The 288,358-nt window shown below is 41.7% G+C and overlaps 8 protein-coding genes and 2 long non-coding RNA genes across 15 annotated transcripts; 6 read left to right on the plus strand and 4 right to left on the minus strand.

Annotated features, from left to right (window-relative positions):
* The first annotated feature begins 5,380 nt into the window (after positions 1-5,380).
* LOC119487174 (immunoglobulin superfamily member 22-like) lies at positions 5,381-18,299 on the plus strand. Its single transcript, XM_037767853.1, has 25 exons — positions 5,381-5,578; positions 6,468-6,602; positions 7,333-7,469; positions 8,787-8,886; positions 9,012-9,048; positions 9,348-9,519; positions 9,765-9,878; positions 9,972-10,134; positions 10,538-10,650; positions 10,887-11,049; positions 11,799-12,083; positions 12,188-12,312; positions 12,752-12,893; positions 13,125-13,332; positions 14,246-14,334; positions 14,433-14,735; positions 14,975-15,148; positions 15,263-15,391; positions 16,243-16,539; positions 16,630-16,718; positions 16,831-17,023; positions 17,239-17,541; positions 17,641-17,789; positions 17,930-18,110; positions 18,232-18,299. Exons 1-25 carry the CDS (start codon positions 5,395-5,397, stop codon positions 18,297-18,299), a joined length of 4,053 nt encoding a protein of 1,350 aa, XP_037623781.1. The 5' UTR covers positions 5,381-5,394.
* Positions 18,300-21,287: 2,988 nt separating this feature from the next.
* tmem86a (transmembrane protein 86A) lies at positions 21,288-36,344 on the minus strand. Its single transcript, XM_037767921.1, has 3 exons — positions 36,207-36,344; positions 28,082-28,346; positions 21,288-26,632 (listed from the first exon to the last, which is right to left on the minus strand). The coding sequence occupies exons 1-3, from the start codon at positions 36,225-36,227 to the stop codon at positions 26,202-26,204; spliced, it is 717 nt and encodes a 238-aa protein (XP_037623849.1). The 5' UTR covers positions 36,228-36,344; the 3' UTR covers positions 21,288-26,201.
* Positions 36,341-46,056, plus strand: spty2d1 (SPT2 chromatin protein domain containing 1). 2 transcript variants are annotated; one of them, XM_037767874.1, is made up of 7 exons: positions 36,341-36,482; positions 40,678-40,818; positions 41,764-41,881; positions 41,999-43,720; positions 44,981-45,137; positions 45,231-45,308; positions 45,437-46,009. In XM_037767874.1, the coding sequence occupies exons 2-7, from the start codon at positions 40,753-40,755 to the stop codon at positions 45,528-45,530; spliced, it is 2,235 nt and encodes a 744-aa protein (XP_037623802.1). In that variant the 5' UTR covers positions 36,341-36,482; positions 40,678-40,752; the 3' UTR covers positions 45,531-46,009. The 2 variants fall into 2 exon arrangements, with proteins under 2 accessions (XP_037623802.1, XP_037623801.1); XM_037767873.1 differs by lacking the exon at positions 36,341-36,482 and having other exon boundaries at positions 40,267-40,818; positions 45,437-46,056.
* Positions 46,057-46,614: 558 nt separating this feature from the next.
* On the plus strand, positions 46,615-56,196 carry uevld (UEV and lactate/malate dehyrogenase domains). The gene is made up of 12 exons (XM_037767900.1): positions 46,615-47,168; positions 51,303-51,387; positions 51,493-51,558; positions 51,664-51,827; positions 51,925-52,066; positions 52,155-52,246; positions 52,362-52,467; positions 53,275-53,445; positions 53,540-53,704; positions 53,934-54,021; positions 54,241-54,364; positions 55,356-56,196. The coding sequence occupies exons 1-12, from the start codon at positions 47,127-47,129 to the stop codon at positions 55,518-55,520; spliced, it is 1,410 nt and encodes a 469-aa protein (XP_037623828.1). The 5' UTR covers positions 46,615-47,126; the 3' UTR covers positions 55,521-56,196.
* Positions 47,248-48,206, plus strand: LOC119487220. Its single transcript, XR_005206663.1, has 2 exons — positions 47,248-47,436; positions 47,996-48,206. It is a non-coding gene; the product is annotated as an uncharacterized LOC119487220 (long non-coding RNA).
* Positions 56,197-56,238: 42 nt separating the features above from the next.
* On the minus strand, positions 56,239-83,231 carry si:dkeyp-19e1.3 (USP6 N-terminal-like protein). Its single transcript, XM_037767867.1, has 14 exons — positions 82,930-83,231; positions 67,554-67,627; positions 66,735-66,820; positions 66,482-66,521; positions 66,283-66,363; positions 65,813-65,920; positions 65,590-65,699; positions 64,066-64,114; positions 61,751-61,871; positions 60,634-60,728; positions 60,342-60,407; positions 60,076-60,175; positions 59,532-59,684; positions 56,239-59,422 (listed from the first exon to the last, which is right to left on the minus strand). Exons 2-14 carry the CDS (start codon positions 67,617-67,619, stop codon positions 58,077-58,079), a joined length of 2,421 nt encoding a protein of 806 aa, XP_037623795.1. The 5' UTR covers positions 67,620-67,627; positions 82,930-83,231; the 3' UTR covers positions 56,239-58,076.
* Positions 83,232-84,464: 1,233 nt separating this feature from the next.
* On the plus strand, positions 84,465-115,692 carry cpt1ab (carnitine palmitoyltransferase 1Ab (liver)). 4 transcript variants are annotated; one of them, XM_037767869.1, is made up of 19 exons: positions 84,465-84,584; positions 98,322-98,486; positions 98,909-99,051; positions 100,206-100,377; positions 100,967-101,068; positions 102,294-102,431; positions 102,572-102,649; positions 104,044-104,151; positions 104,849-104,936; positions 107,180-107,375; positions 109,146-109,334; positions 109,443-109,548; positions 109,844-109,960; positions 110,670-110,834; positions 111,339-111,470; positions 111,599-111,751; positions 112,549-112,662; positions 113,667-113,759; positions 113,843-115,692. In XM_037767869.1, the coding sequence occupies exons 2-19, from the start codon at positions 98,346-98,348 to the stop codon at positions 113,924-113,926; spliced, it is 2,319 nt and encodes a 772-aa protein (XP_037623797.1). In that variant the 5' UTR covers positions 84,465-84,584; positions 98,322-98,345; the 3' UTR covers positions 113,927-115,692. The 4 variants fall into 4 exon arrangements, with proteins under 4 accessions (XP_037623797.1, XP_037623799.1, XP_037623796.1 ...); XM_037767871.1 differs by lacking the exon at positions 84,465-84,584 and adding an exon at positions 88,891-89,012; XM_037767868.1 differs by lacking the exon at positions 84,465-84,584 and adding an exon at positions 94,326-94,482.
* LOC119487219 lies at positions 108,538-117,852 on the minus strand. Its single transcript, XR_005206662.1, has 3 exons — positions 117,839-117,852; positions 113,472-113,476; positions 108,538-108,767 (listed from the first exon to the last, which is right to left on the minus strand). It is a non-coding gene; the product is annotated as an uncharacterized LOC119487219 (long non-coding RNA).
* A 5,403-nt stretch (positions 117,853-123,255) lies between these two features.
* si:ch211-236l14.4 (SITS-binding protein) lies at positions 123,256-148,554 on the minus strand. Of its 2 annotated transcripts, XM_037767876.1 has the most exons (11): positions 148,252-148,551; positions 147,328-148,163; positions 143,811-143,982; positions 134,179-134,386; positions 133,877-134,027; positions 130,148-130,345; positions 129,499-129,767; positions 128,767-128,903; positions 127,540-127,661; positions 124,783-124,962; positions 123,256-124,647 (listed from the first exon to the last, which is right to left on the minus strand). In XM_037767876.1, exons 2-11 carry the CDS (start codon positions 147,799-147,801, stop codon positions 124,474-124,476), a joined length of 2,085 nt encoding a protein of 694 aa, XP_037623804.1. In that variant the 5' UTR covers positions 147,802-148,163; positions 148,252-148,551; the 3' UTR covers positions 123,256-124,473. The 2 variants fall into 2 exon arrangements, with proteins under 2 accessions (XP_037623804.1, XP_037623805.1); XM_037767877.1 differs by lacking the exon at positions 123,256-124,647 and having other exon boundaries at positions 124,825-124,962; positions 128,771-128,903; positions 147,328-148,554.
* A 10,932-nt stretch (positions 148,555-159,486) lies between these two features.
* On the plus strand, positions 159,487-207,302 carry mrpl23 (mitochondrial ribosomal protein L23). Its single transcript, XM_037767926.1, has 5 exons — positions 159,487-159,696; positions 163,896-164,018; positions 178,400-178,482; positions 185,949-186,022; positions 206,285-207,302. The coding sequence occupies exons 1-5, from the start codon at positions 159,677-159,679 to the stop codon at positions 206,447-206,449; spliced, it is 465 nt and encodes a 154-aa protein (XP_037623854.1). The 5' UTR covers positions 159,487-159,676; the 3' UTR covers positions 206,450-207,302.
* The last annotated feature ends 81,056 nt before the right edge of the window (positions 207,303-288,358 follow it).

The raw sequence follows: 288,358 nt of genomic DNA on the forward strand, positions 1-288,358 counted from the left end.
AACAAAAAACAGCAATCGCACAAAATAAAATTCTACCAACTCATTCATTATGTTTTGTGCGGTGAGTATGAATGTGCTGCTAAGAGAGAAATCTAGGTCATTTCTTCATCATTAGTATGCCAGCCAGGTGTAGCGCAAAGAGGATTAGAGGGAAGTAATGCCAATGGGGCTCTCTCTATGTCTATCTCCCCTTCTCTCGCTCTCTCTACATCTATCTCTCTCTCTCTCTCAAACCAAACAATCACACTTAAGTGCTCCGTGCTGTCACCTCAAAGAGCATATCCATGACAAGTAGTCCAGGCTCGTAATAAAACATTCATGCATTACCCAGCGCCAATGATGGAGCTGGTTTCCATCCCATTAAACAAGGAATATTTCCTAAATGTCGATTTCAACATAATGTGAGACAATAAAAGCCGGGCCGGCACATTTAGTCAACAGGTACTGTACATGGGTGCTTGAAGTGTGACTGCTACAGTGTTGAATTAATCTATTCTATAAACAAATAAGCAGCAGTTATTATCTCGTGGAATAGTTCTGAATGAAGTTGATGAGAGTAAGGAGGAATTCAACATGAAGGATGGATCTACAGCAAGCAACAATATATCAGTTTAGCAGTTATCTAGCTAGAATGTGTTAGCTAATAATATGATAATTACACATCAATGTTAATGTATTTTTTAGGGCTGACCCGAATGCTTCGAAGATTCAACCGTTGCCATGGTAATCGACCTCGAAATCAGTTTTTGAAAGCTTTTTTGTGTGTTTTTTTATATATAATCATGTAATAATAATGTATAGATCCCAAAATAGCCCATCTAATAAGGAATAATTCCACAACATTATTCATTATTCATATTAAACACTAATTGTTATTAGTTATTCTCAGACGGATATCGTTGTTTTGTATGTTTCGAGGTGCGTGTGTGAAGCGGCACTGTTCCGAAGCTTTGAATACCTTTGAATATTTCTCACCGAAGCTTAAAAAAATGGTATTCGAGACAGCCCTAGTATTTTTTGAGAATTCTACATCTGGCTCATGTGATACATGAACTAACTAGAAGTGCACTCCCCCCCGGATCGCCACCAAAATCTAATGGATTGTTCATTGTGCCACACCCCACCCCTCCAAAAAATGTTATTCAAATCCATCGCGGACTTTTGGAGTAATCCTCCAAATGGACAAACCAACAAATAAACCAACGCCGGTAAAAACATAACCTCCTTCCTAGGACTTCGGCCTTGGCGGAGGTAGTAATGGATCTGCTGTTAAAACTCAGTGACTACTTGACACTTTGATACGATGATGCTCTATTCTCTAAACACAAAAATGATACGTAATTGTAGGTAAATCATGAAGTAACAGTACATTCCTTGTAACAGCTCAGCGGGATGCATCACTTTCCTTGACCGGACAATGGACGTACAGTACATAGTGTGATATGAGGGAACATGAATAGTTAACTATTGTGCCCTTCAGAGTTCATCAACTATTATTCAAATATGGTGCTTATTCACATAAATCTGTTCTCAAGTAACTTATCTAATTCATAGTTCTCGTCTCAAGTCTGAGTTACTTGTTGGTTATTTATTATTTGGCTATTATTTCCTGGTTTGTCTCTTACTTGTTCCTTCGTAACTATCCGTGATTTTATATACCTTATTGCTAAGTGTTACCAAACTAAAATATAAAACCTGAAACATATTTAATAAGGTTACTCAAAAAAAAATTTAAAATCTTAGTTGAACAAGTGGCAGTGTACTCACAAAGTTGTACATGTATCCACCAACCAAGGATTCACCGTGAGGTGAGTGTGGATTCTGCAAAAAAAATATATATATATGATTAAGTGGTAAACACACAGTTGTCTGGATAATTGAAAATATTATTTGATGATTTTTAGTAGGGTAAAAAGAAGAAATCTCAGTGTTTCACAAAGCATCTGTTGCCACTGCCACATGAATACATTAAAACCTGATAAATAATTGCAGCTCCAGTCAATGTGTGGAGGAGGTAAACAATCTGGGAACAGTTAGGCGTTGCCTTGAATATTAAATGACCCATATTGTAAATGTCACATTTGAATAAAAAATAAATCAATAATATAACCAAGAAAAATAAACAGATTTTCATTTTTGAAATCTCAAAAAAGAATAAGCATTAATGTGGATTCAGGTCTTTATGAAGCATTTTCTCTTGTAAAAGGCGAACACATTGTTGTAAAATACTTAAAATGAAGAATAAGTCTCACCTTACTATAGCTTGTCAAAGCTCCACTCGGTTTTTCCTCTTTTTGGGAGCCAGAAAAATATGTTTCTTTCTCCATGTTAGCATTTCTCATACTCTATACTATACTCTACGTCTATTGGGGCCTGTCATCTTCTGTCTTGGCCACCAATGACTCGTTTTATTGTCTTTTTCTGCATTGAAGACATCAGGAGATACTTCAGTTTTGTTCATTTTCTCTTTGGCAGCAAATGAGAAGCAGAAAACTCTGGTATGTTAAACTAAAACCATTGACTGCATATGACTAAAACTGTCTTTTACTAACTAATGGCCTAGCTAACTAACTAGCTAAATTGGGGGAACTCTCACGAGATGGTTAAGGTAAGGCATTGACCTCGAAGGATAGGTCGTCGGGCAGCAAGTCACGCGAGAGTTTCTTGCAGATCTCAGATCAGATTTCGTAATTTGCGGGTTACCTTCTAGACACGACCTTTAGCTAGCTAGTTTAATTAGATGGGCATACTTTAACACTAACGACTAATAAATTAGTCCTTCTTTACCCGTATATTCAATTGCTTAACCTACAGGAATAACACATACATCAAAAAATTATTTTTGATTAGAAATCATATATTTAATCTATGAATCTGCCTCTTCTTCCACCATGATGTGTTCTGGGTACCATCTTTGCTGATTTTATCATCCAATTAATTTACGACACAATGTGCTATTATACTGGGTCTAAACCAATATAATTCCATAACATATATATATATTTTTATAAATGTTATTATGAATATACATGATTAAATAAAACATGATGAACCAAATAATAATTTGAATAATACAAACAAAATATAGAATTTAACAATGAAATTTGAAATAGACCAATATATTTTTAAAACTCAGCCCATTACTGTGAGATATTACTTTTATATTTACGCTATCCAGGCTGATTGGGGAAAATGGCATGGTGAAATAACAACAGCCTTTGGGAAATTTCTGAAACAAAAACTAAATAAAAATGACCTGCAAAAAATCTGAAAAGAAGTAGAATTAAATACATTTGATGAGCAGCAATTGTATGGTTATATTACGGCTGTATTTATTAATATGTTTATTTTTTATAATGTATTATTAATTAATTTAATACTGAACATTGTGTCTGTGATTACCAATACTTACTAGGTTGCATTGCTGGTTTATCATGTGTTAGGGGTTGTCCTGTTGATGCTCTATCTCGTTGACCACAATAGTTCAGTGCTTGACAAGCTCACAACAGATGGTACGAGCCTCGAACATCCCCTGAAGAGGCCGTTCACACAAGGTCACAGACCAACAGAGAATGATAATACTGTATGTTATTTATTGCTTTAAACTTTTGCAACTTGCATTTTTAATGAACACTAGACCTCTGACACACTGACGCAGAAGATGTACTATACATCAGAGGCAAAACCTGCTAGAAACCCTCCATCACCACATGCTCTTTGGCGAACGTTAACGCTCTAAAATACTAGCCTGAGTCGGCCCACAGTGGACGCTCAATCTAATCGACCTGTGGGAAATATTAGCGTGATGTATTGGCAAACCCGGGATAGATCAGAGCCTTATTTGTCCAGAGACAAGACACAGCAGGTGTTTAATCTGAGTGCTCCAGCCTTGGCTCATCCACCAAAAAAGAACCAAGAAAGCAGTGGAGGCCGAGCCGGCAGGAACCCACTGAGAGGGGAGCAGTGTGTGGATTAAGAGCATCATAAGGGCTGGAAGCAGTTGAACCAGAAACCTGGGGCACTAGGCTGTGAGAAAGTCAAGGCTTTGCTGTAACAAGTAAGTTGGGTTGGCTGTGTGTCTTGGCTTTTCTGAAATAATAGAGCCAAGGGGGGAGTAAAAGAAAAAAATCTTTTTGCAATTTGCCATGCCGTATGCTGTGAGAAAGAGATCAAGAACAGCGAACAAAGAGGCGGAGATGTAGGAAGGAAAAAGAGATGTTCTTGTGTGTTCCACTTACAGTAAGACAGCAACCTGTTCAGCACTTTGTAGCTTCGAGTCACTCGCTACTCCTTTAGACTGTAGAGTTACACCATCAAAGAGTTTGCTGTGGTCGCGTAAAAACAACTTCCCTCAGTAGGTATCAAAGCTTATACGGAACTAATTAGTTCACAAACCCCAACATGTAGTGTATTTGCTGCAGGAAGCAAAATTTACATTTTCCATTCAGAGACTAATCTTGTGGTTAATTGTTCCTTTGGCTTCTGAAGTCACATTTATGTGCCAAAACCAGACTGTTACTGAAAAAAAACAATCTGTATTTTGATACTGGCTCACAAATATAGACATGAACACTGAGCTTTATGTGAGGTTTTGTTTTCTGAGTATTGAAATTTCATAAGTAGGTAGAGTGAGTGATACATTTTTAATTAAAAAAAGAGATAGAGTTTGACACTTGCTTGCAATTGGCTTTGAACAGTTGTAATGTGTGTAATCTTCTTCCTTCAGCCACAGTGGATACATTATGTGCAGGAAAAGGTGCACATACACACAAATGCACGGCTGAAAGAAATAAAGAAATGGGGACTGGGCATGAGAGAGGAATCCAAATTCAAAGTACGAGAGGAAGAGCACAGTTCATCAGTGGTACAAACACAATGCTTTATCTCACACAGCAGGTGTGTGGATTACCTTTTTAATTGGATCTTTGTACGAGCCTGGCAAAGGCAAAGGACCATTGTAGTCACTGTTGAAAGGCGTATGATAGAGCAGGGGAACGGCGCGGGGCGAGCAGAGGAAGGGAGGCGAGTTTCAATCATTTTTGGTGCATGCTTTTGGAAACACAAACGCAATTATCCACCAAGCGAAGCGAACACTCGAGCATAGTGCAAGTACACAAACATAATGTCTGCTCTGAACATCCACCTTTGCTATCTGAGTACACTATAGGATATTAGCAGTGTGTGAATTTAGAGAGGATGGTTAGGACTGTCCTCTGGGCCCTCTGGACGCTCTTATCTACTGGAAGCTATATATCAGGACCAAAAGCTGTTATACACAACAAGACCCAGTGGAATTAGGAGTCAAATGAGTGCTTTCTTATTTCCAAAACTATCATTTCACATCTCTAATTGTGTTTGTCACAACCAGGCACACATCGGCACTACATCATCATAATGGCAGCAGAGCTCCTCCAGGCCACCGGGGGCACAATGGAGCAGATGGAGCAGCATGTGGGTAAGGTGAGGCAGGTGTCAGATATGCAAATGTCCTCCTCATCCACCTCCTCCACCTTCACCTCCTCCATGGGCTCCACCAGGCTGTGGAAAGTCTCTCAGGGCTTGTCAAGGACCATGGAAGGTAGAAATTACCCACCAAGATCATCTCACCATCTGCCATGCTTTCTAATATAACCTTTTTAATTATGATACATGACGTGCAGGAGCCTCATCATTACAATAAACAAAAGTGTCATAACTGATAAACGTAAGATGGTTAAAATAGTAGCTTTACAGGAACAGTGTGTAACATTTCAGGGGATCTATTCGCAGGAATGGAATATAATATTCATAACTATATTTTCATTAGTGTATGATCACCTGAAACTAAGAATGGTTGTGTTTTCGTTAGCTTAGAATGAGCCCTTCATATCTACATAGAGAGCGGGTCCTCTTCACTGAGTCGGAACGGACAAATTAAACAGAACTAGAGAGAGCTTTTCCCGCTTTTACGTTACCTGAAGGCCACCATAATTCCCCGACACGCCTGTGAAACCGTGGTACCGCCATCCTGTTCCTAAAGTAGTGTTATTATGGTAAGGATGGCCTCTGAGCGAGGCGAACGGCGTTACCACGGTTTTCCCATTTGGCGTTCCTCACGTTACTGTAGTCTTGGAAAGGCAGGTGTGATCGGAAGGCTACTCAAGTGGTTGCAATCTGCAACCTCGCCACAAGATGCCACCAAATCTTACACACTGTCCCTTTAACTGACATTTCGTTCCTGTTCCACAGTGCAGAACATTGTCTTTTTCTGCTTAAATCTCAGAGCACATTGGGAACTAAATATTGTCAGTCTGCCATTTTAAGCTCATGGTCAAATAAAGACCAACAATAAATCTAATAAACGACATTATGTCTGTACTACCGTGCAACAAAAGACATTCAAAGTCATGATGATAATATCACATTTGAATGTGAGGCAGCTCTATTTGTTCATGGTTATGATGTGGATGTCCTTTATACTCCCTCAGAGCACCCTGGGGTTCAGCGCAAGACCTCCGCCGTGGTGGAGTCCTTCAGCCAGGTGCAGAAAAACCCCCAGATCCCCGAGGGAGAGTCTGTCCCAGATTTTGAGGAGAAGCTGCGCCCCGTCACTGCCCAAGAGGGTGAGGTGAACCGACCCCTCATTTGAAATTTCAAGAAACGCCCTTTTGCGTCCCCTAATATCTCTCTTCACATTGCATTATAAACAACTGTGGGCCCCTGAGACTATGAGAGAGCTACGTGGAAGCTAATTTTAGATCCTTACCCATAGTTTGCCTAGAAACTCAAGATGACACAAGCTAAACTCCACTGGGAGGTAAAAGTTCGCTGCTATGTGTGAACTTTAGACAACCATTTGGCTCTCTGGGTGAAGGTACTGTAAATCCACTCAGATCAGATCAGTCCTTCTACTTCACAAAGCTAAAAGATACTGTGATAGGGTTTGAGTGATGCTCGTGACCTCCATGCTCATGCTGCTCCTGTTGAATACTAGTGCCTCTTCTGCATAAACTGTAGGTGTCTGAGCCTTACTCACCTCGGCTCTACCTGTGAATTATAGATTAAGAGACCTGAACCGTCACAATATGCAGAACACTGCAGAGTAGCCATAACATTAGCATTCATGGGTGGACCTTAAACATGCTGGTCCTCAAAAGGACAACAGGAAAAGGTAAGATAGGGACAATTGATCTGATGTATATTGAATGTTTATTCTCATCACTCCAATTGGATTTAATGTTATGTTTGTTAAAAATAATTGATAATTCAGAAAAGAGAGGAGCCACAGTAGTTACTCTGCAGCTCAGCATTCTTATGCAGATAACATGCATTAACCTGATCTGTCATTCATAGGTGACAACGCTGTGTTCAAGGCCAAGGTGACGGGGAAGCCCCAGCCCAGTGTTAACTGGGAACGAGCCAGCAGATCCCCACTTTCAGATGCCGCTAAAACCTTCTATGACAACATAAACAATCAGCACATACTCAAGGTTTGTCACTATAACTACACAGTTTAAAGAGGACCTATTATGCTTTTGTGCTTTTTCCCTTTCCTTTAGTGTGTTATATAGTTGTTTGTTCATGTAAATGGTCTGCAAAGTTACGAAGTCCAACCTCCAGGCCAAAGGGAGTTTGAAAACAAACACAAGACTGTGATTAAAGACAACAATGGTCCTGATACAAAAATGAGGTTTGCGTTGATTCGGATTGAGTCTCTTTCTTTCCTGTGATATATCAAATGGTTGAACCGTGGCTTTGCTCTCCAGGGCCCTAGTCTCTGCTGTACTCTGCTCCTCTGCCTGCTTGCCTTCACTCAGCTCGCTCCACCTCACGTGCATGCGCGCACACTACACACTGCAGAAGACTTCGTAGCTCTGAGAATATCTAGTGAATGTACAGTGGACGTTTGTGCAGAAATAAATGCTGCAGCTCCTCCAGACCAACAGAGGTTTTCCGTGTCTTGTGAAGTGACGGGGCTCCGCAACGAGTTACGTTATCGTCTCAGTTAACATTACTGCCAAGCATGTGAAATATAGAGTGATATGTGGTTTTAGCGAACGTGTGTCGACTGTTTTTGACGGATGCTCGCTCACATTCAGTTAGCGCGTGCACACGGGCAAGCGCGAGCAACAGGACGCTGACTTTCGTTGACTTAACGGCCACAGGTGTTGCTGTTATAACCAATTTCTGATTCTTACAAACAGTCCCTTTAAAAATACCTAACTTTTCCAAACTTAGCCAGGTGTGATCGGAGCACCAGTATCTTCAAGCGTTATTTTAATAACTCCACCTGCATTTACCAAAATACAGTATATAGTCAAAACCCGTTGCTTTAAAAGGTGAATGTGACCATAACTCTCTGAACAGCCTATCATTAAGCTGAGGGACTCTGCCATCTTGGTTCTGTCGACTCAGAAGGCGCACCATGCATCATGAGGAAAAGTAGATAGAAAGAAAAAAAAAACTCTCTGATCCTTTTATCTATAACCACTCTGGAGTGGATTTAGCGCTTTCTCTGTACCAGCCGGGGAGCTTAAGTGAAGCTTAAATAGCTATTATAAAGCAATTAACTTGTGGGTGCTGACATATGCATCTCCCCTTGCCATCTGTTTCTCTGGTGAGGGATGACTGTTAAATTGCAGCGCTAAATGTTTACTGGGTATTCCCAGCATGGCACTGCCTCCTTCTGCTCCCCATAAGAACTGCAGTGGGATTTAAAGTGACCGGACGATGTAATGACAGTATGACAGTAAGCAACAAGCAATCGTTCACTATATGTAACCTGTAATGATTTCCCTCCATTCCAGATGAAAAACCTGACCCTGGAAGATGCTGATGTCTACAAGTGTGTTGCCTCCAACGAGCACGGAGAAGCCACCTACTCTATATCCCTCATTGTTACAGAAAGTGAGTCTAGCCATTTCATACAATGTGTGAACCTTTCTTAGTCCTGATAGTTATTTAGAAGCTTTCAGCTATGTGCTATTTTCACTCAGTGCCTCAGGTTAAGGTGCTTCTGTCTTTGTTTCTAGATCCAGCGTTGGACTTCAAAAAGATGCTGAAGAAACGGTAGGAACACAAGCCTGTTGTCTAACGCTAGCCCTGACACTCCCAAAACCTGTCACGATGTGATGGAGCTTCCTCTGATCCACCCCCAGATCCTTTTTTTTTCCTTTGCATGCATCCAGAAATATCTACAGGACGAGATCTAAAGAGCTGTGGTGTTGCCGCAGGGGCAGAGGAAGATGAGCTGTCATCGCACATATATATGCACACTGTCAGACATACTGTCAAACATGCATACATGTACACACACATAAACTTTTGCATGTAAACACACATGCACATTTTGTTTCCTCCCCGTGCAGCTGTGTGGGGAAGAGAGCGGAGAAGAGGCCTCCTACAGAGGAGGAGATGCTAAAGATCCTGGCTGGAGCTGACAAGAAGGACTACGAGAAGATCTGTGCCGAGCACGGCTTCACCGACTTCAGAGGCATCCTCAAGAAGCTGAAGGAGATGAAGAAGAAAGAGGAGGTGGAGGTGGGCCTGTCATACAGAGAGCTTGTTCACGTACCGCAGGATCACATAAGCAAGAAAAGGTTTGGGATGTGATATGAAAAACAGCTTAAAATAGAGCAGAATAGAAAAGGGGGGAAAAATGTCACACAGCCATGACAACAAAGGTATGTCACGTAGCAACGCTCAAGTCAACTAATGTGAAGATGGGGAAGAAATTGTGGTGTGTTTAAAATCTTTGTGTTTGATCATTTGATATTTCTTTCCAGATGATACGTGTGCTGAAGCCCCTGGAGGACATCACCGCCACAGCTGACACCAGCGTCGTCTTTGACACCATCCTGGAACTGAAGGATCCCAACATCAGGATGCTCTGGTTTCTGGTAAAACTTGATGTGTCTGCCTGCTGTGTTTTCAAAGTTTGCACATATATGGCTGAGTTCCCCCCTCATCGAGGCATTTTGTTTATGATTCAGGGAGCAGAGCTGCTGCGGATCGAGTACTCTCACGGGAAATACGAAGTGAAACAGATGGGAACCAAACACATGCTGTGCATTTCTAGCGTGAGCCTCAGTGACACGGGCACCTACACTCTGCAGGTTGCAGACAAGAGACTGTCAGCCAGGCTTAACGTCATAGGCAAGTGCAGAATGGGACTCGAGTCCTTCCCTCCGCTCATAACTCAGGGAGACAATATCCTCATTGACTGCATTACCTGCTGTTTGTGTCACTTTTTATTCTTTTTGTTCCTTGTCCCGTCCCACATTCCATCTACAGGACAAAAATAGACAAAATTCCTCTTTTTGTTGTTTGTTTTTTGACCAGTCAGAGATGGTTTTCTCTCTTTGGGGCCTTTCTTAGTCGTCTCATATTTCTCTGAACACCCACATATCAAAGCACATTTTGCCAGACATCTTTTGTAGCTTACAAATGCTGTTATTTGGCGTTAAATCCTTTTCAGTGAGTTATTTATATGATTCAGTCTATAGACTTTTAAATCATATGATTAGAACGCCTTTTTCCTCTCCTATCTCTCCTTCAGATGAACCTCTGAAATTCCTGTCTGACTTCAAGCCCAAGAAAGTGACGGAGCGCGAGACGGCCACGTTCGAGATCCGTCTCTCTAAGAAGACCAATTCACCGCTCATCTGGAAGGTTTGTAGGCGACTCAAAAAGACACACCGAAGGACTTAAATACACTTTACACAAGCATATAATATTCCCTCTAGGATTAGATTTAAGAATTTTGCTCTCTGGTAACATTTCTGGGAGTTTTCGGCATCTAGGTCATGAAAAGAACACACAAATGTACTGACAATATTCTAGGCATACCAGGGAAATACACATGATCGAAAAGAAGTGTTTTCCCAGAAGTGTTTGTATTTCGGCAGGTAAAGGGAAAGGAAGTAAAAAGAGATGAGAAGTTTGACGTGTCCCTGTCTGAGGATGGTCTGACCTACACCTTGAAGATTAAGGACGTGAAAGTCAGTGACACCGGAGACCACACCATCAGCATCGGAGACCTCACCGCCACCGTGCCACTTTTCATTGAACGTACGGATCACAGTATTTTATAGGCCTTACCCTCATAAAAAAACTTTTTTTGTTATGCTTTTGTTATGTTTTGTTTTTCCCAAAAGGGCCGTGTCTTCCTGTTTTAGTGGAGCTAGCGTTTCTAAGAAAACAAACTTCCCCCCTCAGACTCAGCAGAGATGAGCCGTTACTGCCTTATTTCCCTCCCCTGAGATTAGAAACTCCGTTCCTTCATAGCTATGCTAAACAACATCATCTCCCCTCTATCGTCCAAATGAAGACGTATGGGTAGCATAATAAATCCTCCCTCCTAGTGCCGAGTTGAAAGTAATCCAACCAAATCCCTCCTCACAACAAGCTCATTTATTACGGCTGTGTCTAACAAGATGCTTACTTGCCCAAGGTGCAAGCTGGGGCATGTAAATATCTTCACAAGGACATGTGGCTGTCCTCTGGGGTTGCAGGAACAGAAGCATAGTAATTGAGGCTGTGTTAATTACAGTTATTCATGAGTAGACTATATTTATTGTTCTTTAACTATAAGTCTATAATGAAGATCTGCTGTATATGTCGGGACTGAATATAAAGAACAAACCTAATAAGTTGGTACAAAATTCAATTCTCTTCACCCTATAATCCTGTTTTTTAATTTTTGAATGTGATTAAACTCATTTTGCATGTGTTTATAGTGCAGAAATTACCAAAAAAGTTAAATTGAAGCATAGTAAAGGCCAAATAAACCCTAAAGGGACTCTCTTCATTTTATCCAGGGATTCCCATCAAGTTTACCGGCCCCTTAAAGAACGTCCGTGCGCAGGAGAGAGGCCAGGCCCGCCTGGAGTGTGAGATGAGCTCCAAGGACGTGCACATTCGTTGGCTGAAAGACGGGTGCGACATCACCGCGAGTCGTCGCTACATCTTCATGCACGAGGGAAAGAGGGCAGAGGTCATCATCGAGGACTGTGAGCTGACAGACGAGGGAGAGTACTCAGTCATCTGCACTCAGGACAACGACACTCACGAATACGTCACTTCTGCCTGTCTGACTGTGGAAGGTAATGATTTCTGTCCGTCTGGAGTTATTTTTCAGTATTTAAAGTCTAACATCGGAACATTATGAGTAATAAATAACACCCATTTGTTCTTTTTGTGCTGCCAGAGCGTTTTGCCTTGGTGAAGAGGGGTATGTCAGATGCTCAGTATCCTACAGGCTCCCCTGCGGAGCTGTGTGTCGTCCTTGATGATGAGAAAGTGGACGGAGTGTGGCTGAAAGATGGAGTGGAGGTGAGAGACAATACGAGACGGGAGGAAAGGGTTGGAGTCCTCTTGTTGGTCCTCAAATGCACCCTTCTTCTGTCAATTGATGTGGCAAATCTTTGGTTCTTTCACTCTCATACATAATGGCATGCAAACACTTGTCAGTAGTGTAGCTCCAGTTATGGCAATCTCAACAACTATGGGATGGACTGATGGATTTCCACGAAATTTGGTACAGATATATCCATGGTGCCCCGAGGATGAATCGTAATGACATGGTTAGCGTGCTAACATCAGGAAAAGCACAAGTACAGCCTCAAAGAGCCATAGCCAAAAATCTTAAAATCTTTGATATTGTCACAATTTTAATCAAGTTTTATCAGCTAAGTTCTATCACCCCCAACACACTTCTCTTTTGGATCATTTATTTTCCATTAATACATAATATACGTGTTCCATTTGACAGATTTCGGAGCTGAGGGGGGTTCAGGTGGTCAAACAGGGAGCCGTTCACAAGCTGGTCTTCTCTGGGGTGACCGACGCTCATGAGGGCAAGTACACCTTCAGAGCCAAGGGGGCTGAGAGCGAGGCTGTACTCACTATTGCAGGTTTGTATTTATATTTGACATTTGAGTATGTATTCACAGGTGGGAAAGAGACTTACTGGAAGAAGCTGTCATATAACCAAACACAGTTGATTTTTTTTAAACTACCACAATGAGTTTTTAAGTCCTTCACACTAAAGCTATCAAACCCTCTACTGAAAACTACTTAAAACCACAATGACATTCAAATAAAACACCCATAAAAAAAACACACCAATCTACCTATTTCCCCAGACCCTCCAGAAATTGATTCCTCTGTGCTGGACTTGTTGGGAGCCCGACCTGTGACTGTGAAGGCCGGCCAGACAGCCACCATTAAGATCCCCTTCAAAGGCAAACCGCCTCCGAAGGTCACCTGGTACAGGGACGGCGTGGAAGTCACCGAGGACGAGAGGACCAAGGTGGAGAGGACAGCTGACGGCACCTCACTGGTGCTCAGCAGGTGCGTGAGCAGAGAAGGGCGAGTAGCTATTATAATGTAATAACTGTGCATACAAAATATGTTGTTCTGGGGCGTGTCTGGGTTGGTTGTACTAAGCAGAAACATATACAAAACTTGGAGTTGTTATCTGTTCACTATTTCCGAATTGATTCAAGAAATCAATATAAATTTGGAAGGGCACTGTCAGTTAGGTGTTACAAACACAGCTAAATGTTTCTTTCCGAAGAAAGAAATACCTTTTTCCTCATGTGTCTCTGGAGAAGTTTCACCACCATTCAAGTTGTTTTCATTTTTTTTTAATGTTTTGGTTTCTCGTACTCGAGATTCAAAAATACAAGTGGGCGTCTTTACAATAGGGACAGGTGGGGAGCAAGCCCACCAGATGGCGTTGTTGTACAGAAGATCTGGAGCTTGTTGGGACTAAACCTAAATATAGAAAATCCACAAATTCATCTTTTTTATTGACATCGGATTTAAGTCACACGTTAAAATACACATTGTAATGATAGTGTTGAGGCAAGGTAAACACATTCACTGTATTTGTAACCAACCACAGGTGGTGGTGAAGACAAGGAGAGTACTCTTTTTTTTTAAACTATTACACTATGTGCTGAATTTATCACATTATTCAACTATTTTTGCTTAGTTTATAATGTAATAATGTTCTCAAAAAATGATAACTTATTACACTATATGTACATAACTGTTATTATGTTATGCACTCATTGCTGATTATTACATTAAGAGCTTTTATTACATTTAAATTATTACATTATGTGCAGTTATTACATTATGAGTTGCTCCTGGCCGCCATCCACTCCTCATATTTGAGGATCTTTTCCAAAGGTCACACACATATTAAATTACAGATACACATTTCTAAACATTTCCTCTCACTTTGCCTGTTCACTAGATGTGTGCGAGAAGACAGTGGAGCGATTACGTTGCGTCTGAAGAGTGACTGTGGCACTGCAGTCGCCAACCTGCACCTCAATGTGATTGGTGGGTCAACAACGCATATTTAGCAAAGTTAAAGCAGTTTCCTTTAAGGCAGATTTGAAATACTTAATGCATGTTTTTTTTGCCACATTCCCCCCCAGACCATCCTAAACCTCCTCAAGGGAAAGTGGAATTCCTCGAGCTGTCGGGAAAGTGCATCAAGATGAAGTGGAAGGCTCCGCGGGACAATGGGGGTAAGCAGGTGACCAGCTTTGTGATTGAACGACGCGTGGCAGGTAAGAAGTGCTGGACCAGGGTTGGTGAAGTGGACAGCGGTACCACCATCTACAGCGATGACAAAGTGGAGGAGGGCCAGGCGTACCAGTATCGCATCAGGGCCGTCAACGTGGAGGGAATGAGTGACCCTTTGGAGACGGAGGAGGTGCGCGCAGGAGAGCCCGTAGGTGAGAGCTCATTTTATGTAATGCCATCGTCAGAATCATCTCTCAAAACATCCAAGAGTCCAAAGTTAGACAGAAGAGAGAAATGTTTTAGGGGTAAAGAGGTGAGGCTTGTAATCACCATCCTTGTCTTCCTTGTCCATTATCATCACAGCCATTAAAATGATGTCATCGTATAACTCACCTTCTTTACCAACTCCCTTTTCTTCATTTCTATCTTCCGTTTAAATCCATCTACCCAGAGCCTCCAGGCACAGCGTCCCAGCCCCAGGTGTCTAACATAACCAAGAGCACTATGACGGTGAGCTGGACACCTCCAGGTGATGACGGAGGAGCGCCAGTCCTGGGCTACATCCTGGAGAGGAGGAAGAAGGGGAGTAACATGTGGTTACAGGTCAATAAGGAGATGCTCACAGGTCAGACTATCAAGCAATTGTACATTAAACCTGTATGTTGACAGCACATACAACCTCTATTTTCCTGTTACGTTTCAATACATTGAATTTGTATCTGTATTTTTTTATTTTCAGATACAAAATTCATGGTGGCAGGGCTGGTGGATGATGTGGAGTATGAGTTCAGGGTCACCAGTATAAACAGGGCTGGAGCCGGCAGTCCCAGCACCATTTCTAACGCTGTCCTGGCCAAAGACCCAATAAGTGAGTCCTTCACTGCCTCCTTCATTTTCTCTCCTCCCTTCCCTCTCTGTATCCATATTATCTAGACCAGTGATTCTCAAAGGGGGGTCCGTGTCACTCTGTCAGGGGGTCCATGAAATAATTTGATACAAATTATAAAATTGTGCTGTATCATTAAAAAGTGCATATCTTCAGATGGGAACCATCTGCACCAATAAAACAAGCATATTGTGTCCGTTACTCCCCAACGACGTTAGCTTTGGACCAATAGAAACTCTAATATGATTGTGACACACAGCAATAAGTTCATTATTTGTAAGTTGAGGCACCGACTGAAAGTCAGCTTTAGACCGGTACGTTTAAAGATCTGGATTTATTAGGACTATGCCAGTCTTGCTCCTGTTCATTTTCTGAAAGCTCTTAAGATCGATTACTTGAAATGTAGGCTATACATCCTGTCAAGTTGAGTCCAAATGCAATTTGAACAAAATCCCCTTCTGTTTAAAAGATATATAGGTGGTATTAAAATTCAATAACATTGCAAATTTCCATGCTGTGACTTTTGGACCTTTTATACAGTCTATGTGTGGGACAAATAAAGGATCATCTCATCTTATCTTAACATGATTCAAATTGAAATGTGTTTCTGTTTATCACTATGAAACAGGTCTTACTTACTTATGTTGAAGTTTTCAAATACAAATAGTTCCAGTTCTTAGTTCCTAAGAGTACAAATGGTAGTAAGCATTATGCTTAATCACTGTTCCGATTAAGAGGGGGTCCCCTGGAAAATGTTCTCCCCTGTAAAAAAGTTTGAGAACCCCCGATCTAGACTATCTAACGTATAAATATTACTATATTTTCTCTTGTAGGAGCTCCTGGCCTGGTGAGGAACCTGTGTGTGTCTGATTCCACAAACTCCTCTATCTCTCTGAGGTGGACTCCTCCAGAGCAGGGAGACGGGCCCTCGGGTTACATCCTAGAGGTTCGCCCTGAAGATGCCAAAGAGTGGACAAAAGCCACCAAGATCCCCATCGCTGGCACTGCCTTCAATGTGGGAGGACTTCAAGAGCAGAGGAAGTACCACTTCCGTATCCGGGCTGTCAATGAAGGAGGGTTGGGGGAGCCCATTGAGCTGTTGGAGGGTGTACTGGCCATGCCTCCGCCTGGTAATATCACTGCATTCTCTTGTAGCCTCCTCTTTCCTCTACTAAGTTTTCTTTTTTTCTATTCAATTTTTGTATTTTTCCCCCGTACAGTGGCACCCAGGTTTGATCTCCAGGGGAAGCTGAAGAACCAGATGGTGATCCGAGCCGGAGCGGCACTTTGCCTTCACCTCAGCTTCACTGTAAGACTTATCTACTCAGAATTTAGCAATGTTCCTTTAAGCCACCGTACCAGAATGATCCACATATGAATTCTTCTTACCCCTCGATCCTGCCCTTCTTCACCCCTTACAGGCTTCACCTCCGCCAGTGGTAACCTGGTTCAAGGATGGCGTCATCACTACAGGACAGGAAGTCATCACCAAGAGCAAGAATCACTCCCAGTTCCTCATTTCCACCTCGCAGCGATCTGACTCTGGCGTCTACCGCGTACATCTGAAGAACGACAACGGAGAGGCTCGCTATGATGTCAATGTCAGGGTTACGGGTGAGTGACGAAGGCTCCATTGTATATGGGTGTTTGCATGCTGTAATTTGTCTCACAATGTAGTTCCGCAAAGTATATACAGTAGAGGTTACATTTCCACATCGGCTTCAATGGCTTTTGTGGAGTGATATCTCAAATCATTGGAGTGGCTTTGGCTTAAATCAAATATTCCTCCACCTAATCACCCTCCGTCTGTACTCACCTCCGTCCCTCAGACTTTCCTCGACCTCCGAAGAACCTCCGCCTGGAAGAGGATGTTCCGGGCACGGCGACCCTGCTGTGGGATCACACCCCGGACCTGGCCGCCGCCGCCGATGGAGCACATTACGTCATCCTCAAACGTGACACCAGCACCACGTCCTGGTTCACCGTGGCCGAGCGCGTCTTCAGCAGCAAGTACACCGTCACCGGACTGTTTCCCGGAAGGAAGTACTACTTCCGAGTCATTGCGCAGAACTCCATCGGAGACAGCGACCCTTTGGACTCGAAGGAACCCCTCATCATCGCCAAGGAGAAAGGTGAGAAGGGAAGAAGTTTGATTTTATCAAATTAATACTCATTTGCTTGTATTTCTTTCTGTATGTGTGCATTTATGTGTTTGTGCGTCTGTGTCTAAGAGGGCATCAGAGGCCTTCGTTTGAGGGAATTTGTCTCAAAGGCACGTCAGGTGAAACCAACGTTCCTGCTGCCGCTGAAGGACCACACTGTTCGCAGAGGCCACGACTGCACTATGAGCTGTGCCTATCAGGGCATGCCAACACCACAGGTAAGAAGGACAATGCTTCTGATATCAGTGTGGTGCATCTGCCTGAAACATCTGTGCATTAATGAAACACTTGTGTGTACCATTGATATCGTCCCTCACCACCTAAAGTAATAATAATATTGGTAATTCCCCATGCACAGGCCTGTTGGTATAAGGGAGGAACGAAGATCTCGGGCTCCCCTCGGTTTTGGCAGAGCACAGCCAACGGAGTGTGCACCTTGGTCATCCCCACCTGTGGAGCCAGTGATGGCGGAGAATACACGTTGAAGCTGGAGAACCCTCTGGGGACGGCCAAGTGCTCCTGTAACCTGGTGATATTTGGTAGGTTTTGAGAGAGAGAGAGAGAGAGAGAGAGAGAGGGAGAGGAGTGGAATGATGGTTTAATACCCAAAAATGTTTATTTTTACTTATTTTTTATCTCTCTGCTTGTGGTGTCTTCCAGATAAAGATGACAAGGGTCTGTTGGAGAGCCTGACCAAGCAGGCAAACAATGAGAAGCTTATTTTGTAAGAAGTCTACTTCACCCGTCGCCATGACAGATGCACTTTGATTGGCCGCTGACCTTATAATGCATGTACTGTCGCCACTAACAATGATTTTAGCTGTGGTTGGATTTGAGACATTAGAAATCTATAAATCAGATTCAAATTTCAGATTTTTATTGATTTGTTTCATCAAAATGCTGTTTTTTTTGTCTTCTAACTAGGGATGTGCATTCCAAGCAAAAATACTATTTGAAAATCACTGGGTATTATTCGGTTATTATTCGAATTGAACGTGCCACACACGTTTTACCGGTAGTAACTTTACTACCAGGCAGCGCCTGCAACGGTTAATACAAGGGAAATATTTATTTTTTAAGATGGGATGAATAGTTGCATAAACTATTTGATTTTTTTTATAAATAACGACTATTCCAAAAATCAAAAATCATAACTCATCCCTACTTCCAACTTGCCTTTACTCAACTTCCCCAGCTCTGGTAATACAACAAATGGCCACTAGATGTCAGACTTGTTCCCGTCTTTGTGTCGGCATTCTGCTCCAGGAGCAGATTAATGTTTGGTGTGTTGGAGGGGTTTTTACTCATTAGTGAGCTCGCTCAGCCAGACAGATTGTCTTTTCTCTCTAATTCACTAATGCTTTTCTCTCTATAAAAGAAATTTGACTTTCATCTTTTTTTTCTGAGGTTTTCGTTTTTTTTGCTTCTTGCTGCACCAGGCCACATGCCATGTCGACCATGTGGAATGGATGGAGTGTCTGTGCATAAAAATAATTTAATATAACAGTGCATCATATCCACACAGACACTTTGGAGTTCAAGAATCTGAGGTCGGTTTGAGGACAGTGTCATGCACGCTGCCAATTACACAACCACAATCCTGCTTCCCCTCGAGGTGTCCCGGTAGCTCAGTTTGTTGTTAATCTGCATAACATGCAAACTGCATCTGCAACTTCTATCAGACAGTTTTACCTGGTGTATGGATGATTGAAAACAACACACAAATGCCTATAAAATAGAAATTATTTCACCTCCCATAACTTGCCACTGTGCGTATAATGCCGCCAGAAAGTATTGGGACAGTGTCACATTTAGTGTATTGTCTCTGTCTAGTACATTATTGGATTTGAAATGAAACGATGAGCGTGATGTGCTGACTCCCAGCAGCTTTGCAGGTGTCATCATCCACATTAGATGAGCTGTGTACAGCAGCTGTCTTCCTTTTTATGAATACCAGTAGTCATTTCAGGTGACAGAAAGTAACTGGACAAGTTAAAGGCGCTATTGGTAACGTTGATAACATTCAGCCACTAGATGTTGCATTCTCCCTGCCCTGTGCCATTACATTTACTTCACAACAAATAAATGCCAGGTAGTTAACGTCAATCTCAGCCATTTATCCGTTTTTATACACACTAACTGACGACCCAGAGATGCCACGTGATACCAATGTTGTTTGACTATCGGCTCACAAGCCTTGTTAGAAGTGGGAACCAAATATCAGATATCTTCCACAGAGATAAACAAAACATTAATTTTGGACCTGCCAAAAATATTAAAATGATTAATTCCTGAGGATAATATTTTTATTTCAGGAAAGCCGTACTTTTATTCGGCACCTTTCTAAAGGCTCTGTATTATTTTTTTTATATTTGTCTACATAAAAATGTTATCAATAGGACCTTTAACATAAACTATATACTTTTTGCAGTCTGATCCTCAGCAAGTGAAACCAGGTGATCAACTTGACATATCATGTGTTAGCCATTACGAACTTGTCTTTATGTTTAGGATCACTGTCCTGCTGCGTTGTCCGAAGACTTGGGAACTATATATATTAAAAAAAAAAGGCCTTCAAGTGTCCAACATGGTTTGAACAGATTTTATTTGAGCCTTTTAAACTGAAAGTCCACTCGCTGTGTTCGCTAATTTCAATTACAATGTGTAGAAACAAAACTAAAAGGTGTCCTAATACTTTCCCACTGCAGTGTGTGATGGCTCCCTCTCAGCCTGGACAGCCAGTCAGCCTCTGTATAGGCATCGCCTCTGAGTAAGTAGTTTGCTGCTCCTCGAGAGAGTGAGTGTGGTCCAGTAAGGAGCTGCCAAATAGACAGAGAGAGGTCACGACCCCTCTCCATCCTGACGTCACTGCGCTGGCTCACACAGACTCCATGTCTATGCAGCCACCAGGGGACAAGCAATGTCTGGTTGCCAGGTTCAAATCAATTAAGCACCAACGGGGCACTAAACCGACGTCACCGGTACCCTCCTTCCTCCTCACTGCTCGGCTACGGCACAATAAGGTGGAAGTAGTGAAGTGAATAGTCAATCTAGGTGTTTGACAGGAACTAAAGGCTGCTGCACCCAAATGGAACGAAATGCATCTCAGACGCTTTATCCCATTGCATTTATACGACTACACCTAATAGAAACATGATGAAAACCTATTAAAAGGGTTTTCCAATACATAACTTGAATGAAGTAATATTGTACGGCGAGTGAGACGTCTTTCACATTTATCTGGAGATTCAGCATCATTTCATCATGTGTCGCTTTAAAGGCCGTTAAAGATGCCTGATTTTCATAGAAGACTGGAGTTCTTTGATGGTGAGACCTTGGCTGCGAATGAATGAGACGCGTTTGGAGAGAACTGGCATGGTTCCTACAGGAATAAGCTACGAGATGTGATGTGTGTGTGCATGAAAAGGGAAAAAAGCAGCAACGAGAGAAGGCAAGAGGAAGTATTGGTAGCAGTCTGGATGAGTTTCGACAGAGTTAAAGCCTGTTGAAAGCACATTTTCCACCTCGGCCGGACAAAAGAGTGCAGCAGCAGTTACTAGAACAGAGCTCTCTGTTGTCCTCCAGTCCGTTCTGCCTTAATGGCACTTTACCCGCTGAGGGCCAACAGCTCCTGTAGCAACACAAAAGACTGAACAGTTATAAATATCAGTTGACATTTCAGATGCGGAAACAAACAGAAAAAAGACCAAAGTATGTAATGTTGAAGTTGCATTGTATTTGCATTTATTTTTTCCAATAGATATTCACATTCATAGCAGTTTCACTACAGCAAAGAAACTATTTCATCTCTACGGTCATGAAAGGAAGAAATCACAAAGTGAAAATCAAGGACAACAAGGTAAAGTATATCATAGAATAAAAATAAGAGAAAACATTTGTCCGTAATCAAGTCAAAAGATGCATTGTAATGGGCCTTCAAAAAACAGTATTTGTGGAAAACAAACCCAGCTCTTTCCACGGTGACAGGCAAAAATAACATTAGGGGCAGCAAATAAAAGGATAACACTTTAAAAAAAATGATTTATACATACAGGTTTGTAACACTTCAAGAGCAATTAATGCCTTTTAAATAAAAACGCTGATTCTCTCACACGTCACTTTCTTGTGCTTAAACCATCAACGTCAAAACAGCAACTTCTGTTCTCTTAAAAATGGAGATGCAAAGAGTTAAAAGGAAAAAAAGAGCAGCTTGTTTTTAACACTATAGCTGTTTAAAGAGAGATTGACTGGCCTTAAAAAGTGCTGCACACAGTAGATTCATTATTAATATTATAAAAAAGAAGATTACTTTTACATGCTTGTCATAGGCTCATACTGATGTTGGAGAACTGTCAGTCATAATTATAAAAACACCTGGGTGTGTCGTATGTGCACTTTTCCATCACTGTAGATGAGTGTTGACACGGAGGATTCATCTCAACCTACTTGTCATGCGTAAGTAAAAGATACACAAACTTTACAGCTTTTGAATGTCAAACCGCTGCGTGATAATGGGCACAGCACATTAACAGCAAAGGCTTAAAAATCAAACATCACAAGAAACGACAGCAAAAAGAAAAAAGAGAGAGAGAGAGAACTTTTAAAGAAAAGTGCCAACTTATTGAGAGGGCTGAGTGAAACCACGGGGCCCTCTCTACTACAACAGCTACTGGTTCCTGCTCGTTACTCAACAGCGCAGGTCCAACCATACTGGTGGCCTCCCACAGCAGCTCTCTCAGATCCCTTTTGTCTGCACGCACAAAGCTCAGAACAACAGGGCTGTTGACAGGCCGAGGTAAAGTGATGCGCCTGCTGGCCTGCCATCTGTGAGGGGGGACAGGATGGCAGCTTAACGCGAGCCGGATGGAAAAGGAGTCTTCCCCTGTGTGTCGTATTTCACCTCCTCGCCTAATTTACAGCTACAGTATCGCTCAACAATAACCTGCCTCCTAAGTGGAGGTTGCAAATGCACCAACGAGGGGGGGACCTCGGCCTCCTGCGAAACAAAAGGGTGTTTGATACATGAGAGGGCTCTAAAGTTAACAAGTTCCACTCAATGAAACGAGTTCTATTATACTTCCAGCTTTGGCTATCTGTGACCAAAGTCAAATAAAAATAGAAACGATGGAGGAGAAAACAGTGTGAGTATTAAAACTAAATCCTCCAGATAAGAAGTGGCAACTTACTGACTCAATATGGAATTTGAGTTCTTGCTTTACACTCATCCATCACTCTCAGAAAAGCAACTTCACCTTCCAAAGTCATGGAGACTTTTCTCCAAAGTGTGCGACAAAAATAATCACAGAAATACTTCAAAGTAAAAGCCTGTCTTCTGGCATGCAGCCATTAGGAGCAAAAGTCAGGAGGCTTTCTGTGGCAGAGGACAAAGAAAGTAGTGCTTACATAAATTGCAAACACAGTAAGCGACTCGATCTCCCTCATGGTTTTACTAGATAGTCAATCATGTTATCTAGCATCTCTGCTTGTACTCCACTAAACCTTGATTTAAGACGGCACAAAGCAGACGGATGCATGTCTGCTATTAAGCCTCTGTGGATGTCTTTACGCACAATATTAGTTGTTGACAGAGCGTGTTGGATGAGATGAAAAGAGGAAGAGTGCTGCAGAGTGGGACGTCGCAGCAAACGCCGGGAGGACAAATTATAACACGGAACCGAAGAAGAGTAGTCGCACAGACGGACTGACGAAACACGTCTGACCATAGACTTCGTCTACGCTTCTGTCTGACTTAGCAGAAATATGGTGCTGACGTGTGCGCTGACAGGCCAAAAGGAGATTGAGGAACTATTCGAAATAGACGGGGCTCGGGCCCGAGTGTCTTTCTCGGTCAAACTAAGACTGTGTGCTGCTGTTTAGGAAACCTTGACGAGTGTCAACACCATGCTCTGCCTGCAGATCTTTCATGGTGACTGATGGGATACATAAACATGTTTTGATGTGTGCGGGTTCTTTTGTGCGTATGTGGGTGTGTTAGCGACAGCAACCAGGGGTCATTGACCCAGCAGAACGAACCCATAACACGGGTATGTTTCTTTTCCATGACTGTTTGTTTATATATATCACGTTAAGGTGCATGGTAAATAACAAAAGCTATCCCTTTGCTATTTTTTGTTAGTGATTAATACTTTTGTTTTTCTTTGTGATCTAATTAGTTTTCCTTCCAGTATACTAACTGTTAGTGGTATTAATCAGAATGCCAGTGATGTATACTAGGTAATAAGCGTATATAAATGCTTATTCTTAAGGTCAAATTAAACCTAAAGAATAGATATACACCCGTTTGAATACACTGTGCCCAATTAAATACTATCATCTTTAGCTGACAACACATTCGGGGGGATCAAACACATCCAGAGGTAACAAATCCCAAGAGGTGAAGGGTATGAAGACAATTTAAGAGCCTTGTGAGAACACATTAAACTAGTGTTTCTACTCCACATAAGCTAATGATGGTTCACAGCATTTCTGTTGGTTCTGACTTGTCGCAGGTACGTTCACTCAACAGCCAAGACGAGGACAATACACACACTCTCACACATGCACACACACTCAAAACATGCATGTAGACAGTATACTTCTTCAGTATTGCAGTAAGACATTTCATCCTAGGATAAACCGTGAAACAAACGAAAAGGTGAGAGGGGGAAATGTTGGATAGATGAAAGACAAAATATCAGCCGACCTGACGCGGATTAGCCGCGGTGGATTGTGCAGGATTAGAGCTGATGAAATGTCCTGTGAGGGGGAATTATTGGGAATAATGGGATAACTGTTCCCTCACATGACAAGCCAGTTCCATCATCTCCCTTTGTTTTCTTCATCAGTCAGGCTGTCCCCGGGGCAATGTGTATGTTTATGTGCATGTTTGTGTGCGTTAGAGCTGCCCCGAATACCATTTTTTGGACTTCGAAGCTTCGGTAAGAAATATTCTAAGGTATTTGCGTAGAAGCGTGGCACGGGACGCTGACAAGTCTCCATCAGTGCCCGTCGACAGTGCTACTGTACTGGACTACTGTACAAACATGCACCTTTACACACAACAAACAGTGATATACAGCGATACTAATAATTAATAATGTTGTGGGATTATTCCTTATTTCATGTGCTATTTTGGGATTTAAAAATTATTATTACACACTTTTATATAAAATAAATAAATACATTTAAAACGAAGCATTCGAATAGTGATTTGGAGGTCGAATACCATGGCAAACGGTCGAAGCTTCGAAGACTTCGGGTCAGCCCTAGTGTGCGTGTCGTTGTGAGTGAGTGAATGCCTTAAGAGGCCCAGACACACACAGAGAGACTCCAGCTTGTAACATACATAGCCCTTCTATTCAGTCTTCATAACATGGTCCCAGGCCAATGACAGCATGGGTCGGCTGATCTAGTCCAGCAATAAGAAACCCCTACAGATTTTTCCTAATAACTAAACCGGCGGGGGTCGTAGGTGTCAGGTGTGTGAGCATGTCAACATTTGCACCTACATTTGCAGGCAAAACACTTTTAAAACGCCTGAGAGACGCGTACAGCATGTTAGGATGTGTACTGTGTTCTCTTTGTGACAGCAGTACGATGTCAATAACATCTCAGCAGGAAGCTCCCACAAACAACCGCCACCTGTCAATCACTAAAACTACAATACGCAGCAGCTGTTGCTGTCACGCAACTTTCCCTCCTTGCCTTTCCACCTCGTTGCCTTATCTGCGTCTCTGTCATACAGTATGTTCTCTGTACATCTGTACGTCTAGTTATTATAAGGACGTCCTATTTCACTAAACCGGAGAGACTGGATGTGGATTTGTTGAGGATGGTAAATAGTGGAGTGAACAAAGGCAGTGTGTGGTTGTTTGTAATTGAAATGGAAGGGACTGCGGATAATAGAGCAGGTGTGGATGTGCTCCTGACTTTAAGAATAGCACCCTTAATTTAACGGAGGAACAGAGAGCGAAAAGCCAAACACGGGCAAGAAAAATCCCTTTTTTAACAAGGTCTCAGGCAACGAAACAAAAAGAGAAAAATAAGACGTTTAACTGTGTTATTGGACCGCTTAATGAAGTTGTGTGGTGGGAGTCAGTGTGGTGACTGTGTGCGACGGGACTGCGAGGTAAAGAGTGTTAATCAAACACACATGAATGCACACACACACACACAATCGCTCTCCCACACACACACACTCCTTGGAAGGTCCCCAGTGACATGCTCCCCTTAAATTAAAACATAACAGTTAAAAGTAATACTCTCTATATATAGCAGGTTAATATTACTACGCTTGTCTCCATGGTAACTAGGTTTGAGAGACAGTCAGTCTAGGCTCGGAGGGGGCAGGTAGGACTGTTGTCGGGAGGGGCTGGAGATAATACTACCATCGTGGTAAGAAGACAGGTGTGAGACTACCATACTAGTGGGGCAGTAGGGTGATAGCCATGAGGAGACTGTAGTGAACCAGTCGTCATGGTTACAACGGTGTGGGAGCGCCACGCTGAGATGAGGGTTGAGGGCTGGGGATCTGGCAGTGAGATGTGTCCATGATCACTCAGGGCCGGAGTGGCGGGGGCGGCTGCCGCCTTCCCAGCCTCGCGGTCGTTCACTGCGGACGTGGCGGTGCCTCACAATCTCTTCCGGGCGCTGTCAGCCGCGTCCTGGCACTCGACGGCCGACAGCGCTATCAGCATCTGGGCGGCGTAGTAAGTAGCCATGATGATGGCGCGCGAGTGGGGCACGGGGAAGCAGAACTTGTTGACGGCGATGGTGAGGTCGGAGACCATGAAGAGTATGGCGCCCAGACAGGCGCACAGCTTGGTCCAGGTCCACAGGTCGTTGGTCAGCTGCAGGCCGGCGACGGCCCTCCAGGCCATGAAGCCGATCAGGCCGATGTAGACGGCCACCAGGTAGGTGAAGGGGCCCGACAGGTAGGGGTACAGCAGCATGTAGCTCACAGAGGACACAGCAGTGATCGCCAGGCCAGCAGACACGTTAACGGGCTTCATCCCAAAGGCAGATGAGTAGAGGATGTGGGTGATGGCAAACATCAGAAGACCTGCAGGACATTATATACATATACTTATATATGATTTAAATCTAAACACACTCCTACAAAGTACAGTAGCATCCTATCTATCTGTTCAATGTAAAATAAAGCTTCAAGCATGACACTGGATGAAGTAGAGAAAATAAAGGATGATTTATGTTTATTACCTCTTTGCTCTTACATTTGTACTTTTGGGCGGTGTTAGTACTGGGAACGTTTCTGAGAACTGGGAGTACTGTGACATTGCAACAACATGTCTCAACAAGTCTACTGAGCCGAGAAAACAACTTGTAAACGTGCCATCAGTTTTGTCAGATTAGCTACCACTTTATTTGAAGGAAAACCTAAGTGCAGTAGGTCAAAGTTGAACCACGACTCATGTCTGTAAACCATGATGGGTGTTTACAACAGATCAGCTGTTCATTTTCATTTTGTCTTCCTAGTCTAACCTCTATAATTACCTGACCACCCATGTTTTTACTTTGTTTTTTGTTTTTCTTAGCAATGTCACTGTGACTTTCCAGATAACATTATGCTATTACCGATAGTGATGATGGCCAAAAATACAAAATTAAAATAAATCGGACTTATGTAATATATAGTATATATATTATGGCTGTCAATCGATTCAAATATTGAATCGTGATAAATCGCATGATTGTCCATAGTTAATCGTGATTGATCGCAAATTAATTGCGCGTTTTTTATCTGTTCAAAATATAACTTAAAGGGAGATTTGTCAAGTATTTAATACTCTTATCAATATGGGAGCAAATGTATGTATATATTTATTATTGTAAATCAATTAACAACACAAAACAATGACAAATATTGTCCAGAAACCCTCACAGCTACTGCACTTAGCATAACAAATATGCTCAAATCAGAACATGGCAAACTGCAGCCCAACAGGCAACAACAGCTGTCAGTGTGTCAGTGTGCTGACTTGACTATGACTTGCCCTAAACTGCATGTGATTATCATAAAGTGGGCATGTCTGTAAAGGGGAGACTTGTGGGTACCCATAGAACCCATTTTCATTCAACTATCTTGAGGTCAGAGGTCAAGGTACCACTTTGAAAATGATCATGCCAGTTTTTCCTCGCCAGAATTTAGGGCAAGTTTGGAGCGTTATTTAGCCTCATTCGCGACGAGCTAGTATGACATTATGATAGTATGACTAGTATGGATTCTTTGGGTTTTCTAGTTTCATATGATAGCAACTTCTCTCTACCTTTAAAACTGAGTGCACTACAACCTAAAAATCACAAGTTGCGTAAATGCTTTAAAGAAATTAGTGCTGTTAAAATGAATTTGCGTTAACGTGTTATCATTGTTAATTTTGACAGCCCTAATATACAGTATATATATATATATATATATATATATATATATATATATATATATATGAAAGTCCTGTAGATGAGAAGGTTGTAACAAAGCGAGGTTTCCCCTCACCGTGGACGAAGTAGCCCTGCTCCTGCCAGATGAGAAAGGCGTCACCCAGAGCAGAGAAGATGAGGCCGGCCAGGATCTTGCGGGCGTTGGAGTGAGCACCTAGGAAGCTGAAGCCATGTGCCAGCAGAAACACCCAGAGGCAGAAGATGGGTAGACATTTGATCAGTGCACTGAACCAGGATGGGCTCGAGGTGGGCAGCCACAGGACAAAGTACACACAGGTCGCCTTGAAGAATGGCACCAGCTTGGGGCCTTCGCTCTTGACCTGAAGGCAGATTAAATATTTACATCATTAATTTAGTCCCAGCTGGTTGCCCTTACATGAGGTGATTCTATTCAATGTGATACTATCGTTGCAGATAGATTTATCAAAGGGGCTTTTATCTCAAGGCACAGTGCTTGAACTATATCCTTAAACGAGGGAACACACGCAGCCAACAGTAAGTACTTCTCCCTATTTGGCAGAGTGGTTTGGGTTAGGACTGGAACAGTCTCCAGGCATTGTGTGGTCACTAGTTTGCATCACTGTTTCAGACGAGCACGTGTTTTGTGGCTGAAGCGAAACTCTGCAGAAACAGCAAATAGAAGGGGAAATGCAAAAAGCTCCACGCTGTTCCTTTGACTCCCTGTAACCTCTTCTTCTCACTTCCCATCTTGTTTTTGTTTCTCCTCTCCTCCTCTGCTTCACCTTCTTCTCCGTATCTCATCTTCTTGAGACATGTGGAGCATATTCAAGTCTCAATTTCTTCTTTCAAGCTGTGCTACCAGTCATATGTCTTTCTGTCCAAATACATGAGGCCCCACTGGGTCACAAAGATACAAAAACAGGCCTAGAAAGAGGTTTCATAACACACCTCTGGGATGACCACCCACCTATCTGTTCTGAGAATCGCTACAAAGAGAGAGAAGAGAGGAGAGGTTGATGAAATTGAGCGAGGGTTCACTAGAGCTGCGATCACTGTAGGAGAGATAAGGAGGACACGAGTAAGAGGACAAAGAAGGGGTCAACGGGGAAAGGGTTGAAAAGACTGGGCTGCTATTTGATGTCCCAAATGACTATTTTCCAGTGGCCCTATTGCATCCATCTCAACAAACATTCTGTGGTAAAGTAAAATGATGCCAAAAGCGATGCTCCGATTGCAATATTCACGAAAGAATAAGTAAGTAGGGCAGACTAGAAGAAGCAGGAGGGTCGTGAAGCTTTAGGGGAGGGGGACAGTGAGCGGGGTGGGGTTACAAGCATTCAGATGACAGCTGGATTTAGGATTGGACAAGTGAGGTGGGGGGAAGAAGAGGTGAGAGAGAAAATGAGGGGTCACTCTAGTTCATATGTTCCTGGAGGAAGGGAGGAAGTGGAGCGCCCCGATTGCTCAATAAAATCCAAATTAGCGTGCAGAATCAGACAAAATGTTTGACCTCGAGTTGGTGGAGCTGACATGACAAACACGGCAGGAAATGAAAGAGGGATTTGACACACAAGTTCACACGTGATCACAACAAGCATGTTGAGACAAAAAACACAAGCTTGGGTGTTATCTACTGTCATTTTAAGCTTTATGTCCCACATCATAGTGTGTGACCAAAACAGCATTAATTCATCTGCCAAGTTTTATTGATAGTACTAAATTCAAATTTGGAAACAAGTAGCTAAACAATTTAAACTTAGCTCTATCCTTTACACTTCCGATATCGGCAAATCCATCGTTTACTCCTTCAGCTATGGATGGAGCCTTTGATCAATGGAAAGAATCCGGACTGAGTAGTGATGGGGATTTACACATTCAGGGTACGTTTGCGTCCTTTCGGCAGCTTCAGGAGAAATATGGGCTGGCAAAGACAGACTTTTTTTTGGATATCTCCAGATTAGACACTTTGTGAAAACTCATCTTCACAATTTTGAGAGTGCAACACCTGACAAGCTGGACCAGTGTCTGAGAGACTGTATGCAAGACCATGAGCAAATAGATATGAGCTGTATAAAAAAGGACCGGGATAAAGACCAAGACCAAAGGCCAGGCACTGTTTGATACAGTTTAAAATTCTACACAGGTTACATTACTCGAAAGTGAAGCTACATAAAATATTCCCAGAAACGTCACCAATTTGTGAGAAAATGGGACCAAGCAGAGGCAGATTTATTTCGTAGCTATGCATTTTGCCCTAAGATACAAGATTTTTGGGTGGCGATACTTTCATTCTTTTCAAAGAGAAACATCTGCCAAGTTCATTCATATGTTCCTCTCAGGTATGCAGAATTAATGTGATGCACTTTTCACGTTTCCTCAATTCTATTGTGAAGCCACAGTGTACTGAAAGTCTTGCTTCTAAGACTCCTGACAAAACTAAAAAGTGAAGAAGGCATATCACTCCAGCTTTAGCTGATCTATACTGGCTGTCTGTATCATTAAGATCTGATTGTAGAGCATATGGAGCTCTGCAGTGTCTAAGGACTAGCCAAGAATGCAGACACCCTGTGATGTGGTTTTGGTACATGTTCAGAGACAAAACTTTCAATACAAAATGGTAACAAATACACGCACATCCAGTGTGCGGTGGGATGGGTGCTGGATCAAAGAAATATGTAGCAGAATTGAAACAGATAGATCTGCAAACCAAGTAGCTTCTGTTAGAAGGATTTTTATTGCTGAAGCATTTCGAGCACCAGGCTCTTCTTCAGACTTGTGATAAGTGCAGAGAGTTGCCATCTTAGATACCCATACTGCATAGACAACATGTAGAAGCAAGTGTATTGTATTTTCAACTATGCTCCCACACTGTGGCATACCATTTCCAAATACATCCGCGATTTTAGTGAAAAAAATTAAAGTGACAGCTTACATCGTCTTCAACTTACCTTGTTGTGTTTTCTTGTCTCTGTACTTGTGATTTTTTTTTTTTTCATCACTATTATTGGTATTACTCTGTACTTATTTTTCCATGGGTTCTTTCTGACACTGTGTGTTTAATTTTCTCATTGATTCTACCACACCTTGGGGCGGTTTCAGTCTTTTTCTTCTAGTTTGATTGACAAAGTGGCAAAAATGAGGAATAGCAGGTTTACCACTGTCATAAGGGCCCAGAGCGTCCTCTGACAACTTGACAAGGTTGAGATAAGTATCAAAATAAGCTGCTATGAGGGCACTTTTTTACACATAAAATAATATTTTGCTTCCTACTTACATGTACATTCAGGATATTATCAGTTTCTTCCAGATGCAAGTAGCACGAGAGGACTCTTTCCACTAAAGCTAGGTGTATAATGTGAACTAATGCACTCCTCCTCTCTTCATTATTTACTTTCAATGGCCTTCGTAATACAGGTGGATACATACATAAGGATTAAAGCTAGTCTTATGACAAAAATGTGTGTGTAGGGTGAGTCTATCCGTCCCATTCCGGCCAAATGGGTGCCAAGCAGACTAGCCAATATCATAACTCTGTTTATCAGGTCACTGGTGGCTACTTTAGCACAGGACACAAGAAAGCACAACATATTTTTGGTGAACTGTCGGGATCATTGCACAGATAGGGCCTATCTATTATTTAATAATGTGCAGTGAAAGCCGGAGATCTGCAGGCCGAGGCCCAATGAATGATATTTAGGTTCATGGATCCATGATCACAAAGAGTTTGATTGTTATTTGTGGGGGAAAAAAACAACTCAAAGGATATGTAGATCACTGTCTAGTACAGTAAGAGATTTTGGAGGGTAAACACAGATTCCAGGGAGGAAGGTGGGAGGAAGTCAGAGATTCCCATAACCTTTGGTCCTATTCATGCTGCCATTGAGCCATACTTTGCAGTTTCCCTTTCATTGTTGTTCATGTAAACTTACTGTATACACAATCAGAAAAAGGGCTGCAAAGAGGAGAGACTAAAACAGCACTGAGTACACACCTACTGTATGCCACAAAGCTACTCTTTCTAATCTTCCACATTCCAAGTAATCATAACTTAGATTAAAGTCTCATGTTGAGACTTTAATCTAAGTTATGATAACCGGTCCACAGTGGATGCAATGGTTTTATTTCTCTCGGGCTCAGTTCTCCTGTTCAGTGTCTTGTACCTGAATGAGATTGCGGGGGGGGTTTTTTGCGGTTCGGTTATCGTCTCAGCTGTAACCTACCCAGCTCACATTGATCGAGGCGTCATCTTGTCTGCAGGGACAGTGAATGGGACATTAGCGACGGCTACGAGCCCTGTGTGACAGTCAGCTGTCGTCGGCATAAAGGAGAACAGAACATACTGCCTCATTTGAGAGGCAAACGAAATTAATCATTGTGTTGTCATCTTGCCGACTGAATGATCACATTACAAATAAAAGCTGTTTGCATAAGTGCTGTAGCACATGCAGCTGAGTGGCTGCAAAACACCTGCCTCTGTGCTCTGTTAAAGACTAATATAGTTAATGATTGACTGCATGTGCATGGTCACTAACTAGGTGTTTTTTTTTAGCTGGAATGAACAACAGGATGGAAAGGCTCTCTTTTTTTTCCAAAGTACCAAACAAAGGATTTTCTGTTATTTTCGAATTACAGAGATGCTTATTTAGCTGTGTTAAACTACAAATAAATGAACTTTACAAGCTAGCAAACGATGCAGAATCACTTGAAAAATGCTGACTATTATATACTGCATTGTCCTAACATGTTTACAAATTTGCACATTTTTGTCACTGGCCAAACTATCAGCAACTTGAGCCCGAACTTGTCTTCTTGTAACTGCAGTCCAGGAAGAAACAAGCAGCTGTTAACCGATAATACTTCGGCACCAACCGCGAACCAACAAAAGCACTGCATTGAAGCATTGAATAACACCCAGCCCCGGATGAACATCTATTCAATTTTTCTGGGTCATGCTAGCCGAGTGACTGAAACATGATACACGTAAACACATAAAAGACCTGTAAAGTCTTGTGTACACAATTGGGCAGAGGGAAACTGTAACATAAGTATGGTCCCTGGCAGGCACAGCTGGCATGTGAGTCATATGACAGTGTTATTTCTATGTAGCATCACGCAACGCTGCTGTGGGAGAAGGATCTCTCTTACAGCTGCTTCTACTCCAAGGATATCTTGAGGTCAGTGGAAGACGAGCGGTACAGTACAGTTCTTAAACTTGATCTCAGCTGAACAACACGCCTGTGTAATTAAAATCTGTTTGCTGCATTATACAAAGTTTTTGAAGTAAGTGAGTAATACTTGGTGCAATAAAAACCTTTGGGGACATGGGACATTGTCAAACGCCTCAAGAATGTTATAAAAAAAAGCCAAAAAGAAGCAAAGTGAAGCTCCCACTGTAACTCTGGGATACAGCACCTGCCAGTGAGTGTAAAGTCCACATTAGTTTAGAACAGTACGTGCTGCTCTGAGTGGATGACTCTAGATCATCTGTAAATGACAAAAGTTGATAAATTCCCTTAAGAGCAGAACAGTCTGTTCATCAAGTGGCATGGAGCGTGGCAGTCTTTAAAAAAAACAGTTTAGAGTCAGAAATAAAAAAGAAAGCCTAAATATAGCTGCATTTCAGGTGATCCCTTTTTCACAATATATTTTACCTCTGAGTAGGAATAGAGGGTGAACCCACATACTCTAAACCAGGGTTGTCCAAAGTTTTGCCTTTAAGCCAAGCTGGCCAGATGTTTTTAGTGAAAAAGATAAAAATAAAAATAAATTAAAAAATATATAATTTAAATCGCTGTTCATGCTGTTTTAGTTTTGTGAGGTAAAAATGATCTTTAAATATGTAGGATGCCAAATTATTAATTATTTTTCATTATCCGAGTATGACGAGGCAGAGTGACACTTAGCGCAGCAAGTCAGTTTGGAGCGAGTGATGTAATAATAAAATGGAGAGGCAGAGACAATATTCACGCCTGTGTTTTGGATGAACACCTGCCGTCAGCTTGTTTGCCTGTTGGTGTTCCTTTATGTATAAATATGGGTGTGGTATCCAGTTTTTCAAACATTTTGACCTGACGAAGGTCCAAGTAGGATCAAAACGTAGTCAATAAAAATATTGTGGCATGGAGTAGTGTGCAGGTGTTACCTTTTTCCTCACCTCTGCACTAAACCCACTGATTTCCCATTGTTTTTTTTAATTATTACAATGTACCTTTTTAGATATAACTCAAAATAACAGATCATACAATACTCTGAGAGCAATGTATACAAAACTAAGGAAAATGAAAATAATGATTAATTGGCTTTTGTTTGGAATGGTCAATGAGATGTTTCCACTTTTTTCTTTTCAAATTGGAGGGAGAGAAATGTGTGTCCTAGTCCAACAGTGTTTTGTCTCAGCGCATAACACTACGTTCCCTTTCACTGCAATACTGCGGGCCAACTGCGGGGCCAAGTTCTTTATAATTAAGTCAAGCATCCCCAAGCAGGACCTGCACAGCATCATCATCATCACTAAGGCAACCAGTCTGTATGGCAAGCATTCCTCCACACCGGCTCCTCTCACATTAAACACACAGCTAGGCTACACGTCAGAGAGTTCACTACAGGCCAATTTGGCCCCTGCAAATACATTACTTAAAGGTCCCATATTGTAAAAAGTAAGATTTTCATGTCTTTTATATTATAAAGCAGATTTAAGTGCTTTATAAATACTGTGAAAGTATCGAAGCGCTCAATATACAGAGAAATACACACAGCCCGTATTCAGAAATTGTGCGTTTGAAACAAGCCGTTAGGATTTCTGTGCATCTGTGATGTCACAAATATACAATATTTAGACCATTACATGGTTTAAACATAAACATTCTAAATGTGTCTAAGTTTATTTCCTGTTGCAGTGTATGTGAATGTCATCAGCCGACAGGAAGTACACATGGACCCAAACTGCTGCTAGGCAACGCAATTCTGTTGCAATTACGTTGCAATTCCGTTGAAATGCACTAAAACGGAGCATTTCAGACAGAGGGTAAATACAGGTATATTCAAGCAGACAGTATGAGGAAAATAAAGTTTTTTTTTAACATTCCAGCATGTAAACATGTTCTATTAGAAACACAAAATACAAGTATGAACCTGAAAATGAGCATGCTATGGGACCTTTAAGCAGCTGATCGATAGTCCAGAGTTGGCCATGTATGGTTTTTCTTTTGTTCTTTTTCCTGATGATGGTTGTGGAAGATGTGTATGAATGTGAAATATATATATGTTTGGAAAATTTGAAATATTTGTGACACAAATATGATGTTGTATATATAGTATGAATGTGATAAATGTAATGTACTTGATTTCGGACCCCAGGAAAACTAGCTGGTGCCATTGGTATCAGCTAATGGGGATCCTTTTTAAATAAAAAAATAATAATAAATGGGGTAAAATTTCATAGCAAGCTCTGTCAAAGTAAGAGGATGCTGGGGGTCGGTTAAATTATTCATGCAAGCTGTTTTGGTTAAAATGGCCTGCAGTCAGTGGCACTTGAGTCAATGATTGTAGCTTTAATAGATAGGCAAAAACAATGGAGTCTATGTAAAAGCATAGCTGCATGCAGCAAAAGGAGATGAAAAGAAAAGGCAGCCACAGCAGCAGAGCACTGCTCAGGCGCATGCGTTACTGGAGGGAGGGAAAGAAAAAAAAAAAAAGACATAAAAAGGTCGTCACATGACAGGTTTTTTCGGTTTTGTCAGAGGCTGCTTGCTGCCTTTGGAAATGTGTGGAAACGTCCTTCTGTTCAGTGGAATATGGAGACGAAACAGCCATGCTAAAACGTGTCAAAGTGTCAGGAAATACCTCCACTTGAACACAAAAGTTCCTGTTTTGAGTCTCCAACACATTCATAAGGCACATTATGTAAATAACGAGGTAATAAGACGCTGACAAGAGTCCAAGGGCACCTGGCTCAACATTTACAGCATAAAGACATCCTTATTTATACTGCTAATTCATTATTATCACCTATATATGCATTATTAGCCCTGGAAGACAAAGCAGGACATGCTGTGAATAATAAGGCAAATAAAACAGTGAATATATATGTAATAATAATGAATATGTAAGGATAGAAACATGAATGAGGATGGATACATTGTATATTTGTTGTTATGTAGCTAAACTAGCCACCACTACTATTCCTGTTTAATGTGTGAATAATATAGGCAGATACTCACCACTGTTACCGGGGAAACCATGTCTCCCTCGGTGGTGTCCGTGTCGGTGAGAAAAGGTATTTAATACCAGTAAATCGTCTTGTGTCCTCCTGTTTATGTTGTACTGTATGAGAGGGATGCCGATTGTTTTTGTCCTCGCTCCGGTGGGCGGTCCGACCGTCCAGTAGGAGGGGAGGAACCAGCCGTGACGTAGCGCAGGGCTTTGTCTTGGCCAATAGGAGCACGGCGCGGTCGAGACGGGGGGCGGGGCTTTCTCCTCTTGACCAATAGGAGCGCAGAGTGGTCGTAAAAAGGGGCGGGTTAAGATGTGAGGGGGCTGCTGGATAGGAGGAGTCAGACTGCTGTCTGAGCAGATGGCCCTTTATTTACATTTTACAGAAATGAAGCTTTTATTGGTTACATTTGTTGGCCCACTACAAGGTTTGATGTTTTTAGTGAAAAGAATGAAGTAAAAATTTATTTAAAAATATATAATTTAAATCGCTGTTCATGCTGTTTTATTTTTGTGAGGTAAAAATGCTCTTTAAATATGTAGGATGCCAAATTATTCATTATTTTTCACTTAGCGAAGCAAGTCAGTTTGGCACGAGTGAGGTAATAAAAAATGAGGCAGAGACAATAGAGAGGCGAAGTCCCGCCTTTCACTGCAGGGAACTTGGGATCCAAGTACCATTTTGCATCTTAACAATACAATAAAATAAAATACAATAGGTCAGCTTTTGCTTTTGGCCCGTGGCCCACCATCAAGTTTCAGTTTTGGCCCTCCAATGGAAAACATTTGGGCACCCCTGCTCTCTTTTTTTCCCATATTGGAATTTGATATAGATAGCTTATTTAGAAAATTTCTTAAGTAGTATAAAATGTTTCTTATTTCCTTTTTTTCCTTTACCTCAATATAACGTAATATTTGTCTTTCTCCTCTTGACCAATAGAAGAGCGGAGTGGTTGTGACGGGGGGGTGGGTCAAGACTGCGAGGGGGCGCCTGGATAGGAGGAGTCAGCCTGCTGTCTGAGCAGATGGCCCTTTATTTACATTTTACAGCAATGGAGCTTTTATTGGTAACATTTGTATGGAGCTTATTATTCTCAATATTATATTTATTGTTTTTTTGTTCATTTTGAAAAACAACAGAACAAACATTCAACAAACGTCCCAAATAATAACATTCTCGGTACAAAGAAACTTAAAAACCTAATATTAATATAAATTAAGCAAGTATAGATACAGGAAAAACATATTATATACAAAAAAATAGATAAATAAGTAAAAAGAATATACACAAGTAAAAAAAAAAAATTAAAAACAATAAAATTAAATAAAATCTATTTATATATACTGTATACTTATATAAATATACATACATACACATATACACACACGCAGTATATACACATGTTTCGAGCTTATTATTGGTCGTACACCGACCTAATGGGTCAGATTAGGCGTTAGAAATCAGACAAAAAGCCTGGCAAACATCGCTATGAGATCGAAATGTTGCTCTAATAAAATGCATTGCTGATTACATTGTTTAAAAGACATTGCTATCAACCCCTTTCCATTCCGACTTCTTTTTTTAGGGGGGTAGGAATGAGAGACAGGGCATGTTATGGGGTAGATAAAAAAAGTCAACAGTATATGTCACATAGAAGTGGTGTACAGACCACTTACACATACACACCAAAAACGGACATAACCTGATATTTTCAGGTGGAATTTCAATTCATTTTCACTGTGCAATATCCTTTTCCACTTGTGCAATTTCGTTAATAGTCTGTTTATTGTCATACTGTATATACTGCTCCTATTTTTGTACTTCCTTCTATCTAAATGTTTCATATTTTGTTACAGTTTGTTTAGCTCTCAGCTTTACAGTGATACCCAATTAATGTAATTCCAAGACTATTTAGGGACCCCAGTATGCAGAAATATTCCAATACACCATTTTAGAATAGGCAAAAATAACACATTTATACTGCATGCAAATAATTGCATGGTTTTTGCCCAAAACTGCATGTGATTATCATGAAGTGGGCATGTCTGAAAAGGGGAGACTCGTGGGTACCCATAGAACCCATTTACATTCACATATCTTGAGGTCAGAGGTCAAGGTACCACTTTGAAAATGGTCATGCCAGTTTTTCCTCGCCAGAATTTAGGGCAAGTTTGGAGGTAAAGGTAATAGTAAAATAGTAAGTAGAGTATGCAGATTATTTAGTACCCTTTTACCAATTAATATAACTCCATGAAAAGCACATTCTGCATAATACGCGTTATGCAGAATGTCTTGTCTTTTACTTTTGGTAAAGTTGGTAACATTTGATAATGTTTCTGCACCTGTGTATAATTTTTGACAGCAGGTTTTTGCCATTTTACATAAAGATATAATATAAAAGAGGGTAACCAACACACAATATCATGAAGTCATATATCATTGTAAAGCTTAGACTATACTCTATCCATCGGTCACATTGTCATGACACTGAGGTTTAGAGAATTTGACCTTTGACCTCTAATGCTGCAATGGGGCAAATTCTGAATGCCACTGCAAATGCACTTATAACTAGCTTCATATCGATCTGATGTGCCCATGGATAGTTCCAGCATAAAGAGCACAAAGAGAGCTTAAAAAATATATATTATGTGACTAACAACAATAACAACATTTCTAATCAGAATAAACTTTGTGCAGTTTGTATCTGATATAATGTTCAGAACTTTGCATTGTAGGCTATAGTTGTAAAATTGCCTCAGACTAATATAACAGGCATTTGGGCAAAATGTTGATTTGATGAAGAATATCCACAATGACAGCGAGTCTAGCGACATCAGGTGGTCTACTAGTGTCAAAACTATTTTTGGACGGACATGGATATTCAAGATTCAAGCCCTTTATTGTCATTGTGTAGTACAACGAAATTAGACTGTGACAATCCCATAGGTGCTAATGAAAAGATAATACGATAAAAAGAAGAGATAGTGCAATATAAATGTAAAAAATATAAAAGATAATACAATGTAAAATATAAAAATACGATATGTATATTGATGAGATTACAGTTTAGCCGGATTATTGCACAAAGCTTCCGTCAGATAATTATATAATTATTGCACAGCATCAGATAATTATTGCACAGAGTGATCAGCATTTTAGGATGTATCAGGTATATGAAGTATGGACGGACATTGCGTAAAGAAATCAGAAGCCGAAAGCAAGGCCTATGGAAAGGAGGCTAGGTAACAGGGAAGACATGGGTCTTGGGGGTATGGGGGGTATAACCTTAATTCTCCTAATACATCCATGGGGTGTAACACATGCGCAGTGTAACTGAAGCTGCGGTCGTGCGTTGCGATTGGCTCAATTTCAAGAGTGCAGGCCAGTCGTAGTCATAAATTTGTGAGCCTGGTTTGATAGCTCAGGAATTATGCCCTTTTTCTATCCATAGGCAATAGTTGGAGGAAGGAGAGAGGAGTGGAGTGGAGAGGAGCCCAGTTGGTGCTGAGGCTTCATGGCCCATGCCCGGCCAGTTGAGGAGATTTTTGTTGTTTATATATATATATATATATATATGTATATATACATATATATATATATATATATATATATATATATATATATATATATATATATATTTATATTATTTTCTTTTTCTTCCTTTTCCTCATAACAAAATTAAAATAAAATGAAATATGGATAAAACAAAATGGAGAGAAAAATTAATTAAAGAAAGAAAGAAAACTTTAAAAAGCCAACATAAGGCAGGCCAGATTTTACTGCGCATGTGTCATACCCCAAAGATAGAACGCGTGATGACGCGTGAACTAGCCTCCTTTCCATAGGCCTTGGGCCGAAAAGCGGAAGTGTGTTAGTCTTACATAAAACACATTTTCTGTACGTAACGGATTAAAGTGTGAATAAATGTGAATTCACAAAAAGCCCCTTCGCTTTTTAATCTGTCAGATACATATATTCACCAATGAACATCAATCTTGGTAAATATAATTAGCCAAATCAAGACCATTTTTGATTATGCTACTGACTCTTTGTAATCTCCCACAAAGACGGAAACACGCAGAAGTGAGTCCTCTCACTTCCTCCAGAGTGCTCTTTGACCCTCTAATGCTGTCATCAGTCTCTACCGACAGCCGGCTCGACATCATGGCTCACTTTTAACGATTTCCCACTCAACATACTCTAATCTGACGGATATTTTGATGGATCTAGTCTTAGTTTGGTGTGTTGTATCGGAACAAAACCTCGTCTCTCCGGCTTGTTGCTTGGCTACCGGTAGTTAACGTACGGCTAGCTAATGCTAACCTCGCTAGCGCGTTGCTAACGTTACTGATGAAGTAAAGTAGTGATAACAAGTCTGATAAACAGTTTATACTCCTTCTCATGGACTGTGGTAACGTATTTAAGTGTTAAGCTATTAAAGTGCCGTTTTCTAAAGCTAAATACCGAGCAAACTCAGCTGGTTTATAAGCTAAAGGTAGCTTTAGCTCCTCCTGGTTGAGTCTTCCTTCAAACAGCTCAACCTTTCTGCCAACATGATGGACTTTGATAACATATTGGACATTGCCTCGGCCAACCAGGGTGTTTCTAGTAATGGACAGGTGAGTTAAACACTCTCACTTGCACTCAATTCACTCAATTTAACCAGGCCACACAGTAAAATGGGCCAATCTTATGAGCACACACACACACATGCCAGCTCATCAAGAGCTCCTTATCCTTAGAAACACTTTAAAAGGAAATTATCATCACATTTAATTCATGATTATCTTTTGATATGTTTAGATATATTTTCCTTTTTTTCTGTACTGTTTTTTGGATGCATTTAATTGTTTTTATTTGATTGTTTTTTGGTTAGGTCTTTCTGCACATTTTTGTGTACTTCTTGTTGTTGTTTAACTTTTGTTGTATTCTTAAAATTGTTAGTTTAAATCTTTCTTCCTTTTTTGTTATTATTTATTTATTTATTTTTCTCCTGGGGTTGGGGGGGAGGTCCTTTGTATAAGCCTGTGGCTTCTTGACCTCTCCTGACACATTTCTTTCTTTTTTTATATATATATATATATATATATATATATATATGCAAATAAATAAATACAAATATATTAAATAAATCTGTCAGAGAGGATCTGATGATGTAGCTAGCTGTTAACTCGCCACCATGAATGCTAGGTAGACGTTTACCAAAAAAAACTGTGTGCCTGTCTTTATATTTTTATATTACAGTGATATTTAGACCAACATATCTGATGATCTTTCCCTATATAACTAAAACATTTGAGCAGTGCAAATAGCAAAGGGAGCTTTGTAACTGCTTCATATTCAGTAAAGATGTGCATTTTCATGTATTATGTGTCCCTCTTTCAGACCAAGAGATACAGTTTTCCATTTTTTATATTACAGTGATATTTAGACCAACATATCTGATGATCTTTCCCTATATAACTAAAACATTTGAGCAGTGCAAATAGCAAAGCGACCTGTGTAACTGCTTCATATTCAGTAAAGATGTGCCTTTTCATGTATATTATGTGTCCCTCTTTCAGACCAAGAGATACAGTTTACAAGCTGGACCACCCAAAAAGGACCCGAGGTCGAAAGGTGTAAGTTCTTCTGCTGTGCAGGCGCTTCTGAAGAAGCAAAACTGTGAGAGCAAAAAGAAAGGTAATGTTAAGTTAATGCAGATATCAGTGGATTTGATGGTTATACACAAACTGTTCAGGATGTATTCTTCATTGATTTAAAAAATAATAATACAAAAATGAACTCCTTTTCTTTCAGAATTGATAAAGAAGAAAGAGAAGGATGAACTTCTAGCAAAGAGGGTTGAGTTAAAGTCCGACCGTAAAGCACGAGCCATGGCTTCCAGAACTAAGGACAATTTCAGAGGCTACAATGGCATCCCAGTGGTAGAGCTTCCTAAGAAGAGGCGAACAAAACAAGAAATGATGGATGAAAGATCGATGAGTGAGGACGGATTTAGGAATAACTCGATTGACGCAGAGGATGATGAGGATAATTATGAGTATGAACAATCAGATTCAGAGTCGGAGCAGGAGCCAGAACCGCGGAGACCTGGGAAAGCCACGGGTTATAGTGAAAATAATAATAGAAGTAGCAGCAAGCCCTCCTCTAAAAAAGCTGCTCCACCACCCATGAACTTTGCAGACTTACTCAAATTGGCAGAGAAAAAGCAGTTTGAGCCAGTTGAGGTAAAAGCCAAGGCAGTGAAAAATGACGACAGGCTCCGAACAGCTGAGGAGATAAGGGAACTGGAGATGGAGCGCAAGGCTAAGAGAAAGGACAAAGACCCAAAGGCAGAGAGAGAACGAGACAGCAAGTCTCAGCCTAGCTCTAGTTCAATAAGAAAAAACACGTCGGAGAAGGAGCAGAAGAACTACAGACCACAAAAGAACTCCTTAGAGAAGCAGAGTCTTCCCAGTGGGTCAGGGAAGAAGTTGCATGCAACACCGACTAGTGATAAAGGCCACTCTTCTTCTAGGCCCTCTGTTAGTGACAGAGAAAGACCCAAGATGTCTCACAACGACAGAGACAGAGACAGAGACAGATCCAAGACAAGCTCGTCTAGTCCATCTGGTGCCATAAACAGTAAAGTTCATTCGAAAGCCATGTCTTCTCAGGTTTCAGCCAAACAAGGGGGGCTCAAGTCCTCATCTAGCCACAAATCCAGCACCTCAAGTGACCTTATCATCAAAAAAGAAAACTCATCAAGAGCCTCAGGTATTTCTGGGACCAGAGCTCCTGGTACAGCTGCAACAGGCCAAAGATCTCAACATGGGAGCTCCCAGCAGACCAGGCCCAGTCAGGGTAGCTCATTGAAGCAGGGCCCTGTAGTCGGAGGCCCAAAATCTGGAAAGGGAGAACAACCAAGGCCTGGAAATAATTCTGCTGTAAAATCAAGCGGTAATTCAGTGATGAGATCTTCATCGGGCGGCCCTCCTAAGGCAGGGGGCCAACCTCAGTCAAGGCCCGGAGGCACACCCCAGGCACGACCTGGTGGTGTCCCCCAGGCCAGGCCTGGTGGTGCCCCCCAGGCCAGGCCTGGTGGTCTCCCACAGGGCAGGCCTGGTAGTGTACCACAGGGCAGGTCTGGTGGTGTACCACAGGCACGACCTGGTGGTGTCCCACAGGCCAGGCCTGGTGGTGTTCCACAGGCCAGGCCTGGTGGAAGTGGTCTACAGGGTCACCCTAGAGGTGGTGGATCCCGACCTCCAGGGATCGGACCTGGTCGGCCAGGCAGCAGAGGACCAGTACCCGGTCGACCGACTGGCAGCGTTGGATCAGGACCTGGAAGACCCCAGTGCACTGTGGTGTCAGAGACCATTTCATCAAAGAACTTTGGTGGACCCAGACCAGGAGCCCCTCCTCGGCCAGGCATGCCACAGAGACCCGGGATGCCACCCAGACCAGGAATGCCATCCAGACCAGGAATGCCACCCAGACCAGGAATGCCACAGAGACCTATGATGAACAGACCACCAGGTAAGAATCAGAGAGAGGTTAATGTAACGAACTGGACTTGTTAATTGTTAACGTTGAGTACACATTTCAGTTGTAGTAACCAGAAGTTATACGGCACATTTCAATACAGTATTACCATGTGCCAAAGTTTCTTACAGTAAAAGCTACAAACAAGGATAAAATGGACATTAACGGCAATATTGCTGAAACAAAAATAACATTAAAGTTGATCTAGTGAGGACACAAGTGAAATAAAGACAAAGACTGACCTGGGCAAATGTGCTTTATCAAATGGGTTAAAATCAATGCATGTGCAGTACATGTAGGTAGGGGTAAAAGCTGCAGGTCACGGCTTGGAAAGAGGCTTTTTGACCCTTCTCTACTTGCCTATTGGGTTCATGCTCTTCACCAGAGCAACATAAAAGAGGGAATATGTAAGTTAGGGTCTTGCTCAAGCAGGTTGTTGGGCACACTTCCATCAACAATCGCTTGATATCAGATAATAACACCTTCACTGTATGCTCTGCAAACTCCCACAGCAACCTTTTCTATGGTCACGCAGCAGCAAAACAAAGAATTTAGAAAGATAACTGTTTTGTTGTAAAAATTAAATTATTTTAATTCATTGACTGCATTCATATTTTGTGATTATTAATGCAATTTTTACACTTGTCTATAACAAGAACAAGGTATGGAAGATATACACACTTTTAGTATTAAGTATTCCCATATATATATTCACAACTCATACATAGTGCACTGTGCCAATTTTAGTATAGTATTATATATGCAATAAAGAAGACATTAAGCACTTCATTTGAGCTCATAACACACACACCCCATTAGCAACACATTACAATGAACATAGTAAAACAATGCATGTTTTGATAATGTAATATAGTATAATATAATAAACAGTATCTGACATTATGCAAACAGCAAAAAAAACACAAACGGTATTGCAGGGCAAAGGGTTTGTTTGCCCAACTGAATAAAGTGTGTCAGCAACACTCAGCAGCCTTTGTCGTTATTCCTGGGTCAGAGAGCGGCCGGCTATCTTTCCAACACAGATAAACAAAACAGAATTTCAATGTCATTAGCCTTGTACCAGGAAATTGACTTTTGCAAACTCAATAATTCTGAAATGACTCGCTTTAACATTCCCTACCTCCCCGAGCAAGACTAAATGTCTGCTTCATACAGTATGTTTATATTCATGTGTAGCAAATGGCCAAAAGCCAATACCCATAATGAAAATGACTTTCTGTATTTATTATCCAGGTCCAGTGTTACCACCCATCACCTCTGCATACAAGAGGAAATTCGAGGAAGAGGAAGACGAGTATGACTCAGAGATGGACGATTTTATCGATAACGAGGGTGACAATCAAGACATTTCCCGGCACATTAAGGAAATCTTCGGCTATGATAAAAACAAGTAGGTGTTGTCCGCATATATTCTGTTTACAAGTCATTTCACTGTATTGTGAATTCTAGATGAATAGACCTCATTTGCGTTTAACTTCCACAGATACAAGGACGAGAGTGACTATGCACTTAAATTCATGGAGAGCAGCTGGAAAGATCTGCAGAAAGAGGAGGCCAGAAGGTAAGATGATAAATAAACCTCACAGTCCTCAACTGTACATACATATGAACTTTTTGTACAGAGAGCTATAATATTTTATTAACCCCCTTTATATAATGTTATTTTTTTCTGTATCTTTGCTACTTTAGCCTGAGAATGGCTGTGCAGGAAGATATGGAGGAGGAGAGAAGAGAGGAGGAGGAATTCAAAAGGCAAACTGCCAAGAGGAAAAGAAATAACTGAAGCACCTTTGTGGCTGAGATGAATAAACAAAAGAAAAAAACGTGGTGTCTCCTGAACGGTGGGACAGGGGGTCTGCAGTGAAGCCCAGTGACTGTGTTCACCTCGGCCTCTGTTGCTTTCTCTCCTTATGTTCGGACAAAAACTGAGTGGAGTGACACATGGCGTTGGCTCCAGAGGAAAAGAGAAGAGTGCTGGTCAAAGACAACCTGAAAAAGTCAAAAACAAAATATGCACAAATCATTCAAGCATTAAGTCTGTGACGAAAATTTCTCCCCGTTAAATTATTTATTTCTTCCCACTGAGTGCAGTTTTGTCTCAATATCTTAAAAAGAACTGAGAACTACAAATATGGACGTGTGATTTTTTTAAACTAACAATGACGTATAAGTTATGATGAAATGCTATTTTTCAGCAGAAGTTGTTGCATATTTTTCCAAAACAAACTTTGATTAAGTCAATTGAATATGCAGAAAACTTTACTACTTGACTTGTTGTGTGTTTTTCCTTTAAAGGGAGGTGAGATGAATATGCTTAAAGGGTCTTATTTAATTGTTTTACAGCAATGTTTTCTCAGAATAACAGCTACAAAACTTACTAATACAAATGACACTTATAAAAAATTGTATGATTTTTTTTGTTGGTCAAAGCAATTAGATATTCTCTTGCCTCATAGTGTGTGGAATATTGTTTTTAGTAAGTTAGACATTTTGTGTTTAAATGACTGTTGATGATTGTAGCCAAAGACCAGGGGTCTGCAACCTGCGGCTCCGGAGCCACATGCGGCTCTCCAGCTCCTCTCCAGTGGCTCCCTGTGGATTTTTAAAAATGAAAATGAATAACTGTTTTTTTGGTAACATTTTCATTTTTATTTATCATTGTTGTAGGTCTATGGTACGACGGTACGACGGAGTATTAGGGCCACAATGAGAAAAAAAAAAATCTGAGATTTCCAGATTAAAGTCATAATATTACGAGAATAGTGTCATAATATTATAAAGTAGTAATTTTTGTGTTATATTTTTTTCTGGTAAAGATATGACTTTATTCTCACAATATTACAACTTTTTTTCTCGTAAAGTTATGACTTTATTCTTGTAAAGTTATGGCTTTATTCTCGTAATATTGTGACTTTATTCTGGAAAATCTCAGATTTTTTTCCCCTAAATGTGGCCCTAATACTAGTGGTACATTTGCACTTTGGCCCTCACCGCATTAGACTTATACACTACATACTTAGACTATAACATGTGTTACCTTCATCACAATGCTCAAATGTTTTGTGGCTCCAGACAGATGTTTTTTTTCTTTCTTTGCCTAGAATGTCTCTTTAGATAGTAAAGGTTGCTGACCCCTGGTATATAGACTGCTGTGTGAGCAACAGGACCTAATAGAGCTGTAGTAGTGCGTGTGTGCCTTTTGGTCCCTCTTGGCTCGCCGTACATGACGTAGGAAGTGGACGGGGCATGTGGTCTGGCTTCCTTAGCTACTCCTGAAAGTTTGCGGAAGTTTGTTTTTCCAGCTAAAGTTGAAGTCATCTGTCAAGAGGATACAGTCAGACAGTCAGACACGTGATTTTCTCTGTTGTACCTTCAATAAATGGACCTCCGTTCAGAGAAAGTACAGCGGATCCTCTCCAAGGTTAGTTGTTTTACTACTTGACCAGCTTTGACAAGTGTTTTTAATTCAGGTTGTTTACCTATCAATGCCGGGTAGCTGGGCGTGCTAACTTTAGCCCATGTTGTAAGCTACTGTCAGCTTCCTTTCACCAACAGGCTGAACCAGTTCAACTAACTCAACACGTCCTGGAGAAATAACAAGGAAATATGACATAATGTAAACAAACCCAGTGATAAGAGGTGTCATGATGTTAATATATCACTGTTTGAGCCCTCAGTGCTTCATGAAGGTTTTTACCAAAGAAGTTACAGAGTTGTCAAAAGGATATCCACTGAAAGCCCCTTTTGTCATCCTGTCCTCTTGCTCATGAGCTAAAAATATGTAGTTCCCCTGTTACTGGTGAGTCCTGTAGTGTCTGAATGTGTGACTTTACAGGGCAGCTCATTTGAATGTGTGATGATGGGAAGCAGCATAAAACACACACAATAAAATCCTGAATGATCACCATTGCCTTGGAAAAAAAAATATATATATATATATATATATAACTAAATAAAAATTGTTATATCTGCAAAAAAAAAGTGGGTTAGAAAGATGAGGAAATCCCAAGCCTCTGTACAGTGGACTTCCATGCTTTATGAATTACAGCTAATGACCTTTCTGTGAGAGCAATATCTCTAAAATAATTCAACCATTGCTCTCATAGAAATGGTTGAATTATTTTAGAGATATTGCTCTCATAAAAAGCAACATCTATGAGAGCAAAATCCAGTAAACCCAGTGATAAGGTGTCATGATGTAAACAATATCACTGCCCTGGCTGTTTGAGCTCTCAGTGCTTCATGAAGGTTTTACCCAAAGAAGTTACAGAGTTGTCAAAAGGATATCCATTGAAAGCCCCTTTTGTCATCCTATCCTCTTACTCATGAGCTAAAAATATGTAGTTCCCCTGTTACTGGTGAGTCCTGTAGTGTGAATGTGTGACTTTACAGGGCAGCTCATTTGAATGTGTGATGAAAACACACACAATAAAATCCTGAATGATCACCATTGCCTTGGAAAAAAAAAAATATATATATATATATATATATATATATATAACTAAATAAAAATTGTTATATCTGCAAAAAAAAAGTGGGTTCGAAAGATGAGGAAATCCCAAGCCTCTGTACAGTGGACTTCAGTGCTTTATGAATTACAGCTAATGACCTTTCTATGAGAGCAATATCTCTAAAATAATTCAACCACTGCTCTCATAGAAATGGTTGAATTATTTTAGAGATATTGCTCTCATAGAAAGCAACATCTATGAGAGTAAAATCCAGTAAACCCAGTGATAAGGTGTCATGATGTAAACAATATCACTGCCCTGGCTGTTTGAGCTCTCAGTGCTTCATAAAGTGTTTTACCAAAGGAAGTTACAGAATTGTCGAAAGCTAATTTGTAGCCCCTTTTGTCATCCCATCCTTTCAACAACTGCTCTTAAAGTAGCCATGAGCTAAAACATATGTAGTTCCAGAGTTACTGGTGAGTCCTTAGTGTCTGACAAGTATGAGCTCATTTGAATGTGTGATGATGGGAAGCAGCATAAAACACACACAATAACATCCTGAATGATCACCATTGCCTTGAAAAAAAAACTAAGCAAAGACATAAACCCACAGACAACAAGAAAAAGAAATAAAAGAACAAAAAAATAAATATATTTCATTTAATTTCATTACAAAATTTATTTCGAACATGTACAATACAAAAAAAAAAAAATGATCATACCAACAAGTGGACAGTCAGAAACAAGTAGTATTTACATACAATGAAAAGCGTAAGAAAAATAAATGTCAACACTTGATGCCTTGATTTACATATTCCAAAAGGAGTGAGAAGAAGTATAAACTTATTTAATCCCACCCCTTCTCCACAAGTCAATTATTAATTATTAACCAGCTTCCTTATTGAGCCATACATATACTCTAATTACATTTTCCTAAATTTGTCTAACTATAATTATTATTTATAATTATTCTAACTATAATTATTACCTTTTAATCTGTGTCATACAGAAATATAAATTAATTACTGATAGAATTATCCTTATCAAATATCAATATCAATATATAACTAAATAAATACAAATTATATGTTTTATCTGTGCAAAAAAAAGTGGGTTCGAAAGATGAGGAAATCCCAAGCCTCTATACAGTGGACTTCCGTGCTTTATGAATTACAGCTAATGACCTTTCTATGAGAGCAATATCTCTAAAATAATTCAACCATTGCTCTCATAGAAATGGTTGAATTATTTTAGAGATATTGCTCTCATAGAAAGCAACATCTATGAGAGCAAAATCCAGTAAACCCAGTGATAAGGTGTCATGATGTAAACAATATCACTGCCCTGGCTGTTTGAGCTCTCAGTGCTTCATAAAGTGTTTTACCAAAGGAAGTTACAGAATTGTCGAAAGGATATCTATTGAAAGCTAATTTGTAGCCCCTTTTGTCATCCTATCCTTTCAACAACTGCTCTTAAAGTAGCCATGAGCTAAAACATATGTAGTCCCAGAGTTACTGGTGAGTCCTTAGTGTCTGACAAGTATGAGCTCATTTGAATGTGTGATGATGGGAAGCAGCATAAAACACACACAATAAAATCCTGAATGATCACCATTGCCTTGGAAAAAAAACTAAGCAAAGACATAAACCCACAGACAACAAGAAAAAGAAATAAAAGAACAAAAAAATAAATATATTTCATTTAATCTCATTTCAAAATGAATTTCAAACATATTGAATACCCCAAAAAAATAAAGAAAAGAAAAAGAATGATCATACCAACAAGTGGACAGTCAGAAACAAGTAGTATTTACATACAATGAAAAGTGTAAGAAAAATAAATTGTCAACACTTGATGCCTTGATTTACATATTCCAAAAGGAGTGAGAAGAAGTATAAACTTATTTAATCCCACCCCTTCTCCATAAGTCAATTATTAATTATTAACCAGCTTCCTTATTGAGCCATACATATACTCTAATTACATTTTTCTAAATTTGTCTAACTATAATTATTATTTATAATTATTCTAACTATAATTATTACCTTTAATCTGTGTCATACAGAAATATAAATTAATTACTGATAGAATTATCCTTATCAAATATCAATATCAATATATAACTAAATAAATACAAATTATATGTTTTATCTGTGCAAAAAAAATGTGGGTTCGAAAGATGAGGAAATCCCAAGCCTATATACAGTGGATGGCCGTGCTTTATGAATTACAGCTAATGACCTTTCTATGAGAGCAATATCTCTAAAATAATTCAACCATTGCTCTCATAGAAAGCAATTTCTATGAGAGCAATGGTTGAATTATTTTATTTCTATTTCATAAAAAGCAATATCTATGAGAGCAATATCTCTAAAATAATTCAACCATTGTTTTATCGATGTGGGTTCAGGGGGGAACCATGAGTGTATAGGTTTTCTTGACTGCAGTTAACCCAGCAAATATGATTTTCTTAAGGGCTAACCTGGTGTCACTAAGAGAGGAGTCATCATTGATTACAAATAGGGTGGGCTGGGTGGGTTTAGGATTTGGAAAATTCCAGGATGTTTTCAAGACACTCAGATGCTTTAAACCAGAGATTAGATATAGAAGGGCATTCCCAGAAAACATGAAGGTATGCTCCAACGGTATTCTGGCTGCATTTAGTACAGGTTGGACTATCTGTGAGCTTCATTTTGAAGCGCCTGTATGGTGTAGCATAAAATTTATGCACACATTTATCATGATTGAGCTGATGTGCTGGATTTTTTGATGAGATAAATATGCTAGCCCAGGCAAGTTTGATGCCGTGTTCGTCGAGGTCACTATTCCAGGACTCGATGGAACTTAATTTTGATGTTGAAGTAAAATAAAAACTGAAAACAAATAATAATAATAATGATTCAACGTCAGTAAGTGATTATAACAATTATTGAAAATAGGTGGCTGAATCTGTAGGTTTTCCCACCTCCCCTGTTCAAGGTAGCAAAATTGCATTTTTTACCATCCCAACAGTAAATAAAAGCTAGTTATGCATATACACATATATACAGACATTCATATAGAGTAACCACAGATGAATCTGTCTTTTTACTCCCGGATATTAGTACAAATTCCACGATGTTGCTGTTGAGGAGCTGGAGAAGATCCATCGAATCTACCCTGAGATGAAACCATTCACAGGCACATACAGTGAGTTTTTCCTGAAAAAACACATTTCATTCATCTTTTGTAGACATCTGTATACATCACATCTGTTTCTTACTGACAACCGACTACTCCTGTTGTCAATTTCAGCATTTAGTGACAGCACCCAAAAAGATCTCCTGAAATTAATTGGTAACATCCCTGTCAAGTATGGAGGTAAGGCTGACTTCTGACACTAGAAATGTCCAGGTTGGGAAAAAGGAACTATCGTGTCAGTGTGAAATCATTTTTATGTACTAATACCAGCGTTTCTATCTTAAGGCCACACCTACAACTTCCCCGTTCAGCTGTGGCTGATGGACTCCTTCCCCTTCACTCCTCCCATATGCCTCCTGAGACCGACCCCTAACATGGTCATCAGAGAGGGCAAGCATGTGGATGCAGGCGGACGGTTACACCTGCCGGGGCTGCACAACTGGGATTATGTACGATTTTATTCTTTCTGGGTGAAATTAAAAATTGCATATTTGAGATTCTGAGGTGTTCTCATCAGTCTTGTTTTTTTTTTTTGCTTTGTTACAGCCTAAGTCATCCGTGGTGGTTCTTCTGAAGGAGATGACAGCCAAGTTTGAGGAGGATCCTCCACTGTCCGCAAAGACCACAGGAGACAATAAAGACCCCAATGAGCTCCTGACTTTTGTTTCTAATCTACAGATCAATGACGGTACTTCATTTGATACGCAGCTTTGCTATTGATGATCAATAATCAGATACACGTGTGCTATTGTTAGCTTAACTCCTGTCTATTTCAGGCGGAAGCAGACATGATCAACCGAGTAACAAAGTCTCAGTTATCGGGGGAGGAGATTTAGGAATGGCAACAGTGATGAGCATTTTATCAAAGGTATGTGTCAGGGATTTTTTTTTAATTAATATTTTATATTTTACCATCTTTGATTAACATGTCAAACTCTCATTCTAAAGCTGACGGTGACTTTTTTCTTCTAATTTCCATCCAGTGTAAAGTGGACAAACTTGTTTTCATTGACGTCGCTGAAAGCTCCACCAAGGGCGGCAGTACGGATCTAGAGATTTTCAGTCTGCCCGGGGTTGAAGTATCCAGAGGTACGTCCACTCTCTGCACCATCACACAGTGACGTCAGAAGGGCCTCTTCACTGAGTCAACACTGATTGTTTCAAAGGTCGAATGTAGCAGACTGGCATTGTGCTCAGGGAGACTGTCCTTGATGACTCGCCTCCATTACTATGGCGAGCAGTCACTGAATGGTAAAGCCTGCACACTACTCCATGCCACAATAGCTCTATGATGGCAGGTGTAGCTCATCCAAAACACCAGCGTGATAAAAACATCCACAAGCAATTCACTATTTGATAAAGAACAAAAAAACAATAATACAAAAGCTGTTGTAGTTCTAAATATCATACATGTTATTTTATGTCCTATTCATCATCTCATATATATAGAAAATCCATCACCTACGTTCAAAAATATATTACATTACATTGAGGTAGGGGAAAAAAAAAGGAAAGAAGAAAAACATTTAATACATTTACAATAAATTGGATTTAAAAATCCCTTCTAAGTAGGTTATCTACAGTATATCAAATCCCAATATGGAAAAGAAGTGTGGCATGGAGTAGTGTGCAGACCTTTTTGTTTACTGACGCTGTTCTGATAGCCTTGCACCGACGTGGTGTGCATATAATTAATCTTTAAGCAGTCACTGAACCAGCTGCTGTCCTGTAGCCGACCCTGGACTTTGAGCCGTCAGATAACAGAAAACAATGAATCCATCTGGGATTAACGGAGAGATAACACAACAGTGCTTTTAAGCTTTGGCTATTTCTCTACAAGGTTTGCTGTTAGATGTGTGCAAGGGGGTTAACTACTGATGACTCTCTCTTTGTTAGATTTGTCAGCTTCCGCGGACTCCAGGGTCGTCGTGGTGACCGCGAATGCGTGGAGCGGCGAGCAGTCGTACGTGAGCGTGGTTCAGACTAACGTGGACCTGTACAGAGGATTCATCCCGAATCTGGCACATCTCAGCCCCAACGCAGTAATGCTCATCGCTTCACAACCAGGTTGGAGAAAAAAAAGACACTCCCTCTAAAGGAATGGCTGCTCGTCAACCTTTTGTATTTCATCAACTCTGTTGTCTTTCTCGTCTAATTCCAGTTGACGTCATGACCCATGTCGCCTGGAGGCAGAGCTGCCTGCCTCCGACACGTGTGATCGGAGCAGGGTGTAACCTGGACTCAGAGCGACTCAGTCACATCCTGGATATTAACCTGAACACACACAAACCAGCCTGGGTCATAGGAGAACTTTCAGACAGCAAAGGTTATTAATTGTCACACACACAGTTATGTCCTTCAGTCCTCTCTCGCTTCTTCTCTTTTTATTCGTGGCCATTGTTTGGATTATTTGCTTTTATTTGTTTTGTTCTTTTATAACCAGCAATGCTGCACTGCCTGTTAATCTCATACGCTCTTTCCATTCTTGAGAACTTGTGAAGGCCCTTTAATAAATGACGCGCACGATTGAGCTTTTCAATGTTTTTGTCTTGCAGTCGCTGTGATGAGCAGCACTGGGCTGAGCTCCGGTGTGCAGTCGGAGATCGCTGCAGAATCCAGTTCCACCAAACCATTGTTAGACAGGTACTGGCATGAATTAGTGTCACCTCGAGTGAAGGATTTTAGAGTAGTTTGTAGATGAGTCATCTGGATGTTAAATTATGCACACAGGTGCTGTTGAAGGAAGTTTTAGGATTTAAATGTAGCAATACAGGTGCCTCTCTCTTTGATCATGCATCACCAATTTATGATGGGTTTTTTTGCATTAAAATTTAAAGTTAAAAAGTGTTTCTGTGCTTGTAGAGCGTTTGAGATGATGAAGAATCGAGGCCAGCGGTCGTGGTCTGTGGGTCTGTCCATCGCCGACATCACAAACAGTATCCTGACCGATAAGATGAAGACCCACTCTGTCTCCACACTGGCTCAGGTTAGAACCACCGAGTGTCTCGTATCAAAACAATAGCATCATTCTCACTGTCTCACTATTATCATGTATTATTCAGTTTTACTTCATTCATTATGGAGTCAGTAGCATCAGTGCTTGACACTGATGTGAAGTTGTCTCATCTACGGTCATAATGACACCAGTAAATCTTACTATTAAAACATTAAATGAACTGTATTTTGTGACTTTTGCGTAGATGACATGTATTCAGATATTTTTTTAAAGCAGTGGTTCCCAACCTTTTTCCTAAGGGGACCCCTTTTCTGTCATTGAGTAAACTGACGACCCCCGACTAAATGGCATATTTTATGGATATTTCATATTAAATTCAATGCATAACAATAACAGTACAGAACAACTGATATAAACTGTACGATTAACTTAAATAGTGAACTCAATAAGGAAGTTTGTGTAAATCAAGCGATTTTGGATGAATTTTGAGCAGATTATTTCCTGTGAATATTGCATCACAGATGAGTTTTCCTTCTATTTTTAGGAACTTTTAATTCAATTATTTGCCTGTATTATTTTTATTTGTTTTATTTTTAACAATCACACATACTTAATAGGCTTCTTTTTGACAAATTCAGTATTTTCATCTCCTTGATGCTTGGCCGTTCTTCTAATTCCTCTTTGGTTGTTTTAACTGCGTACTATCGTAATGCAGGACGAGGCTGTTTAGCAGAGGGAAGACTCTGTGAATATAGCTTGTGTTCAGGTCTTCACCGTGTCCTTATCCTGTTTATATCTTAAATAATAATCCAAACTTTAAAAATAACATTGTCATTTAGTTTACATCACAGAAATGAATGAAATACTGAGATATGCCAACTGTATATCTTTTAAAAAGTTGTCTTACACCCCTTAAAATCAAGAAGACTTCGCGACCCCCAGGTTGGGAACCACTGTTTAAAATTTGATCATAGATCAATATGTTCATCATATGTTCATCTGCGTTCTGTGTTTGCTTCAGGGCTGGGGCGGCATAGGTGCAGAGGTGTTCCTCAGCTTGCCGTGCATCATGGGATCAAACGGTTCCACGCGCCTGGCCGGAGTGTCACTGGGAAAGGAAGAAGACTCCAAACTGAGGGAAAGTGTCACCTCCCTTTCTAACCTCATGGGTCAGCTTAAGATGTAATTGTACTGTTGTCCCAGTTTTGTTTTTTGGGATTTTGAAGTTATGACCAAATTTGCCGTCTTAAATATGTATAGTTTAAACATCAGATTTGTTTCTATATTCTCGTTGGAATACTGTATATTAAATGTGGGTAAAATATCTGAAATATCAATGTACAGATTGCATTTTGTATTTAATTTTACTAGGACTGAGGTTACTCACTGTGTCTCATACAACATTTGCAATTTGGAAAACATGTTACATGAATGCACTGTGATATTTTTGGAAAGCCATGAAATTTTATGCAAAATGCACTATATTTCTGTCAGTAATTTGAATTTGGCTTAGACTACTTTTACCAAAGATAATGTAATTATCTTTATTTTTGTACTAACCCATTCCTTTGGAGAAAATCAGGGTGTTTGGCAGATTGAGTGTGAGACATGTATATTATATTCAGTACAGGTACTGGTGTTGACTCAATAGATTGCCTCGATGATGAAGTGCAGCTTTTATATTTTAATGGTCTTGTTTGTGCTGTTTCTGTATTTAATGCAATAAGCTTTTCAAATGCCTTTATATTTAAATCGCACTTTGCTCCTACTTTTGTATAAAATACTTTGAACGGCTCGAACCTACAATATGTACTGTAAGGCGACACTATTTTGTGGGTGTGCAATAAATATCTGAAACCGAATGTGGAGTGACTCTGTGGGAAAGAGAAAGACAACGGACAAACTAAGGTTTATCTCTTTATAAAACTCAAATAAGTAGTTGCATAAATGTACATAAGCTTTGGTCTGAGCCCCCGGCATCACTGATGTCAGCCAGATTCATAAAAAAGGAGCAGTGATGTACAATTGGTGGTCAGGTCACACGACTAAAAGATACTCCAGCAAGCCAAACATACTTGTGTGCACGCCGAGATCCAAGATCTCGGGAGAGAAGAATCTCGGCAGCGAGACCAAAGTTCATGAACAAACATCTGTTAACATCACTTCCTAAGATGAACATTATGTTTTTAAGCAGTAACCTGGAACTCCATTAGAAATCAACTGAATACTTATAGAGAATTGCTGGTAATGACAAAGGTCAGTGCAAAAAACAGACATAGTATATAACGTAATATATATAACTGCATGAAACAATATAAACATGTTTGACTATTAGGTCCTTGTACAGTATGTTATGGCTCATCTTCCATTTCCCAAGAACTTTTTGCTCTGAGCAATTAAAATAAATGACATAACAGTCTCTGCAATGGCTCTAAAATATACCTGTGCATATGAATAAATTCAGCTTTGCTTCTTTCCCCGGTCCGTGACAGTATAGAACAGTGTAATTATGGGGTCTAGCTTACTATGTGCACATTCATAAATAGGCATTATAGGTAGCATTTATGTCATGGCCAGAACTAATCTTCCCAAAAGCCTTGTCACTGTGTACTCTTGTTTATGTGTGCTTAAATGCAAGGACATCAGTTACTGTCAACACTTCTGACCACTAGATGGAGCTACTCTTTATAAATATTGTGACATGGATTTTTACTATAACTCTGTGCTGCTTTCATGAAATCCTCCTGTTAAGTCTCACCTTATTTAACCTTGATACATGCATGTATATATACATGAAACAGTACATTATTGCTGTGAAATCAAGTGTCAGACAAACGGATATAACACTGAAACCATTTCTTTGAAATTGGTCATCCCAATGAGCCAATTTAAAAAAAAAAAAAAAAAGTACCCACTGCTACCTTCCTGGGAAAAAAATGACTTGACCATGACCTCACATGAATGAAACTAGCTTCTGTATTTACACCAGTGACATATTGCACCATGCGTTTCCTGTTGCAGATGGTCGTAACTTTAGCGATTCTTTTAAAAGTTTGCATGTAAACTGCTTTGGTGCAACAGTGGCCCCTTTGTTATCAAGTATTGACCTTAAGATACAGTAAATAAACTGTTATATCAATGGTTACTCATTACAGTTTGAAATACTGTTAAAGATGATGTGTGAGCCTGCTCACAGTTAAACCATACATGCAGTGTAAATGTATAGGCTTTGGGGTGCTTAAGCAAAGATGACCTTACTCTGAAGCCCTTCAAAAAGCCCTTGCGCTAGCGTTTGCTAGCCTCAGTGCACTGCGATCAGGTTTAAGACACTTTTGTTGGAACGAAATGGAAACTAACTGGAGATGAAGCAACCGTGGGACACTCAGCTGGTATTAGATCATCTTATTTCTGTGAAATGGAAGATCAAATCTGGTCTCACGCACACTGACAAGAGTTATAATGCTCGCTTTTTGTGCATCAAACGGTAACAGCAGTTTTTAAATACAAGTTTGACACTTAGAAAAGTTAACTGCCCTTACAAAAAAAAGGTGCATGTATCACATAAATCTGTACATATCAATGAAAAAAAAGTCCTTTCACACACATACACACAAATCTTTGACACACTGAATAGCTACTGGCCTTTGACCTCTTAAATGGCTTTGAAAACTAAATCAAGCATTAACAGAGAGTTTGAATCATATTGGCATAATCAGTAACACTTGAATGATACTTGGACACTTCAAAAGGTCACCGATTTGGGTAGTTGCTGTCCACCTGGAGGCATCCTGCAAAAGTCTGGGCTGGATCGGACCAACGGCACCCCTACTGCCGACTGTCCTGAGGGCCTGGAGTGGCCTGGGGGTGACCCGGTGTACAACAGCGGTGCTGGGAAAGCAGAATGGTGCCTGGGGCCCCGAGAGAAAGGCTTAGAGTAGCCGGGCGAGGTGGCTCTGTGTGTGTCTGAACAGCTGGCAGCGCCACACTGGAAGGTACTAAGTCTGTCAGCAAAACTAGCCGGAGGAGGGGGGATGATGGAGTCCTCCACCCAGCTGTCCTCTACTTCATATTCTGGCTCCTGAGGCAAACTGGGGAGAGCGCACAGCGAGGGAGGAGTAGGAGAAGGCGAAGGAGGAATGAACACAGGAGGTGGAGGCACAGGGTAGAGAGCGGGGTCGTAGTCCCTGACAGTGGCGTGTGGGGGAATGCCGTGCATGCTGGGAGTTTCTTCGGGCGTGGAGCCCAGCAGCCTCTCCAGGTGGCGGTCGTCTTCGTCAGCCTCAGAAAGGTTGTCATACTGGGAGGTGTTGGAGGGCCGCCGGTCTCCTGCGTTCACCGGAACGTAGAGAGAGACTGGGAACTTGGTCGGCTTTTGGGGAGGAAGTCTGGGAGAGAAGGAGGAGGAGGAGGAGGAGGAGGATGTGCTGGAAACACGGGGAGGAGGGGAAGGCTTTGAGGGAGGAGGAGGTTTTTTCTGTGTGGGGGCAAGAGACATGGGTGGTTTTGGGCATGGTTTTGGAGTTAGCTTCATTTGAGTGACCAGTGGTGAGGCTGAGCGGGGGGAAGGAGAGCGCCGCTGGGTCTCAGTGTAAAATAAAGGTGGAGGTGGCAGGTCTGGAAGGTCCATGATCTCCTCCTCAGTCTGCACAGCAAGAGCTTCCAAAGGAGGGGGCTCATAGGGTGGAGGCCAATCCACAGGCTCTTCCTTGCTCTCCGGTTTTTCCTCGGTCTGGTTAACTTCTGGAAGCGACTCCTTCACATCTCGGTCCAACCCGTCCTCGGCACAGGGTTTCTCTGCTTTCGGAGGTAACGGAGGTGCTCTGGACGGCCTTAAAGGAGAAGGTGTTCCTTGTGTGTGGACTACAACTGGGTCAGGTGAAGGCAGAGGAGGTGTTCTCGAGTCCTGCGGCTCTGCAGGAGAAGGGGTCTGGTGTAGGGTGATGCTGTCCGTTTGTTGGGCCTCTGTGTCGGGCTGGCTGTGGGGCTGCAGGTTTATTTTGACCTCCAGAGGAGACTCGGGCTGCAGAGGCAGGAGGAGAACTGGTCTCTCTAGACCCAGGGGTGTCTTTGGCAGCTCCTCTGACTTAGCTAAAAAAAGGAAATGGAACATAGAGAAAAAAATACTTTAGGATGAATCGGACAAAGAGGCGAACGCAGCTTTATACCGAAAAATAAAGGGAATAAAAGACAACCGCACCTGGAGGAGGTTGGTCCAGCTTTTTACTGCGAAGCTCAGACATAGAAGCCTGTAACTGTTCAGCCACCACGTCATCAGGCAGGAAGAAAGAAACAGCCACCTGCTCCTGGAGAAACTCCCTCAGGTCCTCTAACGGAAACTTCTGCAGGCGCTCTGATTGGACGCACAATATACAGACACAAAAAGTTAACTCATAGAATGGGCGATGCTAATCTATATGAGGTTACACGTCAGGTAAACCTCTGTGAAATTAAGTTGTTAAAGACTGCAACACAGGCCTAACTTCAAGACACCAAGTAACTGTGCTGAGGAGATGCTCGTGCAGGCGTCCAATGAAAAGCCAGCTTTCCATTTTTCTCCACAGCAACCGCCCACTTGCATTATGTAAGCCGTCCAGTTAGGAGGCAGCCAAGCGAGAGGCAGCGTGCAATGTAACACTCACTGGTACAGCAACAGCAGCCGAGGCTGTATCCGGGCATGAAACTGGTTTGACTCGTTCAGCGCTGCACGGCACGGGAGATAACGTGATCATCCTCATACTCACTCTTGTGTAACTTGAGGGTTGTATAAGCCATGGCGGTTAGCATCTTCTCCCCTTCCATTATGTAGATGTCCCATAAACGCAGGGTGAGGGTGAAAGGGGTCTGTTATGTAAGACACAACAGCAGCAGATTAAAAAATAATAGATGGTGGTTCCATTGTCAAAAGTAAAAGCATTATACTGTTTATTGCATTTAAATACAGAATACATCTGGCACTAGATATAAACAGGGAAGAACATTCATGCATATAGGAAATCCAAATACTCACTCTGTCAATGAAGCACTGCAGAAACCATTTGGTGGTGTAAATCCCTGTTGTCATCTGCTCCTTGTCCTGTGGGGCAAGAATTATAATGAGGAATAGTCTCTATGGGAAGTCATGGACTCGCAGTAACATTCTGAACACGTGGCCTTTTGCAACATAAATTAATTCATCAAATGATGAGAAATGACCCGAATAAATCCGCTGCAGCCCCATGACCTACTAAGCAATCAATCATTAGCCCCACGTCTCTCGCGCGGACAGAAAGCATGAGTCGTACAGATGCGCTTTAACTTACCAGGTGTTTCTTCAGCTTTGGCAGCATTTTGGAGAGGATGAGCTCATGGTGGGCCTGGAAACGGTGCAGCTTGGGAAATCCCGGGATGAAGAACCCTAGCGTGGTGAAAAAAAAAACTAAATCAGCAGGCCATAAATGGTGTGTGGTAATAGTGGAGACATAATATTTATAAATGAAAACGTATTTCCCCTCTTGCAGGACGTGATCAAGGGCACTGAGACAACATGACAAGATCTGTAATATCTCTATCTAAAGATCTTGCTGGCAGCAAGTAAGAAGACCATTACAAAATACTGGCTTCAGAAAACTGTCCAACTGCTGACCTCTTTGTCAATATTGTTAAACATCTACATCTTCTAGAATAGATGAGCTACTTCATACGACTCTAAAAAGAATTGGGAAAAAAACGGTGGGAAAAATGATCAATGAAAACATTTACTTAGCGAATGGGACAGATATTTCATAATTACTGTACTGTATGCAATATTTAAATAATAATTAAATTGTTTTATTTTTAAATTTGACTTCATTTACTGATCATCCCATGACATCAAATTTGTTTTTTGTTTTTTTTTTACCTGTTACTTTTTGCTCAGTGTTGTTGTAATGTCAAAAATTGTCATAAATAAAAAGTTTCCAAAAAAAAAAAAAAGATCTGAAATATCCTTTGATCATGTGGAAAATGTTGTAAATTTGCTTTCTCTAACATAAAGGCTGTGGTTTTATGTACAGCATTCCTATGGGGCCAATATGGTAGCAGCAATATTATATGAAAATGTGTGTGGAGAGTTGTGAAACCAGACAGGCATACATGAAGTGTTTTTAAATATTTGGATGTTTCACTCATGAATAAAAGTTTTTGAGTACATATTTTCAGATTCTTATTGACTTATGCATATTTAGATATTTGTGTACACATTCACAAACATGAGTATGCTTTCACAGATTGCAATACACATCTACACACAAATCTGAGTAAGCACATATGGATTGAATTACAGTTTCACGACTCGCACACACATTTTCAACGAGAACAGTTATGGTATTTGATGTCTAAACATTAAATCGGCTCTGCTTTTGTTTTCCGTCTGTCTTCATTTCCTCCTCCGTCTCTCACCGTGCATGGCGTGCTTGCTGTTGGTGAGGAGCTGGGACAGAGCCCAGAAGGCCTCTTCCTCATTCAGGTACATGAGCAGGATGGCAGCGATCTGACTCATCCCCTGGCAGTAGCTCACCTCCTGGGGGAAACACAGGAGCAGAGGCAGGTTCAATTAAAGAGAAAGGGGCAAATGAGAGGAATTATTCATAATTTAATAGAGCACACACACACACAGGCCGAGACACGAGAGCACCTGAATGTCTGATGTGGTCTGAAGTCAGACGTGTGTGGATGTACCTCACACGAGGACCTACTGCACACGCAGCTACGCTATTCTAAACACTTTTACCGAAGGTTGTTCAAATATTTACTGTAACCCAACATCTATTCTCAGTAATGTCATGTCTTCAACTTGAATTAGCGCCAATTTGACTCCACGATGATCCGATGATTTACGCTAAACACATCGCCCCTTGGCAAGCGCACATACACAAAACCGGACACACACTTGGTATTTGTCCATATTAAGGCCGATTTATGGTGCAGCCAGAAATGGACACTCTGAAGTATCCTTTCAAGGAAATACAGTAAATATAAATCAGGGTTACACGGAAGTTAAACTACACATTCTCCACATTCTTCTCTATCATCACACAGGCAAAAAGGACAAACACACACATACCCCCCCTCTTTCTATCTCGCTCTCTCCTACTGACCCAGTTTCTTCTGAGCAGTGTGTGAAGTGGGGGAAAAAGGGAACAGCACATGCCCATTTCCTTTGGCTCAAATTCCTCTAACGCACTACAGAGCCCAATCAGAAAAGCAGATTTGGACTGTGTTTGTGTGTGGGAAGGTGTAATGTACTGTACACAAGGCTGTCTTTGAATGGCAATGTTTCCATCCATACCAGACGGCAGAGATCTGTGCTTATGTGAGAATTAATATATACGGGTTAATCCAAATGCAAATGTTGAGATTACGATTTTTAGCTTGTAATGGGCTCAGTTTTACAGCTAGCGTGATGATACAGACATCATATGAAGCTAGAAAACCTAAGGAATCCATGTCATACTAGCTTGTCGCGAAGGAGGCTAAATAACGCTCCAAACATATGGTACATTTTGGAGAGGAAAAACGGGCATGGCCATTTTCCCTTGACCTCTGACCTCAAGATATGTGAATGTAAATGGGTTCTATTGGTACCCACGAGTCTCCCCTTTACAGACATGCCCACTTTATGATGATCACATGCAGTTTGGGGCAAGTCATAGTCAAGTCAGCACACTGACACACTGACAGCTGTTGTTGCCTGTTGGGCTTGAGTTTGCCATTTTATTATTTGAGCATATGTTTTTTATGCTAAATGCAGTACCTGTGAGGGCTTCTGGACAATATTTGTCAATGTTTTGTGTTGTTAATTGATTTCCAGTAATAAATATATACATACATTTGCATAAAGCAAGCATATTTTCCCACTCCCATGTTGATAAGAGTATTAAATACTTGATAAATCTCCCTTTAAGGTACATTTTGAACAGATAAAAAATGTGTGATTAATCGCAATTAACTATGGACAATCATGCGATTAATCACGATTAAATATTCGAATCGATTGACAGCCCGTAGTTGAAACACACATGTGTTTACTCTATTTTAGTAAATACGTGTTGACGCAGAGAATTCTTACTTAGTTGTAAAAGTCCGATTTGACACCACAGAGAAACTCTGGCTTGTGGTAGAGAAACTACAGAGGGACTTTTAAAGTAGATGCAAGGAATCATCATTGTGTCTGACCTCAGCATCCACAACTGCATTTCAAACACATTATTATAAAGCAAGGGCTGTTAAGATTATAAATGTATGTTGTTAATTAAACAAAAAAGGCCTGGTTTGGCCTGTCATGACAATGTAGTTAGTACTTGAGGTGTAACAAAATGTTATGTTTGTAATTTTTTGGGGGGATAAATCAAGATAACCAGGCTCATTTGCACTGTTTCCTCGCCCGTTAAATGATACACAATGTCAAAGGGGAACTCGGTCTAACGATGTGAGTGCTGACTATGCATGTGGGTTCACTGGTGGTCTGACTGTTACACTGCGTTGCTGTACATTCAGGCAGCACCACCACGCTCATAAATAAAAGATCTCACCCCAAGGCTCTAAAACAAGAATGAGAACAGATGGGTTTAGAGTGCTCGGCCTGTTCTTCGCTGTATGGAAACTAACGCACTTGATGACTGTTAAACCAATGACGTGCTGCACAGCCAATTTAGACTCCTCTATATTACATAACACACACCTAGGTATGCACACATTTAAACACATACACTTACCGTGTTGTAGACAGAGTAAGCTGCTAGTACGTGAAACAGTGCCTGCTGCCTAGAGAGGGAACAGAGAAACCGCCAGTTAAAATGAGGATGTGGTTCCTTAGCAACAATCGAACAAGCTGAAACAGTGTGTCGGAGTTTATTCCATGAAAATCCCCGGAGGCCACATGAGTAATGATTTCTCAACCACCTCATCCCGAAATTAACTCCATTAATCAGCACAGACAGACTTAAAACAGCTGCAAATATTTCTGGGGAGGCTGAGAAAACCACGGCTGCATCTTATCATCCTGGCAGTGTTTTGTATAAATCTGTGTGTGTGTGTGTGTGTGTGTGTGTGTGTGTGTGTGTGTGTGTGTGTGTTTGTGTGGATAGTCTGTCCCTCTACCCAGTGGTCCTACGCCTGAGCTATCCAGCTGTGCTTTTAAGTATTAATGAAGGGCGTGTGTGAAAGCATTTCTGTGATCTATTAGTGATGGAGTGACAGAAAAAATCTAATTTTTCAGAATTTATGTTTTTAGGGATCAATAAAAGTAAAACGATTTTCATCATATTTTTCCAACGTGTGCAGCTTCTATCCGACCACAGGGCTGCGTGCCGCGTGCCTGATTACATCTGGAGTCCCAACTGTTTCAGACAGTGAACACAAGGCAGCTATTGTGTGTGTGAGTGTGAATGTGTATTTGAGCGGAGAAGAGGCATTAACGAATATAATGTAGGCAGGAGAGGATGTCTCCCCTCCAGGCCTCTATAGTAAATACATGTCTTATAGACAGAGACCGGAAAAGCAGCTTGAAATAGCTGTCAGTGTCTCGGTGTGAGTGAGACAGCTGTTGACCTGCAGGGAAGGAGTGGGCAGCCAAGCAGGATGGAGCGGTGTTTTGGTCTGTTTGGACTCGGTGGCTTTGTATTGAAGGGGAAGTACGTTACAAAGAGCGAAGAGGAGAGCTCTCTGTCGCACTCCTTGTCAGAATTAAACTGACAAGGACAAACTAGTAGCTTCCAGATGTTCAAACTCACAGCTATCCCACAACTGTGTTCTGAAGCTCATTTAACGTAAATTTAATCTATAATTTGAACGTATCAGCATTATATTGACATATGCAGTGTTATTCTGTACATGTACATATGATGTCGGTGAACATTTCTGTATGAATGTCATTTCCTGTGGGGCTTCGTGCACTGACAGGAAGGCTAATAAAACACAGAGGAGGAAACCACCGATTTGGTTTTGGGTGTGTGTGTGTGTGTGTGTGTTTAAGTCCGAGGTCACACTCTGCATTGACTTAGCAAGGGCAAACCTGAATATGTGAGGTGGCAAAGAAAATAAAAACAAGAACTTTGGACACACTCATACGGACACAAACGGGGCTTTTACTGTCTAAAGGTCAGAAAAGTAGTCATATGATCCAGAGGAACATTAGCAGTGTGTTTGCTTAAATAAACGCTTAGAATAGGTACAAACTACTTCTGATGTGACTAGATAAACTGAAATACAAGCCGTTCCACGCAGCTTTAAGAACTCACTTGACTCCAAAGCGGTCCATGAACATGATGTGGTTCCTGAAGGTTCTGTTGACGTCCAAGTCGATCTGTTTGATCTCTGTGGAGAAGCTACGAGCCTGCAGCTTCATTCTCTGGAGGAGAGAAAAGGGACAAATCGTGTTATAAAAGCTAGGCGACTGTCAAAATTTACCTTTTCACAGTATCTACATTTTAGAAGAATAGTCATCACTTTTAATATTCATACCTCGTATTTTCCGTTGTTCTCTTCTTTGACTTTGTCTATGTCCAAAAGCAAGGCCCAGGCCTGGCCTCTCAGCTGCAGAGGGATGCCTTTATACACACGCTTCACCAACTGAAACACATGTGACACATGAGCAGACGTGAATGGGGGCTCTTTAAAACATAAAGAGACTTTATGTTCACCACAACAACTAGAAGAGAGAGCCACAGGGTCACGTATAAATGATGCTTTATGGGATGTTGGCTGTGTTGAACGACAAGGACTCATCACAGGCACTTATGTGCTTGCTTTAACTGTCTAGACTGAAGAGGAGGGAGGGATAAGGGAATAAGCTGTGGTTAAAAGAAGAATGGAAAACAGATTATTAACAGAAGCGGAAATAATTCATCAAATAGTTGAGAAGGAAAAAAAAAGGAAGAGAGGGCTAAATTGAACCCGCATGTCGTTGTGTCCACCGCTGCTGAGTTACACACCTTTTCACTGTTCCTGTACTTGTCCCACTTCTTCACCATCTTCAGCCATTTCTCCACTCGCTCGATCTCAAGGTGCTTTTGCTGGAGAGGGGAAAGACAAACATACAATGAGGGCCACTGCCATATGTGAAAGAAGGGCGTAAACATATCACACGCAAGGTCAAAATCTGGATTTGCTACGCAGGCTAAAAGTTGATACCTTCTCTTCAAGCGCACTGGGCGTTGGCAGCGCTTCCTCACTGGAGCGGGAAAGCAGAAATACACAACATGTATTAGAAATAGGGGACATATAGTATCTGAGTTTGGTAATAATATAAGACGTCATAATGTGAGAAAGATGAGAGAGAGAAAGAGAGGAAGAGGGGACAGATGTAATCTTGATACAAATGTTGTTCTCCTAGATTTCAAACCGCTGCAAGGAAGCTGTCAGAGCTTTAAGTCGGGTAACTTACTGCAGGAAGCCGAAACGGTCAGTAACCTTATAGAGGTTGTAGTCAGCATCCTCCCATGGGTCAATTTTGACCCCCTCCTGCCTGCCCTGAAACAATACCACACCATGAACATAAAATATTGTATGCATTCAAACTGTTTAAAAGAGACTTGCGATGGTGCTTGTGTGAACTACAAACAAAATGTGATACACACAGGACAAGTAGAATACATTGAACATGCTAGTAGGTAAACAGTGACGACAGTGATAACACATTATCTGTCTTTTTTTTGTCTGCTTTACTTGATCGATCATTAAAATTACACTAAACAGACCAACATGTTCTGGTTTTTGTCTTCTCTTACACATGTGGTTCTTCTTGTTTTCCTAACGGGTCACTTAATAGTGTTTTAACCTTAATTTGTGGACTACAAATGCAACATCCACAGTCACTCTCACAGTCACAGTCACTTAATTGATCGGTTCATACATTGCAAGCACCACTCAGGGCCTCACTCAGACCATCAGCTCCTCCATTTAGATACATCTTTACTACCCTTCTTTGAGGAAATATCATGGATCATGATTTTACTTTTTAGATTGGATCATCTTTACAAAGACTTTCATGAACTGTCTGTGCCTGATCTTTGGCAGTGGCTGAAATCTGTTCCAAAGAAACTGCAGGTAAATGCTCCGCTGTGTAGTTTCCTCCAACTGAACTGTGACAATTTGTCGATTTTTAAGCTACAAAACCTCAAGTGCTTTATTTGTGTTTATCATAAACATCTGAGCATTGTCAGAGTTAGGTGATGGTACAGTATTCCTGTGTGCACACACTTACCTTGTCATATTTAGAGATGATTTCAGCGCGTTCCTCTGCTATCAATGTCTCTATGTCCTTCTTCATGTCAGAATCTGGAGGAAAGCAAAGAAAAATAACATTCATAATTATCAGAATTGGCATAAACCACATTAATGGCGATTTACGGATGGTTGTTGGTGAGGAAGATGAGAGATGATCACATACTTTTAATCTATTGAATCTAGAAATGGACACTTTTTTTCTGACTGAACTTATTGTTTTAGCTCAATGAGTTTATTAACATGAGATTTATTAACAGGATCTGCTCAAGTTGAGGTCAGAGTGCAGGTCAACTACAGAACATCTGAGGTGGTGGTATCTTACCCCTTCAGATGAAAAAGACCACATCTCCATACATCTCACCATCAAATCAACTTAATATTAGAAACTTTCTTACTTCACCAAAACCCAAAACGAACAGTAGCACATCTGACAATTTATACAAATTGCTGTTCTTTAAAAGTAGGCTTGGCGTAGCATGCTCGAGTCTATAAGGAGCCACAGTGTGAAGACATAAGCCACAAGGCCATCAGCAACTTCCTGTTAGTGTGGCCAGAGCTTCAGCTGACAAAACGGTCAGTGTTATAACAGCTCGAGTTCACAGATTCTCAGTGTGAAGTTACGATTAGTGGTATTACTGAACAATACTGCTATGCTAATGCTATTTTGTTAAAGAAATAATAGTCACAACATTCAAAAGTGTATTTTATGTATTACAGAGAATTGTATAGTGCCCTTTAAAAAGGATGCTGACTTTGAATCACTTGGTTAACAAGCAGTGGTACGCAAAAATAAAAAAAGTTTGACCTGATTAGGATAGAGGATATGTTACATCCGACTGTCACTGGCTGTCATGGGCTTAAGAGTCTGTTCCGCACCTTCCAAATGTGTCTAAATTTCAGGCTGTAAATGCAAATAATTTGTCTGATAAGGCCAGCTCAGGTCAGACTGCGAGTGGATCAGAACGGTTTAGCTTTCCAACCGTTTTCCCCCCTCTTGATTTTGTATAAAATACTGTGTAAAACAACCCAACAATCCTCTGGTGTGTTTCCAGAGTCATACGGGTTTATTACTTTGTGATCAATAATCAGTTTAAACCTTGAACCACTGGAAAAAATGACATAAAGAAAGAAAAAAAACATGTACATTTTCGATCTGTGTGTCATTCAAGAGTTAATCAGAAGCAGACAGTCACAGTAGGCCAGGGGTCATGTAAGGCAATGTATGAAATGTGACACACAGTGACACACAGCGACAGTCATGGGACTTTATGATTCTAGATGTGGGTGTACATCCGCATTGGTAATAACTCACAATACTGAAGAAGCAAACAGACTGGCCTGAGTCCATGAGGACAGAAACAGAGAAGTGGTCTACCTTAGGGCCAGACCAGAACTGTGATGCTCCTGGAGCCTCAGACACCCCCTCCCTTTTTCTCACAGTATAACCCCCCCCCTGACCACCAACTGCCCCGCTAAGCCTGCCTCTAGCCTTAGCGGGGCTGATGAGCTCTGGCAGCAGGCTCGGCTTCTTTAGCAGTTGTCAGAGCTGAGAGAGAGAACAGCCTCACCTCTCGTTTACCAGGTCAGCATCTCAGAGTGATGTTTGGATATGAAGAAAATGCAAGTTATGCCTAACAGGCACAGTGGAGGATAGGAGATAAAAGAAACCGATACAAGACCCAGGCCAGTCGCACCCTTTGAATGTACTGCAGGCATTAAAGCAGCAGGGTTAAGGACCTCCTGCTAATCTGGTGTTTATTTTAAGCAACAATGTAGACAACAAGGCCTTTGTCATCACGCTGACACCTTAGGACAGATGCCCAAGCTAAGACAATTTAAATTAAAGTTGATGTCTTTCAACAGGCAGATGATAGGAGGAGCTACAGCATTTTACATCAAATGTAATCAACAAAATGAGTTGTTAGTTGTGACAGTCCAAAACCAACATGATTTCCTTCAGTGTCTTCTGTTAGAAAAGGTCATACGTTATAAGGACAACTCTACAGCCCATTGCAACAAATACCATGACTGAGGAATACTTTCACTGACGTTTGACAACATGTGTAGCCAGCTGAGGCCTCAGGCGCTATGTGTGTCTGGCATGCCTCGCAACAACAGGTGTGAAGGCACCTGCCGCCTCACACAAACGCCCTTTAACATTTCACTACAGACCCTTGTGCCTCGTGCAGCTGACCGCGACATATTTTGTCTGAAACGATTTACATTTACAGTACACAACATCATTTACACCGTGGATCCACTGACGGATAAGTTAAAAGGGTAGGTCATTGGTTGGCTCAGATGTGATGGCTCTCTCTACATCTTTCTACATTTACTGTCTTAGTAAGTTTAACTAAACTAGAAGTAGGAATTTCATTTTATACAAATGTGAGAGAAAAAACAGATAAGGTAGTACGCACAGGACGGTAAGTGAGAAAGCCAAACTGGAGCTTTATTTCATGCTTTTCATCAGGTACCAAGTCTCATAACCATAAAACCCCAGCTTCCAGTCTTCTCCATCAAAACAACAGCTGAGTCTCTTATCTAACAGGTGGACGGTGAAACCACCAGACCACTGAACAAATGGCCTCTGCTGTTCTATGCTTTCCTTTTTACAATTTCCCTTTTCTCGTCCATCTCAGGTCAAACTATTTCAGTTTTTTTGAGGCGTCGGGCATATTTTTCTGAGCAGCTGAGTAAGCAGCCTGCGAGGCGAAGCCCATTAACATGGCTCTAACATTGCCTGTATCATATGATGAGGGGGAAAAAGCCTGCCTAGTACTTTACATTCACAAGTCTGCTGTGACAAGAAGAGATTAGGTAAAGATAAAGCTGGGATCGGTTACTTTCTGTATGTTACTTTCCTCTCAAGGGGTGGGAAGTATTACAATGATGTCTGAACTACAGAAATGTTTTACATTAGAATTGATGTGAAAAGTTGTGTTGAAAGCCTGCTGGTGTCTGCTGTTTATTTGAATATATACGGCTTATAAAGGCTAAATAGGGGGGAAATAAAGTAAAGTGTTACCTTAAAGATATTTTAGTTAGCAAATGTATACCACCAGGCCAATAATTAGGGCTGTGTTTACGCCGACGGTCATCCTCATCATAAAATAAGCTTATTTTCTTTCCCTGGCTATAATTGTCATTTCACAGATGAATAATTGTACCAAGTCAAAACATGGCCACACATGACTGGCTAGAGTTGTAAGACCTATTCTAAGCAACACATGACTAACTTCAAGTCTCTGGAGGGGGGCCTTGAACTTAGTCATGATAGTCTGAAAGAATAAAACAGAGATGTTTTTCATTCATGCAGCATGTGAGCTTGTTTTCAATCAAGTATCTACTAGGTAAATTAGTGTCAGAGGTCTGTTATGCTTCATCTTTAGGTTCCAGCTGCTCACTTCCTGTGTTGAGTCTCCTGGCTGCTGATAGTATTGTGTCGGGGCCAGGAAGAAAAGGAAACCAGTGACCGCCACTCCTACAACAACAGGTTCAATGAGAACTGCAACAAGACTGTGACAACAAAAATGGGTCCAACCGAGGAAAACCCTTTTTACGGATAAAGCTTCAAATTATCCAGACGTTGGCGTTTTGGAGTCAGCAAGAAAAGACATGAGTAATACCACAAAAGTGGTCAGTTCACATTAACACTACTGGTATTTTGCTTGTGAGTCACCAACACAGCTGAGGCCCACGGCCGCCCCTCCTCAATGGGGCGATCCGTCAAGGCATTACATCTCGCGGTTGGCTCAAAGAAATGTACTTTGAACAGCTCTTTTTCAAGTGGTGGCTAGAAAGGTGGCTGGATGTGGCGGGGATCAGGGTGTCAAACGGATGGAAGCTGGAGGGAAAAGAGTGAGTAAGCAGCAGAGAAGGTCACTGAGTGGGAGAGAAATCACGCAAATACAGTCAAACATCACACCTGGGGGAGTGTATAGTTAGTAGGGGTGGGTTAGAACAAATAGAGAGATAGAAGATGTAAGCTATTTACAGCTTTTAAGTAGATTACAAGTGGAACATTTCAGATGGGAGGCAAGTCCAGAGACACCACATTAGGTATTCACATATTCCACATTTAAAAAAAATAGCAATCCTTTCGCATGTCTCTCATGAGGAGTAGGCGTAGTGAGGCAGAGGTGGAGAGAAAGTGGTACGTGGGCCAGTTTAGATAGTGGGCAGACCGTGGGCCGGAGTAGCAGATAGACGCTGAATATGCAGTGAAAACCACTTTCCTGTATGGCTAAATTTTGATAACCTGCTTGCTTACAGCAGGATACAAGACGCTGAGCCTGGGGCCTAGATGACATCTTTTCCTGTTATGACATAGAGCTCTAAATCTAGCATGCGTATATAAGTTCTCAGTGCACTGTTGTAACCACATACAAGCTTGCACAGCACTCTGAATCACATCCAGCTTATAACATGGTTTTAAGCAGAGATGGGACAGTCAAAACTTCCCTTTTCTGATTTATCACCGAAATGTTCTTTCTCTTAATGTACTGCATCTTCGCACTGTGCTCAGTCTGGGTATGTGTCACGGATAAAGCCATCAGACTTTCATGAGGCATTCTTAAATGTACAGGAAGTAAAGCTGTTTGCAGGTCTCAAAAACGTCTACACACGAAAATGTAAACTGATGACATCACACTGAAATGTAACACATATATTCTGCTGTATCCGTTTACTCTTTACCCCATTTCACTGGGATGATAAAGTGTCCTCTTTTACATACACTTCTACATTTTCTTGATCCATAATCATCTCTCTTTTGGCGTATAATCAATCTTAATCTGAGCAGCAGTCGGAGTTAAGGCGGAAGATTATACAAGAGCAAAGTCAGAGTGACAGCCTGAGATTATAAAAGAAGTCTGGCAGTGGTCAACTAACTGTAGGAGCCTGGAAACTCTGAGTGCAGCGAGCAACACTGGACTGATAGTGAGGGGTGTGTATTTACTATGTGTGTGTATGTAAAGTATGTGTGTATCAGTAGGCAGACGTCTCGAGCTGAAAAACCCTCAAGTGAAACTACATCAGGGGTGGAAAGTTTATACCAACCGAACGAAGGACAGAAATTAGTTTTTCATCCTACTTACAGGTTGATTGAAACCCCCAAGGGACAGATTTATCTAATTCTAAGATCTGATCAAATTTTCATGGAGCATCTTCTTTGCGGCTGGCACTCAAAACCCTGCTGCTGGCGTGACGAAGGAGAAGACGACAGATGTTTGGTTCCTTTTTACCACTGAATGATTAGTCAATGTGGCGTGGTCAGCCAAAGGACGCTCTGGCTCCGAGATCAGACGAGTTCGGGCCATGCACTCATTCAACCGGGTTAACCTCACGGAGCATACTCCCATACCGTGCCTCTCCTGTCATACATCTGTGTCATTTATTATTAGTATGTTTCTCTATTCTGCACACGCTCAGATTAACTGAAATTACAACCCACCAATCACCAAAGGCAACTACGAAAATTCTTATAATTCTTATTTTGATGGTATATTTACTAAAGATATATTCTACTTACATTTGCACAGCAGAGATATCTTTAATTCTATTTTACTGTATTTTTTATTTCTTTTATCTAGATAAAAGTAGTAGTTGGTATATAGAGATTTGTAAATACGGTGTTTTTTTGTACTTACCTTGTGTCGTTTGTGTGAGTGACGTACGTTTTTGTGATTTATGTAAATTGCTGCTGTAACACATACATTTTCCTTTGGGGATCAATAAAGTCAATCGATCTATCTATCAATCTATCTATCTATCTATCTATCTATCTATCTATCTATCTATCTATCTATATATACTGTACACATTATCACATGCCTTTCATTTGTGTGATTGAGTAATTTACTGTCTGTAATTTACGGTGGTGGTAGGTAATTATTTCAGTAATTACTGCAATACAATTCACAGCAATAAACTTCAAAGAATGTATTGTAATGCGCACTACGTCATCATGCCAGTCATTACATTAGCTTAACGCTGTAGGCTCGTGGTGATTGTGGAGAACAAGCATATCGTTCCAGCTCAGAGAAGGAAGGAGGCTAACAAGCGACCACATGGCTCTAATTTCCACATGAAGAAGTCTGAAGTCCCAGATGGCTCCAGTTTTTTAATAGGTGTCAGGCACACAGTGTGTGTGCATGTAAGCATGCCCAAAAGAAGCAGTGAGAAATAGAAATGGGATTTCGCTCGAGGAGGCGGTTTCTTTATTTCCAGCAGGGGCAAGCTGTGGAAATTAATAAGAAAATGTTACAGATTTCTTTGTGCTTTGTGCTGTTAAAGTAGCTCCTTCTTTTTCACCCATCTTTTGTTAATTTCCTCTCAACGCAACGCTGATTTGGCAGTTGAAAACAAAGTCACTTTATAAAAAGGGAGCCACTCAGAGACTGAGAGTATCACCAAGTTGCCCCACAGGAAATCTAAGTTGGCTGGTGATGTTCAACAGCCGTCTCTTTCTTTAAAGCGAGGTATGGAGTCCAGATGGAACTTCAGACTTCAGAGATAGAGTGAAGCTTCTCGACCTGGATAGCTGTAGGCTGCAGGCTCTAGTGTAAGCCAGAGTGTGATTCATTATCAGTGCATAATACACAATTGTGAGTAACTGGTATAAAAACCACGTACTAGGTTTTATCTAGTTTGCCACCTTCAAGCATGTTGCTTGTGATGATCAATCATTACATATACAACAAATGACGTGTATATGTAAAACACTTCAATACCATCAGCTTCCAGACAGTAAGAAGGATGCAAATGTCAAAGCCACATGCTACCAAACATGTGTTTTGCAGGTGTGATGGTGGACAATGGCCAATTGTTTACCCTTATATCCCAGTGGTTCCTCTCAGGAATGGTACATTCTGTATAGTGGCTACTCACTCACAGCAAAGCATGACGAACAGTGTGATAACTTAATCTAGTCTTGACTGGGTTGAAGCAACCACGGAAACTAAATAAACTCATATACTGAACTTTATGTTAAATGCATTCAAACGGCCCCGATGGAGCTGACCATGGATGTATAAAGAGAACGGAGCTGACGGGAGAGCTAGCGACGGACTTGGAGAAGTTAGCGGAAGTATACACGTGTGACTGAGGGAACAAAGGGAACTGTATATACAAAATACATGGAAATAAGATTGATTGGATTACATTCACCAGAAGTATAAAACATTACATGTCCCTTATAAATTAAAAAGAAAATACCACTAATTTGTGAGGGAAATGTCTTTTTCCTTAGAGTTTTGGGTTACTGGAAAACATTTAATAAACGATTGCTGACAATGACTGATATATTTGACTTCAGGACATCTCTCACTACATACATGCTGCAAATCAAAACATTTTACTGTATTAATTAACTAGAAGTGAATGATTCAACTTTTTCCCGTGGTCTAGTTTTAAAAAAAGTTAACAAAAATTGCAATAAATCGTAATATCGAATCGCAATACTTGTAGAATCGCTACTACTTAAAAATCGCAATACATATCAAATCGGCACCCAAGTATTGTGATAGTATCGAATCGGAAGATAGGTGTATCCTCCCAGCCCTATATAAACTATAGAATTGGCTCATTAGGAACGGGGACAAGAATGATACCAAATTAGGCCAATGAGAGAAAACTGCTGGGAAGCGTTGAAGGCCGGCCACTACAGTAAGTCTCCTTAACAAGAGATTCCTTGTCTTTCTTGCTGTCTGAGCCTCTCTTTCCTCTGTCTCCCTCCGATTCTTTTGTACGCTGTAGGGTTTGTGTTTATGCATGGAAAATAGCAGCGACACAGAGACTGTGTGACCCAAGGGCGAAACATCCAGAGCACAGGGACTGGGGAAAAAGCACATGGCTCAGAATAGCTTGATGTCCCCAAGGGGCTTCTTTTCTGTCCTGCTCCTACTCTGAATTACCACTGTCGCTCTGCCTTAACGTAGCGCATAGAACACAGATTCACCAACAACACTCACCATCCCAAACATTTTCCCCCATAACAAAGGAAATAACAAGTCTGAGTCTGAGGAAGGAGAGCCCTCTATCACTTCACCCTGCATCTGACCCGGCCTGAGAACCGTCTCTGGTCCTTGCTGCTGCTGCCTCCCCTATTACCTGGGGGGAGGGAGGGGGAGGGAGGGGAGGTGGTCTAAATATAACAATGACCACACAAAGTTTAAGATGCTGGAGTCGCAGGCCAGCCATAGAGGCCTTGTTTCCCAGAGTGGCAGCACATTTTTCGAGGGGTGGTATGAGGAGGACAGGAATGTCAAGGGAACAGTATTCATAAACACAAAACCACAGGACCCTGCTGAGAAAGCCACATTCTCATAAACGGATCCTCTTCGATGCAGTCATAATACCAGCAGTGAAGCTAGAGGAAAAGCTCTCATCTAGACTTTAAATAACTAGTGCTATTACATTTACAAACCAGCACTATTACATTATAAAATCCTTGTAAATTCATATTTGAATGTGAAGTTGAACGACCAATAATGCATGGTTAAGAAATGCACAAGGGGAATACACAATATTTAGGGAAGTTATGCAACCTCCTGCTGACTGTCAGGTTATTTTTAAGTTCCAGCTTGTATCTAACCATTTTCAAAAACATGAACCGAGATGCAAATGCCCACAGCCCCGGTCAACAAGCGCACAATAACATGAAATCTAATACTCAATGTTTGTATACTACAAACGCTGCACCGCACCGCATCACAGCACAGCACGGCACAGCACCGGTTCTTCCAATGCCAAACTGATTAAATAATTAAAAAAGGTGAACACATAGAGAGCGTGTTGTTACTGGGGCTGTCAATCGATTAAAATATTTAATCGCGTGATAGTCCATGGTTAATAGCCATTATCGCAAATTATTCACACATTTTTTATCTGTTCAAAATGTACCTTAAAAGGAGATTATTCAAGTATTTAATACTACTTTAATACAATACTCAACATGGGCAAATATGCTTGCTTTATGCAAATGTATGTATATATTTATAATGGGAAATCAATTAACAACACAAAACAATGACAAATATTGTCCAGAAACCCTCACAGGTACTGCATTTAGCATAAAATATATGCTCAAATCATAACATGGCAAACTGCAGCCCAACAGGCAACGCCAGCTGTCAGTGTGTCAGTGTGCTGACTTGACTATGACTTGCCCCAAACTGCATGTGATTATCATAAAGTGGTCAGACACAATGATGATTCCTTGCATCTACTTTAAAAGTCCCTCTGTAGTTTCTCTACCACAAGCCAGAGTTTCTCTGTGGTGTCAAATCGGACTTTTACAACTAAGTAAGAATTCTCTGCGTCAACACGTATTTACTAAAATAGAGTAAACACATGTGTGTCTCAACTATGGGCTATCAATTGATTAAAATATTTAATCGTGATTAATCGCATGATTGTCCATAGTTAATTGCGATGAATCACACATTTTTTATCTGTTCAAAATGTACCTTAAAGGGAGATTTGTCAAGTATTTAATACTCTTATCAACATGGGAGTGGACAAATATGCTTGCTTTATGCAAATGTATGTATATATTTATTACTGGAAATCAATTAACAACACAAAACAATGACAAATATTGTCCAGAAACCCTCACAGGTACTGCATTTAGCATAAAATATATGCTCAAATCATAACATGGCAAACTAAAGCCCAACAGGCAACTCTAACTTGCCCCAAACTGCATGTGATGATCATAAAGTGAGACTGTCTGTAAAGGGGAGACTCGTGGGTACCCAGGGAACCCATTTTCATTCACATATCCTGAGGTCAGAGGTCAAGGGACCCCTTTGAAAATGGCCGTGACAGTTTTGCCTCGCCAAAATTTAGCATATACTGTAGTTTGGAGCGTTATTTAGCCTCCTTCGCGACAAGCTAGTATGACATGGTTCCTTAGATTTTCTAGTTTCACATTATGCCAGTATCTTCACTCTAAAACTGAGCCCGTCACAACCTAAGAATCAAAAGCTGCATTGTTGTGTTAAAGAACAGTGGCGTTTAAAATCATTTTCCTTAATGCGTTATTCTTGCGTTAACTTTGACAGCCCTAGTTGTTACCCAATGAGAAAGACCCAACCAGGGCCAAAGTCAGCTGATCTCTAGTCAAAAGCTGAGCAGAAATGATGCTAGGTTCACTGATGCACACACTCCACTGGTGATTTAGTTATCATAGTTTTCATGTTCATATTATGCTTAGAAGCACAGATTGTACATGGAAGAGGTGCAGCCTTACACCAGAGGGAAACTGTAATGCGTGATTCAGCAGCACAAAGACTGGAGGTTAAGTCTATGGGTTAAGTATTTGGAGCAAAAACAAATCTGAAGTGGCATCTAAAGAAGACACAAACTAGAGACAATAATAGAGGGGAAATTCCAAGTCAGCCCAATTTAGCCTTTATACAAATGCCAAAAGACAAACAACAATCTGGGCTATTATCCCATAGAGCTATCACTCTTCTCCTCAGTGGTGTATCAGTTTTCAGCCCGAGGGACAATGTACAGTGTCAACAGTAGTGTGGTTACACTACTATTATTTTACTCATGATAATAGATTTGCAAATTTCGCACTAGTTCCTGGCAGAAGCTCACTCTACAGCTTGAATCAAATGAACCAACACATGGTGGTGCGGTGTGATGATCATTTTGTGCAGCAAGAAGGGCTGCAACTATCTATTGTTTTCATTATCAACTAATCTATCATTGTATCGATTAATTGATTAATCATTTAGGTAATAAAATGTAACAAAAAGGTGAAAAATTCTCAAAACCATTTCCCAGATCCCAAGGTGACGTCTTCAAAGTGCTTGTTTTGTCTGACCAACAGTCCAAACCCAAAGATATTCAATTTAGATTGATATAAAAAAAAGAGAGAAGCAGAAAATGATCACATTTGAAAAGCCCGAACCAGCGACAGTTTAGTGTTTTTATCTAGTTAAATTACTTTAATGATTTATCAATTATCAAACTTTTTTGACAGTTTTTTAATTTTCTGTTGATGGTCGAATCATTCTAATCACTTTAGTAAGGATGCACCGATACCATATCAGATATCGGGCCGATACTAACTCAGTACGGCTGGACAACATTTGGATCGGGTATCGGTGACAATGGGGCCGATCTATTCAACTCACTTCTATGTTTAACATTATAGACTGGAATTTTAATTCCTGTTTAAGTTTTGACCAATTTGTTGCTGCATTAAAACGGGTTGTTAAGGTTTTAACACGTTCCTGTTAATTTTGAAGATTTTTAACAAGTTGCTGGTGTGTGTACTTATTATTTTAATAATAAATAACAATTCAGTAAATGTATCCATGTATTTATTTGTTACATTTTGTTTCACAGCATTAAGAAAGCAATGTTTAAGTCAAGCCTGATGTTGCCTTACACATAAATGAATGATCCCAGTCACTTCCACACAGTGAGGCATACAGCTTATTAATTAAACACTGGTATCGGATTGGTACTCTGTATCGGCCAATACCCAAAGCCCAGGTAACGCTCCTGGTATTGGGACTGAAAAAGTCGGTGCATCCCTACCCATTAGCATTCATGGCCATTCTAAACAGCTATAAGAGAAAAAAGGCTTCCATACATATCAAACAGATACAAATAGAGCCAGGTGATACAGTATAACATGAACAGAATACATATGGTGTAGGCTTTGGCAATATTGTGAAATAAGGGAAATCTCTTCAGCCTCACGGCAGTGCGAGTATCTGGTTGAGGTCAGAAATACCATGAGCGATATGATGGGGTTCAAATCCACTGGCTGGCTGAGGACTTTGCATGTTGTGTCTGTGAGGGTTTCCACCCACAGTTCACGCAACGCACATGCAGGTTTGTTGAACTGGAACTGGAAATAGCACCACATAGGTGTGAATGTGACAGCCAGGGTGTACCCCTGAATATGATATGGACATAGGCTATATTTCCAAGACATCCGGAAAGAAAATACTGAAACTCTGACAGAGACAAGACATTTCATGAGTCACACAGCAGGGCTAAAGCCTCTCTGTCTTCTTTATGGTTGGCAAAAGGCTTCACTTGCTGGTGCGTTTTGTGACACCCAGCATTAGGGCTTTGACGTCTATCATAAAGCCGCCATTCAGTCAGACAAAAAGGCTATTGATGCCTCTCCACTGAAATAATATTATCACAACAGAATACTATGAAGGCTGCTGATTGTTATGAGAGTCACGAGAGAACCATGAACATCAAATTTGGTCTGATAGTGATGAAACTATTGAATTACATTGAACTGTTTTGTTTTTTTATCAGTAGAGTTTTGTTAACCCAACTAAAACATTTGCAATGTTGCTTCAATGCTTTCATCCATGCAGGACAGAAATATACATCAGTGCTCTTCAATGCCTCATGCAGTGATAAGTGGTGATCTACAGTAGAAAAATGAAAGACACTTAATCACCAACTCAAGAGTACCAAAAAAAAGGCTAATGCTGCTGACCGAGGCCCATTCACGGGCATAAAAACAAAATAAGGGCTCACATGCTCTGCCTCGCACGTGGCTCACATCCTGTTGGCAGTCAGATCATTGTTCAGGAGCACATTCAAGTCCCTGAAAGCTTTTTACAAACTCAATTTCAGTTTGTACCCATTTCTTAAAGTCTAACCGTACAGCTGGATTTAGCTGTTCAAAGATGAAACTTTGCCAGCAAAGCAAACAGTTAAGGCTTTTCCTTGATTTGGTGATGAAGAAAATATACATCAAGAATAATGTTATTATATCCAATAAGAATTTTAGGGGACCAAATCTTGTATAGGCCTATAATACCACCATTTTTTAAAATGCGCTAGCTGTAAATGGGCTTCACACTAAAACTGACGATTGGTCGACTCATTGGGACTTCAGAAATCACACCATCTGACACCAAGAACACAAAGCAGAGGGAGGGACACAATGAACGAGAAAAGAAATGCTGAGGGATGGGCGGAGGGGGACTATAGTCTCACATGCTACTCATCACACAAAAGTACACCAACAGCGCTGTCACCTTTCCGGTGTGGGGCTTCCTCCTCAAACCACAAGCAGAGCGTCAAACAATGTGCCACACTAGAGGCTGAACATAGCAACAACAAAGAATACACAAAATGCTCCATATGCTATAGGCTTTTGGATATGTGCATGTACTGCTAAGAGACAAAATAACTCACCATTGTACAAATGATAATCTGTAGACTGATTTGCACTGAGATAATTAGACCATGTGCACCCAAACACAAAACATATTAATCTGTCTCCTTCACTAACAATGATGCAAACCAATTAAAGATTATTTCAATGTAAGGAAATGACTAGAGATGGTGTGCACTTGCCATTAGCAACATGCACATCTGCTACATTACATTGAAAACAAAAACACAATGAGGGGGGGCAAATGACAGTTCAACAAACACCACCAGACATCTGGTATAGAGGATGAGAGCTAAATCCAACTGGAGATCTTTCACTCAGACTGTCTGTAACCTCCCCCACTCTGCACTGTATGAACCAGTGAGACGCCCAGTTAACCTTCCAGAGGGGACCACGCATGGCATGACATGACATATACAGACCAGTAACTGGCCTACTTCTTCTGGACGCTGGAGCATCTGGGGTCTGTGTAGTGGGGCTGTGTAGGGTAAAATCCTGCCTGCTCCAATGACAAGAACTAGGTCTGCTTTTACACTTAAATACATATATATAATATAATATATATAATACATAAGTTCCCTTTTGTCCCCCCATTTGTCTTTAGATTGTTCTCTTTTAATGCAAATTTTAGTGCTTTTAGTGTTTGTGAATTGTATTTTTTATCTCTATTTGTGTCTGCAACTTTGTGTTCTTGCTGCTGACCGTCTTGGCCAGGTCTCCCTTGGAAAAGAGGTTCTTAATCTCAATGGGACTAACCTGGTTAAATAAAGGTTAAATTAAATTAAATAAAATACCCAGTGTTGGATATTAACTTTTTTGGTCCACCTGCCACTGTGGCTAGTGGATTACAAAATATACCAGACACTCAATAGCTTACCATTGATTTCTTTGGATGGTGAGGGAAGCAGATCTAGCAGCCACTTGCATATTTTACCAGCATTTGACTGGTGGCTGGTGCTAATTTCCAACCCTGCACATTTAGGCCTACCCTTTTGTTTCGATCACAAGTATAGTTCCTTATTTTTTTAAATTTTTTTTTTAAACTTTGATAATTATTTTGCATTTTCAGCTCTGGGTTGAACATCATGAGCATCCATACAGAATTCAACAAACACTTAACAAATTCAGCGAACAGTACAACATTTAACAAAAACTGTTGTCAGGGTCAGTCAAACATGTCTATGTTCTCCAACAACACATGTATCATGTATCATGTTTCATGTTTCATGTTCCATGTAAATGATCAATTTTTCCCAGTTTTTCTCAAAGATATTGCTTTTAATTTTTAGTTGGTACGTCAGTTTTTTCAATGAAAAAATATCACGGACAATCTCAAACTTGTGATCTTTCCCTGGAGGTTCCTCTTTATACCAGTTTCTTGTCATAGCTTTTTTGCTGGCTATAAGGATAATTTTTGCCAGATATCTATCTGCTCTATGCACAACCTCTTCAATGTTCCCTATAGGTACATTAAAGCACAATTGTTTGGAATAGCATATCCCATAATGTCATTACATTTACATTATTCCAGAAAGGCTTTAGTTTAGTGCAGCTCCAGAAAACATGGGTATGGTTGGCCTCCAGATTGCCACAGAGCCTCCACAGTTCCTTATTTTGACACTTTGTCTCATACTTGCTATGCATATATGCATTGATTCAAATGCGGAACTTAAAAGGGTGTGAAGACTGAAACAGACTGAGAATTGGCTTAATATGCAGACAAATAGATGTTTGTTGGGAGTGGGTAATCAGAGGATAGAGGAGGCATCATATACACACATTTCTCTCCATCCTAGCACAGGGTTTTACATGCCACATTTAACTGCTGGAAAAGCCCAGTGAAGAGTGATGCAAAATCAGAAATCCCCTTTAGAGAAGCGCTCGGTCACTGTTGTTAACCACAAAAAGGTTTCTTACCAAGCTAGCCATGCAATCTAGTCTCTTACAGTAAATGGTATCAGATCCCAGAACAAGAACCAGCATCCTCATGTCTATTAATCACGTGAGCACACTCTAATTTATTGGCAAGTTGTAAAAAAAAACACACACAAAAGGACCAGATAAAGAGGTCTTTTATGGCCCCCCACGTGCTGGTGTCCCTAATAACTGTATATAGTGAGTGAGGAGTAAACAGGAGAGTAGAGACGCTGAGTAGCAAAGCGTCGTTGCTGCTTACCTTTCTGAGTGACTTCCCTTCTTCTGCTGCTGCTCTGTTACCTACAAGTAGAAACAATATCCTCTATTCTCATTATCTCCCTCTCTGTTCCAGGGGAGCCAATAAACACCGTCTCTGAGCTGAAGGCTTGTTGTCCCCTGACTGACTGTCGACTATTGTCGCTGAACTCGCTGCTGGTCAAACGGACGCTCCCCCTGTAATGCTAGCCCCGGTATTCCTCTCTGCACTACGGGTCCACATGCTGCGAGCTGGCTGCAGCTGTCTGGCAGGCGGCTCACCAGTGACAGTACGACGCACGCGCACGAGCAGCGGCGGGACGAGCCTTGTAGTGATGTGTCGGTCGCGAACGAGCCGGGTTTTTGAGCCGGCTCTTTTAAGTGAACGATGAGAGCCATTTTTTCTTTCTTTCTTTAATTAAAGGAACTGTTTCTAACTTCTTAGACGTATAAATCATTGCGGGTCGGTGTCCCATGCGCGCTCGCATATGCGCACTCGCGTGTGGCTACGCTGTTTAGACTCAGACTCCAACACAAACTACACGGAAGCACCAAAACCACAAAGTTATATCTAGTGACGCCCGTCCGTTAAACAGTGTTGGCGGCGGTCGTACTACGCGGGGGAGACCGTACCTTTCGTCTCCAGGGCCGGAGTCTCTGCTGTACTCTGCTCCTCTGCTCCTCTGCTCGCTCCACTCTCACGTTCATGCGCGCACACTACACACTGCAGAAGACTTCGTAGCTCTGAGAATATCTAGTGAATGTGGATGTTTGTGCAGAAATAAATGCTGCAGCTCCTTGGGGACGGGGCTCCGCAGCAAGAAACGTTATCGTCTTCGACCGCGGCCGGGGGAAGACATTGGCACCCGGTCGGAGTCGATAACGTTTCTCTTCCTGCTTCAGCCCCGGAAGCTGAAGCAGGAAAAGCCAATACTAGGATCAGCATTGATTCATGGAGAGACCTTCGTCTGGTCAGCTAACATTACTGCCAAGCAGGTGAAATATAGAGAGATATTGTGGTTTTAGCTGACCTGTGTCGCTTCACTGTTTTGAGCGATGCTCGTTCATGTCTATGTAGAGCGAGCAAGCGCGAGCCAGACGCTGACTTTCGTTGACTTAACGGCCACAGGTCTGAAAGTTACAAACAGTCCCTTGAATTCAAGGCAGAATGATAGGACGACCTTCTCCGCGCCACGGGCACCCCATGCACTGATTGTGATTGAATGTTGTGTTAATGACGTCCGTGCGACCAATCAGGTGATGACAGACAAGGATCATACCATCAAGCAGGGAGGTGCGAGGAGGTGCGCGGCGCGCTGACGGTCTACACGTACAGAGCAGGAGAGAGAGGAGGAGAGAAAGAGAGAGAGGAGTGCGGTGCGCGAATAACAGACCAGATGAGTGAATAATTTAAGTGATATATGTGCACACATACTAATCATCAGGTCAAAACAGCGTTAAATTTGGCTGAATTATAAAAGGCAGAAGTGGCAAAACGAAGAGCCGTTTGGGAGCCGAAAGAGCCGGCTCTTCTTGGTGAGCTGAGCCAAATGATCTGGCTCACTAAAAAGAGCCGGAATTCCCATCATCACTATCTAACTGACGGTGGCGGAAGGGAAGTTGTAGCGGTTTAACGGGCATGAACTGACCTAAAAGACGGTAAGACATCACATTAACGCTAACTTAAGATGTTTAAGGTGTTTAAGATGCAGTGTTGCTGGCTGATACATTCCTCCTCCATCTAAACGCGATGACTAGCAAGCTAGCGTTAGCTTGGATGAACAAACTCTTTGACAAAACAGATGTTCACTTTGCGCCCTCTGCTGGATCAACACCACACATGCAGGAGATACCGGGATGTTTCCTCCTGTTTTATCCATCTAGAGCTGTTTGTTTGGCTTGTTAAGTCTTAAAGAGGACATATCGTGCTCATTTTCTGGTTCATGTTTGTAGTTTGGGTTTCTATTAGAACATGTTTACATGCTTTAAAGGGACTATTTGTAACTTTCAGAAATGGTTGTTAACAGCGACACCTGTGGCCGGTAAGTCAACGAAAGTCAGCGTCGGGATCGCGCTTGCTCGCTCTACATAGACATGAACGAGCATCGCTCAAAACAGTGAGGCGATACACGTCAGCTAAAACCACAATATCACTCTATATTTCACCTGCTTGGCAGCTGACCAGACGAAGGTCTCTCCATGAATCACTGCTGATCCTAGTGTTGACTTTTCCTGCTTCAGCAAAAGCGGGTCGGTGCCGGGGCTGAAGCAGGAAGAAAAACGTTATCGCCACCCGACTGCGCCCGCAGGGAGACACCGGCACCCGGTCGGACACGATAACGTTTCTCGCTGCGGAGCCCCGTCACTTCACAAGACACGGAAAACCTCTGTTGGTCTGGAGGAGCTGCAGCATTTATTTCTGCACAAACGTCCACTGTACATTCACTAGATACTCTCAGAGCTAAACTAACTCTTCTGCAGTGTGTAGTGAGCGCGCATGCTCGTCTAGAGGTGGAGCGAGACAGCGAGAACGCGCGCTGTGTGAGTGAAGACAAGCAGGCAGCGAAGGAGAGACTCCGGCCACACGCGAGCGCGCATATGCGAGCACGCATGGGATCCCGACCCGGTACATTTATACGCAAAAAAAAGCTACAAACAGTCCCTTTAATGTTCAAAAAACACATTATTTTTCTCATGCTGTCTGTCTGAATAAACCTGTATTTACTCTCTGTCTGAAACACTCTGAGTGTGTTCCAATGCGCGTACTTCTGTACTTACACTTACTATTTTGAGTGCATAAGCGCGTTCACACTGTGAAGTACGGCAAAATGCAGTGCACACATCGTAGGCGTAGGCGACGACGTTGGAAACGTAATTTCCACTCTGCTTTAATTTTTTTCTTCAACAAAGCAGGCAGATATTTTGGCGGGTAGTGGGCGGGTAAAACCTGAAGGAGGCAGCAGTGCAACACAAAGGATACCAGCTGCCGTAAGACCCAGAAGGAGAAGAAGATATTTTGGCGGGTGGCGATCCGTGGTGAAATGTTGCGATCGTCATTTCCGGTCAGTGCGCCCCAGAGTATTCCACTTGAGACGACCCTACCCCGTTGAAATTTACGCACTACTCAAGTAAGTACAGAGTGCACACAGTACACTACATTGAAGTGTACTTCAGGAAGTACGTGGATTGGAACACACTCTCTGTTTTAGTGCATTGCAACTTTGCAAGGAAACAGCTTGGGTCCATGTTTACATCCTGTCAATTGATGTTATTCACACACACTGCAACAGGAAATAAACTGGGAAACATTTAGTATGTTTACGTTTAAAACTGTGAAATGGTCTAAATATTGTAAATTTGTGACATCACAAATGGACAGAAATCTTAACGGCTTGTTTCAAACACACAATTTCTGAATACTGGCTGTGTGTATTTCTCCGTATATTGAGAGTTTTGATACTTTCACAGTATTTATATATCACTTAAACCTTTCTTTATAATATAAAAGACATGAAAGTCTCACTTTTTACAATATGGGACCTTTAAAATAAAGCAAGGTTTACTTATGACCTTCATCACAGGTTATGTCCTTAATGTGGACATAAAAATAATCAGATAAGCAAACTCTTTGACAAAGAAAATGGTCACTTTTGTGATGAGTTTATTTGGCTTGTAAAGTCTTAAAATAAAGCAAGGTTTATTCATGACCTTCAATCACAGGTTATGTCCTTAATATGGACATAAACCAAAGACTTGTTTTTCCTTCTCAGATTGTTCATTTGAGTGGCGGTTGTATGTTAAACCACTTAGTTGAGATTCTAGCCCTCTTTAGGACCCCCCTAGAAATGAACATATCCAGTGTTTCACAAGCAAAAAGGAAATGAAAAGAGACAAGTCAGGAAAAGTAATTAACCTTTTGTTTAACAAATATATCTTCTTCTTATTTATCCCATTAGTCACCTTGTGATTCCTCATATTTATCTCTGGACCTGATCCCCCCCAGGTTGGAAGCCACTGAGGCAAAGAGAGACGTGGTTCAATTATGACGCATCAGTTATACCACACAACAGATACTGTGTTAAACAGTGTTGCCTAATTATGATGTGATAAATCATGGAAAGGTCGTCTAACAGACGCTAGACACTTTCAGGTCCAGAGGGTAAAAACAAAAAAAGGCCAGATACACATTGCACCGGGGGGTAAACAAAATTGCAGGGATGCTTAACATGTTTTTGAATGGCTAAACAATTAGAATAGGAAACAATTTTTGTGATATCTTAAGTACAATCTGAAAATGTGCCTTCAAGTAAAAACGACTGCTTCAAAATCCTTAAAATGAAATACGCATGCCCTCTCTTGGTATATTTAACAGTGTATTGTTTCATCACACAAATGTGGCCTTTTTTGACCCATATAGGTCAGTGCATGGATGTCTTCTACTTAATATGTAGTGGTCTCTGCATACCATTGAATTAAATCATCCCATTGTTTTAGGGTGTAACACAAAGAAGGAACAACACTGCTTATTAAGTGCAATTGCTGTCAGAAACAAACAGCAGAATACAGAACAATTTAATACAAAATCAAAATAACTCAGCTGAATATCTATCTGTCTGAATAGCCTGTGCCTAAGGATTGGCCCATTATCTGCAACAGTGTGCAACAGTGCCCCCCCTGTGTCTGGATGTACTTTAAATCCTGTGTTGCTTTTTCTTCTCTCATTTTGAACTGATTTAACTTCTAAAACCATAAGCCTTTTTCATGGAAGGCATTTGAAAAGTCTAAGTAGGAAAAGCACAGGTGTAAAAATGATTACGGTCACAGAGCCATTGATAATGTTATTAGTAACACCTGCGCTTTTCATACTGTGACAAGTCAAAAGGTCTGCGGTGAAAAGGCCTATTTCCGGACTTTCTAAACAGACCGTTTTCACCGCAGACAGTCTGACTAGGCTCTTTTCACATTGCAGGGTAAACACGGGTGTAATTCATAACATTAATTATGGCCCTGATCTATTGAGGTGGGCCAGGGCCCTGGTATATTGTGCATGCTGGCTCACTGCAATAGCTGTGAAACACTAAAATAGAATGGGACCATAATTTATTTCATCAATTACACCTGTGTTGCTATGACATGTCAAAATGACTGCTGTGAAAAGTTGTATAGTAGCTGACATTGCACAACCTCACAGGTGAAAAGGGCCTCTCGTCATGGCAGAAAGCCCAGGTGTAACTAATGACATCAACAATGACTACATTCCATGTGGGTGTCCTCATATGCACCCTTCATTATTGTTATTAATTAAACCTGCTTGTTATGTCTGGTGTGAAAAAAGGTGTGTAGTAGCTGACACTATGCACAGTCACACAGGTGTTTCCTGTTATCTGTGATTGATTAGACCTCGATTAGAGAATGACTATCTCGTCCTCAAAGGCGAAACAAAACAAAAGCCTCAAAAACAGGTCTGTCAAGCACGGTTTGGGTGACTCGGGGCCACAATTCTTGCCAACCACCGCAGGAATCCCTGTTCAGGTCCAATTAACAATACCTCCAGCTTAGTTGTGCATTGCCACATCATTTTTTGGCACAAGTGACTCACAGTGAGTAACTCACTAGTGGCCTGCACCAAGAGAGGAGGCGTAGCAGAAGCCTCCTAGTGAAGATCATTGCTGGCAGGGGGGAAAAAAGCATCTGGCATTACATTACGTTAAAGATGGCTGCACTTCATTAGGGTATGCCCATTCTAGGCCCCTAGTAGACCTTTTTCACAGCAGACATTTTGACACAATAGGAAAAGCACAGGTGTATTTAACATTAATGATGTCTACAATCAGAGGAGGTGCATGCTGGCTCACTGGACTATATTACTGGAACACTTATGGAACTGAGCCATTGTTAATATAATCAATTTCACCTGTGATTTTCCTACTATGACATGTCAAAATGTCTGCTGTGAAAAAGGTCTACTGTACATGCTGGCTCACTGGAATCACTGCCTAGGATACCAATTAAATGCAACAGAGTCCTCATTAATGTGATTAGTAACACGTGCTTTTCGATGCCCTTGGGCATTGGGGAAAAAGAAAGGTAAAAGCTCTTATCAGCCACAAGTGACACAAGTGTTTTACTTCACCTGATTATACCAGTGACATGTAAGTTCTTACAAAAGGCCTTTTTCACGGAAGACATTTTGACATTAGGGCTGCACAATTAATCGAATATTAATCGAGATCACAATTTTGGCTTCCCACAATTAAATGAACATGATTGCCTGCGATATTGACGTTTAAAATGCACGTTCTGCTCATAGAAAACTGCTGCATATCAAATCAAGTGCTTCTTAAACTAACATCCAGCCACCAGCCGGTGATCGAGACGTTTTGGCTTCACTTTTGGGTATCGATATTATCTATACAACCAATGTGTTTATGATTAAATTAAGAGCATAATATTTTTTTTTATCTATCTCTTATGTAGCTTATTTGGCTGTGAAGTGCACCAGATTGAAGCATTTAACTTAAAATGTAGCTAACAAAGGGGTAAGGTGAATATTTCTGTATTTTTTCATATTGCAATATATATACAGTAGCAGAAAAAAATATTGCAATGGCAGTTTTGTCCAACATCGTGCAGCCCTAATTTGTACATTAGCAGGAATGTAGCACAGCATGGAAGTGAAAACAGTGATCTGTTTATTTTAAAGTGAAAGTGCAATAAAAAATATGTTGTCGCTAAAAATCAATGAATAATCGTGATAAAAAATTGTGATATCAATATTAGCAATTTACCATTTTGGCCAAAATTGTGCAGCCCTATTTGACATTTCACAAAAGGAACAGTATATATGTTATAATGAAATTAATGATGGATGAAATAGATTCAGCTGCTTTGATTTTGGGGTCCTTGTGTCGTGATGGTGGCTCACTGAGTATCACGTTGGTGTTGACTCTTGTTGTGAGTTGTTTGGTGGATTGGATGATTGAACTCTCTATCAGTAACTAGGAACAAACAAGACATATATGCAATTTTACACTTTATTCATTTAATACACCGTCAGGAGCCTCAGTAGCGGTGGAAGATCCATACGTAGACACAACAGCCTGGCACCTCCTCCTCATGCTGGTCACCAACCTGGTCACACGTTGCTGTGGGATGGCGTTCCATTCCTCAATCAGGATGCAATTTGGTTTTACGGAACACCAGCTTCAACCTGTCCTATCTTTTTTATACTTTAGTAGTGCACAGCACCCAGCAGGCCCCAGAGCTCAAAACAAGAGTTGATACCAACAGGAGAACACACTGTTTAGCATTGGCAGAGAATTTTGGCAAATTTTACTGTAGGGACCTGCCATTTCGGGTGGCAGACACAGTGAACTGTCTCCCAGAATCCTGGAGGTATGCTCTCCTTGACCACAGGACTCAGCTCAGTCCTCATTGGCTACAGTAACATTTCACCCTGAGGTGTGAAATTCACACAGAACAAAACCAGAGGAATGTCCTTTGTTCCCTCTCTTTCGACTCTTTGCTCTTCACCTCCTGACACAAGCTGACCAGCTGCTGGAGGTGACCCACAGCTCTTTCTATTCTTCATCTTAGCTCTCCAGTCCAGAAGCTGTAGAAACAGCTCTGTTCTGATCAATGGCCTGTTAGGAAACAGCCATTGCAACCAAGGAACCAAACGGCAGACGACGCGAGTGCTCTGCCCTTTTCACCAGCTAACTTCAAGCTATCAAGCGAAGAAGTTAGCACCAAACTAACAGCAAAGACGACCTCTTTGACTTGGAACCACAACTTCAACACATGGAATCACAAACCCTTTTCTTCCATGGATTGGTAACGTACTGGGCCTTAGCATTAGCAATCGCACACAGCTGAGCAAGACTGTCCAACTTTGATTTCTAGAAAGTACTTGTATTGATTTGGTTTAATGTTATTCATTGAGTTTGACTGTGGTGATTTATCTGTATTTGATTTTTGGGTAACTGGCTTCGCCACATCTGATGTGTTTAGTTTATGCTTCACATAGACAAGGTCTTGCATGCAACTAACCATCTTTTCTAACCCACTGCATATCTAACACACATTAAGATCACATACAGAAACTGTGAATTAGTTAAACATAAACATACAGCTTCAGATAATCTTAACCCACACGTCACCCCCCTCTCTGTCCTAGAACAAAGAGGTCATGTGATGACATGCTGACGGCCATCTTTGATTTCGCCATCTTTGATTCCGCCATCTTTGATTCCGCCATCTTTGATTCAGCCATCTTTGTAGTTTTACAGTGCTCGCCATTTTGTTTGTAGGCCATACAGACATTTTGAGACAAGAACCCATCTTGTTTCCCCCCCCCTCTCTCTCTCTCTCTCTCTCTCTCTCACACACACACACACACACACACACACACATGCTTACACACTGTGTTTGGTTTGTTTAGTTTAGTTATTTAGTTAGATTAATATTGTGTTTTGAACCTTTATTATCTTGTAAATAAATGATTGTGGAATATACATGCTGGTCTCTTTAATGTTGCACAAGAGTGAATACTGCCAACCTCTGCTATGTCAAGAATTCCGATATCCTTCAACCTTTACTATCTATTTTGGTTATAGTTATTAATTTAATTATTAATCAACGTTCCAAATTGATAGTTTAGCATATATAATGAGACTATATTAACGTTTTGGTCATTGGTCCCTGATTCCAGGGTGGTGCCCCGTTTATTATTGATGTTTATTGATAATCTTTATTAATAAATAATAATTATATTATTATTTATTAATTATTTTGCTAATAACCAAAACCTACCAAAGTAGAACCCCTACATTACTTTTACTACTCTCGTGCGATAGGGCAAGTTGAAGCTGGTGTTCCGCAAAACCAAGTTGCATCCTGGTTGAAGAATGGAATGCCATGTTCTATTCTCCATGTAACGTCAACATAAGCCTAGGTTTTGTAACATCAATAACATTGTAAGTGGTCAAATTACTGAACATGGGATTGCACATTTAGCTTTGAGTTTTTCCTACATTAATTAAGGTGATTTTTTAGGCCTTTTAACAGACTTTCCAGTGTCCCACATTTCGGACATGACTGTCCCACATTAGAAAATCAAGATTTGAATCTTGGAAAACTTGGCATTAGAGTATTGATATGTCTACCATTTCATTTATGAATGTGATGTTTATTTGTTTTGGTTTGATTAGGGCACATCCTGGGGATTTCAGAGCGGTCCTGGGTTTGGATTTAATCAGGGAATGAAACCAGCACCAGCCACCTGCCAAATACATGGCAATACAATGTTGACTGTGGCAGGTGAAACTTTCAGGTCACCTGCCACCATGGCAGATAGGTTTTCCTTATATTAAGAAATATAATTTTTTAAAAGTAATGCCTAAATCCAAATTGTCAGGGTGCATGATATATATTTAATATTTTTACTGTCCGGTACCGCTGACTCAGTGTTTACAGTACTAAAGCCTTCTAGATAGATTTCAGAAGTGGCCGTTAGAAATGTTCAATAGCCTGCCACAGTGGCAGGTGAGGAAAAAACTTAATTTCAGACCCTGGAGTTAATGTACTGGCTTCATATCACAATATATTCCAGAAATCTGAAATGCAAAAAATGTCCCACATTAGGCTTATTCACCCAATATAAAAAACATGATAGAGGATTGTATCTATTACTGCCCACTCCTATTGGGCTGCATTTGACTGGGGAAGATGTTGATAATATATCCATCATCTGTACATGGAGTATATGGAGTACTGGGTGCAGGGAAATTAGCTTTGAGTGTTTCCTACATTAATCAAGGTGATTTTTAGGCCTTTTAACAGAGTGTCTTTTTACAGACCTTTCAGTGTCCCACATTTCGGACATGACTGTCCCACATTAGAAAATCAAGATTTGTCTGAGAAAACTTGGCATTAGAGTACTGATATGTCTACCATTTCATTTATGAATTTGATGTTTATTTTTTTTTTGGTTTGATTAGGACACATCCTGGGGATTTCAGAGCGGTCCTGGGTTTGGATTCAATGCACTGGGTTCATATCACAATATATTCCAGAAATCTGAAATGCAAAAAATTTCCCACATTAGGCGTATTCACCCAATATATATATATATATATATATATATATATATATATATATATATATAAAAAAACATGATAGAGGATTGTATCTATACTGCCCACTCCTATTGGGCTTGCATTTGACTGGGCAGATGTTGATAATATCATATCCATCATCTGTACATGGAGTATATGGAGTACTGGGTGCAGGGAAATTAGCTTTGAGTGTTTCCTACATTAATCAAGGTGATATTTAGGCCTTATAACAGAGTGTCTTTTTACAGACTTTTCAGTGTCCCACATTTTGGACATGACTGCCCCACATTAGAAAATCAAGATTTGTCTGAGAAAACTTGGCATTAGAGTATTGATATGTCTACCATTTCATTTATGAATTTGATGTTTATTTTTTTTTGGTTTGATTAGGACACATCCTGGGGATTTCAGAGCGGTCCTGGGTTTGGATTCAATGCACTGGGTTCATATCACAATATATTCCAGAAATCTGAAATGCAAAAAATTTCCCACATTAGGCTTATTCACCCAATATATATATATATATATATATAAAAAAAAAACATGATAGAGGATTGTATCTATACTGCCCACTCCTATTGGGCTGCATTTGACTGGGCAGATGTTAATAATATCATATCCATCATCTGTACATGGAGTACATGGAGTACTGGGTGCAGGGAAATTAGCTTTGAGTGTTTCCTACATTAATCAAGGTGATATTTAGGCCTTTTAACAGAGTGTCTTTTTACAGACCTTTCAGTGTCCCACATTTCGGACATGACTGTCCCACATTAGAAAATCAAGATTTGTCTGAGAAAACTTGGCATTAGAGTATTGATATGTCTACCATTTCATTTATGAATTTGATGTTTATTTTTTTTTGGTTTGATTAGGACACATCCTGGGGATTTCAGAGCGGTCCTGGGTTTGGATTCAATGCACTGGGTTCATATCACAATATATTCCAGAAATCTGAAATGCAAAAAATTTCCCACATTAGGCTTATTCACCCAATATATATATATATATATATATATATAAAAACATGATAGAGGATTGTATCTATACTGCCCACTCCTATTGGGCTTGCATTTGACTGGGCAGATGTTGATAATATCATATCCATCATCTGTACATGGAGTACATGGAGTACTGGGTGCAGGGAAACGATCACAGCGTCTGTGATGTCATTTAGGGAGGCTGTTTTGTCCTCATCCAACCCTTTCTATAGCACAAGAGAACATAGTGTATATATCACAGGAGACCTGATGGGGGCGCTGTTTCTTACCGGGGGATTTGTTCAGTCTGTCGGCCACTTTGACTCAAAAAAAGGGGGCAGGCTGTGTGTACAAGTCTGTGCTCCCATTCATGCGCAGTGAATCCAAGCAGACGAGCTGTGTCACATCCTCGTCTAAACAGAAAGCTCTGCTCTCTCTCACACTGATAGATAGAAAGGGTTGGTGAGTAATAAGTCTCCTTTTTTTTTTTGTCTAGGCGTGATCTCGACTCTCTCTCTCTCGTCTAGTTTTGGAAAGTGTGAAAATATGGCTGCAAGAAAAAAAACCTCGACAAGCTAAACGAAAGCTTCTTTGAAAGCTGCTGTCGTTATTTGTGCGATGTTAATGTCAGATTGTTGTATTTCCTTGTCGGCGCAGTGCTCTAAACCTGTGCGGTGTTTACTACATGACGTACAGTACATGTTCTCTCACCTTCGCATGGACATATAGCCAGGCGGCTGTGTGCTTCTTATGGCCTGCAGCAGTCAGAAATTAAGTTCACAGGCAAAATCTTGACTCATCAAGGTCGAAACTAAACCTCAAAGGAAACTTGACTATTGCACTCTCAAATATGTTTTTTTTTCTAACCAGTAGGTTGTACAAAATCTGTTGGAATAGGCCTCTACTGAATATCTGCATCACATTTTTAACCTGGTATGAGCTTTATTATAGTGTGATGATTATGGTCCAGGTAAAGGGCTGGTTGGCACTCCTCCTAACACTTGATCATAAAGTGAATGTAGGCAAAAGTCCAAGTAGAGGTCATCCATTGACAACTAGCTCAGCTCTATAACAATTCAAATCCTATTATTCAATAATAATATGACAGTATAGTATGTCTTGTGATGTTGTGATTAGTAGCTTTAGATATTTAGAAAAAAGCTGTGTAAATGACACCTGCCAGTGAAGGTCAGTAAAAGCTGATTTGTCTTTTTTTTTTTTTTTTTTTTTTTTGTAACAGCATCATAAAAAGCAGCAGACACTTTAAGGTTTATTTACATGCGACTGGTTTGTTTTGATCAATCATTATAATATAGTTTATTGACACACTAGTGCACACACTAGTGACCCCATTTCAACCAGGCCACGTGGGCAGGTTACTTGATCTAACAACCAAAATAAATGTAACCTACACATGCCGAGGAGTGAATGTGTGTGATGATGATGTGGATGATGATGATGTGGATGATGATGATGATGATGTGGTGTTTGCGGTCAGAATCATAATGCAGATAGAGACAGAGAGGTGGTTTACATGATTAACTAACGCTAAAGGCCTGGTTTAGCACCTGCTTTTAACATATTGACTATTATACAATATCCAAAACAAAACAATATGTTTTGGGTGGCTTCATTGTGACCACAATGCCGGCAATAGGAGGATTTGTGCCTCCTATGTTGCCGGTTTTGCCCTGTATCCAAGCGGCGCAGCGCTGCGACCTTTCCCCCAGTTTCTGCAGCACAGGGTGGATCATGTGATGTTGGAAAGTAGCTGGGGGGAGGGGACTGTCTGCTGGCTCAAACACTGTGCTGCTGCTGCTGCTGCTTCTGTGGATGGTGCTTGCTCCTTTTCCGAGGACTGAAAAACGTAGAAAAGGACGTGTCCTGCTTTCAGAGTGCTCTTATTGAATGAAATAAAAATGGACTCTTGCAAAAGAAGAAAAAAAGAGAACACATTGCTTTCCAAAAGAAGAAGCTTTGCAGAGAAACACATTGCTGTGTAGTCTTAGTGAAAAGGAAAGTGAAAACCCTAATACAGCATTACCATGGGATGCCAAACATTAACGTTACTGTGGAAACATCAGTTTTTACATTTAATGTCGTTTTAGGCAGTTGTTATATGTATGCTCATGTGGTGAAGTTATTTCCTACAGCAATTGAAGGCAACATGAAACAGCATCACCAATGCCACAACCAGAGTTTCATCATTCAGGTGATGGTCTGTAGTTAACACATACTGTTGGTTTCCTATACCAGTGATGATCAAATTATTTCAATTTGAAGTGAAGACATGTCTTCTGGGCCTCTAAAACCATAACAAATGCTGTTCATTTTCAACTCAATTCAAACAACTTTATTAATCCCTCTAGGGGCAATTGGTTTGGAGCAGCTATAGAAACATGGATAAAACATAGTGACACACAACAACAATATATGTAAGCTAAAAATATATATAAAATAGGACCCAAAACGATTACTGATGTAAATTATACTAACTAATAAAAATAAACAGACTGAACAAGAACAACAGAAGGATCAGGTTATATTTTGTAGGTTTAAAATGCCTGTTATATACAGTAGGCTATATTACTAGGAAAATAATCACTTACTGTATATTAGGGGTTAGCATTTAATATCACGTAACAACCCAAAAGAGGAATTTCCAAGGATAAAAAAAAAACTTAAGAATTAAGGGGGTTATCTTAAAAAGTATGCCTGAAAATAGTATTCTAATGTATACAACTTGTCGTAGGCCCATCCACATATCATCTAAAGTGGTATAGTATGCTTACCGGATGTGCATAAGAAATAATTAAATCTTAAATGTATTACATATATAGCCAATACCTTTTGTAATGCTAACCACCTTGCCTCAGCTGCACAATCAGTTAATACAAAAAAATACCAATTAAATCTTTATATTAGTAGCCTTGTTAGATCCCTAATTACAAAACACCAAAAATCTGCAGTATTAGATACCATGTAAGGTAAGCATTGACATGAACCACTAAACAAAATATGAGCTTTAGACCAGACTCCCTTTTGATCAAGGTTATTTCCCAGAGCTCCTTTTATTGATAAGATTGTGTGTCAAGAAGTCCTCCACTAAGCTTTCCTTTGCCTCCCCACTCCCTTCTCCTCTTATCTAACAGTTATAACAGAAATAAAATTAACTGAATTCAAATTGCATCCTAACTTTATTTAAACACGTACTAAATAGAATAAAATAGTTTGCCTTGCGTCGGCTCTTTTGTAGTAAAGGATAGGAGATGCCACACCTGCCTAACCAGTTCAGTAATGAGTAACTGTAGCACATCCACAGTCACCTTCCAGTGCATCTCCTTTGGTGTCAGCTTGCAGGGTACAGTTCAGTTGATATAGTAACGAAATAGTAAACATGCACATCCAGCTGATCCATGAAGGTCATCCCTCTGTTCATGGTATTTCCTAATAAAGGACATGCAGCTTTTGTAATTATTAAAATGCTAATAGTTAATAATCATTGTTGCTAAGCATTTTAATGCAGGAAAAAATGTGATGCTTTGGTTGTACTGGTTATACCTGTTTAGTTTCATTGCCAGATCACATGACAGATTTGAGAGAGAAGGCAGATAGCGCTCTGAGACATAGTCTAATGAAAAAGCTCAGTTTTATCTGAGACTAAATCAAAACCAAGTAAAGTTGCAAGCAAGACCAAGATGATACAGAGACGATGAAAAATGTGTTTTCGAGACTACAATATGGGCTTCAATAACTAAGTGGACTCAAGACTTCAGTCCATACTCCTGGACACTACAGTGCTGTAACAGTTTTGCCTCTAAACCTATGTACGGGTCTTCCAAGTAAGCTTGCAGTTATCCATCTAACTCAGGGTTAAATCTACGTCAGTGTTGCTTTCAAATCCAATAAGAATCCTTTCCCAGTCAGTGGCTGGTTCCCTTCAAAGAGCTTAAACTAATTACATTTTTGGGAATTAGGCAACCTGCAGTGCCGTCAAGGAATAATAACTACTGATTTCACAGAAGTGTGTAACAGGAGCTGGTCAAATATGAAAGATTGTTCTGATATTTGCCTGATTGTTGTGATTGAAGTCCATATCCACGTTAGCCTAACTTTGTGATGAATTTACTCGATGGTAATGCCATCCACATAAACATAAAGTGAGGAAAATATTAAAAGAACAATTGCTAAGATGTGGGTGGGTCAATGTTTTTGACCTACATCTTCCATTAACCTTTTAAATGTTTGACATAAACTCCCTCTTCACTAATTGTATTACCTTGCACTTTTCTTACCCTCAGTGACCCTGCACAGTAGTCGCCACCATGGCAGAAGCTCACCAGGCGGTGGCCTTCCAGTTCACCGTATCCCCCGATGGCATCGACCTACATCTGTGCCACGAGGCCCTACGCCAGATCTACCTCTCTGGCCTCCACTCCTGGAAGAAAAGGTTCATTCGCTTCAAGGTGAGAGATCAGTTCGACAAATGGGAGAGCAAAGTCCAGAGGGTTTTCTGTACAGTATGTGGGGAAATTTTCGATGATCTACTGTAAATCTGTCTGTTGGGTAACGTGAACACGCCCACACTGGAAGGTCACTCACTCTCACACAAACTGCCAACAGTGTGACGTCAACTACTGTGTATTCTCTGTGTCCTAGCCTTTGGCCTAGTTGACTGTTTATACACATACTGAGTCACATTTAAACCCAAAACACATGCTATCATATTCACACATTCCTTTTTGTTTATTTTGATTAATGATATCTCACAGAAGTTAGCAGGATTTAAAACACTGTGTTATGAAATCAATTGTTGTATAAACAATATCCTTATAGATAATTTGCTCACTGATGTTTGTAACCATCCATTTGGTTTACCTCTCCATAGAATGGGGTAATGACCGGTGTGTACCCGGGCAGCCCTGGTGGGTTCATGATAGTGGTGGTGTCCTACATGTCCTACAACAAATATCAACAGCTGGATCCCTCTCTGGGGCTGATTGCCAAGCTTGGTCAACACGTACCCATCAGGTAAGGTCACTGATATCAGTAGGTGCCGCCTCTTATGACGTGGCGTTTGTTTTCTTCTTCCAGCAGACCGAGAAAGCAGTAAACCCCTCCGTTATTGGCCCAACATGGAACAGCAAAGCGCTGTATTCATGTCTAGACATAACCATCATGCTAATTTGTTCACAAGTTGGCGCAGTGGTCGAGAGGAAGCCCCTGAACAAATATCCTGGTGATTGTCTGGGTTCTGTAGTAGGAGTTTAGCTAGGAATGATAATAGGCATGGAGGGAATTATTCACTACTGTATGATAAAAAATCGTCTCGACAAATGCACAGCGATGGCATGCATTTCATGAGGTGTCAACTGTTTATGCAGCTCTGCACATGCCTCAGGTATTTACGAGAAAACACGTAGGCCTGTTTTCTCCAGTATCTCCTTCAGTGGCAACTCTAGGTGTAGATACAGATTGTAAAGTAGTTGTAAATTAATTTTTGTTCCAACTGTCCTCCACCACCTCGTTTAGTTTGCTCACTATGTTTATCATGTTTAGTGATAATGTCCATATAAAGCTTTTAATGCTTCTCTTATCAACAGTGCTGAGGATTTTCCCTCAAGTCAAGGACATTGTTTACCACTGTGTCATTAAAGTTATTATTCCTAGAAATGTCTAACATTAGACATTACACAGTACAATCACCTATTTTGTGTGAGGTTAGAACACGTGTTAAGGGATGCAAACTCTGTGAAATTGCAGAAAAGCTCTGTCACTTCTTATGTTTATTAAATGTGTCATCACTGATACTGGCTACACTGAGTAATCAAAGTTTAGGATTTTATCGTTGACAGTTAATCAATCATAGTGTTTGTGTTTGTTTTTTTTAATCCTGTCAAGATAAGTAACATGCATTGTTTATCAGTCATGATTTCTCATGACTTTGGACTGGGCCAAATCTGGCAGCTGCTATATGACATTAACTGTCTTATGTGTCCATTGTGTTGGATTCATCAGTTGCTCAAACTTGTATTACATTGAACACCATATCATCTCATTGTTCTTGGTTTTTTTTCAGTCATAATCCTAATTTACTACATCATAATATAATTTCCCCATACTTTGAAAAAGAAAGTGTTAATTTGCTACTCTTATATTGACCCCGTCTGTGTCTCTGTCCACAGTCGATACATCTCCACAGACAGCCAGAGGATAGTCGGAGGGGTTCTGGTGGGCACGGGCCTGTGGGTCACCATCATCATGATTATGAGGAATGTCCTGAAGAGCCTGTTGTCGTGGCACGGCTGGATGCATGCTCGCCATGGCTCCGTGTCCTGGTCCACTCGTCTGTGGATGGTGAGACAATGAATGTGCTCCTCCTGTACAATTCACTTTAGAGCAGATTTAGACAGGAATGTCTTGTGCTATTTTTTTTCCACATGAGTAAAGAAGAAGAAGTTTATGCCACCTCATATAGAAGACACAGTCGGAACTTTAAAGAGCCAGACGTATGAGAAACATTTATTTAACACAATTCTGGCTAACAAGGGTGTGACTGTTCTTGATTGAAGTGGATATTCTAAATGAAACAGGGGTACCTTTTCATACTGTACAGTGCTGAACTGCACTTAAGTTGTGATACATTATTATGCACTTGTTTCACTTGCTAATTTGATGTAAATTAATTGAAGCCTGCTTTGCATTGCTGTAGGACTTTCACTTCCTTTTGACGCAGACCTTTAAAAAAAAAGTGACAAATATTCAATTTCTTCTTTACTTACAAGACACAGTTCTTGTGTGAAGTGTACAGTATGACATACCATAAGTGCTACTTTGGTCCTTTTTAACAAACAGTTTATTTGTTTACATACCCTGTGAATGTTTACCGTTGAAACATTTTGATCTTTGACTTCCTTCCTTCCGCTTTCCTGTTCTTCTTATCCAGGTATTAGTGAAGGTGTTCTCTGGCAGGAAGCCGATGCTCTACAGTTTCCAGAACTCTCTCCCACGGTTACCTGTTCCCACCATCAAGGACACCTGCGAAAGGGTAATTTCCACCTGGCATGTCACTTCCTGTCTGAAACAGTGCTTTGTGCGCAGTCCTTGTTGTTCATAATGGTCCGAGCTATTGGACTGGAACCCCCGGCGCGAGGGTGCGCGAGCCAAAAATGACGTCATCGCGTATTGTGCGTAAAGTGCGAAGTCTCAGTAGGTTGTCGCGGTGCTTTTGTAACTAGGCGCGTATAAAGGGCTTTTCAGACATGACTGATACAAATAAGATATCTAAGAAATCTCCATTTGAGTAAATATTTTGCCAGCCGAAATCAAATTGTTTACAAGATATTAAACCTTTCAACCTTCATTTTGTTAGAATATATTTGTTGTTCCAAATTTGACTTCTTTCTGTACAGGGATTGAATAAAGGCGATAAAGTAAATCCATGAATATTTGATATGAGTTTTCAGTTAATTAAGTTTCCTTGGAATTCCGTGTTTGGTTTATGGCGTTTTACCGGTACCACTTGTTGACTTCTTGCTTCTTCACAGAATATTTAGTTTGTTAACTCCCTGGCGTTTTGAAGAATACTGCAACGAACAACGCTTTGAGCATAAACAACCTTTGTAGGGATGTCACGAGAACCAATACTTTGGTACCAAGTCGATGCCAAAATTCTAAAAACGTTGACGGTAGTCATTTTTCTGCAATACCGCAGGTACCATAGGTAGTGGGGATCAGGATCAAGATTAACATAATCCTGTCGTCTCAGGGAATATAAAACATTTCCCTGATAATGCTACATTGAGAACAACAAATCCTTGTTGAAATCGGCAGGAGGAAAGCTAGTAAAGTACTCTGTAAAAATGAGTATTGGGTACAATTTTGTTTTTGGCGAGAAACTTGAGGCGGATCATCAGGGATTAATAAAAAAATATCAAAAAACAGTATGCAAATGGTAATAAAGGAGTGTATGTTGAAGTACATGGGATTTATTGTTTTGTTTTTGTTTTTTATCGTGGTATGTAATTGGGTATTGAGAATCGTGGAACTTCACTGGTATTGGTATTGACTACTAAATTTCTGGTATCGTGACATCTCTATGCCTTTGTGCGTGCTCGAAGCCACGGTATCTCGCACGAGTATAAACAAGGCTTTATCTATCAGGGGAGACAGAGTAGATGACTAGTTGTTCTGGCCCATCTGCTCTCTCCTTGTTTAAAACCAACGACCCTTTGCTTCCCTCTTTGTGACTAAGCATTTCTCTGTGTTGACAGTACCTGGAGTCAGTGCGCCCGCTGATGGAGGATGAGCGGTACGAACGGATGGAGGGCTTGACTAAAGACTTTGAGAAGAACCTGGGACCCAGACTGCAGTGGTACCTCAAACTCAAGTCCTGGTGGGCCTCCAACTATGTGAGTTAGAAACAATTCCTCTCCCTTTCTCTCTTCTCCGCTTGGCCTTGAATCAGCTTCGAACTGTCTGAAGAAAATCACTGTGTCTAATAAGGTCACCCTCTTTTCCTTTCTCCCCTCCCTCTCTTTGTGCTGCACAGGTCAGTGACTGGTGGGAAGAGTATATTTACCTTCGTGGCCGTGGACCCATCATGGTCAACAGCAACTATTATGCCATGGTAAGACATCTCTATCTGAGTATCTGTTAGCAAACAATGGCTCAGCCTTTTGTTTAAACGTCAAGCAATAAACATCTGCATGTAGGCTGTGATTCAATCTGAAGGTGTGTGTTTGGTTTTCCAAATTAAAAAGCTTTCAATACTTTAGTGTGAGTGTGACCATTTTGCAGCTCTTTGACTTAAACAGAGCTGTGGAAAGTGGAGCGGTATATACAAAGTGTAATCAAATATGTAATTTTAAAATAGAGTAGTCCCTAGAGCAGCAGAGTAACCTTTGTCACCCCCAGGCACACCAACTGAGGTTTGTTTTTATGTACGACATTTTAAGTGACATATGGTAAAATGAGCTCAAACACTTTTTTTTGTAGCCATACACACTGAAAAAGAATTGTATCTATAAAAAAAAGGTTATCGGCCTGAATAGAGAGGTTGATTGTACAGTTGGTACAGTTGAAGCTTCTTCCTCTTCTACAACTGAACTTCCTGAAATTGAACTCCACTTTCTTCCTGCAACTTTGATTCGAACATTGTCTAGCATTTATTTAGTGAGATTAGATAGATTTCTATTCTTAATTAGCCTTTTGGATAAGAGTATAGAGTATTTTTATGGTGTACCGCTAGTTTTATATTATGTGTGCTAATGTTTTTCTATGTCAGGTAAGGACACACAGTTGACTGCATGAACCCAATGCATCTGTGTCTCAGGGGAACTCATTACAACTGCAGTCTTACAGTCTTGGGATTTGCAGCATCTTGGCTGGCATAGCTACAGTCACTGTGTTGCTATGTGTCTTTACTTTTACTAGTGGGGCAGGTTGATAGCTCCAAATCTGTGTCAGATTTGTGATCATGGACCCAGTGAACTCAACGGGATAACTATCCACCACTGAGGGGTTGATAAGCGGGACTGAAACCAACAGCTCCCTCTGTTTTTATGTGCCTGAATGAGTGAGAGTAGAGTGGACTGTCCCTGCAGCAGGGCAGGCATGAGTCACTGAGTACTGTGGATATGTTTTGACTTTGTGCAATAGATATTATAAATGGGACATTTTACTACGCCAGGCTGCTTTACAGCTTACACAAAAATAGATTTCTGCTTTTGCTTACAAAGCCATATCACAAAACCACTTCTCTCAAAGGAGGTAGACTTGTTATGGGGTCAGTGGAACAACACTGAAATTAAAATAGCCAGTGTTTCCGCAGATAGGTTGACGTTGTAGGCGCTAAAGGGTGCCTTGTGCGGCGGTATCACACGCCGATGGCCGTGACAAATTGTCAGTTTTAGTCACCCTGGGAATGAGAACGGGCTGGTTTTTCAGGACAGTGCGACACGTTGGTTGAAATGTTAGTGATTATTAATTTATTACCATTAATCAAATTTTTTTTCTCTCCAGGATTTCCTGTACGTGTTCCCCACCTCCATCCAGGCTGCCAGGGCAGGTAACGCCATCCATGCTATCATGCTCTACAGGAGGAAACTGGACAGAGCCCAGATCAAACCAGTGAGTACAGAGCTCCTCTGTTTCTTCCTTGTTTCACTTCTTAAATGATTTTGAATGAACTTTGGTTAATCACAGACCTTATGCAAGCTGTGATACTATGTAAATGTTTAACTTTCTCATTTACGATTTATTGATTAATAGCTGTTATCTCAGTTTGTCTTTTAAGTTTACAATGAGAGCTGCTTATCTTTCACAACCGTTTCTTGTGTACTCTTAAAGTAAGTGTGTTACCTCACCAGTGATTGTGTAGATTCCTGATATTCTCCTCAGCTCACTGTGTCTAACTCTGACTTTGAATGAGCTATGCACTGCTGAGCTTTTTGCTTGTTTTGATGGAAGTAGAGCTGTGTGATTAGCGGCAAAGCGAAATCACAAGCATTTTTCTGAAGGCTTAATGAAATAAGGCTCAGTTAATGCTGGTGATTTCACTGACACACATCAGTGTCATCTTTTCCCGCTCCTCTTGTCAGTCCTTCTCCTTTACCAACCTGCATGACGCTTCAGTGCAAATTCTTTTTTTACATTTGCACAATCCTGATTCTACAACATAAATACACACTGATCTCTTAGATCGCAAAGACCCGATTGTATGCATTTAGACAAACACACAATGCATGTGCTCACTCTGTTACACACTCACATTCGGTTGTCTCTGTTTTACTGTTTTGTTCCTTCGCTGTGTCGGACGCTGCGTTAGATATACTTGCTGGCGAACAAGGTTCCTCTGTGTTCGGCTCAATGGGAGCGGATGTTTAACACCACCCGCGTCCCTGGTTTGGAGACAGGTAAGAGGAGGGCACATCTCCGCCGTGCCCTGTGACCCCTAGCTATTGACACGGCAACAGCCATTGGAAACCCTGACTACCAGATTCATTGTCAACAGCACAGCCCTGAAACTACTTCTCATTTGTTAGTTTTATTTTAGGCATCTATTTGGGAGATACATATATTTAAATTTGTTAAGTGTAAATATCTACATTTCAGTACAAATGGTACTGCAAATATCAGGGCTTTGCTGGTGGCATTGAGATTGGCAGACCCCTGGTTTCTGTACCCTGCTCACATCTCTTTCCCTGGCAGCCTTCTCAAGTCCCTTCTCTCCTCCTTAAGATTGCTTATCAAACCAAATCCTCACCACGCTCTCTCTCTCTCCACTTCATCCATGCTCCTGTCCGCGTAGGTGTGTGTGTCTCCTGCCGCTCTCTGGGGGATTTTAGTGAATTAGTTTGTCATCTCTGTGTGTTTGACTCTCCCCTTTTGCTTTTCAGCTCATGCTCCTACACACTATTCCCATGTGCTCAGCCCAATACGAGCAAATGTTCAACAGCAGTCGTGTCCCAGGTGTAGACACAGGTAGAGTCCTTAGCAGTGCCGCCTCCTCCACACTACTACTCCTACTGTACTTCTCCTTGGGACATTTTGTCCATGTGTTTGAATTAGAAAAATAATCTGACCTCCATGAATAAATAATGCATGTGTGAAGGTCTATGCACATTGAAGGACTAATTTGCATGTGTTCTGAAGTCTAGTGTTTGACTTTGAGAACAGCGATAGTGTTAAGGCAAGACCTGGAAATGTCAAACAGTGTTACGCTGGCCTGAATACATAAGTATATATATTTATAAAGGGAATTTATTGGTTTTATTTCCCAGTATGTGTTTATGTAGTTTGAAAGACCACTTTAACTCCGGGCTGGTGCTCCTAGTTAGTTTAGCATCTAAAATGAATAAATGACCTCTGAGGGAGCAGGAAGCCATTCTGCTGCAGACATTTTGTGACGAGCAACTTAAGCAAGAACTTTGTTGAAACTTGGGATTAAGTGCTGTTGTAGAACTAAAATGATATGTAGCATGCACCGTAGCATGTCAGTGTGGACAGCACCTCCTAAAGCATGATATAACACTCAGTCCTATAACCTAGGCGAGGACCAGTTCAGTAGTAAAAAGCCCAAAGCTTGAAGTCTCGGGACAAACACCTTGAGCTGTGATGTCATCTACCATCTGGCTGTAGAGGACAGAAGTGAATTATTTTAAATTAATTGAAATGTATAAGAGAAATAGTGAGATTCAGTGTCGAAAAATGTGACTAATTTCGGATTAAATATAAGTGATACTTTTACAAATTTTAATAAAATACAAATGTTATGATATGAGTTTGAAGTTCACCCGTCAGGTTGTGATAGGTTAAAAATAAAGTGTTAAATAGAACTTATTTCTTAGTGTTTAAAGTAATGGGCTCTCAGTGGTCCGTCCCCATATTGATATTCACATTGCTGGAAGTGTGGGGGCCAAGTGTTACCTGGATGTGAGGTGGTTGTTGTTCTTGTGGTTGGTCCTAGCGTAAGTATCCCCTCCTCTGTCTTGCCTGAAACGAGGGCAATGCTTGTTTGAACACCATGAGCATCACCAAAACAATACCACAACGGTTTATCAAAGATGCAAGTGATGTTTTTGAATTTGTAACTTCTGGTTCGTGCACAGTGCTGTTCAAACAAACATTGCCTCAATTCATTGTATTCTAAACCACCACCCTGTTCCCAAATTACTTTCCCTTTTCATCTCACTTCCCGCACGTCCCATTTCAAGCTGCTTTAGTTTTTGAACCGGATAGTAGTCCCTCCCATCATGTAGTAATTCAGTTGTTGTTTTTTTTTTGCCCCTCAAATTAATGTAAGAAGGATGTCCACAAAAATAAATAAAAAAAACAGCCCTCAACAAAAGTATGTTGCTCTTAACAGAAATCTGTGGATGTTGTGGATATCACATCATTTCACCACTGGGACCAAGATCGGGTTATTAACACTTCTATTGTTCCCCGAGATGAAATGCTGTGACATCCACGCTCCATTCGAACTGCTGCCTTCTTTTTGAGATTTTAATCATATCCATTTTTAATTTTATGATGCACCAGGAGACATGTGCAAACATATAAATCTACTCCCCCTGACTCCAGCCCCAAACACTCCAATTGTCTTTCTCTGTTTTCCCCCTCTTCCTCTCTCTCCTTACCGTTCCTCCCTCTCTCCCAGACATCCTTCAGCACGTGAATGAGAGCAAACACATAGCTGTGTACCACAAGGGACGCTACTTCAAGGTGTGGATGTTTTATGACGGCCGGCTGCTGTTGCCACGGGAGATAGAGCAGCAGATGGAGAGGATCTTGGCCGACAAGTCTGAGCCATTGCCAGGAGAGGAGAAACTAGCCGCACTTACAGCAGGGGACAGGTGGGTGGCATCACTGAGCGAGCTGCAGCCGGTATTGATGAGGCCACACAATTTATACTAGGGCTGCGATCGAAAAGTCTTTTTTGCTTAGGAAGGTTCCTAACGGAGTGAAATGACCCGGAAGTATCTAAGTGGTAGCCATGATAAGAGCTGTTTGAATTCTCTAAATGCAAAGGAAAGGTGCTTCAATGCTTCCTTTATCATCTCCTTTAGCATAGGATACACTGGATCATCCTTTAGCAAAGGAAAGGAGATAATGCCGCCCCACAATTCCTTGCGGCCACAACTTTTAAAGCGACGCACCATTCTGCAGTTCATGAAAAGAAATGATATGCCCATCTCGCATATTTTCAGACAGTCATATACCTCATAAATATGAGTGGGCAGTGACAACCATTTAGTTCTACTTTATTTCTGTTTCTTTCGAAGAGGTAACAAATACCTAAGTAAAAAAACAAAACAACAATAACAAATAAAATGAACAGTAAACATATAGCAAACAAATAATCAACATAAACAAATATTACGTCCGAAAAGGAGTGGGAAGAAATATAGGCCTGCATTTAATGGTTCTACTCCTTCACCATAAGTCAAAAATTAGCTCAATATTTATCATATAAACTTTGTGATAGGCTGTAAGTTATTCCTTTTTTATTTCAATTCCTTGGTAATGAAGTGATTTTTTTTTGACCGGTTGTCACATGTATGGTAAGATAATCATATAATTAAATGTTGATGTAAAGTGTTCCAGCAGCAGAAGAAGCTGCGATATCTCTCTGTCACACACCGCGGGTGAAGAAGCCTAAAGAGTTTAGAGCAGTTTAAGAACGCACGGTGGGTAGCAGAGATTTTTGTAGTCCATCTTCAGAATATTGTAGTTTTACCACAGCAGAACTACGTCAATAACATCCGCCGCCATCGCATCATAATTACAAAGCCTAGTGTAAGTGCAGTCGGATTCTCTTAACACCACGTTGTCTTTTCCCAAGTCCTTTTTTCCTTCTCATCTTTCCTTGACCTCATGACGTTTTCCACCGAGGTCAAGGAAAAGTGGTTAGGAAAAGACGTCATGATGTAATTTTTTGACTTTTTCGACCACAGCCTCAGACCCTTAAAGCCTCTCAATACCCACACAGGTGTTTTTAATTATTCTGGTTGATTAGACCTCAACCTGCTCAGGTTGAAGGTGCCATGATGAGACATTTAGGTCACAAATCTTCATCTACCAATAAGAATGATAAAGGTGTAATTTGTCCCGCCCTAACAGGTGCAACAAACCTAACAGGAGACTCTGGAAGATGTCAATCAATTAGTCTAAACACGCCCACAGAGTCCTGAGCAGAGGTCTAATTAGCCAGATTAACTGAAAACACGTGTGTGGCTGTTCAGAGGCTTGAAGGACAAAAATGTCATCATAGACACCCATTTAAAACGGCCGTTGCGGTGTAAAGTCATGCATTCTATAATATCAGGCTTTCAATCTAGAGCCCCGGCTTCAAAATTGTAGTTTTTCCACAAGATTGTCATTTTCTCATGTTTGTCCTATGGGACTAGTACATGCTATTTTCCTGGTTCCCAGTACTAGGGTTATTGCTGCTGTATTATGGAGCACTACAGTGTTTGATTCAGTGCATCAAAATCAATGTTGTTGCTAATCATTAACATACCCCAGACTTTGAAAAAAAAAAATCCTCACACTGAGGAGAACCGTGTCGGCCTACCTGCTGTGAGGCATTGCCTGAGATCTACCTGTTATTTGACATTGTGCAGGACCCCGTGGGCCCAGGCACGTGAAACCTTCTTCGTCCGCGGTAAGAACAAGCAATCTCTGGACATCATTGAGAAGGCAGCCTTCTTCGTAACCCTTGATGACACCGAGCAGCGCTTCGAGGCAGACAACCCGGTCAAGTCTCTGGACAAATATGCTAAGTCCCTCCTCCACGGAAAATGCTACGACAGGTGGGGCAGATATAAATGATGTATTTTGTTTCTGATTATTAAAGAGTTTGCGGGGTAAAGTTCATACATAAATAAACTGAAGGTCTTCACTCTTTTTTTGTCATCCAGGTGGTTCGATAAATCCTTTAACCTGATCGTTTTCAAGAACGGCACCATGGGACTGAACGCAGAGCATTCCTGGGCTGATGCTCCAATCATCGGCCATCTCTGGGAGGTACATCATTTCTTTTTATCTAATTAATTTCTCATTTTTTTTTGCATTAAACCGTGTCAACAATGTTTTTGCATTGTAATTATGTCACCAAGAATAAATTAAGAAATGAATATCTTAGTTTATCTTTGGGTATTTAAAAAAAAATAGTTTTACTTTTTTCTTTAAAGGAAAACGGCAAGAAATATATTTAACTATCTCAACAACCTGAACTAATACAATGAAAAACAAATGTATTTATATCCTGATTGGCATGATGTCTGACTTAATTGAGTTATATCTTGACTCTGCGTTGCAGCATGTTCTCTCCATGGACCCTATTAAGTTGGGATATACTGATGAGGGTCACTGCTGTGGGGAGCCCCACCCCAACCTGCCAGGTCCTCTGAGGCTGTCGTGGGACATCCCTGCTGCGGTAAGAAGAACTAGTTCCTTCAACGTGTTGTCCGACCATGTGTGTCAAGTGTTTGGTCTCACTCGACGGTGGGGAAAAAAGCTGTCCGCCATAAAGAGGATGGAACACGATAATCTTCAAAATACTGCGTCTCTCCTGGAAGACATCCGTAGTCTTGCATTGCGCCCGAAAGTGACAGAAATAGTTTTGTAAATAATGAAAAAAGAGAGAGAAGTTCCAACCCTGCTTACTTTCTCACCTCTGCACAGCTGGCCAATCACTGTGCGAGTGTCGAATTGTCGGTTTTGGAAAGCTGACGGATGCAGCCCCCCCAACTCCGACGCCAGAAAGGTGTGGGGTGAGGGTGTTCACGCAGCTGTTTGACCATCTGATGAAGCATACTAACAGCTTAAGACTGCTAGGACATCTTGTACACTGGGCTGATACCTGAGATTTGTTATTCATGAGCCTTGACTTCCCTCTGCTGGTAGCTTGAACTAATGTACACCAGTGTTGGTATTTTATTACTTCAGTTCCAAGATGTAGAGAAAGGGCTGTTGGGTATTGTTTATTTGAAGTTCAAACTGGTGTTAAGCCTAAGAAGTACTAATGCCGCTGATATACATTTTATTAATCTGAGCTTTCTTAATTGTTTTTGTTCTATGCGTATGTTGTCATCCATGCCATGCCATCTGCTCAGTTTAACATATGACTCTGTCCCGTCCTCTAGTGCCTGGAGGTCGTCGAGAGCTCTCTGACAGTAGCCAGGAATCTGGCTGACGATGTCGACTCTCACATTTTCCCCTTCAGTGACTTTGGCAAAGGTCTGATTAAGAAGTGCCGCACCAGTCCTGATGCCTTCATCCAGATCGCCCTACAGCTGGCCCATTACAGGGCAAGTACATACATCTCACTGGTTTCTATGCTACATTTTATGATGTAATAGCAGTTGTATGCATTTATTTATATGTCATTTAGTGTCTTTTTTCATGTTAGGCTTCTAATTATAGTAACTGATACGGTCCAGTGACGTTCCTCTGAAATTCCAGCAGAGGGCAGTCTCAACCTGCCGGTCCAACGTGTCATTGAAGACTGTCAAATGTTGTCAGTGAATGATTTAATCAAAACTTTGTTCAGCTTCAGCTTAAGGCCGTATTTTCCTGTTTGTTTTGCAGTTTATTTGATAATACTAAACACAGCACAAGCACATATGAACTAGTGTTTGACACCTTTGTAAAGTTTTGTTGCTAATTGGCACTTGCCTTGGATAGCGAAGTTGGTAATGGCAGTTAAGATATGGTATTTCCTGGTGTTTCTGTTATTTATTCAATCCCTTGTATGTGTAAATGTAAGACTCGCTGAAAAGTCGCTGACCGTTATCCATACCGTCTCTCAACAGGACAAAAAGAAGTTCTGCCTGACATACGAAGCCTCCATGACGCGTTTGTTCCGGGAGGGCCGGACAGAAACTGTGCGCTCTTGCACCATGGAGACTTGTGCCTTTGTCCGTGCCATGATCGGAGCCGAGACAGTAAGGCCAAACACCAGCCACACACCACACCTCTGATTACAGCGCTACGCTCAGTCACTGATTTAGTCCAGTATGCAGATCATGCTCTTTTAATAGTTTGACTTTTATCTCTTTGCTGTCCTTTTCAGAGAGAAGATTGTCTCAAGTTGCTCAAACTGGCAGCAGAGAAGCACCAAAACTTGTACCGCCTGGCGATGACAGGAGAGGGCATCGATCGCCACCTTTTCTGTCTCTACGTGGTTTCCAAATATCTGGGAGAAGACTCGCCCTTCCTCAGGGAGGTACGAGCTGTCGTTGCAAGTTGTCGTGAGATTTCTGCTCATAAGATATCGTCCATGTGAATCGGCACAGACCAGCTTACTATATTCTTATTGATTTTACAACAATACAATCAAAGTGGCTCCGAGTACATCTGCTCACTTCTTCAAACAATGATGAAAAATTGAGCGGTCACCTGTTAAACCTCTGACAATTTTGCACTTAAAATGACAGTTTCCAAGGTTTGGGTCTCAGTTGAGTTTTGTTTGGACTCGTTGTAAATCAAGCCTACTTGAGTTCTCTTAAGGAATATTATTGGTGTAAGATGGTTGATGGTTGGATTTAATCTTGTCCAGGACTCCATAAGTAAAGAATAACTAATGCAATTTTTTTTAAAGAGGAAGCAGCCTTTAAACACAAGGATTAAATATTCTAGATTAAGCTTCACTTCTGATTAAACTGGCTCGCTAAATTTTCAGGCTCATATAATCATTTCAAAGTAGGCTTCTACTTACTTTTCTCTGGTTAAAAGTAAGTAACAAATGTGCATGCCAAGCTGTCATATCATTTAACTCAGGCAAAAGAATGAAAAAGCACATTTCTCCACCTTCCACTTAACATGTGACATGATATACTTAAATCCAGCTCATCACTGTGTTATATAACACGTGCTACTTCTGGCCTAATAGCTTTCCGCTGAGTATCTAATAAAGAAAGAAATGCTTCTACATCAGGCTAGATAAACCTGTTGCTTGGGCTGAGAACACGGTGTGAGTTTGCTTTGACCGGTGAATTAAACGTATGTTACCTTTATGTTTAGGTCCTGTCTGAGCCGTGGAGGCTGTCCACCAGTCAGACGCCTCTGCAGCAGCTGGAGCTGTTTGATCTGGTCAAACACCCCGAGTATGTGTCCTCCGGAGGTGGATTCGGACCAGTAAGTTACCCCTCAGTCATTTTAAAAGGAGGTTGTGCAGTCTTTCTGCAATTTAAAAATATTAAAGGTGCTATTGATAACATTGGTAATATTCAGCCACTAGATGTCACATTCTCCCTCCCCCGTTGTTGCCAGGCACTTACCGTCAATCACAGCCATTTATCCATTTTTTCCACACTAACTGACGACCCAGAGATACCACGCGATACCAACATTGTTTTACTATCGGCTCACAAGCCTGGTTAGAAGTGGGAACCAAACGTCAGATATCTTCCACAGAGATAAAACAAAACATTCATTTTGGACCCGCCAAAATTTTCTAAATGGTTAATTCAATCATGATTTTTTTCAGGAAAAGCCATACTTTTATTCAGCACCTTTCTAAAGCCTCTGTGGATGTATTTTTTTTATTTTTTTTACATATTCGTCTACATAAAAACGTTATCATAAGACCTTTAAGTCATGCAGTTTGTGTCCTTTATGGATGGATAAATATTTGTTTAGTTTCGTTTTTTTGTTTCGGATATCACGTCACACAAAGTCTGTCTCCGTCCACCTGTTTTTATGTTTAATTAGGGTCTGTATATAGATGTCAAAAATTCCCCTTTTTTGGAAATATAGTTTTTTAAACAATGGTACTACAACTTCTGTGTCGGTCACGTGATGCCGTTGAGCCCAAACAGACTTTTTTCCCATAGACTTACATTGGGAAAGAGACGTCTGTAACTCAGCGGATCATTTTTTTTTGAGGTCCAGACTGCTGCTGGAGCGAGAGCTGGGAGGCGGGGTTAAAGGAAACGCTACTGCACCTCCTCTATGGGCCCAATGGATGCAGAAGATTGCCGGTTAATCCGGGTACTTTATCTCTTGGCAGTCGAGCCATTTTGGCTTCATGCGCCACTGAGCAACTCTCATAGGAATGAACGGGAGCCTGCCTTTCAACGCTTTAACCAGTTCTCTTTATACAGCCATGGGGTTTAACTCACATTTCTTGTGTCCTAAAGGTGGCTGATGATGGCTATGGCGTCTCCTACATCATCGTTGGTGAGAACCTCATCAACTTCCACATCTCCAGCAAACACTCAAGCCCAGAAACCGTAAGTTCAGTTCGCTAGACAATTTAGATTCTTGTATGTCCATTACTTGATTACTTGAAGTGACTTATTTTGCTTTATTTCAGGACTCGCACCGTTTTGGCAGCAACATCAGACAGGCCATGCTCGACATGCTGGATCTCTTCCAGCTCGACAAGAAAACCAAGTGATTGGCCCTCTTGACATCAGAAGTTGTTCTTAACAAGAAACATATTGTTCCCGACGCTTGTACAGAATATAATATTTGATTGGGGGTTATTTTTAAGTTTATTGATGTTACAGAAATAAGGATGATTGGGAGTTTTTGTCGATATGTTTGTGAGGCGTTAATGTGTACTGTATGTACTGTATAGGCACGGTGAGATTCTGGTGTTATCGGGTACAGGTAGTGCACAGATCAAACGTTTTTATTCACAGGACTGTTCGCACGGGTGCCTTAGTGAGAGGGCAGAAAGGGAGGGGGAAATTAAAGCTCTAGTCTGATCTCAAGTCTGTATCGCCACACTAGGAGACATCTCAGCTAAAGGATTGTTCAGTAGCATCATCCAATATTTGCGTTTTAAGTTGAGAGATGATGCGATATTTTTACTAGTTATTGTCCCAGTTTTGAAATAAATTCTTTTAGTTTTTTAGGTTTCGTCTGGTCTTTCCATTCGCAGCACCTGAGTCATGTGTAACTGGCCAAAGCAACAAACGTGATGTTAAATATCATCGACAAATTGCATGTTGCATGGTGTCCATTAATTTCATATTACTCAGTTTTAACATTGAGTCTGATTTGCTAGGCTGAACAACAGTGATCTTCTACCTACGGAGGGCCAGAAAGAGCAAAACAGTTGATCTATAATTACAAGAACTACAAATATATGATCTGCAAAGTGACCCCTGTATCAGTGTGATACTGGACACTTTCTAATCAGTGGATCAACATTGCCTTTCTGACTCACGTGCATAGCCAGACGGTGTGTATTTCAGCTTCTCTGATTTTATGATGTAGCGCGAAGCCGGATCATATTTGTGTTTGTGTTTGTCGTTTTCATACTCAGGTTTTTCTAAATTCTAGGGTGCTGGCCACAGCATTGGAAGAGCGCTCGTGTTGCTGTATACATGTGCAACACTAGAATGCCATGTGACCCTGATGAGCCGGTGGGTAGTGTAACATTAAGTTTGCTGTGGAAATGAGGGATTGGCAGGGCGGGTGTGTGTCTGACTGACAAAGTGCGTGACCGACAGTGACTTTTCTTCTGTTTCTTGTGTTAAAAAAAGAGTGGGTTAACTGTACTTAAACTCTGTGGTGCACTCCATGACGTTCTTTAGTTCAAACTAACCGATTCCCAACTCCAGATCAAGATGTATTGTAAACTTTTATGAGCAAGCCAGTTGTCCGTTGCAGCATAGTGGTATTTCAACTTTCAATATGAGGTCGCTTAATAGGTTGTGATGTCTCTCCAGTACAGTAGGAAGTCATCGTTGTTCTCCGAGTTCTGCTTAGGAAGTGCACATATAGAGGGGCTGTCGCGTGCGAATGCATTTCTGTTATTATGTATATGTTGTCAGTTCATCATATTTATTTTTTTCCCATCTTTTAACCTCTTTATTCACAAAACAAACATGCATATTTACCAGCTGAATGCTGCGAACGTTGAGCGCTAAGTTAAAGCTTTGCTGATTTTAAGAAGTGAAACAGAAAACAATGCTTCCTTTTTCTTTTCGACACGACAGTTTTGTTGTCACAGACTTTGCCAGTATGTTGTAGTTGTGTGACTTTTTATCTCGGTAGACCTCATGTTTACACTGCTGCATGGTTTTTGAAGATGAAGCTGTATATGTTTTGCCTTTTAATTTAAAGACGGTGTAAAAAAAACAACAAAAAACAAGCAGCTGATATACCAAAACGAGTTTTAACAATAAAGTGAATGTCAGACAGCTGTATCAACTCTGAGTACGTCGTCTCTTACTTACAATCTGTTCTTTCTATCTGTTTAAATCATATCAACCCTTCATATCTACATAGGGAGCGGGTCCTCTTCATGGAGTCCAACATGTTGCTCCACCATGTTTTTCAAATCAAACACTGGCTACAGAGAGAGCCTTTTGTGTTTTTACATTACCTGAAGGCCACCGTAATTCTCCTACACGCTTGTGAAACTGTAGTAAAGTGAGCCGCAGAATACAAAACCGCGGCACCGCCAGCAGCCGTCTGACTTCGAATGGAGAATGGTGTTACCATGGTTTTGCACTTGGCAGTTTTACATTACCTCAGTCTTGGAAAGGGAGGAGTATTGAGTTGGTTGCAATCTGCAGCCACACCCCTAGATCCTGCCAAACCTACACACTGTGTCTTTAACTGATGTAAAAACCAAGACAATTTAATTTTGGATAAATCTGAACAATTGGTCAATAAATTAAAGTTTTGATAATTGATTGATCATTCCTCAAGCAAAAATGCTCTAACCTGAAGATGATGCGAGAGGACAATTCATCCTGAGTGGGATGTGAATGTGTGTACCAAATTTCAATCTATAGTTGTGGATACATTTTACTAAAAATGAAATGTATCAATCCCATGATGGTATTAGGACTCACCCTCTTATTTCATAGCAATCCATCTACCATGCCACTAGCATGGCTAAGGATTTTTACGCCCTAATTTTGAGCATTTAGCAGATGTTTAGCTTGGTGGTGTGATCCATGTTAACATTTAGCTTAGTGAATATAACCGCCTCCCTCCCTGAGAGCTAATAAGGCAAATTAGTTCAAATGTCAATGTCTGTCAAGTGGGGCCTGGCAATATATTGATAATATATCACATTGTGATATGAGACTAGATATCGTCTTAGATTTTGAATATCTTAATTTGGCATAATTGTTGTCTTTTCCTGGTTTTAAAGGCTGCCTTTCAGTAAAGTGATGTAATTTTCTGAACTTGCCAGACTGTTCTAGCTGTTGTATTATTTAACCTTTACCCACATATCCACATTACTGATGATTATCAATTCTATCAAATCTCATTGTGTAAATATTTTGTGAAAGCAACAAAGGTCAACCCTACAATATCGTCACAATATCAGCATCAAGGTATTTGGTCAAAAATATCGTGATATTTGATTTTCTCCATATCGCCTAGTAGTACTGTCAAGGTACTGGCAATGTCTGGACCATGATGATCGTCTTGCCCAAAGGTTCTCAGACATTTTGGGTCCAGGGACCCCCTTACAAGGGAAAAAAATGTCCAAGGACCCTCATCCTAACACAAAATGTTATTGAATACCACTTATATACCTTTCAACAGAGGGTGACTACATTAAAATGACATTTGTACTCACACTGACAGCATGTATAGCCCACATTTCAAGTAATTCATCTTAAAAGCTTTCAGAAAATGAATGGTCGTTTAAACTTACCCATCTAAAGCTGACTTTCAGTAACTGATTCAATTCAAAAAAATAATGTCTCATTACTGTGTGTCACAATCATATCAGAGTTTCTATTGGCCCAAAGCTAACGTGGGTGAGAGACACGATATGCTTGTTTTATTGGTGCAAATGGTCCCCATCTGAAGATATGCACTTTTTAATGATTCAGCACAGTTTTATAATTTCGAGCAAATTATTTTGCGGACTCCCTGACAGAGTGCCACGGACCCCTGGGGGTTCCCCGAACCCTACTTTGAGAATCAATGGTGTAGCCAACCTTCATCTTCATGAGAGGGCTGGCTTGTGGTCATGTCTACGTTAATAGCTCTGTAAGCCTCCTGAAACCGGTCTGGTGTGAAAATGAGATCTTTCCTCCCTTAGCTCAGTGTTTACTTTATGAAAGGGAAGCTGTGGCATGCCATCTGGCCAGGTGGCTGTACTCAAGTGGACGGCCGCCAGGAGCCAGTTCCGCCTCTGGGGGGTATTAATAGGCCCCTCCTCTGGGGCCGCTCGGGGCATATTCAGCTATTAACTTGAATTAAACGGAAGACGTTTGAAGGCATCGCGAGGTGACAGATTTCCAAGGAGGGCGTGGGCAGGAAGTGATTACATGTGACAGTTTCCCTCCTGTCCACCACTTGGGCACAGTCTGTCTGTCACACACACACACACACACACCTCCACAATAGTCCTGATGTCACCCTGCCTTGTGCTTCTGTTAGCAGGCTAACATTTCAAGACTGCATTCCTGATCTCTGCTTACTCCTCATCTACTCTGGCGACCTGCAGTTTGGCGACTTGAGGAAAAAGGTTCATTTTTAAAGCCAGCACTTAATGATTCTTTGTTTCTTTGTATGTCTTACATCAAAATCATGAAGTATGTCCTGACTTTCTGTGACATTTTGTTGATCACACAAAGGAGACAGTGGCCGTATCTTCTCTATTTAACACAAGACGTGCAGGCGAACTATGACAGATCCATAATCAACAGACTTCGACCGGCTGGCTTCTGGACAACAAGCCTTTAAATTGTACACCTAATTGGCAAGCTGGAAAACCCATTCACCGAAGAGCAGACACTGAAACCTAAAACCTCGACTTGCACTTTCTAAAAGTAGACTTTGGGAGAGATCTGCGGCCTCTGCTTGTCACCAGTTTAATTCATGTGCCACTTGCTCCACCACAACACCCTCAAAGAAAAGAGGGGAGCCAATGTTGCCTCCAGTTTTATAAGCTAATATCATTCACACAGGAGCAGCAGGGATGTTCCCATTTTGTCCGGATGTCATCGCTGGTAGCTGAACATTATTGTTCCCATTGTAGCCACTGTATGTAGACAATTCGTGTCATTCTTGATTCACGTTTGGCAGGACAATTTGTTTTTCCTGCACTGCTGGACAACTTATGTAAGGCTCTGTTATGCCCCAAACTAATTGGGTTGAATATTACATGTTGATTCAGTGAATGAGGGGGAAAAAAATAACAATTGGACCGCTGTGTCCCGCCGCTAAATGTTAGTTTAAGGGTGGATGTCTTTGACCGCAAACTTTCTGGAAGGAATTGTGTTATTGTGCCGTGATTTCACATTTGAGTGGACCTCACAAGAAAGAATTTCACTGTTGAGAAGAAAGGATCAATAGCAAACATATAACAAACTAATGTACGGTACTCAGAATAAAGGGAAATTATACTTATGTTGAATTCTGAAAAATAACATTAAAGGGGCAGTGTGTAGGATTTAGCGGCATCTAGTGGTGTGGTTGCAGATTGCAACCAACTGAGTACCCCTCCACTCAACCCTCCCTTTCTAAGAATGCGGTAATGTGAGCCGCCGAGTGCAAAGCCGTGGTCACGCCGTTCACTTCGCTCAGAGGCCATCCTTACCATAATAACACTACTTTAAGAGCAACGGAAGACAGACAGCGGCTGGCGGAACTGCGGATTTGCACTCCGCACATACTTGCCAACCTTTCATTGCCCTCTCCTGGTTTCCTCCCGTGGTCACAGTTCTCCCGCAATCAATACTACTGTTTCCACCCGGACGGCATCAGAGCTACACCAAATGTCTTTTCCCGGCGGAGGAGAGCTGCTCGCGACACCGCGGCGCGTTTTGAGGTGTGCTCGCCGCACATTACAGCATCACAGCATGACAGCAAAGCCGGCGTGGTGTGGCGTAAAGTTATTGGAAATAACAGGTTTCAGAGCGCAGTGGGCTGTTGTCGTATTGTGACTGAAAGGACCTTCAGTGAGTGAGAGACAGAGAGAGAAATGGAGAGTACTAAGAGAAAGAAATACTCAAGCAGGGGCAAAACATGAATGAATGAATAAAAACAGATGAATATTAGCCTAGTTTATATCAGAGATTCACACAAGTTCACGCCAGAAGAGCAAATTATTCCATTTTTCTTTCCTGATATTAAAAGCAAAAATAATGTAGGCCTATTTGACAAAAAATTCTGTTGAAGTGTACTTATTATTTTGTTATTTTCATTCTTTAAAAGTCACCACAATGCAGGAAATAAAATCTCTGAAACTCAAATTTTTCGGGACCCGATTTTGAAATCCTACCTATTTTTGAGGTCTCAAGATTGGCAAGTATGACTGCAGTTTCACAAGCATGCCAGAGAACTACGGTGTCCTTCAGGTAACATAAAAATGTGGAAGGCTCTCTCTAGAGCCAGTGTTTGGTTTGTCCGTTCTGGGCTACTGTAGAAACATGGCGCAGCAACATGGCGGACTCAGTGAAGAGGACCCGCTCCCTTTGTAGATATGAAGGGCTCATTCTAAGCTAACGAAAACCCAATGATTTTTAGTTTCAGTTGATTATACACTAAAGAAATCATAGCTATGACTATTATATTACATTCCTGCTAATAGAAAATGTTACACACTGTTCCTTTAAGTCATATAGAGTAATGAAGGTCACATAAGGTTTTGCCTGACTCTAGCTCTCTAACCTCCGCTGTCCTCTGGATCAGAGTCGCCCCCGAGCCTCTAACACTGTAACTTCATCACCTCACAAACCATGGAGCCACACTAGTATGTCTTTGAGAATTTTATCTGGCTGAGAACTGCGCCCAGATTTAAAAAAAAGTGCCATATGAATCTAAGTGATTAAGGCGAGGGTGTAAACGGAGAGGGGCGAGCTCGGTGGCTGGCGTGGAGGGTACCGTGCGTGTCTGCGGCCAGCTGCACCTGTCTCACTGCCCTAAAGGAGCCGGGGCCTGCATGGGGCCCCAAGGTGGAGCTCAGCCAAGGGGCAGCGGGAGAGGAAGGTATAAGGGAAGAGAAGCTTAGCGGAGGTCAAGCTGAATGTGATTCCCCTGAGAATCTCTCCCACCGCGTGCTCACCAAATCTATTAATAACTTTTATTAGGTTTAAGTGGAATTAGTGGAGATGTTAGCCGTCAGCATGTTCACAGATATATAGACATACACTTTCTGACATGAGGAGACGGAAGAGCGGGGGGTGTCAATAATAAGAGCCTCGCACACACACAAACAAACACATACACTCAGGAGCATGTGCAAGCTGACATGGACATGGACATGGATGCAACAAATACCACAAGTAAAAGCAATTAAAGGGACTATTTGTAACTTTCAGAAATGCTTGTTAACAGCGACACCTGTGGCCGTGAAATCAACGAAAGTCAGCGTCGGGCTCGTGTTTGCTCGCTCTAAATATACCTGAACGAGCATCGCTCAAAACAGTGAGGCGACACACGTCAGCTAAAACCACAATATCACTCTATATTTCAGCTGCTTGGCAGTAATGTTAGCTGACCAGACGAAGGTCTCTCCATGAACATGATTTAGATCTGATCCTAGTGTTGGCTTTTCCTGCCTAAGTGCAGGCTGAGGCAGCGGGGCTCTGCAGCATGTCTCCTCTGCTCTCTCCGCCCGCAGCCGGAGAGAGCAGAGGAGACACCGGCACCCGGTCGGTAACGAGAGGGTAACATAACTCTCTGAAGAGCTCCGTCACTTCACAAGACACGGGAAAGCTCTGTTGGTCTGGAGGAACTGCAGCATTTATTTCTGCACAAACGTCCCCTGTGCATTCACTAGATATTCTCAGAGCTAAACTCTTCTGCAGTGTGTAGTGAGCGCACGTTCACGTCTAGAGGTGGAGCGAGACAGCGAGGACGCGCGCGCTGTCTGAGTGAAGGAGAGCATGCAGCGGAGACGAGGCTCCAGCCACACACGAGCGCGCATATGCGAACGCGCATGTGTGACGACCCGCTACATTTATGCGCGTACAAAGTTACAAATAGTCCCTTTAATATACAAGATGAACATCATTTATGTTTGCATATTTCTCTTTAGGGTCATTCTGGGTGTTGGAGCCTATCCCACAACAGTTAAACACACAGAGACATATTTTGGGTAAAGTCCAGATGTGTTCTGAGATTAAATCTTGCCTTCTCCACGCTGCTGCTCCACCGTGTTCACCGCTTATACATCAGAAATAAACATGAACTGAGTTACCCAAAGTGAAGTAAGAAAATGTAAACTTTATTGCAACTTTGTCATTCTAAGTTCTCTGATTTACAGAAGAGAAAAAAAACACTTGTAATGGCACAGTCATCGTAATACATACATTGCTGATACTGCAATAATCCAGACACTCGCGTTGTCCAGATTTAAGAGTGGCACATTAAGGCGCATGATTCGCTCAGTCTGTAGAGGGAAAGGAATAACACATCAAAGCTTCTTTCCTGCAACTTATACGTGAACATACCACGGCATTCCATAAAAGCATCAGAACTAGAAAAAAGCTCCTCGCACGAAGGGCTCGGTCGGGAAATCACAGTTTGTCCGTTGTACATTCAGCTCTGGGAGAGATTAAGACGTCGATGTGTTGCACTAAGACATTTGGTGATTTGATAAGCTTCAGTAGACCTGAGTGTTTCGAATCGATACAGTAAACGTGTTCGATCAAAGTTACACAGTCAATTTAGTGGTAAAGCATTCACTAAGTGATAAGGTTTCAGAGTCTGTATCATCACTGCTGGCCAGGTTAAGATCGTCTGGTGAAGAACAAATCAATACAGAAAAGCCAACTAGCTAACTCTACATAGAGCAATGCATCATGGTGCAAAGGGGGTTACATTTCTCCATGGTCTAGTCTTAAATATAATACTAAAAGAAAGTCAGTTATCTAATTAACATATAATTAGCTTAAAACATTTAGTCACCAAATAATAAAAAAAAAATCGTACATAAGTAATCCTACTGAACTAAGGCAAGCGATGGATGTGTTTATAGGGTTTACTCTTTTTTTAATTTTCTGATAAATCCAAGATGGCTGCAATAAGATGTCTTACATACGAGAGCATTGTATTTATGTATTTTGGGGTTTGAAGAGCTCTTTTCCCCACATCGTCCTATTGAGGGATAGTTTGACATTTCGGGAAATGTGCTTATTCGCTTTCTTGCCAAGACTTAGATGAGGATATTGACACCACTCTCATAGGAGACGGTTAGCTTAACATAAAAACTGGGCACTAGAGGAAGTCAGTGCTTCCGCCCAAGAAATAGTCCAGCACATAACCTCTTTGTAAAACCATCATTTTTACATTTTGTTTTTTGTACAGATTAAACAAACAGTCGACATAGACTGCATATAAGAAGGGGACATAGTTAGCGTGTCGTCACCCATTGGTTTGTGGACTGCCGTTTTGAAGCCTCGAGTTCAGCGTTTTGGCAGTCGCCATCTTGTTTTTTTGCAACCAGAAGTGACAGGAGAGGGTGGAGCTAAGTACAACCGAACGCTGAATAAGACATATTTAGGCAACTGAAATATTACAATTAACTTTCATGAACTGAAAACACACTGTAAAGCGTTTAAGTTGTTCAACTCCCAGACCGGACAATTCTGTGGTAGCGACCTGTCAATCACAAGGTAGCCACGCCCTAAAGCATACCCTGCTTTATGGTCTATTTGACTCTAAATGGGACCATAATTTACATAATGAACATCATGCTGTATTGAAGAAGACTTGAAACTAGCGATTGAGACCATAAACTCATGTTTACAATGTTTACTGAGGTAATAAATCAAGTGAGAAGTAGGGTCATTTTCTCATAGACTTCTATACAACCAGACTTCTTTTTGCAACCAGAGGAGTCGCCCCCTGTTGGCTGTTAGAAAGAATGCAAGTTTAAGGCACTTCCGCATTGGCTTCACTTTTCAGACCCGGAGGTTGACCATTGCTGACCACAGCTTAATATTTACAAGACAGGAGTGACCTAACTCTCTGCAAGAAAGCCAATAAGTGTATATCCCAACATGTCAAACTGTCTGTTAAAAAATCTCATTTCAAGCTGTGGTGTCGTCAACGAGGCTTTCTTCAGACTGACTCATGAAAGAGCATATCAACACAACATCAGACAGACTTGGTAAAAAAAAAATGAGCAGCCCTTTTAAAAGCCCCTACTACAGCAGGTTAGTGAGAAGGTAACATCTAATCTAAATTCAAATATAGCCAGAGTTACATTACAGTGGCTTGGCCTCAAGTTCATCTGGCCTACAGTACTAAGGGACATTCAGACGTGTCCAACAGAGTGGTATGTTGATAAATTAAGTTCAACTACTCTAGGAATAAGTGCTAAGGGTTGATAGGTTGTTGTGTCTCTGTAAAGCAGTGAAAAACCATAACTTGAGGTACATTCATAAAACATCAGCCCGTCGGCCTGATAAGTTCAAGTAAAAGCCTCTCCAATGAGCGAGCAACACATATGGTATCACGGTGCGTCGGCCTCGGTGCGAAGCTTTCTGTGAGCTAATTTCCTCCCAATAAGCCTTTTTCCTATGTACTTCTATATCTTCATTTGGTCTTCTTGAGAGATTCAGATTCTTTTTTTTAAGCAAACAAGGGGCTTGCTTTGTTCCTCCTTATCAAGAGAGCCAGCAGCGATTCAAAATTTAAAGACTGTAGAAATGCAGTATGTAAACGCACAGAATTCTCCGGAACATACATACAAAAAAAAAAGAAAAAAAGCAGATCACAAAGTCCGGAAACAAATCAGCCAAGAGGTAAAACCGATTAACATTTTAAAAAAAAGGAAGAAAAAAAAAATTTGACAAAGAAGAAAAAAAAGACACAAATCATATTGAACTGTAAAGTGCAAGTATAAAAAAAAAAGTCTTTCTACATATCATCTCAAGCCTTGAGACAGGGTCAATGGTCTTTAGTGGAAAAGTGCAAGTTGAGAACAGCACGAGTAATTAAAAAAGAAAAAAGAATTTGATTCAAAACAGTAACAGGATAAGTCGTCCTAAGGATCAGTCAAGTGACTCAGCTTCTCCGTAAGAAAACGGCCACCTCCTCCAAGGGCACTGGGTAGTCCTGTAGGAACGTCCCGCCATCGAACACCTGAGCGTTCTGGCTGTCCTGCCACTGGAAGCCCCCGTCAGGTAAATAGATATCCCTCTGCACTGCCCCCTTCTCCAGCACTGGTGCCACCAGGACCTGGAAACACCAACATCAGTTTCAGACGTCAGGGAGATTGTGCACTTAATTGGCAAAAGACATCAGGTTACATTCATACACTATATCTGATGCCAAGTAACTCAATCCTTTCCCATCAGAGCATCATTAAGTCACCTCGTCTCCGATGAGGAACTGGTCATCGATGGTGAAAGTCGTGGGGTCACTGGGACTGAGCCACCACATCGGCCGGTAGATGGGGTTCCCCGTCATCTGCCACTCCTCTGCATACTTTTCTATCAGTGGGACCACATCCCTCTGGTGCTTTGCTATGTAGGCCTGTGTTAGGTTCAGCACCTGTGGGCCACCAATGGAGAAAGGAGCATAAACATAATGAGGATTACTGTAATAACCTTTAGGCATATTATAATTCAGGTGCTCTGAGAGAAAACTAGACTTCTGCACCTCCTCATGGCTGTTTTCAGGCTTTAAAAAATCTAGAGAGAGCGTTCCTATTGGCTGTTCATTCAATGGAGGCAGCTGTCAATCACTCGCAAACTCCGATCAAACGGCCAAACTAGGCAGCGCTGATAAAATATGAATCAATAATCTGTAACTATAATGCCTATTTCTCATGTAAAATGTTTTCAGAAACATCTTGTAGTGTACTGTTTAGCTGTAAAATTAGAAAGTTTGTTCCGGCTGGTGGGCGGTGTTTGGTATTTCCTCAACTGATCTAAATATGGCTGCTGGGTCACAAACTTTCTCATTTTACAGCCAAACAGTACACTACAAGATGTTTCTGAAAACATTTGAGGTGAGAAATGGGCATTATAGTGACAGAATATTGATTCATATTTGATCAGCGCTGCTTGGTTTGACTGGTTTTGATTGAAGTTTGCGAGTGATTGTCAGCTGCTCAGAGACGGCAGGCTCCAGCTCGGCTCTGATTGGTTGTTTTCCTCCAGTCTGTGAAATCTTGCAGATGCCATTAGGAGCACCGGAGGACACAGAGGAAGATGATTTTTTTTAGATTAACTGTCTCATGCACTACTTTGAGGATATAGTGACCGTTTTATAAAAATAACTTTTTTTTAATCATATTTGCTCCATTTCTCCCCACTGCTGCTTTTAAGTGTATTTTTGCATAATCTTGCATTTTCATAATTAGGAGTGTTTCCATGTACCCACTGATAAAAGTATAAGCTCATGAAGAAGTCTATTTAAAGTCATGGTGGAGCTTTATTTTCATCAGAACCACTTACTGAAAGCCTTTTATTAATATCCAGCCAAATGTATTTCATAGAAATCTAGGACAACTGAGAAACTGAAACAAAAAAGCCCTCCCCTTATAAATCATCTGCCTCACAGGACAAGAATAATATTGACAGTGAGCTCTGCTAAAGCCATTTGTGCCATCTCTGCACCCAGACACACGCAGACAGAACATAAGAGCGGCTCATTGTTGACTTAGTGGTTTAACACTGTCCCAAGTCTTTCTCCTGTCTCCGATATGTCCAAACTACTTCAGCATTCCTGGAAGGGTCACATCCTCTTCAGTGTCCCATGACAAAAACAAAAACTTGACCGCATCTATAAAAAATGTCTTTTTATGAGTTGGGATTGGGAACATTTGTAGGAATGAGCTTGAAGTCACAGCCCGGGTTCGAGTGGATCTTTCTCTAATTGAGAAGCCAGGCATGTGTGTGGGTTTGAGGTTTTATTGCTATTTGATTCCAGTGCGGTCGCTGCTGTGACCTGTCTATGACTGAAATATCACACATTCTGGAAATAAAGGTGCGCCACATTTAACGACATCCAGACTCTTATCATTTGTAAAGCAGCAGTCCGGCCTCCTCTAAAATATCTTCTCGGTTTCACTTCATTCTAGTTTATAAGTTGAAGGCCACGCAAGAGACCAAAATGGAAAACATGCTGCTGTCAAATGTCTAGCTGTCCAAAAGGCCTATTTTTATCTTTGTCACGCAACACAAGTCACAACCAATATATTCTGCTGCCTAAGTCCTCTCCTAGTGGAAACAAAAGCAGTTGATCACTCCCACTCTGTCACACTTGTCAATTACTCATGGAAATCTTAATTGCCACAATAAAGTATTTTTCCAAGACTTGTCCTCAAATTCATTATCATTCCTGCCGAAGTGGCTCTCGAGAGTGAGAGTGAGCCATAAATCTCGAGGAGGGATTTGTAATTCAGAACAGATGGACTCTTAACCACAGGTGATGTCGGGAGGGGGCCAGGCAGTCGCTCCTATTGAGGGGAGAGGCGAAGGGCAGCAGGGGAGGGAAGAAATAGCCCCTAACCCTTGAAAAGTGTCGATATCTGTCACCGGACTCTCTGAGATCGTAGGCTTTGTTTTCCCGCCGTGCGCGGTGAACTGCACATTCCTGATTTCCAGCGGAGAGGGCCAGGGTTTAGCCCTGCCTCTCCTGCTGCCAGGTCTGAGTTTTGATAGACCAGGTCTCAGCGTGCTCCTCTGCAAACACACCGGTGGGAACTTCTCAGCGCTGACCCTCGAAGCTGAGGCGAGGCTGCTGTGTCAATAAACTCTCCCTCTCTCTCTCCGCCTCTTTTCATAAGCAATCTCTGCAAGAAGGAAGGATAATCTCCCACTCGCCTAATTGGCAGCATTCACACATCACTTCACTTGATCCCCTCCACTGTTAATCTTGTTATCAAGTCTGGAAAAGAACGTGAACCCACTTTGTCGTCGCTATTGTAATCACATCTAATGTGGATGAGAGCAGATGTAATGACAGCTCCTCAGTCTGGGGCTGCAGGCTGGGCCAAAGTGAGTTCAAGAGGAAAGAGTTGCTGGGTTAGTGTGTTAGTGTTTGGGTGGCTACATGAGGGACTGCTTTGTGGTGCGTTTTTTAGTTGTAGTTTTTCTTAAAATCAATTTCTATATTGTATACCCGGTCCTCTCCGCAGACCCAGGGTGGCGTGTGGAAGCTGATAACAGGGAGAAAAGCCGTGATCTCCAGCCAACGGATGAACAACTCCTCATCTGTGACCAGGTCTCCAGACAGAGAGCCACCTGAAGGGAGAGAGAGAAAATTAAGAAACATTAGTTGAACAGTTAAGAACTTATAAACTGTATTCTTTCTCTGGCTTTTGAAATTGGCAGATAAAAAAATATCCAGGAGGAAAACGTGAGCTTTCTTTTGTACTGCACACACTCAAGCTTGGGACAAATCTGAAGACTAGCTGAAACCTGACTGGACAAACCACATGTAAAGATTGTTTCCACCAACGTGCACAGATATTTTAGTCTTTGTACTCAGGAAAGAGCATAACGACTGGACATTAACAACTGGAGTTCTGAGGTAGACAACCATGAAAATCCATCAAAAGCGGCACTTGTCGCACGTACTTGTACTAACAACAAACAGCAACCAGCTTGCACTGGTTATACGCAGTGTAATATGGGCCGCAAAGGCCATAAAAGGAGGAAAAGGGCTGTTTGGGTGAGATGCTGGATGGAGAACTGGGGCAGCGTGAAGCCTACAAAGGGAATTGGAGGTGAGTGAACTTAGCAAAAGCAAAGTTCAGCTAAAGCTGTTTATTTAGGTTTGTCTCCCTCAGGTGACACACAAGTGATGTCATCGGTCACTGATGTTAGTTCCAAATGAGAACGACTGGCAGTGACCGGATCTGAAGATTTCATTAGAGTCTTTAGCCTATTCAGTATATCACACTATATGATTTTATCTGCCGACTGTCAAAACCAGCGGACCCTTGCATTTTTTTTGTGTATTTCCTGATATTTGTTTGAAAATGTAAACGCAGCATTCTGGATCTGGCTTATATTAATCAGTGGTATTTTGTAAGCCCACACGGGCAGGGCTTACACGACACAAATCATTCATTCAATAATTGATTCACTTATAGAAGAAAACAGTGATTTAAGGAAATGAGAAAGTCGCAAGATCCTTGTACAATTCTCAAACCTATAACAGGAATTAATATTACAGGAATAAACTTAATTTGTTTGGCAAAAACAAGAAGATCAGATGTGTTCTTTGTCTGTTTTTTTTTGTGAAATAGCGAAATATTATGGTCTTTTTTTGTTTTCATGAAATATGAAATACTGTAATGTACTATTAGAGGTGAGAAAAGTGACCCATAGGCTGTGGTATTACCTACTGCATCAGGAATGAGGAAGTTGTATCCCAGCAGAGCGTGGTGCAGCAGGGAGGGAATGATGCCCTTCAGGCCGTTCGGGCTCCAGTCGGACTGCAAGGCGGTCATCCTCACAAACAGAGGCTTGTGGCTCGACCTGAAACACAAATAGCGGCTTGATAATCAGCAGAAGGAGCAATCTCACAATGTTAAATATCCATCTCTAGAAACAGTTGGGTAAAATAATGCTGTTGATGATCAGGCCGGTTACATAAACTTAGTTTAAGACTAGTCTTGGCCTTAGACTGGTTTTAGATTGTCAGATTAGACTATTCTAATTAAACCTGTCTGTTGCATAAATATTAACAGGCTTAATTTGAGGTCGGAAAGTTAACGACCTCTCCCTTTGGCTAAGCCTGAGGTGAGAGCTTTGTTGCTACAATCTGTTAGGTCAGATAGCTATAATATAACTATTTCAACTGTTTATCCATTAATTTTAGCAAAATGTTAGCTGACTATTTCAACTGTTAACCCATTACATTTATACTGTTTTACCCATAATGCATTGCACAACAGGCTATCTAAGTCTGTCTTACATTAGTCCAATGTATTAGTCACTCATAGTGAAACTTTATGCAACAGGTAAATTGAAGTGTCTATAGCAAGTCTAAATAAAATGTATATTTAAGACAAAGACTATTTATTATTTTTAGCAACCGGCCCAAACGCAATAAGATGCTTGCGGGCGTTACCGTGTCCCTGCTGTCACGATGGTGGAGTCTCCTATCCTCGTGGCAAGGTCGGCCAGCAGGTTGATGTACTTGTCTCCACCGTGAGCCTGCGGCGGCCGCAGGGCTTGCTCCTCAAACAGATTCCCCTCGCCTCCCTCCAGCATGACATACTCCATCCCCAGATGGGCCTGCAGGGATCCCACCCTGTCCAGGAACCAGCTCACCGCTCCTGGGTTGGTGATGTTCAGCTTTACGCAGAACTTTCCTCGCCACTGACTCATCACAGGGATCTCAAAGGACAGAAGTAGAGTTCATTTTACACAACAATGATTAGTAATTAATTATTAACCACAGTGCCTCTGCTGTTGCAATGATAGATTTTCTGGATTAGACCATGTTCATGCTTTTTATCAAACTAGTGAGTGGAGAAAAGACAGATGGAAACTTTGGAAAAACTTCTGTCTGGTTTCTTTTTTTGTAAAGAGTGTTCTCATAAGTTGAGGAAAGTTCAATGTTTTAGACAGGGAATATGTTTTCTGTGAACGGACCAATCACAACGTAGAGGAAGTTCTTTACTTTGTATGAAGGCAACTATTCACCACAACAACTACCAGTTAACACGCAGAGGACTGTGAACACAGCTAAATGATGAGCTCCTCTCAGGTCTCACCAGCTGTCCCTGAGGGGCTGAGGGGAGGCTGAGCCAGTAGGCCTCGGTGCCGTCCATGAGGGAGGTGTGGAACTGCGTGGTGTCCACGCCCAGGAAAGGGGACAGGGTGATGGAAATGTTAAGAAGCTTGACAAGTGGGAGGTCCCTGGTCAGTCTCTTGGACATCCCCCTTTTCCTGCTGTTGAGGTAGTCGTGGTCCTGCAGAGAGACAGAAAGATACACTCTGCATTAAAAGTCCTGAAACGTCAACACTTCGCATGAGAGAGGCAGCCTAACACCAGCATCATTAAACAGAAATTATAATACAATGTGATGCACTAATGGAGCACTTCAAGTGTTCATAAACTGGTATGACAAATAGCTTTATATGACAGTAGCTTTATATTTGACACATTGATCTCTCCATGTTGACGCATTGATTTGTAAACTAGTAGCTGTGTCAGAACTCTTTAACGTGTGTTATAATCCTCTGGAATGTGCATGGTAAAGTCAAACAGAGATTTCAGGTTACATAACTGTGGAACAAAACCTTTTAAGAATACAAAGATTGACCCCAGGAGGTGAACCAGCTGTGGGAACTGAGAAAGGGTAGATTAGCACGTGTTATGTAATTTCTTAGAAGTTTTTTGTTCTGATCTTTCAATTTGTTCTGCTGAATTTGACTTCCACATAATTGTCAAAATACTTTGACACAAAGAAGACCAAAACATAGGCTAGCATCTGGTCTTTTTTTTATTTTTTTAAATACGCTTGCAAAAAGCTGCATTATGTAGTGTCTCGTGATTAAATTAGAAACGTGGCACACGTATTAATAACCCAAATTTTCCAATGCCTGCAATTCCAAACTAATACGGAGAGTGGAAAAGAAAGGTCGCGGTGTGACTGATAATTTATGAACACTTGTAAAACTGGAGTGAAAGAGAGGATCATTGTTGCTGGTCACACTTGTGTAGAGCCTTACACTTCATGGACAACCACAAGTTTCCATGCATCACTCAACTGATTCTTTATGGTATTTATGGAGGGAAGCTGGGCGACAACAACACTGGTGTTTAATATCTTTGATGTACTTCACATTGTGGGTAAAGGAAACTCTTGTTCACCAAATTACATCCATCAACTGACGTGTTATTCCAGACGTTTTCTTTTTAATCCTTTCACACCTTCTGAACTGGTAATCCGTACTGGAAGCATTGTGTATGTATATAATAAACTCTCTGCCTCCTCGTCCAGGTCAGATCGCAGCATCGAGCTGGTGTCAGGATCACCTCCTCAAGTTAGTCTTGGCTGACATCCCTCCTAATCTCAACACACCCAATTCTTCGCCGTCCCACGGTGACCACACTCAGAGCAACCTGAGATCAGTCAGGAGCGTCTCTGTTTGTCTTCTCTCGGCTATATTTGTTTTGTAATGGAATATCACCGGGTATTGACTTAGATCCACTTGACAGTGGTCCTGGTGGTCTTGTTACAACTTCCATGTAACTGGATAAATGTGAACCAGTGATAAACATCTCCTGCCCTTTTTTACCAGATATGGTATAAGTTTAGAATAACTGAAACATATTAGGCGAGCATGATATATCTAGCTTTAAAACATAATTCAAAAAGAGGCCTGCAGGTAGTGTGGTCTGCACTCACGGAAACTATTTTTTTTTTTTTTCTTCGTTGTGACATTTCTGTGAACCTGTCCTCCCTCCTTTGCCTCCTCTCGCCCGTCTCAGCGCTCTGGAGATCCACTTAAGAAAACTCTTTCATCTCTATCCTTGACCAGTTTTGAGCCTCTGACCGATGAACCCTCGCCAGCCTCACAGCCCAGATGGTTGAGGAGGAGGATCACGGGAGTCTACGGCTACACGGTGCGAGAATCGGCTGAATGAACAGAGGATGACTAAAAGAATACTGGTACCAAAAGAGATACGGATAGTCGTAGGCTAAATGTTCCTGTATACACTATGAGGTTCCCAGGGTGGAACAGAAAGTGAAATATTGCAGATAGAAACATTTTCGGGGGAAACAGCTTCTCTGTAGTACAAATACTGTATACATTTTAAATGAGCAGAGCCAAAGAAAGAAAGTGCCAGATATTTAACAAAACTGAATACAGAAGAATAAAATTTGGTCTCAAAATATAGTGTGAAAGGCCCAGTGAAATGGTACTTTATTTCCTGTTGAAACATGGTATTGAAATAGGGCATAACCTAAAGAGGGAGAATTGAACCAAAACGTTATCTTTTAGGGAAAGACACAATTTTTGGGATTTGTTCAAAAATAAAAAAAATTTCACTCAGATTTTTCATTCAGATTTTTGCCCTTTGATTCTGTAAAGACCTTTAGAGGTGCTAAATGCGAGATTGGGACCATTTGTATTGCCTCTGCACGGCTCTCAACATGGCGACGGCTGAGCCGGCAGCTCGCAGCTAACAGTGTTAACGTTGGAAACAACGTCAAAAGTGCTGACAGAGCTACATAGTCACAACCTTAAAGCTAAATTCATTTTTTTTTACGTAGTAGGATGAACATTATAGAGTGCTCCAGGGATGACGTATTGTAGAAGGCCAACCAGGAAGTTAGCATCACCCTGGGTTCCCTCCACAAAAAGCCAATGGGATTTTTCCATTGGCTTTTTGGATTATTGCAGAAAATAAGCTCTCTGGCAAACACACGTTTATGATACTTACACATTTTGCTTAGCAAGATAATCTTTACAAATGCCAGAAGTAAAAAGCTAACGTTAGGCTATAAACAAACTACACCACGGTCACATGAATGCGAGTCTACACAACAAGGCTGTAAAGGCAGACGTTTAGTAGTCTCATTTAGCCACTTGTTAGTAACCACTTTTTTTTAAGACACATAAAGGCTTTTAAATTCACGAGTGGGATATTTACTGACGTATTTTATATGTAGAACAAAACGTTAAAATCTCTTCAGCTTGTGTTAACTACAGACCTCAGGCATCTAACAAAAAAACCATTAAAAAAACCCATTGACTTCCAGACGAGGGAACCGGAAGTTCTAAAATGCTAACTCATTTCCGGGTTTTAGGACTAATTTCTGCAGCACTCTACTAGCTACATGACTGCCATCTTTTTGTGCCTCTAGAGCAGGTCTGACTTTGAAAGGTTCCCCAGTCTAGTAAAGATTTTGAGGTTGATGGTATAGAGCATGGATGTATTAAAAGAACTGGATACAGCGTTGGAAGCGGGGTTACCGGTCATTCCTATGAGAGTTGCTCAGTGGTGCATGAAGCCTGAATGGCTCGACTTCCGTTTGGAAAAGTACCCGTATCTTGGCGGACCATGGGCAACTGGGACATGCGCAGTAGCGTCCGCTCGGTCACATAACTCGATCACGGGGTCCCAACGTCACGGTCTGGATCTCACTCACATGAACGGAGGAAGGGAAATAACTCTGGATTCAGCTATTAGTGCATTTTACAACCTTAAAAACGATTTTTTTTTTTAAATAAGGACTATTAGAGTGTTCGTACTGGGAAGTTGATTCACCTCAAAAAAAATTAGCTGCTGAGTTACAGACGTCTCTTTCCCAATGTAAGTCTATGGAAAAAAACTATTTTTGGGCTCAACGGCATCACGTGACGGACACGGAAGTTGCTGTACCGCCGTTTTGCCACTTCGAAAGTCCGGATCATCGACCGGCGCACTTCCTGGGGGCTTGGTATAGAGACGGTACGGTGCGGTGCAGTAGGCGGTGAGGAACACGTACCATATCGGAGAGGAGGGTGGTGGAATGTTCATTGAGGCTGATGACTCCCTGGCCCAGCTGGTGTCTCCTCAGACGATTAGAGAAGGTCCTCAGCTCCCTCTCCACCTTCGGCCCTGAATCCACGTTGGTGAGCAGCTTCCAGAACGGCAGCCTGTTGCACACACACACACAGAGGGATCATACAGGACCTGGATGGGTTTCAGTTTATGACTCCCTAAACACCCACAAAGTTTCAGTCTGAGAAACAGGATCCCCCCTCCGACAAGGAAATCCCCACTAATCTAAATGTGAACCGAACTAACCACAGCGTGTTCAAGTTGGGCAGCTCCCTGCTGTGTTGGGACAGTTGTCGCACTGCTTCCTGGTGGGCAGCTTTGACGTCGGGGGCCACACACACGGTGTACTGCAGAGGGAGACGCTCCATGCTGGGCAGCGACTGCAGGCAGAACTGCTGTCTGCTGTCCATCCCCAGCTGCAGGGGGATATCAGGAGATACGAGCACCGCCACACCTGCACGGTGGAGAGCAGAACGGGAGATGTTAGTTTGTTACATCATGCTTGTCAGAAATTCACAGTATATGGTCTCACTTCAAACAGATATAAGGTGGGCCTTGAGGGAAAGCAATCAAAAGCAGTGTAAGTACGAGACGGTTCGTTTGCGGATTCCTCTTATATGACATAGTGTTACTGAGACCGGGATGAGTGTGACGGATGGAGTGTTGTGGGAGGTAGAGTGTGGGCTGTGTCAGCTGATATCACTCCACTCAGTTGTGAGAAAAACACTCCCTAGAATGAGATATAGCAGTATGCGGTTAGATGAGTTTACACCGGGACTGCTGGCAACTTCCAAGTAGGTAGGTTACACTGTTGCACACCGACGAGAGGAGTCCGGGATACATATCCAAAGTCACATTGAAGATGACGCCATTTTATTACTTCGGGATCTCTTATTCAATCTCGGTGACAAAAAACGAGCACAGAAGAAGAGCCAAGAAAAAGAATACCATATACTAAAACTTTCTGTTACCCTCTCGTTTTCTCTCCTACTGTATGTGTGCGCAGCTTTTCGGAGGCCGTGTGAAATGATAAGATAATTGTGTCCGCAGATGTAGCTGCCCTGCGAGGAATGCCTCGTCCCTCTCAGGTTACCCCTACCCCCCCTATCCTCACCACTTCTCACCCGTCCTGACTCCCACCTTCTCCCTCCCAGCTTTAACTACCTTCCTCTGGGTCTGTCACATCTCAGGTCAGCAGAACCCAGCCAGTATCGCACGCCTCCAACCCAGACTCTGACCCTGGGTCCACCCTCGCTACAGTTTTTTGCACAATCTGCCCAAAGTAGCCAAACTGGGATTTGGGGAGCTAATCAATGAACAGATTTAGGGCGCAAGACCTGTTTTTCAAAGCGGGCAGAGAGAACTGGGTCTCGGCTCACCTCAGAAACCCTCTCTAGTTTCAATGGGCTTACTGTTCTCGGGCAGGCGAGGACCAGGAGCAGGCAGGATACTCACGTACCGGTTCATAATCAGATTAATAGTTTCAGAGATCAGCACTCAAGTGCTGCATAAAGCCCAGTGAAGAGCCTTCGACCGCAGGGTGATTCTCACGTGTTTGCAATGGATAATGTCAAAGAGATACTGGTAACTCCTCAGCTGCGCCTCACAAGGTATTAGGTCTCCTCTCAACTGCTTGTTATAGATTCATAAAGGCAGATAAATGTTGTTTTTGTTTTGCCAGAAACGCTTAAATACAGTATATTTAAACCGCAAGGGCTGAAATGGCTAAAATGAATTTTTAATCAAGAAAAGGTGCCATGAAACTGCGCATGTCAATAATGTACACATACAGTGGAGTAGAAAATGAGGCTGCGGTGAAAATGTTATAGCTTTATGGAAGGATGGAAGTGGAATGCAGGCAGTGGAAATAGAGGCGACCAGAGTACACCAGACACCGAGCAGCCTCGCAGAATGATGTGCAGATACAGCACGCTGCAACACAGTGTGTTTTACCAAAGTGCACACGGGGTGGAAAGTGGAGTTTGCAAGCACGACTTCTTGAGTCATATTTAATCTTTATGGGAAATGACACTGCAGGGGCCTCAAGGAAACGGGACAATCTGGTCCAAAACAGTCGTACCTTTCATTCCATCTTTGACTAAACATGCCGATTTGAATGTTAAATACACTAAATCCTGTCTCGTGTGTTTATACAGGTCTACTCAAAGCAACTTTGCATGAACCGGTGTTGTGCATTTTCAGAATGAAATGAACTTCTAACCTCTTGTTATATAAGTTCAGCGCTCCGTACGACGCAGACGCACATCTTTGACTGAACGGTCTAGATGTGTGCGTGTACCAGACGAGAGCAGGAATCAATAAGCGTTATTTAAAGAAAGTGAGGCAGGTTTGAGGCCTTGAGTTACAGCCAAGGTGGGGTGCACAGGAGTTAAAGGGGAAGCGAGGGAGAGGGGGGGACCCTATTTTTAGAACGATTCCTTAAACACTCCAAGCTTCCCCCGAAATATTTTCCACTAGCTCTCAAAAGCAAAATTATACGCCTGACTGACCGCATCACCTTCAAAGCAGCAGATAGGCAAAGGTAAAAAATGAATGAAGAGTATTGGGCAGATTCGAATGATTTGACACACACATGCCTCAATTTTTTACAGCTGTTGAGCGTACACACAAATCAAGCAACCTTGGATCGCCTCTTCACACACATACAAGCATTCTCACACACATTTACACACTTTCTTTAATGGGAAACTGTAGACTTCCAAGAAAAACAGAGCGGGAGTTATAGGACCATAAAGGTTCTGCACTTCCTCCTGCTCGGTGTGAGCTGAGCGCGTGGAGGTGGCGGTGGAGGTGACCCCGTGCACCTTCTGATGGGTCAGGAAGGTTTTAATGTGGCGTCTATAGGCCCTCGGAGAGCGGCTGGTCTGGGTGGAAAACGCTGCTGCTGCGGACCAGATGGGCTCCACTCTTTTACCTGTCATATTTATACTGTTATTTATGACACCTGTGCACACTTACAGACCTGACCGGGGTTATAAAAGGTGCATTCAAATGCTAACTGTGTGTGTGCGTGCAAGTGTGTGTGTGTCTGCGTGTGTGTGTTCAGGCATGCATTTCCTTAACAATGGAAACTTAGTTTCTGTGCCCAACCTCAAGAAATTGATGGCCACAAAACTGGGATCTTGCCATGGTAGTAAATTTCCAATTCCACTTATTGAAAAAATAATGAAACACTAAAGAGGACTTTCTCTGCTCCACTCCTATCATCAATCAGCTTTATTGTTTCGAGTGTGAGACGCCGTGTTCTGCACAAATATCACAAGCAGAAATGTAAAAATAGATCCGACAAGGAGATCCCACATTGAAATACTTCGATGTAATATATTTCCTTTTCATTTACTTCAGTCTCAGATGGTGAAGTTAGCATAATGTTTTCGGACAGCTTCATCACTATATTTTGTTTTATTTCATATAAAGAAATGCTCGCTGAAACAAGGATTTATTTTTCAGATAATTTGTAAAAAGGTATCAGTATTTAAGAAAGGAAAAAGAGCTGATCACGTCTTGTGTTTATGTTGATACACACTGTAATTACGTCAGTGGACAGATGCTGGTATCTCAACTCTCGATTTAAAAAAGTCCCTCTCTTGCTTGTTGTCCTTGGTGGAAAGTATTAGGTAGGAGAACGACTGTGGAAAATCTTGCGGGATGACTTTCATATATACAGTAGGCATCTCATACAGGAGATGACAGCCTGCTTTTAACAAAGCTTCAGTTGGCTAAGTGAGTCATTGTTAAAGTGTTTCATCTATTGCTTGTCCGCGAGAGTCGAGGTTTCAGGGCAGCTGCCCAGGGACCTCCTGGTGACCTGTTGAGTAACACGGGGGGAGGCTCGTTTTCCTTCTACATGCAAGCTGAATTTATTTATTTATTTATTCATTCATTCATTCATTCATTCATTCATTCATTCATTTATTTATTTATTTATTTATTTATTTATTTATTCATTTATTTATTTATTTATTTATTTATTTATTTATTTATTTATTTATTTATTCATTTAATCATTTATTCATTCATGCTTGGGAAATACTCAACCAGTAGCGATTCAGAAAAATAATAATAATGAAAAATAAAACACTTTAGAAGACAACAACCTTTCACTCCACCTTTGTGAAAAGAAGTAACAGCCAAAATGTATGCATTTTTAAAACATCTTTTCTGCGGGTGTTTTGCACTCAGATTGCTGAATAACAATCATTTTGTCTGTGGTTCTGTTGCTTCTTTCACTATTGCTTATTGCTCTCTCTCATCCATGTCATTATAAGGTTCTGAGGTATCAAATAAACCTGATTAAGTATCATTATCTGAAAGAAAAAAATCAAGATCAATGACGGTTACATAAGTTTTATCCCTATCGGTGCGTTGTGCTTGGCCGGTTCCCTCCGAGAGACCGAACAACAAACGAGCAGGAGCAGTAAAGTATCATTTCTTTGTGTCCCGCATGGAAAGATTGAGTCAGCGATAGAAATAAAGAGAAAAGGGGTGGGAGGTGGTGAGGCGAAGGGGAGGAAAAAAAAAGATGCTAAAATGAACGATGGAGAGACCAGAGACATAAAGAGAGAGAGAGAAAGAGGTGGTCTACAATCTTAAGGAGAAGCTGTCATGTGTTATAAGTCTGGCAGGAAGTATGTTTGATTCTAATCTCTGATGCTCACTTCATAAAGGCCAGCATGGAAAAAAAGCAGATATGGAGACAGTAGATAAATTACTTTTTATTGGATCCAGAGCTAAGTGATGTCAAAGCTAGAGGTATCACACTTATTACAACAGCCGGCTGTGAAAACAAAACGGATCTCTCCAAGCCCTTATTTGTAATGATGAGTTTTGAAGAGAGCTAAGTTATCTGTCTGATGTAAACATACAGTATCTGAAAGAGGCCCTCTGTGTATGAATAATTCTCATATTAAAAGAAAAAGAGCATTTTTTCACTCTCATATTTTTACCTTCAAATTCAAAAATATATTGACGGTTGTGTGTGCTAATATCCCAAATAGGATGATACAGAATCGAATATGAGCATTCAAATTAATACAGTCACATATCTGTGTGTTTGTGGATAAATGACGTGCACAGAAATACATTATATGTTTTTCTTATTTCTTATTTGGTTATTTTTCGTCTGCAAACGTCACTTTCAAATAAACATTTTGATTATTTAATTATTTCTAATCCCTGCATTAAAAAAAAAATCTGTCTGTAGCTATATAAAATAAAATCGTTAAAAAAGAGCCAGAAGTTAATCTTAAATTGACCCTTTAAATATGTCATTTTTTATTTATTAAGACTAAGCAAATTTAAATTGATGAGTTAAAAATAGAAAGAAAAAAAAAATCAGGAATAAACTATTGAGAAAATGTTAAATCCATATGTAAATTGAATTATCTAAATATCTTTATTTGATGGACAAATTTATCTCAAATATTGACCCTCAATGGACATCGTAGAGCAGTAATGAAGGCGCCTATCTGAATTAACAAAATGAACTGTTTGTGCATCTACAGTTGGTTTAATTTTCCCAAAGTATATATACCTACTGTATATGTACACTATTTTACATTTGCTCACTAAAACCCGTGTAAATTGTATCCTTAAGACCTCCTGTAGAGTAAATGTAGGAGTAAGCCCCTGAAGCTTTGGGACAACGTATGTTTTTAATGCAGGATGTAGCTTCAGTGATATCTAATCTGTTTTTAGTAGCCCAGTTGTTTTTGTATGGATAAAGACAGGTGGGCTATGACAAGTTCCTCCAGTTGGCAAACCTCTCAAATGTCACTCTATTGCACAGCTGCATGTATCTTCTCTCCTGTCTCTCCGCTATACTTTTCTACCTCTTCCTTACATTTGTACTCGCTGCGCTCTCTGCTTGATTCTGTTTAATATCAACGATTACAGTTAACAGTATGCAGTCGTTCTGTCGCTCTATGTTTCAGTTTGTCTGTCTTGCTCTTTAACCGTCCCCAGGAGTCCTCTCAGTTTAGTCACGTCAGTCACAGCTCCATATTGCCTACCACATTCATAATGTGCTCCTATGACTAACTAGAGCCAGTGGAGACAGGTCCCATACATACACACACACACACAGCTGTGAAGCCTAATATTACACCAACACTGCAGTATGTTTGTTTTCCAGAGAGCAGATTCATTAAAAAAGGCAGCTCCGTCATAGCTCTGATGCAGATTTGTCAGTCCGTAAAGATGATCAAGACATGTGGCGACTCTTTTACTTTTTTATTACCGCTGGAGTGCTGCCTTTCACAAATCTGTTTTGAGCAAAACAAACATACCACAGTTCTTTTTTCACCCCGAAGCAGCCGCAACTAATTTAGAAATGGGGTCGAAATCATAATCCTAAATGAAAATGGGGTGTGTTAGTATCAAACGGGGTCAATCAATCTCCTCTCATCTGGTCAAAAGTTGGTGTTCAAAGCAGTTTTTCCTGTGAGGATATATGATGGACTGAAAAGTGCTCACATACAAATAAAGATATATTTATAAGTTGAATTCACTTTTGTGTTTCCTGTACAATTTTACTTGGAAACACAACAATTAACACAAAATATGGTTATAAATTACATTCAGTCTATATAAAAAAAAATGATTAGTTTTGTGTGTTGTTTTTATTTCACGTGCTGTAAGTGATTTTTAGTTCTGCGTTCAATTAGATTTGGTCGGTTTACATGCAAAACTAATAATGTTGTGCTGCCAAAACTAGGAACAAATCAATAATCTGATTAAGCCTTCACACGGTTGCATAAACCCACAGTTTCCCACAATGATCCTGTTTATTATACACACAACGGTGGATTATTTTTCTCCATAAAAGCTGCTTATAATTGTTTCCTGTCCCGCAACAATAACACAGTTATTATGACTCTACCGCATCATGCTGTTCGACGCAGCTGCAGTCAAATTCATTCAATTTATATAGCACATTTCATACGACAGGTGTAGACTCAATGTGCTTCAAGTCATCTATTACAGTTTAAAATGAGATGCTTCATGTACTACTTTTGTCAGAGCTGTTGGAAAGAGGAGGATGGAAAATGCAACTGCGTGTGGTTATTTTGCAAGAGCTGCTTAAACAGGATTTCATCAATGGTTTATCCAAGGTATCCAGTGGATCTGATGTGCCGAATTGCAATGCACATTACACAAAAAAGAGACTGCAAAAAGTGCATGCAACTCCCCCTGAAATGAGGGGATCAACCAATCCTCATACATGATGCAAACTGATCTGGATGACAGTAATAATTACTCTGCCATGATGTCATTACTGCCACTACTGAATTGAATGTGTATTCTTGTTCTACAAAATGAAACATCCAGTATATCAAAACTATTTGTCTGAGTATGAGAGGTGCACAAGCAGCAGTTTTGGTGTCAGTCTTAATGTAACCCCAAAGTAGAAGTGCGTCATTGGATTGCACAGCACTCTTATCGTATCTATCCTCCCACCAGGGCTCATTTTGAATCGCCAAAATACAAAGTTGCTGTTACTGCAGTTCAAGAAAAAAGCACTTTCCTGCCTGCAACACAGGACCCTACAAGTCTGGTGATTAAACCCTTTGTTCATGGTGATGAAATATATTCTTGACACGTACATTTAAATTTTAACTTTTGAGCTGCCTGAGGGAAGAAGGACAGTCCGACTTCATTAAAGAGGACCTATTATGCTTATTTTCAGGTGCATTTTGGGTTTCTACTAGAACATGTTTACGTGCTTTAATGTTGAAATTAGCTTTATTTTTCTCATACTGGCTATGACGCAGTACCTCTTTTCACCCTCTGTCTGAAACGCTCTGTTTGACCTCCAGTCTGCTCTGATTGGTCAACTGGACCACTGTTGGGATTGGTTAATCGAACCAAACTCTTCGGATTCCGCTCCAGCTCCGCTTTAACTAGCTTTGTTTGAGGGCGTGCCAAACTATCCGCTAGACAGGTATTGAGCAAATGTGTTACATAGTGACATCACCACGTTACGGAAGAAAAGGCGGGACTTCAAGCAAGGCGTTTCAGGCAGTTCAGGAGCAGTGTAACTCCCTTTGGTGTGGACTTTGGGCTTTGTAACTCTGCAGACATTTACATGCACAAAAAACTATATAACACACTAAAGGAAAGGGGATATGGCCCACAGCATAATAGGTCCTCTTTAAAATGATTAATCAATAATAATTTACACTCATTCTAGGAATAGGAAAGCAGCCAAGTACAAATTGCAATATGTCTTCAGTTGTGAAAAACGATTCTCTCTGACGCACACTATGTTAATCTAAGAGCCAAACCAAAACATCCTTGAACTTTAAAGCAAAGATATCATGTAAAATATACCTTTAATGCTCCGATAGGCATCGCTGTCATTGCTGAGCATCAGTTTGCTATGTTTGGGGGGCTAAGTAAAGTGTGTGTCTGCGAGCAGTTACTTGGCAACGTTCAAACAGTTGTTCTCATCGGGATCTCATCTCATCTGTGTTTTTTTTCTTCTCTGTGTGAAGCTAAACGGAGAAACAAAGGGTTACAGGGTCCTGGTAATCACTGCCGTCCTCTCACAAGGTGGAAAAGGGATTTAAGTCATGTGACTCTCTTGTTAAGCCGTGTTACATAACATCCCAAAACGTGTATGGCTGTATGTGCGCGTGTAGAAGAAACTAATCACCGGCACTCACAGATAAAGAGTGTGTTTTTAGTTCATTATGGGCAAACAAACAAACGCCTTTCGGCCATCATCAGCGTGATGTCCGCGTGTGCATTTGTTTCTGTCAGTATGTGAATGAATGTGTGTGTGTGTGTGTGAGACTGCTGCAAAACAATGAGCAAAGTCATAACAGATGATTGTTTGTGTCACCTCATTGGCTGATGTCACACCCTTTTGCCCTGATCTAGTCGCTGGTTGGCACTTTAACTTTGTAGCCACACACTGCACACACACACACACACACACACACACACACACTCGTGCACAGGATTCCCTAACACACTGACATGTTGCAACGTGCATGTATGTAAAATGGGATATACATATGTGAAATATTTCAAGAATAAAGAAGTTCAGCAAGCAAACTCCACACAAACACAACTTGAGAGCAAAGTCCCTCGAGGTTACAGTAACGTTATACCCGCTACCAAACAAACACGCCTGTACACACACACACACACACACACACACACAAACACCATGCGCTCCTCATCAGTCACATTAACCATTCACATCCGCCAGTGGTCCCTGTCTCCCCCTCTTTGCCCCCCAGGATAAAATCTAACACCCCCAAAATAACCTGGTGAGTTATAAGAGTCAGCAGGGCCCTCATCCAACCTGCCCTTTAAATAGAAACAAAAGGCAATTACCCCGGTGTCCCTAAGAGTTAATTTAAGATGCTAAAGGTGGTTTGCTTCCCTTTGTAGTCTAATCTCTAAGTTAATAAACCGAGATGCCACAGACAGTATCGTGTTACACTCTATATTAGCGTCCTATCCAGTCAGCAGTGTGTGTGTGTGTGTGTGTTTTTGGGGGATGCTGGGTCTGAACCATTTTTCTCAGCTCAAACGCAAATAAACATGTGCATGAGAAAGGTGGGGGCGAAGAAAACAACAACATCCACAGGGCTTCCCTCGCGCCCTGGGATTCACGCCACACACATCGTATACCCGCGCGGATGCGGGGTCAGATTTCCAAAGCCCTTGTGCTAACCCTGCACCAATGGCAAGTGTTTTAAAGCAGCTGACAATGTGTCAGTTGAAAGATTTGAAAAGGTCTTTCTTATTGTGACAGACCGAGGTGTGAAGGAGGACTACGACTCCACTTTTGCTAATGAGATGGTCTACACACTAAATGAGTCATTCCAACAGTGACCTCTCACCTGACGAGCCCAGGAAGTAGCGCTCAAGGGGAGAGCCGAAGCCGGAGGGATTGTCCTTAAGGTCGCTCACAGTAAAGGGCTGCGTGGTGGCGTTCTGATCGTTGATCGGCCAGGTCTGACCCCGGACGCTGGCGCCGCCGTACCAGGACATGTTGGTCATGGAGAAGCAGTCCTGAAAGGATGCACACGTGCACAAAAACAAAAAAAAGTGAGAAAGAGAGAGAAAGACACAAGGAAAGGAAAGGTTTACATTCATGAAGACAGCTACTACCTTTAACCCTTCTGCTGTTAAGCTGCTGAACACAGACCATACCCATTTTAAATGACTGTTATTTAGAAGAACTTTAAGATATGTTGTTCTCATATATTGTTTCTTATTTTTGGGCTTTTATTGCTTTAATCCTATTTATATGGTTCTTATTGTAACTTGACCCTCCGACTGCCCCATGACTTTAATATGTTTCCTTTGACTTAACTAATTATTGGTTGTGTGTTGTATGTATGGATGGATGGACTGGGAATGCTACAAAGGAATTGCCCCCTTGGGGATAAATAAAGCTGTCTGAACTGAACTGAACTGAACTGAACTGAACTGAACTACACATATGAAATTGATGCTGACTAGAAAAAAGGAAATATATAAAAAAATAGAGTGGGAGGAGAGAGTTAAAAGAGATGATAGAAGAAAATGCAAATTTGATTTGTTTGTAAGATAAATGCTTTACGCAGACTTAGTAAATGATGAATGTAAATAGCATTTATGAGTGGGTATAAGGTGAATTTGCTTGTAATAGTTTCCAGTACTATATGCTTGATGTCTTAAGAGTATATGGATAAATCTCTCCTTTGACAGTCGGTGCAAGTTACTGTTACTTTCTGCAGGCCACAGGGCGGTATGTGATGGCTGGCACATGAGACTGTCTCAGAAAGCATCGCACGCAGGAGGTATTGAATGACAGGAGTGTTTTCTAAGAGAAAGCTCGTCCTTCCTCAAAGCGTCTTTACGCGTCTGGGGGGGACAAGTACACATTCATTTCACGTCAACAAATCTGGGCTCTGCTGCTAAGGAGTTTCAAAACAGGTGCCAAGAGGCGCCGGGCAGGCAGGAATTTGGAAAAATAGAAAAATAAAGGCGACTTTGGAGAGTTTGGAAAGATTTTTTCTGTGAGCAGTCGCGCCACATGACATGAGGGAGTTATGGAGAGGAATGTTCCAGTGGGGACAGATTAACCTCCACAAACATCCCGATAGTTATACATGCCTTTGATAATTAAGCTGGGGGGGAAAGTACAGTAAGCACTGTGCGTGTCAAAAAGCATAACAACTGTGACGAAGCAGATTTAACACGAATGGAGTCAGCTCGGTGTCGTTAAATCGAGGGTTTGTTACTCATTTTTTTAAAGTTTTGGTCTGTAACAACATGTCAGCTCAAATGAGTCACTCAAACGTCATGATTGTGTTTTTGTTTTAAATAATTCAATAGGATGTCATAGTTTCAGAAATTTAATTTCAACAAATCCAACAACATGAAATTAAAATGACATCAAAAATAAACATAAATTGTAGTATTTGTTTTTATCTGAGTCATATGAGCCAAGTATTCAATGGGATTATATACCATATAGTCTGCTGCAAACATGTCTGTTTTTAATTTAACTTTTTAATGCAACATTTAAATGCAATGTAAAATACAAATAATCAACAAAAAACAAATCGTGTAACTGATTTATATAATTTATGTTTTCAGATTTTAGTGAAGGTTGCATTAGTGAACATGGTTCTTCTTCAGTGTTTTACCAACATCACAACAACCATGCACAACCAACATGTCAGTTAACACTGAGTAAACTTGCAAATTGAGGCATGAAAAAGTTCGAAGTGCAAAACTGCTGTTTGCACATCACAGACTTAGTAAATGATGAATGTAAATAGCATGGACTCTAATCAATGGCGCACTTTACACTTACTTTACACTATACATCCTGTATTCCACTTTATAGACTGCATATATGCACATATTACATTTATTTATTGCACATACTACATTTATTTATTGACGGACTGTACACACTATGTTCACCCATTCACTCTGTATCTTTTATATCTCTATTATTGTTTTTATAATTTTTGTATAGCTTTATACCTCTCCTGTATTTCACTCTGTTTTGCTGATGTTTGCTGCTTTGACACCTGAATTTCCCTCAGGGGATTAATAAAGGTTCATCTTATCTTATCTTATCTCATCTTATCTTGCATTTTGCGTAAAATGGCACATTTAGATCAGACTGACTATGTGTTTAAGTGCACACTGACTGAGAGAAGAAGCCCATACCATTGCAGTATTTGTTTTATTTGAATCATATGAGCCAAGTTATTCAATGGATTATATACCATATAGTCTGCTGCTGCAAACATGTCTGTTTTTAATTCAACTTTTTAATGCAACATTTAAATGCAATATAATGCAAATAATCAACAACGACAAAAAAAATCTTGTAACTGATTTATATAAAGAAAAGAAAATGTTTTCAGATTTTAGTGAAGGTTGCATTGGTGAACATGGTCCTTCTTCAGTGTTTTACCAACATCCCAACAACCATGCACAACCAACATGTCACTTAACACTGAGCAAACTGCAAATTGAGGCATGTGCAAGCTCCAAGTGCAAAACTGCTGTTTGCACATCACATTTTGCGTAAAATGGCATTTGGATCAGGCTCACTGTGTTTTAGTGCACACTGATTGAGAGAAGAAGGTTATTCATTGGGATTATCATACCATATAGTCTGCTGCAAACATGTCTGTTTTCAATTCAACTTTTTAATGCAACATCTAAATGCAATGCAATGCAAATAACAAAACTGATTTATATAAAGAAAATACAATTCTTTAGTGAGTTTAGTGAAGGTTGCATTAGTGAACATGGTTCTTCTTAAGTGTTTTACCAACATCATCATCAACAACCATGCACAACCAACATGTCAGTTAACACTGAGTAAACTGCAAATTGAGGCATGAAAGTTCCAAGTGCAAAACTTCACATTGTGCGTAAAATGGCACATTTGGATCAGACTGACTATGTGTTTAAGTGCACACTGACTGAGAGAAGAAGACAATACCTTCAGCTCCACATGACAGTTAACACTGAGAAAACTGCAAATTGAGGCATGTGCAAGTTCCAAGTGCAAAAAAACTGCTGTTTGCACATCACATTGTGCGTAAAATGGCATTTGGATCAGACTTTACTATATGTTTAATGCACACTGACTGAGAGAAGAAGCCCATACCATTGCAGTATTTGTTTTATCTGAATCATATGAGCCAAGTTATTCAATGGATTATATACCATATAGTCTGCTGCTGCAAACATGTCTGTTTTTAATTCAACTTTTGAATTGCAAACAAGTGCAAAACTGCTGTTTGCACATCACATTGTGCGTAAAAATGGCACATTTTGGATCAGACTTGACTATGTGTTTTAGTGCACACTGACTGAGAGAAAGAAGCCCTACTGTACCTTCAGCTCCACATGACAGTGCACCGGTGCCCAGGTCATACTGTAGCACTCCGTCTCCGTCTCCTCGTCCACCTCCAGAGAGATCTTCACCTCGGCCACGGAGTCCCAGGTGTAGCAGAACTCCGTCTTGTTCAGCCAGCACAGGTTCCTCACGAAGGGAACCTCCATGTCTGGGTTGCCCACGTTGCCAACATCTATCTCCACATAGGTCTTGTCCTCCGTCAGGGTCTGTATGAGCAGCGAGTGGGTTCTCCTCTCCCAGATCAGTCCGCTCAAAGTCCCCCTGAGGATCCAGTTCTTGTTGGGCTGGTCCACCACTTGCCAGTATATGATTCCGATGGTCATGACGAAGAAGACGGCCACTCCGAGACAGGCTATCGCTCCTTTCCACGTCTCGTTCATCTCCTTCAACCCAGTGTCCCATGTTACCTCTGGGATGGGACTCGGGTTCCTATTTCGACCGTGCATGGGCATCTTGTCTTGTCTTTTTGAGATCAAGCAAAAGAATCAAATGCAAAAAAAAAAAATGCTGCAGAAATCTCTGTGCGTCAAAAAAACCCTCTGCTGCTTCATCATGTTCATGGTGTTTTTTTTCAGTGTAAACGAGCCCTATACTCTTTATCTTTACACCGCTTATACACTGTTGTGTTGTTGTTGTTTTTTGCGCAATTGTGAGATCAAGCAAAAGAATCAAACGCAGAAAAAAAAAATGCTGCAGAAATCTCTGTGCGTCAAAATCTTCTCTGCTGCTTCATCATGTCATGGTGTGTTTTTTTCAGTGTGAACGAGTCCTATACTCTTTATCTTTGCGCAATTGTGCCGGCAACAGATGAGACCTGTCATGTGAAGAAAAGCTGTGAGAACCAAAAAAAAAAAAATCCCAGCGAGGAAATAAAACCATATGAATGAATAGAAGTGACTTACCACATACTGCTGCTGTTTTTAAAAGAGTTGCATTTGTAAATTGGCTGCAGTGAGCTTCGTGTGCATGCAGCCCCCAGCCTGGTTTTGGCAGCTATGTGCCTACGAATAGCTCCTAGACGCTCTTCTTGCTTGCCCCTGCACTTTCTGACGTAACGCACGGGTTGTTTCTTCAGGGGGAAAGGTAGAGAGAGAGAGGGGAAATGGGGGATCAGGAGGGTTTTGGCTTGGAGTCTAGGAACTGCACGAGGAGGCCACGGACAGCCTGGAAGAGAGGGATCCCCATGCGTGCCTGCAAAACTCTCCGTGCGCTCTCCGTGCGTAAAGACTGTGGAGACTTGTCATCCGGTGGTTTGGTATAGACGGTCGGGGGGCGTCAATTGTCATGCCATATCCAAAATTTGATCTTGTGGTTTTTCTTATTGGAGAGCAAAGACTGATGTCTGAAACTGATTTCGAACTCACAAGTAATGTTAGCAGTGGAATATTTTTTATTTTTTATTTATTTAACCTTTATTTAAAGGGACTATTTGTAACTTTCAGAATTGCTTGTTAACAGCGACACCTGTGGCCGTCGCGCTCGCTCGCTCTAAATAGACATGAACGAGCATCGCTCAAAACAGTGAGGCCACACACGTCAGCTAAAAACACAATATCAGGCTATATTTCACCTGCTTGGCAGTAATGTTAGTTGACCAGACGAAGGTCTCTCCATGAATCACTGCTGAGACTAGTGTTGGCTTTTCCTGCTTCAGCCCCGAAAAGCGGGTCTTTGCCGGGGCTGAAGCAGGAAGAGAAACGCCATCGTCTCCCGACTGCGCCCGCAGCGAGAAACGCCCCGTCACTTCACAAGACACGGGAAACCTCTGTTGGTCTGGAGGAGCTGCAGCAGTTATTTCTGCACAAACGTCCACTGTACATTCACTAGATATTCTCAGCGCTAAACTAACTCTTCTGCAGTGTGCAGTGAGCGCGCGTCTAGAGGTGGAGCGAGACAGCGAGAACGCGCGCAGTGTGTGAGTGAAGGCAAGCAGGCAGCTGAGCTGAGCCACACGCGAGCGTGCATATGCGAGCGCGCATGGGACCTGGTAGATTTATATGTCTAAGAAATAACAAACAGTCCCTTTAATAATACATTGTCAGTGATTGATAATTGTTTCTCTGGTCCCAGGAATGAGAGAAATTAGTAGGTTTTGAAGATTTATTTTGCATCCAGGCAGGGACTTGGTTGCATGTAGAGGATAAAAATGTCTCTGAGACAGTTTACATTGACATTTTTGCTCAGTTTACAAAGCGAGATGAACCACCTGTCATCCAGGGCCAGTGTTCTCTAACTCACCATGACCAAGTATCCATAACCATAACCAAGTATTAGGCTTTATTTGCCATTTTAGATTACTTTTACTCCTCTTAAATTTGACAAAATTCCCCACGTTTTGCAGTGTAACCACAATTTCAGGACATGCTATGCAAATAGGGTTTGTTTTCTGCCTTAAATTAAAAAAAACAACAACATCTCAACATGATGCAAGTGACACAGACTAGCCATAATATACAGCGCTAGTTGAGCCAAAGTGCTAACCTACATAAAGTATCCAAATGAATTGTTTGTTCTTTTGGAGAATCACATACAACGAAAAACATGTGAAGCAATACAATACTTTGCTTTTGATTCAGGGTGTGTTGAGATCAATATATGTATGTCAACATATATGACAGATTGTGTGAGGTTTACTGTTGCTCATGTGTAGCGCGGAAGACATTTGAGGGCAGGAATGTTGTTTATGAGTTCCTCAAGGGTAGCGGGGGTTGGTGTGATTGGTCGAAGGTGGCATTCATTGGCTTTTAGACTGTCAACATCCATTGTGTCTGGAGTTATAATGTCTCCATAGTATAAATGGACTGCTGTTTGATGAGAAATGTGCTGAGTCAATGTCTGTGGACGTACAATACAAAGCAATGCTGGACCGTCACAGAAGCACATCCTTTGTCATAACTTTCTGAAACCTGAACTGTACACAGATCATGTTGACTCATTTTAATCCGGTGTCACTATCCATTTATTTCAACACAGTTCTTACTGTAACACGGTCATGGCTCTACTGGCATCCAACAACAACTTTATTGGACCCAAAAATAAGACAAGAGGAATCACGGCTTGAACAATGTTGTTGTGTTTGTAGGTTAAGGTCTCTTCCACGGTGCTGTGCACAAGATATCTCAGCGCAGAGTGTCGGCTGACATACCTTGAAGATCAGTTGCCCCTCGTCCCCGTTTATGCCAGTCCCCTCCTCCCCAATCCATCACATATCTCTGGCAGGGGCAGAGACACTGGATAAGGCTGTGGGAACCTATGTGAGCACACATCCTAATCGTCCCACTCCTACTGCAGTCGATTTCAAATCTCTGGAAATCAGCAGGTGTGTTTGCATGTGTTTGCATGCTTGCATTCGGAAAACCCCGGAAATCCAAATTCAGCACTGGCCTTGTGGCAGCCAGGCTCCTGGGTCAGAGGTCGGGCTTGTGACATCAACGGAACTTCCAGGGGGGAGGGTCTAAATTTACACGCCATCCAGATTGCCTCCGACTCCATCCCTCTCGGCTATTAATAGGCAGAGGACTTCTGCGTGGCATGCACCCGCTCCCTCCGAGAGTGTGAACATGGGACGTGAAAAAACAGAGGAATCTGACCTGAACTGGCCACGACGTCTGACCGCTCATTTAGCGTTGATGGCAAAGGGGCAGGGCTTTAATTAGATGTGGGCTAATGGTTTATGTTTTTATGTATCGAGTGGACTGCTTAACTCAGGCTAGAAAGTTGCAATTATTGGAAACCTCTTAGCTTGGCATGTTAGCATGTTAATATTCGGTAATTGGTACATAATTAGTACATAGCCGGGCCGGGCGCACGTGCCTTTTAGTGCATGTGAGTTTCTCTGTTGTGCCCCACATGGCTAGTGGCCACTGGCTCATGGTCGCCGCTCTGCACTGCGCTCATACAGCGGTTACTACTGATAACGCCGTCCCGACCCATGGCGTCGTCGCTGAAGCATAGTGCCTACCCTCCGGTTCCCCCTCGGGTAAACACCAGCTCTGTTGCCATTGTTTGCACCGTTAGCTGTTAGCCGCCGGCTCAGCCGTCTCCATGACACACACGTTCTCATCCCAACTCGTCACATACTGCTGCTTTGTCAGACCCCTTGTTGTCACTTTAGGTTTTGGCATCAATACCACTTAGTTAGGTTTAAGAATAAATCACATGGTTGGGTTTAAAACTACTATAATTGTAAAGTGAAAATGAATGCACAGGACACAAACAGTGGTCTACTGGAAGAAAGCCTTGTGTTTGTTGGGCCTACCCCACCCTGTGTGTCTTTTCGCTCTTTAAACTACGTCATCACACTCCCGGCACAATTTTCCTGAGCGTTTACTGTTGCAGCGGTCCCGCAGATGACTTTACATTGTAGTTAATGGAGTGCCTGGTGCGTCTCATATTGGCAATAAAGGGGTGCCTTTTGCGGCGGTATCGAACGATATTTGATGCCTTGGCAATAAGAACAGGCTGGATATTTCATTGGATAAATGAAAAATTTCACCAGCTGGTGGCACTAGATGAAAAATCAGGGGATCACCACAGTCTCTAGGATTCATCCTCTAAGCACCAGGAATGTTTGCGCCAAAATTCATGCCAATCCATCTGATAGTTGTTGAGATATTTCAGTCTGGACCAAAGCGGTGTTCATAGATCCATAAGAAAAAAAAATGTGAGTATAGATCGGCTGACAGTGAACCCTGATAGATAACAAACCCACTGAGGCCGTGTGAGTCCTGTATCTATGAAACATCTGCTACAGATTGTCAACGGGGATGAGAATGATTTTATAAACAACTCCTGCCAAAAATGATAATTGGCTCCCCCGACACAGTTCTGCCTCATCCCTGACTGTGGTACATAACACACATAACATACTGTAGCCCAAGCCTACTGTATGAGCCTCGTCTGTGACCGCATCGGATCTGGACTCTCACTAATTGCTCTCTCTGTCTTTGATCATGTTCCTGTACCTGCTCTCTCTTCATCCACTTCTCTACAGCTCTATGCAATAAGGTAAGGTGCTGCTGCTGTTGGTGGATTAGGTGTTTTGCACTTATAAAAACTCAAGTTATCATCATCACATATTTTAGCTGAGCAACTATTTAGGGAAATGATTCAAGGCACCAGTATGGCCCATTTTTCATGGAAGGATGAAGTGGCTTCACAGGGAAACACTTTAACAGTCCCGTTACATGCAAAACTATTCACTTCAGCTGACAAACTTTTCCATCTTCACGTCTGGATCTTCAATTTGCTGTTTCCCTTTTTTTCTTCTCTTGGATATTCAATACCGACAACTTCTCCTCCGGCTGCCTGAGAGTCGGAGGGGGAAAGTTTCCATGCGGCCCCAGCGCCCGCTCTTGGCGGGACAATCCCGCTGTAGACCGAACTGTTTCCGCTTATCCACCTCTGCTGTTAGAGGACTCCCTCCTCCTCTCTTACTTTCTCCCTCTTTCTACTGTGACACAAACAGCCACTTTCCACTGCCCCAGACCTGAACCTTCATTCCAGTTCCCCCTCTAACGCTCTCTCTCTCTCTCTCTCTCTCTCTCACACACACACACACACACACACACACGTTGAGGGCATTGCTGATTAAAATTAGTATTTGATTGCTGATGGAACTCAACAGTAACCTTACACATCCAACCAAGGTGTAAGTTATGTGTGTGTACAGTATGCATATACATTCGTGTGTGAGAGACTTTGTGTATGTGTTTGCATGTGTATGACTGCGTGTCACACACTAAGTACTGTAACTAGAAAGGCCAGGCAGTTAAGTGGCCAAGCCATTAACCAGAATATGACTTCTGCAAAACTGAACCATAAGGAAAAAAAAATCACAAATTTTAAAAGTAATGAGAGCAGCAGAGCTCTCACAGGCTTTTGCCACGGTCATTTGGAAAGCAATAAAACCTCATTAATCGGGTTTGTAATCTTATGGAAACCAGTGAAATTAGATAATGTAGTTAACTTTTATTTTCCATCAAAGAGCCCAACTGAGTGCATTAACAAACAGGCTTGAATCGCATCTATAAATGGCAGAGTTGGATAACAGTGTGAGACCGGACTTTTGGCTGAAGGTTGCACCGGTTCATGTTGCCGGCCCCCTCCTCTTCCCTTAGACCGACCTGGCCTGGTCTGCACTGGCTGGAGCCTTGCTAAACATTGCCAACCTGATGTAGGTAATGAGTGCAGCTACTGCTACTGCACCCACAGCAAGCTCCAGGTCTGGGGTCAAGGTAGAGAGAAGGGTCATAAGAACATGGAAATCCACCTTAACCTTAATCGTACGCTGAAATAATAACACATATGTTTTCTTCATTCCAAATCATCAATGTATAGATGCTTTAAAAAGGCCCCTTTTCACAAATCAAGTCATCACAAGCACATAGACACATAGAGCTGGATAAACCTCTAGCTCTGGGCCCCTATTGAGCCCCTAACTTAGTTTGTTTTTAAGTTAGTTAAATGAAAATGTATTTAAGAATGTTTACGCATAATATCAACTGGAATATTAAAGTCATTAGATTTACACAAAGATCACCGCTACAAGACAGGATCTCAAGAAAGCTCGTTCTCATTCCCAGGGTGTCAAATACCGACACTTTGTCACGAAACCAACCATGAAACCAATGCACAAGGCACCGTTTAGCGCCTGTATGAAACGCACCGGGCGTTCCATTAATGACAATGTAAACCCAAACGCTCTGAGAAAGTACGCAGGTTTAAAGAGCTAAAGAGATGCACAGGGTGGGCGGGAGTGGTGGTGGACCCCAACAAACACAAGGCTTACATCCAGGAGACCGCTGTTTGTGTCCTGTGCATTAAGTTTCACATTCACGTTACAATCAGCTGTTTGTGTCCCGTGTTCACAACGTTCAATTTTATTTTCACCGTACAAATGTAGTAGTTTTAAGCCCAACCATGTTGTTTTTTCCTAAACATAACTATAGTGGTTTTGTTGCCTGAACCCTAAAGTAACACCAAGGGGCGCGACAAAGCGCCAGTCTGTGATGAGTTGGGATGAAAACGTGTTGCTCAGGATTAGGCAAAGTGCAGGATCTGGGATGCCCCAGAAGCCTAGGAGTCTAAAGTGCAGACTATTAACCACAACATCCCCCCTTTAAATCCAGTCGGGCTTGTTGCATGTCGTTCGCTATATCTCTCTCACATTATTTCTTGTCATGTCTCTACTGACAATTATGTAATAATGGCACAAAATGTATAAAACATGCAGCTGCATTAAGGCTCTTTTCAGTCTTTATTATCTCTATTGGTCAGTTGATACAATTACCATACATTTATTGCCACACAGTGAACCCTGAGGCATTTTTGTTGCCCCTAAATGTGGGGAGTTGAACCTAATTTCCCCAGTTGATAATTCAGTCTTGTAATAAATTCATCATGTACCAAGTACATTTCTTTACATAGTGAAGTTAATTTATCAGTGTTAATTTATCACTGTTTTTGCAGAGGCTGACTGAGCATGCACTACTTGTTCATGATAATATGTTTCACACCGTCTCAGGTACAAGTATGCATGTAAGAGCCATGTTGTATTATTTACAGTTTTTCGTATTTGATTCTCATAGCAAAATTACATTGTGTTATAAATGTTTGATATGCATTAGAATTAAGGTAATTAGTCCTGTTGTAGAATGGGCTTTGATCCATTTTGACTCTTTTATGTGAGTTTTGCCCTAGTAAGACGTGCTTCTCTAGTTGTCTATTTAAATGTGATTAGTGTGATTTTTTTGACCACAGATTGTAGACTATATGTCAGTTATTTCCAGCGAGACTGGTCCATTTTTGATAGTTCATCATTGCATATGGATATATTTCTGTTTTGTTTTTTTCGCTGAATAAACTCCTTTTCACTCACAATACAAGCCTCATCATTGAAGCATGACCAAGGAGAGGCAAGTGGAAGTTGGACATGGTAGTCTAGGTGAGTCAGAAACCTTTACATCCTGCTAGAAGTGGCGAGGACGGTATATAGCAAGCTGCCACTACAATGCACATTCACATGCTGCAGGGACAATAATCATGAAACGGAAAGGATATTTCTGGCTGATCCGGGGATTTGAACCAGCAACCATCAAGTCACAAACTACTACTCTAATTCCATGCATAAATGATAACACAATATTACTGGAACAGCTTGACTATTACGGTCTGTACTCGAATAAACACTATGTATTATGTATGTTGAATTATCGATTTTAGAGTTAATGGTATTCAATATAACTTAATAATTTATTTTATTGAACAATCTAATGTTTTAATACGTAATATGCAGTGACCAGTACACATTACAGTAGCTTTGAAAGACACCTTCTGACTTCCGCCTCACCACCTTTATGAATCTCCAGTACGCTCTCATATCAGCTGTCAGATGAACCAGATCCAGAGCAACAAACAAGTAAACAACTAATGAACTGATGGCAGTTTCTTTTTCCTGAGGCAAAAACCTCAACTGGCCAACTGTAAGGATGACAGGACACTCTGATATGGTGTGATAAATAACTGTGCCAACTGGTAAACATTACAACAACTGCATAATGATCAAATGCCTAACTGCCGTCCCGCCCCATCCACAGGCACACACACACACACACACACACACACACACACGGTCCATGGCATCTTAACTGATGGAAACTTCCCTCCCTGGCACAGTGTGGGCTGTCAGTGTTGTCCATTTCCTGCCAGGTCTGAACCGGTTGAGCCAGGGACTCAAGTTCCCCTCAGGGGGCCTTCAATCACTCTCACCCCTGCTGCAGGCACATCGTAGTGGCTGTGAGGTCAGACGCAGGGGCAAAGGGACTGAATGAGAGATGGGACGAGGTCTCCCTCTGCTGCTGTCTCATCATATGTGCCCTGAGAAAATACTCACAGCAGTGACATTCCCAAAATAGAAACCCATTCTTAAAAAGAATAAAAACCCTCTTATCCAAGGAGGAGTTTAAAGCAGTTGATCCAAATGGGAAACATGTATTTACAGGACAATTATAGCACTCAGGGGATTTTACTGATTTTCTCATAACTGACAAGTGTCAATTAAATATTTTGCATACTAAGGCATTACTTTAGTTTCATTATCACTATCTAAATGTCTATTTATGTATATCTACCTCTCCATCCATCCAACTGTAATGAATATACGCAGGATGTGTGCATATACGAATTTGTGTTTTCTTTTCATTTGATGAAAGAAAATATGTCTTGATATAGACTATATGTGCGTATGTATAAAACACTTTTTTTTTGCATGTGTGCTTATCTCAAATGACAAGATTATGTTCAAATTGTAGAATTAATATTGAAAGTGTGCCAACATAAAATATCATAAACATGTGAGATGTGATCCACGCGTCCACCAAACACTCAACTCAGAGTAATTTGACCAATTTTGACAAAATGCGAATTAATCTTTCTCAAATTTACTTGATTGGTATTAGATTCACTTGTCAGCACTGCATCATAAACAGTCTTGTCTTTAATAACAAAACATCTTCTCCCTGGATTATCATTATTATTGCAATTAATTGTTTATTGGGTGTGTACTGGTAAAAGTTTGAATAAAATCCTCAGGATAACAAAGCCCAATTGGTGGCAAGTGTTTAAGCTCCTCCCATCAGGCAGGTGCTTCAGATCAATCTGCACACGCACAAACAGACTTAATGACAGCTTTTTCCCAACTGCCATAAACCTCCTGAACTCTGACATCTCCTCTGTCTGAGTTGAACACGTGCAATGTAAATCTACTGTTACGGACATGTGCAATAACACGTTGGTCACTTGTGTCACTTTTGCGCAATGTAAATACTGTAAATCTACTTTTACGGATATGTACAATAACATATGCTGATCACTCTGCAATAATTATTATCTGATGCCGTCCCGTGCAATAATTATATAATTATCGGACGGACACTTTGTGCAATAATCTGGCAAAACTGTCATCTCATCAATATACATATTGTATTTTTATCTTGAATCTTGAAGTATTTAAGGATAACAGATTATTATCAGAATAATAAGAAAGTACTGATAGCGACCTCAACTCTTGGTGTTCTTGTCCCATATTTTCAGCTATTGTCTTTTGATTTAATGCTCAATATTAGATTTGCTCCCTGCCTTTATAATTGGTATACCTTTGTAGTTCAGTGTTTTTTTTTTTTTTCATTTAACCTTTATTTAACCAGGTTAGTCCCATTGAGATTAAGAACCTCTTTTCCAAGGGAGACCTGGCCAAGACGGTCCGCAGCAAACACTAAAAGCATTAAAATTTGCATTAAAAGAGAACTATCTGAAGACAAATGGGGGGGACAAAAAGGAACTTTTCTGGGAGTCAGCTGTACAACAAGGGAGCTAAAAACATTGGCATGCCATAGAGTCTGCTTCTAAAGCCTTCATTTTAGACTTAAAAACATTTAATGATACCAGCTCCTTTGTTTTTAGGTCATTTTGGAGCAAATTCCAGGCTGAGGGTGCAGCATATGCAAAAGCCCTTTCCCCAATTTTTGTCCGAACTTGGGGCTTGGAGCTTGTTTTCTGATTTTAAAGACTCATTTGCTATCTTATAATTAAGATTTCATATACTGCATTGTGGCTGCAGCAATATACTACTTTAAGAAAGGCATTAAACTCTGGTATAAGTACCCACAGTGTACCTTGTAATGAGAAATTACTATGTATGTAGCGATGTCTCTTTGTGCATCAGTGGAAAGTTAATGTCTACTTTGTTTGCATGTCTCATGTAGTGGGAAAGTACTGAGTGTTGACGTTCTACCTGGGACACTGTGTAAAAACAACTCCTTATCTGTGTAAAACAACTCCTTTTCCCGCACTCCCCGTTGTAGATTTCTATATAATCACATTGTAATATTCTTCTGTAGACTCTGTGTGACTCTGTATAACCAATGCCTCTTCTTATAAGAATAAAATGCAACAAAGACATTTCATCTGTTTGAGATCTTTATTTTCAACGTTCTTTAGGACTCATCTAGGGAAATTGACAGAATTTCCATTACAATCTTGGTGCTGCGAACAGGGTTCCATGGGAGATCGTCCTGAGACCACGGGAGACCGGTGACTGATCATCCAGGAGAAACCTATTGCCTGTACCTTGACAAGTTAAGAGACGACAGGACCGGCTCTGGACCGTCTCTACTGGGACCCAAAGGACCCGATTGAGTCCAACAAATCAACTAAACTCGGAAAAAAAAGTTTGGAAATTTGTGTTTGGTGGATTATCTCTCTGTTGTTACAATGCTATATATATATGTATATACTGTGTATATACTATATCGGTACGTGTCCAAAGGGGCGTTTTTTATCGCGAGGGGACGCGACGCTTCCCAACATTGGACGCTTGGTGGGCTGCCCCTAGAAACAAGGCACTCGGCTCCTGATTGGACGAAGGCTTTCCCGCTGTTGGCTGCTGCTCCCAGCTTTCAAACCGGAACCAGTATGGAGGCTCGTTTGGAAACTTTCTTCTCTTATTTCACGTAAATAGTTTACTGAAATGTGTTTCTGAAAACATTTGAGGCGAAAAATAACCCATGCAGTTGCTGAATCTGTCTTTATTTTGGCTTGACAACGTTTAGTTTAAAAGATTATCAGGAGTTTCGAGAGGCGGCGAGTCGCGTCGGACGCCCGTGATTTGCATAAAGTAGCCAGGACCTCAACTTCATGCAAATAAGGAGCGGGCGTCGTGACGCCTAGTCTCTCGAATCGCGACGCCACGCTACCGGAATGCATTGCGCGGCTTCTTGCATAGACAATGAATGGGGAGCGTGGAAAGCACGGAGCCTGTGGACACGTACCATATGTACAACCAGTGCCTCTTTTTATAAGAAATAAAATACAACAAAGACATTTCATCTGTTTGGGATCTTTATTTCAACGTTCATTAGGACTCATCTAGGGAAATGGACAGAATTTCCATTACAACCTTGAATTTGCTCAATATTAGATTTGCTCCCTGCCTTTATAACTGGTATGCCTTTGTAGTTCAGTGTTTTCAGATTTTAAACACTCATTTGCTATCTTATAATTAAAATTTCATATACTTAATTGTGGCTGCAGTAATATACTACTTTAAGAAAGGCATTAAACTCTGGTATAAAACCCACAATGTACCTTGAATGTGCTGCAGACCTGCTGCAAGCTTTCAAGGGCAATAGACCACACCCACTGCGCATGCGCTGTGTCCGCTGTACCCGGATGTAACATCCATACACGTGTAGCACTTGACAACCTTGGAAAGACAACAAAACAACTAACTACCTGGCAGCTTATGTCTCCAAACAACCCGGTCCAGCGATGCCAGTGACAAGACTACTGTAAGTGTCGAGTTGTCTCCTCATTTGTGGACGTAAACCGGCGTTTGGACGCTCCAGATAGAGACTATGATAGTCTGTTCTCTGACAGCTTGCTAACTAAACTAGCACAACAAGCTAACGTTAGCATGTCTTCCAGCTGTCCTCCTGTATGTATGTCTGTCTGACTGCAGCTGTTCGCTCACGTTGTTTGTCATTTTACACATTATCGGTGCGCTTTAATTAGTTATATATGTGCTCACTCAAACATGCAGCTCCAGTCGTAGTAGTGCAGTAACAGTAACCGTAACTATGCGGGTTACCATGGCGCCCAGGTCGTTGTTATGGTCTTTAGATATAGAAGCATCTCACCTGTGTCTATTCTGCATCAATACTGCCATGATTCATTCATTCATGTTTGACTCCAACATGATTTCATTTTCCATTAATTGAAAAATAAATGTCTGGTTTCATAATATTTTATTCCACATGTGTAGAGGTTGTATATAACATATATAACTACATTCAGTGTAAGTGCTGAAATACATTTTTAACCTTACATTGAATGAATTATCTATTTATTTATTTATTGCATGAACTTATGGGATCAATTACTAATTATATATCATGAATGCATTTATGCAACAGCACTTACATTCAGTTTTAACAGTTTTCTTCATTTCCTTGTATTTTTATATCTGGTATATTTTTTTGTTCTTTGTACTTTGCACTACTGACTTTTTTACTGCCTTTTTACTAACATGTTTTGCACTATTTGTTTTGTTTATTTGTTTATTTGTTTTGCGCAATTTAAGACTATACAACATAACAAATAAATAAATGAATAATATACAGTGCAGGAAGAGGCAAAAAAAAAACATTGGGCTTATCTGAAGCCTCCACCTATAGAGACAAGATTAATATAAAGAAATAATATGACTACATAATAGTGATAACAAAACAATTAGGACTATATATATATATATATATATATATATATATATCAAAAAAGATAAGTGTGTGTGTGTGTGTTGCGTGGAAGTATCAAAATTGAAGAAACACTGAAATCTAATAAGAAGAGATGTGTCCTATATGTCTCTAGTCAGTGTAGTAATCATTTCTTGTATTGAGTTTGAGTCACTGGGTCACATCACATTATATGCCATTATTTTTCTATTAAAAATATTTATGTAAAATAAAGGAATTAAACTAAATCAAAATAAGTATTTTAAATACTAAATTTAGTATTTTTTTAAATCATATTTTACACTTATAGGCAAGTAAGCCTGGATATTTTTTTTCCACCCAGGGACAAGATTAATATAAAGAAATAATATGACTACATAATAGTGATAACAAAACAATTAGGACAAGATATATATATAATAACAACAATAACAATACGGTAAATAGTGTGTGTGTGTGTGTGTGTGTGTGTTGCATGGAAGTGTATGGTTAGTGTTTGTGAGGAGGATATTGATTTAAATATCTTTAAAGACTTCTTCAAACAACATTGTGAGTGGTAAAAAATAAAAAAAAAACATAAAAACAGATACATAGACAACACGGAGGAAAAGCAGTTACAAGACAGCAATTAAATGACCCTTTAAGCGACTTTTGAAACATTTGACAGATGAACAGTTTATTGATAGATGTGAAAAGCTACTCCATAATTTGGTTCCCCTAAATCCTATCGAAAACTGACCTCTACTAGTGAGAAATATAGGAGAATGAAGATCTAGAGATTGACGGGTTGAGTAAGAATGGACCTGAGAATTTGTTTTGAAATAGGTCTGGAACTGCTCAGTAATATTCCCACCAGAAAGTATCTTATAAATAAAAACACATATTTGAGAAATATTGATATCATAAATAGTAAGAATCTGGAGTTTCTTAAATAGAGGAGCAGAGGAGATGTGTGACTCTGATCGAGTTGCAATCCTCACAAAACGTGATTCATTCAGTCATGTTTGACTTCAACATGATTTGTTTTCCATAAATTGAAAATAAATTAATATATAATAATATCATAATAATAACATAATAACATAATATTTTACTCCACATGTCAAGAGTTTGTATTTAACACATATACCTTTTTGTCAATGGTCGTTTTCTTTTGCAATAATCTTGAACTCTTGGGAAATGGTGTAAAATAGTTCTTACTGCTTAGCAGGCTCGGCACAGGGTTAAAGTTTATCTCCAGTTTTATTATGACTTGTTAGTTATGACTATAATTGTTTACATCTGGGAACACTGCAGCATTGCTGGTGTAAGACAGGTTAACAAACAGGAGCAACTAAACTGATCTGACAGTTTATAAACAAGCAAACCACATATTCTATACGATAATACATTATTGTCAGACAGGTCTGAAATTTGTTTTGCATCACAGCAGCTCCATTTGCAACATCACAAAAAGGACAAAGACAAGAAACAAAGGATACGTACATTTAAACATTACAATCACAGAAGACGATATTCAGGGCCCTTCAACGTACATTTGACCTGGGATTAGGTTCCATATTTAGTTTTAGGATTGACTGGTGTACAAAAGAGTGCTTCAGTCTAACCTTATTAAATCGTGGAACCCTTTATCTACGATTTGATGGTAACAGTTCATATTCACTGTTCAAAACGTGGTTGGGTCAGAGACGATGGTGTTAGCCAGCCTTAAGACGTTATTATGATAGGCTGATTCATAGAGTTTCTCAAGGGGGTTGACATACAATCTTTGAGCAGATTTTCATTTGGTGGAGCAGTTTTGACTTTAAAGTAGTGGAAAAACTCTTGTACCATGTAGTATACCAATACTGTAGAACACTCATAATAACAGAAGTAAAAAAACAAAAGAAGAATTTGTTTATTCGCCCCAAAAAACCTGAGGCGGTGGAGAAAGTAAATTCTTTGTTTTGTCTTTTTACAGCCAAATTCGATGTGGTCTTTCCAAGATAACAGAAGATCAATCATTACGCCCAAATATTTATATTAAAATACCTGCTGGATTTTTTCGTTAAACCAGTGGTTCTCAACCTGGGGGTCAGGACCCGAAAGGGGGTATGATTTCCGGGGGCCGTCGGAATGTTTTTTTTACATTACAGTGCCTGTAACAATGATATAATTTGCCTCAGAATAGATTTTATTGAGGGTATTTGCAAGAGTCAATGTGTGTGTACACATGAGTTTCTGACGGGGGATTTCCGGCAGGTCAGGGGGAGAGAAAAAGTCATGAAACGCATCACAAATCCACAGTATCTGGAGCATATTGGACAACGCCTACGTGTTGTCCAATATGTGTGGGTGTAAGCATAATTGTATGCTTATTTATTAAGCATACAATTATTAATCACATTCACAATAATCAAAATCAGCAGGGGGAGGCCCGTAGAAACAGCTGTTTACGCCAGGCGGGGGGATCGCGAACACCAACCTGATTATTCTGGGGGGGTTGCGACTCGAAAAGGCGAACCACTACTCTAAACCACTTCATTTGGAGGTAAAAAAGAAAGTAGCTTATTTGTAATGTTGTCAATTCCTTGTTGAAGTAGTTACAGGAAAACGGTGTGCAGGCAGGCAGGTAATGTAGTTCTCCTCTGGTCAGCATCTTTGTATTGTCTTAAAAGAAACTCTTAGTGGCGTTGTTTTTCTTTCAGATTTTTACTTGTCAGCAAATGTAAGGGAAGGCATGGCGTCTCTTTCGTATGACTACCCAAAAATTCTCAAACATGCCATTTTGTGCCATTTTCAAGTGAGCTGGGGATATGAGATATGAAAAGATTCCAGCAGATTTTACTGAAAAATCTCTGCTAAACTCTCTGTCCACTTCCTGCCCAGCACCGAACAGCAAACAGACAAAGTCGACCAGCTGGTGAACATAGTGGAGCATTTAGCAGCTAAAAAGCCAAGTGTTTCCATACGTCATTACATACATCACATTAAGGCACAGCGTGTGGTTTGTGCGATTTGGACGGCAAACCACAAACAGTGATCACATCCTGTGGGTTTTCATTACACAGCTCTCTGTTGAAACGTATCTGTTTTATCTCTGCTTTTATCAACTTTTGACAACAAACGGCTATAAGAAATGAAACAAGAATTGCACAATTCTACATGATTACTTGTGCAGCTCTAATATCGTCCCAGTTGTTAGTGTGATCGTAAGAAACACTACAGGATGTCTGGAAATGATCCTGTAGATGACAAGAGTCTGCCTCTCCCCTCAGATACCCTCTCTACCAGCTGGGGAACCCTCAGCTGAGGATCTTCAGACCCAACTGGTTCATGACTCTGGTGAGGCCGGGAAGAGAGCAGCCGCCTGACACCGTCCAGTTTCGCATCCCCATGGAGTAAGTCTTCGCTAACAGATCTTCCCTCTCACTGTGCAGAGATGCATTAGAGAAATACAAAGGCTGAGTACTCTACTGTTGTGTAATCCCATACTGTTAAGTATCTCAATCAAAAGGAATATTAGGAATTGCAATTGAGAGCTGGTTCCTGTTTAGAAGGTTTATTGTTGGCAATGCTTGCCATTAAACTTACTGGTGAGTGCTCATTCTCTTCCCCTTTTCGTTAACTGATTAATAATTTTGTCTATAAAATAAAAAAAAGTGAAAAATGCCCACCACATTTTCCCATGAATTAATTGATCAATTATTTAAACTGGCTGGATAGACTGGCTGTTCACCTTATGTTGCTAGTGCGCAGAGGTGTAGTGGTTGAAAAATATTACATTTGAGTCATCTATTTTGTATATAATCACTTTGGGAAGTCAGATTTGATGTGATATAGGCAATATGTACGTTCATACATCCATTTCCTTAGAATATCACACCATCTTTAGGTGTGTGGATTGTACTACTGTACATGTAATGCCAACAAAAAGCTATGGTTGTATTACATAAATGTGTCTTTTTTAAAGTAATAGATGAAAAGTGGACACTGATGCCAACTTTAAACACTTCCCGTAGTGTTCAGCAACTTCTTGCACAAAGGTTAATAGATGTTTATTTTTCTTTGAATAGGAAAAGCTAAACGAATAGAAGATGGTTTGCAGATCATATTAATCAGTCTGCAATCAGTAGTGCTTCCTACTATTAGAAATGTGTTTGTGACACAAGTGAGGTAAAATAATTATGTGCTTGTAGATGAAAATAGTTTGCTTTGACTTACATTTGGGTATTCAGATGCCACTATTTATATCCCTCACCAAGATGCACAATTAGTGTATTGCTTGTTTGTTATATAATACTATATAGTACTACGCTACTACTACTGTGATAATATGGAAATAAGTGACAGAGACGGTAAATAATCTCATCATGTCGTTGTCCTGTTAATGCCTAATGCTACTTTATTTAAATGGGTTCTTACTTCTTCCTCCATCTATTCATAATGGTCATTGTTATTATTTATTACTTATTACAAATGTCAAACCTGATCTGATGCATCTGTTCTAATGCAATTTTATGTTCACGGACAATTTCTTTTATGGTATACTGTATCGTTCTCAGTCTCCATAGAGCCATACAATACATACTACAGTACATTTCTTCTGAAACAATTACTTCTCACAATCCCAGCTCCTTATAGTTTGAAGCTTATGAATTGTTCCAAAGGTGAATTTGCAGACTTGTAGACTTCTAGACTGCTAAACGGCTTACTTGCACATATTTGTCTTCTTAGCAGGCGTCTCCTTAAAGTACAGCCTGTACTCCAGCCTCAGAGCAGCATTGTAGAGCTGGTATGGATTCAGCAGGATGTGTTTTCAGCAGGTTGGGTGATAATTATCTGAATCTGGACCTTGAGGATGAAGTGTCTATATCAACTCTGCAAAATTTACAGTGCGTCTTAAGAACAAAAATATAATAAGCTGATGCCCTATGTGGGCTGTACATTTTTACTATTATGAGACTACAAAATCAGTTATTTTATTTGGCTTCAAAGTTATTTTGGGTTATTACTTTTGTTAGACTGTAGTAGTAGTTTGGTGTCGAACTATTATATAATGAACATATGTTTCACGTTTTCGGCTGCAATAATTTGTTTTTGCTGGCACTGTAACAGTCTTGTTGGACCAGTATTATGCAGCTGCAGTTGGGCATCATGGCCACCAGGTGGCGTGACAGCCTCAGGAACAGAAAACGGTGACTTAGTCCTCAACAGTATAGACAGCTCTCACCACCTTCTGTCTGTCTTTAATGAGCTCAGTTGCAATGACGACTCGCGAAAGGCGGACACGGGCAGCAGGGTGGGAGGTGAGGTCAAATGTGCTTTTATTTGGCGCTGCAGTGGAGGTTCGGGTCATGTTGTAGACAGCAAGACGTCAAACAGTCATCTGGAGGAGCCAATATTAATATCTACACAGAAAATGAGGGGTGAAATGTTCTTGATCATTCTCCAAAACTCATGATGACCAATACCATTTAACTGCCTCCTAATTTTGCACACGAACACTCATTTGCTATATATACTGTATGTATGTATGTGTGTGTATTTGTGTGTATGTATGTATGTATGACTGTATGACCACTTTATTAGGTACACCTGTTCAACTGCTCATTAATGCAAATCTCTAATCAGCCAATCACGTGGCAGCAACTCAATGCATTTAGGCATGTAGACAAGGTCAAGACGATTTGCTGAAGTTCAATCCAAGCATCAAAAATGGGGAAGAAAAATGATGTAAGTGACTTTGAACATGGCATGGTTGTCGGTGCCAGACGGGCTGTTTTGAGTATTTCAGAACCTGCTGATCTACTGGGAATTTTCACACACAATCATCTATAGGGTTTACAGATAATGGTCCGAAAAGGAGAAAATATCCAATGAGCGTCAGTTCTCTGGGCGAAAATTTCTTGTTGATGGCAGGGGTCAGAGGACAATGGCCAGACTGGTTCGAGCTGATAAAAAGGCAATAGTAACTCAAACAACCTCTCGTTACAACCCAGCTATGCAGAAGAGCATCTTCAAACCCTTAAAGAAGAAGACCACACCGGGTGATACTCCGGTCAGCTAAGAAAAGGAAACTGAGGCTATAATTGGCTCTCCAAATTTGGTCAATATAAGATTGGAAAAACATTGCATGGTCTGATGAGTCTCAATTTCTGCTGCAGCATTCAAATGGTTGGGCCATATTTTGGCGTAACAAAATCTTGGCATGAACAACATGAAAGCATGGATCCATCCTGCCTTGTATCAACCGTTCAGGCTGGTGGGGGTGTAAAGTAATGGTGTAGGGGTGTGGTGTATATTTTCTTGGCACACTTTGGGCTTATTAGTAGCAAGTGAGCATTATTTAAACACCACAGCATACCTGAGTATTGTTGTTGACCATGTCCATCACTTTATGACCACAGTGTACCCATCTTCTAAAGGGCTACTTCTAGCAGGATAACATGCCATGTCACAAAGTTCAGATCATACATATATACATATATATATATATATATATATATATATATATACTCTTGTGACTAGTCAATTTGGTGGGTTTGGACTAGTGTTAATTTTGTCGGGCTATTTTTTTTATTTAGTCCTGTTTTAAATATCCTTGTTAGTTTTTTATCATAATTAGTCAACCTGGTCCTGTTTTAGTTGACTAAAAGTCTGGGCATTGTAGCCTTATTTTAGTCAAAGAAAATGTTTTAGTCTAGTTTTAGTCAATGAAAACTGTTAACATTTTAGTCTTTTTTTAGTCATCAGATTATATTTAACATTTCAATCAATCGAGCGCAAATATCACCTTGTTTCTTTCTCCCAAGCCCTGTTGTTGTCATTGTTAACTTTAACTTAAGTAAATAAGTTAGTCTGAGTCCTCCTGACTGCGCATTGTGTGCTGCCGGTGTAGTCCTGATATGGCGCGTGCAGCGCAGGAAACAGAACTGTTGCATTGAAAAAAAAGAAGGTCTATAACATTGTGTGTTAAAGAGAGATTACGGTAAAGTTTTCATTTATTTAACTACATTTTAGTCTTGTCTTTTTGTCAACAATATTGCATGTTGATAAAGTCACAGTGTTTAATGACGTCTGTGCCGTCTTGTCTTAGTCATGGACAAAAAAAAACATATTTAGTCATAGTTTTCGTTAACGAAATTAACACTGGTTTGGACAACAAGTATTCTGTCATAAAGCTCAACAGGAGGTCTTTACAAGTCAGCACTTAGTAGCGATGAGCTGATTTTGACTACCTCCGCGAGCCAAGGTCACCGAGGTTAGCAATGCTCCTCAGGCGACGAGCGGGCCAGAGCCAACACTGGGGAGAAAAATTTAAGTTTGAGGCAGATCATCTATGTGTCTCTGGTGGGGTTTAGACCGTAATCTGTTCATCCAGGTGCCTGGCCTCCCACTCTGATTCTTGCCTGTTCTCTGCCAAACTCCTAGGGTGCTTATGTAATTGTGTGTGTGTGTGTGGCTGTGTGCACGCTTGTCAGTGTGGGTTAGTCAGTTTGTGAAAATGGTGTGTGTCTTTGTGTACATATGCACAAAAGCGGGTAAGTGCAGGGTGCGTGTGTGTTCATAAGGGTGTGTAAGGGTTTTTTCCTCGCAGTCTTTGATGCCTGGGAGAGGTGCATGGCTGATTAATATGCTGCTGGGGCCTCAGTGTGTGCTTGAAACACTGTTATTTTTTTACTTTTCATACACACACAATGTAGTAAATGGACACACATGGAGAGACGGTGACACAAACCAAATATCACTCCCACTCCCAGCTTATTGATGAGTCTGAGTCATTACGGCGGTGAAAGCTGTTGTAGTTATGACTCTCGAGGGTAGGCGGTGTTGGCGTGGGTAAGTTGTAGTGCCGAGCAGCTGTTAGTGAGAAGTGGTAATGTTGGCGTTCTCAGGACAATAACACAAGGTGGCCTTTATCTCGTTGACACCTGGGAGCTAGATATCTATGGTTGTCTGTCTTTTTTTCCCTAGCTTTCTTGCTTGTTTGCAGTATCACTCACTCGCTACCATCTGCGCATGTCTTTCTCCGTCCCACCCTGGGCTCTGCTGTTTATTGTGCTTTTCTTAAAACGCTTTGCAACGCGTCCAAAACCAATCCCTCTTTGGCACTTGTTGTTTGAGACACCTGGACTGCGTTCTCTCATAATTCTCTTTCTACCTGCTGGAGGGACATATTTGTTTGTCTTTTTGATTGTTCTCAAACCTTTTGTGCCATGTTAGTATTTCCTCTCCGCTCTAGAAGGAACATCATCAAATTTCTGGGTTTACACCCACACACACACCCCTCTTGTGCTTCACCTGGCATGGCTGGAGGCCAGTGTGGACACACACACACACACGCACACACACAAAGAAAAGAACAGAGCGCTGAACGTTGTGTTCGGTCTACTACTCAGTCACATTTCATGCTACTATGCAGTCTAATAACTATGAAACCAGACCACGCTGCGGTTTCTCACTGTAATCAGACGTGAACAAACTAACCCGGCTACACAGCAGCCCACGTCGTCTTTCCACTCTGACGAGAGTTCAGTACCTGTTGGATACAAACGATGTTATGATCGCCATGGCAATCACGCTGTTTCTGTTCGTCCGTTCCACTTCATAAACACACGGCTCAAGTTGGAAACTGGGTTATTTTTCACGCTAATTAACCTCAGTTTATGTCATAGGAAGTCATTTAGCGAGCCAGCAGAGGAGTGTAACGAACTGTCGAGTCTTTACTGACCCGTCTCTCCTGTAAGGAGTTTAGTGACTCCTGGTGACCCGTTCTTTGATCTATTTCTGTTCTATTGTCGGACCAAAACCCGAACAATAAATCTAATCCTTCACACGCTGCTCTTATACTCTCAACTTCTCAACTGTCTCTCCTCTCCCTAAGTCTCAGGTTCCTCAATGGCTTTCCCTCTAAACAAAGTCTGCTATTATGATCTTGATACTTAGTGTTGAGCAACTTCTGTGCTATGTATTGTCTCCGTAGATGGGAGGGTTAAAGTAGTGAGTGTGCGTATCTCGACCCAAACCTGACAATGGGGCAGCCTGACAATGAGGAGCGGCTTTCTTTTGCCTTTCATCTGCGCAGAAAACAACTCTCCTGTTTCATTCTCACCACTAAGCCGCTCTGACACAATGTACTTTGATGTTGTGTGTGTGTGTGTGTGTGTGTATGGACTGTTCGGCGTGCCTTGGATGTTTACTGTATGGTGTGTTAATAAAGGTTACACATAAAACAAAGTCTGAGAGGCTTATTAGAACACACATTAACATGTCAGAGGGACTCTTCAGCTGTTTGTTACTGAGGAATGCTCCACAGTTTGTACAAGGACAAGTTGTCCGGTCATTCAGACAGTGATGGTAAAGGTTTACCTATGCATACTGTTCCTCTTTGCTAATGCATTTTTCCTGTTTGGCATGTACGTCATCATATTTTTCCACTTATACCATTATATAATTTTACTGTATTAGCTGATACAAGAGCAATTCAAGCAGAAAATTCTGTCAGCAAATTATAAAAAATAGTGCAGTGCCCGTTCGGAGCAAGCGGATTGCTTGACCTGCTTGCGGCATTGTCGAGAACCGCGGTATGGCTGCTTGTACCGGCCCAGTGTGAAGTTGATTGGATGAACGGTTCCTGAGATATGCGAAGGACAGTCATACCTACATACACAGACAGACAGAAATTCCTTCCTTTATAGTTGGATGAAGCTGCTATAGCGCCATCTTTTGGCCAAATGGCACCAAATTCGTCACGGTCACTCAGACATCATGTCTACACACGTCCACCAAATGTGGTCGCAATAGCACAAAGCGTTCAGGAGACATGACATTTTTTGTAATATTAGCCCTGCCCACAGCAATTGAGCTAACTTTCAGGGCCAGCTACAGTAAAGCTGTATGGAACATCAAAAATCCCAAAAGGTAACTTTTTCCGGCTTGATCCAAAGATGTTTTCCACCAAATTAGGTGATGATTGCTCAAAATATGTAGAAGGAGTAGCAAAAACTCTGATTTGGACAAAATTCAATATGGTGTCTGGACGCAAATGGGCGTGGCTTATATAGACAGATTTGTCTGGACCCACAAAATCCAGGGAAAAAAGAAGGAAAAAAATTGTTTCTGAGACTTACAGTTCAAAAGTTACAGGCCAAAACGTAAAGTTCATTGTTATAGCGCCACCATCTGGCCAAATTGCACCACATTCAACACTGTACTCCCTTGGGTCCCCAGCAACACACCCGCCAAGTGTGAAGTCGATCGGATGAGTGGATCTCAAGATATGCAAATAACACACAGAATGACAGACAGAGATCCCTTGCTTTATAGTAAGATAACATCTTTGTCAGTCTTAATAGAGGTTTGGCAGTCACCATTTTAACTGGTTTTACAGGGGAACGTAAGGTAACATACAGGAAAAAGAGGCCATATAGTTGATGACGTGTTGAAGGATTGAGGCTCCTCCAAACTGCAGTAAGCGCCTGTCGCCTGCAACTCTGCATCACCTCTATGTGTGGCTGCATCCTCCTCTTTTCCATTCCCTTGTAGTACTTAAAGTTGATCTGCCAACCAAAAAGGCCCCATAAAAAGCCCAAATGTAGATGCAGCCCAGTTTCTATCAAACAAGGAACCACATTAAAAGCTTTCCAGTGGTTTGCCAAGTCAAGTTGCTAAAACAAGCAACCTTTCCAAGGAGGATTCATGGTAGCCACAAGAAGCACGATGGTCACTGAATCATCGCTATACAAAGTAATGTTCATCCTAAAACAAGAAGGACATGACAACAGCATTCCTTGGATCAAATGTTGTTATAGTGATTACTAATTTACAAGGGCTGTGGCACGGCATTCAGTTTATACAGCGGAGTACACACACCATTTTTGAACCATGACTCACCATGATGACCACTAATCCTACCCGAAGATAAAACTCAACTACCAGATTAACACTATTTTTCACATAACATTTATTCAGTTACCCACTTTCCCACCGCTAAACCAATTGTTTGTTGTTAACCTGATAAAAGGGTCTACATCGGCATGTCTTCCCATACTAAATTATAGGTTTATTATGGCTCAAACCTGCAGGTGACAGCGTTACAGCACAGCATTAGTGCTAACGTGGTTGTACTGTACACACTAATTTGATTACGTTATCAAATATAAGATAACTGATGCCTCAGGAGTTGTTGTTTGAGTGAAACATTGAACCTGGCTTTGCTATTTTTGTGGATAATGTGCACTGGTGAAGAATTTCAAGTAGCCATAGTTAAGTATTCTAAAGTATTTTGCAAATACGCTGTCTTAAAACATGACAATTGACAGACAGTTTCAATACTTTTAGTTATTGAAACATTTACAATCAATTCCACCATCTTTTTGAGTCCAAGCAGTACATGTACAGTAGAGTGATATACTCTATAAGCATGCTGTCAGTACAAGTATTAATCTGTAATTATTCCTCACTGCAGAATAAAAGCTGTTTCTCACTAGTGCGACGCAAAAATGAGGTGCGGGAATTTGTAAAATCTGTGTGCGAATTTTCCTCATGACAACTATTGTCCGCATTCAACGACGCCAAATGAGTTCTCTCCTAAATAGTGCTGTGTCCACTCCACCCAACAAAAACCTATCCAGACAGAGAATGTCTAAGGGGCTAACGTTAACTACACAATACATAAACTAATAGGACCCTGATTGTGATGCGAACGCTAGCTGTTGTGGCTGGCCCTGTTCTGTGACCAACATAGTATGTTAACATCAGCAACGTTAGTGTGTGTTGAGGAGGGGACAGCCTATTGTTATTCCAAAACACTAATAGTCCGAAAAATGGCCCATTGGTCCGAAAAAAGCCTGTTTGTCCGACAGTCCGTTACCCCAAAAACAAACGCCCATTGCTCCAAAAATACATATTAATATGCAGAATGATGGCGATATATGTGATTGACCAATCAGAATCGAGTATTCAACACAGCCGTGTAATAAGTAAGAATTAATGAATGCAAGATTTTTCTAAATTGTGTTCAGGAATTTCCAATACCGCAGTCCTGGTTGCTGATTTATATTTCCAGAATGATTTTTGTCTTTTTATGCCTTTTATTTGATAGTTTGCCGTTGAGATAGACAGGAAACATGGAGAGAGAGGGGGATGACAAAGGTACTCAGCTGGTATCCAGCCAGGTTTCGTGGTATGTCTTAGACCACTATGACGTCCCAATATCCTGTTTTCTTTAACATCAGTTATAAAGAAAGTTTTCAGCCTCTACAAATACTATCCAGCCAAAACAATCCAGATCTGCTAAACCTTTAGTGTTTCAGTCAATGTCGTGTATCATCCGTGGTTGAAGATCGCTGTGAGTGGGTGGCTGTATAGGGCATCCTTTATGTACAAGAGAGGCACCACCCATTCACCTGGCAGATGTTCTTTTAGCACCAGCACATTAATAGACAAGTGGCATGCAGTCGTCTCTGAGCTTTCAGAATACATTCACTATCCTTATTGTCAAAGACTGTCAAAGCTGCCTCTGTCCTGTCTTGCACTTTTCCAACCTTGCCCTTTCACCTACTTCTCTCATATGCTTTCAGGGCACAGGTGTAAATGGACCGCCTTAAACTACTGGAACTGATACTCACAATCTGCTTGGCTCAGTGTGAGTTAGCCCATATATGAGAATAGGAAATATCCAGTAGCATGTAGATCCATTGCAGAGGAAGGATTACACATGAGAGCAGCTGATAGAGGTGTGCGGGTTAATCTGCAGATTGAAAAATCTGCTATATTGTCACATGCAAACAACTACATCACAGCGGGGCCACAACCAAGGCATCAAGTTGACCCTGTTTCTGTGCCTGCATCCCTTCAGAGACCTGTGTCTTTTTAGCACTACTTGATATCAGATTTAGGTCTTGTATCTTGAACAATGCAGAACAATATAACTTTTTGAATTGCTTTCTGACAATGATGCCAGTGTGCCTGTTTTTAAACCTGCTCGGCAACAACGGACCATAATTGAACCTAATCCATCGTCTGCGTCATCAGATGCCCATCTAGGTTTTGTGTTTGGAGTTCTTTCATCATCTTGGGCGAGGAATCTTTGTAGCATGTGTGTTTGCGTGTAAATATATACCAGTTGCTGAGGAACGATGCCTTTAGCCCTGGCAGTTGCTGGAGGCAGGTTTTCATTTTTCCTGTGAGGCAGAGGTGTGAAAGGTTAGCTTGTGGAGTCAGATGGGTGTTTATACTGGGACGATGATCAGATGCTGCCTGCATCACTGTTGGAGACACCACGCCCTTTGTCTAAGTTTAGCCTTGTTTATGTACACGCTTAACTTGCCTTTTTGTCCTCAGCTTTCAGCCCAAGGATTTATCTCAGACTGGATTCCAGTTTTAGCTGAAATGGGAGTCATGTATTGACTCAGGTCAGAGAAAAACTATTGGTACCCTAATGTAACCCCTGTAAATCTAGTGTTCAGTATTGATGTGTGTGTGTGTGTGTGTGTGTGTGGATGTATTCATTGTTAATCTATAAATATATAGTGTTTATACATAAATTAGCCCAATGAGTATGTATGTAGGCATTCTGATATTGCTTACATTCTGATATGGATGATTATAGATATTATTATTATTGTGTGTGTGTACGAGTGTGTGCCTGTGTGTGTCGTTTGTCTGCTGTTTGTCTCACACCACTTCCCGTTTACATTGTCAAGCGTCTTTGAGTTCCAGAAAAGCGCTATGTAAGTTGAATTTATTATTATTATTATTATTATTATTATTATTATTATTATTATTATTAGATATTAGATATTAAATATTAGGGCTGCAATTAATGATTATTTTCGTTGTCAATTAATCTCACGATATTTTTTTAAATGCCGCCGTGTGTGAAACGTTGTTGTAATCACCAAATAGTTGGTGATTGTTTAATAATTAACAACTAATCAATTAATTGTTGCAGCTGCAACCGATATTAATAATTGTGTGTGTTCTTTTTCCCATTAATTTTATCTTTGTGTCATGTATTTGCTTTTTCAGCCATAGCAGTGGCATCTTGTGCGGAGTAACATGACCATGCTTGTGCATGTCTCATATTGTATATGCTTTCTCTTTGTTTGTGGATAATATGAGTGGTAATAGTAGTAGGATTTAGATTCTCCCCATTAATCAGGATCAGTGTTCCCTCTACTAATGACCCAGAGGAGACCTCGCGGTCCCCAAGCCACTTTCCACTCTACCAGTTCCCCGCCCCTGCTTTCTAGGAAAACCCGTCTCTCAGCGCTATCGCTCTCTCTTTCTTCCTCTCTTGATCTCAAGTACCCCCAGTCAGCCCGCTCTGCTTCACTGCCCTCCAGCACACACGCTGTGAGATGGAGGTTCTAGGGGGGAGGTGGATGCTAATGGAGCAGAGAGGCGCATCTGCATGACACATCAGAAACACATTTCTCTTTCTCGACTGGGTAAAGGGAGATAGGGAAATAGGCCTAAAGGGGCCTTAACAAATTGTTTACACCTTACTTCACAGAGTGATGCAGAAACTCCTTCACCCTAATGCTGGGTTTATGCTCGACCCGGCGCAAGGGTGCGTGAGCCTAAAATGACATCATCACGTCAGGGCTGCCCCCTCTTAGTCGATTAGTTGGTCGTTTTGGTTTTATCTTATTTCCTTATGCTTTTTTCACACTGAAACTTATTTCCAAGAAACTTATGAGCACATCTCACAAGCTTTAAAGTGGTGCTTTTGTGTGATTCTTTGTGGAGAAGTTAAATTAATAGATTAAATTATCTAATTAATTTGTCGACAAAGTCGTAGGAGTGTTAGTCGACTAAGAATTTCTTTGGTTGAGGACAGCAATACATCATGTATTGTGCGTAAAAGCTCCCTAAGTTGTCGTGCACCTCTGCATTTTGTAACTAGGCGCCTGCTGCGCGCACAGGGCTTTTCAGACATGACTACCACAATAAGATAAAAGCAAATCTCCCCAGTGGTCCTGGACCAGTACTGGGTCTGAGAGGGAGAGCTCAGTGAGTGCTTAGTTCTCTCGTCTCTCAAATGCAGCTGCCTGAAGTTGATGTTTGGTAGAAAAACCCTACCTTACTAAAGAATCACCACATCAAACCATCCTGCTTCTGTAATGGTGGAATAAATGTGGAAATAGTTACTCAAGTATCGTAAATATAAGCTCACCTCTCTTGATAAACACAACTTAGCCGATCAAATGGAAGTGTTCTAGGTCTGCATCAGTGCCAGCTTTGCCAAAATTTAGCGGATTATAGAGGAAAAGGCAATTGTTTGTACAGCATGGAAACATATATTACATCACTCACAGGTACAAAGAGTCTTTGTGTTCACAGATGGGATTTTCTCATGCAAATGTTTGCCTTGCCTAATATTGTTACAGCAGCTCGAGGCATTGTGCTGTTTCCTCTGAAAAATAGAGAATATTACATTATCCTGTTTTATCAAAGAAACATACAGACGTAGGCAAAGTTGTTGGTAACGTTCCGTTAAAGAGAAAAACCCACAATGGTCACTGAAATAACTTGAAACTGACAAAAGTAATAATAAATAAAAATTCACTGAAAATTAACTAATGAAAATCAGATATTGTTTTTGAATTATGGTTCAGCAGAATCATTTAAAAAAACAAACTAATGAAACTGGCCTAGACAAAAATGATGGTAACATTAACTTAATATTTTGTTGCACAACCTTTTGAGGCAATCACTGCAATCAAGTGATTTCTGTAACTCTCAATGAGACTTCTGCACCTGTCGACAGGTATGTTGGCCCACTCCTCGTGAGCAAACTGCTCCAGCTGTCTCAGGTTTGAAGGGTGCCTTCTCCAGACAGCATGTTTCAGCTCCTTCTACAGATGTTCAATAGGATTTAGATCAGGCTCATAGAAGGCCACTTCAGAATAGTCCAATGTTTTGTTCTTAGCCATTCTTGGGTGTTTTTAGCTGTGTTTTGGGTCATTATCCTGTTTGAGGACCCATGACCTGCAACTGAGACCAAGCTTTCTGACACTGGGCAGCACATTTCGCTCCAGAATGCCTTGATAGTCTTGAGATTTCATTGTACCCTGCACAGATTCAAGACACCCTGTGCCAGATGCAACAAAGCAGCCCCATAACATAACCGAGCCTCCTCCATGTTTCACATTAGGTACAGTGTTCTTTTCTTTGGATGCTTCATCTCTTCGTCTGTGAACATAGAGCTGATGTGACTTGCCAAAAAGCTCCAGTTTTGTCTCATCTGTCCAAAGGACATTCTCCCAGAAGCTTTGTGGCTTGTCAATATGCATTTTGGAAAATTCCAGTCTCGCTTTTTTATGATTTGGTGTCCTCCTCGGTCGTCTTCCATTAAGTCCACTTTGGCTCAAACAGTGACGGATGGTGCGATCTGACACTGATGTACCTTGACCTTGGAGTTCACCTCTAATCTCTTTGGAAGTTGTTCTGGACTCTTTGGTTACCATTCGTATTATCCGTCTCTTCAATATGTCATCAATTTTCCTCTTGCGGCCACATCCAGGGAGGTAGGCTACAGTCCCGTGGACCTTAAACTTCTGAATAATATGTGCAGCTGTAGTCACAGGAACATCAAGCTGCTTGGAGATGGTCTTATAGCCTTTACCTTTAACATGAAGGTCTATAATGTTCTTTCTAATCTCCTGAGACAACTCTCTCCTTAGCTTTCTGTGGTCCATGTTCAGTGTGGTACACACCATGACACCAAACAGCACAGTGACTACTTTTCACCCTTTAAATAGGCAGACTGACTGATTACACGTTTGAAGACACCTGTGATGCTATTTACAGGACACGCCTTAGTTTAATATGTCCCTATGGTCAAATTATTTTACATCTTTTCTAGGGCTACCATCATTTTTGTCTAGGCCAGTTTCATCAGTTTGTTTTTTAAAATGATTCTGTTGAACCACAATTCAAAAGCAACAGCTGATTTTCATTAGTTAATTTTCAGTAAATTTTTATTTATTATTACTTTTGTCAGTTTCAAGTTATTTCAGTGACCATTGTGGGTTTTTCTCTCTTTAACGGAACGTTACCAACAACTTTGCCTACGTCTGTATGAGGTGATAGAAGACGCCATATCCGAGGCACTCATGTCAGACCACAGCGTCGCTATTAAGCACTTTGTCAGACGCATTTGGGGAAGTGCTCTCTACCAGGCTAATCCAATTGGCTAGATTGATTAGCAGTTAAAAGCCTTTCTTCCTCTGGTCGGAGCAATCCGTTCCAAATGCTGCCCAGCGGGCTAGCTTCAGCTGGGCTGGCCCACCGTATCAGTTGGTGCCAGGCCCACTTCCTGTGTAGGGTTTCAGCGGGCGCGATCAATACATGCAGACAGCTAATTGGATGAACACTGAGACTCACATTTCTCTTCCCTCCACTTTATGGTCCAGAGAATAAAAACTGAATATGGCTTTATAGGGGAGTGTCCTGTCAGTTACAGTAGGTAATATAACAGCAGGGTTTATGGGAATGCAGTGTAGAAATAGGGTGTATCATTTGCTGTGTCTGTGTCAATTAAGTGAACGTGGTGTTATTTGATGGACAGTGATCCAGCATGTAACCCTGCAAGTGCTGCAACCTCAGACATCTTCTCTCACTCTCTTACCGTCTCACACACAAACCACTCCTCAATACTCATGTGAACACAGATGCTGGTTGCCTTGTTTGACTCCTGTTCTCTCTCTCCCTCTCTCTCCATATTTGTGTGTTTTTCTCTCCTCTGGCTGTTCTGGACATGTCTGGACAGAATGACCAAGTGTGACGTAAAGAACTACCTGGAGAAGGTCTATAACGTCCCTGTAGGAGCAGTGCGCACCAGGATACAGTTCGGTGAGTGTTTTTGCACAAGCACATACATAGAGCTATTACATTTACAGAACTTGACACTACCTTATGAAATATTTATATTTCTCATAGACTTACTGATAGTGGGTACGACTGGACAATTCTTTTTTCACTAGCCCAGGCTATACTGTAGGTCTTCCCAGGTCCATTCTGGTCTCAGTAACTGACACCCAAACCCTGACCTGAGTACGGAGCAGGTCCAAATTGTCATTGGCTTTGATGAACAGGTGGTGCTTGAGGTGTTTTTGAAAGTGTCCAGGGATGAAGCATTTCTGTTTTCAGGAGGGAGAGAGTTCCAGAGGGCCGGGGCAGCGACGCTGAAGGCTCTGTCGCTGAAAGTTCGCAGCCTGGTGTGGGGGGGTGGAGAGCAGACCAGTGTTGGAGGATCGCAGCTTCCGGGATGGAGAGTAGGGGTGGAGAAGGTCGGTTAGGTACTGGGGGGGGGGCGAGGGCAAGGAGGGATTTGTATGTGAGAAGGAGGAGTTTATAGGTTGATTGGGAGCCAGTTAAGGTGGATGAGAGTAGGGGTGATGTGCTGCCAGGGCCTAGTGCGGGTGATAACCCTGGCTGCTGAGTTCTGAACATACTGGAGCCTGTGTAATACCAGAATGGATCCAAGTGGACTCATATATCATCACAGGTGAACAATTAGTCTTTGACATGAGATGAAGAGTGTGAAGTGAAGTACAGTACAGAAAAATGACATATTGCTACCTTTTTTCGACAGCGTTGAAAGTTAGTGGTTGGAGCATCATGCTGTGTTCTCTCTAGTGTTGTCACGATACTGGAATTTCTAACTTTGATACGATGCCTTGAAAAATATCGATTTTTCGATACCACGGGGGAAAATTGACACAACATCGAGCGCATAAAAATGTTGATTTTTATTAAAAGATAAATAGCAGTGTGTGTCAACTCACTGTCGGAGAGAAGAGAGAGCACAAAGCGCAGCTGGTATCCGTGCACTGATACTGCAGAAAATGAGTATTGAAACCATTTCAAATATTCAGTATCAATACTTTGATATTTTTGACAACACTAGTTCTCTCTGTTTGGGAATGTTCAAGTGAACTGCATTTTGGGTCGGGTCCTCTGTTCTTTTCTAATCGGGTCTGACTGCCCGTGGTCAGTTTCAGATCAAGTCCTTAACTTCTAGCTCATGTAACATGTTTGTAGACCGTTCTCTTATTTAACATGTAATATTATTATTCAAATCATACTCTCTGAGTCCAACATGTTGAGACACACACAGAAATTGAAAAGAAAGAGAGTTTAATTCAGGTCAGGTCAATACAATTGTATTTATCCCTGTAAAGGTAATTGTATGCAGCAGGCCTGAAGTGATAACTGCACCCCGTGGGTGGGTGGAATAACTGGCATAAACATTACCCCTGTAGAGGTCTGTGACATCATGTGGATTTGGCTTGATCTTTGTTTCCGGTACAGAATGTATTTTATTTGTTGCATCACATTAACGAGGCGGAGTGTGACGAGTGCTGGAGAATAATAGTCACTGACCTTATAACTAGGACAGCTAGAGGTGGAAGAACATAACACACACCATGACTGTACAGCTATGTAAAGACATGGAGTCCATCCAAACAGTTGAGAGAGGGTATTAAGGCGGTGGTGAAAACACTTGATTCATGGTATGCAATACCAAGCCACAAACATTTCATCCAAATTAAAATCCTAAAGTTGTACTGCAGCTGTTGTGAGTAAGTCCAGCAAATGGTGAGCGCACACACACACACACACACACAGACACACACACCCACACCCACACAGTCAGTATGCTAAGCTCTCAACTTCCACCGCGTATTAAACTCTGTCTCCGCAAACACTGTAAAGTATAAAAATAGTTAATTTGATAACTTGATGAAAAAAAAGGTAACTTCAACTTCCTACAATAAATAATTATTATCCAATACATTTTCATTTAAGTCATATTGTGTTGGAATTTGATATTAAACAGTTTTATAGAGTGATATACAAGACTTCTCACTACAGCCCAATATTGAAAATATACTGTGAAATAAGGCAATCTGTATAGCCCCATCTCTAATTAAAATGTGTCTAGAGCGGCAACGATTAATCAATCAATCGATTAGTTATCAACTATTAGATTAATCACCGACTGTTTTAATCGGTTCGAGTCATTCTTTAAGAAAAAAAAGTCAAAATTCTCTGATTCCAGCTTCTTACATGTGAATATTTTCTGGTTTCTTTACTCCTCTATGACAGTAAACTGAATACCTTTGTGTTGTGAACAAAACAAAACATTTAAGGACGTCATCTTGGGCTTTGGGAAACACTGATCAACATTTTTCACCATTTTCTGACATTTTATAGACCAAACAACTAATCGGTTAATCGAGAAAATAATCAACAGATTAATCAACAATGAAATTAATCGTTAGTTGCAGCCCTAAATGTGTCTTTGAAGTATCGCATGTTATAGTGCATTCCAGTGATGAAAACTGTTCACAGCAGAACATAGTATCAAAGCATCAATTGAAACTTCTCAAACTACTCCTTCAGCATAATCCACCAATTTTTGTTGTCATGTGGACACTGTTATTATTTATTTTGTTATTTGTATATTTGCTATTCACTCACATTTACTTACATTTTTATAGAGCATTTTCAATACAAAGTATGGCTCTAAAAGTTAACGCGTTAATAACACGTTAACGCAAATTTGTTTTAACGCCACCAATTTCTGTAATGCTTTAGCGCAGTCGCTCTTTCGGAGATTGTAGCAGGCTTCTTCATATGAAACTAAAAAACCTAAGGAATCCATTGGTACCAACCATGTCATACTAGCTTGACGTGAGGGAGGTTAAATAACACTCCAAAGTTACGCTAGATTTTTGGTGAAGAAAAACTGCCATGGCCATTTTCAAAGGGGTCCCTTGATCTCTGACATCAAGATATGTGAATGAAAATGGGTTCTATGGGTACCCACGAGTCTCCCCTTTACAGACATGCCCACTTTATGATAATCACATGCAGTTTGGGGCAAGTCATAGTCAAGTCAGCACACTGAAACACTGACAGCTGTTGTTGCCTGTTGGGCTGCAGTTTCATGATTTGAGCATATTTTTATGCTAAATGCAGTACCTGTGAAGGTTTCTGGACAATATTTGTCATTGTTTTGTGTTGTTAATTGATTTACAATAATAAATATATACATATATTTGCAAAAAGCAAGCATGTTTACCCACTCCCATGTTGATAAGAGTATTAAATACTTGACAAATCTCCCTCTAAGGTACATTTTGAACAGATACAAAATGTGTAATTAATTTGCGATAAAATATTTTAATCGATTTGACATCCCTAATACAAAGTTAAGGTTTTGAAAGTCTTCTAATGGATGTTAAAAATGCAGGAACTTGACAATTGCTGAAGCTATTTCTTTGTTGAGTTATTGCCGTCTAAGCCTACTGGACTAATTGTGAGGTTTTATTAATATTTTTGTCCAAATGAAAATAACTTGGACATCATATTAAGGTTAATTCCACTATACTCCTTAGGGTTATATCCATCCTGATAGCTTTTTTAATCAGTTGAAGGGTTTGTAAATAAAATGTTGGTTATGTCGTATGGAATTCACGGAAAGATGATTTTTGTTTTAGGAAGCATGAAGTCAAATTGATCCCTGTTTTGGATAGCGGTGGTTAGTGGCGATTAGCAATTTCGTCTCGCGATGTAGACGGTCTTCCTATTGACGTGCAGCAGCGGGAGTGTTTTCCAGCGGCTAGTTGCGGTAGTGGTTAGCGTGCCTGGCTCTCCTTTCCCCCTAACACACACAGCTGCTTATCTGACAATCTGCTGCTGCAGCATTCCAGCCTCCAGCTGTCCCAGGACACCCCACGCTCCCTCCACACAAACACATACTATTCACTTACAAACTTGCAGCTTCAGGGCCCTAAGTGCCCCGTCCCCTCCGCACACATCCCAACCCCAAAGCCCCCCCTCCAGCCCCCTCGTCAAGGATGATCACAGAGCCAACAGTGTTATATCACTGACTTAATAATCCTCTTGAATTTTTATTAGGGGAGGAAACTGCTTAAGTTTGCATGGGCTGATTTGGGGGCACCCTACTAGTCTAGGAATTTGCAAGTTCATGGAAGAACAGAAGTAGAAGACATGCGGATGGCTTGAAATGGGAGAGACGCTGATGGATGTGCTGAGAAGAGGAGGCTCCCAAAGAAGTGCTGTGCCTGAAGGGCCGCGAGGAGCCCCCTCTACCTCTGGAGGAGAGACTGGGAAGGAGAGGGCGGGAGGAGAGAGGCGCCTAGCTTAGCCTAGCCTACAGTTTGGAGGACCCATTAACGCTGTTTATTAGGGTTGTGTCATTAAAAGCGAGGGGAAAAGGAAAGCCCCTCGGGAGGGCGGGTGGAAGGAAAGCAGTGAACTGTGGGGGGACGGAGAAGAAAGGGCGGCTCGGGGCCTCCGGTGTTCCCGAGGTGCGTCAGAGAAGGTATCCCTGTCTGCGTCAGGAGTTCCACTCCATTGGCAGCGTAAAGACGGCAAAAGGCAGAGGAGAGTGAGGGGCGCAAACGACCCTTTCTTCCCTCCGTGGCGGCGGGGGTATTTTGGAAGGAGTTGCCATGGTTACCCCTCCGGCCTGGGATTTGTAACGTGATAGCTGGCTGCCAAACCGCAATCTCAAAGTGGGAGAAATTGTGCTTGCGTTTGCGAGTGTTGCATGAAAGCTCTGTCTGTATGTGTCCGTATGTGTTCGGAAAGGGCCGTGTACATTATACGAAACACTTTGTACTGTTTCAAGGTGAGCAAGTATGTGTGTGTGTGTGTGTGTGTGTGTGTGTGTGTGTGTGTGTGTGTGTGTGTGTGTGTGTGTGTGTGCTTCTCTTAGTTGTTTTGTGTTTATGGAGGGACAGTTTCAGGTCTTGCCTTGCTCTTTCGAAGGTTGTAGCATTTTTCTGTGGATTTCCTCAGCAATCAAAAACAAACACACACACACTCACACACACACACACACACACACACACACACATAGAGACGCACACTCTTGGTTACCTCTGTCTCCCACCCACAGAGGGGCCTCCAGTTAGCCAGGGGGGCGTGGAGGGGGGTTTTACAACCCTGCTCAGGGCTTTCCCTGAGCAGTGGGCTGCCTGGCTAGTGATTACTAGCTACATATACGACACATACGTATAGACGCACACACACGCACACACACACACACACACACACACACACACACATACATACATACACGCGCACACAAATGACTCATTACAGCGGTATGTTTCCCTTGTTTTTCATGTCATAAACCGTTCCCATGGCAACGGCAGTTACTCTGAGGGCCTGTTGACTTGACCACCAGGGTCTCATTGAGATTAGAGTTCTGAGGCAGAGATGAAACGTTTGATGCTGTGGTCGTTATCCTCCATCGATAGTAGAGTTTTTGTCACAACATAAAGATTGAGATACCTGTGAGAAGTGCCTGTAAGTTTAGTAAAATTACCTTTAGATTTGATTTGAAGCCTGCCTCCACACATACAAACCACACACACACACACAGTCAGCAGCTCCTAGAGTCCCCTGTCTTCCAGACTTGGAGAGGTCTGACAGGAGAGAGGATGATGTCATCATCATCTCCAGCTGGGGAAGAGGTTAACCTGCCTTCCATAGTCAACAAGATCAGGCTGTGCTTTACCACACATACACACAGAGTCGTCTCTAGTCTACAGGGAAATGAACAAAAATGTAGAGTAAAATATCTGTTACTCAGGCAGTCTCATTGACATTAAGATCTGTTTTCCAAGAGAAACCTGAGAATCAGACACATTTACAATCAGAAAAAAACGAAACAACACAATTATACAATAAACAGGAATTAATAACAGCTACGGGAAACATAAAAACATCAAATTACAAAGCTTTAAAATTTCCCAGGGGTATGCAAGACTCTATTTTGAGGGCAGTTTGCAGTTCATTCCATTTAAAAGGTGCATAGTAAATGAAACCAGTTTCTGCCAACATTAGTGCGTACATGGAGGAACTCTAAGGTTAAGTACTTACTGGATGTAGTTACCAGATTTAAATGAGAGCAGAACTTTGAGGTAGTGTGGAAGCTTCAACGGTAGAGCTTTATAAATGAATAACATGAGATGGCTATTTCACCGTGAGGTCCATCCAACCGTTTGATACAGAGAACACTGATGAGTCCAAAATTTATCATTTGTGATTAAGCGATATGATACACATACATAGATGTCAGGATAGTGCTTTAGTCATTTTGCTAACTGTCACCTAGGGGTGAACTTTACTCTGACGATTATTTTCTTGATTAATCGATTATTCATTTGGTCTTAATAACATCAGAAAACAATGACAAATGTCCATCACTATTACCTAGAGCCTGAGGTGACGCCATCATTTATTTAACCTTTATTTAACCAGGCAACTTTTGTTCAACCAACAGTCTAAAACTCAAAAATATTCTGTTTACATTAATGTTTGGACAAGGAAAAGCTACATGTTCACATATGAAATTGTTGTTTTTTTGTTTTGTTTTATATCTTAAGATGATTATTAATGTGTACATGTGATAAACATTAAGTTGATTATTTAAGTTATAGAAATGGGGTAGGACCTTTTAAGTGTTTACCTACCACTTTTGGTAGGTCCTGACCACTGCAGACCGGGAACATCCCACAAGAGCTGCAGTTTTGGAGATGCTCTGACCCAGTCGTCTAGCCATCACAATTTGGCCCTCGTCAAAGTCGCTCACATCCTTACGCTTGTCCATTTTTTCTGCTTCCAACACAAAGTTCAAAGTTCAAAATGTTCAATTGCTGTCTAATATATCCCACCCACTGCCAGGTGCCATTGTACCGAGATAATCAATGTTATTTACTTCACCTGTCAGTGGTCTTAATGTTATAGCTGATGTTTAATATGTATTTATTTATTCAGTTTATTTAGAATTTATTGTATTAGTTTACTGTTCATTTTATTGGTGATTCTTGTTTGGTATTTTTGCTTGAAAAATGACAAATGATTAATTGATGAAAAGATAGTTGACATTTGATCGACTAATCGACTAATTATTACAACTGTTCATAGATTTAAAAAAAACAAAATCGCATTGTCTCATCCAGTGAATTAAATACCTTTGAAATCGAGGTACTTCATTACATCGATGTAAAAACACTAAAGCAGTCCTGCTCACTCATTTGCAACATATCCCACCAAGACCCAACATAGCTAGAGATGTTATAGGGCAAGCTACCGCAGTAGAAGCAGTATAGCAAAGTCTCTACCAGTTGACAAGTTTCCATTGTCTTCGTCATATTGCCCAACCCTACTCTCACCATATTCATAAATGTCATCATCATCACTACTGTATGTCCCATATTTACTCATGTTTAGTCACTCCTGTTTACCAACAAATACTGTTCTGTGTTTCTCAGGCTCCAACAAGAAGAGGAATCATCTAAACCAGAAGGTCAAGCAGCCTGACTTTAAAGTAGCCTACGTTCAGCTGGTGAGAAGACACAAACACACACATGTACACTCATCCTCCTACTCCCAATCTATTCTGCTTGGTGTGTTGTTTGAGTAGCATTAGCTCATTGACTCCTGTCCCATACACAGTGGGAGGTGGAGACCCCGCCACAATAACTTTCTCTCTCTCAAACAGCCAGCCCTCTGTGTTTTTTTTCTTATTGTGGGGGGCTGCATTATTAAACACAACACCCAGGGGGGAAAGGGTATTTTGGGGGCCTTGAGCCTTCAGCTTTTGTGTCGTGGGCTATTTTTGAAAGGGGGACTCGCCGGGTGAGAGAGGTGAGACGGGTTAGTTGATGTACCCCCACAGAGCCCTGAGGGGCAGGCAGCCTTTGAAGGTGAGCTCTCACACACACATGCAGGTATGAACAGACACACAACAAAAAATGAACATCAGTGTGCACACATGCACAAAAAAAATTGAACAAGCCCCGTTCCTTTACCTGCCATTTCATGAGAAAGCCTCTCATGCGCAGACATTCTTAGATGCACACAAATCACGCGTCCCTACCTTGCATCTCTTCTCCTGTGTGATTCACACACTCTGGCTGCCCTCTTGAGAAAGCAGCAGTCTGGGGTTCTCGCGGGGCCTGAGGGTGAAAGGTCGTCTTTGGTTACATGCCAGACTTATTACAGGAAATATTGAGATATGTTTATCATCTGGCGGACCTCTCCTTTCTGTGCTTGTGTGTGCCATAGAAGGAATGTGAGCAATCATGTGCACTTAGTGCGTGTTTGAAGGGACACTCCCGATGGCGGCGTGTCAGCCCAGACTCCCTCGTTGCATCACAGACTTCACACCTGTGTTTGAGGTGAGCTTTGGGTCAGGAAAGGCCCATTCCCTGCACCTCTTGCCAATGTTTGAAGTCTGTTGCTCTTTGAAATCAAACGAACCTCGCCTCCAAAATATCAAAAAAAGTCACAGTTTTAATGCGCCTTTGATGCAGACGTGAAAAAGCAAGGGGGCCTTTGTTTTGCGCCTGCCATTTTGATCTTGCCCAGATAAATCAACGGCGGTGTAGACGCTTGTTTACGCCGCGCCGCCCACCCGACTGGGAGCCATCAATCTTGAAACGGATGAATAATGAAAATTGTCTAAACACGACAATTTGAAAGAGGATACATAATTGAAGCAGCCATGAATCTTTAAAAGGGGAGACTTCCTCTTGTCTGACACCAAGGAAGTGGCCTGTGATTTTGTGTGCGTCTGGAATTCCTCGCGGAGTCAGTAGTGACGCTTCTGTCTCACCAGATGCACACGACGATGATAGGTGTGAGGATGCAGAACAACACACACACACACACACACACACACACATCTGTGACGTGTGTGCATCATTCATGCAAGCGCGGCCCCAGAGGACTGATGTTTTTCCTTGAGTGTCATTTGCTCTGCAGTCGCAATCACGTCGCGGTTTTCCTGAACGTCGCGGTTTTCTGAAGTCATGCTCATTTGACGGTGAACAGCGGGCAGAAATACTCTCTTTGTGCTTAAAATGGCTTGATATAAAACCGAATATCCGGCCTATTTCTCTGGCAGGTTTTTGGAAAAAACATTCTCTCTCAACTCCCTTTCCCTACCTCTCTCTCTCTCTCTCTCTCTCTTATGTACGCACACACTCACACAAACTCACACACAGAGCCCCAGAAAACCCTCCTTTCTTTTGCAGCGGTGGGTAGAAAACAAGATTGTTCCTAATTGACTCCACATGTGGGAGAGTGTTCTGTGGGTCGATTCTTACACCGCGGTCCCCCCGTTCTACCCTCATCCTTCCCTCTCTCCCCCTGCTCTCCCTCCATCAGCTAATATTGCAGCAGTAACGTTTGCTCTCTCTCTCTCTCTCTCTCTCTCATTCCTTACTCCTGGTTTGTGGTTGAGGGGAGGCCTCCCGTTAGCGGGGTTCCGTGACGGCCATTTTCCTCAGGCTTAGGGGGGACCCCAGTAACGGGGGAAGAGATAGCGTCTGCATGTGTGAAATGTGCACTGTGTGTGGGAAAGTGTGTGTGTGTGTGTGTGTGAGAGGGGCTCACTCAGGGGAGGTGACTAAGGGCATGATGGAGTCATGCCAGAGCAGGGAGGTCCAGAGACGGGGCAAAGTGATCAGGGGGAGGGGGAAGAGGCTGTGTGTGTGTGTGTGTGAGTGTGGGGGGGATGGGGTGGGGGGGACAGGGTGGTGGTGGTGGGGCGACAAAAACAGCAGTACAAAATGAAAAATCTTGAGTCTATCAGACTGCTTTTAGGTCTGGCTGCACATCAATGGGACTGGTGTGTGTGTGTATAGAGTCAGACTGCTTTCATGCACCGCTAGGACTAGCTGAGTCTAAAAGGGCTAACTCTAACCGCTACGCTCAGGGTAACACTTGTTTCCGATTTTCGCAGGCAACTCATACTGTTCCATCTATTTGATGCTGTAAAGGGCTGATGTTGGAAAATCCAATTTTGTGTTGCACTTTTTGACCTCAGTCGTAGACATTACTTCATGTACAGTAGGTGTAATTAGGTTTCTTGTCTGGTCCACTATTCCTTTTTTTTGTAATAACATTTTCCTTAGGTTTTTAAGAATATTATCAGGAAAAGCTGTAGCATTTTTTGCAAGCGAATCTTCTCTCAAAGTTGACTTGAATGTGCCTGGTAGAGAAGAAGGCTTTTTTTTTTGCAGCCGATCATGTTCATAATGCATGTCAGACCCTGTGGTTTACCCTCATTAAATTCTCTTGGCCCATCTCACAGCTGAAGTGCACCGTGCCACCATTTCCAGTTAAACCTTGCATCCATTTGAAACCTTTCGTAAACTCAACCTTTTCACAAAAGAGAAAGCAATCCACTTCTGAAATTATAGTCATTCTTATATGTTTTCAGTCATTGTTCTGCAACATTATTGTCAGTCAAACATTTACGATAAAGTACTCTCTGCCTGGCATGCAAATGAAAAGGCTGTGGTGAGTTTTTGGTCAGAGGAGGAGGTTATTTTCTCTCTTTGGAGTGGCAGCTAGTTTGCAAGCGAGCTTTGCTGGCTGGTGCCAGCTGCAGCACTTCAGCGGGCTGAGTGCTCAGAGTGCATGTTGAAAGCTCCCGGAGGGTGACGCTGTGAATATATGAATGGGATGCCTGACCGGTCTCGGCTTTTCTGAATGATCCAGTTTAGTGCCACATTGTGCTGTAAATGTCAAATGCATGCTGTAAAAGTAACGATATCCAATCAGCAGATTGTCTATAGCCTTGTACAGATTGTTCATCTGACAACACGCTGTATCTCAACATTGCTTGCAGGATTTTACGAAAATAACTTTGATTTTATTTAGTAATTTTTAATGTAATTTGCAGCGCTGTGGTTTAACCTCTGTTGCATTAAAGGGAACAGTTTTGAAAATATTTATAACATATTCCTAACTTTATTTTCTAATTAAGCAGAAGAGGTCTGTTAGCTGGTAAGTGGAGCTTCTCCATCCGTTTTCTTGAAAGGCTGTGATGGTGTCCGGGTAAAGAAAGGAATCTCAGACATTTTCTTCGGGTTGTTTTCAGAGGAGTTCAGAAGGGAGGAGCAGCCGTTTGTGTTCTTTGTGTGTTGAGCACAGCATGGCACGTCCAGGCACCTGTGGGATGCTCGCAACCATTTTGCATAAAAATCCACACTTGTCAACTTGTTGTTTGACAGTCTGTATACACTTCGTTGGGAGTCTGCAAGCATCGTCGTAAGTCCATCCTTTTGTGGGGTGGGGCAGCACAAATCCCACACGAGCCCCGTTCAACAGAGTTTATCTGGAGACAAAAGCTCTCTTCATACAGTCAGAGGAGACTCTGCATCGGGGCGAAAGTAGACGATGAGTGAAAACTTTGCAGCAGAAGGGAGAGCAGGCACACAGATGGTCCAAGGTGTTGTCACGACGCCGACCTTTAGTTGTCGTGAAGTGTGCAGCTAGTTTTGTTTACACATAAACCAATGATGTCATTATTTTGATAGTAGTCACGATCTAGTTCTCCTCATCCAAAGACGGCCTAGATCTATTTACACTTATCTTAATATATTCAGTTTTAAGTATTATTACCTTTCCTTATCTCACAGCCATGTGTTCTTATACATTTTAAGAGGTCGTACTCGCACTACGTAGACGCGAGCGAGAATCGGTCAAAACAGTGAGGCGACACACGCGAGACTGAACTTGATTGACGGCTAAAACCACAACATCACTATATATTTCACATGTTTGGCAGTAATGTTAGCTTACCAAACGAAGAACCCTTCATGAATCAAAGGCCCGGCTGATGTTGATACTAGTGTTAACTTTTCCTGCTTCAGCCTCCCGACCGCAGTCAGAAGGCACAGGGGAGACACCGTAGTTTTGGTCTCCTGGGTCAGAGTCGGTAACGTTACTCGCTCCAGAGCCCCGTCAATTCACTCGGCAGCAAGGAAAACAAGACACGGGAAACCTCTTTTGGTTTTGAGGAGCTGCATCCTTTATTTCTGTACATTCACTTGATATTCTCAGAGCTAAACTAAGTCTCTCCCGCTCCGCTGCTCGCTCGTTTCGCCGCAGCTCGCTCTCTCTTGCTTCACCACTCACTTCCCACGTGCACACATGCTCACACAACACTAGTTTTCCCCCGACGTCAGTCACATCCCGGTTTTGCAAGACGGGCTTCACCAGATATAACTTTGCGTTTTTTGTGCTTCTGTGGAGTTTGTGTTGGAGTCTGAGTTGTGGTGGGGGCTGGTCGTTTGTTTGCATTAAGCGGACTCCATTTCTAACCAACGTTAGCTACCCCTGTAGCTGCTCTAAAGAGAGTAGGAACACGCAAGCACGCATGATGCCACATCCGCTGGGACACCGGCCCAGATTCTTCACATTAAAAGCAGTCTACAGGCTGATAGAGGAAACACAGAAAGTCGCGGAAGGTCTCATTTTTAGGTTAGGTTACAACCTGTTCACACATTTGCAATAAAAAAAATGACATACCGTCCCTTTAAGTTATAAACAAACTTAAACCCTAACATTTTGTTTTTACATTTTAAATTCTTGTGGGGACATTTGCACATATTGGAAGCAGAGCTTCTTTCACAAACATACAAACACTGCCTGGCTCTTTACAACTGGTTTATGTGCCTGGTGGCCAAGTTTTCATAAAAGTAGGTGTCAGGATTTTCTCTCCAGGGCCCTGGCCACTGACAGCAATGCAGCAAACCAGTTGCACCAGTCAGATTCAGCTCGGTGCCCTGGAGCAATGTCCCGACCTGACGACCACAGAACAAAACAAGATATGGGGTTGGACCAACAGTTGTAGAATAAGTGGTAGCTTCATTCAAATTGCTCATTTCCCGTGTTTCTTTCTGTTGCTTTCTCCACCCCCGCTCGATCCGCAGGGAAGGCATCACTGGAAGTGAAAGAGAATGGAGAGAGAGAGAGAGAGAGAGACAAACAAACAGAGGGAGAGACTGAGTGGCAAACATGGAGGAGTTGTGACACAGCTGAAAAAGGGGGAGAGAGGGAGAAACAGCTGTATAGAGAGTGATTATGAGAGGGAAGCTGTGGCCAAGTCTGGCTCTCCTCTCTGTTTGACTGACACTAGATGGCAACGTTTTGCTGCACAGTTTCTCTCTCTCGCCTCCTCTCATCTCCTATCTGTTATTGACTCCTGGTTGCTTAACAATAGACCCTCTGGGGTTGTGTGTGTATGACTGTGTGTCTATCTGGCGGCGGTGGTGGTAGAGAGGGGTACAGGATAGGGGGGTGTAAACCCACCGTGATCCCCTCCTCCTCCTCCCGTTCCTGTTCTCCGCTCTGAGCCAAGCCCTGGCTCTCTGGAGCTGGAGGTGCTGAATCAGGTGGTAGGTCCGAGGGGGGAAATCTTGCTTATCTGTGTGGAATTTTATTATTTTCAACTATTTGGATCATGATGGCTCCTGCTCTCCTTCCCTCCCTCTTCCTCCTTTCCACCTTGTCACGCTAACTCAGGCTTTCCTCACACAGCCCTGTCTGTCTGTCTGCCGCTCTGCTTCCTTCCCTTCCCTGTGCTGCCTCACCCTTGCTTATCACGCCAATTAACATTTTTAACTTCTGCCACTTTCCCCCCCCCCAGTGCTTTCTCCTCCTCTGTGTCTGTCTCATTTTTTTCTCTTTCACATGGCTGAATGATTCATCATATGAAAATTTGCTAATTTCAATTCATACCACTTGTTATTCTTACATGTCAATGTTTCTCCTGTATGCTAAGCTGCTTTTCAGTAGCCTAGAATACTTTTCACAGTGAAGGGCATCCCCTTATATTATTCCTTATTAGTTAAACACAATTACAATGTAAAAAATAGCCTGTTATCCTTCTTCAAAGAACTTGGCAGTGTCTTGTTCATTTTAACAAACTGCTCCGGACAGTAATATTTAGACAAAATGAACAAACACAAGAAGACCGTGAATTCAAAGGAAGCACATTGCACTGTCAAAAGATGGTCATATTTTGTACCCTTAGATGTTGTGTTTTATTAATATATATCATGGCCTCCAACCTGAATCTTTAAGGAAAAACAATATAAGAAAATTGTCAGTCCTTTAATTAATACAACTTTCTGGCCTTTGTATTTTCTCAGATTAGTGTTACCTATTTATTTGCATATTGATAGTGCTTGAAGAAAGCACAGTGCTATTGTCTTACAAAGCAAATAAAAGTGATTTTCCACAATTATTTCATACCTAAATGTAAATATATTAACTTTTTTTTGTTTTTAATGTAAGCTTACATTTAGTTGAACCCGTAGCCAACAGTGACTAACGGCAACCTCTCACCTTGTACAGGGCAGGGCAGAAACAAAAAACATTCAACAAAAAAAAAAGAGAGACAGTGCAGCAGAGACAAGGTTAAAAAAAATAAAAATAAAAAAAAAGGCAAAAATTAAAACAAAATTACTCTGAAATCCATAAAACCATTCCAAGAACATTTATCTAACTCCAATGCTTGATAAAGAGTCATATTCTGTTATTTCTAACTGTTATGGATAGTAAGACGATGCTGACGGTCAAAAGCACATACTGCACATTGACATAAATGTTGTGCTCCACAGTGAAACACCACATATTTATACAGTCACTTTAAATATCACCACAAAATATAAAAGGAAGAAGCTATCAAGGCCAAGTAAACTTTGCCAAAAGATCCAACAGAATATCTCTGCTCTCTTAATTGCACAAACTAGAGTCTTATCCAGTGCATCGCTATGTCCAGTGAGCTGTTATGGACCTTACAGATGCAACATTTTTATTACATGTTTTTACTAGGAATTGGGAGAGAAAATTATAACACGAGTGAGAAAATCATGATTCTCCTTTTTAGCCAGAGTCAAGCAGCTCTACTTTCACTTGAATGTATCTGTCAGCATTCTAGGCGTATAAATCTTCGGAAGGAAGGAATGGGCTGATACACTAATTAGTGTGTGTACATATAAATGTGTGTGTGTGTGAACACAAACACGTGCACGTGTGCTGGTGGTGAGCCTAATAAAAGGAGAAGCTTTTCCTGGCAATCAAGCTTCGCTGAAAGGCCCCCCCATCTCCCTATGTGTCTCCTGATTTGGAAAATTCACTCCTAAGTAAAATCCTGTGTGTGTCTATGTGTGTGACTGTGTGAGAGTGTATGTGTAGGTTTCATAAGAGCTCAGTGGAGAGAGAGCATGAATTATAGAGAACAGAGCAGGGTCTTAACCATCCGGTTTGGAATCTCACACGCAAACCTTTCTTTGAATGGCTCCAGTCGAGGCTCTCTGTTGTTTTCTTTTCTCACACGTTTGACTCTTTACGCCCGATTCAGTTCAGATGATACAAACGTTAATGACACGGCTGTGCTGCACATATATTGGACAAATGTCTAAAAAGCAGACCAGTACAGAAATCTAGTGTCACATCAAATGACCAGCCCACTTCAGCTGTATGAATACACAGTTAGATCTGGAGATCTTGTTCTCTCTTTCTCTGTCTCTTCATCTCTTTCTCCGTCTTTCCCTTTGTCGTCTTCGATTGATCCTTACTTTATCTCTCTCTGCAGCATCTCCTCTCATCACCCTCATTTCCTCCCACATTTCCTCCAGGTTCCCCTTTTATTTAGATAGCCACGGCAACTAACACACACACACACACACACACACACACACACGCATTCCAACGTGAAAACACACGTGCACGCGTGCATGCTCGTAACCTCTCTTGATTACCCCTGACCTCCTGAACCGTAATGACACAGCTGCCACTTTGATCAGCCAATCACCACGCGGCGCCACCCAGGTTCTCAGCGGGGCTGCCACTGGCCTGATAAAGCCCTCTGATAGGCCCCTGCTGATGCATTTCCTGTTTTGGTATGCTTCTTCATTTTTTATTTTCTCCACCAGCTGGTCCCCGCATTCCTCGGAGTCGGGGAGGGGGGCAGGGGCAATGCCTGGATGTTTATGTTGCATGTGCATGTAGGGGTGAGTGTGTGTGTGTGTGTGTGTGTGTGTATTTTTTGCAAGGGTCTAACTGTGTGTGTGTGTGTGTGTGTGTGTTTGTGTGTGTGTGTGTGTGTGTGAGAGTGTTTGTGTTTGGTAGCCTAGATAGTTGGGTCTGGGGCCGAGAGGGGGCGGGGTAGGTGGAGATGCTTGAAATTGGGGGGGGGGAGGGTATGTGAGGGTTGTTTACATGTGTTGGCCAGAGAGAAATGGGGTACATGGTGGGGGCTAGGGGGGGAGGGGGGGGCTGAATGACATAGATGGAGGGGATAATGATAGTGAACAGCTGTTTATGTGTGTGTAATGGGGGTGGGTGGTTGAGACAGGCGAGGTTTAGGTGTGACTATAAGGTACAGAGGTTTTGGCGTCTAAGACAGAAGGCGATGTGATTCATCGTTTGTTATTACAGATTTGGTCGTGTTATTCTTGGCCGTTGCTGTTATTGTTGTTGTTGTTATCCTCCGAGTGTCCAGTTGACCAGATGGATGTAAACGTCTTTGTGGGTGGCTGGGTGTGTATTTAGATGCTGATGATCTTTTCCTGAGAGCTCTGTTACCAGGGTCCAATGTCTCCAGTAGCAGACTGGGAGCAGACATGCCCAGACATGAAAACTACCACGCACACACACAAACACACACACACACACACACACACACACGCGCGCGCACACACACACACACACACACACGCACACGCACTTTCTCACTCACACCCTCTGTTTGTCTCCGGGCAGAAGTATGTGCGTATGTATGACTGGACGCCTTGCGCTAGTAGCTATGTCAGAGGGTCCCTGCAAAAAGACCTTCAAGTATTTTCAGTTGACACCAGAGCCGGTGTTCGCCCACCTGCCTGACTCCTGCTCTTGCTCTTTGTCCCCTCAAAGCACGTACACACCAGGGCTGGGGATCTCCACGCAATTAGATACGAGTCTCTGAGCATCTTACTCCATCTGAAGCTAAGCACTTTTTCCTCACTGTATGACCACATGAACAATAGAGTAATTGTTAATATCTGTATCTAAAAATGTCAGACGAACTCAGGAATTGAAGCACACACTGATGCACCAATCCAACTTTCTCTGACTGCCAATACCAAATCAGATAAAAACTTGATACTTGGAAAATGTATTGGCTAATACTAAATACCAATCCAATGCAGTAACTTTTTTTAGAAATATTTAAAGAACATTTGAACTAATGCCTCATTGCTCTCACTCCTATGTGTATGGCTGTAACTCACTTCTTTGCTCAAAGTGGACACAAGAGTTCATGCAGCCTCATTATTTCAGGGTTGCGCTCATATGGTGTTTTATATTGTAATTATATTGTAAGATAAAAACAAATGCATTGGTACATTTCTAGAGCAGTGACTGAAACTATTTAAAGTTGCAATCCTTAAAATTCAATGAAATCAAACCCAAGTTTTGATACTATTTATGGCTGGCATTTTTACTGCAATAGCCATTCAATGTATTTACTTTTAGTAATTATCTCTCTGGATAGTAGTTTTTATTGGTAGTGGCGGAGTCCGCCATTCCCGTGATGGCGTCAGATTGCCTACCTAAGCATGAAGGGATCACAGGAAAACAATGCACTCATGTAATCCAGTGCAATGTTGTCTCATTGATAACAGCCTTGTTGTTTACTGTTGACATCTTTATACGAAGCAGAGTTGTATTATGTTAATGTTAATGCAAACGGAGCATCTTACCACTGCTACTTCACATTAAAAGCGCTCAACTGGCTTCAACACGTGTATTGCTGCCCTGTATGTTTAGCCCCACTAAAAAAAAACATCGTGATAAAAAATGCTCATTAACTTGCCTTTATTTTTAACCCAAATCGGAGTATAATCATTACATTGCAACTTCCTTCCCGGAGCAAGGAGTGACGGTTGTGTCAGTTAGGATAATAAAACGTGCGGTTTTGGCAGAGCACATGGTGTTCTTGTCAGGATTACTTAATTAAATGTGGTTAAACTAAAAAAAGATATATTAGCAGCGTGTCCAACATTTGCCAACAGAATCTAATCTCATGGCGGTATATGAAAGCATAAAAGAAGCCGCCGGGGTGAGTAAGTCAGCTCCGGGGCGTTGGAGTTGACAATTTTTTTATGCATCCATGCTGAATCAAGAATCACGCGGCAAGAAATTAATTTTCCCATTTGCACGAAAAACATCTATGCAAAAAAAAACATTGTCCAAAATATTGTCTGTCTCCCTCATGTGGACCAGAGGACATTAACATGAATGACATGGAGACACACAGAAACACACACTGCTGCAAGCCAAAGCTGACCAAGTTATTTGGCTGTTGTCGAGCTGTGGAGGAGATGTCATTGTAATTGGAGGGAGGGCCGGGGTCATGACCCTGAACGAACCCACAGCAGGATGCTATTGGTTAGTGGTCTACTCTCTCTGCCACTTATCTGTCTTTTACAGAGAAAGATGATTTGCTCTCTCTCTCTCAGCTGTTATTTTGCTAAATGCCTTTCAGGCTCTCATGTCATGTCAACAATTTGACTTCTTCACCAGACTTTTTAACTCACTTTTTCGTTGTATTCTCCATTGAATCATTCTCACCTCACTGTCTTCCCCGAGAGAACGACGGTCCAGTTTTGTCTATCTTTTGGTACTGACTTTCTTCACCCCTTCACCCTCCCTTCTCCTCACTCTATCTCCATCATCGTCTCTCACTTGTCTGTTCCTGGAATGGTTTGCACCAGGAGGTCTGGACGGAGGCGCAACGGGGCAGAGTATTGTAAGTGTGTGTGCGTGTGTGTGTGTGCGCGTGTGTGTGCGTGTGTGTCAATGAGATAAAGTGAGAGTGAATGTGTGGCCCACCCAGGGGCCTGGCAGCGGGAGCTGTTTACAGTCATCAGACTAGTCATCATCTCTACTCTTCTGCCCTCTTCCACCGTCTTTCCTGCCTCTCCCAGTTTTCTCAGACTATTTCTTCTCTGTGATTGCAGATAAAAAAAAAAACACCCATAGATTATGCAATATTAGGCAATGAAACTGTAGAGATCAACAATATGAGCACAGGATTCTCTGTATGTGTGGGTATCTAACCTAAGATCAACAGTTGGACTGTGTCGGAGTGGACTGACACAGTTGATTTCTGTAGATTTTTAGGGCGTTTGCAGATTTGGCCTAAATACTTGAGTGCAAATCCAGGTCACTGTCTTTTAGCCTTTCAGAGGGGGAGTCATTACTCTGGGTTTGTTAGTATACACGACGCAAGACCACTTTATAAGACTGCACTGAGTTTGAGCTTTCACACTTCACCCAACTTACCTAACTCTTGAGGAAAAACTGTCTCGGGTCAGGGAAGACCTCTTCAGCTGGCTGTGAAAACACCCTTCCGACTTTTAGCTTGGTTGGTTTGTTCATCTAGTAACAGTATAAGTCCAAGTGAACTGAGGTACAGTTTGTTATAACTTGGGGTGTAATGTAGGCGTGTAAAAAAAATATGGATACGCTTAAGTATAGCGATATTATGTTTTGTGATACTGTATTGATTCTCAAGAACACAATTGATTTTTAATTAATAGTTTCCATGTACAGATTTGTGGCACAGTGGCTCAGATTGCACTAAAAGTTGTGCTATGATGTTGGATGTTACAGGGACTGTGATAAATGCAAATGCAGATCCCACTGTTCTGATATGCATAAAAATCCAAAGTGGTAAACACTACACATCCAGTAAAGGATGGAAACACTTTGGGTTTCACATATTGCCAGGAAAAGCAGAGCTAGACATGATGGTTAAAGCTGCATGCTAACTCTGTCGTAGACAGGAAACGTTATCGTATTGCGGTAACGTGCGGTCAAGCCAGCCGTCACTCTCATCTCAGTGGTCAAATTGGCCGACGCTACAACTGTAGAGCACCCATATACTGATATTTATGTTAAATGCATTCAAATGGCCCCGATGGAGCTGACCATGGATGTATGTAGAGAACGGAGCTGACGTGAGAGCTAGTGACAGACTTGGAGAATTTAGAGGAAGTATACACGTATGACTACGTCTGGTTTTCAAAATAAGGTGTTAACAAAGGGAACTGTATATACAAAATACATATATGGAAATAATATTGATTGGATTATATTCACCAGAAGTATAAAACATGTTACATGTCCCTTATAAATTAAAAATAAAATGCCACTAATTTGTGAGGGAAATGTCTTTATTCTTTGATTTTTTTGGTTGCTGGAAAAAATGTAATAAATAATTCCTGACAATGACTGATATATTTGACTTAAGGACATCTCTGACAACATACATGCTGAAAATCAAACATTTTCAGTATATCAATTTAGATATTTTCCAAAGTAAAAGTCCCTAGAAGTGTATTATTCAACTTTTCCCCATGGTCTAGTGTTAAAAAAGTTAACAAAAAAAAATCCATAAATCATAATATCGGATCACAGTACTTGTAGAATTGCAATACTTAAAAATCGCAATACATATTGAATCAGCACTCAAGTATCTTTATAGTATCGAATCAGGAGATAGGTGTATCGTCCAAGCCCTACTAACTAAAAGAGCCCCAAAACTATAAAGAACATTTTGTCCATTGTTTTATGGGTACAAGGAGACGGCTGTTGACATCTGATAGCCAGCAGTTACTCATACTTGGAAAGGCAAGCATAACAAAATGAACCAAGGGCAAACCACAGCATGTACTGATCACTGTATTCAACTATTTCCCTCTAATATGGTATCAAGACCAGAGATGCTAAATTATGTCAAAAAGGGTAGACAAGTTCACAATGCGTAGTCAAACCTAAAGGAACAAAATTAGTTTTTTTCCCCCTTGCGCCGCGGCTGCCAAAATCCATAATCTTGCAGGATGACAGGTTGCCAAAACCCTGTCCAATAAACAAGCTACTTGTGAGTCCATCTGACTTTCGTTTACAAGCCCCGGTTCACTTGTAATTGGGCAGTGTGAACTTAAATGAACCGAAAAGAAAAATGCAACAACAATTTCATCTGTGGTCGAGACCAAAGAAAACAGACGCACAAAGGTGTGATCACACCTTTAAAATCGGCAGTCTGGCTGTTAGGGCTGTTTGTGTGGTAATTGCTCCTCCCTCTAGTTGAGCTGCCCTTGAGGCGAGGCGCGTAATCTCCTCCTACTGGTCAAGTGGAGCTGGTTACTGGCCAACAGTAGGAAAATGGTGGCTCATTTAATCAGCAGCTCACAGCAGCTCCAGGTGTCGATGTGTACAACTGCACGAGTTGCTGAAAAAGAGCATGCTACAGTCAACATTTCCCTAGTTAAATAGGGTTTATACACACACACACACACGTATATCCCACACACTCAGCAGGGGGTTACCCTCAGCTCTAATCCTGGTAACCTCATCACTGTGGTGTCTCCTTCTGTAGTCTGCCAGGTTCTCCTACCATGGTGCGGTCAAAATAGATTCTACCACGATGTGAACACCTCTCGACCTCTTTTTCACTACAACACACACTCAGTACTATTCATGATGTCTCTGAGCTTTGCCTCAGTTTACCCCACCGCCCCACCACACTGCCACCGCAGCTGCATGAGCCGCAGCCTCATGAGATTTCTCACCGCGTCGTCAACACCTCTCCGTATTCAGTGTGCGGTCCAGATTTGGCCTTTTACTCTATCGGCCACCGCCAACATCTGGTTGATTTTTTTATTGACTGCTTTTGCGAATGGCTCTATCTTCTGATGCCTTCTGGATTGTCCATCATCAATAAAAGGGATATGTAGTTTGTCTGACGATCTCTCAGGGCGGGTGTGAATGTCTCAGTTTCATATTTTCAGACTGTGCACTTAAAGACGTGTCAGTCTCTGTGACCACATTATTGAGAGCTCCTCGGTCAAGTGTGGTCATCCAAGAAGTCAGTGTACTTGGCCCCCGCCCCTCAAGTCACATCTTATTTCATTCCACAATAACTCTAAGGTGCTCGAGGTTGCGAGAGAACACAAAAGAAAGGCTGATCTCAGATCGTAAAGGAGCTGTTAGAATGTTATTTTCTGATGGATTCAATTTTGAAGTTGTACAGATTATCTGAATGGAAGTCACCATTTGACCTCAAGAGTAGGTTTACAGCTGTTTAACAGACTTCAAAGTAATAAAATGTTGCTCCAAAGTTTTTTCATTCCAGAGGACATAAAATCGGATACCACGGAGGCTGTCCTGTGGATTGAGGATATTGGAAAATTAAGTCAAACCTTCTACAATAGGGTTGAGTAATCATCTTGGAAAGCCTCCTTTTGTTATTTTTATGTTCAGATTTGTGGCAAAGTTCTTACTCGGCAGCCCATTCGGAGGCATTTAAAATGCTGATGTGTATCTCATCTGTCACACGGCGCTGTCTGCTTCCCAGTCCAGTCCAGTCCGGTCCACTTATGTCCCGTATGTTTTTTAACTCTCCGAGCAGCAGGTTGAATCAGCCTTTTGTGTCCTCGGCTGCCGACTGTGTGCCATAATGTTCTATTCAGCTCCAGGTCGTAAGGCACCGCGCACCGGCACCTTCCATATTTCATACTTAAAATCTAAGCTCATGAATAATAAAAGAGTCACCCCTCTTCACATTTTCCCCAGTATTGATTTCACATGCATTCCGAGGTTGCCGGACACATATTCATCCATTCTTGCAACATTTTTTTCTTCATCTTAAGGGGAAATTGTTACACACGCAAACGCGCACCAGGACTCCCCCCACCTACGGCTGTTTTTGAGTTACGACTGCATGCTTAGTTTGTTACAGATCAGAAGCAAAGGTCAATCAGATAGAATACAGTTGTCCTTTGTGTGTCTCTTTCCATCTCTCGCCTGGTCTTCTTTCTTTTCGCTCTCCTCTTTCCCTCCTTCCCTCTGGGGCTGCAAACAGGATTACTGTGTATGACTCTTGTATCCACATGAGCACACACACACACACACACACACACACAAAAGCAGGTTTGATTTAGGGACATTTCACCACAAGGCTTCCACCAACTATAAGCCAATAAAGACACAAACCATTTTATGAATAACTGCAGTGAAAGCAATATGGGGACACCGATCGTTGTCCCTAATTTCACAGATGTCTCCAATCAACTGGTTAAAAGTCCGACAGTGGTCCCCAAATGACACAGCGCAGACCGGCACCGTAAATACACACTTCCTGGAGCCAGAGCAAAACATTAAATTAGAGCTTAATAAGGAAACATGCACATACAGTACACACAGATGGGGGGAAAGTGAGACGGGTTGGTAGTGAGTCAATGACAACATTTGCCTTCCCCTCTTAACCCCCCTCCGGTGTTTCTCCTTCTTTTCCCATTGAGAGGGAAACTGTGGGTGTAATGGGTTGTTCATGTGCGTAAGAGGAGTATGTTTACATCACTAGCAGCGCGGGGCCTCGTCTCAATATTCCTGGATGGCGGCTTGATTCAATTGGGAGCGTGGTGAAGACGATGGCAGAGCGAGGGAAAATATCCACTCCTGCAATTTGTCGTGTAGGAAGCATACTAGGTAACAGAAATGGTACATAATGCCTCACTGTCTTTCTCCACTTTTGTCCTTTTTGGCCAGGCCGTTGGCTTTCACCATAAATCACTCAACATGCACTCATACACACTCCCTCTCTCACACACACACACACACACCCACACACAAATAGAGACACACAGAAAAGATCGTTTTGGCTCGGAGCACACGGGGGACCGAGGGGACATGGGCTTTGCCTCTGCTGTGGTATGATGTATATATTTCAAACAAAAATAAAAACGCTCTCTGCCAGCACTTTCTCTCACTGCGGAAATGTGTCCAGCAGACGCTTGACACACACACACACACACACACATAGGGTGCGGCCTGCTGCCAACAATAAGACTTGTTTAACGAGTCTCGACGCTTTGTTGATTTCAATCTCAGGGCTTTGTTGTTTTTGTGAATCGCGCTCTCTGAGGCCGGTATTAATCTTCGCCATGTGTATACACAAGGTGTCCAGCGCTGCGTCGTATAACTGGGAACTGTCATGCGACAACGTTTGGTTCACGTTGGGTGAAGTCTTGTTTGGCTCACTGATCCATTGTTTCCCCCCGTTGTTAGGACTGGTGTTTATAGTGCTGTGGTAGACCCTTTCCTCAGTCGCCCCCTACTTTCCTCTTCCTCCTCCCCAGTCACGTCCTTGCATCGTCCACCCCCCATCTTTCTCCCCGCCGCCTCCGTCACCCCCCCACTCCTCCTCTTACTCCTGCGGCAAACTTCCCTTGGCGTGGTCCGGTGTTTGTGTTCTGGATTATGCGTTCCTCGATGGCAGTGTGTGCGAGTGTGGAGAGACACGGAGGGCCTTGGCAGGGCGGTCGGTTTCCAGGTGCTTCTCTGGTGTTTGGCAGCCCTTTGCCTGTGCCTGACTAAGCCCTCTCCTCCTCACTGGGTCTGCACTCCCGTCTCTCCTTCCTACATTGCTGCACTCTCTAGAAAAACCTCCTGTAGTTTGCAATACAGGCGTTGCCGCAAGACAGGAACACAAGAACAGGGTGGTTTTTCTTTTGATTGAAGGTTGTGCATGTTTTGCTCCAGCTGCTCCTCAAAGCTGGTATCAGAGAGTTTAGACTCAAATAGCCAGGTTTTAGAGAGTAACACGAATTCAGCTCTGTGTAGAGTATCATACTCAAAATAGTAGTTTCCATAATAGTTGTGTTTTGGATGATTGGATGTAGTTAGATGCCTGGTCATGCCAGTATTGGACATGTCAGGCTCGATTGTAGTTCACACACATAAAGACTGGATTGTGGTTAATATCTTAATGCAGTGACCTCTGGATCTGTGTAGGCTAAGACCCAGCCAGTCTCTCCCACCAGGGTGTCTTGTTTTTCACTGAAAACCTCTAATTAGGATTAGTGTAAGAAATGCCGGTGGAAGGCGGACCGCGGTCTCTCCAACAAATAAAAAGAAAATAGACAGTGGCTCATTGGAATTGAAATTGGAATTAAAAATACCTTTTACAGGATTTTGTAGTTTTACAGTTTATAGTTTCTTAAAGGACCCATGTGTAACATATCAGGGGATCTATTAACAGAAACGGAATATAATATTCATAACTATATTTTCATTAGTGTATAATCACCTGAAACTGAGAATCGTTGTGTTTTCGTTAGCTTAGAATGAGCCCTTCATATCTACATAGGGAGAAGGTCCTTTTCACAGAGTCTGCCATGTTGCACCACCATGTTTCTACAGTAGCCCAGAACGGACAAACCAAACACGGGCTCTAGAGAGAGACTTTTACGTTTGTACGTTACCTGAAGGCCACCGTAGTTCTCAAACACGCTTGTGAAACTGCTGTAAACCGTGGTACCGCCTCCGTCTGAGTCCGTTGCTCCTAAAGTAGTGTTATTATGGTTAGGATTAGAGATGTGACAGTGAGGACATTTTCCCACCGGTTAATAAACTTGTGACAACATCAATGTTACCGATTACACTGGACATTTTACAAGAAAAGATGACGCTCAACATCTGTAGCCTGCTTACTTTGATCTTTACCGTTGGAATGCTGTGTGTCTGGCTTCTCCGGTCCAGCTTTCGCTGTGGGGCCGCAGGTTTCCACCCGGCACTGGTCTGCTGCGCACACCGGCTGCGACCGCTCCGTCCTCCTCACAGTGGTTACCTCATTAACGTTATGGTTCCCTTTTAGCATTGGGTTTGAATCCGAAATATTGCCCGATAGGCGCTTTTGCTTTTCGCTTTGACACCAAATCCTCCGCCATCGTCTTGTCTGTCAACCTTTTCTCGTTTTCCCATGTGTGAAATCTGACTCCTGCTACTCTGAGCTGAGAGTCTGTATGGAGCAGACACATTCACTTTCAGTTTGTAGTGTCTGTCGTCCGACTATGTATTGATAACACGGCGCTAATACTGAAATGAACTAAATGGGCTTTATTACTGTAAAAAAAAGCAAAACGACGGTGGGAGCAGTGGGTAGGTAATGTAATCGGTGTGTGCCCGACCACCGTGTAACACTGGTAACACCGACTACCGTGGCAAGCCCAGTAAGGATGGCCTCTGAGTGAGGCGAACGACGTGACCACGGTTTTGCACTTGGCAGCTCACGTTACCACCGCAGTCTTGGAAAAGGAGGAGTGAGCGGAGGGGTACTCAGTTGGTTGCAATCTGCAACCACACCACAAGATGGTGCCAGATCCCACACACTGTACCTTTTTAAATTGACTTATTTAAGGGACTCAGCTCATTTGCATTTCCTCCCCTTTTTTCTCTTCACTTTCTGTTATCAGAAGCATTTTACATGCAGTCAGCTTCGCATGAAGCCTCTGCTATTAACAGTGTCCTCCTGCAGTAGCAAGCACTACACATTTTGGATGCACGAGGACATAAAACTAAAGAAAATATCTTTAAAACACTGTATTGCTTTTAAAAGTCTGCGAAACTTGGTTATACAGGAAAAACAATGAGCTTTAGCTATAAGCTAAATTTGGTGCAGGCTCATTTCTGTCATGTTTGAAGTACGGAGCATCTCATAACTTGTGTGTTATAAAGCTCTAACCAGCGTGTATCCATTATGGCCACAACATAACATAACATAACAAAACACATGTAAATATGCACCTGATCACACACATGTATACATGCACAAGTCTAAACAGTACATAGTGATACCCAAGTCTCCTACTGTAGGTTGTCCCAGTCAAGCCCGTTTTGGAGCAGACAAGACCAGCTCCATTCTGTATCTCTGGCTGTGTGAGCTTCATGTCATCTCCCCCTTTGGGAATTAAACCATGCTATGTGGTAATTATATGCATGTTTCTCTTGGTATTTTGGGGGTTGGAGACAGACAAAGTAACATTCACATCAGAGCCAGACCATTCCTTAACGCCTACACACTGACCCCAAACAAAATATTTCACATATTTAAACAGAATAGTTGATTGACAATTGTGTTCATGGAAGCAATTCATTTTACAGTGGCAGGCCCTTTAAATTAATCTGGAAGTGTATGAGTCACATTATGACATTTCACTGTTTGTCATTATGAAGTGGAAGCTGTTGCTTGGTGTGAACTACAACGTTAGCGATCATTAATCACTTTGGGAACATTAGCGAGGATTAGCTCCAAATCCGAACACACAGCGATACAAAATGACACATGTAAGACGATTCCGGCTTCATGTGAAGTCGAGTCATTTAAGGACAGCAGTGATTTGGCTCCAGTTGAGAGTGATAACAGTGAATTCTTGTTACCAGGTGTCCATGGGAGAGGCCGAGAGGGATCGGCTATGGATATGTGTGCATGCCTGCACCCACTGACCTGTTATTTTTTTTGTGCATGGGCGTGCAGGCATACATGTGTGTGTACTGTACTTATGCTCCACGGCAGCCTGACACAGACTACGGTTGGGCCGGTGATGCATTAGCCATGGCCAGAGATGGGTTGGTATGGAATAAATAATGGATACCATCCTTTCCCTCTGAATAAATCAAGACCAGAGAAATGGAGAGAGATGAGAGATTAAATGTGGGAGTTGGAGAAATTGAATGCCAGAGAGAAAGAGAGCGTTTGTGTAACTGGAAGAGGAGTATAGAGAGAGAGAGAAACAGTGTCCTGAATTCCAAATCAGTATCTCACTTCTCCTCTCTGCAGAGAAAAGGAAATGGTTTTAAGGAAAAGGCACATTTGAAAAATGGTTTGTGAAATGATTTTAACTAGAAAAATTCCTCTTATTATTAGGTAGAAAAACACGGTGCTTATTTTGCTCTCTTTTTTTGTGCCTTCTCATCCCAGGCCCAGGGCCAGACGTTCAACTTCCCGGACATCTTCCCAGAAAAAGAGCGGGAACCGTCGGAGGGCTCCGTGGAAGAGATGCAGGAGAAGTTCATGGAGGACGAGAAGCAGAGACAGAAACTGGACCCCAGGAGAGGAGGGGTCACCGAGTGGTTCGGACTCTGAGACAGCCCACTGACCGGGAACTCTGCACTCATATGGAGCGGCGAGGGTGTTTCGTTGGGAGCAACGTGTATTGATTTACAGCGCGACCGTTGTGATGTCACATCTATTTCTGTAAGAAATACTCACAAGTGTGTAGTAAAGAAGAATGAGCATGTGTGTGGGTGACTGGAGACATGTGTTTGGTGTGTGTGTGTGAGTTAGCGAGGCTTCGGTCCAGTAACCCCGAGCCAGAACAGAATCACAGGAGGAGGAGAGTGGCCTGGCTCCATCTTTCATGAAACCAGCCCACCGTACAGAATCTCCATCACCTCAGATGACCTCCTCTCCTTTCTCCTCCCACCCGTCCTGTTCCACCTCCTTCTCCTTTCACCCCTCCTCTTTGGCACCAGTACCTCTGCACCTCCTCTGTCTTTGTCTCCTCTTTCCCCACGAGTCTCCTTTTCCTTCTTGTGCGTTTCCTCTGCTGTCCTTCCTTCTCCTTGTCCCTTTCCTCGGCGCTCCTCTTCCTCCGCCACGCTGGGGAGCGGCATATCGTGGCATCCCTAGTAGCCCTGACTCTCAGCCAGTTGGATCCGACTACCTGGACAACCCACATCCTTTCCTCTTTTATGAGTTTGCCTTGGATTAATTGACCACTTTAGGTAAACAACAATTGAGATGTTGTTTCAGCAAAGCAACGACGTGGAATTTGCTGGAGTGTTTTATTATTTTGTGGTAGCACCTCTTGCCATAACTCTTGAGAGAAGATTGTACCCAGTGTTTGTGTGTGTTTGCAGGACTTTGCCAGTGAATCTGTCTAATTGTAAGTGCTGCTGGAACAAGAACTAATAAACGGTCACTTGTCCAAAAAGTGCTTTGCTTACTTTTTTTTTCTTGTGTTCTCCTACGCTTCATCTCCCACGGCTGCTGCGCTCAACAACTGGCACTTCGAGACGCTGTTCGCCACACAAGCTGGCCCGCGCATGTGCCAACGTGGTCTGGTAGCTGTTTTGACAAAGTAATGATCTGTGTTTGAATCGGGCCACTTGAGGACTGAGCTCTCTTACGGTAATAAGGCCCATAAAGGGGAGGGACCTCTCCTGGGCTCGCTCAGACCCTCCATTATGCTGAGAGGCCAAGGTTACAGTAAGTGTCCCCCAGCCGTGACCACTAATGCTGGCTGGCTAATATAAAGGTCCAGTCCCTGACCTCACCCAGCCAACTCAGCTATCACTAAGGAGAATGTCAATATTGATCCTGTTGGCCCATTGTCTGCTGCCTGGAACCACTCACCCCCTGCGTCGCTATAAAGCAATCTGATTCGGAACAAAACAAGCCTCCTGTTACTCAGCCACTCAATTCCTTTTCTGTCTGCCTCACTCACTTTCTCACTTTTCATTTTCTTCTTTCCCTGCTCATTCTCTCTCCCTGTTGCCCAGTCCGGACCTCCAGAGAAACCGACAGCTGTTTAACCGAGAGAGAGGGAGACCAAATTCCTGTTCTCGCTCTCCTCCTGGCCTGAACAGACCCCACATGAAAGTTGAGAAATCAAGTTCTGGTGTTTGCCAACAAGCAATAATCTGTTCTCCCCATGTTCCTTGTCCTGGGGATACCCGGCACCTTCTAAAGTCAGATACACACACTTGTGAATAAGTACTGTGAACTGGCAGTGAGGTGCTGGTATTATAGCTCTGTTTAAAGCCTGCTGACTGGTGATTATTTAGTGTTTTGGACATTTTGGATCCTGCCAGTGCACAGACAGACACACTCGGTCAATGAGCTCATCTCTTTCTCATGCTAATAAGTGTCTCTTAGTCATTTTAGCTCTTTATAAAGAACAACTAAACGGGAACAACTGATAAAAAGAAAAACATTCGGAGGCGGAAGGAGTAAAACAATAAATGAAGTCTTAGACAGAGATCGTAACATGATATTTTCTCCACAGACTGAGTGATTAACATTTTTCTTGAAGTAATGTGTTTCTCAAGATCATTTATATTCTACAGAAAATAAAATAAAGATGATATGATTTGATTTTTACCCATGGTGATCATTCTGCTGACAAGATAATCTATTCTAATCATTAACCATGTTACATGAGCTAAAGAAGGATAGACTTTCATTTTTAAGTGATAACATCTGTGGAGGACCTGCCAACATTGCGTAGTGTTTGGACGTGAATAAAACGGATGATTGTTTCTCTCCAGAAAAGAACAAGGGTCACACTCAAAATGCAACATTTACATTAAAAAATCCAGAGGTGGGATAAATGCCAAATCACATTCAGTTTATTTTTTTATTTTTTGCTCAGTCTTTTTATTGGTATTCTGTACAAAATTCACTAAATCACAGGAATAATTGTATAAAGACATTATAACCCCCCATGTGTCTGCTCCAACGAAGCCCCATCCCTATAACAATATTACTGCACCATTAAATAAGCAGAGTTAATTTCATAAACAATTACATTTGTACATATAAATGAATTAAATGTGATATAAACGTAGATGCGAGACACACACACACACACACACACACACACACACAAAAAGAGGAAAGTACCAAAAAGAAATAAAGAAATAAAGAAAAACAAAAATAAACAAACAAACAAAAGCAAAAAAAAAATAAGTGTAAGTTGTGAATTACATGTAATATGGGTCAGCAGTTTAAAACTTCAATGCCAGTGTCGTACATTTTTTCTATATAGATTAAAAAAGGTCTCCATATAGCATAACATTTCTGAGCCCACCCTCTTGTGGTATAGTCAGTTTATATTTTCAGAATACAGTATCTTCTGTTACTGTGGTATCAGCAGGAAGGACTTAATTACAAGGTGAGATAGTCTGAAGTCTGAAGTAACGAATTATATTTACTCTCGTTACTGTAACAAAGTTGTTTTTTTCTTTAGGCTACTTGTTCTTTTTGGAGTTGTTTAAAAATAATAATAATAAATCGGTAATTTTACTTTAACTGAAGTAGGCTACTATTTATCAGTAGCCTGTTGTACTATTGTACTTTATATTACAGGATAAAAACCAAAACAAATGTTACATGAAAAGGTCCTGACCTCAGAGGGCGTGGTGTGAAGTGGGCGTGTCGCGAGGTCCTTTTGACCACTGCTTTTGAGGCATCCATGGTGAAGAAGTTGCAGGTGTGTCTCGCCGCCAGAGGAGAGCGCCACCTCCACCTCCAGAGACGTCACACTCCGGACGTGATGCGTCATAATTGGGGCCACTGCAAAAACACACATCTTAGGAGGGTTGTGGTTATAATTAGCATTATTGTACTTTGGCAAAGTTTTAAAAAAGTGTCACCTATATTAATGAATGAGTGATGTAAGGCACCTGTACAGTAGCGGTAAGCTAGGTCTAGCTAACGTGCTAAATGCTAACATGCAAGTGGTAACTTCTGCTGTTCACTGAGGAGCTTCAACTCTCAGTCAGGTGTGTGAGGACTTTCTGCTTTTTCAGACTGTTAAAGGGACTGTTTGTAACTTTCAGAAATGCTTGTTAACAGCGACACCTGTGGCCGTTAAGTCAACGAAAGTCAGCGTCGGGCTCGCGCTTGTGCTCGCTCTACATAGACATGAACGAGCATCGTTCAAAACAGTGAGGCGACACACGTCAGCTAAAACCACAATATCACTCTATATTTCACCTGTTTGGCAGTAATGTTAGCTGACCAGACGAAGGTCTCTCCATGAATCAATGCTGATCCTAGTGTTGGCTTTTCCTGCTTCAGCCTCCTGACCGCGGCCGGAGGAAACAGGGAAGACACCGGCACCCGATCGGAGACGATAACGCTTCTCTCTGCGGAGCCCAGTCACTTCACAAGACACGGGAAACCTCTGTTGGTCTGGAGGAGCTGCTGCAGTTATTTCTGCACAAACGTCCACTGTACATTCACTAGATATTCTCAGAGCTACTAACTCTTCTGCAGCGTGGAGTGTGCGCGCATGCACGTGAGGTGGAGCGAGCAGAGAGAAGGCAGGCAGGAAGAGGAGAAGAGGAGCAGAGTACAGCAGAGACTCCGGCCCTGGAGATCAAAGCTACGGTCTCCCCCGCGTCCTCCGACCACGGCCAACACCGTTTTGCAAGACGGGCTTCACTAGATACAACTTGAGGTTTTGGTGCTTCTGTGTAGTTTGTGTCAGAGTCTTGTCTGAACAGTGTAGCCACACGCGAACGCACATATATGAGCGCGCATGGAACACCGACCCGGGTGATTTATACGTGTAAGAAGTTACAAACAGTCCCTTTAATCTCTGATGTCAACGTAGAGCCTCATTCAGCACAAAATGTTTTGAATGTGAGGAGCGCAGTGGGACCAGAGGCCAAGTACACAAGTTGAACCTGGAGCAGATTGTGGAGGACTTCCTGGTGTTCAAGACTTGCAGGGTGCCATTCAGACAGGTGAGTACAACAACACAAAGAGACACGTATAGTTGCGTGTGCACGCTATCCAGTGTGCACAAAGTCCTGCTGTATATGTACTTACATTAGTGGCTGCAGTTTCTATTGTTTACATGGCCATGCTATCTGCTGCTTTGATGATGCTTTATTCTGCTGTTGATTCTAAAATACGTTTTAGGCGCCGTGGTGTCCATAGCTTGTATTATTTATTGAAGATCATTTTTGTTTAGGCTAATTGAAGGCAGCATATTTATAATTGATAATCAGTTGTATGCACCGTCTGTTGTTTTGGACATAAGGGGTCTCCTCCCCTTTTTAAATGTAACACAGCAACAACAAGTAAGTAAGTCTACATATTAACTGACCTACTTTTTCACTTTTATTGAAGTACATTTTTACACAAATAGCCTACTTTTACTTGAGTAAAGTACTTTTACTTGAGTACAATTTTCTAGTACTCATTCCACCTCTGGTAGTAAGTGTCTTCCCATTAAGTGGGCTTTGGAGAGAGAGGTCACTTTGGAGACGGACCATGACGCATCATCCTGGCTGCAGAACATGAAGTAAGACTCAAACTTGTGGACCATCAGGCGTCTCCTCATGTAGTAGCCCTTTGACTTTGAGATTGTTTCCTTAAAGGGATGTGAGAACAGTGTGACAGTAACTCTGCAGGACTCCATAGGGGTCATCTTAGTCCTAGTAAAATGACATATTTATTTAAGCACATTTGATTTGATTTGCTACCCTGACTCCCCCGATGCACTTGGCTTTGCGTTAGATCTAGAAACCTGACCCATATGATTCCTTTTATGGAGGTAGTATGGTAGAGTTTGTCAGGGATTGTAACTCTTCTTTAGGGGGAAAGCATTTTTGACAGAGAAATGATTGGACATTTGGCGACATAGAGGCGGAATGATGAGCAACTAAAGGCCCTGCACACTTGAATTGGGAGTACTGCAACTACATGGCCAGCTTCTTAAATTCCCAGACCAGGATGCACCGGGAAAAAAAGGCACTTTTAAGCACTTCTGAATAAAAATACTCTTTAAATGTATACTGGGTGTGTTGATTGATAAATGACTATATTAAACTATCAAGAAATAGATGAATGATGTCAGGGATTTTAAATTATTAAAGGAGGAGCTACAGTTTATGTAAGCAGGTGTTTGGAGCTCCTCGAAGAGCAGATCAGACCAGTCCTTGCTGGCAGAGACCGGTCAGATCGCTGTCTCCTGCAGAGGGTCAAGTCACAAAGCTAAGTGCAGGCTCCTCAGTGGTTTTTCCCTCATGGAAGTCTTTTTTTTATTTTTCTTCAGTAGAGCCAAACCTGTCTACACTGTAAATATTCTGCACCAACTCCACTGCTGTAAAAAATAATGACCACTTCAAAGGAAGTTTTTTTTTTTGTGTGTGCCTGAGCTACATACACTCCTCCTCTCGCCCTCCTCTCCTCCATGTTCTCCCCATACCTCTCCCTTCTCTTCATACCCAATAAAAAGCTGCGAGCACAATGCGTCTCACCCCCTGTACGGCCCTGTCCATGCAGCTGGCAGCCATTTCCCCGTGTGTTAACACAGTGTTCTCCCCGCTTGTCAGATGATGCCGAAGGAACAGGAGGATGGAGGGATGGGGAAGGTATGCGGCGAAACGAGCGAGCCCCTCATATCCTATTCCAGCTGAACTCAGGGTGACTGTGGGTAGTTCCAGATTTATAGGGATCTATGTGTGCTGAACAGGATGCATCGTATATTGTAATGCACCACACGTTGTGTAAGTAAGTGCAGAGGGGAGGGGAGGAGGGGGGGGGGGGGGGGGGGGGGGGGGTGTGAACATGTGCGTGTGAGACGCAGAAAGCCCAGGAAGGATGGAGTGAGTGAGCAGATGGAGGTGAGGGAGAAAGTGAAGAGGGTGAAGTGAGAGTGAAAAAGAGATGACATCACTGAGAAAATGCTGAGCTGGATTCGAGGGCTACTGGATGAAAGAGGTCTACTCCCACAGTGCACCATCTCTCCCTCTTTTTTCTCTCTCTCTCATGAGATGTACAGTGCAGGTCGTGTTCCCATCCCTACACGGCTAGTTAATGGAAGGGGGGTTGAATATTTTAAAACAGCCCTTCACTCTCCTCCTTTTCCCCTCCTTACTCCTCTCTCTTTTTTTCTTGTTCGGTTGTGCATTAGTCAAGTGCACACATGACCCTTTTTCTGCTACTGCAGTCCACGCTTGGAATCTACATGACATCATGCTGTATTTTTGGGATTAGCGGGATGAGTGGCGCTATAGCGAGTATCCTCCCTCACTCTCTGTAGCCTCCCTAGGGGGCAGATCTCCTCCTTGCTGGTTGTAGTATAACTGCCCACTTGCAAGGGCTTCACCTACAGATGCTCCATTGCATTCTGTAGCTGTTAAGGAGATCAAGTTTTTTACAGTAATGCTGCTGATAAGGTGATGCACTTTATCTCATCATTATCATTATGTTGTTATTGTTCCCCCGCTATGGCTGTATGCAAGAAAGAAAAGGGAGAGCTTCATATAGGTTATAGTCTGCTTCAACTAATAACAAAAGGTTTAAATTGGAGTCTTTGTTGCGTACATTCACACAATTCATCGCCGAACTGTCTGTAAAATTACACACACTCGTATAGTTGCACAACTACTACCCCTACCAGCCTCTGGTGCAGGCGCACACACTCCCACACACTCACACTCGTGTTCACTAAGACAACCGGGGTTGCCTGCTGAGGATTCTGACGGCCTCTCTTGGACCAGCGCCATACACATTCCTCCTTCCCCAGGTTGCCATTGGTTCATCTGAGCCCAGCCAGTGCACTCTGTCACCCCATAAGAGTGTGTATATATGTGCATGTGTGCGTCCGTTTCAGTGTGAGTCCATGTACCGTATGCACCCTTACATAAAAAAAAAAAGTTCTGTTCTTCCGTTTTTCCAAGAATTTACGACACACGCACCCGCAGAGATGCACGTGCACACATGATGCTCGTGTTCATGCCTCATTGTGAGCCGCTCACACATACATAGAGTAGTGTACCCTGATGTGGCCCCACAGTGTGTACTCACGGTCATACTGTACTCACATCTATACACTTGCTGGCTCAGAGCCAGGAGCAACAACTGAAGGAGGACGCTGTAGAAAACATGTGGACGGGCTGTTTATTGTTGCGTAGATTACAGAGAATCAGTGTGCTTTACTATGAAAACAATATCTGTACTAATATTAAGAAGGTATGACAGATGATCTTCTGTTGTTAGTATATATAAAGCAACACACTGATTTCTGTGCAATTTGCAGCTTTTTGTGAACAAACAAAATCAAATCTAGTATTTAGACAGCAATTTACGCACGCTGACTGTCAATAAACTGCATCAATAGACAGTCAGGCTTGAGAAGAATGGGATTTAATTTGATATCATATATAATGTACATTTTGAGATATTTGGAGGGTTGGATAGTAACAGATTACATGTAATCGGGATCTAATCAGATTACAAAAATAAGTAAAAAATATGCAATTGGATTATATTGATATAGATTAATTGGATTTTTACATTTTTGATTTACGTCTTTAAAATATACGTTTATGCCAGCATGTTTATGTAAGGGAAATTTGATTTGACCAATTCTAAATGCTGTATATGTTCTACTATAAATCAAAGTAAGTTACAAGTTACTCCTCTCAGGCTGAGAGGTTTGTTAAAGCTGCTCTGTACGATATCCAGAGCATTAATATAGCATCAAATAACTATTTGCCGTGTAAAGATATAGAGGAGTAATGTCTACCTGAGCAGAGAATGAAGTCACTCTCCCTCTGTGTGTGTTGTAATGCGAGCCTGTCTGTACTTTGTTGACATAGCCGGGCCGGCCGTGCGTGCTTTTAGTGCATGTTCTTGTTTGTGAGCGTACCCCACTGGCTAGTTCACGGCCCCTGCCCTGCTCTGCACTGCTCTCATACGGCGGTTACAGCTGATAACGCCGTCCCAACAAAACGGCGTCATTGTCGAAGGGTAGGACTCACAATCTGTCAGCACTGTTAGGTAGGAGCCACCGGCTCAGCTGTCGCCATGTTGAGAGCCGTGCTGCGGCAATAGAACAACTCTCAATCTCGCATTTAGCACATTTCATATAATTTTGAGGTACTTGTGCTTGAGTACAGTGGTGCGGGAAGTTCTCAGATCCTTTACTTAAGTAAAAGTAGCAATATCACACTATAAAAATACTCCAGCATAAGAAAAAGTCCAGCATTTAAAACATTACTTAAGTAAAACTGCAAAAGTATTATCAGCAAAATGTACTTTAGGTATTAAAAGCATAAAGTAAAAACATATTATAATATATTTTATTTATTTATATGATTAGTAGTAATATTGCATTAACCTCTAAACAGCATTTTACTATTGTAGCATGTCAAAAAGGTGCAAATGTTAACACTTAATATACTGTAGTGTTGTAACAGCATTGCATTGTATTTTATAAGATGATCACATATTTTGTCTGTAAAATCTTTAATGTAACTAGAACTGTCAGATAAATGTAGTGAAGTATTTGCCATTGCAATGTAGTTGATTTTAAGAATAAAGTAGCATAATATAAATATATAATATATAGTAATATAATATAATAATAATAGAAAAATACAAGTACCTTTTTTTTTTTTTTACAGTACTTTATTACTTTCCACCACTGAGTAGTGTTAGTTTTTATGAATTACTTCACCACATTTTAGAAGTACATAATAATAATCTGTAATAATGTGTCATTTTATTTTGGTATTTCTACTTTAGTTAAAGATCTGAACGATTCTTCCACCACTGTTTGTTTGTAGGATTTGTCGACATCTTGTCCTGGTCTGGTTTGCGTGAAGCGTCTTATTGCTTCCATGCCTGTCCACACAAAGGATCAATCAGTAAAGCCAGCCTTGCTTTATTCTGGTTTCCTCAGCAGTGCTGGTGCGTAATAAAAGCTGAATGCTGTTTTCCAACTTTGCGCTCCTCCAGAGATCCTTCCCCTCTTCGCCTGTCACAACATCAATTAGGATCAATTAGAAGCCCTGACAATAGGGGATGTCACATGCCGGCCTTCATCACTAAACAGGCGGCGGCGGACCCTTTGATCCGTGTTTGCGCTGAAAGATTTGTTTGTGGTGACCGAGAGGGGGAGGAGCCAACAGTCATTGTTTTTTTTGTGGCACAGTGTTTGTAAGGCTTACGCACACACGTATGTCTGAAAGAGGGGAAGAATTTCTCCTGACACTCCATTCCAGCTTATCTGCTATCAACACAATGCTGCTCTGCTGGTTGGGTGGTCTCGGTCCGTGCCAGCTGTTCAACAACACATACATTTGCATTTCAAACGACTTAATAGTAGTGATACGTATGCAAGGAGAGCAAAGGAGGACAGGGGAGTGATTTTAGTGCATACATGTGTTCCAGGGAGAGAAAGAGAAGGATTCAATGGTTCAAATGAGTTCAATTGTCATAACAGAGTAACAGAAATCAACTGGGGCCTGGCCACCCATCTGGACTACAGAGCACTGAGTCCTGTTCTACACACATACACATATGTGTACTGGTGCAGTCAGCGAACCCCTCGCTGGTGGAATCGTACTGGCTGGAGCCTGTGCCAAGTCAATAACACAGACTGATCCCTGATGCTGAACTTCCTGGAAGTCCCGGCTGGTCTCAGAGTTTCACGTACCTGCTCAGCGCTCCAGCTGCCGCCTGGCTGCATGGTGGGCTGGATGGGGATCAGTGGGTCCATCGCTGCTCTGCGCCTGCCCGCAGGTCACTCCGACTTGAAACACGGTCCAGAGAAGTGGAGAGACCATGGGAACAATGAGCCTCGGAGATTGGGTGAATTCATTTCCTCCGAGCAATGAGATCTTCTGTACTTTCACACAAGTCTCCTCTCATCACGCACAATCAAACCAGGGTCACTAATGTCTTTATATCACCGGGGCAGCAGAACCTCGAGGTTAATTGTCTGACATCCTGATGGAGACAGAGCATAACGTGGTCGGTGTGGTGGCGATTGTGTGTGTGTGTGTATAGGGCTTACCCAGTACATGCTAATAAGATATCCCAAAAGGGAGATTCTTTAAGGTCTGAGAATGTTGTGGTTTGCAGTATAACACAAATCTGAGGCCCCGCCTTAGCCCTCATTGTCAAACAGACACTGGTGGAGGAGCTGCAAAAATGCTGCCCGGGTTTTAGTACCCCTATTGTTTACACACAAACAGAGTTACACAACAGACATTCTCAGACTTGAATGCCTTCCCGGTCATTCACATTGAGCACGTTCGTGACTGATGTACAAGGGAGGTGAAAGTGCGGTAAAGCAGGAAGCGGTTAGGAAGAGTAGTTCGGAAAATATTTGAGAAGGTGAACTGGTGAGAGACAGATGGACAGAGAGAAAAATAGAGTGAGATTTAGAAGCTATATGTTTTGGTTTTGGGGATTAGGAGGGCGGGATGGATGGCGTAAGACAACTCGCCTTACTCATCTCTGGTCTAAATGGCCACTGGCTCTTTCTTAAAGTGTCTCTTCTGTCTTGCATGTCGTTTCACTGCCAGCCCTCAGCTGCGCAGCGCTTACGTCAGAGAATCCCACTGTTAGGCAACACTTAGCCAACATAATGACAGAACAGCTCACCCAGCCAAAGATAGATCAGCCTTTTCTGGCTTGATTTCAACCCGCGCGGCTGGACTTTTGTGGCCTGGATTCACCCGACGGGGCTCGACTTCCCCAGCCTAGGGTTGACCATCAGGGTTTGATTAGAGTGGCCTGGGTTGAGTAGACACTGAGCTTTAGGAGTATGTTCTCACTGGCTCCGTTTCAACAAAGGGTACTCAACTAGTGCGACCTGGATTTGACTGTCTGGCTGCCACTAATGTGGCCTGGGTTCAGTAGACAGAGCTTGACTTGTATGGCCTGAGTTCATCAGATGGAGTCCAACGTTTCTGGCCCGAGCGACTAGTGTGGCCTTGGCGGATACGGGGCCTGGGTGATTAAGGATGTGTTTGTTTCCCAGGCAGCAAGCAGGCAAGGTGGCGGCATTGCTCCTGCACAGCCAAGGACTTGGTGTGGGGGTGAGAGAGCCAAAACAAACTACTGTGATTGCCTCCCATATGCCCTCCTGACCCCTGCGTTTCAATTGCCAGGCAAAGACGAGGAAAAAGGGGGTAAGGGGAAGAGGGGAAGAGGTGGTTTTAGGGAAGCGAGGAGAGCGGGATCGGGGTACGAGAGGTTGTGGTTTTGAGATGGGGTGGGTTGGGGACGACTGTTGGCGGCAGGAGAGGTTACTTGAGTACATCTGTCTATCTATCTATCTATCTATCTATCTATCTATCTATCATATATCTTATATTCTTATTGTTGATGATGAAATTCTAATTGTTCATAGCAGACTGAGAGAGAGTGAGAAAGAGAGGCAAGGAAGAACAACAAAGAAAAAAGGAGAGGAAGGAATAAAGGGGGAAATGGACAAGGAGTGAGAGAAAGGGAGTCTTGTCGTCTGAGAGGTGGTGTGGTTCGGGTTAGGTTGTGGTTGAAGCCTTGAGAGAGCGGGAGGGGAGAGAGGGGGAGGCGCAGGGGGCGAGCAAGGCAGCATACCCGCAGCATTCAAATGGAGCTCCCATTGGGAGGTTTTACGCTTCAAAATGGTTTCCTGTGACGTGGATTGTGTGTTTGATTTGAGCTTTGAGGGGTTTGTGTTATTCTCGGGAGGGGAGAATCTAGCACGCTCTCATTTCCGCACTACCAACAGCCAGCAGAAAGTTGGCAAGCCGAAACAGGGGGATTGTAAAGACAGATTTTTCTCTCCCTCCTCGTAAGAACCACATTTTTTTCTGCTTTCACTTTTTTTTGCCATGTTTTTCTGCTGAGCCTGCTCCAGGACTCGCTCTGCATATTGATGGATTGTTCTTAATAATTGGACCTGCTCAGACCCCGCGTCCTGCCATGGTTTTCCCAGGCTGCCTCATTTTCTGCTGATCATAAAATGCGCAAAAAAATGTGATTCGCTCAGATGTGTGCACACATTTGCACCCTGACACACGTGTGCATGCCTGCAAAAAGACGTGCAAGCAAGTTTGCACGTATACAAATAAGGCTCGCTGTCAAACACATGCCTTGGAACTAATTGCAAACAATGGATGCCAGCTGGGCAGTAGGTGTAGCAGGCAGCACAACTGGGCCCAGGCTGATTGTTTTTTCAACTGGGTTGGAGTAGTAGGAGAGAAAGGGAAGAAATGGCAGACGTGTGAATGAGGAAAAGTATGGAGGAGAGAGTAGGTAGAAGAGAGGCGAGAGTCACCACAGAGGGAGGGAAGGGGCATACGCTGAGGCAGCGGGAAGCCACCTCTAAGACCATGACAGCCCGTCATACAAACCATCAGAGAGCTTACTGTTCTGCCAACTACTGTACTTCACAGAGCCAAGAAAATGACAAAAATCAACACTGCATGTGTTTGTGTTGGGGGAATATCCGTGGAACCCCACTCTCTTTCCTGATCAGCAGTTTTCTCTTTCTCCCTCTCTCTTTCACTTGCCCTCTCTCTCCCTTTTTCCTCTCTCCCTCTCGCCATCCCTCCTGTCTTTATTTTCTCACTGTAAATACTGTACTGTATATGCCCTCTGCTCGTGTAAGAGGACAATTATCGTAACAGCGTCTCTACTGTGTGGCGCACATGGAAAAGCTGACAATTTTCTCCATGGAGTTATGTAAATAGTTTTGATGGAATGAGTGGGCTTTCCCAGTATGTGGGGGCATAGCGGGGTCTGAGGGGTTCCACTGCCGTCCTAATCCCCACCCTCGACATCAGTAACCCCTTTGTCAACCGTGTTAGCAGAAAGCTTGCGCTTATTGCAGTTATCCCAACAGTTATGTATCCACATAATAACATGCTGCAGTGTAAGGCCGCCAATTAGACGCTTGTGGGATTGTAACTGTCTTTAAGAGCCTATTGATACCTGTGCTTCTGTTAGAGGTGGAGGTGCATGTATGTCTACCAAAGCATTAAAGTTTACTATGTCTTATGAAATTACAGTCTATGTCAGGGGTGGCCAACAAGTCAGACACTGAAGTGCATAACGCACCAACCATGTCAGGTGAAGTTGCGTTGTTTGATGCACGTCAGTTGGCGGTCGTAGCACACACACCAGGTGCGCCATACAGCCAGAATAAGTAGATACGGTATTGTAGTTAGTAGAGCTGCAACGATTAATCGCTTAGTTGTCAACTATTAAATTAATCGACAACTATTTCGATAATCGATTAATCAGTTTGAGTGTTTTTTGTAAGGAACAAAAAAGTCAAAATTCTGTGATTCCAGCTTCTTAAATGTGAATATTTTCTGGTTTCTTTACTCCGCTCTGACAGTAAACTGATTATCTTTGAGTTGTGGACAAAACAACATTTGAGGATGTCATCATGGGCTTTGGGGAAACAGTGATCGACATTTAGCACGATTTTTATGACATTTCATAAACCAAACAACTCATCGATTAATCAAGAAAATAATTGACCCCTACTCAGTTGCTCTTCCTTTGGTTTCATGCCTTTGTTTTCCGTTAAAGGCTTTCTTTAGTTTTATGTTAACCAAATTGAGGGTCTTCTCTAAAGATACAGAGTGTCGTATGCCGTACAGATTGTAAAGCCTTTTGAGGTCAATTTTGGGCTATATATATCAAATTGACTTGACCCCTGTTCCTTTACATGCACATCATTTTGGAGCTTAAGTTGGATTGATACTTACTGATATGTTGTTGTTGCTCTAGTGACATTATATCGAACTGACTACTAAGGGTGGGGTGAAAAATCAATACAGCATAGTATCGCAATATTTTGCACGTTAAGACGTTAAGAATCAATCTTTTATCATATAAACTGTTAACCTCTTAACAATCTGACGGCCCGCCGGTGGGCCTGGCCGCTATTCTGTCTTTCAAGAGCTAAAGAATCGATTGGTACCAACCATGTACCAATCATGTTAGCTTGTCGGGAAGAACGTTAAATAACGCTCTAAAGTTGCGCAAAATTTTGGCGAGGAAAAACTGGCATGGCCATTTTCAAAGGGTTTCCTTGACCTCTGACCTCAAGACTGCATAATTTGCAGTTGAAAAAAGTTAATAAATCACAATTCATCGCAATATATCTTATTGCAATACTCGGCATATTGCAATTTTTTAAAAAACATAATAAGATCGCATTGTAACTCAAGTATGTGATGATATCATATTGTGGGGCCTCTGGTAATTCCCACCTCAATGTGACCCTAAAGTCATCAGACTGTGGGAATTTTACGCACCATTATACCTCTAGTTTGTGTTGATGTACAATGAGTATGCACATGTGGTCTATGAACTTCCAATCCCACATTATGTGTGTTTGATGCATTTCATGTCTGTTTAAACGGTCTGTATTTTCCCTACACTTTATTATGTTTACGACTGAGATAAGCCACAATGATCTTGTGTACTTGTTAGATAGCCCTAACATCTCCATGTGGCCTCTTGTGGTGGCTGATGACACAAGAGGAAGTGAGCAGAGATGGTTGTCTAACAGTGACAGAGACTCGGGGGGAAGACAAAGAAAAAGAACAGTCTCTGGCTGATCTCCCATCCCGCCCCTTAGCAAATTGGTGGTTGATTGTCCACAGACATCGTTGTTGGTGCTCCCTGTACCAATAAAGCCCTGCGTAGAGTGGAGCAGGGGCCCTCCAGGTCTTGTTATTGCAACAGGAGTCCGTTTTGGCCGGGACTCCTGTTCTCGGCACGAAAAACAACAATAACAACATCAGCCCACAGCCTTGGGAGCTGGACCCAAGTCAGAGGCAGTCCGAGGTAGGGGGGTGAAAGCCCTGTTAATGTTGCACGCCGTGGTATTAGTCTGACACTTCATCTGTGGTTCTGAAGTGACTGGAACTGCTGTTGGCGCCTTTACTCAACGCTTAAGTGTACAGTTAGTGTAACAACCTGGCCCGTCTCGCCGCTCGAAAGGGCAGTTTAGGATGCATGCGCACTCAGGCCCACACCTTCCAACTCCCTCTCTCCGTCTCTCTTTCCTGTATACAAAGCGGCGCTGGCCCTCTACGCACTGAGAGATTCCTGGGTCTCCTGAAGACAAACAAAAAGGAAGGAATCCACGCAAGTCTCAAAACAAAATATTGGGGGAGTTTACACAGAGACCACACAACAACATCACAGTGGTCTAATCTATTTGTAATTAAAAAGTTTGCTCTGCGATGTCCTCATCCAGACAAAAACAGATCCATCTTGCCTCGGCCTTGTTATGGTCGTGGCCTGCTTTTTTTTCTCCCTCCTTTCCCCTTCTGTTCTCAGTTGTTGTTCCTGTAACATAATATCTGTTTGTGTGTGTGTGAACGATCCCTCTGTTGTGTTGATGACATCTTGAGAAGGCAGCCCATGGCCCACTAAATGACTCATAAAAGAGGGACTCTATTGTATTTCTTACCCATCTCTGTCAGTCTCCAAGTCTTTAAACCACACAACAAATTACAATAGGCCGCGGCTTGTATTTCAATGTATATATCCACTATATACTGTACATCTCTGGCCCATTTAACGGTGTATGAAAGCAGATTCTCCTGTGGGTTACATTATGGATCCATTATAGTAGTACATTTGCAATAAAAAAAGTATTTTTTTTTACCCCTTTCTTTTGGCTCAGCTTTTCTGTACTCTGCGGTTGCCTCCAAAGGCAAAGAGAAGAGATGGAGAGAAAGAAAGAATTAAAAAAGGAAAGATGGAGAGATAGATGGAGAGAGCCAGAGGGCAGAGGCGGGCTCAGGTGACTCAGCTTTCCCCCTGGAAGCAGATTGAGGGGAGCTGTGGGTTTTGAGCCCCCCCAAAGTTTTACTAGAACACAGGCTTTTTTAACAGGAGGGAAAAACAATGTTATAGCTGCTTCCTGCACCACCGAGTGTTCCCCACCAGTAAATATAACAGGGATTGGGTCATAATGTTATGGTCTGGCATCAGGTGAATACAGTGTTTTTCTCGCCACCTCACTCCCCCCCCCCCCATTCCTCTTCTGCTCTTTTCCATGTGGAGGAATAGACTCCAGTGTTAAAGAAATATCAGTCATCAGCGTTGTTATTGCGCACTCACTTGCTCCATCTGCAACACTGGCGCTCAAACACACTCTTTGTGTGAGTGAACGCGGTGGCTGCTCTCTCTCTCTCTCTCTCTCTGTTTCCTTTTGTGCCTGTTAAATGCTGCTTATTATTTCCCAGCAAGGCGGACTGGAGGAAACTCTGATGTAAAGAAACCAGCTTACCTTCTTATGCCGACCTTACGCCATACGACTTTTCAAGCAATTTCACTGTCGCAGACATATTTCCAATGTCAGAATGAAATTACAAGAGTTTTGCTAGAGTTGCGGCGCACACCCGTGATCTCAATCTTGATGAAGATGGCTGGCATCAATCATATAAGTCTTGCGTCAGTACTCACTTTCCCTCGTTCTCTCATCAAAAAAATGGATTCACGTATGTATCGTGATTTGTTTTTTTTTTACAATTTTGAAATACATTTTTTAATGCCAGAATCTATGTATTTGCTTCATTTGAGTCTATACATAGGAAAAAGGAAGTTACTGCTTTTATTTTTGTAGTCTGAGTAAAGTGACGTCATTTCCGTTCCGTATCCTTCAACCAAAACAAACAGCCGGGTGCTGTAAGCTGAAACGAAAAAGTAGAAAAACGGCGGCGGGTCTGTGAGGATACGACCTGCACTCTCACATTTTAAATCCAACGTGGTAAACACTCACTAAGATGTGAGGGATTTGTCTTTATTCTTTGATTTTTTTTATAAATAATGCCTGACAATGACTAATATATTTGACTTCAGGACATCTCTGACTACATACATGCTGAAAATCAAACATTCTTGCTATATTAATTTAGATATTTTCCAAAGTAAAACTCCCTAGAAGTGTATGATTCAACTTTTTTCCCATAGTCTAGTGTTAAAAAAGTTAACAAAATTCGAAATAAATTGCAATATCGAATCGTAGAATCGTAATACTTAAATATCGCAATACATATCGAATCGGCACCCAAGTATCGTGATAGTATCGATCGAATTGGGAGATAGGTGAATCGTCCCAGCCCTAATATACACGTGTGTGTGTTGATTTATATGATTGAAGCTAGCAATCTTCAGCTGAAGCATACAGTTAGCTCGTAGGTTAATAGCAAGCATTCCGGTAGCTAACGTCAGCTTGCAAGTTGCCCCATTCGGGACAGTGGTTAGCTAACTAGCTAGCTAGCTATAGCATACTCACCAGGGCTGCAGCAATTTCTGTCCACTTCTTTTGGACAGTTTTTCTTCTTGTAAATTTCCACCAGGAGCAGGATGTAACATCATCTCAAAAGGAATCTAGTTGTAGTCTTGTAATTAGTGACCCTGCAAGATCCCCAGTCTTTGCAAAATATTATAGTCCGTGACTTAAGACACATTGTCTTAAGATGTGAGACAGTGTCACACCTCAGTCTTTTAAAAGTCTTTTCAAAGTCTCCTAGTGTGTGGTAGGCATTACTGTCAGGAGTGTGTGCACATTTGAGTGATTGTGTGTTTGAGGAGATGCCTTTATTATCTGTCATTAATGCATGAGTATGCACATTTCCACAAGTTAGGGTGTTGTGTATTAGTGCGTGTGTGTGCGTGTGTGTGTGTGTGTGTTTGTGTGTGAAGTATGTACTACGCACAGTTGTGTGTGCCAGTTTTCTGATACAAAGGAGCTCTGTCAGGTTCGGCAGTATGAATCAGGTTGCAGGGCAGCCGAATGTTTGACAGTAGCAGTAAAAACAAACAGAAGTTCTCCACTCTGGAAAAATCTAACGCTATGAAAATGGCAACTATGGCAATGATGGGAACCGATCCATGTTGAGTTTCCAAACTGTGTTGCGTTTGGCCGGAGAGGAAAATGGCAAAGGGGTAAAATAACATGGATATATCTGTAATGGGATACTTGCATACGTAGGGTTTATACAGTACTGTATGTGCGGGATGTAGGAGCACAGGAGCTTGTGTGTAGTCTGACAGTATGTACTGTAGTTATAACTTGCAATGTATTGTACATGCACTGTGTGTGTGTGTGTGTGGTGGCTGAGGCACGAGGATCCTTCTGAGGTGAAATCCAATCTATTTCTGAGATCTTAGCAGCAGCTCTGTACTGTACAGCACTCCAAATATCTCCACATGCAAGTCCTCCACTACATTAATTACGGATATAGCTTCTTGTTAAGTGTCATGTACATGGACCCTGGGCTTTCCCTTGGCGTAACACCAGCATTCAAGTGCTCTTCATGGGATCCACTTTCATACGCCTTTCCCATTTTAAAATCCTCCATCTCTACATATATATATAAATCCATTGGAGCAGACTTTAAAAATTACACAATACTGAGGCGGACCATTAGCCTGCAGATATATGACTTGTTTTGTAGGCGGGTGACAGGATGTAGTGCCCTGATTAATCATAGACAAACAGCTAAGTAAATGAATGGATGGCGTGTGTGAATTTCCTGCTCGACCATATGCAACGGATCACCCGCCCGCCGCTTCATGTGATTGTTTGGTATTAGGTGGACTGTGCCATAGAGCTGGGGGTTGTTTGTGTACTGCTGTGTTTGTGTCAGTTGTGTGTGTGTGTGTGTGATAAAGTGTGCATGTGCCATTGAGTAAGTAACAGGATTCAGCCAAGGGGGTCGTTTTCTTTCGGTCAGGCAGACAGTCATCATTGGATCCACGTTATCTCATGTCTGGAGCTTCCAGATGAGAGTTGAGCAGGCAGCAAACACATTCTGCCGGCCTGAGTCATACTGTCTGTGTGTGTGTGTGTGTGTGTGTGTGTGTTTGTGAGAGAGAAAGCATGAGTGAGAGTTGTGTGTGTGCATGTTTTCTGTGTGTACATGTTGTGTATGTCTGTGGAACATGTGTGGAGTGTGCATGTGCGTGTGTATTTCAGTTTCTAAAATACCCAGCATATCCCTTGCCTTAAACGCGCTGACCTCATCCATGGAGGGGTCCAATAAATTCACTGCAGGTGATGAGTGCAGAACTGCACTCTAAAACAGCAACACTCAAAAACAACCATTTGGTTTCATTGCGTAGGTATGTTGTTAAGACTGGTGGATTAACGGGGTTGATTTTCTGTATCAAAAATAACCTCCCACTGAGGAACCCTGTATGGTTCAGACCCTAATCATTTTTTAAAAGAAAAACAGCCTCCAGTATATTTGCTGATGATTCTGTAAACGCATGACGCTATCTGGTGTGAGCTACGTCAGCGAAATGGTGTTCGTCTTCTGACATGGACGAAAAAGCTGCATGCTGGGACAGAGGTGTGGACGTTAAGGAATTTTTTGGAACAGCAGGTTCCCGTCACGATGGTCTAATTCCAAAGAAGAACACAACCTTCCCACAACTTCCTCAGTAAGTGATCTCATCTCAGGCTATCTTTGTTTTTCAGACCAGATTTTCTTATCGATGGTGACGTGGCCAGCACCTACCGCATTACAACTGGGGCAGCAATAGTGAATAAGAGGGAGCTTAACAGACCTTAAGCCACACAGAAAGACTGTCTAAACGCTTGTGCTGTTTTTACTTGGCTCCCGCTGAGTTTTCGTGGCTGTTTGGTGGCAGGTGAGAGGAACTGACTGGTCTGGCCTATATTGGTCAGTCCAGTATCACACTGCCTATGTATTCCCTGAGGTTGTGTATTCCCGAGAAATAGATCAGAAGACCAAAAAGGCAAGTCGAGAAGGCATAAAAGTCAAGACAGTCAGTTCTCTTGTCCAGTGCTCGCCTTTTGTACCAGTTCCCCATTTATTGCACTTCTCAAAGCCTCAAAGACGGTACGTCTAATCAACAAACATAAAGTAAAAAATACAAATTTGGTAACAGTCAAAATTCTGGTTATAACTGCAGTGACCTATTTTGGCCACTAGGTTTCAGTGTTATGTTGCTTCAGGCCACAAGAGTGCAGGGCACACTAACATGATATGCGGGTTTCGAGTGCAAGAAAAGCAATATGCTTCATTATACTCTCAAAATATTTAGCTACATAAATTTGATAATATGAAATCTAGAAGTATTTTGCTTAACTTACTGTTATAATTGTGTAAATGCTACGCATGTACTATTTTTACAGCAAAAAAACAAAAATCTTCTTACTCGTATTTTTTTTATCATGAAATGGCCTGGAAAACGCAAAACAAATATCTACATTAAGAGGCACTAAAAGTTATCCAAATCTCAACCAAACTGCATCAGCGAGTGTCAACAACGTCAGCAGGCAGCCAGGAATAGTATCCGCAGGCTAACAAGCACTGAGTCTACTGTGGCTCTGGTAACGCTACATGAACCAATCTGGCCTCAAAGCTCTCATTGGTCTCTACGTCATTCTTTAGCGTAAGGACAGTTCGGAGTCAAGCAGAGTTTGTACTGAACGGTCTCCGCAGCGACTGCCGACAGCTGTGGTAAGCCCCGAGGGGTCAGTCACCACCCGCACGATACGGACTGAGTTTGTAACAGTACAAGGTTGTAATACTTCCATTTTAATAGCTTGTAGTTAGTTTGGTAACATAAAAACCGAGTAGGCAGGAGAAGGTGAGAGCTTTTTGTCAGCGTGGGAGCATATGGCTATTTCCTGGAGGAAGTAGGCCTACAGTACATACCAGTACAGACCCAGTATATATGGAACTCGTAAAAGTACCAGAGGAAAATAATTGTTTATTAATTGTTTGGCCAGCACTACACTAGATGTTGGAAGACCTCCAGATTAGGCTTACATTTAACTTGACATACAGTTTTATAGCCCTTTAAGATAGTTCTGTGTAACGTAGTAGCAAATAGTTTCCTACTTAAACATCTATAGACACAGAGCAACATTATCATCCCATTGGAGTCATCTTTCAAGTGACAAATCCTCGAGTATTCACTGTCCCTTTTACTCTAGTTCGGTTCTTCACCAACTCTTGTGAACTTCAAGGTCTTTGGCTAGTAGATGGTTGACTTTATGTGCAAGCGAGGCGCTAACTTTTTCTGGCATTAAATTATGTTTAATCATCAATACTGTTAAATTAATTCCCATCGCTAATATTTGTACTAAGCAATGGTTACATACATTTGTTGTTCTTGAAGTTGGCAACTCCTATTGAGGAACCCATGTGAAAGTCAGACCTGTGTCCATCTTAGGTTGGGAGGAGGGTTCGGGCTGTAAAAAAACAAACCAATGAACTGAAAGAGTGTAAAAAAAAAAGCACATAGTAATTTGATTCCATATTAATGCAAAAATAGGGCAGCTATAGAGGACAATAATCTAGGCCATTTTTGGCTACAGTAGAGGAACTAATGACAACAAGTAGATAAAGTCAGTTTAAATAACTTCTCGCCCAGGGCACCACACAATCAGACCAACCACTATTTATAGACTGATGTCTGGGCTCCTCCAGGACTCCTACACTATGGCAGCCAGGTTGTATTCTGTTTGTATGTGTGTGTGTGTGTGTGTGCGTGTGTGCGTGTGTGCGTGTGTGTCTACATGAGGCAGTGTGTGTTCGTGTGAGTTGTGGGAAGCCCTGGCAGAGAGGAGCTGAGTGTTTGGGAAGTTGCCATTAAGACACAAAGCAGAGACGTCCGAGGTGGGCTAATGACCTTACATGGATCTGTGTTTGGCAGAACTTTCCAAAATGTGGGGTGGGACACACACGTATACACACACAACTCCTCAAACAGATCTTTGACAGGGTTTATAGTGGAGTTGGGGGACTCTTTGGGGTTGTGGTGTTTGGTTTTGGGCTTCGGTCACTCCGTGTCCTCATCTTAACTCGGCTGTAGCGTACAGCGGCCTTCCATTTATCAAGTAAAATACTAACAAATTTATACAGAGAGCATTCTTAATGTATGCAATACATTTCAGCTAACACATTTAACACATTCCAGCTGCAAGGTTGCATTGAATTGAGAGGTTGATGAAAACATTTGGCACATGCTTCATTTGTTAAATACGTTTTTTGGCCCTGATTTTCTTAATGGCCCCATGTCTTACACACGGGGTATCCTTGATTAATGTGGCGAGAGGAGTGGGATTATTAGCCTTTGTGTATGTTTTAATACGTTTGTATATGAGAGTGAATGTGTTTGCGTGATATAGAGCAAATGGATAGTGTGTGGATAAGGAGAGCATCAATTATGTGGATACGAGCATCTGGGTAAAAGTTCTATAACGATTATTAGTGTCCTCAGTTGCTGTCTACAGATGTTGTGTGTCTGCGGATTCTTACTGTAATTACCTGGCTGACTGTCCAACTCTCCATCAGTCCTGCCTTGGTGTGTTCTTAAGCGTTTAATCACCGGGATCCCGTGTGTGTTTCCCTCCCAGCTGTTCTCTCTCTTAGGAGAAGCTTGGACAATACATTGTTCACGTTTTTGACTATATATAAGAAGCGGACGTAGTCACCACAACGTCACCCATTGGTTTGTGGACTGACATTCTGAAGCCTCGAGTTTGGCATTTTGGCCGTCCCCATCTTGTTTTTTTTCAACCAGAAGTGACATGAAACGCTGGAGCTACGCACAATCGTATGCTGAAACTGAAAACACACTGTGAAAAGGTTAAAGTTCTAAGACAAAAACACGGACAACACCCAGACCAGACAATGCCGTGGTAGCGACATGTCACTCACAAGGTAGCCACGCTCTAAATCATACCCTGCTTTATGGTCTATTTGACTCTAAATGGGACCATAATTTACTAAATGAACATCATGATGTATTGAAGAAGACTTGAAACTAGCGATTGTTTACTGAGGTAATAAATCAAGTGAGAAGTAGGGTAATTTTCTCATACACTTCTATACAATCAGACTTCTTTTTGCAACTAGAGGAGTCGCCCCCTGCTGGCTGTTAGAAAGAATGCAAGAAAAAAAAATCAAGTTGTACGTTTCCAGATCTGCCATTGTGATTTCAAAACGTGGAGTGTTCGCCTATGGGCGCATTTCTGAACTTGTGATGCACTCCTCCTGTGTCTTCTCTGAAAATGGACCTCCTCTCCATCCCTACCAACACAGAGGCAATTGGTGATGTTCAGCAATAGAGATAGTGGAAGAAATAGGGCATATCACACCTATGCTCATCTGGACAGTTTTGTTTGTTTGTTTGTTTGTTCATTTATTTAGATCCCCATTAGCTTTTGCATAGCAGCAGCTATTCTTCCTGGGGTCCACATAGTTTACATGGTGACAATACAAAAGTACACATTCACAATACTCATTATACACTAACATAACACATCGTAATGCACGTCTACTGTAAATGAAACAATAGCAACTGACACAGTTTAAATAACACAATCACAAAGAAAAATCAGAAAGGCTCCGACTGGATCTATCATGATCTAATATCTATAAATCTATATCCATATCTAGAGAAATATCATCATTTAACATGGAATGCCCATAATACCCTTACACACCAAAGAATACTTATTAATTACTAAAGTAATGCTCTTTTAGTGTTTTTTTAAAACCATATATATCATTTTGTTGTGTAATATGATTTGGAAGCGAATTCCATCCTTGCATTGCTCTGTATGTTGCTGTACGTTGACCTGATTTGGTTTTGGATCTTGGTAAAGTAAAACAATCTGCAGCAGCATGCCTTGTGGACTAATAAGTCACTGCAGATGGCGGGCTTGACTGTTGGATTGTCGGTTATTGGAGGGAACCTCCTTCCAGGCAATATTCTCAACTTTCAGACTGCCCAAGTAGCACTTTTTAGAGAGTGTACTGTATAGGCCTTTAGGGTGCATTTTAGACCAACAATAGCGCCATGGCGACACAATGCAAGGGGCGGCATTGTTGTGGGCGTGTTGCTACAGGGTACAGGTAGAGGATATGAAATATGCAGTATGCTTTAAGCATTATGAATGACACCACACAATTGCTTATACTCTGTTCAGAATTGAACAACTCTAGAAAGTTGTCACAGCAGCAGTAATTTTGTCCTCTATCTCAGTGCTTGTGAGTTGAATAAAAAAATAGCACAACGTAGACACTACAAGGTATTTTCCCCGTTATATATGCACTTGGATGTTTCTGGTTTACTGATGCAAGACATTACTTGATGATCTTACATTGACCTGCTGACAAAGCACACAGAGAGCAGTATCTCTCTCTCTGCAAGCGGCACCCCAGATATGCAAATACAGTGGTCTCATTGAAATGAATGAGGAAGCTTTTGCTTTTTGCCGCAGTACCATTGTCAGTCTGAGAGAGCTCTTCTTGCATGCAGGCTTGTACTCATTTTTTTTTTTCTCAGATGGTCTGATTTCCCGTGGCTATTAAAGAGGATTTCCTCTTTGCAGACATCTCTTTGGTAAAGTGTGGCCCAGGGGTTAGAGGCCCACCTTTGGGCCCAGCTGCGTCCGTTCTCCCCCTCTCCCTCGCTGGGCATGCTCTCCAGGATGCCAACCCTGACACCATCCTCCCTGTTATTCGGGATGTACTTTTATCAGCTGCCGGGTCAGTTAGGTTTAAATATGAGACAGGATGTGTTTTTGTCCAGTTTTTTTTTTTTAGTCTGTGTTTTTTTGCTCCAGTCTGTTGATTGGCAATCCAGATTTTTTTTTTTAAAGAATATGGATCTATTGTGAGGAGAAGTGTTGAGTTTTCCAAAAGGATGTGTTTATTAGTTCATGGCTCTGGATTGTCACGTACTTACATAAGTGGCAGCTGTGAAATGAAACATCACTGCCAAGTATGAAATTTATTTTTGTGACTTTCTGGCGTGCTTCTGTGTTCCCTGTTCAGAGCAGGGTCATAGGTTGAATGGGAAATCACGGACATAAGACTTGCTGAGTTCATGTTGCTACTATTGAGCACTTAGCTTCCACTTCCTGGCAGCGACCTGGTCACCTTCCTCCGGCCTTGACAAACTCTCCTTCCTGATTCCCAAATATTTGGAATGACCTTCCAAAATGTATTGAGGAGTACAGAGTCACACCCAATCCTCCAGCAGGAACTGAAACCTCATCTCTGCAGCTGAAAATACCAATACCAGTCCATTGACTTTTGCCTACATCCAGATTACATTTCCCCTGGTCATTTTACAGTTTGTCCAGTAAGTGATTCCATTAAAATATAGATTAAAAACATAATTCCACACTGAAAACACTTTACTCAGGCACAATGAATATATGATAATACATAATGCGATTCTCAGGTTTGTGAAAAGTGCATTTGTTATTTGTAACCATGTTGGACCCTGATCTCAAAATAAAACCTCTGTTACATATAAATATATAAATTAAATTGTCAAAACATGTACTAAGCCTACTGTACAGGAGCACAATTACATTTGATACATCTTTTCTCCAGACAATGTGGTAAAACTGAGCTCCAGTTTTTGCCTCTTGTTTATTATCATTATATTCGAGTCACACACTAACTAAGTGTCTGGTTTTCTGAAAAATAAATACCAGGTGATCCTTGTTCTGAAGGTATTTCCAGAATCAATCAAAGACTCTAACCATCTGGATGAATCTGTACCACATCTGTACCATTTCCCAAGTTATGACTCCTACATGATTGTCAATTGCCGTATTGCATTGTGGAATATTTATGCTGCCTGTAGTGTCCAGTGTTGCATACTGTAATAAATGTACCGGAAATAGTATGCAGTTCGCCTACTATTGGTTTCATACTAAGGTTTTGGACATACTATAATATCTCACATACTGTTTTAGTGTACTAAATAACATGTTAGTATGGAATTTCAGACGCAACCTTAGTCGTTCTAAAACAATGTCACCTGACTTCCTCCTTTGCTTCCGTCATCATTATTACGGCTGCTAGAGGACTTTGTCACTTGAACGTAAGAGTATGTTGTTGGGGCACTTGCTGAAACAACTGATGCTCTTGTTCTTCTTGGGACGACGTGACCTTGTCCATATGTCGAAAGATGTCAAAAATCAGTCATATTTGACTGTATTTATATTATTTTCTATCACCTTATATTTTCATACAAATTAAGGCTTTAATTTTTTTGCGCAACACAAAACAATGAAGGAGATTTGTCTTCTCCAACTTGGGAGTCGCAACTTGGGAAACCGGTTAAAGATCTTTTCATCATGGAGCAGATTTTTGATCTAGGTGATTAGAGGAGTTTCTGAGGATTGGTAATACCTTCAGAACAGTGGTAAATGTTGTTAAATTACTTTCTTGTTGCTTGTAATACTTTCAGTGAAAAGGATAAAGTTATATTGTTCTGATCCCTGCTTTATTAGAGCATCAGCTAAAAGACAAAAATGAAAATGTTTATTGAGTTATCATCCTGGTGGGTCTGTTGGCTGAGAGTCCCACGTAGGACCTTTTGTTGCATGCTATCCTTCCTCATTTCCAGTCATCCCCGTCTTTCAGTAAAGGATCGAAAACAAAAGGAAAAATGCCTGAAAAAAATCAAAACCATAATGTAAATGTTTAGACTTTTCCATTTATTTGCTAAGTTGGACAAGACTGGCACAAAACCTTGTCCGAGAAACTCACTGACTGAGTCTCATCTAAATCAATACCAGTTGCAGTGTTGTGGTGTGACCTTGACACCGAAATAATGAACAGACCCTGTCTCGCTCGTGCACACACTCAAACACACACGCTCACTCACGCATGCATCATACCCATGGGGGACACCCTCAGGAAAAAACACATCTCTCGCTCCCTGACGATTGGGCAGTGTGACTGGATAGTGGCAGGGGTTCATGGGGGTGGGTGGGTTGTTTTTACAGGAACCACATGTTTCGGGGATGACTGGTGACTGCTGAGTATCTGTTAACGTAGCTCCCTTCTGACAGCAGCCTCCAGTTGCCACATCAGGACCCAGTGACTTGTACTTTCCCTGATAAAGTCCTGCTTGTTTTTCCCGGGAAGCTCATGGAATTTAGTTTTTTTTTTCCCGGCAATGAGCTGTAAGAGCCAAGCTGTACCTCTCTCTCCTTTATATAAGTTCCCAATAACTCGTAAATACTTTCATGGGACTCCATAAGCCACGCATTACCAGAAGATCCTGCACAACAATGTAAGCATGTGTGTGAACTCAGTAGAAGCCACTGTTTCTCTGCTTGTGGAGTTTCTTCATGTTTATTGTGATTTCAACTTAAAAAATAAGAGAAATTAGCACACGTCATGGCTTTTGCTGAACTGTTGTCATGTTTGATTTTTTATTTTATTTTTTCTATTAGTATCTCTTTTAGCCCAACTGGGCTATTCTTTCAAGAGTCCTGAAACATAAAAGCATCACTGTAATAGATACATGTAAATTATATAAAGAAAATGAAACTTGAAACAACAATTGTGAACAATAGATACATGTGTGCTTAGAGCTATTGACTTTTCTTTGATTTAATCAAAACCTCCATATCTTACAACCATATGAAGCTTGTTTTTAAAATGCAAATGCAAGTGATTTACAGCATTTTGATAGCAGATAAACACTGGAAATACAATGTTTTCCCTCCACATGTAATCAATGTCACAAGACATGCTTGCAGGATGTAATGGCACATTTTTTATATATATAATTTATTTTATTTTATCTTATTTCTTAGATTTTTTGCTCTTTTTATGTTTATATCGAAAACCTCTGAGTAAAAAGAAGATTGCTATATTAACCTGATTTAATATAGATATATGTATATATATATATATACTGTATATAATAAATCAGGTTAATATAGCAATTTTATTTTATAAATATATATATATTTTTTGTCTCTGTCTCTATTGTCATATTGGACATGGGCCAGTGTGTTTCTCCTTCCATGCGTCTCCAGATAGAGCCGCTGTGGTTATCAGGTAGGAGGGCTTATGACCTCCCCACCAACTCACCCGTATCACCCCGTACCCAGCAGGCCTTCCCCGGAGGCCCTCCCCCTGCTCTCCACCTTCCCCAGGGGCTCTCCGCTCGGCACTGGCGGGCTACTGTTGGTGGATACGGTATCTATGGATGGCAGGCCGTGGAAAACATGTCTGAGTGAGACAGATGGGGAGAGGATGATGAGAGAGAGAGAAAAATAAGAAAAGGAAGGAAAGAGAATGAGAAAGATTTAGGATATAAATGAAACAGTGAGGGAGAGAAAAGAGAGGGAAAACTCACAGGAGGGAGAGAGAAAAGAGGGAGGCTCATTCAGGGGAAGATAAAGTTCTCCCTTTTTTCCCTCTTGTTTTTGACGGGCCAGTTGATGTTTTTTCTTTCCCTTCCCCTCTTTTTTTTTGACAGTCGAGACTGGATCACCCGAGTGAAACCACCTGGTGTGTCGCCCTCCCTTCCTACCCCCTTTTCCTCCCATATATGCACTCAGTGACCATCTCCGTCCCTGGCTGCACGCCAGGTCACCTTGGCAACCCCGCCCCATTAGAATGTGAGAGGAAATATTTTGCCCATTTTTATTATCTCTTTATTTGTTGCTGACGCTGTGCTTTTTAATAATGTCTCTGTGTGTGTGCGCACGTGTGTGTGTGCGTGCATGTGCGTATTTTTCTAAACTCTCCTTGTATCCCTTTTTCGAGGCAGGAGCATTAACATACCGCGTATTCCCCTTCTCAGCACCGCGCGGGAGAGCAGAGAGAATGTGCAGCTTGCTTTAAGTGGAACTTTAAGAGTCACACAACATGCAGCTGGTCTTTATTACTTCCCCTTTGGTTCATTGAAGCATAATTACATTCTGACTTCATCCCAACCTTAGCATGACCTCTGCTCTCCTGTCAGACACACTGGCAGCCCCACGCACACACACACGCTCACATATATGCATGCCCGCCGCCGCCGCCGCACATGCAAAGTGGGATATCACACATGCACATTTTGCATGCATGCATGCACACATGCACATAAATGCGGGCACGTTCACTCGCTCGCACACAGAAACCCAAAATCCCACCTACAAACAGACAGACACAGACGTTTAGCCTCAGTCTGAGCTGAGATCATACTGGACCAATATAATAGTGTAAGTGAGCCCAAACACAAATTGGGCTCCTGCTGGAAAACTCTGCTCCATGCGAGTTCTTGTTTGTGTGTGTGTGTGTTTGAGGCTTGCCGGATGGAAATGAACCCCACTGACCCCGTTCCTCTCTCCCTCTGGTTTTCCTGTCCTCTGCTGTTTTAATTGGAAACGGTTGCTAATCAGTCACAAATTATGACTTTTTACTGTCACTTTTCCATCCTCCTCCTCCTCCTCTTCGGTTCGACTCTTTGTCGAAGGTGTGTCCACTTTCTCTTTTTCTCACTTTCGGAGTGGTGATGTTATGGGTTTTCCAGTCAGTCGTTTTTCTTCTTTTCGCAATTATCAAACAGGGTTTCCCCACATCAAAACAGCTGAGCCATGTCCTACAGTATATAGGCCAACGCTGAACAGCCCCCTTGCCTGCAACCTGGCAAAGGTGGCAACGTCAAAATGAGGTTACGAAAGGTTTGCGCAGAGCCGAGTGATTTTGTTACCTTAAAACAACGTGGAGGACGGCCAGGTTAAGTGGGAGTTGGGTGCTATTGTACTCCGAAGTAGCTGAACAGGGGACTAAGGGTATATAAGGGTTGTTTATGGGGTGATGCTGGACTGGGTGGGCTTGTTAAACATCATTAAGGCCTCCTGACGTCACCAGCCTAATGTTTGGGAAACACAAAATGTCCCTGTGATGTGCCGATGCCATGCTACTCAACTCACAGCAAATATTTACCAGCACAAAAGCCGCACCGCTGGCAAGGCCAAGACAATATAGAGCCAAGTAATCTGCTTGATTACTCTTGGTTTATTCCATGACAGCCATTATGGAGATGTTCCTTCCTTCATCAAATAGTTTGAGTAAAAACTGCCAGGAGACGTCTACACGGTGCTGTACATACAGTAAGATGTATGTGTTGTGATAGGAGCCCTGCTTAGATCTATCAATGTCATGTGATTAGGGACTTGCCGGCACCAAAAAGGAGCCACGATGGAGTCATAAGCTGACATCATGTGGCATCCCTCTTTGCCAAGTCTTTGTAAAAAATCATATCACTCAGTGTTATGAGATTATTATCACACATGACAGAGATGTTTGGGGTGCCCTGTGCCACTGTATTGTGTTCCAAAGTATCCATCAGGGTTTCCCTCAATTTAGAAAATGAGATCATTTTCATATGGCAACACGATTCTAACTTTAAACCAGGTTTGGTCCACTGTTTCCCACTCCACCCTTCAACCACACAAGGAATATCACTCACTCGCCCTGTCTGAGAACACTTACTGTGTGTGAGCGTGCGGCAAGCGTGCACATGTTTGTGTGATTGCACATTTACGGTATAAAAGGGTTAGTGTGTGGAAGTAAAATAGAGTGCGAGACTATCACACTCTCCAAATAAAACAGTGCTCAGATTGTGAGATGGAAAAGCCTCGGTGAGTGATGATGTCAGACAGATTTTACACAGGATTCAGGCGTAAGGTCACTGCTTTAGTCATGGAACAGAGCTCAACACACTTAAAGCTATTTCAGTGGCTCTTCCACCCTCCTCATATTTCTATCACCACATTAGAAACAGCCGAGAATTGACTATATATCAATTTTCACGTCATTGTCGTCACTTAACTTAACAGCGAGTGCTTTTGTGAGGCCCGTAGCGGGATTATGAGGATTAATATTCATGATGTTCACTGCTCCGCTACCTGACGTCTCCGAGAAGATGGTTCTCAATGTGTCGGTGTCCACCGCACGCATGTCCAAATTTAGCCACCTGCTACGGTTGGCTGATAATTTTTGATGGTGCTTTGTTCCTGATGGCGGGTTTCTATATCAGAGAGCTACCTTGGGCTGGTAAATGCATCTGTAACTGTGTGTTTGCCTTCTCCTCCTCCTCGTCTTACTCCTCTTCTCCTTGTTTCTTTTCTTTCCCCATTCTATTTCGAGCATCTTACCGCAGCCTGGGCCCGCTGCTGGGAGAGCACCACCGGATGAGTGTAAAGCCGGATTTATGCATCTCTGTCGGGGCGTCGCAGAGGCTACGTGTGAAGTGCTGCTGGAGCTGATGTAGTACACCTCCTCGAAAATATAACTATATGTAGAGAGCGATGACAATACCATGTGGAGACCGCCAAGTTGTTTCTAGTGTCGTATAGAGAGACTGTTTGTTGTGAAAATGGAGTAATTATATTTTGTGATCTACAGTAGCGATGCCTTGATCATCGCTCTCTATCACAAAGTGAAGGAAAACATTAAATGACGATTGCTTCAAGTAAATAAAGAATTCATAGCTCAGTCCTTAATTTCAGTGGCTAGACAAATTTGTATGTTGTGATTCAGTGGACTTTCCAGAGCAAACCCACTGCTCCCACTCTATCATCGGGCACAGTGGGCGTGGTTTCCACAGCAAATGCCACTCGTGACGACATTGATCGATGGCACCGGGCGGCATGTAAACAAACTGCCACGTGTAGCGGCAGCTTCGTAAACAATACAGACTAATAAACACATAATTTGCGCTGCTTTTTTTGTAGCTTAATCCAAATGGAAATGGTGCTGCCTCTGCCAACACTTAAAATGTATGAAAAGATTAAAGTTGACCACAGCATCTCCACTACATCCTACATCCTTCTCTGCCCTCATCAGCCAGTGTAAACACATGTACTTTGGGTGTATATTTAATGCACATCATGATAATGTGCAACGCATCCACCTAGTACTGTGCTCCTGACTGCATATGACGCATATGACTGTGTGTGTGTGGGTGTGAAGCGAAGACTGCTGGTTTGAAAGGGGTGACATCATCCCATGTGAGAACATGATCTAAACTGTACCCTCTCAGATATTTCCCTCGGTGCAGTAGTCACCACAACTAAATTACGTGTTGGCATATGCTCCCTCGGCTAAGTTCAGCAACATGAGTCTACAGTAAGTCACATGGTCCAAAACATGATCTGTATACGTCTGAAGCTGTCTACACCTATAGGACTATTTAGGGTCTTAGCTCATTTCCATTTCTGAATGAAGACATCTACTTCCTCATGTACATAAAGGGGAACACTACCTAAATGAAGAATTCCAATATGTTATTTTCATGGCCTAGTGAAGTTCAATCAATATTAGTGAACATGAGCTACTCTCTCTCAAAGCCAGAAACCAGTGGAGTAAGTCTCAAACTTGTGATGTCATTTTATACCCAGATGATCTTTATTTTACTGTAGTGTACAGAAAATGTACCCATATACTCTAGGGTTGGAAAAAAAAATTGATTCACATATGTATCGCGTTTTTTTATGATTTTGAAATTGATTTTGTTAATGCCAGAATCTATATATTTGCTTCATTTGAGTCTATGCTGAGGTAGAAGGATGTTACCGCTTTTATTGTTGTGGTCAGAACAGTGTGACGTCATATCCATTCCGTATCCGTCAACCAAGACAAACTGCAGCTGGCTGCTACGAGGAAGTACAAAACAGCGGAGGGTCCGCCTGGATACAATTTGAACCCCCACATATGAAATCCAAAGTCGTAAACACTACACATACAGTAAAGTAAGGAAACACATGGACAGGAAACGTCATCGTATTACGGTACATGCGGTCAAGCCGACGCTACAACTGTAGAGCACCCATATACTGACATTTATGGTAAATACATTCAAATATCCTCGATGGAGCTGACCATGGATGTATAAAGAGAACAGAGCTGACGGGGAAAACTATAGACAGACTTGGCGAAGTTAGAGGAAGTATACACATGTGACTACGTCCGGTTTTCAAAATAAGGTGTTAACAAAGGGAACTAAATATACAAAATACATATATGGAAATAAGATTGATTGGATTATATTGACCAGTAGTATAAAACAATACATGTCCCTTATAAATTAAAAATAAAATACCACTATTTGAGGGAAATGGCTTTATTCTTTGATTTTTGGGTTGTCGGAAAAAAATGTAATAAATAATGCCTGACTGATGAAAATGACTGATATATTTGACTTCAGGACATCTTTGACTACATACATGCTGCAAATCAAAAAATGTTAATGTATTAATTTAGATATTTTTCAAATTAAAGTCCCTAGAAGTGTATGATTCAACTTTTTCCCATGGTCTAGTGTTAAAAAAGGTAACAAAAATCTCAATAAATCATAATATTGAATTGCAATACTTGTAGAATCGAATTACTTAAAAATTGCAATACATATCGAATCGACACCCAAGTATCGTGATAGTATCAAATCGGGAGATAGGGATATCGTCCCAGCCCTAATGTACTCAGAACTCTCCCCTGGCTGCTCTCAGTGTCGTCTATAACATCTCTGCCATTCATTGTCTATGGAGCAGCTCCACACTTTATATCCACACAAACTCAAACTCAAACTCACAAGTTTGAGTTTTACCACTCTAGTTTTTGGATTTGGGAGAGAGTTGTTCATGTTTACTAGTATTTTCTGGACTGTCTTAGACCATAGGAATAACATGTACGGGTTTTGAAAATGGGCGTAGTTCCCCTTTAATCTGTTCTTTATTCAGTTTCTGTTCTTTTTTTCTACATCCAGTTTCTCAAAATGAAAATGCATCACACTGTAAATCTTAAGTATTAAGTAGTAAACTGTTTGAGGTCTGCGTGAGCGTATGGGTGTGTGTCCTGTAGTCTGCAGGTCCAGGGGCCTTGAAGGGAGCTGCAGTTCAATCCAAATGAATGGGGGCATTATGTTCGTGCTTACAACATCGAGAAATTATGTAAATGGCTCCGTTGCTATACAACAATGCTCCTCCTGTCAAAACATAAACAACGCTGTACAAATGGCCAAATGTTCACAATGTCGGAATATGATGAAATCCGCCCCAGGGGTAGTATACATGATTGTACACACGTAAGGGAAGATTGGACGCGTTTACAAAAGGCTTCTCTTTGCAAATTTATGAATCATTGGTCCGCTCCCATGAACGCTGAACTTCAATGAAATTAACTTTTTGGCCGGCACCCATAGACTTCCATGGAACACGTTAAGAATTATGTGTTGTGAAGATTTACAACAGACTCAAGTAGTTCCTAAGTGTTTTGAAAAAGGGCTTGATATAGGATTATGAGTAGCTGGTCTACTTGGTTCATCCCTAATGCTGTACGTGACGTGGGGAGGTCCAGCTGTGAGCCATCATCGAACACAGCGCAATCCCACCTCGTGCACCCTTTATGCGTCACTAGCTGTTTGAACTTCCCTGGCTGTTTTTATTTTGTTATGCATCTAAATCATCAGGGGTCAAGTAAACAGCTCTAGTGGAGGTAAACAGCCTGAGGGATAGGCTTTCCTCTGGGGCCTTCAGCAGCTCAACTACACACACACACACACACACACATGCGTGAACGTACACCCTTGAATCTGGGTGCAGATCAAACTGCTCACGTCCTTTTTTTGCACTTATCATTGCGGGTTCTACTCCGTGCTTTTCTCGGCATTGAAAGATCCCGAGGTGCCGTACGGGGCGCCGATGGCTGTTGCAGTCGGCGAGCCGATGTTTCCAAAGGATTCGCGATGAACTCTGCTTTTCATCGCACACTCACAGACACACACAGCCACCTCCTCACCAGCTCAGGGTAAGCAAGAGAGAAAGAGGGGCAGAGAGGATCAAAGCCAGTGAGTGGGATGGATTCTCTGAAATGAATAGTGCCGGGGGATATTGCTTTAACCTTTGTCCAAAGCGCTGTGCTCAGGGACCTCCCTGTTTGTTTTAACAGCTCCGAGTTAGCAAGGGTCTCTCAAGCCGCAGAAGGAATCTAGGCTAACAAGACGTATTCACTACATTTAAGCGGGTTTTTCATGTCACGAGATGTTCATCTGCAAGCTGTCCTGTCTGCTTCTTCCACTATGGATAATATAAGATTCCAAAAACTGACGAGGCGTTTTTGCGGTCGGCATGATATTTTTGGCATTCAGTCAACATCAAGGGGTTTGATCATTCGCTGAGGCAGATGTACAGTAGTGTTTTATTTCAGGGGTAGATCAAAAGTCTCTTCATGCTGCGTCTAACCACAACTAGGATTATATTAGGATTTATTTGTTTTGGGCCCTGTCCGCTTCACAGGGAGGCTAGGCCATCAACAACTCTTCTCCGCCACTCCTTGTTTTGGTCAAAATCTCACACGAGTGTAGATGAATCTGGATGCACATCAAACCGTTCGCGTCTATTATGTATGCGCTTAACGCCGTGGGCGCAGCTCCGCTCTCGTTTTGGCGCTGAAAGGTCCCACGGTGCCGTATCGGAGCAGACTGCTCGCTGGATGACGTTGGGGAGTTGTGGCGAGACCCCTCCTCTTCCTCTCATCACCGTCTGTGTCATCGCCCTCCACTCCCATCCCTAAAGGACCCAGTAAGAAGGATGTTTTGACGCCACACATCATGTAGCTCGGCTAGAAGAGTGCCTGTTGACGTCTGGTGGACCAGAAGCTACCAGACTATGTGTGTGGTGCAAGCATGTTGAGTATTTGCATGTTTCGCATGAGTCATTGAGTGAGAGTTTGCCATATTTCAGCTGCCTTTGACTACTTCAATACCTTTAGCCTTGGAGGATCTTCTGCTTGCATGCTATACTAATCATCATAAAAACATGAAGGTCTTTATTAAATATTTCCCCACATGTGCGGCTTCCAGTGAAGTCCTGTGGGTAAAATCGAAAACTTCTTTTCTTGAAAATAACGTTTCATGTCGCACACAGCAGCTGACCTTCTTGGAATAATTGCGGGCGGGGAAACGGGATGGTGTGCACAAAAGAGAGCGAGGAGGGTCTGAGAGGATGCTAGCGAGAGTGGGTGGTTAGAATAACAGTCTGTGAACGCAGCAAACGCAAACACTCTCTCCTTGTGGCTGACTAAATTGGCTTCTCCGACTCTCCCTGTCCCACTTGAAATGCTATGGGACATATTGAAGCCCTTAGTTCTCTCTGTCTCTCTGTCTTACTAATAATCAGCCAGTTCCCTGCCCCTCTCTTCTGGGCCTCCCTCCATCACTGCTCGCACACAGCTGCACTGCAGCAGCACACAGGGTGGGAAGAGACCGGCCAGAGGGGGAAAGGAGGACAGCGTAAAAAAAAAAAAGGATAGATGTATAGATAGATATGTAGCAAGAAGAGTGAAAGAGATCTCACATTAGGGAGTGATGGATAGGAGGATAAACTGAGTGCTGCACATCTATGGCAAAACAGATGAAATACTGCTAGTTGATGACAAGGCGAGCTGCCTCTTTGATTTATGATCGGTAATTACGCTGAATATGCATTGATATGGAGGGTTCATATGCAGAGTCTCTCTCACTTCCTCCCGCTTATCTGCGTCCCTCAGAGGATACTGCTCATGCCTGTGGTCATGGCTTTGGTGACTTTGGTTTTTCAACGCTAGACGGTTCATTGACTTGCCCCGTGTAAATCTGCCTGGGTGGGAAACGATTTGTGGCTGATGACATGTCCCTCGCGCTCATTCGCGCACATTCGGCACACACACACGCGCCCGCTGGATTTACATATCAACCTCATTCAGCACCCCCCCCCTCCACATAACATCTCTATTGTGCTTTAACCAAACATATGAAGAACGTTATGGTTTCATATGGGAAGTTTACCATCAACCTTGGTTTCAGAGGTTATAGAGGGTGTATGGCGAGGGGCCGGGGTAATAACTCACCGAGGTCTCACACTCCTCTGAAAACAGCACACAACAAGCCCCACATCAAGGGAGCTTTGAGAAGGAAATGAGCAAAGAAAGAAAAGCACACAGCAGGAGCCGGAGGAGCCACATTTCCAAATTATTAATATTGTTTTTCGAAGTAATCCAAACACTCTCGGGGGATTAGGGAAAAGGGGGCAGGGAGAGAGAAGGAAGCAGGTAGATTATCTGTCCCCGTGCAATTTTTTGGTTCAACTGAACTGTCAACATGTGAGAGAAAGAGAGGGAGAGAAAAAAAGTCAGTAGTGGCCTTGGTTATATAAAGACTGAAAGCTGAATGAAACACTATCTTTATGGCAGGGTTACAGCAAGAACTGGAACTGGTGCTTTGGCTGTAGCTAAAAAAACATCCTCAGCTCTGAGCTTGTCGTTTTCATTCAGACTCTTGTTTTCTTTCAGCTAAAAGCAAGCTCCCCTGCCCAGAGAGCTGGCTAGCACTGGACACACAGTCACACAATGTGTTCCTCGCTCTCCCACTGCCAAGCTCCACTCTGCTCGGGCTTCAAAATAGCCAGAATCAGACACATGCCGCCACGGTGCTGCACTAACGGTCATAACATTGAGCCGACGGAGGAAGAGACGGGGCTCGAACACAATGCAAATAATGCAACGCAGAAGGGGAGGCTGATGTGGTAGTAAATAGCAGTCTGGAGTTGTTTCAACAATAACAGCGCTCTGAAATCAGAGGGATATTAACAAACCCCCTAGATTTCCCTCACTGAGGGGATGTTTTTCTCCCCGCTCCGTTGGGAAACACTGTTGTAGTGATGGGATAAGTTGTCACATTAAGCCAGTTGTGTACAACGTGGAGGTCCATCTTGCTTCAATTAAAAACTCCAACGCGTCTGGTTTTGATTAGGGGTCCTGGCAAAACCAAGGTGATTCCTTTCTTAATTAAAACCACCAGAGAGGCTGAACAGTGCTAAAAACTGGTTAACAAAGAATAATAGCTGAGACGGGGAAGGTATCTCGCTCTCATCCTCCTTCCCCTGTCGTTTCCTTCCTTCTGGCCTATATAGTCCGCATGCCAGATGGACAGACCTAACCTTGGAGGGTTTGCACGGGGTGATAGGGTAGGGGGCAAAGGGTTTATGAAATCAATCCCGCTCCCCTAACACTTCTTTATCCACTTTAGTCCTTCTTTTTTTTTCTCACTCCCTGCTTGCTTGTTCACCTCGCTCTCCTTTCCCATCCCTTCGCTCTGTGAGGATTTCTGTGAATCTGGCGTGTCTTGGCAGACTTGTGTTTCCACTCCGAGGGGCTGAAGGTTTACTCCAGAGCGGAGGCCTGTTTGCTGTGATTTGACATTGAACCATGGCTCCCCCCCTCCTTGGCCGCACAGTCACCAGTCACCTCATCCCTCATCTTGAGACCAATGGTATTTATTATTTACAAGCGCACTACATCTTATCTCGTGACCTTGTCACTCCGTAAGTTCAAATTCCAGATAGATTGTAACCACAGATGCGGACTTAAAAACAATTAGGCTTGTTGCACGCATTGAATGTGACGGAGCTCTTCAACCTGGAATTTCAGTAGTGAGGAGAGAGATGACCGACAGCGTAATGTATGCCTCTCTGCTGTCATCTACGTCACAGAATGCTCCAGTAGCCACAAGTGCGCCTCTCACTCTGTGACTTGGCCTGTGTGTGAAGCTCATGGAAACGCGATGGTCACCAAGAGTGCAGGGATGCATAAAGCGAGAGGCGCCAAATGCAGAGAGAGAATTTGGATGGGAAAGAGACACACACACACCACGCAGTCTTCCCTTAAAGCTGGGCGTTTCTGAGAATGTGGTCTCATCTAATGAGCGATTCAGCTGGTGACGCAGCGATTACCTCCTTTCATCTGTTCATCTCTTTTATTCTCTTATCTTTGATTGTCTCTCATCCCTTCATCTCTGTGATCAGGTCCTCTATGGGGCGGCGTATCTGTGTCTCATCCCCCCCCTCCCGCCTCAAAGGAGAGGAAGCCTGGAGGAGACAGGCCAGCGAAATATAACGATGACAAATACACAGACAGGCTCCATCTGATAAAGAGTATTTCCTGAAGATGTGCGTTATGTTTTGTGAAAAAGACCGAAGTGAAAAGATGCATCTTAGAAAAGAAAAAAGTTTTAATAGCAACCAATGACAAAGTTTCAAGTTCATGAACATATTTAAATATCTTTGCATAGAATTTTCTAAATTTCGGTGTTTGAAAACATTAAAAACAAAGAATGTTGAAGAATAAATGATTATTATTTCTGATTTGATAAAATGCCTTAAAAAAAAGGATAATATAAAAATCCAACAATAGTGACAAATGCCATATTAACACATTATTCTGTTTTAACTATTACAACTATGCCTATATTATTTTGTAGTAGGAGCCTTCACCTTGTACTCAAATGAAACAATAGTTTATATGTACACTTTATGTGCACTTTTATGGAAACAAATCCAAAACAAACAATTACCGTCCCTCTCGCTCCCACTGCCTTTCTCTTTATACATCCATTGCTTTTCCTCTGTCCTGTGCACAAGTATGAACGCCCCATGTTGCTGATTGGCTGGAATAGTGTAGGGTTCGGTCCAAGCCCCTTTGTTTCTTTCCCATTTACAGAGCCAGGGCTGTGTATGAACACTGGATTTTTTTCTCAGCGCACACACAGAACGGACAGCGAGCAAACTGTGAGGAGATGTTCGCCGAATTTGACCAAAAGTGTATTACATTAGAATCGCCGATTCCACCTTAAATTCTCTTTTAGTTCATTGTTTTGGTTCTTCATCCTCTCCCTCTTACCGCTCTCATCAACCCACCATATAAAGCTGTGGGCAGCAATTCACCCTTTTCTAAGTCCCGCCCTTTGAACGCATCCTGGCCAATCATAGCGTAGCATCGGCCGGCTCCGAACTGGGTCCGACAACTATCTGGCTCTGCTCCGTAGACTCTCATGCAATCATTTCAGATTTTCGTTTTTTGTGTCATGGTTAAATGTTGTGCTCTGGGCATGTGTAATACTGATGCTCATTACCCGGAGAGGTTGGAAGGAGATGTTTCTACGTAAAAACCTGTGGAGCCAACATATGCAGAGAACATTTGCACATCATTAACTAGCATTAGCACTTCTATGCTTCACTAGCTACTAAAGGTATACTGAATGTGTACGCATGCTGCTTTTGCTTTTTAATGATGTGTGAATAAAGACCTAACCTGGCTTTACAGGAACAGTGTTGTTCCTTAATTTCACTGTCTTCTGTCTCGATCACCTGGTGACCTCTAACGTTAGGCTTTATCTTCTTAACCTGTTTTGTGATGATTTTGACATCCTAGATATATCCTTCAAACATATCGTAGACCCTTCTGTCTGCTTCTCACTGAAATACATTCTTTCGTTATTCCAATAATTGGATATTTCTTCAGGGAGTGCAGTAAGTGATGGTGTGGGCTCCTAGCTACGACCGCTTGACAGAGTAGCAGCGGCTACCAATAAAGGGACGGGGCTTAGCAAAAGGTTAATTTCTATTAAGACAAGTCACATGTTCATTACCTGCTAGAAGTAAAAAACAGGAGAGTCGAAGTTAACTGGTGGCTGGTGGGGAAAGCTGCGAAGCTAGCAAGCTAAAGACCTATCCAAACTATAGTTTAAAGGTGAATAAACATTGCACTTACATTCACCAGACTTGGTGGCTAGAAAACACGGCAAGACTCAGTGCTAATGTTAGCTAATAAGTTATCCGTAACAACCAGATGAGCTAGTTTGTTTTGTAGTCTTTCACGTCTCTAGTGGTCAAAAAACACAATGTACAGTTTTAACTAAAAACTATTACTGTAAATCTGCTCCTAAATCCCCGTCTGACACACATTATCCCAAACTCTCCTCCTGTTACAGGAGCTGTCAGAAACACAAACATACGGCTTGTAAAAGTCCTCTGAATAATTAGACGGAGGCCAATGGAGGTTGTTTTTGCATCGAGTGAAATATGCCTGCTGACATTTTACTTCAACCCGGGTGTCATAAAGCTTTCTGCCCGCTGCCAAAACCATACAGCAATTTCCAACCATTAGATGTTTGTCCTAAGTACACCATAAATATAATGTTCTCCCGCTCTGTCAGTAAATAAAACAACGTTTATTTCACAGAATGTGTGATAAGTGGCTTCCCTTTTGTGGTGGGACTGGGTCACTCTATATTTCCTATAACTATATGTTATAGGGTTTGAAACCCAGACACCTTCCAGCTGGGAGGACACAGCGCAAACTGCTGAGTCACTGTGCCTCCTTTAAGAAACAAGCTAGTTTCAAGTTTAAAGCCCCCCTCCAGACAGTTTTACCAGATTGCATCATTTTTCAACCCAGTTAAGATGAATTTACTGTTCATCAGACCACAAATGAGACGAGAATTAGCGCAACACACCGACTCTCACTCACTCGCCCTCTTCTCTACCGTCTCCTCCTGGCGAGGCGGTCGTCTGCTGGCTGCTGCAGCACCGAGGAGCCATGTTGCAGAGGTCCGCCATTTGAAATACCGTTTCGGGACATTTTGGAGGTGCACCATCCACCAGCATCGGCCGTTCTTGCCTCAGCTCCAGCACAGACACCGCACCGGGCTGCACTGCGATTCATTTATTTCTGTAACGGGACTTTTCTCTTGTTTTCTTTTGGGCTGAAAGTTGTGCGCTCCCGTTAGAGGCCTGCCGACCTCCGGTATCGGCTGCTTTCCGTTAATGTATCTCCAGGAGGAGATGGTAAAGAAGGGAGCGAGTGAGAAAGACAGTCAGTGTGTTGTGCTAATTCTGTCGCTGGGATTTTGAGTAATTTACAGTTACCACACACACAAATGCCATTGTGAAAATAAACAACACACTAAACTAAGGTGGAGGAAACTAAAACATGAAATGAAAACCCTAAGTAAGTTAATGCAACAAGTTGGGCTAGCTAACTACACCTAACTAGCTAACTAACTAGAAAGACACACTGACAGACAGATAAACAGATTTATCAGTTTGCTGCTGCTCAGACTCAAACGAGCATGAGTGCACCTGTGCAAGCTTGGAGGATGACTTTTTTCAACTTTGAGCACAGAATTAAGTTATTTGTTTAAAATATTTTGGCAAACAGTGTGGCTAATGAACTTAATCAGGAAATGACTCAAATACATACAAATATCATAGAAATGCCAAAATACACTGGAGGGGGGCTTTAACATCGGTTAGACATTTTTTGAAGCTCATGGTTGAGTGTTTGTGTGCTCTTGCTTTCTGTTACATGCGCGCAAATATGAAAAGACCTTGATTCCGTGACTGACTACATTTTAATGTAATCTGACCCAACCCTGAGTATCAACAATATGAACAGTGCATGATGAATACGCTAAGATATACATACAGAATGATGTGAGGCTAAAATTAACATTTAAGATTGTACACAAGTAAAAGAAATATGTAAATATTTAACAATAAAATAATAACCAGAACACATTACTCTGATTTAACCCCCAGATTAAACTAAATAGCTCCCCAGAAAGATGTGAAAACAGTTCAGATCTGTGACACTAATAGTTTTTTATAAGAACACTTCTAACAGTCTTTAGGCCTGGATCTGGTTTTAACGACCACAGCTGTCTAGTCAGGTACTGGAGCCAAAGAAAAAAAAACTAAGTTAGTCAAAGGGGAGAGAGCCTGAAGAAAAGCAGTAAATGTGCTTTTTTTTAAAGCCGTATCATCTCCTTAATGGAACAATAATTCTCAAAACGCCCCAAAATAGCAATTGAGGTGGGAGCCAAATGCTTTGTGGAAAACCATATTGAGTTTGACTTACCTATGGTGGCTACTCCTTAGTCAGAATCAGGTCAGTTTATAGACGGGGCGCTGTTATTGACATGGTCACTTTTAAAGATGGTTGACATCATTGCTTACAATTGTAGAAAAACTCATAAATTACCACATTAAAGAAAGAAACGGTACTTTGTGGGAGTATTCAGGCTAGACCCTGACTTTTCCTTGTAGGTTTTTCAATCAGTGTTTATATGTTTATTCATATTGCCTAACAAAGTGCTGGCTACACGGCCAGATAACTAAATGTTAGCTACTTTTAGCCAGTGACCGGCTGTTGTTCCCAGAGCCTCTCCTTACTTTTCCCGCCTTTAAAGGCCTTGACACACTAAGCAGATGCTCGGCCATCAGGCAGTTTGGGGCCGTCGGCCTAGTTTTTTCGATGTGTACTGCACCGTCGGCTCTAGTCTGCCGTGTCTGAGTTTTTTCGGCAGATTCAGCATGTTGAATCGGTGGCACCGCCCATTGGTGAGGAAATCACTCTGATTGGCTGTTCAGCTTAAATGAATCAGTGCACAAGAAGAGAAACGGATGTGAGGAAAGCAAGCCAACGAGTGAAGTCAAGAGGAAAAACACAAAGGGCTCTTCTCTTTTTTCATCTTCATCTTATCACAGCAACATGGCAATCTGAAATGATTGATGGTTAGTGAGAGTGGTGTGAAAATGCTCATCAAAAAACGCTTTATTTCATGTCCGTATCATAATAACGGCTTGTACAGACGTAGGCAAAGTTGTTGGTAACGTTCCGTTAAAGAGAGAAAAACCCACAATGGTCACTGAAATAACTTGAAACTGACAAAAGTAATAATAAATAAAAATGTACTGAAAATGAACTAATGAAAATCAGACATTGTTTTGAATTGTGGTTCAACAGAATCATTTTAAAAAACAAACTAATGAAACTGACATGGACAAAAAATGATGGTACCCCTAGAAAAGATGTAAAATAATGTGACCATAGGGACATGTTAAACTAAGATGTGTCCTGTAAATAGCATCACAGGTATCTTCAAACTTGTAATCAGTCAGTCTGCCTATTTAAAGGGTGAAAAGTAGTCACTGTGCTGTTTGGTGTCATGGTGTGTACCACACTGAACATGGACCACAGAAAGCTAAGGAGAGAGTTGTCTCAGGAGATCAGAAAGAACATTATAGACCTTCATGTTAAAGGTAAAGGCTATAAGACCATCTCCAAGCAGCCTGATGTTCCTGTGACTACAGCTGCACATATTATTCAGAAGTTTAAGGTCCATGGGACTGTAGCCAACCTCCCTGGATGTGGCCGCAAGAGGAAAATTGATGACATATTGAAGAGACGGATAATACGAATGGTAACCAAAGAGCCCAGAACAACTTCCAAAGAGATTAGAGGTGAACTCCAAGGTCAAGGTACATCAGTGTCAGATCGCACCATCCGTCACTGTTTGAGCCAAAGTGGACTTAATGGAAGACAACCGAGGAGGACACCAAATCATAAAAAAGCGAGACTGGAATTTTCCAAAATGCATATTGACAAGCCACAAAGCTTCTGGGAGAATGTCCTTTGGACAGATGAGACAAAACTGGAGCTTTTTGGCAAGTCACATCAGCTCTATGTTCACAGACGAAGAGATGAAGCATCCAAAGAAAAGAACACTGTACCTAATGTGAAACATGGAGGAGGCTCGGTTATGTTATGGGGCTGCTTTGCTGCATCTGGCACAGGGTGTCTTGAATCTGTGCAGGGTACAATGAAATCTCAAGACTATCAAGGCATTCTGGAGCGAAATGTGCTGCCCAGTGTCAGAAAGCTTGGTCTCAGTTGCAGGTCATGGGTCCTCAAACAGGATAATGACCCAAAACACAGCTAAAAACACCCAAGAATGGCTAAGAACAAAACATTGGACTATTCTGAAGTGGCCTTCTATGAGCCCTGATCTAAATCCTATTGAACGTCTGTGGAAGGAGCTGAAACATGCAGTCTGGAGAAGGCACCCTTCAAACCTGAGACAGCTGGAGCAGTTTGCTCACGAGGAGTGGGCCAACATACCTGTCGACAGGTGCAGAAGTCTCATTGAGAGTTACAGAAATCACTTGATTGCAGTGATTGCCTCAAAAGGTTGTGCAACAAAATATTAAGTTAAGGGTACCATCATTTTTGTCTAGGCCAGTTTCATTACTTTGTTTTTTTAAATGATTCTGCTGAACCATAATTCAAAAACAATATCTGATTTTCATTAGTTAATTTTCAGTGAATTTTTATTTATTATTACTTTTGTCAGTTTCAAGTTATTTCAGTGACCATTGTTGGTTTTTCTTTCTTTAACGGAAGGGTACCAACGATTTTGCCTACGTCTGTATATCCGCAGTCCTCGGCCTTCCGGTTTCCCTTTTTGGAATGACAAATACAGACTACCGCGACCTGCTGGTAGGGAGAGTAATTTCATCTTACGTGGTAGATGGCCGTCGGCTGCAGTTTTTGCGGTGTGTTTCGAGTGCAACTTGTCGGCCAAAACAAAGGCGATGTGAGGCGACGCAACAGGTGGCCTTCATCTCCTCTAGTTCTCTGATGTTGGGTTGGTGTGTCTAGGCCTTAAGACGACTTTTTAGAGATGGGCTTAGAGATTGTGTTGCTAACTGCTGTCAACCAGTTTCTTCCTCTTATATTTAGATGTTGGTTTATATGTTGTTTCTGACTGAATATTACGGAGAGAGTTGCATCTGATCCAATGTTTGTGTAATTTCACCCATCAACCTGAAATGGTATGAATCTCGATTGCATGAAGCATACCAGGCTCACTGTGCCTGTTTACGGACCACAACATTCATTGCGAGAAGGTCAAACATAAATCTTGACCAACTCTCAAGGCGACGCGAAGCGTAACGGCGCGGGAAGCCCAGAGGAAATGAATGATCACGGCAAATAGTTAAGTAAAAGTATGCAAAAGGGGTTTTTGGAACGTCCTTTATTTCCTGAAGGGAGACGAGTGACAGCTGTTTGCAGTGGAGGAATAAAGAATCGAAGCTGCATGCAGGGGAAGGCCGCTGGGCTCTAGGGGACAGGAGAAAGGTTCCTTATGAAATATTAAAGGAGACTGGAGATGGGGCCAGAGCACGTCTGCCCTTCCTCCTCAGCTCCTCAACCAGCCAACAATGTGCATGTGTGCTCTGGAGAGGAACTCTCAGTCCTGCCAGCTAAGGTGAGCGGGTTCCTGTGAGCGTGTCCAAGTCGGCGTCTTTGTCCGTATGACTGGTTATCTACAGTATATATTTAAGAGCAGGTCTGAGTATGTGCATGCGGGATTGTGTGTGGCCCAGAGTGAGTTGCTTCCTTTGGATTTCACTCTGCTGAAGTAGCAGCAGAGGTTGGACAACCAGTGAGCCGAAAACCTGATTTTATTCCAATACAGAAAAGAAACAGGGAAAGAAAAGAGCGTGCGGCAGATCATGAGAGACTGAGCCAAGCTGACACATTGCATACCAGCAAGCTACAATATTTTGACATTACGGTTTCATAACTTGCCGACAGTGCTGGCAATAGAGCGGGTTGCAGGTATTTCAAACTTGCTCAACAATATGTAACTGCATGCTTTGACAGCAAATGTGTAAGGTTAATAGTCATTCATCAAATTACCATTCAGTGAAACAAGCTCTTTGTCCATTTAATCACAAATTATGAATACTACTTTTCTTGCTCATACACCAAGTTCTTGATTCTGGATCAACATGTTCTCTCTGAATTAAAAAGTGCTTAACTGGAGAGTTGACCCACTGTTGTTACTGTAGTAAAACAGCAAGGCAGCGTTTGATGCTGCATTAGGTAGTAACCAGTGTCAGGCTGTCTTTATGTAACTGAGCCCCTGAGCATCTCAGAGGAACACTTTTGTAGAGTTTGGGGAACCATAATGTCCACCAGACTAAAGCCAGTTTTGCCAACCTGTGCTTGCCAAAGTTTAATACAGTGGGCAACCTCTGGGTCTGAAAAGTGAAGCCAATGCGGAAGTGCCTTAAACTTGCATTCTTTCTAACAGCCAGCAGGGGGCGACTCCTCTGGTTGCAAAAAGAAGTCTGATTGTATAGAAGTCTATGAGAAAATGACCCTGCTTCTCACTTGATTTATTACCTCAGTAAACATTGTAAACATGAGTTTATGATCTCAATCACTAGTTTCAAGTCTTCTTCAGTACAGCATGATGTTCATTTAGTAAATTATGATCCCATTTAAAGTAAAATAGACCATAAAGCAGGGTATGCTTTAGGACGAGGCTACCTAGTGATTGACAGGTCGCTACCACGGCGTTGTTCGGTCTTGGAGTTGTAGTGTTTTCATCTTAGAACTTTAACCCTTTCACAGTGTGTTTTCAGTTCATTAAAGTTAATTATAACCTCTTTGGTCGCCTAAAACTTATTCAGCGTTCGGTTGTAGCTCCATTCTCTCATATCACTTCTGGTTGCAAAAAAACAAGATAATGACGACCAAAAACCAAGATGGCGACGGCCAAAATGACAAACTCGAGGCTTCAAAACGGCAGTCCACAAACCAATGGGTGATGGTTACTACGTCCACTTGTTATATACAGTCCATGGTTTAATACCTGACATGAATATCTATTCTTTTAGGTTATGTGGTACCTGAAATATGAATCATTTAGGACCACAATAGAAATAACTCTTGGACTTTATTGTGTTATCCTTGACATTGCCATATTTGTGCGTGATCCTTCCTCTCGTAATGCCAAATAACTTAAACTAAACTAAATATCCATAATAAATATGAATAGACTGAATAGACATTTTTAATAGAAAACTCTTGCTGATGGAACATAAGTCTTTTCAGAGTAACACAAAGTACTTCAGTGAAAATAAAGATTGGTGTCTAAGGAGGAATTAATAGTAAATTCCAGACCTGATTTATTTTGTTTTCAATATCAGTTACAGTATTCCCATAGTAACTTGTCTAGACATGCTGCAATATGGCAGAGTGATGTGACAGCCCAGAACACTAATACTGGAAATGTGTCTCCTGGTAATGATTAAAGCAACTGGTGTTACTTGATTAATAGATCACTTAAAAAATCTACAGCCTCTCACAGTTGACTTATTAAATAAAATAATCTTTGTATGTGTCGGACACACTGAACTTGGGACACTCAAGGATGAATACACTTAATATCGTCTAGTCACCACGTTTGAGTGCCGCAGCCAGTCTTCTTGTGACAAAAGCCTTCTCATGCTTTGGTGCTATCGCAAACACAATTAAAAAACACATTCTTATGCAAATGGAGCGAGCTCGACGCTCGTAATTGTTGGTAATTGCTCATAAACATCCCCTATCAACACTGGCACATGCGATGGCATGAACGGGTAGAATAGAATCAGTAACCGGCAGATGAAGCACAAGGATAGAGGATGTATTTGTTTGGGTCATTAGGAACTCGTGGTGGCCCAGTGAGCCACAACATTATATCAGCGGCAAGGCCAGGACTCTTCCTCGCTGTGCTAACTGTGCGTGTCTGTGCAGGGCCAATTGGCCTGCACTGATATCCCCCAATTCCTAGAATCACAATTGTTTGCATGCCCTAAAACGCCAAATAGGAGGCAGAGTGAGGGCAGTTGGATACTGATGGCCATCATTTATGCTCATAGCGTAAAACACAAAATGCGTAACATAACCTAAAAACGTCTGGATTTGTAAACTGTCATCATCGCTCTTATGTCAGGCATCTTGGGGTGGCGGGCAGAAATTAAAAGGTTGCCACAGCTTTTGTAATTTGTGTTTGTTTACAAGGTCATGGGGGCATCTAGGGGTGAATAACAACGTTTTTGTCTTTTACAGCAAACAGACTTTGTGAGGCCATTAACTGTGATGTTAATTAGGACAAACAAAAACGCAGTCCTGGACTAATTGTTTCCTATTCCCTAAAGGCAAGTTTTTTTCCACGTCACGCTTTCATATTTGAACTCAAGTGAGTCACAGGGAATACCTTCTGTTCACTCTGAAGTGTGTATATGTTAATGGGGTGTGTTCTAGTGAGCTCTGATTCTGGATAAACACGGGGAAGGGAAAAAGTAAATAATTTAAGGACAAGGGAGTTCAAGAGACGAGATGCATGTGCAGAAGAACACTTTGTCTTGCAGTGTTGCGGAGGATCTGAAGCCCGCGGGAGCTCATCAGTCGAAGGTCATTGGCGTCTTTCTAGGTTAGACTGGAAGGCCCATCGGCCCCGTCGCCAAATCCTCGAAAGAGTAGTGGAATTAAACATCCAGGACGCGCGGGCGGATGAAGAGTAAACACAGCGTTTTGCAATCCTGCTGCACATTGTTGGGCTGATACACTATCCCCTTGCAGCTGCACTGCCTTATAAACACATGCACTATTGTTTTCGGCTACCTCAGATCGCTGTTGACAGGGAAAGAGACCTTCATTGTACCATCGAAGCTTTATACGAGAGTATACGAGGCCTTAATTATAGTGTGAAAACTGACTACAGAGAGAGAGAGCCTAGCTGACGGAAACCCTAGCACTTTGACAAGGGAGGTCAGTGCCGAGTCAGATAAAGTTTATTTATGTTTTTCTATTACTCCCTTTCATCGATGTCCATGGCACGGCAGATAGTATCCCCACTTTGCTTATTTACTCAGAGAGCCCTACCTCTGGACAGCTCTCATTCAGCACTTAATGTCCATAACGCCTTGGGTAATTGTTGTTTTCCTCTGCCCCTGAAATCTCACCGCTTCACAAGACTAAGCTCCTCTGTCCTCTTGTTTATTTTCCAAAGGCCTCAACCAGGACAAATACCCCCAGGTCAACTTCAACAGGCTAGCGGCCTTGTGTGCGCCTCAAAAGTGCCCTGAAAATCTGTTGAGCTGACATAAATTTGTTCCAGTTGCATGAAGGAGCAGGAAGAATGTGGATGGGTATGAGGGAGAGGGAAGAGTCCTGGTAGTGGAACTGACTCAGGTCTTGCCCAGACTGGGGCTTACAGCAGGGATCACTCAGCTTCGGTCAGCTCTTCCCTGCTTCAAAGGGCTGGGAGGAGAGGTTCTGTGAAATCATACAATAACAGTGAATATAACCACCCTTTCAAAACACAACTGGACTGAACTGGATAGGTGGGAACGAGACAGGAGGAAGGGATGGAGTTTCACTGCTGATACAAGGAAAGATAGGAATATATTGCTCCTGTGCTGTGAGAACATATGTCGCGCAAATATTCTTACTCGCTCGTTTAAAGATTACATTAAAAAACAGTATTTGTCTGAGACGAGGTTGGCTGATCATGCATACCCTTTATCAACAACTCCCTGGCCTCACATTTACACATATTCACACATGGGACCTGCCCAGTTCAACTTCACTCTCTTACTGTTGGCCACATAAGCTGCTCCACTGGAGCAAATAAAGGCTGAGGTTATTTCTGAAGGGCAACTCAACAGTAGGTGTTAAAGGATAAGTGTGATGATATTATATGTTTCTCCACAACTCACAATGAATTGATCGTGCTGTCAAGTATGATATAGCTTATTGTTCCATGCCATGGAGCTCCATTGTCATCCAAAAACGGTTAAAAACACATCAATGAGCCACACAGCTGCACTAGGTGAGATATTCTTTTGTTATGATGAACATGTGCACTTTAGTAATAGTCAATCCCACATCCCAACCCGATATCACGACAAAGCATGTAATAGTCCCGCCAGTCCACCAGAGGATAGCACGTCAGTGTCAGGTTTTGCCTCGCCGAGGCGTGAATATTACACGCGTGTATGAAGGTGCAGTAGCCTACCAGCAGGAGGCAACAAAACCACTTAGTTAAGTTTAGGAAAAACGTCATGGTTGGGCTGAAAATAAGTACGTAAACTACGTAAAATATGTAAGGAAACAACATCAGTACGGAAAACGTGACAAAAACGTCATTACAAACAGGTGACAAACGTCACTAACGTAACCTCCAAACAAAACACCGGTCTCGAACACCGGTCTCCTGGTTGAATGTCAGGTATTTGTTGGACCAATCAACCTTCCCTCCCACCCGCCATTAGCGCTCTTTCTCTCCTTTTATTCTACATCACTGTATTGCACTCAGTACAGACCACATGGGTTGAAAATGACACGCCTAAAGCAAGAAGGGCATTGTTATTACACGTTGTTGCCTTACTCTTTATCGTGTCATTCATCGTGCGACTGGGCTGCACATCCGGCACCGTCCTGCTGCTGTACATACATACGAGGGTACCAAATTTTGTGTTAATCCACAGCTGAAAATGTTCCCCAACAAATGCACTGTTTATTCCTGTTTGTGTAAGGTTTGCTGAAAACTCTAGGGCCCAGCTGTTTTAGGAAATTAGTTAGCCTTTATTATAAATGATGTATATATTCATGGCTAGTTTTAAGATGTGTTCAGTGGGAACCAATGGGCTCAGGGCTTAGATCAAGGCTGCAGAAGTTGGAAAGTATTTTGTTTTACCTTGCATGGCAGCTGGATTCTCGCAATGTCACGAGATCACGCGAAAATCCATTTTTTTAGGCTTCAAATAATGCAATTGTGGCCGGCAAGCCAGACAACGAGCCAATCAGCGTCCTGTGAGGAGTTACTGGCAGCTACGGGCGTGGCTTAAGTGTGTGTGAGGCGACTGTTTGTTCTAAACAACAATGGCGGCTCCTGAAGAGGTTAGCGTAGCTGCAATAGTATCAGTTATATCAGAACTAGAGAGTATTTCTTCATTGAAAGAAGAGCAAAGAACGGCAGTGAAGGCTTTTCTCGATGGAAAACAAGTTTCCGCTCTTCTCCTGACTGGCCTCAGCAAGCGTTTGATTGACATATGGTTCATCCAATCACCTGCCAATGATTTTGTGAAAGTGCTTGCCCTTTCCCAAACAGTTTCCAATGACGTCATCTCAGATGGTTCTGTGTAACAAACCATCTGGCGGGTCAGGTCAGGATTTGTTGACAATAAGAAAAAATGTAACATTACCAGGCTTGTTGTTTACATGAGAGAATGTTTTGGGATTTTTCTGAAAAGTACTTTGAAAAAGTTGTTTTTGTAACCACTGGGCTGTGTCAAATCAAAATGACAACCCAAGAGAAAGAGACAATAGTGAGTAATGCTGTTTAGTATGATTGCAGAAGTACAGACAGACTTGTATGGTCCACAGCAATATTGTGTTTCCCACTGGGGTGACCCATACTAAAAATGCATGACCTCATCTCACCGAATGGTTTATGGTTTCTTTTTCTATGGTGGCTTTTCTTGCAGGAGGAGACATTATGGGGGGATGCCACTGTGTCGGATTGCCCTTCATCTTCCATGGAAAAGGTAATTCTCACCAGCGATACACAACACATGGAAACCATCAGCACGGACTGGAAGCTTGTGGTGTGGAGACTGTTAGCAGCAGCCTGCAGACTCATACACACATAAAGTATATGGATATATCAAATATTCACAGAGGATACATAGCGCACAAGTAACAGTGTGTGTTTTTACGAGTGGGTGTGAAAGTGTACGTCACGGTTTGAAGTGTGTTTGATGTGTGTGAGACGTGCTCCTGTTATTCTCTCTTTGACAGCTAAATCACCCTCCTCCTCCCTTCCCCGTACATAACCTCAGAAGATGATTAGTTCATATTTTCCCCCAATTGTATGGTTGGTGACGGGGCCCTAATGTGTTTTATAGATATGCTACAAGTCACCCCGTAAATAGGTCAGCTGTCTGAAGTGTGATGTGTCATGTGGTCCTTTCCAGCTCTGAAATGTCTTCTCTAATGAGCCCTAGTGATTTTGGAGAGGAAAACACCACAGCCCTTTTTCCAATAAAGCCTCTCTCTGCCTCTCTGAGCCTCGCATGACAGAAACAAAAGCTGTTTGTCCTTTTGGGGATTTGTGTGTGTGTGTGTGTGTGTGTGTGTGTGTGTGTGTGTGTGCGTGTGTGTGTGTGTGTGTGTGTGTGTGTGTGTGTGTGTGCGCGCACACTGCATGTGCCATTCTTTCTTTCAATTTGTGTTCTTCTGTCTTGCTCTCCTTAATCTTTTATCTCTTTGTGTTCGCTCAATAAAACCTTTCCTCATGATGTGGTACTTTTAGCACCGGAGGTGGAGGCTGCAAAAACCTGCTTTGGCCGCAGGTCATATTATTGTCACAGCATGCCATTTTTTAAATTTAGTTAAGATCGGATGTATTGTCTCAAAAAAATGAAAAGAAAAAACATTTCAACATTTCAACAAACAAGTCATTTTTTAAAAGTTATTTTCATTCCTCTCCAATATTCTGTCAAATTTGCAGTCAATTTGCAGCCTCTGTATTACTGTCATCTGTTCTTATTTCCAGTGAGAATTCTGTGGTGAATTGTAATACAAACTCATGAAGACAGATTGAGAGGTTGTTAAATGAAGCAATACAAAGACAGCAATAAGGATCATAAAAGGCAGCAGATTTCATCTTGCAGGCGAAATCTATCACGGAGAACAGAGAATAGAAAAGCCAGAGACTGTGTATAAGAAGTGGACGTAGGCACCCATTGGTATGTGGACTGCCGTTTTGAAGCCTCTAGTTTGGCATTTGGCCGTCACCATCTTGCTTTTTTGCAACTGTCGTATCTTTCCTGCGACAGTGCTGTTGAAGTGATGAGAAAGGATGCTCCGCGGACACTGTTCTTGCTGGTATAATAGAGTTTATTACAAACAAGCAACAAATGTCATAACGAACGTCTAGAGCGTCCGGAGGTCTCAAGTCAAATCTGAAAGTCCTGCACTTCGGGGCTCTTGCGCCTCCTTATAATGTGTTCATGTCATGCTACATCTTGAGCTGAGCGCATGACCACGAATGGCTCCTTTGTCCTACATGTATATCCTCCAGCCCCTGGACATATCGCATGACCCTGTATGGATCCCTTGTCCTACATGTTATCTTTCAGCCCCCGGTCATATCATATGATCATATGTCTCCACGCATGCTTCTTACTCATAAGTTTACAATTAGGGGTCTCACTGTTTTGTGCAAGACTTGAAAATATACCACACAACCAAAAGTGACACAAGAGGGTGGAGCTAAGTACAACTGAACGTTTTTAGACACTTTTGGGCGACCAAAATGTTATAAATAACTTTCATGAACTGAAAACACAAGACAAAAATGTGGATGACTCACAGACATGACAACGCTGTGATAGCGACCTGTCAATCACAAGGTAGCCACGCCCTAAAGCATACCCTGGCTATTTTTGTCTTTCCAAAGACTGGGTCGGGACCCACAGGTGGGTTGCCGGAGATGTTATTAGGGTGACCAAATACGTTTTTTTTCCATAGTCTTTTACCATTTTTATCTTCAGTATACCTTCGAGCCACATGAGGGAGCCTGAATCTTCATATTGCTCTGATAATTGTAGCCTACTTATAACATTGAATCTAACATGAAAGGCTAGCGTATATTCTGATTGTTTTACTGATGAGAGGAAAAAAAACAGAGCCTGTTAACTCCACCCAGATGCATTTATTTGAATTATCAAACGTATATCTCTCCAACATGACTGGATTACCTATTCAAGATAAGGTGATGCGGAAATGGCAGTAAAAAGGTCAGGAATGTTCATTTACGCACAGATTCGATTCATAGTCTATTGTGAATTGGGTTGCGATGGTTTGTCGTCTTTAAAAAGTCCATGCCTGGAAAAAAAGTTTGGGAAACACTGGTCTATTTGACTCTAAATGGGACCATAATTTACTAAATGAACATCATGCTGTATTGAAGAAAACTTGAAACTATCGATTGAGACCATAAACTCATGTTTGCAATGTTTACTGAGGTAATAAATCAAGTGAGAAGTAGGGTCATTTTCTCAAAGATTTCTATACAATCTGATGTCTTTCTGCAACCAGAGGAGTCGTCCCCTGCTGGCTATTAGAAAGAATGAAAGTTTAAGGCACTTAAGCCTTGGCTTCACTTTCCAGAACTTTCCCACTGAGCAAAGCACAAACAAATATTTCAGGCGTCTTGCATAGCTGAACAAGTGGGGCACTGAGTGCGTCATGAGGGCATCATGCCTATTTGAGCTGACGGTCAAGAGACTGTAGGCATTGAAAGTCACTGTAATGTAACCACGGCCACCTACAGCCACCTGACCTAACATGCAGCATGTATGTAATAATACATCATTCACAGACTGCACCGTAAGAACTTCAGTAATCAAAGCCCAGCCCAGCCATGCTTTCTCTCTCTTGATGAGTAACATATGCTGGCGCTCAGGTCTGCCCTCTTCTTTTCACCCTCTGTGCCTGCCTGCCCTTGTGCCATGGATTCACAGGGCCCCATTCCCCATCTCTGCACCCGACACAGCCTGGAAGTGCACAAAGGGGGCACAGTATCACTCCAGCCGATCCCTATATCAGAGGGAACACATTTCCCTCAATTTCTGTGACTCTGCATGCTGGTATGCTCTATCTCAAACGGCTTTTGGCATCAATACTAAAGCACATTCTCTCCTTCAGTATCGCGGCTGCTTACATGTAGCCCACGTGTGATAGTACACAGGCTATCAGTGGCCACTGATGCTTCTGTATCTAACGTGGTGTCGACCACTGAATCATGACTGCCGGGACTTATTTCCCAGAACTTTTACCATTGGCCTGTAACAGAGAGGACGATGATGGGAAATCTTTGTTTTCCTTTTGATAGTTGGTGTTTTCGCTTTTTTCCTCTGCCTCACATTTTTTTGGGAAAGCCTGCCGTATTAATCAGTGACACACATGTGTGCAGGGCTCCCCGGAGCCTTTAGTTCAACAGGATTTCTCAAAAATATTCCAGATTTTATTTTGACTTGCACGGAAATTTAGAGGAAAACAATCTATTACTGTTACAAGATTAGTCAGGCTGTGTCGTCTTCGTACAACTCTTCTGAACGCTTGAGTGGCCTTTTGGGATTCCTCCTCTCTCTCTTACATAACGCAGCCAAGTGTTAAGAACGATGTGGAGATATAATTACGGTATGAATCACTCATTATCTGATAAAGACGACAATATGACTCAAAACTGATGAATAACAACATCTTGCAAGTTAAAATAACACTCATTACATCTGGGATATTACAAAAGTTCAAGAACTCCTTTAACCCTGATGAGGTTTCCCAATAGTGAACAAAAAACCACAGTGATAGAAGAGATGACTGTGCAGCCTTTTTGTCTTTGATTAGAGGATTTGTCATTAGTCAGCACTCTTATTCTTTGACACCAAGTATGAAAAACATGTCATAAAACATGGAGCTCAAGGAATGGACCTGAATAGGGCTTGGTTCTGCATGATCGACCCATCGAGTCAGAGGAACGTGTTTGAAGTTCATGTTGGGTCATTATGACGTGGGAGATAATAAGGACCCTGCCTCTGTCATAATGGCCCACTGGATGTATGGGCACATAAAGCTTTGCTGCTGGGTAGGAATGTGGCTATTACGCGCTGCCCATGACATGAGGTGGGTGCCAAGCCGGTGAAGCAGCACCCAGCTGCTGGCCTCTGCCCCACGAAAAGAACAGAGATGATTGGAACTGAAGTACACATTGTGTGTCGTAGCCTTAAGGTCACAAAGGCACTGCCTACATTTACGCAGAGGGCACAGCCACGGATCAGTAACCCTTTCATCCTGTCATCCTTTCATTCACTCATCTCATTCTCTCCATTCTTCACCCCTTTAGTGTAATCATCTGATGGGAGACAAAAGCCTGAATTTTGATCCCAGTTCATCGTCCTTCATGACAGAGCACACAAGGGCGTGACGCTCTGTCGCGAGCGCGCTGCGACGGAGCGTTTTTTCCGGAGGTACTGCGTGCCGGTGTCTTGGGGATTTCACCTCGTAGCACCGTTGAGCTATGCACATTCAGTTCATTCACTGACACATTAACCTCTAAATGAGCTCTGCCGTGGGGACCTTAATCTGTCTTTGGCCACACAGACACTTTAATTCCCTCACACGCGCTCACAAGCAAACACACGCACACACACACACACACACACAGAGAGACTCAATGAAAGGCAGCCGAGGGGTCAAGGGGCAGGGTTTGACCGTTAGTGCTGCCGACACTGAACTCATTTAACTCCCCGCTGAATGATGTGTGCATTGTGTGTTGGTCTGTGTGCACATATGTGTGTGTGTTTGTGATGGGCATGGGGAGAGAGGAGAGGAAAGAGGAGAGGAAAGAGGAGAGGAGAGGACAGGAGAGGAGAGGAGAGGAGAGGAGAGGAGAGGAGAGAGGGCACTTTCATATGCGTGGGGAATTCACATGTATAAGATGCTGGCAGCTCCCATAGTGTTGCAGTCAATGGAATTTTTGGTTAATCCTCATTGAAACTGGGAGCTCCTTTCATGTTAGGACGCCAAAGTGACCCACGGTGACCTTTTGTCCTCTCTCTTTGAGGCCTCGCTTTAACAATTAGCCCACGCTCACAATGCCGACGCATGGAGAGGCAGGGACCAGTGTTCCTGCGGCTCCAATACCCCTCCAGGGTCTGGGGAGCTCCATCCTCACCACCCAAACTGGCACATCCTGAATCAAAACAGGGTGCAAGAAGAAGAAAGAGAGAGTGAGCGAGAGAGAAAGCAGAGAAAAAGGGGGGAAAAAACAAGTGAATAATAGAGGAAATCCTTGAGACCGGTGATGGAGGGAAAAGAGGAAGGAGGGAGGGAGAGAAAGAATGAGAAACAGAAAAATACCAGAGCAGCAGTCAGCATGGCGGATAAAAGCCACTCTTTAAGATAAGGTTGGCACAAATATGTTTTTGATCATTTCGCGGGGTCCACAGCAAACTTTGGTGAGGTTGCCAACTCACAAACTACAGACGCCCGCAGATGTTTGAGATATTAATGTTCACAAAAACACACATTTAGGATGGGCGAATTACCTTACATGGCTGTGTGTCTGGCAGAAGTCTGCAACAATGTGGGCTAGAAAAAACCCACACACAGACACAGACACACACATCCAAAACCAAGTGGTGCACATAGACGATATCAGCGTCTCGATCACCCTATCGAAAATCTGTGACCTTCCCATTCAAAGATTACAGAGTTGAGCTCAAATATCAAGACAAATTGCCTTCAGTGTTTGTGTTTATTTGTTGAATTCAGTGTGTGCCTAGGTACGAGTAAAGCACAAAGAGAGAAAGTGTGTGAAAGCGAGTGTGTGTCATTGTGCAGACGCGAACACACACACATTCATTATTCATGAATGTGTGTGAATGCTTGCCAAAAACATACCGTTCAAACAAAGGCCATTTCTCAGTGTGTGGGTGTCTGTGTGTGTACACTTCAAAAACACATACTCACTGAACTCCCGTCATACCCTTCCAACATATGCTATGAGTTTGGCCTGTGTCCCGAGGAGCACTGCCACATGACTGAGAGCCCAGACAGCCCCAAACAATCAAACAATCCAAACGCTGAATTGCACTCAAGCACTGGAGTCATTTGAAATGTGATACGGGGAGTATAGAATTCGACCATATAGCCGCAGATTTTTCGATTTAAATTAGCTCCCTGGTCCGATAGCTTTTCATGCTCATGCCGGGAGCGTATTTCAGACCTCGTAGGAAGAAACCTCAAGTTCTCCCCGGTATCAATCGCATTTTCTCTGAGTACTAAATCTTTCCAAGAGGCCTCAGGATGCTTCTGAGTTGTAGTGCACAGGGTTACATTGTCTTACCCTTTCAGACAAATAAACATTCTTCAAACACTGTTTGTGCTCTTGTTGCCATTGGTGAATCGGTGTCAATATACATGCACACACACATAGAGTAATACAGTATGTGCACACGGCAAGAAAACTGCAAGAAATACTCAACTCTGCATCCAACTTATTCTCACAGTCAGTCTTTTAATCAGCGAGTTGAGATGTTTTTCTTCAATTTCAGTAACGTTTTTAGAAAATGAAAGCTGCAGTGGGTAGAATTGGAGCAAATATGATTAAAAAAAAGTTATTTTTATTAAACAGTCACTATATCTTGACAGTAGTGCAGGAGACGGGTAATCTGAAAAAAGTCATGTGCCTCTGTGTCCTCCGGGGCTCCTAATGGCATCTGCAAGATTTCCCAGACCGGAGGAAAACAACCAATCAGAGCTGATCTGGAGTCTGCTGTCCAGCTGCCGTCTCTGAGCAGCTGTCAATCACTCACAAACTACAATCAAACGGTCAAACTAGGCAGCGCTGATCAAATATGAATTAATATTCTGTTACTGTAATGCCTATTTCTTGCGTAAAATGTTTTCAGAAACATATTTTAGTGTACTGTTTAGTTGTAAAATGAAAAAGTTTGTCGTTTGTTGAGATGTGTTGAGGAAATACCAAGCACCGCCCACCAGCCGAAGCACAGCCAATAGGAACGCTCAATAGGAATGCTCTCTCTGAAATGATCTGTGATTGGCCAAAGTCTCCTAGATCTTTTAAAGCCTGAAAACAGAGCCATGAGGAGATGCAGAAGTCTAATTTTCTCTCAGAGCACATGATTTACAATATTCTGAAAGGTTATTATTATGGAATTTTTGCCCAATAATGCCAAACATATTCTGCCTACTGAAGCTTTAAGGAATTTTCTCAGAGTGTCTGTCTCAAACCAAGACAAACCACATGCGAGATTCCACTCGGATCAAGAAAATGAGTACAAAATTGGTTTGCAGAAGCCGGAATGATCTCAGCCCGGTGGCCGTTTGTTCAAATGTCAAGAGTTAGCATCACGCAAATTGACTTGTTAAGACTGTATGTTTTTTTTGTTGCACTGAGCACACGTTGGGGTGAGTTAATGAGGCAGGTCTCAGAACAGTGTCTCTTTGCACTCCCAGGCCGCGATATTCGATACTTGTTTTCGTCAGGAGAAACAATGAAAGTATTTTGTCAGATGTCACGCAGAGTGAGTTTGTCTCTTTCGCAATTCAAACCTTTGTTCATCATGGCTTTCTTGCTCACACACACACACACTCACACACACACACACACACTGCACCTTCCCTTGGTAGCTGGGCTCTCTGAGTCAGTGCTCTCTGTGTGTTTTCAATTACGCGCCCTCTGATCGCCCTCTCCTCCGCTGCAGATTCCTCCCCGTCTGTAGCCTGGCTAACGGATATGCAGTCATATTATAGGTGGAGAGAGGAAGGGCAGGATTAGAGAGGGGCTGTATGGTAATAAGGCCTGCCAAAAAGCTCTCTACCTCGCATAAACACATATGTTCACAAAGGAGCTGTTGTTTTCTCGTAGTGCGGCGTAGCAGGTTGTGATAATGCTGCTAGTATGACTGCATTTTTCTAACATAACATCAAACAGACGCATGAATGCGGAATAAGGTGAATGCACCTCGTGGGTTCCTGTGGGCATCCGCAGCACGTACTTCCCCCCAATTTTCTCTCTTTCTATTGTTTTCTTCGATAGCTGGTGAATCGTGGGGATAATGTTTCAGTGTTTGTGTAGCTCGTCTGAGACTTCAAAGATCTCGGCGGCACCAAATCTCCTGTAATCGTGGCTCAGGAGCCATTGTGTTGATGATATGGTTATGACATTTATGATAAATCTCATCAACGCCAAAGACAGTTAAGACTAATCCACTGAGCACACACGCTCGGCAGCATCACTTAACTCCCTCGGCAGCTTAACAAAGCACGGCCTGTCTCCTCACTTCGCCTGTGTTTTTCGAGCCTTAATGAAGGGTTACTGAGGCATCAAGGAGGCTCGCGCGTGTGTGTGCTCGGTGCGCGAGACAAGCATGCGCACAAGTTCTGATCTGCATTTCTGTGAATGAATCTGTTAAATGCGCTTTGTTCAGCTCTTGGATGTTAATCAACAGCTATTATCTGAGTCAGTGCAGTTTTTCTGAGAAGGAAAAAAAAAGTCTAAATGTTGACTGAGCCACTTAACGTCGTTTTAGAAAAGTAATCTTCTTAGCCAAGTTAAATATCCCTGTTCACATATTCAGACAGTAATATTCAGCTTTGGTTTGGAGAGGCTCTCTAGAAATACACGGGGAAGGAAAACATGTTGTTTTCATCTGCCCCTCCGCTGATTCCTATGAGTACTTATCTGTGCAGCACCCACCCTGGCTGACTCCATTGTACTCTGTTGCACTCCCCCCTAATCCTCAAAGACCAAGTTGAGGAGTTGTAATCTGGAGGAACACCTCATTCTGCCTCATTCACAGGCCCATGTAATGAAACCCCCCTTTTGATGAATAAGTCGATTAGAAACCTCTATTTATGGTAAGTTATTCAAAAGGAGCTTAGGTGGTTGAAGACTTGTTCCTAAAAGCACACAGTGTACCGGGTGTTTAATAGTCGGGTCTCCTCGTCTTCCCTGTAGCCCCAGTGTCCTCATCTTGCCTCTATCAATTTTTCTATGAAAGTCTTCTGACTGTCTTCACGACCTCCCCCAGTCTGTCTCTCTCTCTCTCCCCTCTCCCTGTTTGTACTCCTCTTATCTAACTCTCGCCCCGGCAACATTGCCAAATGACAGCACCAAAACTGATTTATGCAGTGGCCATCACAAGACAGCAACCATTCTCGACTGTGGCCGGAGAGAGATAAAACCACACCATAAAGACAGCATTGTTCCCAGTCCTGAAAACAGCCACAAGTGGGATAAATACTGCAAAGGACTAGCATCTGCGTGGGCTTGTGACTGATCTTCCCCAGATCTCATTGAAGCAGCTGACTGAGGAAACATCTCTGTGAGCGGTCACAGTGATGTATTGGTCACCTTCAACATAAAAGGGAGAACTCGATACTGTTGAGTGACAGTGTGCGAACATGAGCAGTGACTTTAGGAGTTTTTCAATGTAAAAATTGGAACAAACCAATAACAACATGATCTGCTCCTGTCCTGCCCTGTATTTCTTTCGTGGCTACCTGAAAATGTATATGCGTATACTTGCCATCAATGCTGCAACTAACAATTATTTTTGTTGTCGATTAATCTGTTGATTATTTTCTTGATTAATCGATTAGTTGTTTGGTCTGTAAAATGGCAGAAAATGGTGAAACGAAGCCCAAGTCGACGTCCTCAACAGTTTTTGTTAGCCTGTTGCATGTTAGTATGTTTTAATTAAAACCAAAGTGATATGATGAAACTGATTTATAGCTAGAATAAACCACAACACAATCTGGGTCACTGTTTATGCGCTTTATTTTTTATGGCAGTGTAAAGATTGGTGCAAGCAGCGCTATTAAATATTCCTAAACACGCAAACATTGTAGAGAGCAAGGCCATTGTTTTAAATGGAGGATACAATTGTTTTGTCCTAAACAGCTGTTTTACACATTTCCCAAACAACGTCACACAGCAATGCTGATCACTTACAAAAATGTGAGAAAAAGTTGTGAAAGGCATATTCTAATGAAAAACTGCTCTTCAACAACAGCCTATTGAACAAATACCCCTCCCCCCTCCCCTCCCTTGAATTAGGCAAAGTAGATCAGGGAAAAACCTTGTTTTAAATTACCAGTTTGTGGACTACAGTTAGCATAATCTATATTTCCACAGTATTAAATCCATCATAATCATGTTTTAAATACCACTCCGTTGCTCCAAGTCTCTCGTTTTAGCACAAAACAGTTTTCACACACTTTCATTCATTAAGACTTTGCTTCACCATTCATATTATTTCACACTGAAAGCACTCCGGGGAAGGGATTATGTGTCCCAACCACTGGAAGTGAAACAGATGAAGGAAGTGTTGAGTTTGTATTAAAGGGGACATATCATGAAACACTCACTTTGTCAGTGCTTGTGCACATACGTTTGGGTATCTAGAGTACCTACCAACCCACAAACTGGGAAATAACACAACCCAGTCAGTTTTTTGGTGGGCTGGCCAGATCAAAAAAGTCGATTTAATCGACAGATCACAAAGAATCACACAAAAGCAACACTTTAAATCTTATGTTCACCAGAGATGTGTTCATAAGTTTCATGGAAATAAGCATAAAAATGACTAATCGACTAAAGAAATCTAAGTCGACTAAGACAAAAATGAACCTTTTTTTAACTTAAACTTTAACTAAACGTCTGGTGTCTTGATTGAGATGAGTGTAATGACTCGGCTTCCGCTGAGTGCTGCCTGTGTCTGTGTGCTCATCAGTTAAGGCCGTACAATTAATCAAATTACAATTGCAACTTCTAACGATTATGAAAACAAGATAATAAGCATAAAAACATTATTGTGCCACATTCTGTTTCGCAATAATGGTCACGTTTTGTCTTGCGTTATAAATCCAGAACACCCCTTTTCTTTACAGCGGTGCTCCTTTTGCCCCGCTTTCTGCCCGGTTGGTGTGGGAGGATCCTCTCTTGAGAATTCTCCCTGGCGCTGGCTGGCCCCCGCCGGGCGTATTGGTGGTGTTCCACGACCGGCTCTAGCTCGGCTTGAAAAGGCCCGGGGTGAAGGTGACGCCTTACAGCACACCTCGCCCGGACCTTGCCGCTTAGTGCTCGCTGTGCCCTGTCTGCCTGCGGAGCTGCTCCCGGTGCAACTGACAACCGGGACAGACTGTCCTCAGTGGGGGGATGAGTTTTTTTGCCGTGTCATTACAATTCATTTAACCAATGTGTTTGTGATTAAATTGTTTACAAGAGCACAAAGTTCTTCATAGATCTAGCCTCTTAATTTTGCTCACCAGATTGATGCATTTCACTTTAAAATGTAGGCTACAAAAAGCTCTTTCTAAATACATGTTTAAAAAGTCGATGAGTAATCACGTTAAATAATTGTGATCTCAATATTGACCAAAATAATCGTGATTATGATTTTTGCTGTAATGGAGCAGCCCAATCATCAGTTGATGGAGGTTTATTATGATGAGACCCTGCAGGAGATCTGCCATGTTTATAAAATGGTTGGTACACTGGTATGGTCAGTAAAATTTCCAGAAATCCCACCAATAAAAAATGTTTTTGCCTTTGTTATGATGTGTGTTATTTGTAGCAGGGAATATTTGTTTTCCTCCGTCGTGGTTCCATCCTGTTGTCTTTGGTTTATTTCTGGAGGTGTGGTCAGATCCGGTCAGGTCTGGTCAGTTCCGGGTGGGTCAGTTGTGTGGTGTTAATCAGACCTCTCCGAGGCTGCAGAGGTAGACAACAGATGCTGGTAGGAGTGAATCACTAGGCACTGAATACACCACATGTCTGGAATACAATGACCGCTCAGTCCAGACACAATACCCACACATAAACACGGCATATACGCCAACTCACTGGCGACGCTGGCATAAAACACACTCTGGTGTATGATCGGACACGTACACACAAACAAACAACAGAAGGAAAAATAGAGGGGTTGCCCCATCGTCTCATCGTGATTATGACATTCACAGATGCCAGACATGTATTGGTTTTTCTGAATCATCTTCCACAATGCCAACTATGTCATTCTTTCTCTCCATCTCTTCCTCTTCTCCCTCATGCTCTTGTGTTCCTGGAAGCTAATTTGGACTCACAGCCAGACGGCAGTGAATCAGTGAGACACTAAGCCATAAGATAAATTCCAACCCATAGTGGTGTTTTTGTTGGTCAAATGTTGCTCTTGCTGGAGGGGTGGGGGTGTTGGGTGGTCAGGGGGGGCACTCTGCCAACACGGGAAAAGACTGTTACCGTCACCGAGGGAGATCTAAGTCATTTCCAGCCCCACTAGGAACATTTCACACATTGGTTAAAAGGGCATAGTCACTCACACACTAATGGAGACACACAAACACAATTGCTAACATCTTGCATCTTAACCCCCCCACCCCCTTTACACACACACACACACACACAGACTTAGAAGCACACACACAAACAGACACATGTGCGCACACTCACAGACGAAAGCCTAATTATACACAGAAGTTGCTAAGGCCATTTCCAACAGGCTATTTACACTTGTATTTATTTGTCTTTTTTCAAATATTCGATTTATGTCTCAGACTTACTGGAAGCGCATGCTGTCAAGTGCCAGGGAAAGCATTTGGGTCCACTTTAAAAATGATATGAGGCCAGACAGACTGTGAGATGAAAGGAATCACGGGGAAACAAACAAAACACAATGAAATGCCATAATCCAGATCAGAATGGGGAAAAGGGAATACAGGGGAAGCAGAGATGAAGAAATAAAAAGGAGAGGAAGGAACAATTTGCTGTAAACTTCTTTGGTAGTAAATCGCAACCAAATGGCCTGGAGAATGAGTGGCGTAATGGTGAAAGTGGTGAGAGAGCCTTTGCTGTGATGGCTGCATGGATGGCTGAGAGGGAGCTGCGTGAGATAATAAACTGTATAAAAGCTAGCCCATTGCTTTCCAGGAATTAGAGCATTCAACAGTCGGCACAGTTAACGTGATCCCTGCCAGGGGTGGCTGGCTAAGACGGGACTGTAATTCGATAGGCTTGAATTTAGCTCAATATGTTGAAAGTGAATAAGTGTATGTGTGTTTTTGTTTTATCCCGCGTCCAAGCCTCTACTAACTGTGTGTGTGTGTGCTGTATACTTGTGTGCCGTGCGCCCGGTGTCTACAGCAGCGGCTCTGGTGAGTCCCGTGGCGAAGTCTCTCCCCCCTGAGCTTGGCAGCGTGCACACACACACTCACGGGGGAGGTTCAACAGTGGCTAGAGGAGGGCAAAATCCAGAAGCATTTTCTTATTTATGGCCTATAAAATCCCATGTAATTTGGTGGTTAACTTTAATGGGTAATGGGTGAAATCCCTCTTTGTCTTCCTCTTTAATCGTTTCCACATTAAATGGGGCAACTGTCAAAATACGATGATGTCATCATTAGGTCACCACTTGTGTGCCACCGTCCAACACTTGACTTTTAAGTACTTATCCAGCATGTGGCTTTTTTTGGAAAAGAAAGTGACATTACGACGTTTCTTTGAGGGATATTTTTTTTACAGGTCGCTTTCAACGTACGAGCTGTGGCTTCAGAGATCGCGGCCAGATTGAGTGATAGAAAGGGCTCTAGTCGTGCTACTGTAAAATGAAGACTGACATACGCAGCCTACAGTAGCCGGTCGGCTGTGGCATTGTGGCTGTCGGTTCATGTTATTTTTCTCCATCAAACGAGGATGAGAGAGATCCTCAGCTCTATAATGGTAACTTTATGTGGCCAGACTTCCACTGCTTGCAAGTCTACTGCGATGGTAATGTGGTGGACGATTTTATTCATAGAGACATTCAGGAAATACTTGTGCATAGCTGAATTTAGTTGTTCCATCTGCAAATGGGCTTTAGTATGCTAATGCTGCCCGTTAACGTGGATCAAATGGCACACGCTCCGACGTGTCTACCCATGGTGACTGTGTGGACTGAGATATTAGAATATTGTAAAATTGGCAGTTTCTGTGCAGCATTCAACCCAGACTTTGGCATTGATATATTGTTTGATTTTCAAACTGTACATTTTCATTAGTATGCTCAATAAGGTGACCCTATAGCTATACAGTTTGTTGCAGACTTGACTCTGTTATGAACCCCTGTAGCACGATTCTTGGAACTAAAGTCGATTGTGGATTTTGTTGGACTTTATAGATTAAAGTTTCATTAATCAATATTTTAATATTAACAATGAACCAAATTACTTTGTGTTGAGTCAATGTGTTGCTGCTCATAGTGAGTAGCATCTTATATATTTTTAGACAAAAAGTCTCCTTTTTTATTTATTTATTTATATATATTTTATAACCTCCTGTATAATTTTGCACCCAGTTTGACTGTTATCAGGCTATTAAATAGACGCTATCGGTCCATATAAGCCTTATAGATGTGGGTCAGTACGGGCCTACTATGCCTACTATGTTGTAAAAGTGAAAGCGAAACTTAAAAGCAACACATTCTAACATGTAAAACTCAATGAAACGTTACATTTCGAGCACAAACAAAAAGGCTTCTTTAGGTTTAGGCAATAAAAACACTTAGTTAAGTTTAGGGAAAAACATCATGTTTTGGCTTAAAATAACTACGTTTCCAAAGTGAAAGTGAAACTTGTGAACACAAAGACATCCAGAGCACGAAGTCCCATCCATCACCCCCAACCACCACCCCATATGGAGTTTCAAGCTGTCTATACGACAGCGCCTGACCTCCGCTTCTGCTCCGGTCATATACGATCGCTAGAGGTCACTGCCGTGTTCTTTTATGCCTTCTTTTGGTGATCTATAATGGGAATAGATGACAAAACCTACTATTGGGTATAGGAAGCCCCTTTAGAGTGCTCCAGGGATGACGTATTTTTGTATCGTATCACTCCGCGATTCAGTTTTTCGTCCCGACGACGCATATCGTCATATTTTATATCGCGAAATTTCGGGGCACGATATTTCGTTACACCCTTAGCTATAAATGAACTACACCACTGTCGCATGAGCGTGAGTATACACAATGAGGCTGTAACGAGGAACGAGTTAGTATGATGACGTTTAGTAGTCTCATTTAGCTACTTGTTAGCAACCGTCTTTTTAAAGACTCATAAAGGCTTCAAAATTCACGAGTGGGGTATTTATTGATGTATTTTATGTCGTAGAACAAAATGTTAAAATCTCTTAAGCTTGTGTTAACCGCAGACCTTATTTTAGGCATCTAACTAAAAGCCCATCCAAAAAACCCATTGACTTCCAGACGAGAGAACCGAAAGTGCTAAAATGCTAACTCATTCCCGTGGCACTCTATTGACCCACATCTATGGTGCTTATGGCGACTGAGAACGCCTATTTAATGGCCTGATAAGAGTCTAATCAGTTGAATTTTAACTCTTAAAACAGACTTTCTTAGTTCTTGAGAGAGCATTACAAACATGAACAATAAGACCGGTTTCAAACAAGTCCAGTTTAACTAATGTATGTCAAATTCTTAATTTTAAAAGAAAAGAAATGAAAGTAAACATTTAAGTTCATTAGATCTGGAAAAACGACTTTCTTACTTGCTTTAGTTGTACACATAAACTGCTGTTGATGATTAGAATTTCTGGTTTGTTCGCCGTTGTTCAGTCTGTGTTTCGGTGAATTTGGTTGAACAGCACTTGTTTAAACCTGCCTGGTTGTCCGTGTACACATTGTCCTGTGAACTTGGTCCTACTCAACAGTTTTCAGTTGGGCAAACCCATGTCTCAGCAATTTTTCTAGTGAGTAAAATAGAATCATCATCAACAGAAATGATGGCTCCGACTTCTGAAATAGAGTTGTAAAATAAAAACCCTTCCAGCCTTTTCTCACTGAATGAAAGCTGCTTAACTGTTTGTGGGTTATATGGCCCTCCGCTCTGACCTAATAAATCTGCTGGACATATAAGGGCAGAGTAACTGTGGTAACATTAGCATTGAGGTCAGCCAGCTCCATGTAACCTACACTTGACCTTCGTGGCAGCCATGAGGAGGCATGCGTGACCACTCTTGGGTGTGTTTGTGCCCATTGTTCCAGGACATGTTGGCGGAGCAGTTTTTTTTTTTTTTTTTTTTACTGTGTGGCCTCTCTCAAGTCTGCAACTGAGAAGGAGAACAAGTTTTGCCCTCAAAATATTTTAGGGAGAGTGGTTCTTATAAGGGCTGAATTCATTTCATCCGTTAATCTGTGAATCATTATATTGACCTATTGCAGACGCATTCCTAACTACAGACGCTTGATGTGGCCTGTGGGCAGTCAGCCCGGACAACAGCTCCCTACTCACCATTCACTATTCACTATTCACTAGTGACAGGACACTTCTCATTAGGCAAAAGATCTGCAAAACATCCTGATGTTCTGACTGATGTTGACTGGTTCTAACAGTATACGTGTTAGCATGTACATGTTCTATGAATTAAGTGAAAACAGAGGAAAATGGCTGAATAGTTAATAATATAGTCATGATTACTGTTTGCACTCTTTAGGTCAAAGTTCACACCATGTTCATAACAGTTCCTGGAAACAGTGAGGGCGATTTCAGCAAGAAAACAACATCACAAGTAGCAATGAGAACACAATTCACCAACTTGACTGAAGAGGGGTTTAGGAAGAGAAACACGAATGAAAGAAATGCTTTGGCTCAGTTTGCGGAAAGTTGAATCAAATTTCTTCAGTCATTTCTTTTTGAGTTTTTAACTGCGGGAGCCTTTAAAAGTGGGTTTCTATAAGCTACACCTATTTATCATTCATGACAAAACTTCATAAACCTGCTGGTACATATGGAATGCAACTAGTACTGTACTTGAGTACAATTTGGTACTTGTACTTTGCATTAGTATTCTCATTTTATGCTACTTTATACTTCTTCTTCACTACATTCACAACACAGAGAAATATTTGTACTCCACTGCTTTTATTTGACAGCTTTAGTTATGAATTACTTTTCAGCTTTTACATGTAAAACATGAAGCACTGAGGAATTTAGCTATAAAGTACCTACATTTGGCTACAGTGATAAATTATCATTATCATTACAACAAGTAATAACATCCAATAATACAATGTATTATTACCTCCACCAAGGCCGAAGGCCTAGGAAGGAAGTTATGTTTTCACCGGCGTTGGTTTGTTGGTTTGCTTGTTGGTTTGTTGGTTTGTTTGTTGGTTTGTTGGTTTGTCCGTTTGGAGGATTACTCCAAACGTCCGCGATGGATTTGAATGAAATTTTTTGGAGGGGTGGGGTGTGGCACAATGAACAATCCATTCGATTTTGGTGGCGATCCGGATCATGATCTGGCTTCGGGATTTTCTTTTAATAACTCCAGTCAGCCTGTTCATTTAACACCACAGGCTTTAGGACATGCGCAGTGTAACTGATGACGCTTTCATGACGCGTCACCCTGCCTCTTTCCTTCTGCCTGCAGAGAGAGGGACAGAGAGAGAGAGTGGGGTGGAGGGAGGGGGGGACACCTGTAGAATTGGCGTTTTTTCACATTAAACTCTGTGAAATTACAGTTGAGTTCGACCAAAGCAGTGATTGTTGGAAAGAGTAACGACGACGGTTTAGGTGAGTTTTACTTTGTTTCTGTCCAGTTTGAATGAAGTGTTTTATGATGCTTCGCTACGTAAAGCTGATCTCAACATAAATAAAAATACACGTGGATGATGGCCCAAGCTGCAGGGAGAGGGGGGGCAATCATACTCGGGCAGCTTGGCGGAGGTCTGCGCTCTCCGAGTGCCATTCTAGTTAGTAATATAACACTCTGAAAGGAGTGTTTCTGCACAATGAATACTTTCATTTTTGATATTTGCTGTTAATATTTGCGTACACCACTCCCAACTCGTCCCATATGGACCCTCTAGCGCAGTTATTCCCAAGCCAATTTTTCGAGCCAATGTGATTTTTCCATCAATACTTACTTAAAAATTAACTCCAAGGGGTCGGGAGTGAGAACGTGTCGTTTAAATTCACTTGTATTTGTGTAGTTTTACACTAGATTGTGGTATTTCTACTTAAGGATCTGAATACTTCTTCCACTCCTGACAACATTTCATTAAACACCACACAGTCAGTTTCGACATATAAACTTTTTCCAAATGGCGCTTGCTTGACACCAAATGCAACCGCATTTTGCGGAAATTGCTTTGTCCATCCTGTTTATTTTATTTTTATTTAGTTTATGTTTATTCATATTTATTTATACCTTTAGCCGATTCTAGCACATTTATATGGAATATTAAAAAAAAAGAAAAGTTTTTTTTCCCTAGCCAGTCCAGATATGCTATTTAGCTAATTTTATTAAGGATGTCTTATGTGAGACAGTTTTGGACAGAACTCAAAACAGCGGACCAAAAATACGTTTGGTGTGAATACTTGCTCCGAAAAAAGAACTTGGTCGAAACCGGATGAATCATTTATTTGACCTTCACTTGACATAAATTGTAGCAAGAGTACAGTTTGTTTTAAATGTCAGGTTTTTGAAATGTAACTGGCGCTGTACAGCGCAGACAAGACAGGCTCCAGCTTAAGTAAAGGGAATGAACGTGACTGCAGGAGGACGAGATCACTGTGTGCAGTTTTAGAAATTCAAAGAGAGAGACACACACACACACACACACTTACAGTATACTTACACCTATACAAATACTGTATATATATATATATATATATATATCAATCTTGTGTTACTATTGTGTTAACATTCACATCACTGTTATTGTGTGTAGAGAGAGAGAGAGCTCTGTCCCATTTAGACGACTGCAGATGGCAGCATACCAATGTGGCCTTTTTGAATCAGGGAGGCATTTCTCCAAAAGTCTCTAAGCACGCATCAACAGGAAGGCCATTAATGGATTTCTAATATTCCACTCTGACACATCAAATTGTCTCATAAAAGTTAAAACTGTTACTGCTGCTTTCAATTGTTAAATCTACTACTTTTACTGCTTCTGCTCATACAACTCCCACAACACTTCAGGTCACTATGACCCAGACAAAATCCCCAGAGGCAGCCAAAGACGACACAGTCTGCATGGAAATCCTTTGGCACCGGCTGTAGAGTTGAAACATCACAGCGTTGGTGGTAGGAAATTCTGTCACATTTCATAGTAAGATGAAATCCACTCTCACATGCTTACAAAAACCTCTTTTTTGCGGCCTGTTTTTTGTTATGATGATGGCGAGGATGATTATCGTTGCCTCAGCGCCGGCCAGCCTCAGGAATGTCTGGGCATCGTGCAGGTGATAGCAATTATGTCATCTGAGCCGTTTGAGGTCACGTCCTGTGCGACGTCATGATATCACGATCCTTTCGCTGAACAAATATCCTCAAGTATTATTGGGGGAAAGGATGACTTCATCTCTAAATGTTGTTGTAATACACTCTGTAAAAGAATGAGGGCATCGATGGCCTGTGTATGCCTCAAAACCACAGGTGATCGTTGGCTTTTTCTCTGATTTTCCAGAGCTGAGGTCTGTTGACGATTCTTTTTGTTTGAGAGATATTTCTTTGAATTCTCCCTGAAACACGCTGTGATCTGATTTAAAATGCAACATTTCCAAAAAAAACTTCTCATCGGATGGTTGTGAAGTCTTTGAAGTTGATTTGCTGCAGAGATCGACAGCTCTAATCTCTATAATAAATATAAATGACAGCATCTTCTTTAATTCCTGCTTTTTTTTAAATTAAAAGCACAGTGACAGGGAAGTGACATCATGATTGAAAAAGTCTGTTGATCCACGTGATTTCAGAACATTTCTTTCCCAGGCCATCTCTGAACCTGAAGTCCAAAATCTAGCAAATCAAACAGAGTTATCTGCTCAAGGGCAGCCTGTGCTAAGCAAAGTTTTTTGCTCCCTCCCTAGAAGTATATTTCACATGAAAGTGACTGTTTGCAGTGGAAATGTGTGTGTGCATGAGCGGTGTGCTCGTGCAGGTAGTCTAGGTGTTTTTTTCAGAGCGTATGTAGGAGTGTACGTGACTTTGTGTGAGTTAGACATACAGCGAGAACAGAGAGAAAGAGGCAGGTGGAAGTCGAGGTACAGGGGGGACAAATGTATGAATGATTTTAAAAAATATTAAAGAAAGAAAAAAAAAAATCCCGCATGCTGTCCCACAATAAAGTGAGTTCAATCACTTTGTATTTACTTAATAAACAATGTTGTCCTAAGACCAGGGATGCACTGATACTGATAGCGGATTGGATATTTGTCCGATACTGACTGAAATAGCTGGATCAGATATCAAGATTGGCCAATCTATTAAATTCTATGTTTATATACTGTACATTAGATACTGGAATTTTAATTCCTGTTTAAATTTTGAGCAATTTGTTGCTGCATTAAAATGGTTTACACCTGAATTGTAATTCCTGTTAATTTTTAAGATTTTTTTGCCAAGTTGTTATAGTACGATTTATTATTTTACTAATAAATAACAATGCACTAAATTTATGTTATGTTATCTATGTATTTATTTGTTAAATTTTTTTTACAAAGTTAGGAAAATTATGTTTAAGTCAAGCCTGCTGTTGCCTTACACATAAAGGAATGACGATGACAGTGAGGCATACAACTTATTAATCAAACATTGATATCAGATCGGTAATCGATATCGGCCGATACCCAAAGCTCAGATATAGCTATCGGTATCGGGACTGAAAAAGCCGGATCGGTGCATCCCTACCCAAGACCTTCATTAGGTAACATTAAAAATGAACATATAAATATGAACTCAACCTGACAAAGGTTGTTATAAGTGTTTTTCACTGTCAGGATTTTTAATCCAGTTCACTTGTAATATCATTATTGTTACCTGTAAAGAATGAGGTGAAAAGTGAATAAGTTGCACTAATAAAAGGTTTTATTTGGAAGCCATCCATTATGTATTTCCACAATATTTGATCTAAACATAAGGCACTCTTGAATCAATAGTTTACTTGCAGAGAATGTAACTGTTATTACAGATGGTAGTCTAAATTAACAGCTTTGTGCTTTTGTTTTGGGACACTTTTGTCAAATTTGGTGTATCTTTTTTTCCATGTATTAAAAATAGATTTTTAAAAAATGAATGATATTAAAAACATCGATAACAAAGATCTTACTTTCTAAGATTTGTATTCTTGATTTTATCAATGAACTCCTATTGAATTTATGAATGAAGGCTTTAGATCAAAGATCTAAGTCCATGCAATAAAGGGAGGGAACGTTAGACAGTGGAGTGTGGGGTTCATGGAGTTTATGACCGCGTCCTCTTCTCTCTGCACCAATCATCGTCAGGGTGGAGTTTGGCTTCTCCCTCTTCTGGTTGGTTCTCTGTTAATCATCAGCATCTGAGCTTCCTATGCCGCACTGTCCCGCCACACGTCCTCTTCCCAGGAATAACAGCCAGGCTTCTGGTGTCGACCTCAGAGGCTTGGATGCAGATCTGTAAATGTGTGCCATGAGGGGCAGAGTTGCAGGGGCAGATCTACTCTTAGTGTTTTAGCACAGGGCCAAAGAAAGCTGCAGAGCAATAAATACTGAGATGAAATATGCAACAAGTCTAAACTAGTTACACATGCTTTATATTTTCTATTAAATTCAAAATGAGTTTCAACAAAGGTGTGGATTGGTTTAATTAGTTATTTCCAGTTGCCTAAGGAAAAACAGAAATAGTTATTGGTAATACCTATTCATAGTTCGGTGAGATTAAAGGATAGATTCACTTTCATGTTTTTCTTGTCTATACCAACATGCCCATACATGCACTGACAGAGTTATTGGTTGCCGTAATTGTTCCTAATGTCCATCCAGCCCATGTTATAGATTGAAATCATGTTAAGAAGGGACTTCTTAACGGCAAGCTTGGACAGGAAAAACAATTGCAGCAAAAAATAACTCTTTCAGCGTACATATGGGTGTTGTTTTAAGACAGACCTAAAAAAATGTACACCTACCCTTTTAACTTTTTTTTTTATAAACCTCTCCCCATTCATTACAAACAGGGAAGTGGCAGTACTACTTTAGTTCACAAAACGTGTCACTATGGTGATGTTTGTTGATTTAAAAACATTATACAGTACTCTGGCAACCACATGGACCATACCACATGGATTCCACGGCTACCATGATGGATAAACCTAGTATGTGCAAACTACGCAAAAGCTTTTTTTTTTCTTTTTTTGGGTGCTGTTTTCACTTATTTTTGGTTGAAAGCAAACATATAAAACATGAATTTGTTCCATTCAGTTTATGATTCACTATCTGTCTACTATTCATCCTACATCCCATCAGCTTCAGTATTTTAAATTATTAAGTGAAATGTTGAAACTGGATCAGTTAACGCCTCCTCTGTCCAGTAAACCCAGCAGCCCCCCTCTCTTTTTTCTAAGAGAGTGCAACATGCATCGTCTGAATTTTCAGAATTTCAACATGACACCAGGTACCGTTCCTATTCTGGTAAAGGTTACGGTGTCAGAGGGTGAGAGCGATGGTCAGGAAGCACATCTCACATAGCGAGAGAGAACAGGATTAATCAATCGACCTTCCACTTCTGCGAAAAGACAGGTTGCTACTGAGGGATTGGTGTTTCATAATGCTGTGCGAGTGTCAATGATCTCCCCTTGTGTTTGACACGAGAGGCCTTATCAGCTCAGCCAACAGATCTTATCAAGACTCTGGTTAAACAGTGACCAGCCACAGAAAGTTGGAGCTTGTGATATCGGAAGGGTCAATGCTGAGCGCTTGTGTCCCCCATAACGCTGTTCTTGAAGAACCCCTGAAAATCAGCTGATTTCCGAGAAGGCTCTGAATGGTTTAGGTTGAGAGGAAGTGTTTGGTTGTTCCTGAGAAAAACTTGTGAGCATATGTACAGCATGTGCCTCCATCTGATCTAAAACCATACTGAGCCAAGTGAACCTAAACACAAATTCAGCTTCTCTGACTCCATGCCTCATGGTTCCTCTAGTGTGTGTGGAGTAACATAAATGTGTTTTACACTGAAGGAGCAGGGGGACGGCAGAGACAGGTGAAGATGGAGGATGGTGATGATAACACTTAACAGTAGACTTTATGGACACCCTGTGGCTTCCTGTCTTACACACATACTGTATCTACACTGCACATCATCACACAGTGGATCTCTACAGAGTCTATTGTAATGGATTATTTTACGTGAAATAGACTTGAGGGTCAGAAGTACAGTGTTACAGACATAGACTGTATGTAAGAAGTGGACGCAGTCACCTCGACGTCACCCAATGGTTTGTGGACTGCCGTTTTGAAACCTTGAGTTTGGCATTTTGGCTGTCGCCATCCTGTTTTTGTCGTGCCAAAAGTGACCATATTTGAACGAGAGGGTGGAGCTAGGGAAGAGTGAGGCTCAACGGGGCCACCGTAAGCATACTATCTAGCGCTAGCGTTAGCTGGTAACTTAGCGTTTTTTATGTTTGGTATATTAGTTCAACATATCCTCATACAACTATTCATATGATATCTTACGAAAAGTTATTCCTCATTTATCATGTTTTCCTACGAATGTCCAGCATTAATTTCCGCTCCAGTCTTTTCAAAATAAACTTCTGTCTTCACAGGAAACAACTTGGTTAGGTTTAGGCAACAAAACTACTTAGTTAGGTTTAGGCAAAGATCGACTTGGTTAGGTTTAGGCAACACACCTACTTAGTTACATTTAGGCAAAGATCGACTTGGTTAGGTTTAGGCAACAAAACTACTTAGTTAGGTTTAGGCAAAGATCGACTTGGTTAGGATTAGGCAACAAAACTACCTTGTCAGGCTTAGGAAAATATTGTGTTTAAGTTACACCACACAGGAAGTTATGTGACAAATAAATCAACATTGACTTCTGGTTTCACACGGGGTACGAACAGCGGTCTCCTGGGAAAAGTCCGGTGTTTTTTGACCTATGCAGCATTTGTTGCTCTTTATACTTCCTGGTACACAATTACATGAATTAGATACAAATTTGTTTTGGGGACATATAGGAATTACAGTGCATTTACTTTTTGTAGTTATAGCTATGAATGGTGTGTGAGAACAGCCTTGTAAGTTACCAGTGAGCGCTAGCTAGCTAGCTTGGTTAGCAAGGTGCATCCGTATTTCACGTTAAAGTTATGGCTGGGACGATATGCCTATCTCCCAACTCGATACAATCACAATGCTCGGGTGTACACATGTATCTGAAAATGTTGATATGAAATGTATTTTTGGTTCAGAAACATCGAGAGTCAACGTATCCGTGGTTTGCAGAAACGTCCGATGCCAACATTTTATTCTGGCGACTGGGTTGTTTCTTCTTTGCAGCCATTGCTCTTGTCATTAAGGAAGCGGATGTTATGTCTAGCCTTGATATCATATCCGGGGATAATGTCAGTAAATTCAAGTAAATACAGACTTTGCATATCCCGTGTGATGTGCCAAACAAAACACAGATGTGGGGGAGTAATTTCTAAATCACATGTGGTCCCCTGGTAATACTAGTCCCGTGTGAATAGGGCTTTATAGACCAAAGTGGCACATACGGGTACTTTGCAAAAATGTCAAGGCCACTCCCCTTTTTGAGGTATAGAAAACTGAAGACCTTATAGATGTCAATGCAATTTGACATATTTTAGATTATAATTTAAAGTTTGTATGCATTTATCTCTTGTTAAATAAAAGTTATTGACATGTCTAATAATTATTTTGTGAATGTGAATCTGAGCGTTCGTGATACCTTAATAAATTAAGGTTGATTGTCATCATGCCCCCTCAGTCTCCAAGTGGAGATCAATGAGTCCACACAGTGGCGGGATATCGCTTATCTAGACGTCTACACATATTTGATTGAATCACCAGATATCGTGAGGCTCAGTGTTGTCTGTAAATAATCAACCTGTTAATAGCCAACTGTTTAATCTATAGGCTGAGATTCAGTTGGAGACGACAGTCTGATGCTGCTATAACGTTAATGTAGGACTGTATTACTGCACCTTCCACTCAAGCTATCATCATTAGTGATTTACCACACTGATAGTGAATATTCACATAAAATATTCATCAAATCTCAGTGTGAGAGCCTCGGTTATTAATTTGGTTGTTTCTGGTTTCACCGTTCCTGTTTCTCTCCTTATGTGACAGTGCGATTCTTTACCCCAAGAGGGGGCGTGGCCTTGGGAATTGGCGATGCTGGACTGCATTTACCCCACTTTGGCATGTGCAGAAATCCAAAGCTTGTCAGTCCTGCTGTTCATAGTTATAGTTGATAAGCTATGAATGGACATTCACTGTTTGGGGACAGGGCTTAGTGAAAGTGAAGCTTTTCATTTTCTCTTGTAATGAAGCTTAGTAAGTTCAATCAGGAAGCTCTTCATGCCTGGTCTATTTATTGAGATTTCATTTGTTTCCCACTTCCAACTGACTGAAGGCATTGACTCTTTTCCCTTCGGCCAATCAGATTTTGCCACAACCTCTGTGAGCCAATTACCTAATTGCTTCTAATTTGGTTCTTTTTATGCTGCTGTCATTATGGGTCCTTCCAATGAGCTCATCAGGGATCTCGCTCCACATTACATCCATCTGGATCTTCAGCTGAGCTTGTTTTTCACTCCATCTCCACCACCAGTGTCTAGACTCCATCAGGGGATTATTCCTGTACAAATATCCTCAAGCCACTATCGAGAGAACATCGCTGTTTCAAAAATAACACAGTTTTCTGATTTTATCCTGCTGTGGTCAAGGTTTGGTTAGATTTAGGCACAAAAACAGCTTTGTTATGGTTAGGGAAAAGCCCTGGTTTGAGTTAAAATTACTACTTTGTTAAGGTTAGGGGACCTTTGCTGTCATAGTTACAGTAATAGGGCATGACCGAGGTCATGGTTAGAAGAAACAACGTTAAATGTCTGTAGGAAACAGGAAGTGACAGCAGTCTCCGTGTTAAAGTCCAACAGTTTATTGACTCGTCCATCCACCCCAACCTCCTCCCTATGTGGACTTTATGACTCTATAACGATGTAACTCTACTTCCTCCTTTGCTCCCAACAGACATGAGTCATAATTCCTACAGCCACTAGAGGGCGTTGTCACTTGAACGTAAACTTATGTCGCTTTTGGGCATTTTCACTGAAATGACTCATGCTCTCACTTTACTTGGGAGGTCTCGTTGGGGTCTAGTCCCTAAAGACACTAGGTCAAATAAACGTATTGTCTCCTGATTGATTGCAATGTTTTATTCAACTGACAACTAACAGATTAGCCAAAAGTAGTTATTAGGACTGCATAAAGATCAAAGATGAAAAGATGAACAAAGCTCATTGAGTGTGTTAGACATGAGGAGTGACTTTGAGTGAGGTGGACATTATTAGGGTGGAAGGTCAGGAGTTCCCAGCAGGATCTTTCTGGGTTTATAGTCTGTGGCTGGAGGTGAGTAAGACACATACGCACATCCGCAGCGAGTCACAGGCTCCCTGTAAACATCGGCACTCTGTAAAAACTGTGAAAAATTTGTCTAATTAAAGGATTCAGTTTAACATCTTGGCTTTTAGCACCATAGCCTGGACCCTGGTAGCTCATATTTGTATTAGTCACAGCGGCCGGCAAGACAACTTATTTACAGCACATCATTTAACTTTTAGAAAGCAGGATGTTCCGTAGATCCAAACACTTCCTGTTGTGGTGTTTACCGAGGACGTCTCCTCATGCATTATGTGAGCGGACGCCATTTGAGGTGAGTGCTCTGTTCTTCCCGGCACACTTACTTCTTTGACATCTCCGGAGAGCGCGAGAGAAGGTGAAAACAAAAGGAGGATGGCATGCTCAGGCAAAGGAAAAGGACAGAAGACAGTGGGAAGCTGTCTCGCAGATAGCTTGCTCTGTTTACGTTACACTTTTCACTTTTAAACTTTTAATAGCTTTTCAATTTTTCATGAGATTTGAAGTGAATAGGCACGTCTCTGCACTGAAGGCTACTCTCAGGCACAGCAGCCACGTCTCAGCGAGTATTTCCTCCTCACTTTGAAGTGTCAGACGTAAATGAGTGACACATTTATATACAGCGGTATTATCTGGTAATTCTGTGTTCCAGATATCTGTATATATATCTGTATATATATTTTAGATTGTTGCCTGTTTCTTCCTTGAATTGAACCTCTGTGTGGGTGGCATGCTGATAAAATGTCCGGCTGTTCTACTTGCTCTAGGTCTATGGGTGTAGATGAGTGGTTCAGCACCATGGACAGAGGCTCAGACAAGTGCACAGTCTGTTATTGGATGTTCTGCTGCTGGAGCCTCCCTCTTCCTCTTATCTTCATCTCTAATGAAGGTGATTACACTTCAATTAAAGGAGACTCTGAATCTGTTTCAAAAATGATGCTGCGTTCACGAGAGGCAAACTCAAAGGTTTAAGTTCAAAATCTTTCTTGTGTGATTGAAAACATCTCATACATAAAAAAAAAATATATATAGAATCAGACCAGAGTCCAATGCTGTATGTTGGCCTTCAGTTAGTGTGTGTCACGCTGCCAGAGCGAGTAATGTTCACATTTCCCCAGACAGTCCGTCAGACAGTTTAAAAGTGGAACAGGCTTAGATAAGATATTTGTTCTGAACCCCGGTCTTTTCCGGCCTTTAGTTTACTGAGCACTACACTGGGCCAAGCTGCCAACTTTGCTGGTTTACCATTTCCTTATTTTCGAAATTTGAGAAAATTCTGATTTAACAGATTGTATCAGATTCCGTAAAATATCGTCATATTTAATGAAGCAATGGATTGCTCGGAAGCAACTTTCAAATGTCATGCTCGCACATGGTGAATCACTGAATGATGCATGCTATCTTTAGCTCCATCGCTTGCACCAGCACGGCACTGACTTTGCGGCTTTTTGGGAAGCGAAATCACTTTCAGATGCCGCCCACAATAGTTACTCAATAGTTTCGGCCTCCTGAGGAAATTCTGCAATAATTTTGCTGATCTCACAGTTAAAAAGTGCAGTTGCAATGTGAAAAAGAGGATATCTTTACTTTGGAAAAACAGTCATGTCTCATCCGGTACACAAAGATTTTCCGAGCCTTAACAAAAGAGTAATGCTAATTTACCTTAACTTGAGAAAGAGTATTTTACAAATATATATATTTTATATAAATGTATGTTAGGGCTGGGCAATATATTGATATTATATCTATCCTCATATGAAACTAGATATCGTCTTAGATTTTGGATATTGTAATATGGCATAATGTTTGTTTTTTCTTTGTTTTAAAGGCTGCATTACAGTAAAATGATCTAATTTTATGTTCTAGCTGTTCTATCATTTGCCTTTACTCACTTAGTCATTATATCCACATTACCGATGATTATTTAAAAAATCTAATTTTGTAAATATTTTGTGAAAGCACCAAATCCTCTCCGTATCGATATCGAGGTATTTGGTCAAACATAATGTCATATTAGTTTTTCTCTGTATCACTCAGCCCTAATGTCTGCACATTTTATGTACATAATGATGTCAGAAAAAGTTGCACACGTGTATAACGTAGGTTCCCTGATAAGTGATCTTTGAACCCTAGAGCTTGATACCTGCTGATTGGGTAAGACCCAGAAAGGCTCCAACAGGAGCTGACCAATGTTCACTCAGTCCACTGTGGAGTGGACTACATCCACTCCACAGTGTGTCCAGAGGGAAAGAGTACATAGTCACATCAAGCTCTCAAAGGATTTATTCCTTTTTCTTCTCTCTGTCTTTCTTTTCTCCTTTTAACCTTCGTCCTACGCTTATCTCTCTCATTTATCCATTCTGTTTATCTAGATTTCACTGAAGTATTTTATATCACCATTACTCATAACAGATCCCTCCCTGGCGCTAACAGGGGAAAGGTAATGACAATATATATATATATTTTCAGTGCTTCAGACTAGAGCTGTGAACGAATAATCAATTTGTTGTCAACTTCACTAAATTAATCGCCTAATTGCCAAACTATTTTGATAATTGAGTAATCTGTTTGAGTAACTTTTTAAGAAAAAAAAGTAAAAATTCTCTGATTCCAGCTTCTTAAATGTGAATATTTTCTGGTTTCTTTACTCTTCTATGACAGTAAACTGAATATCTTTGAGTTGTGGACAAAACAAGACATATGAGGACGTCATCTTGGGCTTTGGGAAACACTGATTGACATTTTCCACCTTTTTTCTGACATTTTATAGACCAATCTTTTAATATATGTATATATTTTTACATAGCTGAAAGTAGAGAGATGACAGGAAATGATGAGAGAGAGAGATGGGGAATGACTTATGTTTTTTTCATAAAATAAGTTTACCTATCAACAACATTTTGAGGCACAATTAATTTGTAATAATCCAGTTCTGTTAGAAATGTATAGGTGGGAATTTTAGGTAAGTAATATTGTTAGTTTTTTTATATTTATAAACCTGAATTGCAATTTTCACTGCTGGAACTGGGGACGTTGCATTAATGGTCAGCACCCTGTAACTCCTAGGCCACCAGGGTGCCCAGTTGACAGGTGTTACAGCTCCACTGAGAGCCCACAGGTGACTGTCAACAACACGTTCTGCACCTGCGAAAGACCCTTCAACTCCTCATCTCCCCTAGTCCTGACATAAAAGACTC

This window comes from Sebastes umbrosus, chromosome 4 (genome assembly GCF_015220745.1).
Source record: "Sebastes umbrosus isolate fSebUmb1 chromosome 4, fSebUmb1.pri, whole genome shotgun sequence".
In the NCBI taxonomy this organism is placed as follows: Eukaryota; Metazoa; Chordata; class Actinopteri; order Perciformes; family Sebastidae; genus Sebastes; species Sebastes umbrosus.

Bases quoted from the DNA above. Each gene is read 5' to 3' on its own strand.
- LOC119487174 (XM_037767853.1), top strand. From the start codon at position 5,395: ATGGCAGCAGAGCTCCTCCAGGCCACCGGGGGCACAATGGAGCAGATG. The intron at 14,335-14,432 runs GTGGGTCAACAA...ATTCCCCCCCAG, and splicing joins CCTGCACCTCAATGTGATTG to ACCATCCTAAACCTCCTCAA. The intron at 17,024-17,238 runs GTGAGTGACGAA...TCCGTCCCTCAG, and splicing joins TGTCAATGTCAGGGTTACGG to ACTTTCCTCGACCTCCGAAG.
- tmem86a (XM_037767921.1), bottom strand. From the start codon at position 36,227: ATGGTTTCCCCGGTAACAGTG. The intron at 28,347-36,206 runs GTGAGTATCTGC...ATCTGCCTTCAG, and splicing joins TGGTTTCCCCGGTAACAGTG to GTCAAGAGCGAAGGCCCCAA. The intron at 26,633-28,081 runs GTGAGGGGAAAC...AATGTCCTGCAG, and splicing joins GCAGGGCTACTTCGTCCACG to GTCTTCTGATGTTTGCCATC.
- spty2d1 (XM_037767874.1), top strand. From the start codon at position 40,753: ATGATGGACTTTGATAACATATTGGACATTGCCTCGGCCAACCAGGGT. The intron at 40,819-41,763 runs GTGAGTTAAACA...TCCCTCTTTCAG, and splicing joins GTGTTTCTAGTAATGGACAG to ACCAAGAGATACAGTTTACA. The intron at 45,138-45,230 runs GTAGGTGTTGTC...TAACTTCCACAG, and splicing joins TTCGGCTATGATAAAAACAA to ATACAAGGACGAGAGTGACT.
- uevld (XM_037767900.1), top strand. From the start codon at position 47,127: ATGGACCTCCGTTCAGAGAAAGTACAGCGGATCCTCTCCAAG. The intron at 52,247-52,361 runs GTATGTGTCAGG...ATTTCCATCCAG, and splicing joins TGATGAGCATTTTATCAAAG to TGTAAAGTGGACAAACTTGT. The intron at 52,468-53,274 runs GTACGTCCACTC...TCTCTTTGTTAG, and splicing joins CGGGGTTGAAGTATCCAGAG to ATTTGTCAGCTTCCGCGGAC.
- si:dkeyp-19e1.3 (XM_037767867.1), bottom strand. From the start codon at position 67,619: ATGAAGAAGGACATAGAGACATTGATAGCAGAGGAACGCGCTGAAATC. The intron at 66,522-66,734 runs GTAAGTTACCCG...TTCCCGCTCCAG, and splicing joins GACCGTTTCGGCTTCCTGCA to TGAGGAAGCGCTGCCAACGC. The intron at 60,176-60,341 runs GTGAGTATTTGG...CTTACATAACAG, and splicing joins TGCAGTGCTTCATTGACAGA to ACCCCTTTCACCCTCACCCT.
- cpt1ab (XM_037767869.1), top strand. From the start codon at position 98,346: ATGGCAGAAGCTCACCAGGCGGTGGCCTTCCAGTTCACCGTATCCCCC. The intron at 104,152-104,848 runs GTGAGTACAGAG...ACGCTGCGTTAG, and splicing joins ACAGAGCCCAGATCAAACCA to ATATACTTGCTGGCGAACAA. The intron at 111,752-112,548 runs GTACGAGCTGTC...CTTTATGTTTAG, and splicing joins ACTCGCCCTTCCTCAGGGAG to GTCCTGTCTGAGCCGTGGAG.
- si:ch211-236l14.4 (XM_037767876.1), bottom strand. From the start codon at position 147,801: ATGCCCATGCACGGTCGAAATAGGAACCCGAGTCCCATCCCAGAGGTA. The intron at 143,983-147,327 runs GTACAGTAGGGC...GCATCCTTTCAG, and splicing joins ACTGTCATGTGGAGCTGAAG to GACTGCTTCTCCATGACCAA. The intron at 129,768-130,147 runs GTGAGACCTGAG...CTGTCCTTTGAG, and splicing joins CAGCCCCTCAGGGACAGCTG to ATCCCTGTGATGAGTCAGTG.
- mrpl23 (XM_037767926.1), top strand. From the start codon at position 159,677: ATGCCAGTGACAAGACTACT. The intron at 164,019-178,399 runs GTAAGTCTTCGC...ATGTCTGGACAG, and splicing joins CAGTTTCGCATCCCCATGGA to AATGACCAAGTGTGACGTAA. The intron at 178,483-185,948 runs GTGAGTGTTTTT...TGTGTTTCTCAG, and splicing joins GCGCACCAGGATACAGTTCG to GCTCCAACAAGAAGAGGAAT.